We start from the raw sequence: 288,358 nt of genomic DNA, 5'->3' as shown, positions 1-288,358 counted from the left end.
CCCCTCACGCTGTGGCCAGGCCCCGCTCGGGCTCACACACTCCGCGCCTGCTGCTCCTCCGTCCGCCCGTCCGCCCGTCAGCGCGCTCAGGCTCGCAGCTCCGCTCATCAGGTCTAGGCACCGCGACAGCTCGGCGCTCCTTTACACGGCCTGGAGGCCATCCCACAATGCACTGCGGCGGCAATGGCTGGACTCCTGAAAAAAGTGAGTAGAGGTCAAAAAGAGAGTGAGAGATACATAGGGAAAGGATAGAGATACTGGGGATAGAGAGAGTGTGAGATACATAGGGAAAGGATAGAGATTGTGAGATACATAGGGAAAGGATAGAGATACTGGGGATAGAGAGAGTGTGAGATACATAGGGAAAGGATAGAGATTGTGAGATACATAGGGAAAGGATAGAGATACTGGGGATAGAGAGAGTGTGAGATACATAGGGAAAGGATAGAGAGAGTGTGAGATACATAGGGAAAGGATAGAGATACTGGGGATAGAGAGAGTGTGAGATACATAGGGAAAGGATAGAGATTGTGAGATACATAGGGAAAGGATAGAGATACTGGGGATAGAGAGAGTGTGAGATACATAGGGAAAGGATAGAGAGAGTGTGAGATACATAGGGAAAGGATAGAGATACTGGGGATAGAGAGAGTGTGAGATACATAGGGAAAGGATAGAGATTGTGAGATACATAGGGAAAGGATAGAGATACTGGGGATAGAGAGATTGTGAGATACATAGGAAAAGGATAGAGATTGTGAGATACATAGGGAAAGGATAGAGATACTGGGGATAGAGAGAGTGTGAGATACATAGGGAAAGGATAGAGAGTGTGAGATACATAGGGAAAGGATAGCGATAGTGGGGGTAGAGAGAGTGAGCGATACATAGGGAAAGGATAGAGATACTGGGGATAGAGAGAGTGTGAGATACATAGGGAAAGGATAGAGATACTGGGGATAGAGAGAGTGTGAGATACATAGGGAAAGGATAGCGATACTTGGGGTAGAGAGAGTGTGAGATACATAGGGAATGGATAGAGATAGTGGGGGTAGAGAGAGTGAGCGATACATAGGGAAAGGATAGAGATACTGGGGGTAGAGAGAGTGAGATACATAGGGAAAGGATAGAGATACTGGGGATAGAGAGAGTGTGAGATACATAGGGAAAGGATAGAGATTGTGAGATACATAGGGAAAGGATAGAGATACTGGGGATAGAGAGAGTGAGCGATACATAGGGAAAGGATAGAGATACTGGGGATAGAGAGAGTGTGAGATACATAGGGAAAGGATAGAGATACTGGGGGTGGAGAGAGTGAGCGATACATAGGGAAAGGATAGAGATACTGGGGATAGAGAGAGTGTGAGATACATAGGGAAAGGATAGAGATACTGGGGGTGGAGAGATTGTGAGATACATAGGGAAAGGATAGAGATACTGGGGATAGAGAGAGTGAGCGATACATAGGGAAAGGATAGAGATACTGGGGATAGAGAGAGTGTGAGATACATAGGGAAAGGATAGAGATACTGGGGGTGGAGAGAGTGAGAGATACTGGGGGTGGAGAAATTGAGCGATACATAGGGAAAGGATAGAGATACTGGGGGTGGAGAGAGTGAGATACTGGGGGTAGAGTGAGTGATACATAGGGAAAGGATAGAGATACTGGGGATAAAGGATAGAGATACTGGGGATGAAGAGAGTGAGTGATACATAGGGAAAGGATAGAGATACTGGGGATGGAGAGAAAGTGCGAGATACTGGGGATGGAGAGTGTGCGAGATACCATGGAGAGAATGTGAGGGATGGAGGGAGTGCGGGGTACTGGGGATGGAGGGAGTGCGGGGTACTGGGGATGGAGAGAGTGCGGGGTACTGGGGATGGAGAGAGTGCGGGGTACTGGGGATGGAGAGAGTGCGGGGTACTGGGGATGGAGAGAGTGCGGGGTACTGGGGATGGAGAGAGTGCGGGGTACTGGGGATGGAGAGAGTGCGGGGTACTGGGGATGGAGAGAGTGCGGGGTACTGGGGATGGAGAGAACATAGGGAAAGGATAGAGATACTAGGGATAGGGAGAGAACATAGGGAAAGGATAGAGATACTAGGGATAGGGAGAGAACATAGGGAAAGGATAGAGATACTAGGGATAGGGAGAGATACATAGGGAAAGGATAGAGATACTGGGGATAAAGAGAATTAGATACTGGGGATAGAGAGAAATACATAGGGAAAGGAGAGAGAGATACTGGGGATAGAGAGAATGAGATATATAGGGAAAAGAGAGAGCGCGATACTGTGGATAGAGAGTAAGATGTATAGGGAAAAGAGAGAGATACATAAGAAAAACTGATTTATATAGCGGCTTTCACAACCACTGGATGTCTCAAAGCGCTTTACAGCCAGTAAAGTACTTTTGGAATGTAGTGACTGTTGTAATGTAGGAAATGCTGCAGCTAAAACGGCGCACAAGCAAACTCTCACAAACAGCAATGTGATAATGACCAGATAATCTGTTTTTTTGCTATGTTGATTGAGCGATAGATATTGGCCAGGACATCGGTGCGAACTCCCCTGCTCTTCTTTGAAATAGTGCCATGGGATATTTTATGTCCACTTGAGAGAGCAGACTGGGCCTTGGTTTAATGTCTCATCTGAAAGACGGCACTCCAACAGTGCAATGCTTCCTCAGCACTGCACTGTTGGCCTAGATTTTTTTTTTGTGCTCAAGTCCCTGGAGTGGGACTTGAATGTACAACCTTCTGACTCAGGTGAGAATGCTACCCACTGAGCCACAACTGACACTAGAATATATAGGGAAAAGAGAGATACATGGGGAAAACAGAAGGGATACATAGGGAAAAGAGTGAGATACAAAGGACAAATTGAGGGAAATCTAGAGATAACAAGGAAAAAAACGAGAGGGGAGAGATGGATATGGGGGTGAGTTAGAGATACAGAAAAAACAATTGAGGGAAGAGAGCGAGAGAGAGAGGGGAGATGAGTATGGGGGGGTGGGGGGGAGAGAGATAAAGATGCAGGAGGAATGAGACCGAGAGATATGGGGAAGAGCGCTACCCTTGAGGAAATTTGTAATGTATACTAATCTTATTTGTTTTCTTTCCTGCAGACCACTGGGTTGGTGGGTCTTGCTGTGGCCCAGCATCCTCATGAGGTATAGTTTTTGTAATTTTTTGTTTTGAGTTCTGTAACATGGACAATTCCATGAGTTGTAAAATATGACTTACTAGGATGTGATCTGGTACTGTTCTTGTCATTGTTGAATTCCTTACTTTGATGCCCATGTTAAAATGACCAATATAGTTGGAATTCAAACATCAGCTTCTTTTTGAAAAACACACCAGTCTTGACCAAGGAGGGAGAGAGAAAACTATCTGTTGTATTGAAAATTATCATTCTGACTGAGGAGAATAATCCTGGGGGAAGAGAACTAATCTGGGTGGAAAGACTTGTAGTGAATTAACAGTGAGGCTTTCAAGAAGCACTCATTCACTGCCTACTTTAATTTATCTGCACCATAGGAGACAATCCATGGAAGAATTATGAGATTGCATATATGTTGGAGCAGAATTCAGCATTCATTTTCTTCAAGCTGTGTTATTGAACAACTGATGGCATGCTTTCCAATTAAAGGCTGAATTATGATATTTGCATGATATTCAAAAGCTAGTGTATGCACTGGATGTCTGTGGTACACGAGTTATGTAAAATGAAGAAAAGGATTTTCTGTTAAGTCTCTGGAATGTATTTCTTCTAATACTTCGGTGTAATATATTACTGGCCTGGCTGCTGAATCAAGGAGTGTTTTCATGTTGGTTTCACCTGGCAATTTCTGATTTTTGGCGAAGAAAAAATGGGTTAGGGAATGAGCCTGCTCTTTGCACCAGCAAATGTTGTTAGAAATCTAGGAATCGACATCTTTGTTAGGAAAATGTGTGTACAGAGGATTTTCTGGAGATTGAAGATAACAAATTGTAAAACTGCAATGTAATTTTAAATAAATACAATGGTTGGGATTTAATTCAAGGCAACTCTAAACCTCATCAAGGCTTTAAGAAGAAGGTTGAAGTTGTGAGGCGGTGCAGTGCAATGAGCTGCATTGTGCAATGTCAGAATGGTAAGATGCAGATTTGTGAGCACAAATCTTCACACTCTCCTAGGAAAGGTGAAGAGACTGTAGGCCAGTTTATTTATTAAAAAAAACTCTGCTACTCCCGAACGCAAGCAAGCTGTTATCAGTAATTACAGCTACTTCTCCATCTACCTTCTATAACTAGAGATCTCCTCAACTGTCGGGAACTTGCCAGCTCCCTTTTGAAGGACTGCAGTGAGTACACACTTGCCACATGTTTTAGTAATTAATGACTGTGACAATAAATACTACTTGGCATCTAACCTGACTCTGTTTACATATTTTATTCTTGTACTACAGTACTAGTTTTCCCATTCCTATCTAACTATTCACCTAAACAGAGTCTATTCCTATCATCAGTTTAAAGCTTAATTACATCACCTCAAAGTATAAATTCCCAATTTACAATCTGATAGAGCCATTGGGAGGCACCAGGTAGAAAATGAATGTTGCTTGGCAAAACTGAAGGCCAATGAATTATGCTGCCTTTTGTAGCTTCTTGCAGACAGCTATCTAACAAGATTGGCAGGGACCTGGCTGCAAGCTTACAGCCTGTCCTGCCTGCCAGAGAAAATATGGAGAGATTAGAAGAAGAGAAACAAGCCACAAAAGAGTTCATTCTTTTAAGGTTTTTTGTATTGTTTCCTTTCAGAAGTTGAGAATTCTGTACTCCAGAATCCTCACTGTCCTGCAGTCCATCCCTCAGGATGCAGCCTATAGGAAGTACACCGAGCAGATCATCAATGAAAGGTTTGACTTGATGAAATCGGTAAGCTAGCTTGATTTAGATGACTGCATGTTTTTAGTGGATGACGTATTGTTTTCTTAGGTTGATCTGTTATGTTTCATTTGAGTATTTTCCTTATTTCAAGGCCTCTAGCTGGCTTCCTTTTGAAAGACTTAAACTTTGTAAGATTGATTTTAAGTAAATGTGATGCATCAATTATCCTCATGGCACTAAAAGAAATGAGGGTTATGAAAGTTGCACAACAAAGAAAGGGCATCTTTTCAATGTTTATTGGGACAAAACATTTGAATACTGCATGTCTTACAGACAATTGCAGAGATCAAGGTTAATAAAGTGATACCTAAAGCTGTAGGTAAAAGTATTTATGGAATACTGTTCATAATTGTAGCTTCCATAAAAACAATTGTAATCATTTTACTGAAAATATATTTTACTTTACCTTTTAAATTGTGGAAGATTTGCTGAGCCACCCTGAATTTCTCTACCATGTTTGTCATGTTTTACGATGTGTGGCAGCTACAGGTTTGGTTGTTTTGCTCCCAGCAGTCTGATTTGATTCCTTCTGTGAATATTTTATTGGTGTGTCAAAATCTAAAAAGATGATTCGTATGAGATGGATAGTGTTAAGTTCACGGGCAGTGAGACCCTGTACACAAGTGGCTTTTCAAGTCACCTCTTCTGTATTGTATATTGCAGGAGCATGATGTTCAAAAGCTAGAAGACAAAATCAACTGTGGACAGATAGAGGAAGTCATTTCACAGGTAAGTCACTGCTGGAGAATTTAAGGCTCCACGTGAAAATCCATACACTGTATTTATTGCAGACATTCATTGCATATTCATTCAGCAGCAGAAGGAACTATCGTGTTAATTAGAAGGACTTTCCTATCGAAATGGAGAGAACCCAATATCATTGTGTTTTGTGTTGTCTTTTTTGCATACATTTGGCCCCAATTCTATATGTGAAGCATTTTTTTCTGTTTGAGTTACATAACTACACATTCTGTCACATTGCTGGCATCCTACCCAGCTTATAACTGTAATTGAAGGCACAGCGAAGATCTCGGGTGCAACCTTTTATCAGTGCTCAGCCAGCTGACCTAGGCAGGGATAACATTACAATTGGCCTCAGCTAGCTTGGGTTAGGGAGGGGCAGCCAGTATTGCCTAATCGCTATTCAGTGCCCTTACTAGATATCCTATGTGTAGATTTTAGGTGAGAATGGGTTTGAGCTTGGCCATGATGCACGGTTGAATCACTGGTCTACACCCACTATTGAGGTTCATACATAAACCATGATAATTTAGGTGCAGTACTGAAGGATTGTGAATACCTGTGAAATTGTAGCCCAGCATGAAGCGGCACTTTTGGCAGAAGAGGAAAGGAAATAATCCTAAAAACTGGAGCTTCTTTACTTTTGAGTACTTGTCATAAATCACAGTAGCTTAGTTTTTGAGTTAGGAGTGATGTATTTATTTACAAAGTTCCATCCAGTCAGAATATTTTGAAAACATATATTTTAATACCACGTTTCTAAAGTGGAACAAATTGTTGTTAACTGGCCCAATTGTTGGGGGATATCACCGAGTGGTGGGGTGCAGATTATTAACACGTGCAATTTAACATGTGGTAAACTTGATTGTATCCAATGGGAGGGGGAAATTAAAGGAGAAGAATCACCTGCCATTGCCACTCTGTATGTGCATTCAAGGAGAGCACAGATTGGCACTGAATCAATACCCCAGTCTTTGAATTGTCGTGAAGAGCTAAAAGAATAAACTACAGTGTAGCCTAGAGAAATAGAGAAAGCAGGAAAATTGAACAGTTTAGAAACTTATAGATAAATAGTGTGAATTAATTTACTGAAAGAATAACAAACCTTATATTAAATATATATAATACAAGTGAACACCTAGGAACTGTCCGAATTTCAATTGTGCCCTGCTATCTTGAGTTCAGAGCTGTATTCCCATATTTTAGAATCTCTTCAAAGTTAAAAGCTTCTTGGAGTTACAGCATTTGAAGCCTGAACTGATTTATATTTTTGCACTTCTCATTCTGATGAATTAATACCTCATTGTATTTTGATGGTACCTCATTTATGTCTTGAAAATGCATAATTGAGAGGAATTGCAGGAAAAATGCAAATTAAGCACAAACCATGAAAACCCCATGATTTTATTTGGATTTCTGCAAACTATAACAATTTATTAAACTCATTAGTGGCAACAACAACAACTTGCATTTATATAGCTCCTTTAACATAGTAAAACATCCCAAGGTGCTTCATCAGAGTGTAATCAAACAAGATTTGAAGGGGCATATAAATCATGGTGCAAAAAATAATTAAAGGCTTTGAATGTTCGTGGTGCTATGCACAGTAACATGAACTGCTCCTGATTTGGCCATTTGTTCCTGTATAGCTGATTGTCAAGTTTGCAGATTAAGAGTTATGACAAGGAATGATGATGAGGCTGTCTATTTGAGATATTCAGATGAGGTTCAAGCAGTTGATAACTGCTAGCTGAGGATAGTGCAGATCGCAACGGTCAAATTGCTTCCCTTGCGCAATTAAAAAACAAAATACTATTTCAGTTGTGGGTGGTGTTGCCAGTGGTGGCCAAATGTTCAATGTTGATTGGTGTCATTACTTCAGGTTTATTCATTAATACATGTAGTTCATTAAAGGGAAATTCTTAGTCCATATATGGCATGCAAATTCTCTCCCACGCAACAACCAAAAAGACCATTGCACTGTAATGTGGCAGCCAAGAATACAGAATACTCATTTGCTGATAGTTTGTAACTATTTGAAAAACTTTTTAAATCTCTGCATATGGATATGTTGATTATTGGTGACGGGATATTAGAGGAGCAAAGACAAATTGGAAAGCAACCTTGTTAAACCTAGTGATGCTTCTTCTTGAGACTCCATTGAGTTCTCTCTGTATCTTAGCGAAACAACAGTTGAAAACTGCTAGGCTGGAGCAGGTCATTTGCAAATCTTTTCTGAGGAGATCCTTAAGAAAAGTTGATTCTTTATTTTTCAGATCTGATTTAGTGCAATGACTAAAGTTGGTGTTGTGAACTGTCCCTGAGGGCGACAGCAAATAATTCAATCACAGTCGCTGACTGTCTAGAGTTAGAATTTTCAGAAAGTAGTGATTGGGCACGGTTAGTTTTAATTCTTTTGGTGGGAGTTGATAAGCAAAAATCAATTGAAATATTTTAAATGTTGTTAGAAAATGATATTAAAATGCCCCTGGATACTGATTTTATATTTGAATTACAGGCTGAGAATGAACTTTCTCTGGCATATAAAATGGTCAAGTGGAAACCATGGGAGCCGTTAATAGAAGAAGCCCCTCACAACCAATGGAAATGGCCAATTTAAACTATGGCAAACCATACTGTCTGTTTTGTCAATTCCAAGCTGTATAGATGTTATTAAAATGACTCTCTGAAACATTCTTTGCATTGTTTTTAATGTTGAAATCCACATTACTTGATGTGAAATATAAATACACCATTTTATTCCTGTTTTACATAACAGAATAATCATCTTTGCTGGGAAAGGAGCATTTCCTTCATTCTGCCTGTTTGCTCCCCTTACTCTCTCTTCTCCTCACATGAAGGCATTGACCTCTTGCTGAGATATGGATATTAGTAAATAGGATATACGACACAAACAGGCCATTCAGCCCAACCAGTCCATGCCGACGTTCATTCTCCACTCGAGCCTCCGTCTGTCTTTCCTCATCTAAATCTATCAGCATAACCCTCTATTCGCTTCTCTCTCATATGCTTGTCTAGCCTCCCCTTAAATGGATCTATACTATTCGATTCAGCTACTGCCTGCAGTAGCAAGTTCCATATTCTCACCACTGTTTGGGTAAAGAATTTTCTTTTGAATTTCCTATTGAATTTCTTGGTGACTATCTTATTAATACTTCTAGTTATGCTCTTCCCTACAAATGGAAATGTTATCTCTGTATCCACTGTACAGGGCCTTGCTGAGAACACACCTTGAGTATTGTGTGCAGTTTTGAGGAAGGACATTCTTGCTATTGAGGGAGTGCAGCGAAGGTTCACCAGACTGATTCCTGGGATGGCAGGACTGACATATGAAGAAAGACTGGATCGACTAGGCTTATATTCACTGGAATTTAGAAGAATGAGAGGGGATCTCAGATGCATATAAAATTCTGACAGGATTGGACAGGTTAGATGCAGGAAGAATGTTCCTGATGTTGGGGAAGTCCAGAACCAGGGGTCACAGTCTAAGGATAAGGGGTAAGCCATATAGGACCGAGATGAGGAGAAACTTTTTCACCCAGAGAATTGTGAACCTCTGGAATTCTCTAACACAGAAAGTTATTGAGTCCAGTTCGTTGGATATATTCAAAAGGGAGTTAGATGTGGCCCTTACGGCTAAAGGATCAGAGGGTGTGGAGAGAAGGCAGGAGTGGTGTGCTGAAGTTGCATGATCAGTCATGATCATATTGAATGGTGGTGCAGGCTCGAATGGCCTGCTCCTGCACCTATTTTCTATGTTTCTATCAAAATCTTTCATAATTGTAAAGACTGCTATTGGGTTACCTCTCAGCCTTCTCTCTCCATAAGAAAAGGAACCCAGTCTATTCAACCTTTTCTGATATGTATACCCTCGCATTTTTGGTATCATCATTGTAAATCTTCTCTGCACCTCCCCAGTGCCTCTATCTTTTTTATAATATGGCAACCAGAACTGTACACAGTACTCTTAAGTGTGGTCTAATCAAGGTTCGATACAGGTTTTGCATATTTTCCTACTTTTCAATTCTATACCTCTAGAAATAAACCGTAGTGCTTGGTTTGCTTTTTTTACGGCCTTGCTAATCTGTCACAATTTTTAATGATGTGTATATTTGTACTCCAAGAACCCTTTATTCCTCTACCTCACCTCGACTCACACCCTCCAAGTAATAAGTAACTTCCCTATTCTTCCTACCAAATGTAATACAGGTGCAGCGTCGAGAATCTGGAACACTTGGGACCGAGACTGTTCTGGATTCTGGGCGTTTCCGGACTTTCGATCGTCTTTCTGACATCACAAATCCATAAACACCTGAGCCCAGGTTCGGGTATTTCTGGATTTCGGAATGTTGGGGTGGAGTCCCCCGCCGAGGAGCTGTTCGGGTGGGGCCCCGCCGCGGAGGAGCTGTTTGGCCAAGGCTGTAAGGTAAGGGCAGCCATGGCGAGGCCTAAGGTCAGGCAGCGGAGGGCCCCTGAGGTCGGCGGGTCCGAATTCCAGAACATTGTATGGCTTCCGGACAACCCTGATACTGATCCGTCCGGATTCCGGAACTCCAGATTTTCGATGCACCTGTACATCACATCTGTATTGAATTTAATTTGCCAATTATATGCCCATTCTGCAAGCTTATTGTCCTCCTGTAATTTGTTGCAGTCTTCCTCAGTATTGACACTCCCCCCTCCCAATTTAGTATCATCTGCAAATTTAGAAATTGTGTTTTTGATTCTTAAGTCTAAATCATTAATATAAATTGTGAACAACAGTGGTCCCAGCTCTGATCCTTGTGGAGCACCACTATCCACACTCTGCTTTTTGTCTTGAAGCCAGCTAGCTATCCATTCTGCTACCTGTCTCCTAACACCGCATTCTCTGACCTTGTGCATCACTCTAATATGGGATATCTTTATCAAAGATCTTTTGAAAATCTAGATACATTACATCTACCGCATTTACATTGTCTACTCTCTTTGTTACCTCTTCCAAAAATTCAATAAGGTTGGTCAAGCAACATAGTCCTTTTGAAATCCATGCTGAGTATTCATTATTATAATTTTTTATTTCTAGTTCTATTTTCTCATTTTAGTTGAGATTGCATTATTTTTCCTTCCACCAATGTTAAGCTGACTGCTCTATAATTCCCTAGACATGTTCTATCCCCTTCTTAAATATAGGTATTACGCTGACTGTGTGCTTGTCCTCTGGTACTATACCTATTTCTAACAAATTTTGAAATATGTGTAGTATAGCCTCTGCTATCTGTTCCCTAGATTCTTTTAAAATATTGCCCTCTGGTATTTTGCCTAATTAATCATTCATTTGTGAATGAGCCTCGACAATGAGTGTCTGCTATCGTTAACCATGAAAGAAATTGCAGACAAACCCAATTCTGCCCTCACTCAAAATCCAGGTGCACTTAAAGGAAGGTTTGCTAAATAATGTACAGAAGCGGGAATCCTGGCTGTTCTCCTTTTCCTCTCCCTGATGCCGGGGCAGAAATTGGGTTATCTCTGAGCTGGCCCGAAATTTGCGACGTATTAAAGGTGGAGGCCCAATGCTCGGTCTAAATTGAGCTGCATTTTCACAATGGCAAGCTACGGGTGCCAGTTGGGCTTCCCAATGCAGTTCGCCATTCTGGGCCTCCCAAAATCATCCAGTTTGGACGCCAATCTGGCCTGCATGTACAGCCTGGGACAGTGGGGGAGGCAAACAGGAAGGGGGCTGTATTGCTGTGGATCCAGAAGGGGTACTCCCTCTCTAGTTCTGCCCAGTTTCCCCACCCCCATGGCTCGAGTCCAACTGTAGCAGTCCTAACACTAACTTGCCTGAGGCCATTTGACTCTGTACGGAAGAGGGATCAAACCTGGGAATTTCCTGCTCTGTATGATTTAACTACTCATTACTTTGGTTCAAATTATCATTCATGAGTGGAAACGATGCAGGTGGATTTAGATCACACTTATTTTCAGTCCTCTGAGAAGCTGGCTGCAGAAGGTTATGTGCGTGAGCATGCAGAAAAGAAAGGACCCAACTGGGCTTTGTGATGGAAGATCTTGGACTGGATTTGGCCCCTCGCTGTCTCTTGGGACACTCTCAGTTTTAGACGGATCCTTACACTGCACTTTTGAACTGGAACTGGAAAAGACTAGTATAGTATTAGTATTAGGCAGACCCTCGTATCGAGGATGACCCGCTTCCACACCAAAAATAGATAAGTTCACAGATGTTTCAATGAGGGACCTGACATTCGAGGTCCCGAACTACATACCGAAGGGTGGAAGATGCCTGTGCATGGATTCTTTTAACGTGGGGTGGCCGTTGCACACCAGCCACCACATGGGCTTGACAGAGCTGGGTCTTGATCCAGTGGCAAGAGAGAAGACTATGCTCACGCTGATTATGAAACCAGTGCTCCTGGAGGTTTTGCTTACATTGCTCTAGTGCAATCTGCTGTGAAATTGCTTGGTTGAATCTTTGTGGGACCTTGCTATGTCCAGATTTGCAGCCATACTTGCTTATATAAGATACTGCTCTTCAAAAGTAATTCATTGGTTGTAAAACATTTTGGAATGTCCCAAGGAGATTGTGGTGCTATAAATAATAAGCTTTTTCATTCAAAATGCATCGTAAGAGAATGGGCATTTGCCCAGAGTTCTGATGCTATATGTTTTTTTCAATGAGTTGAAAAAGCTAAAAAAATTAATTAATCAAACTTTACAAGGCTGGCAAATTGCTTCTCACTAGGATAGAAGTGGACGAGATTTCTTCATTGCATGTATCCCTCAAAAAAAAAGTCTGAAATTGTTTTTAGGGTTGCAGGTTTTGCAGTTTTCTTTTGGTGACTCCAACACTATGTGGAGGAAATAAATTAGATAAACAAATTTCTGTTAAAATAAAGACTGCTAAAGATGCTAAATGACCTGTTATTTGTTTTCAACCTTTTCTATTTCAGATTTCCAGCATCTGCTGCATTTTGCTTTTCACTTATAAGATGTGTTGCTTACTGGTGTTATATTTAGGAAAAGGGGTTTGGAGAAAAATAACGAGGTTGGAAGAAACAACATGGAGAGGCAATATATAAGTGGTACTATTTTTAGGGTAGTGCAAGAACAGAGGGAGCTGGGGGTACACATTCACAAATCTTTGAAGGTGGCAAGGCAAGTTGATAAGGCAGTTAAGAAAGTGTATGGATACTTTGTTTTGTAAAGAGGGGTATTGAATGCAAAAATAATGAAGTTGTGCTAAATCTTTACAAATCTCTGGTTAGGCCTCTGCTGGAATGTGTATAATTCTGGGCATCAGTTTAGGAAAAATGCCAAGGCTCTGGAGGGGGGTATGGTTTACGAGGATACCACCAGGAATGGGGGAGTTTAGTTGTGTGAGGAGATTGGAGGAGCTAGGATTGTTCTGAGAGCAGAGAAGGTTAAGAGGAGATTTGATAGAGGTGTTCAAAATTGAGAGGTTTTTTATAGAGCAAGTGGAGAGAAACTATTTTCTCTGGCAACCAGAAAGCATAGATTGAACATAATTGGCAAAAGTAGAGGAAATTAGCTATATCTTTACAGGAAGGGTTGCTAATATCTGGCACGCACTACCTGAAAAGGTAATGGAATCAAATTCCATAGAAACTTTTAAAAGACAATTGGACATGTACTTTAAATAGACTAAATTGTAGAGTTATGGGGAAAAGTTGAATTTTATGAGAGGCATCTCCGAAAATTGCACCAGAGTGATTGATACTGGCTGCAAGCTTGCATCAAAGCAAATGCTGTAAATGATTGCAGTGTAAAGCAGGCGCGCGGCTCAGCACCCGAGAATGGCACTGCGCATGCTCAGCTTTGCGGGGTTGGCGCACGCTGGTCACGTGGCGGTTGCCATGGCGTCGCTGACAACAGCTTGGTGAGGCTCGGGGCTTGAGTCTTTCTCACCGGACCCGGACAGCGAAGAGACCGTGAGGGCCCGCAGGTAGGAGCCGCCCGGGGTCAGTGTACCCGGGGCCGCCCGGCGGGGAGAGTGTGTACCCGGGGCCGTCCGGTGGGGAGAGTGTGTACCCGGGGCCGCCCGGCGGGCAGAGTGTGTACCCGGGGCCGCCCGGCGGGAGCTGGATGCCGGCAAATACCCGAGATTTTATGGGTCGGTGTCTCGGTCCTGTTAGTTGTGTCTTTGCCACATTCCCCCGAGTTGGGCCCAATACCACGACCCCCAATCATAGTTCAGGTTATCGCTTATTAAAAACATTAAGTGACCGCAAGTTCAAACCTAGTGTTTTTGAAAAAAAATTCATTGGATGTGGGCGTCTCTGGCAAGTGGTGTGATACATTCGTCGGACATCACTAAAGCACACAAACACAAGATGGCTCCACTGCATCAGGAGACTTTTATTTGTAGCAGCAGTTGCATTACCACAGTAGTCCACTAGGTGGCGTTCTATATTACACTTCTAACATAAGAAATAGGAACAGGAGTAGGCCATACGGCCCCTCGAGCCTGCTCTATCATTTAATACGATCATGGTTGATCCAATCATGGATTCAGCTCCACTTCCCCGCTCCCCATAACTCCTTATCCCCTTATCGTTTAAGAAACTGTCTATTTCGGTCTTAAATTTATTCAATGACCCTGCTTCCACAGCTCTCTGAGGCAGTGAATTCCACAGATTTACAACCCTCTGAGAGAAGAAATTTCTCCTCATCTCAGTTTTAAATGGCCGGCCCCTTATTCTAAGATCATGCCCTCTAGTTCTAGTCTCCCCCATCAGTGGAAATATCCTCTCTGCATCCACCTTGTCAAGCCCCCTCATAATCTTAAACATTTCGATAAGATCACCTCTCATTCTTCTGAATTCCAATGAGTAGAGGCTCAACCTACTCAACCTTTTCTCATAGGTCAACCACCTCATCTCCGGAATCAACCTAATGAGCCTTCTCTGAACTGCCTCCAAAGCAAATATATCCTTTCGTAAATATGTAAACCAAAACTGCACGCAGTATTCCAGGTGTGGCCTCACCAATATCCTGTATAGCTGTAGCAAGACTTCCCTGCTTTTATACTCCATCCCCTTTGCAATAAAGGCCAAGATACCATTGGCCTTCCTGATCACTTGCTGTACCTGCATACTATCCTTTTGTGTTTCATGCACAAGTACTCCCAGATCCTGCTGTACTGCAGCACTTTGCAATCTTTCTTCATTTAAATAATAACTTCCCTTCTGAATGAAGTAATCATAACCAAATAATCATCATACATAACTCGCATGGTATACACAACAAAATATATGGACTTATTTTGTCATATTTACTAATCAAACTTAATCACTGGTTTTCTGTTTTGAAGAAGATACCTTAAGTGAGGGGCAAAAATTTGGCAGATGGAGTATAATGTTGGAAAGTGTGAGGTCATGTACTTTGGCAGAAAAAAAATCAAAGAGCAAGTTATTATTTAAATGGAGAAAGAGGCCATACCTGGAATACTGCGTACAGTTTTGGTTTCCATATTTACGAAATAATATATTGGCAACTCTCGATTATCCGGGTCCCTCGGGGATTGGGCTTTGCCGGGTAAATGATTTCTCCATTAGAGCGATTAACATTATAAATTTAAAACCCGATGTTGTCCCGGGCCGAAAAGACTCCGAACGTACCAGCACAATGCTGTCCTGGGCCGAAAAGACTCCGAACGTACCGGCCCGATGCCTTCCCGGGCTGAAAGGACTCTGACATCAGCGGCCCATGCCTTCCCGGGCTGAAATTTTAAATCCCGTTACAACTTGCTTTGGAGGCAGTTCAGAGAAGGTTCATTAGGTTGATTCCGGAGATGAGGGGATTGACTTCCTCTACTCATTGGAATTCGGAAGATTGAGAGTGATCTTATCGAAACATGTAAGATTATGAGGGGGCTTGACAAGGTAGATGTGGAGAGGATGTTTCCACTGATGGGGGAGACTAGATCTAGAGGGCATGATCTTAGAATAAGGGGCTGCCCATTTAAAACTGAGATGAGAAATTTCTTCTCTGAGGGTTGTAAATCTGTGGAATTTGCTACCACAGAGAGCTGTGGAAGCTGGGACATTCAATAAATTTAAGACAGAAATAGACAGTTTCTTAAACGATAAGGGGTTATGGGGAGTGGGCGGGGAAGTGGAGCGGGGAGTCCATGATCAGATCAGCCATGATCAGATCAGCCATGATCTTATTGAATGGCGGAGCAGGCTCGAGGGGCCGTATGGCCTACTCTTGCTCCTGTTTCTTATGTTCTTGCGTTCTCAAACAGAACTTTCCAAACTTGGTGTTGAACTTAGACTCATTCTAGGCTGATGCTGAGGAGAGTTTTCCTCCAAGGGCAAGCCTTGGTCTGCATTTTGACACTACAATTTAATTCCAACTTTCAACTCCTTCCACATATGTGGGTAAAATATGATCGATATGAATAAACCTAATCTTACCATTATGAAACATCTTGACCAAATATGTGCGAGGGCCACATATCCTCACAGCTCATCTTGGTAACTACTTTAATCATTTCTGGTGATGGTTCTTCACTCTAACCTTCTGATTCAATTTCATACTTCACTCTCTCACTCTACCTCTATCATGATTCTCTTTCTGTCTTAATTGTTTCTCTTCTACTGACTGCCAAGTTCGGCTTTAACAACGAGAAAATGGTTCGTGGCTGTCGTTTGAGAAACAACTCTGCTGGTGTTCTACCAGTAGTTGTATGAGGAGTATTACGTTAATTTATCAGAAAATTTGCCAGTTTGTGGTCCAACGACAACTGCCGTTTCTTTGGATTTGGATCCAACATTTGCTTGATGAGAACATGTTTTCCAAGTTGTACTGTGCGCTCTGCTGTACCATTTGAAGCAGGGAGGTACAGTGGAATGGTATGTTTCACACCATTTCAGCTCATGAACTGTGCAAATTCTTCTGAACAAAATTGCGGCCCATTATCAGACACAATTTCTTCTGGGAGGCTATATGAAGAAAACAATCTTCGCAAGTTATCTAGTGTTTTACTTGTTATTTTCCGCATCATAAGAAATAGGAGTAGGAGTACGTTATTTAGCCCCTCGAGCCTGATCTGATCACGGACTCCGCTCCACTTCCCTGCCCACTCCCCGTACCCTTTATTTCCTTATCAAAAATCTGTCTATCTCCGCCTTAAATATATTCAATGACCCAAGCTCCACAGCTCTCTGGGGGCAGAAAATTCCACAGATTTACAACCCTTTGAGAGAAGAAATGCCGCCTCATCTCAGTTTTAAATGGGCGACCTGTTATTCTGAGACTAGGTCCCCTAGTTTTAGTTTCCCCTATGAGTGGAAATATCCTCTCTGCATCCACCTTGTCGAGCCCCTTCATTATCTTGTATGCTTTGATAAGATCACCTCTCATTCTTTTGAACTCCAATGAGTATAGGCCCAACCTACTCAACCTATCTTCATAACTCAACCTCCTCATCTCCGGTATCAACCTAGTGAACCTTCTCTGAACAGCCTCCAATGCAAGTATATCCTTCCTTAAATACGGAGACCAAAACTGTACGCAGTACTCCAGATGTGGCCTCACCAATACCCTGTACAGTTGTAGCAGGGCTTCTCTGCTTTTATATTCCATCCCCCTTGCAATAAAGGCCAACATTCCATTTGCCTTCCTGATTATTTACTGCACCTGCATACTAACTTTTTGTGTTTCACGCACAAGGACCCCCAGGTCCCTCTGTACTGCAGCACTTTGCAATTTTTCTCCATTTAAATAGTCATTTGCTTTTCTATTTTTTCTGCCAATGTGGATAACCTCACACTTTCCCACATTATATTCCATCTGCCCATTCACATAGCCTGTCTATATCCCGTTGCAGATTTATTGCATCGTCCTCACAATTTGCTCTCCCACCCATCTTTGTATGATCAGCAAACTTGGCTACATTACACTCGGCTCCTTCATCCAAGTCATTAATATAGATCATAAATAGTTGAGGCCCCAGCACCGATCCCTACGGCACCCCACTGGTTACTGTTTGCCAACTGGAAAATGACCCATTTATCCCAACTCTCTGTTTTCTGTTAGTTAGCCAATCCTCTACCAATGCTAATATATTACTCCCAACCCTGTGAACTTTTATCTTATGTAGCAACCTTTTTTGTGGCACCTTATCAAATGCCTTCTGGAAATCCAAATACGCCACATTCCCCATATCCACCCTGCTCATTACATCCTCAAAGAACTCCAGCAAATTTGTCAAACATGATTTCCCTTTCACAAAACCATGTTAACTCTGCTTGATTGAATCATGCTTTTCCAAATGTCCCGCTACTGCATCCTTAATAATGGACTCCAGCATTTTCCCAATGACAGATGTTAAGCTAACTGGTCTGTAGTTTCCTGCTTTCTGTCTGCCTCCTTTTTAAAATAGGGGCGATTTTTGCCCCTACCCACTTTGAATGACTATCAATCACAGTGAACAATTGCTGTCCTTCTAGCTCAGCAAAATCTACATATAACCTTTGCCACACCCTGGGAGGCCATTTCCATGGCTGTAATGAGACTGGTGATGGTTTTTTGCTTACCGATTGATGTTGTACACTGACTAAAGATGTACTCTATATCTTTAGCTAGATCTGGCCACCATAAGTAACTGTGTGCAAAACTCTTGACCAGCACCTGGGAATATGCTTGAACATGAAGATCTAACAATTTGGACCTGAACTTACTTGGAATAACTACTCTTGCACCCCATATGATACAATTTTTATTCACTGATAATTCATTCCTACGAATGAAGTATAGATGAATACCTTCCTCTGATACATGGTTTGCCCAGCCATTTGCTATGTAATCATACACCTTTGACATAACTGGGTCACGTTTGGTTGCTCTACCAATCTCTTCAACTGTGACTGGCAGTTCATCAATGAATGTAAAATAGAACACTTCTTCCCTATTAGGTGTAACCTGTGATGGGGATGGCAACCTGATCAGCATTACTGTGATCAGCTGATCATCTGTACTCAATGTCATATGCATATGCTGACAAAATCAACCATCTCTGCTTTCAGGCTTAGCTAAGGTTAGACCCGGGGACTTTGGTCGGAGAATTGCTGTCAGGGGCTTAAGTCAGTAACGATGGTAAATATACGACCATACAAGTATTTGTGGAACGTCTTGACCCCAAAAATCAATGGCAAAGATTACCTTTTGATCTGCGCATAATTACGCTCACTGGCACTGAGAATGCGTAAAGCAAAAGCAATTGGTCTCTCCTCCCCACTATGTAGTACATGAGAGATCATGGCCCGAACTCCATACGGAGAGGCATCAGCTTGATCTCCTTAGATATGTCATAGTGAACTAACATGGTACTCTCTACCAACTGGCTTCTACGCTCCTTGAATGCCGTGTCGCATTCTTCTGACCACTTCCAATTGACTTGTTTTTTCAACAGCTCATTCAGTGGATGTAATACTGTAGCCAAATTTGGTAGGAACTTCCCATAATAGTTCAAAAGACCCAAAAATGAGTTCAGTGACATTCTTGGGAGTGGGTGCATTTCTGATTGCATCCAGCTTTCTTTTGGTTGGATGTCATCATCACCATATCACTATAGGCAGTCCCTTGAAACGAGGATGACTTGTTTCCACGCCGACGGATGAGTTCACAGGTGTTTCAATGATATTCCGGATCCCGAACTACATCCTGAAGGGTGGAAGACACCTGTGCGTGGATTTTTTTAACGTGTGGTGGCCGTTGCACCCCAGCTACCACACGGGCTTGACAGAGCTAGGTCTTGGTCCAGTGGCAAAGATTAACCAATACGACTGGAGACTAGCTCTGCTGCACGAACCTCGTGTGCACACAATTGCAGTGTGGGCTGACCCGTGCTATCCCTGGGCCCTCACCTCTTCTGGGCCCTGAAATTTTGCCTTTCCTGGGCCCCGGTCACTTTCCTCTACGAACTCTTGCCATTCCTTTGTCCCTGCCTCGCCACTCCTGCTGTACCTGCCCATACTGCAATCAGACGTCACCCACCTGCAGCAGCATGCGCTGCTCCTTGAAGTGGCATGCCGCCGCACGCTGCTCCTTCTGATGGCCCGTCTTGCTAATGGTCTTGCAGGCCGGTACCACGTTGATTTCTGGGCCGGGCTGCCGCACGCTGCTCCCTCTAATGGCCCAGCCTGCTGATGTAAACCATCATTGTCTACTCTGTGCCCTAAGTGCTCCACTGAGTTTTGAAATAAATCACACTTGGGAGCAGTTACTCGTACTCTGTGCTTCTCTAGCCGTTTGAACACTTCATTCAATACATAATTATGGATTTGCCTGTTTGGTGCTGAAATGAGTATGTCATCTAAATAACATACTACCCATTCAAGGCCTTGCAAAATCTGGTTCATCACTCCTTGGAATATGGTGGGGGTGGAAGACACTCCAAATGGTAGCCTTGATGAATATTTATAGTCAAACATGACGTGGACTCCTCATTTAGTTCAAGTAGTCACGCAATGCTCGGCGCTGAAAGTTTCCGAAATTGCAATGAATGGATAGCTTTTTAAAACTTACAATTAACACACTGATACCTACGTCAATTGATTGATGTATTCCAAAACGATAACTTTCAGCAATTTCCAGGGGCTCAGGACTGTAGTGCTGAATCTCTGTCAGTGATGTGTCCTTTGGCTTGATGGAAACAAGCACATGTTTCAGGGTTTCATACACCTTGGGGCCTGCTTCAATCAAGAAAATAGCCCGTTTTCTTTCTAAAACCACCCGGTTATGGTTTTCATCATCGACTATACTATTTGTGGTGAAAAACATTTCTAGCCGCTCCACATATGCTCCGAACTAGTCTCGGTCGCGATGGAACTCACCCAAGTGCCCTATTGTTCCCACAGGCATGGCCATCTGGACTCTTCAGTTCAGCCAAGTGTGCTTGTAATTTACTTGAATTTTTAGCTTTTCTGCAAAACAAAGAACCTCTCAAAGTCGCTTTGTCAGTCGGCTGAATTCTCCACCAACAAAAATTTCAGCTAGGGAATCCAATTATCCTATCCTCATTCACCAAAGTGATACATTCTTTACGGCGTCAGTCTTCACAGTAGAAGACACTAAAAGCATTGCAATAATTGATAATCAAGGGGCTATTGGTGGGGGGTGGGTGGCGGGAGGAATTTAAAACAATCACTATCACTAGAGAAAAAATATTAGGCAAACTAATGGGACTGAAGGTGGACACATCCCCTGGACTTGATGGCCTGCATCCAAGGATCTTAAAAGAGGTGGCTGCAGAGATATTGGTTGTAATCTATCAAAATTCCCTGGATTCTGGAGAGGTCCCAGCGGACTGGAAAACTGCAAATGTAACACCCCTATTCAAGAAAGGAGGGAGACAGAAAGCAGGAAACTATAGACCAGTTAGCCTAACATCTGTCATTGGGAAAATGCTGGAGTCCATCATTAAGGAAGCAGTAGCAAGACATTTAGAAATCTTAATACAGTCAAGCAGAGTCAGCATGGTTTTATGAAGGGGAAATCATGATTGACAAATTTGCTAAGAGTTCTTTCAGGATGTAACGAGCAGGTAGATAAAGGGGAACCAGTAGATGTCATGTATTTGGATTTCCAGCAAGCATTTGATAAGGTGCCACATAAAAGGTTACTGCACAAGATAAGAGCTCACAGGGTTGAGGGTAATATATGAATGTGGATATAGGATTGGCTAACCAACAGAAAACAGAGAGTCGGGATAAATGCGTAATTTTCAGGTTGGCAAACTGTAACTAGTGGGATGCCACAGGGATCAGTGCTGGGGCCTCAACTCTTTACAATTTATATTAATGACTTGGATGAAGGGACCGAGTGTAATGTAGCAAAATTTTCTGATGATACAAAGATAGAAGGGAAAGCAAGTTGTGAGGAGGAAGCAAAGAATCTGCAAAGGGATATAGATAAGCTAAGTGAGTGGGCTAAAATTTGACAGATGGAGTTTAATGTGAGGTTAGCCACTTTGGTAGGAAAAATAAACAATTATTCTTTGAATGGGGAGAGATTACAAAATGCTGCGGTACAGAGGGATCTGGGGGTCCTTGTACATGAAACACAAAAAGTTAGCATGCAGGTACAGCCAGTAATTAGGAAGGCAAATGGAATGTTGGCTTTTATTGCAAGGGGGATGGATAATAAAAGTAGGGAAGTCCTGCTGCATCTGCGTACAGTTGTGGTCTTAGTTAAGGAAAGATATACTTGCATTGGAGGCAGTTCAGAGAAGGTTCATGAGGTTAAGAACATAAGAAACAGGAACAAGAGTAGGCCATACGGCTCCTCGAGCCTGCTCCGCCATTCAGTAAGATCATGGCTGATCTGATCATGGACTCATTTCCACTTCCCCGCCCGCTCCCCATAACCCCTTATCCCCTTATCGTTTAAGGAACTGTCTATTTCTGTCTTAAATGTATTAAATGTCCCAGCTTCCACAGCTCTCTGAGGCAGCAAATTCCACAGATTTACAAGCCTCTAAGAGAAGAAATTTCTCCTCATCTCTGTTTTAAATGGGCAGCCCCTTATTCCAAGATCATGCCCTCTAGTTCTAGTCTCCCCCATCAGTGGAAGCATCCTCTCTGCATCCACCTTGTCAAGCCCCCTCATAATCTTATACATTTCAATAAGATCACCTATCTTCTGAATTTCAATGAGCAGAGGCCCAACCTACTCAACCTTTCCTCATAAGTCAACCCCCTCATCCCTGGAATCAACCTGGTGAACCTTCTCTGAACTGCCTCCAAAGCAAGTATATCCTTTTGTAAATATGGAAACCAAAACTGCATGCAGTATTCCAGGTGTGGCCTCGTCAATACCTTATATAGCTGTAGCAAGACTTCCCTGCTTTTATACTCCATCCCCTTTGCAATAAAGGCCAAGATATCATTGGCCTTCCTGAACACTTGCTGTACCTCCATACTATCCTTTTGTGTTTCATGCACAAGTACCTCCAGGTCCCGCTGTACTGCGGCACTTTGCAATCTTTTCCATTTGAATAATAACTTGCTCTTTGATTTTTTTTCTGCCAAAGTGCCTGACCTCTCACTTTCCAACATTATACTCCATCTGCCAAATTTTTGCCCACTCACTTAGCCTGTCTATGTCCTTTTGCATATTTTTTGTGTCCTCCTCACACATTTCTTTTCCTCCCATCTTTATATCGTCAGCAAACTTGGCTACATTACACTCAGTCACTTCTTCCAAGTTGTTAATATAAATTGTAAATAGTTGGGGTCCCAGCACTGATCCCTGCGACACCCCACTAGTTATTGGTTGTCAACCAGAGAATTAACCATTTATCCTGACTGTCTGTTCTCTGTTAGCTAGCCAATCCTCTATCCATGCTAACATATTACCCCCAATCCCGTGAACTTTTATCTTGTGCAGTAACATTTTATGTGGCACCTTGTCAAATGCCTTCTGGAAGTCCTAGTACACCACATCCACTGGTTCCCCTTTATCCACCCTGTTCGTTACATCCTCAAAGATTCCTGAGATGAAGGGATTGTCATATGGAGTAAGGTTGAGTAGGTTGGGCTTATACTCATTGGAGTTCAGAAGACTGAGAGGTGATCCTATTGAAATGTATAAGATTCTGAGGGGGCTTGACATCGTAGATGCAGGGAGGATGCTTCCTCTCGTGGGGAATCTAGAACTAGTGAACATCATTTCAGAATAAGGGGTCGCCCATTTAAAAGGGAAATGAGGAAAAATTTCTTCTCTCAGTGGGTTGTGAATCTTTGGAATTCTCTACCCCAGAGAGTGTGGAGGCTGGGTCATTGAATATATTTAAGGTGGAGATAGATAGATTTTTGAACGATAAGGGAGTCAAGAATTATGCGGAGCGGGCGGGGAAGTGGAGTTGAAGCCAGGATTAGATCAGCATGATCTTACTGAATGGCAGAGCAGACTCAAGCGGCAAATGGCCTACACCTGCTCCTATTTCTTATGTTCTTATATTATTATGTAAACACACAGGGCCTGAACTTGGTCGAACCCAAGTCCTGCCCGAGTGCTGCCCAAGGGACCACCGATGGCCGCCGAGAAACCGGGCGGTACTTTGCCTGGAAGATTCCTCTAAAAGCCAAACAACGGCTTACACTGTCAATCTGGGCGGTAGCGGGCAGAAGCTCTCAATTTCGGCGGCAAATGCTCTTGCCGCCCAAGTGCCGCCAAGGATGGAGTCAGGCTCAGGGAGGGTTGAAGACCTGCAAATAAAAATCATGGAAAAAAAACAAAACTCCGCAACACCTTCAGGAGACCCCAACCAGGTAAGTTGCTGTTAAAAAAAAATGTTCACTAATCTTTTTTTCCGTTCTTCGTACATACCGTCGGGGTTAGAACAGCCTCCATGCAGCGGTCCTTCTCCCTGCTGGCGCCGACTCCCGCCCTCACCAATCTGGCAGCTTGGCGGTCGGGAGGCCACTTATGCTACTTGGCTGCCAGAGGGCGTCAGTGGGTGGTTCCCGGCGGTACTCTTCTCCCGCCTGCTCCAGCCAAGTGGAAAATGGCAAAGAGGGCAGTTCGGCAGCAAAACTCGGTGGCAGTCGGCGGCAATGGGCGATAAGGCCACCAATATCGGGCCCACAAATTTTATAAGATGGCTCCATCACATCATGTGACTTTTATTGTATTTACAGCAGCAGTTGCATTACCATAGTATTTCACGAGATGGAATCTATACTACAGCCAGTAATTTCATGGTCACTAGATTTTTAATTCCAGATTTATTTAATTAACCGAATTTAAATTCCACAGCTGCCATGGTGGGATTTAAACTCATGTCTCTGGATCATTAGTCCAGGCACAGGATTGCTATCATACAATCATAGAGTGGCTACAGCATGAGAGAATGCCATCCGGCAAGAGCACCTGAGCTAGTTCCACACCCCAGCCCTTTCCCCATTAGCCCTGCAAATGTTTTCTTTCAGTTACTTATCCAACTCCCTTTTGAAAGCCGTGATTGGGTCTGCCTCCACCACCCTTTCATGCAGCGCGTTCCAGTTCCAACCATTCGCTGCATAAAAAAGTTTTTTCTTGTGTCACCTTTGGTTCTTTTGCCAATCAACATAAATTTGTGTCCTCTGGTTCATCATAATTTTCACCCTTTTGTACTCTTTATGAAGCCCAGGATCCCATAAGTTTTTTTTAACTGCTTTCTCTATCTGCCCTGACACCTTCAACATTTTGTGCACATATACCCCTAGGTCTTTCTGTTCATGCACCCACTTTAGGATTGTATCCTTTAGTTTATATTTCCTCTCCTCATTCCTTCTACCAAACTGTATCACTTCGCACTTTTCTGCATTAAATTTAATCTGCCACGTGTCCTTCCATTCCACCAGTCTGTCTGTCATCTTCCATAGCTAATCTAAATCTTATGCTACTATGATGATTTTTTCCTACTAGTCCAGTAACATAATCACTACAGGTACAATGTCTAAAATCTGGAATCCTAAGGATGGAGTCCGTGCCGAGTTTTGGGTTTTGCCGGATTTCAGACAAGAAAATCAATAGTCTGAAATCCGGAATCCTTGGGACCGAATCTGTGCTGTATTTCGGGTTTTGCCAGACTTCGGGCCTCGCCGCAAACCAAATCCATGCCGGATTCTGGGTTTTGCCTGATTTCTGGTACCCGCCATCCTCTGCTCCTCGCCGCTCGCCGAAATGTCCTGTTTTTGGACAATTCTGGTTTTTGGAATTCCGGATTTGGGATGTTGCACCTGTATATGACCGAACACCCTGGTCAGGTGGGCAGAACAGTGGCAAATGGAATTCAATCCTGAGAAGTGTGAGGTAATTCATTTGGGGAGGGCTAACAAGGCAAGGGAATACACATTAAATGGTAGGACACTGAGAAGTGTAGAGGAACAAAGGGACGTTGGAGTGCATGTCCACAGATCCCTGAAGATAGCAGGCCAGGTAGATAAGGTGGTTAAGAAGGTATACGGAATATTTGCCTTTATTAGCTGAGGCATAGAATACAAGAGCAGGGAGGTTATGTTTGAGCTGTATAAAACACTGGTTAGGCCACAACTGGAGTACTGCGTGCAGTTCTGGTCACCACATTACAGGAAAGATGTGATTGCACGAGAGAGGGTACTGAGGAGATTTATGAGAATGTTGCCTGGACTGGAGAATTTTAGCTGTGAGGAAAGATTTGATAGACTTGGGTTGTTTTCTTTGGAACAGAGGAGGATGAGGGGGACCTTATTGAGGTGTATAAAATGATGAGGGGTTTAGATAAAGTGGATAGGAAGGGTCTATTTCATTTAGCAGAAGGGTCAACAAACAGGGGGCAGAGATTTAAAGTAATTGGTGGGAGGTTTAGAGGGGATTTGAGGGGGAATTTTTTCACCCAGAATATGGTGGTGGTCTGGAACTTACTGCCTGAATGGGTGGAAGAGGCAGAAACCCTCACCACATTTAAAAAGTAATTGGATATGCACTTGATGTGCCGTAACCTACAAGGCTTTGGACCAAGAGCTGGAAAGTGGGATTAGGCTGGATGATCTTCTTCTTAGGCAGTCCCTCAAATTGAGGATGACTTGCTTCCATGCCAAAAAGGAATGAGTTCAGAGGTGTTTCAATGAAGGACCTAATATTCTAGATCCTGAACTACATATTGAAAGGTGGAAGATACCTGTGCATGGATTTTTTTAATGTGTGGTGGTCGTTGGCACACCAGCCACCACACGGGCTTGATAGAGCTTGGTCTTGGTCCAGTGGCAAGGGTTAACCAAGATGACTGGAAGCCAGCTCTGCTGCACGACCTAGTGCGCACACATATCGCAGTGTGCGCTGGCCCATACTGCCCCTGGGCCCACGCCTCTTACCACCTTGAAAAAATTCAATGACCCAGCCTCCACAGCTCTCTGGGATAGAGAAGTCCAAAGATTCACAACCATAGAAACATAGAAACATAGAAACATAGAAAATAGGTGCAGGAGTAGGCCATTCGGCCCTTCTAGCCTGCACCGCCATTCAATGAGTTCATGGCTGAACATGCAACTTCAGTACCCCATTCCTGCTTTCTCACCATACCCCTTGATTCCCCTAGTAGTAAGGACTTCATCTAACTCCTTTTTGAATATATTTAGCGAATTAGCCTCAACAACTTTCTGTGGTAGAGAATTCCACAGGTTCACCACTCTCTGGGTGAAGAAATTCCTCCTCATCTCGGTTCTAAATGGCTTCCCCCTTATCCTTAGACTGTGTCCCCTGGTTCTGGACTTCCCCAACATTGGGAACATTTTTCCTGCATGTGATTGGGATTACGGAGACGTGGCTCCAGGATGATCAGGGCTGGGAACTCAACATCCAGGGGTATTCAACATTCAGGAAGGATAGAATAAAAGGAAAAGGAGGTGGGGTAGCATTGCTGGTTAAGGAGGAGATTAAGGCAATAGTTAGGAAGGACATTAGCTTGGATGATGTGGAATCTATATGGGTAGAGCTGCAGAACACCAAAGGGCAAAAAACATTAGTGGGAGTTGTGTACAGACCTCCAAACAGTAGTAGTGATGTTGGGGAGGGCATCAAACATGAAATTAGGGGTGCGTGCAATAAAGGTGCAGCAGTTATAATGGGTGACTTTAATATGCACATAGATTGGGCTAACCAAACTGGAAGCAATACGGTGGAGGAGGATTTTCTGGAGTGCATAAGGGATGGTTTTTTAGACCAATATGTCGAGGAACCAACTAGGGTGGAGGCCATCTTAGACTGGGTGTTATGTAATGAGAGAGGATTAATTAGCAATCTCGTTGTGCGAGGCCCCTTGGGGAAGAGTGACCATAATATGGTGGAATTCTGCATTGGGATGGAGAATGAAGCAGTTAATTCAGAGACCATGGTCCAGAACTTAAAGAAGGCTAACTTTGAAGGTATGAGGCGTGAATTGGCTGGGATGGATTGGCGAATGATACTTAAGGGGTTGACTGTGGATGGGCAATGGCAGACATTTAGAGACCGCATGGATGAACTACAACAATTGTACATTCCTGTCTGGCATAAAAATAAAAAAGGGAAGGTGGCTCAACCGTGGCTATCAAGGGAAATCAGGGATAGTATTAAAGCCAAGGAAGTGACATACAAATTGGCCAGAAATAGCAGCGAACCTGGGGACTGGGAGAAATTTAGAACTCAGCAGAGGAGGACAAAGGGTTTGATTAGGGCAGGGAAAATGGAGTATGAGAAGAAGCTTGCAGGGAACATTAAGACGGATTGCAAAAGTTTCTATAGATATGTAAAGAGAAAAAGGTTAGTAAAGACAAACGTAGGTCCCCTGCAGTCAGAATCAGGGGAAGTCATAACGGGGAACAAAGAAATGGCGGACCAATTGAACAAGTACTTTGGTTCGGTATTCACGAAGGAGGACACGAACAACCTTCCGGTTATAAAAGGGGTCGGAGGGTCTAGTAAGGAGGAGGAACTGAGGGAAATCCTTATTAGCCGGGAAATTGTGTTGGGGAAATTGATGGGATTGAAGGCCGATAAATCCCCAGGATCTGATGGACTGCATCCCAGAGTACTTAAGGAGGTGGCCTTGGAAATAGTGGATGCGTTGACAGTCATTTTCCAACATTCCATTGACTCTGGATCAGTTCCTATGGAGTGGAGGGTAGCCAACGTAACCCCACTTTTTAAAAAAGGAGGGAGAGAGAAAACAGGGAATTATAGACCGGTCAGCCTGACATCGGTAGTGGGTAAAATGATGGAATCAATTATTAAGGATGTCATAGCAGTGCATTTGGGAAGAGGTGACATGATAGGTCCAAGTCAGCATGGATTTGTGAAAGGGAAATCATGCTTGACAAATCTTCTGGAATTTTTTGAGGATGTTTCCAGTAGAGTGGATAAGGGAGAACCAGTTGATGTGGTATATTTGGACTTTCAGAAGGCGTTCGACAAGGTCCCACACAAGAGATTGATGTGCAAAGTTAGAGCACATGGGATTGGGGGTAGTGTACTGACATGGATTGAGAACTGGTTGTCAGACAGGAAGCAAAGAGTAGGAGTAAATGGGTATTTTTCAGAATGGCAGGCAGTGACTAGTGGGGTACCGCAAGGTTCTGTGCTGGGGCCCCAGCTGTTTACACTGTACATTAATGATTTAGATGAGGGGATTAAATGTAGTATCTCCAAATTTGCGGATGACACTAAGTTGGGTGGCAGTGTGAGCTGCGAGGAGGATGCTGTGAGGCTGCAGAGCGACTTGGATAGGTTAGGTGAGTGGGCAAATGCATGGCAGATGAAGTATAATGTGGATAAATGTGAGGTTATCCACTTTGGTGGTAAAAACAGAGAGACAGACTATTATCTGAATGGTGACAGATTAGGAAAAGGGGAGGTGCAAAGAGACCTGGGTGTCATGGTACATCAGTCATTGAAGGTTGGCATGCAGGTGCAGCAGGCGGTTAAGAAAGCAAATGGCATGTTGGCCTTCATAGCAAGGGGATTTGAGTACAGGGGCAGGGAGGTGTTGCTACAGTTGTACAGGGCATTGGTGAGGCCAGACCTTGAATATTGTGTACAGTTTTGGTCTCCTAACCTGAGGAAGGACATTCTTGCTATTGAGGGAGTGCAGCGAAGGTTCACCAGACTGATTCCCGGGATGGCGGGACTGACCTATCAAGAAAGACTGGATCAACTGGGCTTGTATTCACTGGAGTTCAGAAGAATGAGAGTGGACCTCATAGAAACATTTAAAATTCTGACGGGGTTAGACAGGTTAGATGCAGGAAGAATGTTCCCAATGTTTGGGAAGTCCAGAACCAGAGGTCACAGTCTAAGGATAAGGGGTAAGCCATTTAGGACCAAGATGCGGAGGAAGTTCTTCACCCAGAGAGTGGTGAACCTGTGGAATTCTCTACCACAGAAAGTTGTTGAGGCCAATTCACTAAATATATTCAAAAAGGAGTTAGATGAGGTCCTTACTACTAGGGGGATCAAGGGGTATGGCGAGAAAGCAGGAATGGGGTACTGAAGTTGAATGTTCAGCCATGAACTCATTGAATGGCGGTGCAGGCTAGAAGGGCCGAATGGCCTACTCCTGCACCTATTTTCTATGTTTCTATGTTTCTAACCTGTCTAACCCCGTCAGAATTTTAAACGTTTCTATGAGGTCCCCTCTCATTCTTCTGAACTCCAGTGAATACAAGCCCAGTTGATCCAGTCTTTCTTGATAGGTCAGTCCCGCCATCCCGGGAATCAGTCTGGTGAACCTTCGCTGCACTCCCTCAATAGCAAGCATGTCCTTCCTCAGGTTAGGAGACCAAAACTGTACACAATACTCCAGGTGTGGCCTCACCAAGGCCCTGTACAATTGTAGCAACACCTCCCTGCCCCTGTACTCAAATCCCCTCGCTATGAAGGCCAACATGCCATTTGCTTTCTTAACCGCCTGCTGTACCTGCATGCCAACCTTCAATGACTGATGTACCATGACACCCAGGTCTCTTTGCACCTCCCCTTTTCCTAATCTGTCACCATTCAGATAATAGTCTGTCTCTCTGTTTTTACCACCAAAGTGGATAACCTCACATTTATCCACATTATACTTCATCTGCCATGCATTTGCCCACTCACCTAACCTATCCAAGTCGCTCTGCAGCCTCATAGCATCCTCCTCGCAGCTCACACTGCCACCCAACTTAGTGTCATCCGCAAATTTGGAGATGCTACATTTAATCCCCTTGTCTAAATCATTAATGTACAGTGTAAACAGCTGGGGCCCCATCTGAGAGAAGAAATTCCTCCTCATCTCCGTTTTAAATAGCGACCCTTATTCTGAAACTATGGCCCCTAATTTTAGATTCCCCCACATGGGGAAACATCATCTCTGCATCTACCCTGTCAAGCCCCCTCAGAATCTTATATGTTTCAATAAGATCACCTCTCATTCTAGGCTGGATAGCTCTTTGTCGGCCGGCATGGACATGATGAGCCAAAATGGCCCCCTTCCGTGCTGTAGATTTCTATGACTCTATGATTGTCTATATCCCAGTGGTCCACGGATACCTGGGTCCCAGTAGCTTGGGGTCGTGTGTCAGTCAGTGGTCCAGGACTTGGTGAAAGGTCAGACCTGAGGATGTCTGATGGCAGCTGATCAGTTACTGTCTGTTGTCTAGCCTGCCAAGAAGTCAAAGAGTGCAGCATCTGCTTTTAGAGCCATGGGGTTTGAGGTAGGTCAGCAGCTACAGAAGAAAGGTAGGTAGCATTAGCAATACTGTGGCTGCAAGGAAGTGACCTCTCGCTCTCGCTCTATCACGCAGGCGGTCCCTCGTATTGAGGATGACTTGCTTTCACACCAAAAAGGGATGAGTTCACAGGTGTTTCAATGAAGGGCCTGATATTCCAGGTCCCGAACAACATGTTGAAGGATGGAAGATGCCTGGGATTGGATTTTTTAAATGTGTGGTGGCCGTTGCACACCAGCCAACACATGGGCTTGTCAGAGCTAGGTCTTGGTCCAGTGGCAAGGATTAACCAAGATGACTGGAGACCAGCTCTGCTGCACAGATCTAGTGCGCACACGTATCGCAGTGTGGGCTGGTCCGTGCTGCCCCAGGGCCCTTGCCTCTGCTGGGCCCCAAACTCATGCCTCTCCTGGGCTCCGATCATGTCGCTCCATGATCACTCGCCGTTCCTGTGCCCCAACCTTGCCACTCCTGCTCTACCTGCCCACGGTCCAATCAGCAACCTGGACCTTGGTGCCATCCAATCCAGTCGCCCTCCTCCAAGATGTCGCTCTGTTGCACCAGTTCGCGCTGCTCCTTGAAGTGGTCTGCCGCCACGCTGGTTCCAGGGCTGCTCACCTTTTATGGCCCTGACCTGCCGCTGGTGTTTCCTCGCAGGTCGGGGCCGCCACGCTGGTTCCAGGGCTGCTCACCTTTTAAGGCCCTGACCTGCCGCTGGTGTTTCCTCGCAGGTCGGGGCCGTCACGCTGGTCAGCAGCCAGCACAGGACAGCAGATTCGCAAAGGGTATCAATATTGCAGGCTAGGTATCTGCTACATATACTTGTCTTTACCTGATCTGATCCCATGAAGTCAGGTATCTGGGCGATGAGCACCAGAGTGCATATTTGCAAATATCGTATATGTTATGTCTTGCATAAAGAATCTGACCAGATATTGTGAGCTCAAAGTAACGTGTGACCGTAGTCCTTTATTCAGGTCTCCAGAGTGCCTCTCCAGTCTGTGAGGCCTCCTTATGTACAGGTGCTCCCAAGGGATTGAGGGATCCCTTGGGACTCTAGGGGATGAGCCCTCTGGTGGTTAAACAAGGTATTTATAGGTTTACATATATAACAACACTTTCCCCCCCGCCCCCCACTCCCCCCCCCCCCCCCGTGAAAGTCAATAGTGTAACTATTTACATTGTGAGTCGATCTGGGGCTTTCCTTTCCCTGGTTGATCGTCTCGGTGCAAATGCTAGTTTTGGTGAGTCGTTTGTTGGGCCCTCGCTGGGCTGCTGTGCAGCTGGCCTTGCTGGGCTGCTGGTGTGGTGAGTCCTGCTGGGCTGTTGCAGGCGATGGGTTCTGCTTCGTGGTCAACTGCTGGGTTAGTTGCCACTTGTGTGTGTGTTGGAGGGTCGAAAAAAGTAGAGTCTATTGTGGGTTGTCCTGGATAGTCTGTGAATCTGAGTTTGGTTTGGTTGAAGTGTTTCCTCAGGTGAATCTATTTGAAAGTTTGACCTGAAACACCCGACTACTCTCTTTGGCCACAGCAGTGCCGGGAAGCCACTTGGGACCTTGTCCATAGTTTAACACAAATACATGATCATTAATCTCGATTTCGCGTGACACATTTGCGCGATCATGATATGTATTCTGTTGAAGCCGCCTGCTCTCTACCTGTTCGTGTAGATCAGGGTGGACCAACGAGAGCCTTGTCTTAAGTGCCCCTTTCATGAGCAGTCCAGCGGGGGGATCCCCAGTGAGTGAGTGGGGTCTTGTGCGGTAATTAAGCAGGACTCTGGATAGGTGAGTCTGCAGTGAGCCTTCAGTTACCCTCTTCAAGCTCTGCTTGATTGTTTGCACTGCTCGCTCTGCCTGACCATTGGACGCCGGTTTGAACTGGGCATGTTTGAAGTGACATGTTTGATCCCATTGAGGGTCATGAACTCTTTGAACTCGGGACTGGTGAAGCCCATTGTCACTTACAGGGCCAAAGGGCAGGCCGTGCATGGCAAACATGGCCCGCAGGCTTTCAATGGTGGCAGCGGACATGCTTGCCAACATTATCTCACATTCAATCCATTTGGAGCACGCATCTACAACCACAAGGAACATTCTTCCCAAGAATGGGCCTGCATAGTCGACATGGACCCTGGACCACGGTTTGGAGGGCCAGGACCATAAACTTAGTGGCGCCTCCCTTGGTGCATTGCTTAACTGTGAACATGTGTTACATTTATGCACGCAGGCTAAGTCCACATCTATACCGGGCCACCAGACTTGGGATCTGGCTATCGCTTTCATCATTACAATGCTTGGGGGTTACTGTGGAAATCATTAATGAAAGTATCCCTGCCCTTTTATGGCACCAGTACCTGATTACCCCATAGGAGGCACTGGTACGGCTTTATTTCTGCATCTCTAAAGGGACACTAGACCAACTCCCGTGGAGCACACAGCTTTTTACTAAGAACAGTAAGAGGTCCTGACTCGTCCAGGTTCTAATCTGTTGGGCGGTAACAGGTGATTACTCACTCTCGAATGCTTCCATTACCATAACTAAATCTGCAGGCTGTGCCATCTCCACCCTGTGGTGGGCAATGGCAGCCTACTGAGAACATCGGCATAGTTTTCTGTGCCTGGCGTGTGGCGGATGGCGCAGTTGTATGCGGACAACGTGAGCGGTCCACAGATTGCTCACAATCTGCAACCAGTTTGAACTGGCTTCGGGAGCGAAGGTCAATCGCAGCAAAAGCGAGGCCATGTTCTTTGGCAACTGGGCCGACCGATCCTTTATTCCCTTCACCGTTAAGCCAGATTACCTGAAGGTGTTGGGAATATGGTTCGGAACGGACGGGGCGTGCGCCAAAAACTGGGAAGTGCGTACCACCAAAGTGAAACAAAAACTGGGATGGTGGAAGCTTCGCTCCCTCTCCATCGCAGGAAAAACCTGGTCATCAGGAGTGAGGTGCTCTCGGTGTTGTTGTACGTGGCGCAGGTCTGGCCTATCTCACGCTCCTGTGCTGCGGCAGTCACCCGGGCCGTCTTCCATTTTGTCTGGAGGTCCAAAATGGACCGTGTCCGCAGAGACATGATGTACAAATCTCTGGACAGTGGAGGAAAGGATGTTCCGAACATGACCCTCATCCTGATGGCCACCTTTGTGTGCGGCTGCATCAAGCTGTGCACCGACTCCCAGTACGCAAACACCAAGTGTCACTACGTGCTGAGGTTCTACCTGTCCCCGGTGTTGCGAAGGATGGGTCTGGCCACGTTGCCGCGAAACGCCGCCACCAGTTGCACCATGCCTGTCCACCTGTCCTTTGTGGAAAAGTTTTTCAGAAAAAACCTCTTTGACCACAAGGCCATAAAGCAATGGTCGGCACGTAAGGTCCTGGATGCCCTACGAAAGAAGGAGAGGGTGGACCCTGTCGGGTGGTTCCCCGAGCAGACTGTCGAACTCATCTGGCAGAACGTCTCATCGCCAGAGCTTTCACACAAGCACCAAGACGTAGCTTGGTTGGCGGTGAGGAGGGCCCTACCCATCAGATCCTTCATGCACAGCCGGGGTTTCAGAGACACGGCACTCTGCCCCCGAGTTGGCTGTGACAGTCATCCATCTCCTTTGTGATTGCCCTTTGCAAGGCAGGTCTGGATGGAGATGCAGTGGTTGCTGTCGAGGTTCATTTCAAGCAGTTCCGTAATACAGGACTTTGTACTCTACTGGCTTTCCTAGGGACACACACCGAGACAGACATCATCTGCTGCTGGAGGGCCATCAACTCGGTGAAAGACGCACCTTGGTCTTGCTGAAACTTGCTGGTCTTCCAGAGCAAGGAGATGTCCACATCTGCGTGTTGCAGACTAGCGCAATCCAAGATCCAAGTTTCCGTGCTGAGGGACGTATTAAAAATTGGTGCAGTCGCCGCAAAGGCACGGTGGGGAAGAGACACAGTTTAAGGCCCTTCCGCCACGATAAACCCAGGGGCTGGAATCAGTATAAAACTCCCCTCGGGCTGTACTTGTCAACTTTTTGTATACATAGGTTTTTTCAGATCATGGTGCTCCATGTAGTGCCATGTATAATGCAAGTTCTGTTTAGTAATGTATGTTGCAAAGAAATGTAACTGTACCTTCACCCATTCCGTGTACCGTATAGTGCCACTAGTAAAGTAATATGATGACTGTATTACAATGTATCCTGGATTGTACTGAAATGTACCTCGAAATGTAAAGCAAGCAAATCTATTGAACGGAACTGCTGTTAGCATCCAAATGTATTGTATGGAATTGCTGACCGCATCCAAATGTACTGAACTGTCTTCCAATGTATTGTGCAAATTTTTATATGAATAAAATATATTTTGAAATTAAAAAAAACGTGAGTGCCCATCTCTGGATGCGGGCCGATGCATTCGTATTTATCCCCTTACTTTCAGAAAAGAGGGATATAAGTGGCTTATGGTCGGTTTCCAATTCAAATTTGAGCCCAAACAGATATTGATGTATTTTCTTTACCCCATAAACACACGCTAACGCTTCTTTTTCAATCATGCTGTAGGCCCTCTCAGCCTTAGACAGACTTCTGGATGCATAAGCAACTGGTTGCAATTTCCCAGATTCATTAGCTTGTTGCAATACATACCCGAAACCGTATGACGATGCATCACATGCTAGTACCAAACGCTTACATGGATCATACACCATTTTTTGATTTGTTTGAGCATAACACTTTTCTAGCTTTCTCAAAGGCATTTTCTTGGCTTTAACCCCATACCCATTCATCTCCTTTATGCAGTGAAGAGTGCAGTGGTTCTAACATTGTGCTAAGACCCGGTAAGAAATTACCAAAGTCGTTCAGGAGTCCCAGAAACGACCGTAGCTCCGTCACATTCTGTGGTCTCGGTGGGTTCTTGATTGCCTCCGTCTTCGAATCGGTGGGCCTGATGCCATCCACCGCAATTCTTCTCCCCAGGAACTCCACTTCAGGCGCCAGGAAAACACACTTTGAGCGTTTTAACTTGAGCCCCATATGATTAAGTCGACTAAGAACCTCCTCCAGGTTCTGCAGGTGCTCGACGGAGTCCATTTAACTCAACCTTCAGCATTATCGGGGGACACTTTGTGGTAAATGTGTGCACCTCTTATACCTCTGCCTCCTCAGTCTGAGGTTCTGGTTCGTCGTGATGCCCCATGGATCTGTCCTCCCCTGCAACATGGTGGTTTGCAGGATTAGCAGGGTTTGCAGCTCGCCTGCACATACATTGGAGGTGTCCCATTGTTCTACAACCCTTGCAAACGTATCCTTTGAAGCGGCATGAATGGAAGCGATGATCACCTCCACAGCGCCAACAAGGTGTTAATGGCCTTGCATTCACCACCCTTGATGGTGGACTCTGAGATATCTGCGGACGTGCAGCTGCAGGCATGTGAGTCCTGCCCTGTACATTACGATTCGAAAACAACATTACTTTGTTCACAGTACTTGCAACAGCACTCGTGTGCTGAGAGATTTGTTTGGTATTGTCACTGGTGGCGATGAACGCCTGGGCTATTGCTATGGCTTTACTCAAGGTTGGGGTCTCTACAGTTAAAAGTTTGCGAAGTACTACTTCATGGTCAATGCCAAGTACAAAGAAGTCCCTGAGCATGTGCTCCAAGTGTCCTTCAAATTCGCAATATCCTGCAAGGTGTCTTAGCTCGGCGACCTAGCTCGCCACTTCCTGGCCTTCAGACCTCGTATGTGTAGAACCAGTACCTTGCCATCAGAACACTTTCCTTCAGGTTTAGATGCTTCCGGACCAGTGTGCACAAATCATCGTACGACTTCTCTGTGGGTTTCGCTGGAGCACCAATGTGGCCATACATTGGTGCCCCGCAAACGGTGAGGAGGATCGGCCTTCGTTTGGCAGCATTCGCTTCTCCTTCCAGCTCGTTGGCCACGAAGTATTGGTCGAGTCGCTCCACGAAGGTTTCCCAATCATCACCCTCCGAAAATTTCTCCAGGATGCCCACGGTTCTTTGCATTGTTGCGGTGGGGTTCATTATCTGTATCTCGTCGCCAGTTGTTATGTCTTGCATAAATAATCTGACCAGATACTGTGAGCTCAAAGTAACGTGTGCCCGTAGTCCTTTATTCAGGTCTCCAGAGTGCCTCTCCAGCCTGTGAGGCCTCCTTAAGTACAGGTGCCCCCTGTGGTGGTTAAACAAGGTATTTACAGGTTTATATATATAACAGTATAAGCTGATCAGCCTTGGGCTGAGAGCAGGTCTGAGATGTGTGGAGTGATTTGGAGGTGGGCTGAAATATGATGATAGTGAAGTCACATGTTGGGGCCAAGGTGGGGTGGGAAGGACACAGGTCAGTGGTTAAATAGAACAGCAGCAGAGCATGAATTAGATAGCTAGGAAGAGGCTTGGTTTAAAAATAATGACAGACTAAGACTAATATCCATTTAGATATTTAGTAATTTCATCTTTAATTAATGTTTCCATCATTTATTAAAGCAAATAGCTTATAAATTACTCAGGTTAGCTCTGTCTCCTTTTTGAAAATGGGTATTATATTTGTCACACTCCAGTACTTGAGCACACATCTAATCTTGATAGAACTGGACATAAAATTGGCTAAGGAACAGAAAGCAGCAGTGGTGAATATTTTTTTTTCAGACTAGAGGGAGGTATACAGTGGTGTACCCCAGGGTTCGGTATGAGGACAACTACTCTTTTTTGATATATATTGATGACCTGGACTTGGATATACAAGGCATAATTTCAAAGTTTGCAGATGCCACAAAACTCAAAAACGTAGCAAACAGTGAGGAAGGTAATAACAGATGTCAAGCTTGGTATGGCATCCAAACTTAAACTGAGAGGCTAGCCTCAAAAACCATCAGGGACTTTAAATCAGAGTTTTCGAAACAAAATCATCTTGTGCATGCACTAAGCACATTGACCTGGCCAAATATCACATTTGAAGTGGCTTCCATGGGCCCTCCTGTGCATTGATCCAAACATACTGGTGACACATCTGCACACTAAATCGAGGTAGCAATGCTATAAACCTCCATTCCATCAGCTTTGAACGGGAATAGCAAAGAAGAAAAAAATAAAGAACTTGCATTTATATAACTTCTTTCACGACCTCCAGATGACCCAAAATGCTTTACCGAAATAAACAAAGTACTTTAATGAAGCATTTTTGAAGTATAGTCACTGTTGTAATGTAGGAAACGCATGTAGGAGAAGATTCATACCTGGAAGTATAGAATCATTGAATGGTTACAGCACAGAAGGAGGCCATTCGGCCTGTCGAGCTTATGCCGGGTCTCTGCAAGAGCACTTGAGCTAGTCCCACTCTCCCGGCCTTTCCCCATAGTTCTGCAATTTTTTCCCTTCGGGTACTTATCCACTTCCCTTTCGAAAGCCACTATTAAATCTGCCTCTACCACCCTTTCAGGCAGTGCATTCCCGATCCTAACCTCTCGCTGCATGAAAATGTTTTTCCTCGTCGCCTTTGGTTCTTCTGCCAATTACCTTTAAATCTGTGTCCTCTGGTTCTCTACCCTTCTGCCAATGGGAACAGTTTCTCTCTATCTACTCTGTCTAGACCACTCATGATTTTGACCAACTCTATCAAATCTCCTTCCAATCTTCTCTGCTCTAAGGAGAACAACTCCAGCTTCTCCTTAGAGCAGAGCAGCTATTCACATAGCTGAAGTCCCTTATCCCTGGAACCATTCTTGTAAATCTTTTCTGCACCCTCTCTAAGGCCATCACATCCTTCCTAATTTGCAGTGCCCAGAATTGGACACAATACTCCAGTTGAGGCCAAACCAGTATTTTACAAAGGTGGTTCATAACTTCCTTGCTTTTGTACTCTATGCTTCTATTTATGAAGCCCAGGATCCCATATGCTTTTTTATCCGCTTTCTTAACCTGCCCTGCCACCTTCAGTGCTTTTTGCACATATATCCTCAGGTCTCTCTGATCATGCATCCCCTTTGAATTGGAATTGTACCCTTTGGTTTATATTGCCTCTCTTCATTCTTCCTACCAAAATACATCATTTCGCACTTTTTTGCATTAAATTTCATCTGCCATGTGACCACCCATACCACCAGCCTGTCTGTGTCTTCTTGAAATCTATCACTGTCCTCCTCACTATGCACTATACTTCCAAGTTTTGTGTCATCTATAAATTTTGAAATTGTGCCCTGTACACCCAAGTATAAGTCATAAATATATATCAAGAAAAACAGTGGTCCTAGCTTTTTAATCTCTTTCCTAGCTCCCTAATATTTGCTTATGTCGTTGGCACCAATATGGATCACGACCTCTGGCTTCCCTCCTCCCACCCTCCCTCAGAATGTTTTGCAGCCACCCAGTGACATCCTTGACCCTGGCACCAGGGAAGCAACATTCATTGCTGGAATCACATCTGCGGGCGCAGAAACGCCAGTCTGTTCCCCTAACTATCGAATCTCCTATCATTATTGTTTTCCCGATTTTTCTCCTCCACCGTTCCTCCCCCTCCCTGGTACAGCTAAAATACCCATGACTTCATGGATGTGGCTCTGGCTGTACTCCCCAGAGGAACCATTGCCCTTACCAATACTGGTTGGAGAGCGAGATGCACTTGGTGGACTCCTGCACTACCTGCCTGGTCCTCCTTTTCTGACGGTCACCCATTCCCTTTCTGCCTGCACATTCTTAAGCTGCGGGCTGGCCACGTCTACAAATGTGCTATCCATGAAGTTCTCAGCCTCATGGATGCACCGCAGTGACTCCAGCTGCCACTCATGCTCCGAAACACGGAGCTCGAGTTGCCGTAGCTATTGACACTTCCTGCACATGTGGCCGTCCAGGCTACGCGAAGCATCCAGGACTTCAGACATGGCACAGGATGACACTCCACAGGACTGAGCTGCCCTACCATGCCCACGTAGCTCTCAGCCTCACGGATGTACTGAAGTGACGTCAGCTGCCGCTCAAGCTCCGAAATCTGGAGCTTGAGCTCCTCTAGCAGACGACACTTCCTGCACATGTGGTTGTCCAGGACATGGGAAGTGTCCTGGAGTTCCCACATGGTGCAAGATGTGCATTCCTTGGCATAAGATGTACATTCCTGATTGATTAAAATGTCTGGATTGGGGAAGTTATTCCTGCTTCCCACATTTTAAACGCATTGTGCCATTAGATGAATTGACAAGTTTATTCTAAGGCAGTATATATATATATTTATTTATGTGTGTATATATATATATATATATTTTGAGATATTTTATACATATTTTGAGATATATATGTGTGTGTGTAGATATGTATACCTGTATATATTTATATTTATAAAATGAGGTTGTACTCAGTACTTGAAAGCGTTGTCATAAGGACTATTCTATTTTTTGCAGACAAATGGCAGAAAACGAAAACCACATCCAGGAGAGAAAAGAACAAAGCAATGCATCGGAGAAAGAGGAGGATCCTTCTGATAAATCCACCAAAGCTGTTCTTGAAGTGCAAGAACAGGGTTCTCCTGAAGAGCAAGAAGATGGAATAAAAGATTATACTGTTGCGTCACCTACAAGTAAAACTGACTATAAAAATTCTTAAAGTTAATTTTTACTTACTACTAAAATACTTGTAGAGTTTTCTAGGATAATAGCAGCATATTGCAGAATCAATTGAAATCTTTAAAAATGAGTAAGATACTTGGAAAATAAGCATCATGAGGAATTAGTAGAAGGGATGTGCAAATGGGATTAAAAGGATTCTTCTTCTTAGACAATCCCTCGGAGTCGAGGATGACTTGCTTGCACATTAATATGAGTTCTCAGGTGACTGATGAGTCCAATGTGTGACCTACAGTCTCTGTCACAGTTGGGGCAGACGGTCGGAGGGACGGATGGGTGGGGTACTTGGGTTGTCATGTGCTCCTTCTATTGTTTGCACTTGGCTTCCACGTGCTCCCGGCGAAGAGACTTGTGGTGTTTGGTGCCTTCCCGGATGCTTCTCCTCCACTTTGAACGGTCTTGGGCCAGGGATTCCCAGGTGTTGGTGGGGATGTTGCACTTTTTCAAGGAGGCCTTGAGGGTGTACTTGAAGCATTTCCTCTGCCCACCTGGGGCTCACTTGCCGTGTCGGAGCTCTGAGTAGAACGCTTGTTTTGGGAGTCTAGTATCAGACAAGTGGACAATGTGGCCCGTCCATCGGAGCTGATCGAGTGTGGTCAATACTTCGATGCTGGAGATGTTGGCCTGAGCGAGAACACTGACGTTGATGTGCCTATCCTGCCAATGGATTCGCAGGATCTTGCGGAGGCAGCGTCGGTGGTACTTCTCCAGTGCTTTGAGGTGCCTGCTGTACATAGTCCATGTCTCTGAAGCATATAGGAGGGCGGGTATCACTACTGCTCTGTAGACCATGAGCTTGTGCTAGGTTTGAGGTCCTAGTCTTCAAACACCCTTTTGCTTGGGTGATCGAAGGCTGCACAGGCACACTGAAGGCGTTGTTGGACTTTGTCATCGACGCCTGCCCAGTAGGCTCCCGAGGTATGGAAAATGGTTCACGTTTTCCAAGGCCTCGTCATGGATCTTGATAATTGGGGGGGCAGTACTGTGCGGTGGGGACAGGTTGGTAGAGAACCTTTGTCTTACAGATGTTTAGTGTAAGGCCCATACTCTCGTGTTGACGATGGTTTGGAGTTTGATCTCCGAATGTGCGCAAACGCAAGTGTCGTCTGCATACTGTAATTCAATGACAGAGGATGGGACAACCTTGCATCTGGACTGGACTGGAGGTGACGGAGGTTGAACAGTTTCCTGTTTGTTCTGTAGATTAGCTCCACTCCTGCGGAGAGCTTATTGAGGGTGAATATTAGGGAACATTAAGACGGATTGCAAAAGTTTCTATAGATATGTAAAGAGAAAAAGGTTAGGAAAGACAAACGTAGGTCCCCTGCAGTCAGAATCAGGGGAAGTCATAACGGGGAACAAAGAAATGGCAGACCAATTGAACAAGTACTTTGGTTCGGTATTCACTAAGGGGGACACAAACAACCTTCCGGATATAAAAGGGGTCAGAGGGTCTATTAAGGAGGAGGAACTGAGGGAAATCCTTATTAGTCGGGAAATTGTGTTGGGGAAATTGATAGGATTGAAGGCCGATAAATCCCCAGGGCCTGATGGACTGCATCCCAGAGTACTTAAGGAGGTGGCCTTGGAAATAGCGGATGCATTGACAGTCATTTTCCAACATTCCATTGACTCTGGATCAGTTCCTATGGAGTGGAGGGTAGCCAATGTAACCCCACTTTTTAAAAAAGGAGGGAGAGAGAAAACAGGGAATTATAGACCGGTCAGCCTGACCTCAGTAGTGGGTAAAATGATGGAATCAATTATTAAGGATGTCATAGCAGCGCATTTGGAAAGAGGTGAAATGATAGGTCCAAGTCAGCATGGATTTGTGAAAGGGAAATCATGCTTGACAAATCTTCTGGAATTTTTTGAGGATGTTTCCAGTAGAGTGGACAAGGGAGAACCAGTTGATGTGGTATATTTGGACTTTCAGAAGGCTTTCGACAAGGTCCCACACAAGAGATTAATGTGCAAAGTTAAAGCACATGGGATTGGGGGTAGTGTGCTGACATAGATTGAGAACTGGTTGTCAGACAGGAAGCAAAGAGTAGGAGTAAATGGGTACTTTTCAGAATGGCAGGCAGTGACTAGTGGGGTACCGCAAGGTTCTGTGCTGGGGCCCCAGCTGTTTACACTGTGCATTAATGATTTAGACGAGGGGATTAAATGTAATATCTCCAAATTTGCGGATGACACTAAGTTGGGTGGCAGTGTGAGCTGCGAGGAGGATGCTATGAGGCTGCAGAGTGACTTGGATAGGTTAGGTGAGTGGGCAAATGCATGGCAGATGAAGTATAATGTGGATAAATGTGAGGTTATCCACTTTGGTGGTAAAAACAGAGAGACAGACTATTATCTGAATGGTGACAGATTAGGAAAAGGGGAGGTGCAACGAGACCTGGGTGACATGGTACATCAGTCATTGAAGGTTGGCATGCAGGTACAGCAGGCGGTTAAGAAAGCAAATGGCATGTTGGCCTTCATAGCGAGGGGATTGGAGTACAGGGGCAGGGAGGTGTTGCTACAGTTGTACAGGGCCTTGGTGAGGCCACACCTGGAGTATTGTGTACAGTTTTGGTCTCCTAACTTGAGGAAGGACATTCTTGCTCTTGACGGAGTGCAGCGAAGGTTCACCAGACTGATTCCCGGGATGGCGGGACTGACCTATCAAGAAAGACTGGATCAACTGGGCTTGTATTCACTGGAGTTCAGAAGAATGAGAGTGGACCTCATAGAAATGTTTAAAATTCTGCTAGGTTCAGACAGGTTAGATGCAGGAAGAATGTTCCCAATGTTGGGGAAGTCCAGAACCAGGGGCCACAGTCTAAGGATAAGGGGTAAGCCATTTAGGACCGAGATGAGGAGAAACTTCTTCACCCAGAGAGTGGTGAACCTGTGAAATTCTCTACCACAGAAAGTTGTTGAGGCCAATTCACTAAATATATTCAAAAAGGAGTTAGATGAAGTCTTTACTACTAGGGGGATCAAGGGGTATGGCGAGAAAGCAGGAATGGGGTACTGAAGTTGCATGTTCAGCCATGAACTCATTGAATGGAGGTGCAGGCTAGAATGGCCGAATGGCCTACTCCTGCACCTATTTTCTATGTTTCTATGAAATGGAGCATTGCAGCACAGAAGATCGAGAAGAGCGTTGATGCGATGACACAGCCTTGCTTGACCGTGGTCCGCACGTTTATTTTGTCTGTGGTGGATCACGGTTTGCATGTCATCGTGAAGCCGGCAGAGGATTGTGACGAAATTTTGAGGGCAGCCAAATTTGAGGAAGACACTCCATAATCCCTTCTGGTTGACGGTGTTGAAGGCTTTTGTGAGATCAAAGAAGGCCATGTACAGAGGCTGGTGCTGTTCGCTGCATTTTTCTTGAATTTAATCCACGGTGAAGATCATGTCCATTGGGCCCCTTAGTGGGCGGAATCCGCATTGCGATTCTGAGAGGAGCTCTTCAACCACTAGGAGAAGGCGATTGAGGTTGATTCTTACGATGACTTTCCCTGTGGCAGACAGCAGGGAAACTCCTCTGTAATTACTGCAATCGGACTTGTCACCTTTCTTGAAGATGGTCATGATTGCAACATCTCTCAGATCCCCTGGAATGCTCTCCTCCTTCCAAATAAGAGAAATTAGTTCATGGATATGCATCAATAGTGCTTCTCTGCTATGCTTTAGTACTTCGGCGGGGATTCTATCTGCTCCTAAGACCTTGTTGTTCTTCAGTTGTTGGATGGCCTTTTCAACCTCATGCCGGGCTGGGGTTGTGCTGAGGTGGTGGCGGATAGCATGCTGTGGGATGGAGTCGAGGACTCACGTCGAAGACAGAGTCTCGGTTAAGGAGATCTTCGAAGTGATCCTTCCAACAGGCACTGACTGTCTCTCTGTCCTTGATGAGTACCTCTCCGTTCTTGGCCCTCAGTGGGACCTTGAGTGCTTGGGCCGTAGGTGGTCTTGACTACGCTAAAGAATCCACACACGTTGTGGTTGTTGGTTCATTGCTGGATCTCCTCTTTTTCCACCCACCATCCCACCAGTGGGATGAAAAGGATAGATCGTCCATTGCTAACAAAATTGCAGAGCAGACTTGACAAGGCCAAATGGCCGACTTCTGTTTCTATATAAATTCTAGATAATTTGCTATGTTTTTACTATCCTATTCTTCTGCTCCTTAATGGTGCACCTGTGGAAATAATTGGCCTCCTCACGAAGCCCTTTGCCCCTCAGTAGCCGAGTTTACAATGGGGAATCATGGCTGAAAACATGTACCCTCCTGCTACTGCAAGGACTGCTAAAGGAATTTATTTCAATGCTCAACAATAGAAAACTACTGATTTGTTCAGTTTTGCTCGTCATCCTTCATGTCACTAGATAGAACGTTAATACTGTTAAGTGCTAGAGGTACCATAATGCATTGGAGTAGCGACAGATTCTCTAGGTTTGTTTTAAAATTGACATGAACCTTCATTTTACTTTTTCAATGATTTTCTTCTTGCCGCCCTTTGATGCAATGCATCATTCCCCGACTAGGGACAGAAGCAAGTATACCATTTCTCATCCTCTGAGGTACACGTGGGATGGCTGTGTGAGGAAAGCAGAGTTTTGTCTTATTTCAATTGAGGGAAATTGCTGTATTGACATATTTTTATAACTTTCGATGGACAGTGTAATGAGGATAAAATTTGTTTTTTATTGACTATAGCAGATATGTAGAGCTTCATTGTCTCTTGGCCCAAAGGGTTAGCTAATATGAAAAATGGTCTTATTTTAGCTGCAATTAAAGGATGCATCTGCCTACTAAAAGGAATAATATCAAAGTTTGCTGTTCACACCAAATCGCTGGTGGTATGAGATATTGTGAAAAGGACTGAAAGCACTAGGAACACATTGATAGGCTAGTGACCTGGGCAAATAGGTAGCAGATGCAGTTTAATATAGAAATATGTGAAGTATTACCTATTAGAAGTAAGAATAGAGAAAATAAATGCATAGTAATTTGAAGTGTCATTTCGCTATCTATAGGAAGGGTTATTGTGTACAATCTCAAATACCTCATTATGCAAAAATGGCTCGTCTCTATTATTTCATTCGGACAGTGGTGGGTTTAGCTAAGTAAACAATTCGGAGCTTCCTGACCCCAATTCAAAGGTTGGGTTTTCATCTGAGGGGAGTAACTTCGATTGATAACTATTTCTGAGATCCTGCCTAAAAGGACTATTGGTCGGCTGAAGTCCACTGCGATTGACAGGTCAGTGCATAGCCTCCCCCTTGCACAGACTTAAAGGGACAGTTCACAGAGTCTGTCTTCCTCTGTCTGTTTTTTTTAATAACTTTGCAGCTCGCAAAAAAAGCCTGGGCAAACATCGCATCAAGGAGTTAAGCTAGAATAAATGGTATTTTGCCTTAATACCATTTAATATGCTTAGAGAGAAAGTAAATTGTTTTTACTGTTTTCATAAACCAAGCTGTGTAGGAAATATATGTTCTCACTTTGGAAACTGCATACTGTTTGTGTAACTTGTGTAAATTAGTTATGGATCCAAAGTCGATGCCTCCTCTCGATAGAGTTCGTATTGAATCATCGTCTATAAAAAGAGTAGAATTTATATGGCAGCAGGTTATATTTCAGTAGCCAATGTAAACATTTCTTGTTGCATTCTCTGAGCCATGCTATTGTGTAACTACATATTGTTTAGAAAATGGAGCACTTTGGATCGAAAGTGGACATGTGGTCCACTTACAGGAGTGACTAGTGGTGACACTGAACTCGAGAGAATATCTAGTTCAAAAACTCAAAAACTGTGACATCCTCAGATGAGATATTGAAATAAAGGCAGATGAAAATTATTGTACTATACAAGGTATCTTTTTTGCTGAAGAATAGAATTTCAGCATAAGGAGACCTTTGGTCTACCATCTATATTAATGATTTAGACCTTGGAATCAAAAAAACAATTTCTAAATTTGCGGATGACACCAAATTGGGGGGGTATAGTCAATACTGAGGAGGACTGCAACAAATTACAGGAGGACATTAATAAACTTGCAGAATGGGCATATAATTGGCAAATTAAGTTCAACACAGATAAATGTGAGGTATTACATTTTGGTAGGAAGAATAGTGAGATCACATATTACTTGGAGGATGTGAGTCTAGATGGGGTAGAGTAATAAAGGGATATCGGAGTACATATACACAAATCACTAAAAGATGTGACACAAATTAGCAAGACCTGTGAATAGAAAAAGCAAACCGGGCACGAGGGTTTATTTCTACAGGAATAGAATTGAAAAGTGGGAAGATATGCTAAACCTGTATCGAACAGTCACTATATTATAAAAAGGATATAGAGGCACTGGAGAGGGTGCAGAGAAGATTTATAAGAATGATACCAGAAATGCGAGGGTATACATGTTAGAAAGGATGAACAGGCTGAGTCTCTTTTCTCTTGAAAAAAGAAGGCTGAAGGGTGACCTAATAGAGGTCTTTAAAATTATGAAAGGTTTTGATAGCGTGGATACAGAGAGAATGTTTCCACTTGTGGGGAAGAGCATAACTAGAGGCCATCAATACAAGATAGTCACCAAGAAATCCAATAGAAAATTCAGAAAAAACTTCTTTACCCAAAGAGTGGTGAGAATGTGGAACTCGCTACCACAGGGAGTGGTTGAAGTGAATAGTATAGGTACATTAAGAGGAGGCTAGACAAGCATATGAGGAAGAAGGGAATAGAGGGTTATGCTGATAAATTTAGATAAGGAAAGATTGAGGAATCTCAAGTGGAGCATAAACACCGGCATGGCCTGTTTCTGTGCTGTATATCCTATGTGATCCGAGTGTGTATTCTATCCTACTGTGCCACTGGATTATTTTATTCTCATGTGGTTGGACTATTTTCCCCAAAATATATTGCATTCCAACAGTCATATATTTCTCCCTACCTGTGTGTATGATAACCTATTTTTTCTCTTTTTTTTAAACTTTTAATGCTACATCAACACACAAACATATTGATTTAATGGAATAGGAAGTTCTGAACTTGTAGCTTATGATGTGGGAGAATCTTCTGCATCTGAAGTTCATCTGCTCGAGAGAGAAACAATGGCCCCAAGTTTCCACATGATTTGCTCCTGATTTTTAGGAGCAACTGGTGGAGAACGGAGTATCTTAGAAATCGGAATTCTCCACATTTAGGCCCCAAGTTTCCACACGCTACAAAACGGGCGCCCCTCCGAGCTGGGCGCCCGTTTTTCACGCCGAAAACGGCGATGGAAAAAAACCGCACGATTCTGGAGCGCCCTCCAGCTCCATGTCTGCTTGGTGCGGCGCCCAGGGGGGCGGAGCCTACCACTCGCGCCGATTTTGTAAGTGGGAGGGGGCGGGTACCATTTAAATTAGTTTTTTTCCTGCCGGCAACCCTGCGCGTGCGTGTTGGAGCGTTCGCGCACGCGCAGTGTGAAGGAAACATTGGCACGCGGCCATTTTTGTAGTTCTTTGTAGCTATTTAATTTTTGAACATTTTTTAATAAAAGCACATTGCCATCAGCACTGAGGCTTCTTGCAGCAGTGAGAAGGCTGCAGGAAGCCTCAGAAAGTTGAGGCAGCCGTTTCCCGACGGCCTCCCCTACCTGCCGTCGGGAATGGCTGCTGAACTTGTGAGGCTTCCTGCAGCCTTCTCACTGTCTCCTTCCCCCCCCCCCCGCCCGCCATCTGGAACGGCTTCCTCCTCCCCCCCTGCTGTCGGGAACGAACGGCTGCCTCCTCCCCCCCCCCGCCGTGGGAACGGCTGTCTCAATTTGTGAGGCTTCCTGCAGCATTCTCTCTGGCTGAAGCACTTTCACACAGGTAGGAAGATGGTTTATTTAATCTTTTCTTTGCTTATAAATGTTTATTCAGGTTGGATTTATTTGTATAATATTTGTATAAGTATAAATAAGGATTTATTATAGAATTTAATGACTTCCCTTCCCCCCACCCCTCCCCCCCCCCCACCTCGTTCTGGACGTCTAATTTGTAACCTGCGCCTGATTTTTTAATGTGTAGACAAGGTTTTTTCAGTTCTACAAAAATCTTCACTTGCTCCATTCTAAGTTAGTTTGAAGTACGTTTTCACTGTGAAAACTTTGAAATCAGGCGTCAGTGGCCCGACACGCCCCCTTTTGAAGAAAAAATTCTGTTCCAAAGTAGAACTGTTCTAACTGACTAGAACTGCAGAAAAAAAAATGTGGAGAATTGCGATTTCTAAGATAGTCCGTTCTCCACCAGTTGCTCCTAAAAATCAGGTGCAAATCATGTGGAAACTTGGGTCCTTAAGTTTTCTGCAGTTCTAGTCAGGTAGAACAGTTTCACTTTTGAACAGAATTTTTTTTTCAAAAGGGGGCGTGTCCGGCCACTGACGCCTGATTTGAAAGTTTCCACAGTGAAAACGTACTCCAAACTAACTTAGAATGGAGCAAGTGAAGATTTTTGTAGGCTTGAAAAAACCTTGTCTACACATTAAAAAATCAAGCGCAGGTTACAAATTAGGCGTCCGGAACGAGGTGGGGGGGGGGGGGGAAGGGAAGTCATTACATTCTACAATAAATCCTTATTTATACTTATACAAATATTATACAAATAAATCCAACCTGAATAAAAATTTATAAACAAAGAAAAGATTAAATAAACCATGTTCCTACCTGTGTGAAAGTGCTTCGGCAGGCCTTTCAGGCAGCCGTTCCCGACGGCAGTGGGGGGGAGGCAGTGAGAAGGCTGCAGGAAGCCTCAGAAGTTCAGGCAGCCGTTCCCGACGGGCCCGACCGACGGCAGGGGTGGGGAGGAGGCAGGGAGAAGGCTGCAGGAAGCCTCAGAAGTTGAGGCAGCCGTTCCTGACGGCAGGAGAGGAGGCAGGGAGAAGGCTGCAGGAAGCCTCAGAAGTTGAGGCAGCTGTTCCTGACGGCAGGGGGGGTGGGGGGAGGAGGCAGTGAGAAGGCTGCAGGAAGCCTCAGAAGTTGAGGCAGCCGTTCCCGACGGCAGCGGGGGGGGGGAGGCAGTGAGAAGGCTGCAGGAAGCCTCAGAAGTTCAGGCAGCCGTTCCCGACGGGCTCGACCGATGGCAGGGGGAGAAAGCTGCAAGAAGCCTCAGTGCTGATCATGGAAGGGCCATGTGGTTTTATTAAAAAATTTTAAATATTGAACAGCTAAAAAGAATTTGAATAGTCTCAAACAAGTGCATGTGTCCCGTTTATCACAGTCTATCTTTAATTACAGAATGCACTCCCTCACCCTCACACACAGAAATATCAAGAAAATTAAAATACAAGCCTTTGCAAGGGTTCAATAAACAAATTTTCACTTTTTCTGCAGCACTTTTTAAAATGGTCGAGTGCCAATGTTTCCTTCAGACTGCGCGTGCGCGAACGCTCCAACGCGCACGCGCAGGGTTGCCGGCACGAAAAAAACTCATTTAAATGGTACCCGCCCCCTCCTACTTACAAAATCGGCGCGAGTGGTAGGCTCCGCCCCCTGGGCGCCGCGCCAAGCAGACATCGAGTTGCAAAGCGCTCGAGAATAGCGCGTTTTTTTTCAGGCGTCGTTTTCGGCGTGGAGAAACTTGGGGCCATAATATCTAATTTCACAAGAGACTCTGCCATCAAGAAATAAAACATCACCAGAGTATTTGTCACTAGCAAGTAATCTATCAAAAGAGACTGTGTCATCAGAAAATAAAATATCCCACGAGTCTGTGTCATCAGCAAATAAAACATCATGCGAGTCTGTGTCACCAGCAAATACAACGTCAAAAGAGTCTACAGGTATTGTTAATTGCTGATAGAATAAAATTAGTGTTCATTGACTAATGAAGTCCTATCTTTCAAATTACTGGTGACATTTCAGTTGAAAGTTTGTGGGCTGGTCTGCCGATACTAAGTGCAGATATGTTGTGTTGCCATGGCATTTATTTTCATTAATATTTTCTCACAGTTTTGTAGTTTTTCCAACTGCATCCTTTTGGAGCCCACATGTTTTGCACCACACCCCATTTGACTGTGGATAGGTGTGTTATTTCCAGGTCTTTCTCCTTACTACATAGTAACTAACTGCAGTAGATGTGCAAGTGCACCTCAAAGCAGCTCACCTCATTTTTGCGGGTCTTGGGCCTCTCCTTCAATGCTTCTCTTCCCAACGTTTTGGCCAACACAAGAAGCTTGTGTGGAATTATGACCACAAACTATGTCATTGAGTAGAGAAGCCACTGTGCAATTGATTGTTGTTGTCATTCAATTATTGTTGTTTGAGATGAGGAGGGAGTAGACTTGAGGCTTGTTTTTAGAAGGCCTTTTAAGGTAGGTGGGAAAATAGCAAAGTTTTGTGTGAATTCTAGAGGGAAAGGGTATTATGACTGAAAGATGAGTGTCACTGTCCCTTGGTGGAGAAGAAACACCGAGAACAATGAGTAACCCTGAGCCAACAGAGAAGAGGATACGGCAGGAATATATAGCTGGAGAAGGTTAAGATCGAGAGGAGCAGAGCCATAGCGATTTAATGTAAGTGCAAAGATCCTGATTTTCTCATTAATTTGGTGGAGTAGAAAATTCTGAAATTGTTGAAGTACAGACAACCTTTGATGCTATGAGAGTGATGGGTGTATGGGATTTAGTACAGTAGAAGACAGAAGCTGAGGAGGTCTGGATTTGCTGAAATTTATGAAGACTGAAAATGTGAAGTCTAGCGAGGAAACAGTTAAAGAATCGATCTGAGTGTGAGGGTGTATGCCATTCCCCTGTATGATAGGTTCCTTTTAGTTTGATGTTGTTAGACAATCTGCCCTCTACCCCCCCCCGCCAAAGTGAATGGCATTCCAAGTAGGGTAAAGGGAGGGACAGAGTGGAGGGGAGGGGGATGGAGTTGGGAGGGATCAGTAAGGAGGGGAATAGGGGTAAACAACCTATCTCTCAAATGACAGGGCAGCAAGGTGTTTAGCTTCCTTTTTGCAGCTGGCAGGTAAAATATGCACACAAGTGGATCAAGACGACTCATTTGACCATACTTTGTGAGGAAAAGCTTGACCTCCATTCGCCCTCCCCCAATAATCCTGCTGAAATTGGCAAATAAGCATGAAGAGACTTGTGGCCAGACATGAATATCCTAAAACTCAATAGGAAAGTATGTAATCTTGTCAGTTCCTTTGACGATGCATGCAGCAATTCAGTATGCCAATCAACCATTCTGGTTTTATATGGTTAGATTATGTTTCAATTCAATGGCTTTCAACAGCTGAGCATTTAATCTATTTATATTACAATCTAATTTTTCTCAAATTCATTTGGTGTAGAAGATTCTGAAATTGTAGGCCAGGATGTTGGGAAAGGTCCAACTGATGAAGTCTCAACAGATGAAACAGTACCAGAGGCCATGTCACCAGCTCAACCTGATATTAGCAAACCAGGTAATGTTGACATTTTCACTGAATGTAACTTAGTGTTCATATCCAGAAAAGTACAATTTATTTCCAGGATTACTCATTATTTGTCAAATTACTAGACAATTTAGTAACAAAGATGTGCTAGTGTCTTTGTATTGAGTGCAATATATTTAAAAACCTTTAAAATCAAATCTCATTGCTAATTTAAAAAAAGTATTTTCTCGGATGCTTTTCATTCATTTAGCATCAAAAACCAGGAGAAAATCAGTGGAAAGAAATTAGAGCCACCCCCCCCCCCAAAAAAAAAATCCTCCACCCCTAAAAAGGATACATTTGGAGAGAATCAGTTTTTGTTTTGAACATCATTAAACCTCAAGAAAGAAAGCAAGAGACTAATGAGGCATAATTATGACAACCAACAATTATTTACACATTTCATGGACAACATTTTTATGTTCTCATTGACAGTTCTGAAAGTAATGTAATATGTTTCCATGATCACAAAATACTGTCAAACTATTTTAGCATTTAAATACATTCAAAATATTTATGGATAACTGCACTGCAAAATCATCATGGTATCATGAAGCCAAAATATTTTTAAAGTTTGACTGAAATGCGCAATAGTTAATGTAAAATCCAATTTTGCAGTTTGTGCAGCTGTATATTGTGATTATTGTATGCAATGTATTCATTTTGTTATTGAGGCTATTCAACATGCATCCTGACATTACAGATGCAAATGTTTTTACTGTTTCAGCACGAAAAAAAAAGTTGGCATTTACCAGTGAAGTTGGTAAAAACGGAATTTAAAGGCCCCGACATACTGCTGTGGAACTTTTTTTTCCCATTCATGTTTTCACACATTGTTCTTCAATTTTCCTTATTGCTTTCTTTTAGTGGACCAATCTCTCGGTGACTTATTTCCAGGCCTTTACCTATTCTGATTAATAGCTAGCTGCTAGAATATGGACAAGTGTGTGCCAAGGAATATTGCCTGCCACTTTTATTTCCTTGTTATGGGAATATATCTGGCAATATGAGGAGCATGTTTGGAATTGTAGGCACACATTTCCTATTATTCCATGGTACTGTGCTGCTCGATGAAGTAAGTCTGTTGCTGTCATTGAACTTTTAAGAAATGTTTTAGTCCCAGCAATATTGTATAGAACATAAAAACATAAGATATAGGAGCAGGATTAAGCCATTCGGCCCTTTGAGCCTTCTCCGCCATTCAATAAGATTATGACTGATCTTCTACTTCAACTCCACCTTCCCGAATATCCCCATATCCCTTGATTCCCTTAGTATCCAAAAATCTATCGCTCTCTGTCTTGAATATACTCAACGACTGAGCATCCACAGCACTCTGGGGTTGAGAATTCCAAAGATTCACCACCCTTTGAATGAAGAAATTTCTCCTCATCTCAGTCCTAAATGGCCGACACCTTATTCTGAGACTGTGACCCCTAGTTCTAGACTTTCCAGCCAGGGGAAACAACCTCTCAGCATCTACCCTGTCCATCCCCTCAGAATCGTGTATGTTTCAATGAGATCACCTCTCGTTCTTCTAAATGCCAGAGAGTATAGGCTCAATCGCTCTTCGTAGGACAACCCTCTCATCCCAGGAATCAATCTAGTGACATAGGTAGAAAGAGGGATGAGGTCCTGCAGGCAGAATTTAGGGAGCTAGGAGAAAAATTAAAGGGTAGGGCCTCAAAGGTAGCAATCTTCAGGTTACTACCGGTGCCACGTGCTAATGAGTACAAGAATAGAAGGATAGAGTGGATGAACACATGGCTGGAAAGTTGGTGCAGGAAGGAGGACTTTAAATTCCTGAGGCATTGGGACCGCTTCTGGGGGAAATGGGGACCTGTACAAACCGGACGGGTTGCACCTCAACAGCGCCGGGACTAATATCCTCGCGGGGAGTTTTACTAGTGCTTTTGGGGAGAGTTTAAACTAGCTTGGCAAGGGGATGGGAACCTGAGAACAAATTCAATAGGGAAGGAAGTAAAGCTGAAATTGGAAAGCAAGAATGTAGAAAGTGAATCTGTAAGACAGAGGAAACAAGAGTTAGTGAGTAGTAATCAAGGAGGTCTTCCTGTGCTAAATGGTATATACTTCAATGCAAGGAGTATAACGAATAAGACGGATGAGCTGAGAGCACAGGTAGACACTTGGGAGTATGACATTATAGCCATTACAGAGACATGCTGAAAGAGGGGCAGGTTTGGCAGCTCATTATTCCTGGTTACAGGATTTTTAGACAGGACAGAGAGGGGGGTAAAAGGGAGGGGGTGCGGTATTGATTAAAGATATTATTACAGCTCTGAGGAGGGATGATATGTTAGAGGGATCATCAAATGAGGCCATATGGGTCAAACTGAAAAATAAAAAAGGGGCGATCACACTGCTGGGCATGTATTATAGACCTCCAAACATATGTAGGCAAATTTCTGTGAAGTCCAAAAACCATAGGGTTGTAATAATAGGGGATTTCAACTATCCGAATATTAATTGGGACAACTATAGTGTGAAGGGTATGGAGAGTGCGGAATTCCTAAAAATGCATTCAAGAGAACTTTTTTAGTCAGTATGTAACAAGCCCAACATGGGAGGGGGCGGTTCTGAATTTAGTTTTGGTGAATGAAGCTGGGCAGGTGGAATGGGCATCAGTGGGAGAGCACTTGGGTGCTAGTGACCATAATTCAGTCAGATTCAAGGTAGTTATGGATAAGGACAAGGATAGACCAGGAATAAAAGTCCCAAATTGGGAAAAAGCTAACTTTGCTAATTTGAGAAGTGATTTGGCCACACTGGACTGGAAACAGCTACTTGAAGGTAAATTAGTGTCGGAACAACAGGAGGCATTCGAGGAGGAGATCTGGAGGGCTCAGGCCAAACATGTACCCTTAAAGAAAAAGGTTGGGAAGCAATTCTAGAGCCCCCTAGATGTCTAGGGACTTACAGGGGAGGATAAAGAAAAATAGGGAAGCTTATATCCTATACCGATGGCTAAATTCTGTAGAATCTCTGGAGGAATATAGAAAGTTCATAGGTGAAATTAAAAAGGATATTAGGAATGCTAAGAGAGAGCATGAAAAATTCTTGGCAAGTAAAATCAAGGAAAACCCAAATATGTTATATTAAGAGTAAGAGTATAACTAAAGAAAGGGTAGGGCCTATTGGAGACCACGTAGGTAATCTGTGTATGGAAGCGAAAGATGTGGATATGGTTCTTCATGAATACTTTGCGTCTGTTTTCACAAAGGAAAGGGGCAATGCCGATACTGCTATCGAGAAGGTGTGAAATTCTGGATGAAATAAACATAGTGAGAAAGGAGGTATTAAGAGGTTTAGCAGCTTTGAAATGCATCCCAGATGAAATGCATCCCAGGCTGTTGAGTGAAGCAAAAGAGGAAATAGCAGAGGCCTTGATCATCATTTTCCAGTCCTCTTTGGATTCAGGCATGGTGCCGGAGGACTGCTAATGTGGTACCCTTGTTTAAGAAGGGAGAAAGGGATAGGCTGAGTAATTTCAGGCCTGTCAGCCTAACCTCAGTGGTGGGAAAATTAATGGAAAAAATCCTGGAGGACAGAATAAACCTACATTTAGAAAGACAAGAATTAATCGGGGACAGTCAGCATGGATTTGTTGAGGGAAGATCATGTTTGACTAAATTGATTGAATTTTTCGAGGAGGTAACCAGGAGGGTCGATGAGGATAGTGTGTACAATGTAGTCTATATAGACTTTAGCAAAGCTTTTGATAAGATCCCACATGGCAGACTGGTCATGAAGGTAAAAGCCCATGGGATCCAGGGCAAAGTGGCAAATTGGATCCAAAATTGGCTTAGAGGTAGGAAGCAAAGGGTTGATGGATGTTTTTGTGATTGGAAGGATGTTTCCGGTGGGGTTCCGCAGGGCTCAGTACGGGCCCCTTGCTTTTTGTGGTATGCATCAATGATCTAGATTTGAATATAGGGAGTATGATTAAGAAGTTTGCACACGTCACTAAAAGTGGCTGTGTGGTTGATAATGAAGAGGATAGTCATGGACTGCAGGAGGATATCAGTCTATTGGTCAGGTGGGCAGATCAGTGGCAAATGGAATTTAATTCGGAGAAGTGTGAGGTAATGCATTTGGGGAGGGCTAATATGGAAAGGGTATATACATTAAACGGTCGGCCACTTAGAAGTGTAGATTAGCAAAGGAATTTTGGAGTGCTTGTCCACAGAACTCTTTTTGTCCACAGATCCCTGAAAGTAGCAGGCCAGGTGGATAAGGCGGTTAAGAAGGCATACTGAATGCTTGCCTTTATTGGCCGAGGCACAGAATACAAGAGCAGGGAGGTTATGCTTAAATTGTATAATACACTGGTTATGCCACAGCTGGAATATTGCATGCAGTTCTGGTCGCCGTATTATAGGAAGAATGTGATTGCACTGGAGAGGGTGCAGAGGAGATTTACGAGGATGCTGCCTGGAATGGAGAATCTTAGCTATGAGGACAGATTGGATAGGCTGGGTTTGTTCTCCTTGGAACAGAGGAGGCTGAGGGGAGACCTCATTGAGGTGTATAAAATTTTGAAGGGCCTGGATATAGTGGATAGCAAGGGCCTATTTCCCTTGGTGGAGGGGTCAATTACGAGGGGGCATAGGTTTAAGGTGGTTGGTGGAAGGTTTAGAGGGGATATCAGGGGAATCTTCTTCATGCAGAGGTTTGTGGGGGTCTGGAACTGACTGCCTGGAAAGGTGGTAGAGGCAGAAACCCTCACCACATTTAAAAGGTGCTTGAATAGGCACTTGAAGTGCTGTAATCTGCAGGGTTACCGACCTAGAGCTGGTAAGTGGGATTAGACTGGCGCAGATAAGTACTTTAGGGGATCTCATGCGACCAGAGTGACCTCCTGGACTAGTTTCGATCACCTGGATAGATTGGAGAGGAATTTTCCGAGATTTTTTTTCTCTCTTGGCCTGGGTTTTTATCTTTTTTTGCTTCTCCCAGGAGATCGGGTGGGGTGGAGTGTAAAGTGTTGTGATACATGGGGTATCGCAGTTGTGTGGGGCGGACTGGTTCAGCCGGATGCTCTTTTCCTGTCCGCGATTGTTCATTGTTCGTAGGTTTATATGTAACCTTCAGGGCTGCTGAGGGCCGTGTGGCTCTTTGTCGGCTGGCGCAGGCACGACGGGCTGAAATGGCCGCCATTTGCGCTGTAAATTTCTATGTTTCTATTTTACACTGCCTCTAAGGCAAGTATGTCCTTTCTCAGATAAGGAGTCCAAAACTGTGCACGCTACTCTAGGGGTGGTCTCCCCAAAACCCTGTACAATTGTAGTAAGACTACTTTATTGTTGTACTCCATCCCTGTGAATAATAGTGGTCCAATACCTCGTCACAGACATTTTTCTCTGTACTAACTCAATTACCATACATGGACATTCTTCGATCTGCTGATAGATTAATCTATGAAATCAGTAGAAAGCTGTCTGGTTTTCTTCTTCTTCAGTGTCCTTTACATAGGAATAGGAGTAGGCCATTTAGCTCCTTGAGCTTGTTCTGTCATTCAATGAGATCATGGCCCATCTGTGACCTAACTCCAAATACCTGCCTTTGCACCTTTTAGAAACAGAGGAGAAACATTTGTATAACAGGAAAGTGATGGTTTGTGCGAAGCCTCTGTCTTCACCTTCCACACTCCATCCATGTTCTCCAGCCCCAAGATATCCAGGATGGTCTCTTTTGAATAAACCTAAAAGTGCTCCCTTTTGTTATGTGCCACCTTATTGTGCAAGCCGAAAAGTAGTGTTGGAATAGCATATACAGTGGCATCCAAGTGCATCCTAACTAGTGCAAGAGCAAATGAACATGCATCATGCTGCCAGATATTGTTGGTAAGTTGTTTTGTGTGCTTACCTGTACAGGTACTAATGTGCCAGTAGTTCCAGTTTTAATTTGCAATTAGAAAGTATTCCCTGCTGAAGAATGAGCATGCACGTGAAACTATGAAAAGGTTGTTCAAGTGCTTTTTATGTGGCCTTCGTCAGGATGACTTGAGAGAAAACTCTTTGTGCCATGTATTCTTTGTACATCTACTTTGTATAAGTAAATTCTGGGTAGCCTTACTGTGACAGATTTTCTGAGACTCGACAAACTTCTTTCTCATCTGCATTCAGGCCCTCCTAATGTTGATGTCTGTGTTGACCCTTTGTTTCACTTCTTGCTGTCCTATGGGTAGGTGAGAGAGACAAAGTTGCCCTTCAATGGCAAACAGAGCAAATTTTATTTTGTTCACTTCCTGAAAAAGCAGCTCCACAACTGTGTTAATAAATGAGATTTGTTGTGAGTATCATGCTCTTTTTAAAAAAAAACAGAAATATTTCCTGACTTTTTGGTGTGTAATCATTTCGCTATTACGTTGCAGCTACAACCCTTTAAGAGTTACTGCTATACCAGATTATTTTCCACCCAACTGAACAAGCTCCCAGCAGGAGGCCCAATTCAGCCCAGGACCTTGTGTTGAATAGGTAATTTGGCCAATCCTTTAAGATTCGAGTCACTCAATCATTCTTAATTAATATGAATGCACTGCTTTCATAGCCCAAGTATCAAGACAAGAAAGTTTCCCCGAAAGACTGTACACCTGTCAAGATACAAATAAATAAACTACAATAAAAAGTTTATTGTACTCGAGTATTAAAAAAGGTATCTGAATTCTGAAAAACATTTTGATGGACTCTAACATTTGCAGCAGCTTCCAGCAAAATATATTTGCTGGCTTTGTGTTACTGATGCCTAACCTAATAGTTATTGGCCAGATGTGACTGGAGATTAAAATCAGTCACCAACATTAATTGTTGAAAAATACATAAATATTGTAAAATATAGATGAGCCCAAACAAAAAAAAGATCGAATTATTCAATTTTCCAAGTTATCTTTCAAATTACTGAATCTCACGAGTGAGAGTTGTTTATGTAATGAATACAATCTACTACATCAATGTCGTGAAACATTCTGGTGGTTTATTGTATAACATTTTAGTTTTCTTTTTATTTACTTCATGGCCTGACTTGGAAGACAATCCACTTTAATTTCTCTGTTCTGTGACCTTGCAAGAATTACCCAGATGACTCGCCATGCGAACATACCCTGGCCTTGGGTATCACCAAGCCCACACAATGGGCCCAAGTTTCCGATATCCACTAGAACGCCGCACCTCCGAGAGGCCTGCCTATTTTGTGGAATGAAAAGTGCGCCAAAAACTTACCTCGCAATTCTCTGAGTGCAGTAGGCCTGTTCAGCAGTCAGCGCAACGCAACACAGCAGCGGACGGCGGGGGGACGGGGGGGAGGTGGAGGGGGTGAGCAGAGCTACAGCCCTGGGCTAAAAAGAGTGCCGGCAGCTGCGCGCATGCGCAGTGGAATCTACGCACATGAGCAGTAGCTCCTGGCCCCCAGATTCTGTATGCGTGTGCTGTTGGCTGTGTGGGAGGGGCCCAAAGCACGCAACCCCTAGCCCTGGCCGAATAGGCTCCTGGAGCGGGCAGAGTGCCGATTTCCAGCCTGCAGCACCAGCCCCTAGCCCTGGACGGGCTCCCGGTGGCTCCCCGAACGGGTGGGTGAGGTAGGAACTTTTTATTTTTCATTTATTGATTTGTTGAATGATTTTTTTATTTTTTATTGATTTATTGATTTATTCATCATTTATTATTGATGATGGTTCTTTATTTTTAAAAGTGAAGTGTTTAATGCTTTGGAAAATTCCCTAACTTCCCTTCCCCCCCCCCCCCCCCCCCCCCATCTCTGGCTTACCTGTGCCTAATTCTTAAGTGTAGGCACTGTGGTGAAACAAAGAGATTCAGGTGTTTGTGTACACAACTCACTAAAAGCAAGTGCGCAGGTACAAAAAGTAATCAAAAGGACTAATGGAATGTTGGGCTTTATCTCAAGGAGGTTGGAGTTCAAAAGTAAGATAGTGATGGTTCAGTTGGACAATGCCTCAGCCAGGGCCCATTTTGACTAGTGCCTTTAGTTTTGGGCATCAAAGCTCAGGAAAGATATATTGGCATTGGAGTGGGTACAGCGCAGGTACACCAGAATGATACTGGGGTTTAATGTGTAACATTATGAGGACAGGCTACATAAATTTGCTTTGTATTCCCTTAAGTTCAGAATGTTAAGTTGTGAATATCAAGGTTTTTAAAATGATAAAGGGATTCATTAGGGTAAGTACAGAGAAACTATTTTGTCTGGTGGGGGAATTCAGAACAAGGGAACATAATCTTAAAATTGGAGCTAGGCTGTTTAGGAGTAAAATTGGAGCTAGGCTGTTTAGGAGTAAAATCAGAAAGCACTTTTTCCATACAAAGGGTCATGGAAATCTGGAACTTTCTCCCCAAAAGGTTGTGCCTGCTGAAAAAGAGATTTTTTTTGTTAAATAAGGCTGTCTAGGGATATGGAGCAAAAGCGGGTAAATAGAATTCTGGTACAGATCAGCCATGATCTAATTGAATGACAGGACAACTTTGAGGGGCTGAATGGCCTAATCCTGTTCCTATGTTTCTAAAATTTTTGAGCAGAAAATCAAAGTTACATATAATGCTAACTACTGAATGGATAGAATTTGATGCATATTTACCACTATAATATACCACTTTAACTAATTTTACTAGTTTTTAAAATTATTGGTAGAGTTTTATTAGTAAGTGTAGTCAACCGGTGTCCCCAACACCACAACACGTTTCTGTTGTGGAACTTCTTGATGGTTTGCTGAGTTAAGTTTCTCCTCATGGTTTAGTAATTCCACTTAAGCCATGCACCATTCTCCTGGGTGTTATCAGGTGTCTACCCCTATTGCCATGAAACGATCCCCCAAGTGGTGTACAAGAATAGCACAAGGTAATTCACTTGTTGATTTTTCCATCCTTCCCTGTAAAGAAGCACCGGATCTGAAATTGGCCACTACCAGCGTAGCCCAAGTGAAATCAAAAACTCAGTGGATGCAGAAATGTGGAGTAGAAAAGATTTGCACACCGTGTATTAACCCATTAATCCATGGTTGCACATCACATCGGTTTGCTATGGATATCCAGGTTCATAAAAATCTACTGTATTCAAACAACAATGTATCCCTTCAAAATGTATTTTTAATTAACTTTTTCATTTGACCTCTTTTCTCTTTTCTGTTGAACTCTCCTGAACCAATGAATGCAAACAAAGGCATGGCAGCAGACGGTCTTATAATTATAGAATGTAGCAAAGCTGCTGTGGGAGAAGGCACTATAGTTTTGGACTGTTCTAAACAGACTGTTTCTACAACAGAAAGCCCTATACCAATTGTCTCTGATACATCAAATGAGAAGCCAGAAGGTAATGCACAATTTTACTTGTTAGCAAAGTGTGTTTAAGTGTTCGATTTTACTATAGTTTAAATTATTAGCAGAGATTTGTAAGCAAGGATTGTGACCTTGTGTCTGCAGTGAGAACCATATATTCATTCACTACTGTGCAACTACTTCATGATTTTTTCCGCGTGTAAAATAGTGATTTTTGTTACCTTTTTTCAATTATTCCACCCCACTCTCCTCAGCATACAATATTTTGCCGGAAAATTGATTGGTTCAGGTGGGCTATAAAGATTTTATTGCACTTTTGTAAGAGCAGATTGTTTTCAGTGTCTTGGCTAACATTCCTCCCTCAACCTACACCAGCAAATAGAAGCAGATTAACTGATCCTTTATTTCATTGCTACTTGTGAGATCTTGCTGTATGCATAACAGCTGAAATGTTTGCCTACATCAGTAAATTACAGTGTAATTCATTGTATCTAAAGTGTTTTGAGATGTTTCTAAGAGGCGTGCAACAAGGCGTTTCTTTCTGTTCCCAAGCCTCTGCCAATGTTTTTGTGTAAGTGCCCAGGAAAGGATTCATGAGGGCTCTTTAGAGGCTTAGCCCCTGCAGCGGATAAATGTTTGGACATGCTCTGTCTAACTGTCTCTTCCCCCTTTGCTCAAAATATACTGAGCCTAGAGTGGTAATGTGTGGATATTGACGCTTTGGAGAAAATGTAGAGGCGAATGACCAGAAGCCTTAGGGCTCGCTCAAATGTGAATCGCCTTCAAGGGTTAGTCTTATTTACTTTGTAGAAACACAGGCTTAGAACAGTTATGATTGAAGTTTTTAAAATGTTGAAGGGATTGGACTTGGTCTAGTTTTGTTATTTGAGATGAATTGGGATGGTAGGACTTGAAGGCGTAGACTGTTGTCTGGATGGGTCAGGCTTGATGATTCCTGATGGTCATTACTGTCCCTTTTTGTATATTTATTTATCTGTGAACCCATTTGTTACATGAACACACTACACCCCTGGATTGCCTTGGTTTGCTGTATTTGTCCATGTTACTCAAATGAGTTAGACCAGCAACTATGGGCTTTGCCTTTCTTTTGTTAGTTCTTATTAAAAATATATTATTTTCTCATCTACTTTACCCTGTATAGTGTCCAGTGACTAGACCTTCTCTAACTTGTGAAGAATTGAGAGAGCTACTCGAAGCACAGATGCTTTCCATCAAGGCAGTGCATATTAAAGTAGAACTTCACAGTGCTGTGGCATACCCAGCTCTCAATTTTTCAAAAATGAATGCTGGTCCTGCTTTATTCAAACTGTTTGGATGTGCTCAATTTTGAAGGACTGACCACAGCGTGTTTCTGTTGTGGAACTTCTTGATGGTTTGTTGATTCATGTTTCTCTTCATGATTTAGTCATTCCACTTAAGCCTGGCAGGGGGTTGGGAACCTGAGAGTAGATTTAGAAAGGGAGAGAAGCAAAGCTGGAATTGGAAAGCAGAAAATTGGAAAGTGAATTTGGAAGACAGAGGAAATAAAGGCTAAATGGTATATACTTCAATACAAGGAATCTAGGGAATAAAGTGTTATGTCTGTAATGCACTTATGAATGACTTCACGAGGCAATGTGTTGTACTCAAACTGTAGTGACCTTGGTCCTTTATTGGTAACTCCAGAGTGAGGCACAAGCATGGTGGGCAGCCTTTTATACTGGGCCCTGCACACCTATGCAGGTGACCCTCAGGTCTTCCACTGCAATGCCCTCTAGTGGACAGTCTTTGCCACAGGGGCAGGAAACTCCAGTCTTCACCAGTTGCACCCTCTAGTGGTGCCAGCATAGTATATACACAGTGTAAACTTTATTGATAGTACATCAGGTAACAAGTCTCCATCTTGTGCAACTATACAGTGACTACACAGAGAGTATATCTATAGTCTCATTATATAACATCAGGCAGATGAGCTGAGAGCATAGATAGATACCTGGGAGTATGATATTATAGCTATTACTGAGACATGGCTGAAAGAAGGGTAGGTATGGCAGCTCAACTTCCCTGGTTACAGGGTTTTCAGATGGGACAGAGAGGGGGATAAAAAGGGAGTGGAGGGGGGGTGGATGGGGGTTGCAGTATTGATTAATAAAACAATTACAGCTGTGAGGAGGCACGATATGTTAGAAGGATCATCAAATGAGTCCATATGGGTTGAATTGAAGAACAAAAAAGAGGCGATCACAATGCTGGGAGTGTACTATAGAATCCCCACTGTCAGAGGGAGATGGAAGAGCAAATATGTCAACAAATTTCTGAGAAGTGCAAAAACTATAGGGCAGTAAGAGCAGGGGATTTCTACTAATCTAATATTAACTGGGATAGAATTAGTGTGAAAGGTATAGAGGGTGCAGAATTCCTAAAATGCATTGCAAGAGAACTTTTTTAGCCATTATGTAGCAAGTCCAACAAGGAAGGGGGCGGTTCTGGACTTAATTTTGGGAGTGAAGCTGGGCAGGTGGAAGGGGTATCAGTGGACGAGCATTTTGGTGCTAGTGATCACAATTCAGTTAGATTTAAGGTAGTTAGGGAAAAGGGAAAGATAGACCAAGAATAAAAATTTTCAATTGGGGGAGAGACAATTTTACTAAGCTGAGATGTGATTTAGCCAAAGTGGACTGGAAACAGCTACTAGAAGGTAAACTGGCGTCAGATCAGTGGGAGGCATTCAAGGAGGCGATCCTGAGAGTTCAGGGCAAGTATATTCCCATAAAGTAATCTAGAGCCCCCTTGACGTCAAGGGGCATACAGGGTAGGATAAATTAAAAAAGGGAGGCTTATGACAAATAACAAGGGCTCAATACTGCAGAAACCCCAGAGGAGTATAGAATGTGAAGGGGTGAAATTAAAAAGGATATTAGAAAAGCAAAGAGAGAGCACGAAAACATTTTGGCAAGTAAAATCAAGGAAAACCCAAAGATGTTTTATAAATATATTTGGCTCAATTTTCCCCGAGCCCGTTTTCTAGCATACTTACGCAAGTTGCGCTGCTTCATTACGGCAGGAGATGCTCCAGAAAAAAATCTTCCTACTTTCGCCGCTGTTTGGCCTCTTCCCTGCAGCCACACAACGTGGCCAGTCGCCTCGGGCGGTGGAGCCTGCGTTCTGCACTGGAAAATGTGCCAGAACACCTGCACATGCGCGGTGAAGAAAAGTGATGGCCGCGTATGCACAGTAGCACTCCAAGTTGGCAATCGGCCATTTTTAAAGAGCTACATGTGTCTGCATGCTAGAAGAAGTGCTGTGTTTGGAAAAGTCACTGCTACATGCCAGAAGGAGTGGTGTGTTTTGAAAAATCACTGCTGCATGCAAAATCAGTACTGTGTGTCTAAGAGCATTGAAAAAGTGCTGTGAGTGGCTCAGAGCAGCTGCAGCAATGCAGCAACGTGGACCAAGGACAAAGAATTTCTTGCTGGAAGAAGTGGAGACACTAGTTACTGCCATTGAGAACACATGGCAGGAGCTGGATACCAGCAGAGGTCACACAAAAGTGCCACCAAAAGAAATGAAGAAACGCTGGAACCAAGCTGCAGAAGATTTCTACGCAGTGGTGAACACCAAGAGATCTGGTAGCCAGTGTAAAAAGAAATGGCAGGACCTTGGTCAAGTAGTTAGTGTAAGTAATATTTTCATTTATTAAATGCAATTGCAATTGTAACTGTGACCAGCTGTATATGTCCCACCCAACAGAAAGACACCCTCTCGAAAAAGTTGCATTTTCATCTTTGCAGAAGAAATTGGCCCACAACAAAAGGGAAAGAACTCGAACAGGAGGAGGCCTGGCAAATGTGCACGCACTTGACACCCTTGGAAAAGAGGTTCGCTGCTTTGATTAGTCCTGCCTGGAGAAAAACAATCAGTACTGCACAAGCTGGGCCCACACTCAAGGGAGAGGGTAAGTCCTGAAAATTCATCGTGGCCCTTCAAATCAACCTGCTGCTGGCCTGCTACATGTGAGCCTACTCATGCCACCCATCCTGCCCCCTCCTCTGCTACCAACCATTTGATTGTTCTGTTATATTTTGCAGAACTTGAGGCCAATCCTGAAGATGCAGAAGATTCAGACACGGACGAGCCTGAAGAGAACATCTTACAATCCAACCCTCCAGACCAAGGACATGGGGGGTGGTGGGGGGGGGAGGGTGGTGGGGGGGGAGTGACCTGAGCTGGATGAAGCTGCCACTTTTGTACTGAATATGGAGCAGGTGCCGCTCATGGAGGTGGCAGCCCCTTCCGTGACTAGTGGTTTGAGTGCTGGTGGGACATTCCATGGTTTCGCACCTTCCGAGGTCGCGGGTCCCAGTAGTGGGGTGCAGCAAGTCACACCGAGGGGCCCCATCGTCCGAGGTTGCGGGTCCCACTGGGATCCAGCGAGGCACACCCAGGGCCCCACTGTCCGAGGCTGCGGGTCCCACTGGGATGCAGCAAGGTAGACCCAGGATGCAACAGATGTGGTTCAGATCACGTAATTGAGTGTGGAGAGCATTGACCTTACCCTGGACACCATCAGTGGGGTGAGTGATGAGGGAGCGGGACTGTCGGGAGTGACTAACAGCAATGACACGGGAAATGGGAACGATGTCTGGGACCATCACTGAGGGAATAGTGTCCATGATGGAGGGAATGTCCGAGGTAGTGCAAACCACGTCAAAGGCCATGAAGGAGGGAGTGTCAGAGAAAGTACAAAGCACAGCACTGGCCGTGAGGCAGGGAATGTCAGGTAGTGCAAAGCACGGTAGTTGCCATGAGGGAGGGAATGTCAAGGGTAGTAAAGCCCATCAGGGAGGGAATGTTTCAGTCCATTGAGACACTGTCAGGGTGCATGAGGGACGGCATGTGTGAGTTAGCTGCTGCAATAAGGGAACATGCCCAGATCATGCACCCATTGACAGAATCAACTGCCACTCCCACTGCAATCCCCACACCAGCCTCTGAAGAGCCTCAAGCCGGGTTCTCCACATTACCACCTGACCCGCCCCCCCCCCCGCCATGAAAAAGTGCGCATTACCAGAGATGTTAGAAGGAATAAGCTTGTTACCAAGCTCAAAATCACTGTGCCACCGCCTGCGGACAGGGGTGGTGGAGAGTCCAAGACCTAGTGCAATGGACGGTGTTAGACTAAGGGGGGTGAGAGATGGGTGCAGCCTTTCTTTGCTGCAGTTGTTGTTGATGTTGTTACTGTCATGTATTCAACTATCATTGTAACCCATGTATAAGCTGACCAAAGTTGTACACCTTGAGAACATTGACCACAAGGGGCGAACTTGTGGGAGACACTCCTAACCTGGACTTTCAGGTATAAAAGGGGAAGCTCCACCCACCTTCATCACTTGAGGTCTTGGTAATAAAGGTAACTGGTCACAGAGTGGCCTTCTCTCATGTATGGGCCTCGTGTGCATTTATACTGTAGAGTAAGGACATATCATTGGCGACGAGAAACTGGGATTTAAACCACGCGAGCATCGCCACTAGCAGCACAGAAGAGAGATACTGTGTTGGTGATGATTGGGACGACTTTATTGAGAGACTACAGCAAAGTTTTGTCACTAAGGAATGGCTGGGACAGGATTCGGCCGACAAACGCAGGGCTCATCTCCTGACTGTTTGTGGATCCAGGACGTACTCCCTGATGAAGGACCTACTAGCGCCAGAGAAGCCGGCGGACAAGACGTTTGAAGAGCTCAGTAAGTTAGAAAAACATAGAAAATAGGTGCAGGAGTAGGCCATTCGGTCCTTCGAGCCTGCACCGCCATTCAATAAGTTCATGGCTGAACATGCAACTTCAGTACCCCATTCCTGCTTTCTCGCCATACCCCTTGATCCCCCTAGTAGTAAGGACTACATCTAACTCCTTTTTGAATATATTTAGTGAATTGGCCTCAACAACTTTCTATGGTAGAGATTTCCACAGGTTCACCACACTCTGGGTGAAGAAGTTTCTCCTCATCTCAGTCCTAAATGGCTTACCCCTTATCCTTAGACTGTGACCCCTGGTTCTGGACTTCCCCAACATTGGGAACATTCTTCCTGCATCTAACTTGTCTAAACCCGTCAGAATTTTAAACGTTTCTATGAGATCCCCTTCTTCTGAAGTCCAGTGAATACAAGCCCAGTTGATCCAGTCTTTCTTGATATGTCAGTCCCGCCATCCCGGGAATCAGTCTGGTGAACCTTCGCTGCACTCCCTCAATAGCAAGAATGTCCTTCCTCAAGTTAGGAGACCAAAATTGTACACAATACTCCAGGTGTGGCCTCACCAAGGCCCTGTACAACTGTAGCAACACCTCCCTGCCCCTGTTCTCAAATCCCCTTGCTATGAAGGCCAACATGCCATTTGCTTTCTTAACCGCCTGCTGTACCTGCATGCCAACCTTCAATGACTGATGTACCATGACACCCAGGTCTCGTTGCACCTTCCCTTTTCCTAATCTGTCACCATTCAGATAATAGTCTGTCTCTCTGTTTTTACCACCAAAGTGGATAACCTCACATTTATCCACATTATACTTCATCTGCCATGCATTTGCCCACTCACCTAACCTATCCAAGTCACTCTGCAGCCTCATAGCATCCTCCTCGCAGTTCACACTGCCACCCAACTTAGTGTCATCCACATATTTGGAGACATTACATTTAATCCCCTCGTCTAAATCATTAATGCACAGTGTAAACAGCTGGTGCCCCAGCACAGAACCTTGCGGTACCCCACTAGTCACTGCCTGCCATTCTGAAAAGCACCCATTTACTCCTACTCTTTGCTTCCTGTCTGACAACCAGTTCTCAATCCATGTCAGCACACTACCCCCAATCCCATGTGCTTTAACTTTGCACATAAATCTCTTGTGTGGGATCTTGTCGAAAGTCTTCTGAAAGTCCAAATATACCACATCAACTGGTTCTCCCTTGTCCACTCTACTGGAAACATCCTCAAAAAATTCCAGAAATTTTGTCAAGCATGATTTCCCTTTCACAAATCCTTTTACATAGATCCTGAGACCCATGCTCTATCCCTTTGGTTACACAGATCCTGAGACCCGGGCTCCATCCCTCTGGTTACACAGATCCTGACACACGTGCTCTATCCCTCTGGTTACACAGATCCTGAGACCCGTGCTCTATCCCTCTGGTTACACAGATCCCGAGACCCAGGCTCCATCCCTCTGGTTACACAGATCCTGACACACGTGCTCTATCCCTCTGGTTACACAGATCCTGAGACGCGTGCTCTATCCCTCTGGTTACACAGATCCTGAGACCCGTGCTCTATCCCTCTAGTTACACAGATCCTGACACACGTGCTCTATCCCTCTGGTTACACAGATCCTGAGACCCGTGCTCTATCCCTCTGGTTACACAGATCCTGAGACCCGTGCTCTATCCCTCTGGTTGCACCGATTCTGAGACATGTGCTCTATCCCTCTGGTTATACAGATCCTGAGACCCGGGCTCTATCCCTCTGGTTACACAGATCCTGAGATCTGTGCTCCATCCCTCTGGTTACACCGATCCTGAGACCCGTGCTCTATCCCTCTGGTTACACAGATCCTGAGACATGTGCTCTATCCGTCTGGTTACACACATCCTGAGACCCGTGCTCTATCCCTCTGGTTGCACAGATCCTGAGACCTGTGCTCTGTCCCTCTGGTTACACCGATCCTGAGACCCGGGCTCTGTCCCTCTGGTTACACCGATCCTGAGACCCGTGCTCTATCCCTCTGGTTACACAGATCCTGAGACGCGTGCTCTATCCCTCTGGTTACACCGATCCTGAGACCCGTGCTCTATCCCTTTGGTTACACAGATCCTGAGGCCCGGGCTCTATCCCTCTGGTTGCACAGATCCTGAGATGCGTGCTCTATCCCTCTGGTTACACCGATCCTGAGACCCGTACTCTATCCCTCTGGTTACACAGATCCTGAGGCCCGGGCTCTATCCCTCTGGTTGCACAGATCCTGAAACTCGTGCCCTATCCCTCTGGTTACACAGATCCTGAGACCCGGGCTCTATCCCTCTGATTACACAGATCCTCAGACCCATGCCCTATCCCTCTGGTTACACAGACCCCTTTACTGCTCTGGCTCACAATGCTGATGGCTTCAAACACTTACCCAGAGGGACCCACAAGAAAGCAAAATATGAAAATGGAAAGGCTCCTGGGGATTAACGACCGACAATATGATAATTTAATCCGGGGTCGAGGAGTGTATTTAGTGGCTTCTCATCTGAATTTATAAATCAGGAAAGGAATATAGGAGATTTACTATAATTTATTAAGTTGATCGGGGAACACCTTAAACCGGCGAGCAGCATGCACATGGCGAGACACCGGTTTTACATGCACCGGCGATGAGAAGGGCAAAGCGTTCCAGACTTCATGGCAGATCTCCGGCGACTGGTGAGCCTATGTAAGTTCCCAGATGCATGCAGAGCGGAGATGCTGCGAGACTTTTTTATTGAGGGCATCGGGCATGCTGGGGTTTTCAGGAAACTGATTGAGACCAAATACTTGACCTTGGAAGCGGCGGCTCTGATAGTTCAGACATATATCTCAGGGGAGGAAGAGACCAGAATAATGTATGACAAAAATCTTGGCTCAAATGCGGCAAAAATTGTTAACGCGGCACACAGTTCTCTAGGCAGACAAGGGTAATCGGACATGCCCCAGCATGTAGTCGAACCCAAAGGGAGAATTCAACAGAGACAATGGCTAGCTGAACGGTGATTCATGCCATCGCAATGGACAATGCGGCCAGTAATGGGACCATCAATACCTGTTAATGGTGCTCTTAAGGACAGTTACAGAGACAGTCAGAGACGATCGACTGGTAATGGACCTTTTGTTTCCAACAACGGGGCCTCCAGCTCATGCTGGAGGTGTGGAGGCAAACACACAGCCAGAGCTTGCAGGTATCAGCAATATACCTGCAGAAGCTGCAACGTCAGCGATCACTTGGCATGTATATGCAGGAAACCTGCAGCCAGGTTGATGTACGAGGAGGACGGGCCCGATGTAAGCCCTACGAGGCCAATTGAATACTGGGGGAAATCACTGGAAGCTGAAGTTCAGTGAGTTCATGTGGAGCACATATGCAGTTCATATACCAGGACGCCACCGATAATGATGAAAGTGCTCCTCAATGGCATCCCAGTATCAATGGAGCTAGACACGGGGGCCAGCCAGTCTCTGATGAGTATCAAACAGTTCGAAAGGTTGTGGGTGTCCAAGGCCAGGAGGCCAAAATTATTGCCAATTGACGCACAGCTACGGACATATACAAAGGAGATCATTCTGGTGCTAGGCAGCGCCACGGTAGTCATGACCCACAAAGATTTGGAGAACAGGTTGCCACTCTGGATTGTCCCGGGGGAAGGTCCTGCACTACTGGGGAGGAGTTGGCTTGCTGTCATGAACTTGAAATGGGGGGATGTTAATGCAATTTCTTCTGTGGAGCGAGTATCATGCTCACAGGTCCTGGACAAATTTGACTCATTATTTCAACCCGGCATCAGCATTTTCATGGGGGGGCCAAGGTAGTGATTCACATAAACCCAGACGCCAGACCAGTACACCAAAAGGTCAGAGCGGTGCCGTACGTGATGCGGGAAAAGATAGAATGCGAATTGGACCGCCTGCTGAGGGGAGGCATCATCTCACCAGTCGAATTCAGTGACTGGGCGAGCCCGATTGTGCCGGTGCTCAAGGCGGATGGGTCGGTCAGAATATGTGCCGATTACAAAGCCACCATCAATCGGATGTCACTCCAAGACCAGTACCTGCTACCGAGAGTGGATGACCTCTTTGTGACGCTATCCGGTGGCAAACTTTTTTCAAAATTGGACCTGACCTCAGCTTACATGACCCAGGAGCTGGCGAGTGAGTCGAAGAAGCTGACCACCAACACGACACAAAAGGGGTTGTTTGAGTATAATAGATGTCCGTTCGGGATTCGTTCGGCCACCGTGACCTTTCAGCGAAATATGGAAAGCCTCCTCAAGTCGATTCCAAAGATGGTGGTTTTTCAAGACGACATCCTTATCACAGGCCGCGATACTGAAGAACACCTCCACAACCTGGAGGAGGTGCTACGCAGACTGGATCGGGTAGGGCTGCGACTGAAAAAGGCGAAGTGTGTCTTCCTAGCTCCAGAGATAGAATTCCTGGGGAGGAGGGTAGCAGCAGACGGGATCAGACCTATTGCATTCAAAACGGAAGCGTTCCAGAGAGCACCCCGACCCCGTAACACGACGGAGTTGCATTCGTTCCTGGGGCTCCTGAACTATTTTGGTAACTTTCTTCCCAAATTGAGCACGCTGTTAGAGCCGCTACATATGCTCCTACGCAAAGGCCGCGATTGGGTCTGGGGGGACAGCCAGGAAAGGGCTTTTGATAGAGCAAGCAATTTGTTATGCTCCAACAAACTGTTAACGTTATATGACCCATGTAAGAAACTTGTTTTAACATGCGATGCGTCGTGTGTGTTGCAGCATGTGAATGCTAATGTTCAGTTACAGCCGGTAGCTTATGCCTCCAGAAGTCTGTCCCAGGCAGAAAAGGGCTACGGGATGGCAGAAAAGGAAGTGCTAGCATGTGTATATGCAGTAAAAAAAAATGCACCAGTACCTGTTTGGCAGGAAATTTGAGCTGTGGACAGATCACAAACACCTAACGTCCCTTTTGGCTGACAACAAGGCCATAAATGCGAATGCATTGGCCCGCATACAGAGGTGGGCACTTACGTTAGCCGCCGATGACTAACAATTCGGCACAGACCAGGCACTGTAAACTGCGCCGATGCACTCAGCAGGCTCCCACTAGCCACCACTGAGCATGATGCTGAGATGGTCATGGCTGTTGAAGCTTTCGAAAGCGAAGGTTCACCTGTGACAGCCCGTCAGATTAAAGTCTGGACAAATAAAGACCCGCTACTGTCTTTAGTTAAGAAATGTGTCCTGAATGGGGACTGGGCAGCCACGTACGGGGCATGCCCTGAGGAATTTAAACCGTTTCATAGGCGCAAGGATGAACTCTCGATTCAGGCCGATTGCCTACTGTGGGGAAACCAAGTAGTCATGCCCCAGATGGGCAGAGAGGTGTTTATCAGAAAACTTCACAATGAGCACCCAGGCATTGTCACGATGAAGGCAATTTCCAGGTCACACGTTTGGTGGCCAGGGATAGATGCAGACCTGGAACTTTGTGTTCTCAGGTGCAACATGCCTGCTCAGCTGGGCAACGTACCCAGGGAAGCCCCCCTTAGCCCCTGGTCCTGGCCCGCCAAGCCATGGTCACGCATCCATGTGGACTACGCAGGTCCTTTCATGGGAAAAATGTTTTTGGTTGTAGTAGACGCCTACTCCAAATGGATTGAGTGTGCCATTTTAAATTCAAGCACATCCTCTGCCACAGTAGAAAGTTTACGGGCAATGTTCGCCGTCCATGGTCTACCGGCTGTCTTGGTCAGCGACAATGGCCCGTGCTTCACAAGCACTGAATTCCAGGACTTCGTGGTAGGCAATGGAATCAACCATGTCAGAATGGCATCGTTCAAGCCGGCCTCAAACGGCCAGGCGGAACGAGCAGTGCAGATAATCAAACAGGGGATGCTCAAAATCCAAGTGGGTTCCCTACAAAGCCGCTTATCACGCCTCCTGTTGGCCAATAGATCCCGACCACACTCGCTCACAGGGGTTCCACCCGCAGAGCTGCTAATGAAAAGGAAGCTCAAAACCAGGTTATCCCTTATACACCCTACTATGAAAGAAATTGTTGAGAGCAGGCATTAGTCACAATGTGACTACCATGCCAGGAATGCGAGGGCGCGATGTATTGATGTCAATGACCCCGTTTTTGTCCTTAATTACGCTGCAGGGCCCAAATGGCTTGCAGGCACTGTGATTGCCAAAGAGGGGAATTGGGTTTTGGTAGTTAAACTTACCAATGAACAAATCTGCTGCAAACACGTGGATCAAACTAAAAGGAGGTTCAGCAACCCCATAGAAGAAGCAGAGGAAGAACACGACATAGAGTTTACTCCACCACAGGTGACCGAACACGGGAACCAAGTGGAGGGGAGCCCAGTCATTGTGGGCAGTCCGGATAGGCCTGAGGCACCGCAAACAGCAGACACTCAGGCCAGCGCCCAACAATCGGAACCCCAACTCAGGTGCTCTACAAGGGAGCGTAAACCGCCAGAGAGACTTAACCTGTGATCCCAATAAGACTTTGGGGGGCAAGGTGATGTCATGTATTCAACTATCATTGTAACCCATGTATAAGCTGACCTAAGTTGTACACCTTGAGAACATTGACCATATAGGGTGAACTTGTGGGAGACACTCCTAACCTGAACTTTCAGATATAAAAGGGGAAGCTCCACCCACCTTCATCATCACTTGAGGTCTTAGTAATAAAGGTAACTGGTCACAGAGTGACCTTCTCTCAAGTAAGGGCCTCGAATGCATTTATACTGTATAGTAATAACATATTAAAAGTGTTTTGTAAGTTATGTAAATTTACAAGTGATCTTAAAGTTTTTAAGTGATTTTAAAGAGTCATATTAAAGTAAAGTTTGATACAAGAATAATTTTATTGCACTAAAGTTAAGTACATTGTAAACTTTTGAATAAAATATATTTGACATTAAAACTGAATCATGTTCCATTACCACAACACAACATTACGGAACAGCTCTAAAAAAGAAACATGTCCATGTGGAATAGTTGTCGCTGAGCCCTCAGGCATCAGTAAAGCGTTCACGGATGAGCTGCTGGTGCAAGGCTCAAGCAATCGTTAAAGGAGCATGATGGCCTGCCCTCCTCCGCCGTCGTGATCTGGCCTAAAGCTCTTGCATGGTTTCTTCATCCTCATCATCATCCTCCTCCACCTCCTCCTGCTCGTCAATTGCATCTTCCACATCATTATCATCAGCCACTCTCACCGCAGATGGGTCTTCTTCCATTACCAGCTGCTGCTGCCTCATGATGGCTAAGTTATGCTGCATGCAGCACACAACAGTGAACTGACCAACAATCTCGGGGGAGTATTGCAAGTAGCCTCCTGAATGGTCCAGGCATCGGAAATGCTGTTTCAAGATGCCAATGGTCCTCTCTATGATGCTGCGCGTCGCAATGTGCGACAAGTTGTATTCCCGGTCAGCTTCCACCCGGGTTACACATAGGGGCGTCATGAGCCTGGTGGTGAGGCCATACCTTTTGTCTCCCAGAAGCCAGCTCTGCCCTTCTGACTGCTGCTCAAACATGGCAGATATAACGCTGTCGCGTAGGATGAACGCATCATGGGTGCTGCCAGGATATCTTGCATTGACTGACCTGATGCGATGCATGTTGTCACACACGAGCTGTACATTAATGGAGTGGAAGACTTTTCTATTCCTGAACATCTCAGAATCCTCCAAAGGTGCTCGCAAGGCGATCAATGCAGCCCTGTACCTTTTAGGAAGTCAGCAATCCTTGAGAACCCCACAGCCCTGTCATGATTGCTTGGGTGATCATTGGGAACTTGATGAAGTCATTCCTCCGCGCATACAGTGCAGCTGTGACCTGGTGAATGGAGACATGTATTGCATGTTGAGAGATGGCACACACATCTCTAGTTGTAGTTTGAAATGATCCGGAGGCATAGAATGAAAGTGCAGCTGTAACCTTCACTTCAATTGACAAAGCAGTTCACCTGACGCTTCTCGGCTGCAGGTCTGGTCTCAGCAACTCACAGATCTCATAGACAACTTCTCTGCGGAAACGCAGCCTTCTGACACAGTCCGCATCACTCAGGTGCAGGTACAAATGCCTGTCTCGATATTCCCGAAGTCGGTAAGACCTCCTGCCCAGCACCCTACGGGCTCAGATGTTCCTGATGTGATGAACTCTAATCAGTTGTCTCCTACGTAGCACAATGATGCAGAATGCTCACACAAGATATGGCATTGTCAGTATTGCCCCCATACTTAGTTAAACTTTCAAAGAAGCTCAAAACGGCAGGAACTCAGGCAGCACAGGTTCGCAGTTCTCTCTCTCTCTATCTCTCTCTCACCCCCCACCAAGGTCTGTATGGATGGACCACACCCAAAGGTCTTTTGTCCTCCCCACCACCACCCCCCCCCCCGAGTCTTGTGACCTCTCTCCCTCCTCCCCGCCGCCCCAGCCTCTCCCTTGCATTGCAGCTTCTCTGTGGCCCCTGATACCGGCCAGGCGCTCCCTCCGCATTGATTTATTGAACATAGAAACATAGAAAATAGGTGCAGGAGTAGGCCATTCGGCCCTTCGAGCCTGCACCACCATTCAATAAGATCATGGCTGATCATTCACCTCAGTACCCCTCTCCTGCTTTCTCTCTATAACCCTTGATCTCTTTAGCCGTAATGGCCATATCTAACTCCCTCTTGAATATATCCAATGAACTGGCATCAACAACTCTCTGCGGTAGAGTATTCCACAGATTAACAACTCTCTGAGTGAAGAAGTTCTTCTCATCTTAGTCTTAAATGGCTTACCCCTTATCCTTAGACTGTGTTCCCTGGTTCTAGACTTCCCCAACATCGGGAACATTTTTCCTGCATCTAACCGAATGGCCTCTGATGTACTTACCTGCACCGATTTCTTTAACTCTCCGCAAGGGTTTTCTCAAGTGGCCACATACACTGGCCTAAGTAGAAATGGACTAACTATTAGCTGGCCAAAGTTGCCTAAATGGCCAGAACTGGTGTCGGTGGCTGGTAACACCCCCTTTTGAGAAAAAAAAGTACCTAAAAAAAACATAACTAAGTCAGTTATGCTGGTGCAAATTGATTGGGGAAATTGGGGATTTTTAAGTTAGGCCAGAAAAAGCAGCCTACTCCCCCCAAAAAAACAGAGCAAATACTGGGGAAAATTGGACCCATTAAGAGCAAGAGGATAACTAAAGAAAGAGTAGGGCCTATTAGAGACCATAAAGGTAATCTGTGTGGACGTGGAACCCGTGGGTATGGTTCTTAATGAATACTTTGCATCTGTTTTCACAAAAGAAAGGGGCAATGCAGATATTGCAATAAGGGAGGAGGATTGTGAAATATTAGATGAAATAAACATAGTGAGAGAGGAAGGGGTTTAGCAGCTTTGAAAGTGGATAAATCCCCATTCCTGGATGAAATGTGTCCCTGGTTGTTAAGAGAAGCAAGAGAGGAAAAGCAGAGGCTCTGACCATCAGTTTGCAATCCTCTCTGGCTACAGGTGTGGTGCTGGAGCACTGGAGGACTGTTGATGTTGTATCTTTGGTTAAAAAGGGAGAAAGGGATAGACTGAGTAATTACAGGCCAGTCAACCTAACCTCGGTAGTGGGAAAATTATTGGAAAAAATTCAGAGAGACAGGATAAATCTTCATTTAGAAAGACACGGATTAATCAAGAACAGTCAGCATGGATTTGTTAAGGAAAGGTCATGTCTGACTAACTTGATTGAATTTTTTGAGGAGGTAACGGGGATGATCGATGGGAATAGTACGTTTGATGTAGTGTATATGGATTTTAGAAAGGCTTTTGATAAGGTCCCACATGGCTTACTGGTCATGAAAGTAAAAGCCTGTGGGATCCAGGGCAAAGTGGCAAGTTGGATCCAAAATTGGCTCAGAGGCAGGAAGCAAAGAGTAATGGTTGATGAGTGTTTTTGTGACTGGAAGGCTGTTTCCTGTGGCGTTCCACAGGGCTCAGTACTAGGTCCCTTGCTTTTTGAGTTACATCAATGATTTAGAAGTTTGCAGATGACACAAATATTGGCTGTGTGGTTGATAATGAAGAACATAGCTGCAGACTGCAGGAAGATATCAATGTACTGGTTGGGTGGGCAGAACAGTGGCAAATGGAATTCAAACAGAGAAGATTGAGGTCATGCCTTTGGGGAGGGCTAACATGGCAAGGGAATACACATTAAATGGTAGGATATTGAGAAGTGTAGAGGATCAAAGGGATCTTGGAGTGCATGTCCACAGATCCCTGAAGGTAGCAGGCCAGGTAGATAAGGTGGTTAAGGAAGCATACAGAATACTTGCCTTTATTAGCCGAGGCATAGAATACAAGAGCAGGTGGGTTATGCTTGAACTGTTGGACCACAGCTAGAGTACTGCATGCCACATTATAGGAAAGATGTGATTGCAGAGGAGATTAATGAGGATGTTGCCTGGAGTGGAGAATTTTAGCTATGAGGAAAGATTGGATAGGCTGGGTTTGTTTTCCTTGGAACAGAGGATGCTGAGGGGAGACCTTATTGAGATGTATACAATTATGAGGAGACGAGACAGAATGGATAGGTCCTATTTCCCTTAGCAGAGGGGTCAACAACCAGGGGGCATAGATTTAAAGTAATTGGTACGAGATTTAGAGTGGAATGGAGGGGAATCTTTTCACCCAGAGGGTGATGGTGATCTGGAACTCTCTGCCTGAAAGGTTGGTAAAGTCAGAAAGCCTCACCACATTTAAAAAGTACTTGGATGTGCACTTGAAGTGCCATAACCAGGGCTACAGACCAAGAGCTGGAAAGTGAGATTAGGCTGGATAGCTCTTTGTTGGCTAGAGCAGACATGATAGGCCGAAATGGCCTTCCGTGCTGTAAATTTCTATAAAATCTATGAAATTAAGCCATGCACCATTCTTTTGTTAGGTGTCTACCCATGCCACCATGCAACCATCCCCCAAGTGGTGTGCAAGACTGGCACAAGATAATTCACTTCCTGAAATTCTCTCGGTCCTTGTAAAGAAGCACCTGGTCTGAAATCGGCACCTACCACTGTAGCCCAAATGTAAACAAAAACTCAGTGGATGCTGAAGTGTGAGGAAAAACGATTTGCAGCATAGTGTACTCGCCCATTTATCTGTAATGTCACAACACATCGGTTTGCTATGGATATCCAAATTCATAAAAATCAACTGTATTCAAACAGTATTATATCGCATCAACAGTTAATTTTAATTAACAGTTTCACTTGACCGCTTTTCTGTTGATCTCTCCTGAACGAATAGATACAACAGCAGAAGGAGTAAACATTTTAGATGGTAGCAAAGGTGGTGAGGAAGAAGGCGCTATAAATTTGGACTCTACTAATTATACTACAACAGAAGGCAGTATACCACTTGTCTCAAGTGAGATTCCAGAAGGTACTGTACAATTTTACTTGGTAGCAAAGTGCTGATGAATTGTTCGCTTTTACTACAGTTCAAATTATTGGCAGACATTTGTAAGCAAAGGTTGTGAGCTTGTGCCTGCATAGTCATTACTGTACAACTTCGTCATGATTTTTCCCCCATATAAAATAGTAATTTATGTTTACTTTTTCCAATTATTCCTTCTCGCCCCCCCCTCAGCAAATGCTATTTTGCCAAAACGTAGATTGGTTCAGGTGGACTTTAAAAATTACATGGCACCTTTCTCAGAACAGTGAGTTTTCTCATTGTTTTGGCCAACATCTCTCTCTTGACTTACACCACCAAAAGAAACAGATCAACTGGTCATTCATTTCAATGCTATTTAAGGAATATTACTGTATGCAAAATAGCTGAAATATTTGCTCACATCAGTAATTCATTGTACTTGAATTGTTTTGAAATGTTTCTGAGAAACGCGATAGGTGATTCTTTCTGTTCCCAAAACTTTGCCTATGTGATCATGCAAGTGCCCACTAGAGGATTCATGAGAGCTCTTTAGGGGCTCAGCTGCCATTTTTCATTTTCACCCTGTAGGGGATAAATTTATGGACGTGCTCTGTAACTGGCCCTTCCCCCTTTGCTCAAAATATTCTGATACCTAGAATGTTAATGTGTGGATATTGAAGCTTTGGAGAAGGTGCAGAGGAGAATGATCAAAATGATGCCTAGCCTTGGGTGTCTTGCTTATGCATATCGGCCTAACCAAGGGTTAGGCCTATTTACTTTAGAGAAACTCGGGCTTAGGGCAGATATGATTGAAGTTATTAAAATGCTGAAGGGATTGGACTTGGTGTAGTTAGGTTATTTGAGATGAATTGGATGGTAGAACTAGAAGGGTACTGTTGTCTGGATGGGTCAGGCTTGATGGTCTTTACTCACCCTTTTTGTATATTTATATATCTGTGAATCCATTTGTTACATGAATACAGTGCACCCCTGGATTGCCTTGGTTGCTGTATTTGTCTATGTTACTTAAATTAGTTACATCAGCAACTATGTACTTTGCCTTTCTTTTGTTAGTTTTTATTAAAACCATGTTATTTTCTCACCTACTATATTACCCAGTAACTTGCGAAGAATTGAGAGAGAAACTAGAAGAACAGATACGTGCTATTGAGGCAGTGCATGGTAAATTTGAACCAGCAATTAAGCCACCAGTTTCCAAAACAAAAGGTAAAGCTGACAACTGAAGTGCTCGAATTTGCAGCTCATTTATGAGCAAAATACTTCTGAAGTGGTCTGTTTTAATATCCATGTTTTAAATTAATTTTAGAACTGGCCATCACACACGCCATTTTCTAGTGAATGTGGTGGGTCGATGACCTGCTGCCAAATCTACTCTACATTCGATGGTTGCCAGTGTCTGACAGTAGAATCGTCAAACAAATTGTTTTTTTATTAATTTCTCCAGATAGTTCACGGGTGTAAACCTGCTTCCTCCCGCTCCACATACTTCTTCTTGGCACACCCAGATTGCCGTTTTTCAAAAATGAATGTCAATCCTCCTTTATTCAAACTGTGTATGAAGTGCTTAATTTTGTTGCAGATTGCAAATTGCCACATTAATTAGAAATCACATAATTATAGTTCTGGAGGGCACTTTTAATCTGAGCTTTTTGAGTCTCAGGAAACGGCTGTTTAAAACACTGGTGAATGGAGTTTGTGCAGATGAATATTAACTATAATGAATGATTAAGTAGTATTAGTATTAAAATCTCAACATTTATCAGCGATTGGTTGCTCCTAATCAAGTGAAAGGTTAATTGTTTTTTAACATTAAGGAGGCAAAAGTATGCTGCCTTGACGGGTCTGCAAATTTATTCAATGAGTAGTTGAGCTTTACAAATCAGAGGTCCAAGATTTACTCCCCAGGTCTTCCCTGAATTAGCTTATGTCAGACATGACAATTGGCCTGAGAACCCTGGGTTAAGAATGGGGAAAATCACTGCTTCTGTTGGGACAGATTAGGCATAGCTGTGATCTCTCCCATAGCTGTGTAGAACTGAAACGTTCAATCAAGACTCGTGTATCAATAATGGTGACCAGTGTTCATACACACATACTCCAGCAAGGAGACAACTACAGCTAATAAGAATCTTTCCCCCCAAAATAGGAGGAGAAAATTGGCAAGTAAGAGGCAAATACAATGGGAATCTGATGTTTTGTGTTCATTTCAAATCAATTGGGATTTGAAAGGAAACATGTATGAATGAATCATTGAAAAAAAACACATAATGCAGAAAGCTCTACCAATCTGTAGACATATGGACTTATAGGATATGAATGAAAGGAGCCTGTCTCACTATACTGTACCAGCTGTGTCTTTCTTATTTTTAAAATTTTACATTATCTTTTCAATTTCTTGCTGTTTAGCTCCTGATTGTTTGTATTATCCAACTCCTCCAACTGCTGCTGACAGAGACTTAAAAAGGAGATCAGTATTGCAATCATATCCTGCACCGCCAAAGACCCCACCACCAGATATTTCAAGTAGTACAGCCACAGGTAATGACTGCCAAAGGGTTGAATTTATACTGAATTATGAGAAAAATGTTACTGAATGTGGTCCAATTTATATGTTTTACATTATTAACTGATTTGACAGCGAGTTGTAATTTCTCTTCCGTATTTTAACCAGTATGATGTATGGCTGTTGGGTGGTATATAATAGTTCGAAAGATTTGTCCAAATTTACACTTTGCTTAATACTACTGAATAATCATAAATTGGTTGCACTTCTGTACACCAGCAAACTGATTAAGCAATGGTCAAAACTGTACAGATACGGTTGCTTCGCTGTTGACTGTAAATTCTGGGCCATTAAGTACTAGCTTATAATATAAATAATTAGTTAAATTTTTTGCTTTTGAACCATTCAAATGTATATTCAATAGAACACTACTAAAAATCATTTTTTTTAGGTGTGCAAACTAATTTATTGTATTTTTTAATTTAGTTAAAGTTTCCATACTTCCTTCTGGTGATGTTATGACAGTGGCACTCCCCATCTGCCTTACAGCAGGGAAGCTAAAAGCGCAATTTGGGAAAGAATTGAAATTACCGGCACGCGTACTGCAAATAACGTGTGACAGTAAGCCTGAACCAATAAATAGAATTGCTTTGTGTTCACTGAATTGTATTGTGGATTATAGAATGTTCCAGCATAGAAATCGACCATTTGGCCCATCAGATTTTGATCAACATGAGCCACCTAGTCTAATCCCACTATTACAAGCAACTTCCCTTTTGAAAGTACTCAGGACTCTGCTGGAACAGCAGTTTGTGACAGAGAATTCCACATTCTGACTATCTTCAATGTAAAGTTTTTTTTCTAATCTTCCATTTAATTCTTTTTGTAATTGCCTTAAATTTGTGCCCTCTTGTTAAGATCTCATTGGCAGGTTAATCTTTCATTTTCTTGAAGCCCTTTTTCAGGTCAATTGCCAAACCTTTTGAGCACCAGCGAAGAAAGCCCTAACTTCTTAAGTCTATGTACATAACTGTAAACCCTCATCCCTGGTAACATGCTAATAAATGTGGCACCTTTTCCCCCCATTTTTGTATCCTTATAAGGTGTTATCGTCCTGACTGAAGATATGCAAATCAAATCAAGCCAAATTATTTGAGCTTGATGTAAAATTCCAAGTGGAATACATGGCCATAAAAAAATCCGCAATTCTTTTGGTGGATTTGGAGTGCAAAATCAGAACAAGGTTTATTTTGGAGTGGTATCCGTTTTTACCAGGGCTCCATCCTGTACCAGAAGTACTGGGGCTTTGTAGCATAGGTGTTCTTGCATCCACTACTTTGCAGCTTGAAGTCATAGATGGAAGCAGGATTGGTGAGATGACATCACCTGCCAGTCCTGCCTTCAGTGCCACCAATGTGTTATGTGTTTTAAAGTTCTGATAATGACCTGTTAACTCTGTTACTTTGAATGCCTCAAATTGTCGTGCCAGAAGCCAACAGCGTATCTGGAAGAAGGCAGGAGTGGAAATCTTTTTAGTGCTGATTGTGCTTAGCAGAGAGACAATTGCACAATTGCTTTATGAGAAACATAGAAATTTACAGCACAGAAGGAGGCCATTTCAGCCTATCATGGCCTCGCCAGCCGACAAAGAACCGCACGGTCCTCGGTCAGCAGCCCTGAAGGTTACGTATAAACCTATGAACAATGGCGGACAGGTAACGAGCATCTGGCCCAACCTGTTGCACCCCACAACTACGATATTCCATGTATTGCAACATTTTACACTCCATCCTATCCGGAGCCATACGATCTCCTGGGAGAGGCAAAAAAAACAGATAAAAACCCAGGCCAATTGGGGAACAAAATCTGGGAAAATTTCTCTCCGACCCAGCCAGGTGATCGAAACTAGTCCAGGAGATCACTCTGGCCGTATTAGATTCCCTGAAGTACTTACCATTGTATTTGCGCTAGCCAACAAGAGGTTATCCAGTCTAATCCTACTTACCAACTCTATGTCCGTAACCCTGCAGGTTACGGCATCTCAAGTGCCCATCCAAGCACCTTTTAAATGTGATGAGGGTTTCTGCCTCTGTTCCAGTTCCAGACCCCCACAATCCTTGGCGTGAAGAAGCTTCCCCTCAAATCCCCTCTAAATCTTCCACCTTAAACCTATGTCCCCTTGAAATTGACTCTTCAAATTTGAATCTGAGTAACTTAAGCAGTATTTAGTAGGCATTAATATTATGACCTTAAATTGTTTGGAGGTAATAACATACCAGAATTACAATTAAAACACTACTTTTTTCAAAATGTTATGAAAGAATTCGATTTTATATTTTTTCATTATGTTGAATGAATGTATAATAGAAATAGTTTTTTAACCTCAGCCCAGTACAAATTTCTATGACTTCAGCATCTAATGCAATTTGAATGTTGATCAGTTAACATTCTTCTCTTATCTGCGTAGGCAGGGTGGCTAAGGATTGTGAAACACTGGTGGATTTAGGAGTCAGACCACATGGCGCTATCCAGCTTGAACTAGCATCGACTGACCCTGAAAAATACCCAATCAAACTAATCAGACCCCAGCAGGAGTCCGCCACATCTGATGTGATAACTGTCAAAATTCAAAAAGGTAGTGCAAAAGCAACTTCCCCATGAATATGAGAGATTTCAGCAAATCTATTCAGATTCGTATAAAAATGCTTAATTTAAAATGCAGTAACTGTTATAATGGGCAAGTTAGGGTTCTGAAGGGTTTTTTGTCATTCATGGCCTCTTTTTTCCATTCTTGACCTTTTTCATGTTTTGTTAATCTTATACATGAGGGGCATGTAGTCATGTGATCAGTTCTTGGGTTTATTTGGCGCCTGATGGATACAGAAAATCATTCTGCAGCTAGGCCTCGTTTTAAGCACAGTAGGTGATCACATTTTTCATGCAATATCCTCATTAAGGATTTGAAAATGATGACGATAACTTGTTGGCTCCATTTCCATTCAGGGGGCTGGATTTTCAGGTCGTTTGCGCTCCAGGTTTCGCCGGGTTTTGACCCTCCGCGGCAAAAAATGGGGCGGTGAGGTATTTTGCGTCCGGGCGCGTTCCTCCGGTCGGGTTTTGCAGCAGCGCATAGAAGCACCACTGGAGAGAGCTGCGCTGGGTGTGCAACGGCTCTCGTTGTGACACCGGCAGTAGTTTCGACTCGCACCCGGACCGTACGCCCCAAAATGCGCCCCGCGATGACCGCCAGGAAAAACACAGCGGTTCAGCCCTGCCGGCGGCGGTGAGACAGAGAAAGTGCAAACAAGGTAAGTTCAGTGTGTGTTTTTTTTTTGTAGTGATTTGTGTTGTAAGGGTGTGGGCAATGTTTTTTGTTTGTGAATTTTTTTTCTCCCCTCCCAAGACCTCTCTCGGAGTGCTCCCGGCCCGCACGTTAGTTGGCGAGGTTCCCGTTTTTGCTCTGTGAAAGTCGTACAACACCTCCCCTACGCTGCGCCAGGGCCCAGATGACAAAAATGACTCCACGCAGCGCAAACGTGAATCAGGCAGTAACTTTCACGCAAAGCGGAAAATCCAGCCCAAGGTGTGTGGACAGCCTGTCGCATATTGTCAGCTCAGAAGTATCTGACCAGGTGCAAGAAAAACAGATGGTAACAAAAGTCCCAGAGCCATAATTGTTCTCACACATAAGCCCAGAATTTGTGGCTGGTCCCAAAGAAAGCTGCCCACAGAGATCTGCGATCTCAGGCAAGAAGTTTGTCTTCTTCGATGTTCAAATGATTTCAACGCAGTGCAGTGGGAATTTCCTAGTGCGATCTGCTGTGACATCAACAAGCTGATGTCAAAATTCTCAGACAAGGAACCAGGAAATGAGAAGCTGCTTTTATCTGGATTTTTTATAAATGTTACAGAGAGGAAAACAAAGATTGGGGTTCTCGCATGGGAATAATGTAGAACCTGAAATATTATGAACAAACTTTTCAAAAAAAAAGTTTCATAAAATTTGTAATTTTTAACATAATGGAGAAATTTGATATTCAACAACATTAAAATGAATTTTTCAAGGCCATAACTTTTGTTTGCAGTCAATACATTGTTAAAACCCCAGCTGCACCTAATACAGCAAGACCCAACATTTAATGGGGTATTTAACAGCGATATTACCGTGAAAAAGCCTAATTTTTCACTGATTGCCAGCTATGGGGCTGGGGCGGGGGGTCGGGGGTGGGGGGGGGGTGGTGGTGGGGGCGGGGGCGGCACAGCACAGCCAGTGTCAGAGCAGTGAATGACTGACCGCAACTTCAGGATTTCCGCGTTTACATGCGCATGCAATACATCCTGAAGTTGCGGTCAGTTTCAAATTCTGACTGTCTAAAGTCTTACTATAGATTTCTTGAGCTCCCTGAGCAGCCAGTGATAAGCTGTGCTCGTGCACTAACGTGCTGTACCAAGGAGTCATCATCATAGGCAGCCCCACGAATGAGGATGACTTGTTTCCACATGAGTTCACAGATGTTTCAATGAAGGACCTAATATTCCAGTCCTGAACTTCAGTTGAAGGGGTGGAAGATGCCTGTGCCTGTTAATGGGTGGTGACCGTTGCACATCAGCCACCACACGGGCTTGACCGAACTAGGCCTTTATCCAATGCCAAGGGTTAACCAGGACCACTGGAGACCAGCTCTGCTGCATGGACCTAGAGCACACACATATCGCAGTATGGGCTGGCCTATGCTGCCCCTGAGCCCTCGGCTCTTGGCTCTTCTGGGCCCCGTACCCTCATTTGCCGCACCTCCGTCACGATCTCTCGCCGCACCTCTGCCACTTTGAGGAGCGGGAACTGAGGAGTGGTAGGAAATGGCCTTACACCTGAAATTTATCACTAAATAAACATCCAGTCTCAGCTGAGTTGTCAGCGTAGTTTTCTCTTTTATTAGAGACTGGGGAGCATGGTAAAGGAAAATCAAAGGGTGGGGTTCACTCACCTACGCTAGTAGCACAGGCATGGAGCCTGAGAAAAGGTCAATAACTGTAAAGGTAGTATTCGATTGATATAATTAATTGAATACAAAATATTTTTTATAGAACTGAGATTGTACGGTTTCAGATTATAAAATATGAACACAGTATGAACACACTTATGTGGCCGGGTGTGCTGCTAGGCAATTGGGGGGAGGAGGGGAGGGGGGCGTGGTATAGTCAGATGAGCTAACTTTTGGATGGGCTAACTGTCATGTATCTCACATTACTGTATATAACTGTATCTTACCATGCTATACATGACTGTAACTGGATATGACCTGTAAAAATAAGCATACCTTACCACTACGGGTGCACTTGCAGGAGACACTCCATACCTGTCCCACTGAGGTATATAAAGGGAGGTCTCAGGCAAGTGCAGCACTGGAGAGCTGGAATTAAAGGTGCAGGTCCTGAGTGACCTTGACTTCAGCATGTGTCTCGTGTAAGTCAGTACATTAGAGTCAGGACTTAACAATGGCAACGAGTTACATGATCACAGAATCCACAGAACAGCTCAGATGAGAAATACAATGCTGGAGACAATTGGGATGACTTTATATAAAGGCTCCAGCAAAGCTTTGTGACCAAAGACTGGCTGGGCGACGATAAGGCAGACAAAGAAGAGCCCATCTCTTGACCAGCAGTGGCTCGAAAACATACGCTTTAATGAAAGACCTGCTGGCACCCGAGAAACCATCAAGCAAGTCATTTGAGGAGTTGAGCACACTAGTGAGAGACCACCTGAAGCCAGCGAGCAGCCTACACATGGCCAGACACAGGTTCTACAACTACAGACGCTGTGTGGCGGAACTTCGGAGGCTGGCTAGTTCATGTGAGTTCCCCGATGAACTAAGGAGAGAAGTACTGAGAGACTTTTTTATTGAAGGAATAGGCCATGCAGGCATATTCTGAAAGCTTCTAGAAACTAAGAACTTGACTCTAGAGGCAGCAGCACTGGTCGCACAGACGTTCTTGGCAGGCGAAGAAGAAATGAGGCCGATCTATACTTCGGGTACGACAACCAACGAGGCATCGGAACAGGGGGTTCACATTGTGAAACAAACCGCTACCCCCACACACAGACAAAGGCAGGAGAGCAGGCCTTCAACCGCAGACAGTGGCGACAGAAGCCATCAAAATCAAGGGCCACATGAACGGCCGATCACACCTCATCAACCCACAATGCGAGCAATTAACAACAGATTGAGAGAAGCTCAAGGGAGATCAGCCAGACGCAGCTCATCCTTCAGAAACAATGGAAACGGTCTGTGTTGGAGATGTGGGGGAAGGCACTCAACCAGGGTGAGTCGATTTCAGCGTGCCGTTTGCAGAAACTGCAACTACACAGGGCATCTGGCTCGCATGTGCAGAAAAACAGCAGCTCGGCTGGTATACGAATCGGAAGGGTCGGTAAGCGGACCAGAAGATGGTTGGAACAGTGCACGGGACGGCGAGTTACAGCGGGTTAACGCGATCAATGTCCACTGTTCTTACACCAAGACGCCTCCAATTATGATGAGGGTTCTACTCAACGGGATACCCGTCAACATGGAACTGGATACGGGGGCCAGTCAATCCCTCATGACCGTTCAACAATTTGAACAGCTGTGGCCGCACAAAAGCAATAGACCAAAACTCACAAAGATTGACACCAAACGAAGGACCTATACTAAAGAAATGGTCCCAGTCCTTGGCAGCGCCATGTTCTGAGTCACACACAAAGGGATGGTGAACCAACTTTCCCTGTGGATTGTCCCCGGGGATCTCCCAACCCTGTTGGGCAGAAGCTGGATAGCAGAATTTAATTGGAAATGGGATGATGTTCACGCCATGTCGACAGAGGAACGGACCTCCTGCTCAACAGTTCTAAGCCGTTTTGAACATCTCTTTCAGCCAGGTGTGGGCACCTTCAAAGGGGCTAAAGTTAGAATCTACATCACACAGAATGCCAGACCGGTCCATCACAAGGCTAGAGCTGTGCCTTAAGAGGGAAAAGATTGAAAACGAACTGGACCAGCTTCTGCGGGAAGGCATAATTTCTCCCGTGGAATTCAGCGATTGGGCAAGCCCCATCGTCCCCATCATGAAACCTGATGGATCCGTGCGAATCTGTGGGGATTACAAGTCTACCATAAACAGAGTCTCCCTACAGGACCAATACCCGCTGCCCAGAGCGGAGGACCTATTTGCCACGTTGGCTGGAGGAAAACTTTTCTCGAAACTTGCGTCATATACGCAGATGTGAGGTCAAGAACTGACTGACAGAGTCTAAGCTACTCACCACCATCAACACACATCGAGGCCTTTTTGTGTACAATTGATGCCCATTCGGCATCAGGTCGGCAGCTGCTATATTCCAGCGCAACATGGAGAGTCTGCTCAAGTCCAACCTGGGGCGGTTGTGTTTCAAGATGACATACTCATCACGGTCAGGGACACTGACTCTTATCTCTGCAATCTTGAGGAAGTACTAAGTCGATTGGATCAGATAGGCCTAAGAGTTAAGAAATCCAAGTGTCTGTTTCACGCGCCTAAGGTTGAATTTTTGGGCAGAAGGATTGCCGCTGATGGAATCCGCCCAACCGAATCCAAAACCGAAGCGATTCGCCTGGCACCCAGGCCCCGGAATATCTAGGAACTGCGCGCCTTTCTCGGGCTACTCAATTACTTTGGGAACTTTATGCAGAACTTGAGCACGCTGCTGGAGCCTCTCCACGTGCTACTCAGAAAGGGGTGCGATTGGTTTTGGGGGGATGCACAAGAATGCGCCTTCAATGAGGCACGCAACTTTCTATGTTCCAAGAGTGTTTTAGCCTTTTTTGACCCAGGTAAAAAGTTAGTCCTTACATGTGATGTGTCAGCGTACGGGGTCAGGTGCGTTTTACAGCACGTCAATGATGCGGGTAAATTGCAGCCCGTTGCCAATGCTTCCAGGTCACTTCCGCGGGCGGAGCGCGGGTACGGTATGGTTGAGAAGGAGGCGCTTGCGTGCGTGTACGGTGTCAAAAAGATGCACCAATACCTTTTCGGGGCCAAGTTCGCCTTAGAAACCGACCACAAACCCCTCACGTCCCTACTATCCGAGTGCAAGGCAATCAATGCCAACGCCTCCGTGCGCATTCAGCGGTGGGAACTCATGCTGGCGGCTTACGACTACACGATAAGGCACAGACAACTGTGCCGACGCGCTTAGCAGGCTACCCCTGGTGACCACAGAAAGGTCCGACGACCAGGACTGTGAGATGGTCATGGCAATCAATGCCTTTGAATCCACAGGTTCATCCATGATGGCTCGCCAAATCAGAGCCTGGACGACTAGCGACCCCACGTTATCTCTAGTTAAAAGATGCGTTTTAACCAGTGACTGGGCAGAGGCTCGCGATGCCTGCCCTGAGGAGGTCAAACCCTTCCATAGGCGCATGCATGAACTCTCACTACAGGCAGACTGCCTGATGTGGGGCAGCCGAGTGGTTATGCCCTTACGAGGCAGGGAGGCGTTTGTCCGGGAGCTCCAGCGTGAGCACCCGGGATCGTCCTTATGAAGGCCATAGCCAGATCTCTTGTCTAGTGGCCTGGCATTGACACGGACTTGGATCTCTGCGTCCGTCGGTGCACCATTTGTGCCCAACTCAGTAATGCTCCCAGGGAGGCCCCCCTAAGCTCCTGGCCCTGGCCCACCAAACCATGGTCGCGGGTGCATGTAGACTATGCGGGCCCATTCATGGGCAAAATGTTCCTTGTAGTTGTTGATGCATTTTCAAAATGGATCGAGTGCACCATTTTAAACTCGAGCACCACCTCCACCACTGTGGAGAGCCTTAGAACCATGTTTGCAACGCACGGCATTCCTGACATATTGGTCAGTGATAATGGTCTGTGCTTCACCAGCGCAGAATTTCACGATTTTATAGTTGACCACGGTATAAATCACGTTAAGACGGCACCTTTCAAGCCAGCCTCCAATGGCCAGGTGGAGCGAGCAGTGCAGATCATTAAACAAGGCATGCTCAGAATCCAAGGTCCCACGCTGCAGAGCTGCCTGTCGCGACTGCTGCTGGCATACAGATTCATTGACTGGGGTTCCCCCCGCGCAACGATTGATGAAACGAACCTTAAAGACCAGGCTCTCATTAAGCCTCCCAGACATGCCTGAAATTGTTGAGGCTAAGCATCAAAAGCTAACTGAATACCATGACCGAAATTCGAGGGGGAGGTGGAATGAGATAGGGGACAAAGTGTTTGTGCTAAACTATGGCCGAGGTCCCAAATGGCTTGCAGGGACAAAGAGGGAAACAGGCTACTGGTTGTACAAATGGACAATGGCCAAACCTACCGGAGGCATGTAGACCAAGTAAAAAGTAGATTCACTGATAACACTGAAGAACCAGAGACAGACTACAATGTGGAACTCACACCACACCTGGTGGACAGAAAGGTGGAGCAACCTGAGGAAAGGGCAGTCTCAACAGACAGCCCAGGCGAGATACCAGCAATCACACCGAACGAAACAGACAGCTCAGGCGAGATACCAGCAATCACACCGAACGAAACAGACAGCTCAGGCGAGATACCAGCAATCACACCGAATGAAAAACAGGCACCAAGGCAAACAACTGAACCACAACTAAGATGCTTCACGAGAGAGCGTAGACCACCTGAGAGACTGAATCTATAAAGGCAATAAGACCTTGGGGGAGGGTGATGTCATGTATCTCACATTACTCTATATAACTGTATCTTACCATGCTATACATGACTGTAATTGGATATGACCTGTAACAATAAGCATACCTTACCACCAGGGGTGCAATTGCAGGAGACACTCCATACTTGTCCAACTGTGGTCTATAAAGGAGATCTCAGGCAAGTGCAGCACTGGAGAGCTGGAATTAAAGGTGCAGGTCCTGAGTGACCTTGACTTCAGCATGTGTCTCGTGTAAGTCAGTACATTAGAGTCAGGACTTAACATTAACTCCTTGATTTCTTCCCCATTCAAGAATGCACTTTATCCACCTTGTAAGCTGTAAAGTCCTGTCCCCTCAGTACAGATTCACACGAGGCATGTAGTGAAGTCAAGGTCACTCTGGACCTGCACCTTTATTTCACAGCTCTGGAATGCTGCACTTGCCTGAGACCTGCCCTTATATACCTGTCTCTTGCAAGTGTACCCCTGGTGGTAAGGTATGCTGGTGGTTACAGGTCATATCTTATTACAGTCATGTATAGCATGTTAAGATACAGTTATATATAATAATGTAAGATACATGACATCACCCTCCCCTAAGGTCTTATTGTCTTTATAGGTTCAGTCTCTCAGGTGGTCTATGCTCTTGCATGGAGCATCTGAGTTGTGGTTCAGTTGTTTGCCTTGGTGTCTGTTTTTCTTTGGGTGTGGTTGCTGGTATCTCGCCTGAGCTGTCTGTTTCGATTTGGTGTGATTGTTGTTGACTCGCCTGGGCTGTCTGTTGGGATTGCCCTTTCCTTAGGTTGTTCCTTCTGTCTGTCCACCAGGTGTGGTGCGAGTTCCACATTGTAGTCTGCCTCTGGTTCCGCAGTGTTGTTGGTAAATCTGCTTTTGACTTGGTCTACGTGCCTCCGGCAGGTTTTGCCATTGTCCATTTGTACTACCAGTAGCCTGTTTCCTTCCTTGCCCGTTACTGTCCCTGCAAGCCATTTGGGACCCCTGCCATAGTTTAGTACAAACACTTTGTCCCCTATCTCATTCCATCTCCCCCTCGAATTTCTGTCATGGTACTCAGTCAGCTTACGGCGTTTTGCCTCAACGATTTTGTGCATGTCTGGGAGGATTAATGAGAGCCTTGTTTTTAAATTCCTTTTCATCAACAGTTGCGCGAGGGGGATCCCAGTCAGTGTGTGCGGACGAGATCTGTATGCCAGCAGCATTCGCGACAGGCGACCCTGCAGCGTAGGACCTTGGATTTTAAGCATGTCTTGTTCAATGATTTGCACTGCTCTCTCCGCCTGGCCATTGGAGGCCGGCTTGAATGGTGCCGTCTTGACGTGATTTATGCCGTGGTCAATTATAAAGTCTTGGAATTCTGCGCTGGTGAAGCACGGACCATTGTCACTGACCAATATGTCAGGGATTCCGTGCGTTGCAAACATGGTTGCGAGGCTCTCCACACTGGTGGAGGTTGTGCTCGAGTTTAAAATGGTGCATTCAATCCACTTTGAAAATGCATCTACAACTACGAGGAACATTTTGCCCATGAATGGGCCCGCATAGTCTACACTCACCCGCGACCACGGTTTGGTAGGCCAGGGCCAGGGGCTCAGTGGAGCCTCCCTGGGGGCATTGCTGAGTTGAGCACAAATGGTGCACCTTCGGACGCAGAGCTCCAGGTCCGCGTCAATACCAGGCCACCAGACATGGGATCTGGCTATGGCCTTCATGAGAATGATCCCCGGGTGCTCGCGGTGGAGCTCCCGGACAAATGCCTCTCTGCCTCGCAGAGGCATGACTACTCGGCTGCCCCACATCAGGCAGTCTGCTTGTAGTGATAGCTCATGCATGCGCCTGTGAAAGGGTTTTAATTCCTCGGGGCAGGCATCGTGAGCCTCTGCCCAGTCACCGGTTAGGACACATCTTTTTACTAAGGATAATGTGGGGTCGCTGACCGTCCAGGCTCTGATTTGGCGAACCGTCATGGGCGAACCCTGTGGACTCAAAGGCATTGATTGCCATGACTATCTCACAGTCCTGTTCATCAGACCCTTCCGTGGTCGCCAGGGGTAGTCTGCTGAGCGCATCGGCACAGTTGTCTGTGCCTGATCTGTGCCTTATGCTTTAGTCGTAGGACGCCAGCATGAGTGCCCACCATTGAATTTGCGCCGAGGCATTGTCGTTTATTGCCTTGCTCTCGGATAGGAGGGACGTGAGGGGCTTGTGGTCAGTTTCTAACGCGAACTTGGCCCCGAAAAGGTATTGGTGCATCTTTTTGACACCGTACATTGCACGCGAGCGCCTCCTTCTCTACCATTCCGTACCCGCGCTTCGCCCACGAAAGTGACCTGGAGGCATAAGCTAGGGTTGTAATTTGCCCGCACTATTGACATGTTGCAAAATGCACCCGACCCCATACGCTGACACATCGCATGTGAGAACTAGCTTTTTACCTGGGTCAAAGAAAGTCAAAACACTGTTGGAACACAGAAGGTTGCGTGCCTTATTGAAGGCGCGTTCCTGGGCGTCACCCCAAAACCAATCCCACCCCTTTCTGAGTAGCACGTGGAGAGGCTCCAGCAGCGTGCTTAAGTTCTGCATAAAGTTCCCAAAGTAATTGAGTAGCCCGAGAAAGGTGCGCAGTTCTGAGACATTCCGGGGCCTGGGTGCCAGGCGAATTGCTTCTGTTTTGGACTCTGTTGGGCGGATTCCATCAGCGGCAATCCTTCTGCCCAAAAATTCAACCTCGGGTGCGAGAAACAGGCACTTGGATTTCTTGACTCGTAGGCCTACCCGATCCAACCGCTTTTGTATTCCTTCAAATTACGGAGATGGGAGCCGGTGTCCCTGCCCGTGATAAGTATGTCGCCTTGAAATACAACCGTCCCCGGGATGGACTTGAGCAGACTCTCCATGTTGCGCTGGAATATGGCAGCTGCCGACCTGATGCCGAATGGGCATCGATTGTACATGAAAAGGCCTCGATGTGTGTTGATGGTGGTGAGTAGCTTGGATTCCTCGGTCAATTCTTGCGTCATATACGCAGATGTGAGGTCTAATTTTGAGAAAAGTTTACCTCCAGCCAATTTGGCAAATAAGTCCTCCGTTCTGGGCAGCGGGTACTGGTCCTGTAGGGAGACTCTGTTTATGGTAGATTTGTAGTCCCCACAGATTCATACGGATCCATCAGGCTTCATGACTGGGACGATGGGACTTGCCCAGTCACTAAATTCCACAGGTGATATAATGCCTTCCCGCAGAAGCCTGTCTAGTTCGTGTTCAATCTTTTCCCTCATCACATAGGGTACAGCTCTGGCCTTGTGATGGACCAGTCTAGCATCATATGTGATGTAGATTTTGACTTTGGCCCCTTTGAAAGTGCCCACACCTGGCTGAAAGAGATGTTCAAATCGCTTTATAACTGTTGAGCAGGAGGTCCATTCCTCTAATGACATGGCATGGACATCATCCTATTTCCAGTTTAGTTTTGCCAGCCAGCTTCTCCCCAGCAGTGCTGGGGAGGTCTCTGGGGACAATCCACAGGGGAAGTCGGTTCACTGTCCCTTTGTGTGTGACAGAGAGCATGGCGCTGCCGAGGACTGGTACGATTTCTTTGGTATAGGTCCTTAGTTTGGTGTCGACCCTTGTGAGTTTTGGTCTGTCTCTTTTATGCGGCCGCAGTTGTTCAAATTGTTGAGCGCCCATGAGAGATTGACTCGCTCCCGTATCCAGCTCCATGTTGACAGATATCCCGTTGAGTAGGACCCTCATCATTATAGGAGGCGTCCTGTTGTAGGAGCAGCGGCCATTGATTGTGTTGACCCGCTGTACACTGGTGTCCCTGGTACTGTCCCCACCATCTTCTGGTCCGCTTTCCGACCCATCCGATTCGTATACCAGCCGAGCTGCCGTTTTTTTGCACATGCGGGCCAAATGCCCTGTATATTCACAATTTCTGCAAACAGCCTGCTGAAATTGACATCCCCTTGCCGAGTGCCCACCCCCACACCTCCAGCACAGACCTGTTCCATTTTTCAAAGAGTTTCCAAAGAATGAGCTGCGTCTGGCTGATCTTTCTTGAGCTTCTCTCAGTTTGTAGTTGATTGCTCGCATTGTGGGTTGACGAGGTGTGAACGGCCGTTCCTGTGGCCCTTGATGGCTTCTGCCTGCTGTCGAGAACCTGTTCTCCCGGTTTTGTCTGTGTGTGGGGGTAGCAGCTTGTTTAGTGCTGTGAACTTCTTGTTCCAATATTTCGTTAGTTGTCGTACCTGCATTGTAAATCAACCTCGTTTCTTCTTCCCCTACCAAGAATGTCTGTGCAACCAGTGCTGCTGCCTCTAAGGTCAGGTTCTTGGTCTCTATGAGCTTTCGGAATATGCCTGCATGGCCTATTCCTTCAATGAAAAAGTCTCTCAGCATTTCTCTCCTCAGTTCATCGGAGAACTCACATAAACTAGCCAACCGCCGAAGTTCCGCCACGAAGTCGGGTATGCTCTGGCCCACACAGCGTCTGTAGTTGTAGAACCTGTGTCTGGCCATGTGTAGGCTGCTCGCTGGCTTCAGGTGGTCTCTTACCAGTGTGCTCAAATCTTCAAACGACTTGCTTGCTGGTTTCTCGGGTGCCAACAGATCCTTCATTAAAGCGTATGTTTTCGAGCCACAGCTGGTCAAGAGATGGGCTCTTCTCTTGTCTGCCTTATCGTCGTCTAACCAGTCTTTGGTTACAAAGCTTTGCTGGAGCTTTTCTATAAAGTCCTCCCAATTGTCTCCCGCATTGTACTTTTCATCTGATCCGTTGTTTGCTATTCTGTAGATTCTGTAATCCCGTAACCCGTCGCCACTGTAAAGTCCTGTCCCCTCAGTACAGATTCACACGAGGCATGTAGTGAAGTCAAGGTCAATCTGGACCTGCACCTTTATTTCACAGCTCTGGAATGCTGCACTTGCCTGAGACCTGCCCTTATATACCTGTCTCTTGCAAGTGCACCTCTGGTGGTAAGGTATGCTGGTGGTTACAGGTCATATTTTATTACAGTCATGTATAGCATGTTAGGATACAGTTATATATAATAATGTAAGATACTTGACATAAGCTATTCCTAAAGTGCAACAAATTACCGATGGCAGCATGTGACCATAGGCCCCGTCCCTCAATCCCACAGACTTCATGAACAGCAAAGGGTTCCACTCCATAATTTCATTAAACCAAATTATTGCGGAAAAACAGACTGGATAAAAAGGTTTGCTTACAAACAAACGGATATTCTGAAAATGTTGTGTTTCTAACAACACTGCTTTCTTGTAGATGACCAGACGTGGTGCTGTGTGGTGGTGGAGATTGAAAGACTTCCCTATCACAAGCCTTTTTTGGGTGGCTACAAACACAGACTCACAGGAACAGAATTCCATCATGCAGGAACACAGACCACATCAAAGAGAATAAACTTTTCTTGTGTGGAGAAGTTCTGTAGGGAGACACAGGTAGAATGCAACATTTTGGTTGTGTAATTTGTTATATTTTTTAAGAATAACTTTGTAAAAAGCTTTAATCTGCTATTTTGTAATGATTTTATTTATTACTTTAATGAAAAATTCAGTATCCTTTTCAAAAGTATTTTCCTATCAGGTGACCCTTCAGGACTGGCATGCAACTTCACTGCTAATTTCACCACATCTATTTTGAATAGTGGCAGAAACTGTAAATCAAGTGGTGAGGACAGTTGTGCTAATTTTCCTTTCCCCAGGTGAAATGCTATAGTCCCATCCAATATTCCATTGAAAAGCCCAGCCAATAAACAGCAAAGAGAACTTTTCGCTCTTCTGAGGCAGGTAAAGTGACAGGAAGCTCTGTTATTTTACTTTGGGTCTGCTTCAAAGAAAGAATCAGAGCTGAAGTTAGAAATATCCCAAAAATATAACTTGTAGTTTTATGTGCAGCATTATAGGGCATGCAAAGGCCAATGTTTTTCATTACTAACAATGCTCTTGCAAGAAAAGTAGCAAAATCTTTCTAGGTCCATCGAAAATGGGTGAATCTGCTAAGTCACTTTTTGTGGTCTTTCAAAACTCCATGTATTTGAAAGATGTGTTGTTTTGATTTCTGCTTCAAGTTGACCTTGTACTTATTTTGTTAAACTAGGACTCGAATGTCCCAAAGTACTTCATAGCCAGTGAAGTGCTTTTGAAGTGTAGTCACTGTTGTGATGTCGGGAAACACGGTAGTAGTTTGAGCACAGCAAGGTTTCACAACAGCATTCACAATCCCAGCTTATCCAATCTTTCCTCATAGCTAAAATTCTCCAGCCCAGGCAACATCCTGTAAATCTCCTCTGCACCCTCTCTAATCACATCTTTCCTGTAATGTGGTGACCAGAACTGCACGCAGTACTCTAGCTGTGGCATAACTAGTGTTTTATATGGTCAAGCATAACCTCCCTGCTTTTGTATTGTATGCCTTGGCTAATAAATGCAAGTATCCCCGTATGCCTTCTTAACTACCTTATCTACCTGTCCTGCAGATTGAATTCCATTTGCTACTGTACTGCCCACCTGACCAGTCCATTGATATCTTCCTGTAGTCTACAGCTTCTTCTTCATTATCAACCACACAGTCAATTTTTGTATCATCTGCTAACTTCTTAATCATACCCCCTACATTCAAGTCTAAATCCTTGCTAAATACTGCAAAAAGCAAGTAACTTAGTACTGAGCCCTGCGGAACCCCGCTGGACACAGCCTTCCAGGCACAAAAACACCCATCGACCAGTCTTTGAGCCAATTTTGGATCCAACTTGTCACTTTGCCTTGGATTCCATGGACTTTTACTTTCGTGACCAGTCTGCCATGCGGGACCTTATCAAACGCCTTGCTCAAATACTATCTTAAATATAGAAAATGTAGTGTAAAATAGTAAAATCTTCTATTACTAAATAAATGAAATGATTGAGCGATCGATTATGTGTTGCACTGAAAGTCTACGTGGCTGTTTGGCAGAGCGGCTCAAGTCTGCAGGACCTCCAATGAGCGAGGTGTTCTCTTTTTAATGTACTGAATATAGGAGCTCGAGGCTTCGCAAGTCCTGAACTACAATTGTGTGCCATTACCTGGAGTCCTTGTGCTCCGATATCCACTCTATGTGTCTATGAAAGTGATGAGAAAGCCCCTGCTGCCGTACTCTGGGCATTGGGAGGGGAAAGATGCAGCGCAGCCTCTTTAGTAAAAGAGTCATCGAGATGAGCAGCCATGACTCGACTCAGACTGATATGCAGCTCAAGCTCTGGCTCGCGTTTTATTTCTGTCCCGTCCAGCGATCCATGGGCTGTATATTGCCCACCACTGGGCTAAAAGCTCCCCCGCTCTTAACTGAGGAGACTTCCAGAAATGGCAGGGACCCGATGCAAGGGTGTCTGCGTCAGAGTTACGCCGGGAGACTGGCGGAACCCCCGCAGAATTCAGACACCTTTCACGCAATTGCACCAATAAACAAAAATAGCATCTTCTAACTCACTGGAATGAAATCAAGCCCAAGACTAATATTGAATTAGTTGCTAAAATTCCTTCCAAGACGAGTTGAGACTAAAAACTCGCTGCAAGTTTTTTTTTAAAGTTCGAAGTAAACAATCTTCCAATCGTTTCGATTGTGTCCAATCCGAGTCATGCTGCCACTAGCGTTATTTTATATATTTAAAGTATTTGTTATTGTGCATTTATCTGCACAATTTGTACAGATCTATGGAAGCAAAACCCACAAACCATGAGTAACTCTCCTTTCACCTTGCAGTGACAGAGCAGAAACAGGTTTTGTGTGTGTGAATGACACATTGATGCACAGAACGGCAGATTCGATTTGCCTGCCACTGTTTTTGGTTATGACTCCCCTGCTGCCCTCCTGACGTTACATGAGACAGAGTCAGGCTCGGGGTCAGGTGCGGTGGACATTCAGTCTCAAAGCCAAGCCTTGGTGAGCCGGATTGAATCCATTGGCCGGCCGCTTAGGGCCCATATTTTGTCCGCCACTGCTTTACACCCACATGAAAGGGCAAACAAGCCTTGGTTTAACCTTGTATCCAAAAGATGGCATTTCAGACAGTACTGCACTTGAATGTCAGCCAAGATTACGGGCTCAAATCTCTGGAGTGGTGATTGAACCTTCTGACTCAGAGGTGAGAGTGCTACCAACTGAGCAAAAGCTTTCAATTGTAAGTTGCAGCATGAATGTGTAGTCTGCTGGAGTATGGCTATGCATAAATTGCTATGAAATAGCTGTAAGGTTGTGTGAAAGTTTGCATAGGCCAGCATGAAAAAATGAAACAGGCTGATCGACAGCACTTTGTTGGACGCAATCTTGGACCGTCTTGCATGGTCGATGGTACTGCTGTTTTGATAGATTCCTTAAGTATACCTTCTACTTTGGATTTGTTTCCAGGTAATACAGATATTGCTTTGAGCTTGGCCATCATTATCTACCATGCATCATGTGCCGGTGTTGTATGGGGAGAGTGCTGTGGAGTACCAAACAGGACACCATTATTAAACAGTGCAGTCACTTTGCCAGGCATTAAACATAGCTGTGGTACTGCATCCATCCATCACATGGTGCAGACTGTTTCATGCTCCCACATTGGGTTTCAGTTGCAAAATCAGGTCTGCCATAGGTACCTTGGGTTCAGTGATATTGGTTGCTCTTTTAATGCTCTGAGAATCTTACTTTTGGGGGAATTGACTTGTGCTGTTCTGTATCTACTTTGCCTTGTGACCTGGACTGGATATTCCTGTTTTTCCACTTGTGTACTTCTGCGATCTTTCCAAAGGTAGATCGAGTACACACGTAGTGAGATGAGACTATGGGGCCGAAATTCAAGGTCTGGATAAGGCCCGTTACCGCCGTTTTTGCAGCAGCCATGTGGTGGAATTGAGTGTCCGCTGCATTGCAGTCCATTGGCCACCACGATCCAAATTCACCTCGGGGATTTTTCTGGCGCTGCCCACTACCGCCCCACTGCTGCCGACCGCCCCAAGCATACCATCAAAGCACGCACCGCCGCACTCTCGCACCTCCATCCCACTCCATGCGAAATTTACCTCAGAAAATCTTTGATCCGCCGCGTGGTGCCCCTGACAGCTTTTTCTGTCGATGCACCATGTTTTGTGTGTGAGAGCCACGGCAGCACGGTGGCCCTTCAAGGGGAGGGCACAGCCGCCATGTTGCCAATGCCGTGGCTGCTATGTTGCTTTTTTTGCTGGCTGGCTGGACAATTATGGCCCTGAGTTTGGCCGGGCTGCCAACAGTCAGCCTGGCACCCCCTCTTGGGTGCCAGGCTGCTGGCCCGGCTGAAACCCTCCCTGGTGGTCCAGTGGCCGAACCTAAAAAATCGCCGATTCTCTCCCCTTTAAATGAGGGGAGAGATGTGGTGACGCACACACACACTGACGTCACCACCGCTCCGCCCTCGGTCCCACCCTAACTTCCACCCCTCACCAGCACTTACTTCCACCCCCATTATGACCGACTTCCAGTCTGCTCTTAAAAAAAAAACTACAAAGACCTGAATATAAATCAAGAGTCGACGTCTTCTGAGACAGCGGTAAAAAAATTTTAAAAATCGTAACTGCGCCAGCTTTCTGGTGCGCCTGAATTTCGGCCCCTATATATGGATCACTATATTTTCCATGAGGGGAACATGCAGAGCTATAACTAAGACTTGATTTAGTTATTTGCATCAATACATCTTGTTTTCACTTGATATAAAAACAGTGAATACACTATGCTACCCCACTTCATCGGGTCATTTTTATTGACAAAGCTAATTTTTTAAACACCTCCTGCATTGCTGCCTGACTACCTCCAGACTTTGCAGTGCTTTTTTATTTTTAAAAAGCTTGACTACAGCTTTTAATTAAATGAACTACCTAACCTCTTGCCTGCCTTGGCCATGGCTCATGCTGAGTTCAAATGATTGGGGTTGATACAACAGCAATGAGTGGGAATGGCCACCAGAATATTAAACTGTCTTCCATTGTCACCAACATGCTGGTCCTGTCTGAAACCTAATTTCTACCCGCAAGCCCTGCTTAAAGAACTTAGATGGCTCAAAGTAGCATTTGTAACATATATTACACTAAGGTCACCCCATGGTGGGATAGTTCGAGATTTCTTTCATTTCAGTTTTGCATGGCATTTTGTCTGCCCCTGCCCATCCTCTTCTGCCGTGGCAAAGGCCTACCAACAGGTTCAAGTGCATTTAGAGCCCCTCTGATAAGATAGTGTTGTCTCTAGCATGTAGCTAATTGCATTTATGCTTCTGATTGGATTTATAAAAAAATGAGTAATAGACACTGCCATTAGGCATATAATTTCAATACTCATTCACACTGTGCATGCGTATGTACTTTAACCTTTTGTGCGTTTATTGGTAAAATGATCAGAAGAAAAGCAGAGTACAAATATTTTTTGTTTGTTGTGAGCGCTTTACTTTCTTGGTTACGGAATGGTGGTAGATGTTATTTGGTAAATACATTAAGTACATTTACTTGTATTATGTATGTGAGGGATTTTCTACTAAAATTAGTGCATGTAGCTAAGTGTCACTGTAGTTAGTTTGCAATTTCTATTGGACAACACTGCTCTTAAGAGATTTTGCACCCACCATATGGCCTTTAAGTGATCATATTCCTTTAACTTTCAGCAACAACATTATTTCCAGCCCCAGCCATCAAGCTAAAATGAGCTGACACTAAATAAGATTGGGAAGTTTGGCGTGCTTTTGGCTAGCATTGTGCTAGCTGCTTGCCAGTCTTGGAAAATTGGCTCTTGCACTTCCAGAGTTTATACCCTGTAGCATAATTATTAGCGCAGTGAAGTATATTGAAAAATAAACTATTAATGAGAAAAACAGAAAATTGATTCACGATGAGTTTGTTCATTCTCCACAACATTTTAAATCAAATTGCACTTCTTGTAATAGATGTTTAGTTTTCTGTACTTTTGGTAAATTTCCATAATAAATGTTGTCTTTTTTTGTACAGACAGTTTATGAGAAGAATCAATATCAACAAACAACAAATCACACCTCCACACAGATGACAAAAATTGGCTGTCACGTGTCCAATATCACAGATAAATTGATTACTCCAGGAAAGTATTTCACTGCTGCACAATACCATGATTGCAGGTTGAATGCGGTGAGTTATAATTAAAGTTACTGGCTACTTTGTAAACTTTTTTGCCAATATTTCATAAAATTTCTAAATCAGACACACAGCTGTACAATTCTGGCTCTCTATTCCCACAGATGTCAAATCTGTGGATTTACAGATTGAATTACACCAAATAATCTTCATGGATAATCGTTACATAAATTATGTTTAAAAGGGTTTCAGGATGTTACAGCTCTGATGTGTAGTTTTATGCCAATGTGATGAATTCCCATTTTTAGCTGTGTCATTCTGGAACATCAAGCAAAGACCAAATGATTGTCTCTCCATTCCCCTGCAATCAAGGGACTGTGCACCCTAGACCACACTTGTGCACCTCCTCGTGGTCTTGCTTGGGGATGAGAATTTTCAACTTTTGATACACTTCAAATTTCACTCTTTTTTCCCTTTCTTTGACTCTTGTTGCCTTGAAGCTTCTGTGTTTTTTTTTAATTTAGAGAATTTAGGCGTTACTAGACACTGCTCTACAAAGTAAATTAGAGGTGTAGTTAATAAAGGAAGATATTCCGAAGTACGAGATGTACCACAGCCAGTTTGATGCCTTGTTACACTCTTTGGGGCTAGAAATTCGGTATCGCCCACCTTGAATGCCGGGCGATGTCTATCGCCTCAAAGTGGGATATTCAGTCATATTGCTCCACGAGGAGAGTGGAGCACTAAGAGAAGCGTTCCACACTCCTCTTTGGGTGCTAACGGAGCGATAGAGCAAGAGGCCTACTCAATTCTTGGTGCTAGGATGAAAAAAAAAACAGTTGAAAAACTAAATAAACCTCACCCACACTTTCCCACTACTGCAACAAATAAATACAAGTAGAAAAAGTGAAATTTCAGCACTGACAAATGGATCACTATTGATTAGTTTCTGAGGAAAGCAACTTCCAATTAGCAGTTTAACCATCTTTTGTTTAGATACATCTTTTTTAACTCCTAAGAATGCCCATAGCTTTTAAAAAGCCATTATTAAAAGTAAACATTTTCCAACTCCTTTAGAAAAAATGGTCAAAAAGCCAGAAACATTGCAGACCTGAATGCAGGAATTAGGACCAATTAGCCTTGCAGCAGTAGTGGAGGAAATACTTAATTATTTTATGCTATGCTTCCAGTATTCATCTCAAGAATAAGGATCAAGGATTTAGAAGTAGCAGGCCATATCTCATAATCCAGTGAATGATGACCACTTGGATTTCAGAAGGCTTCTTGCAAAGTTCCGTTTGTGATGCTCATCAAGGAAATAATGGATGGTTTCCCATATGTGCTGCTGGTTCCTTGACACCAATGCATGCTCGGGAAATTTCCTTCCCCATAAGGCAAAACAAATTATTCTAAATCTGTATAAGTCATTGGTAAAGTTAGATTTGTAATGTGGTGTATATATTTCAGAGACTACTTTCAAAAGAAAATTAATGGGCGGAAGAAAGTTCAGAATAGAACAAGAGGGACAATTCTAGAATTCAGGACTCAAGTTCTAAATTAATTTACATTGCGAAAACCAGACTAAGGAAGCAAAGACGGATAAATGGAGTAGAGGTACAGATCAGCCATGATTTAATTGAATGATGAATAGGCTTGAGAAGCCGAATGACCACCTCCTGTTCCCATGTTCCTTAGCTAAATATTACATCGAATGTACAGCACAGAAACAGGCCAATCGGCCCAACAGGTCCATGCCAGGGTTTATGCTCCACATGAGCCAACTCCCCTCCTTCTTCATCTAACCCCATCGACATATCTTTCTATTCCTTTCTCCCTCGTGTTTAGTTTCCTTCTCCTTAAATGCATCTATGCTAGTTGCCTCAACAACTCTCTGTGATAGCGAGTTCCACATTCTAACCACTCCCTGGGTAAAGAAATTTCCCCTGAATTCCCTATTGGATTTGTGACTATCTTGTATTTATGGCCCCTAGTTCTGGTCTTGCCCGCAAGTGGAAACATCTTCTCTAATGTTCCCCTATCAAACCTTTTCATAATCTTAAAGACCTCTATCAGGTCACCCCTCAGTTTTCTCGATTCTAAAGAAAAGAGTCCCAGCCTGTTCAATCTTTCCTGATGGGTATAACCTCTCCATTCTGTTATCATTCTAGTAAATCTTTTTTGCACCTTCTCCAGTGTCTCAGTGTCCTTTTTATAATATGGAGATCAGAACTGTTCAGTGTGGTCTAACCAAGGTTCTATATTTTGACCTCCCTGCTGCCAAGACCTTCGAACTGGATCTTTGCTTTTCACTCCCAATTTAAATGTATCTAAGGGTTAAGTCATGGCAGGAGAGCTCGGACACGTGTTATGCTCCTTCTGTACTATGTGGGAAATCAGGGACGCCGCTGGTGTCTCTGATGACTACGTGTACGGGAAGTGTATCAGCCTCCAACTCCTGACGAACCGCGTTGTGGAACTGGAGCTGCGGGTGGATTCACTCTGGAGCATGCATGATGCTGAGAATGATGTGAATAGCACGTTTAGTGAGTTGGTCTTACCGCAGGTCAAGGGTACACAGCCAGATAGGGAATGGAAGACCAACAGGAAGAGCAGTGCAAGGAAGGTAGTGCAGGGATACCCTGCGGTCAACCCCCTGCAAAACAGATACACCGCTTTGAGTACTGTTGAGGGGGTTGACTCATCAGGGGGGAGCAGCAGCAGCCAAGTTCATGGTACCGTGGCTGGCTCTGCTGCACAGGAGGGCAGGAAAAAGAGTGGGAGAGCAATAGTGATAGGTGATTCAATTGTAAGGGGAACAGATAGGCATTTCTGCGGCCACATCCGAGACTCCAAGATGGTATGTTGCCTCCCTGGTGCAAGGGTCAAGGATGTCTCGGAGCGGGTGCAGGACATTCTGAAAAGGGAGGGTGAACAGCCAGTTGTCGTCGTGCATATAGGTACCAATGACATAGGTAAAAAACTGGATGAGGTCCTATGAGGCGAATTTAGGGAGCTAGGAGCTAAATTAAAAAGTAGGACCTCAAAAGTAATAATCTCAGGATTGCTACCAGTGCCACTTGCTAGTCAGAGTAGGAATCGCAGGATAGCTCAGATGAATACGTGGCTTGAGGAGTGGTGCAGAAGGGAACGATTCAAATTCCTGAGATATTGGAACCGGTTCTGGGGGAGGTGGGACCAGTACAAACGTGACAGTCTGCACCTGTGCAGGATCGGAACCAATGTCATAAGAACATAAGAACAAAAGAATTAAGAACAGGAGTAGGCCATCTAGCCCCTCGAGCCTGCTCCGCCATTCAATAAGATCGTGGCTGATCTGGCCGTGGACTCAGCTCCACTTACCCGCCCTCTCCCCGTAACCCTTAATTCCCTTATTGGTTAAAAATCTATCTATCTGTGACTTGAATACATTCAATGAGCTAGCCTCAACTGCTTCCTTGGGCAGAGAATTCCACAGATTCACAACCCTCTGGGAGAAGAAATTCCTTCTCAACTCGGTTTTAAATTGGCTCCCCCGTATTTTGAGGCTGTGCCCCCTAGTTCTAGTCTCCCCGACCAGTGGAAACAACCTCTCTTCCTCTATCTTGTCTATCCCTTTCATGATTTTAAATGTTTCTATAAGATCACCCCTCATCCTTCTGAACTCCAACGAGTAAAGACCCAGTCTACTCAATCTATCATCATAAGATAACCCCCTCATCTCCGGAATCAGCCTAGTGAATCGTCTCTGTACCCCCTCCAAAGCCAGTATATCCTTCCTTAAGTAAGGTGACCAAAACTGCACGCAGTACTCCAGGTGCGACCTTACCAATACCCTATACAGTTGCAGCAGGACCTCCCTGCTTTTGTACTCCATCCCTCTTGCAATGAAGGCCAACATTCCATTCACCTTCCTGATTACCTGCTGCACCTGCAAACAAACTTTTTGGGATTCATGCACAAGGACCCCCAGGTCCCTCTGCACCGCAGCATGTTGTAATTTCTCCCCATTCAAATAATATTCCCTTTTATTGTTTTTTTTTCCCAAGGTGGATGACCTCACACTTTCCGACATTGTATTCCATCTGCCAAACCTTCGCCCATTCGCTTAACCTATCCCAATCTCTTTGCAGCCTCTCTGTGTCCTCTACACAACCCGCTTTCCCACTAATCTTAGTGTCATCTGCAAATTTTGTTACACTACACTTTGCCCCCTCTTCCAGGTCATCTATGTATATTGTAAACAGTTGTGGTCCCAGCACCGATCCCTGTGGCACACCACTAACCACCGATTTCCAACACGAATAGGACCCATTTATCCCGACTCTCTGCTTTCTGTTCGCCAGCCAATTCTCGATCCATGCTAATACATTTCCTCTGACTCCGCGTACCTCTATCTTCTGCAGTAACCTTTTGTGTGGCACCTTATCGAATGCCTTTTGGAAATCTAAATACACCACATCCATCGGTACACCTCTATCCACCATGCTCAGTATATCCTCAAATAATTTTAGTAAATTAGTTAAACATGATTTCCCCTTCATGAATCCATGCTGCGTCTGCTTGATTGCACTATTCCTATCTAGATGTCCCGCTATTTCTTCCTTAATGATAGTTTCAAGCATTTTCCCCACTACAGATGTTAAACTAACCGGCCTATAGTTACCTGCCTTTTGTCTGCCCCCTTTTTTAAACAGAGGCGTTACATTAGCTGCTTTCCAATCCGCTGGTACCTCCCCAGAGTCCAGAGAATTTTGGTAGATTATAACGAATGCATCTGCTATAACTTCCGCCATCTCTTTTAATACCCTGGGATGCATTTCATCAGGACCAGGGGACTTGTCTACCTTGAGTCCCATTAACCTGTCCAGCACTACCCCCCTAGTGATAGTGATTGTCTCAAGGTCCTCCCTTCCCACATTCCCGTGACCAGCAATTTTTGGCCTGGTTTTTGTGTCTTCCACTGTGAAGACCGAAGCAAAATAATTGTTTAAGGTCTCAGCCATTTCCACATTTCCCATTATTAAATCCCCCTTCTCATCTTCTAAGGGACCAACATTTACTTTAGTCATTCTTTTCCGTTTTATATATCTGTAAAAGCTTTTACTATCTGTTTTTATGTTTTGCGCAAGTTTACCTTTGAAATTTATCTTTCCTTTCTTTATTGCTTTTATAGTCATTCTTTGCTGTTGTTTAAAATTTTCCCAATCCTCTAGTTTCCCACTAACCTTGGCCACCTTATACGCATTGGTCTTTGATTTGATACTCTCCTTTATTTCCTTGGTTATCCACGGCTGGTTATCCCTTCTCTTACCGCCCTTCTTTTTCACTGGAATATATTTTTGTTGCGCACTATGAAGGAGCTCCTTAAAAGTCCTCCACTGTTCCTCAATTGTGCCACCGTTTAGTCTGTGTTTCCAGTCTACTTTAGCCAACTCTGCCCTCATCCCACTGTAGTCCCCTTTGTTTAAACATAGTACGCTTGTTTCTGACAGAACTTCCTCACCCTCAATCTGTATTACAAATTCAACCAAACTGTGATCACTCATTCCGAGAGGATCTTTTACTAGGAGATCGTTTATTTTTCCTGTCTCATTACACAGGACCAGATCTAAGATAGCTTGCTCCCTTGTAGGTTCTGTAACATACTGTTCTAAGAAACAATCCCGTATGCATTCTATGAATTCCTCCTCCAGGCTACCCCGTGCGATTTAAGTTGACCAATCGATATGTAGGTTAAAATCCCCCATGACTACTGCCGTTCCTTTTTTACATGCCTCCATTATTCCCTTGATTATTGCCCGACCCACCGTGAAGTTATTATTTGGGGGCCTATAAACTACGCCCACCAGTGACTTTTTCCCCTTACTATCTCTAATCTCCACCCACAATGATTCAACATTTTGTTCATTAGAGCCAATATCGTCTCTCACAACTGCCCTGATATCATCCTTTATTAACTACCCCACCTCCTTTCTCTTCTTGTCTATCTTTCCGAATCGTCAGATACCCCTGTATGTTTAATTCCCAGTCTTGGCCACCCTGCAACCATGTTTCTGTAATGGCCACCAAATCATACCTATTTGTAATGATTTGTGCTGTCAACTCATTTACTTTATTTTGAATGCTGCGTGCTTTTAGGTAGAGTGTTTTAATCCTAGTTTTTAAACCATGATTTTTAGTTTTTACCCCTCCTACAGCCCCTTTATATTCAGTGGCCCTTTTTGTTTTTTGCCTTGGGTTTCTCTGCCCTCCACTATTATTCATCTCCTTCCTGTCTTTTGCTTTTGTCTCCTTTTTGTTTCCCTCTGTCTCCCTGCATTGGTTCCCATCCCCCTGCCATATTAGTTTAACTCCTCCCCAACATCATATCCTGGGGGAGTGTTTGCTAGTGCTGTTGGGGAGGAGTTAAACTAATATGGCAGGGGGATGGGAACCTATGCAGGGAGACAGAGGGAAATAAAATGGAGTCAGAAGCAAAATATAGAAAGGAGAATAGTAAAAGTGGAGGGCAGAGAAACCCAAGGCAAAAAACAAAAGGGCCACATTACAGCAAAATTCTAAAGGGTCAAAGTGTGTTTAAAAAAACAAGCCTGAAGGCGCTATGCCTCAATGAGAGGAGCATTCGGAATATGGTGGATGAATTAACGGCGCAGATAGCAGTTAACGGATACGATGTGATTGGCATCACGGAGACATGGTTCCAGGGGGACCAAGGCTGGGAACTCAACATCCAAGGGTATTCAGCATTTAAGAAGGATAGACAGAAAGGAAAAGGAGGCGGGGTGGCATTGCTGGTTAAAGATGAAATCAATGCAATTGTAAGGAAGGACATTAGCCTGAATGATGTGGAATCGGTATGGGTGGAGCTGTGGAATTTCAAAAGGCAGAAAACGCTAGTGGGAGTTCTGTATAGACCACCCAATAGTATTAGTGAGTTGGGGACAGCATCAAACATGAAATAAGGGATGTGTGCCATAAAGGTACAACAGTAATCATGGGCGACTTTAACCTGCACATTGATTGGGCTTACCTAACTGGTAGCAATGCGGCGGAGGAGGATTTCCTGGAGTGTATTAGGGATGGTTTTCTCGACCAATATGTCGAGGAACCAACCAGGGAGCTGGCCATCCTAGACTGGGTGATGTGTAATGAGAAGGGACTAATTAGCAATCTTATTGTGCGAGGCCCCTTGGGGGAAAGTGACCATAATATGGTAGAATTCCTTATTAAGATGGAGAGTGACAAAGTTAATTCGGAAACTAGGGTCCTGAACTTAAGGAAAGGTAACTTCGACGGTATGAGGTGTGGATTGGCTAAAATAGACTGGCAAATGATACTTAAAGGGTTGACGGTGGGTAAGCAATGGCAAACATTTAAAGATCACATGGATGAACTTCAGCAAATGTACATCCCTGTCTGGAGTAAAAATAAAACTGGGAAGGTGGCTCAACCATGGCTAACAAGGGAAATTAAGGATAGTGTTAAAGCCAAGGAAGAGGCATATAAATTGGCTAGAAAAAGCAACAAACCTGAGGACTGGGAGAAATTTAGAATTCAACAGAGGAGGACTAAGGGTTTAATTAAGAGGGGGAAAATAGAGTACGAGAGGAAGCTTGCAGGGAATATAAAAACTGACTGCAAACGCTTCTATAAATATGTGAAGAGAAAAAGATCTGCAAAGACAAACGTAGGTCCCTTGCAGTCAGATTCAGGTGAATTTATAATGGGGAACAAAGAAATGGCAGACCAATTGAACAAATACTTCGGTTCTGTCTTCACGAAGGAAGATACAAATAACCTTCCGAAGGTACTAGGGGACAGTGGGTCTAGTGAGAAGGAGGAACTGAAGGATATCCTTATTAGGCGGGAAATTGTGTGAGGGAAATTGATGTGATTGAAGGCCAATAAATTCCCGGGGCCTGATAGTCTGCATCCCAGAGAGCTCAAGGAAGTGGCCCTAGAAATAGTGGATGCATTGGTGATCATTTTCCAACTGTCTATTGACTCTGGATCAGTTCCCATGGACTGGAGGGTAGCTAATGTAACATCACTTTTTAAAAAAAGAGGGAGAGAGAAAACGGCTAATTATAGACCGTTAGCTTGACATCAGTAGTGGGGAAAATGTTGGAATCGATCATGAAGGATGAAATAGCAGCGCATTTGGAAAGTGGTGACAGGATCGGACCAAGTCAGCATGGATTTATGAAAGGGAAATCATGCTTGACGAATCTTCTGGAATTTTTTGAGGATGTAACTAGCAGAATGGACAAGGGAGAACCAGTGGATGTGGTGTATTTGGACTTTCAGAAGGCTTTTGACAAGGTCCCGCACAAGAGATTGTTGTGCAAAATCAAAGCACATGGTATTGGGGGTAATATACTGACGTGGATAGGGAACTGGTTGGCAGACAGGAAGCAGAGAGTCGGGTCCTTTTCAGAATGGCAGACAGTGACTAGTGGAGTGCCGTAGGGCTCAGTGCTGGAACTCCAGCTCTTTACAATATACATTAACGATTTGGATGAAGGGATAGAGTGTAATATCTCCAAGTGTGCAGATGACACTAAACTGGGTGGCGGTGTGAGCTGTGAGGAGGACGCTAAGAGGCTGCAGGGTGACTTGGATAGGTTAGGTGAGTGGGCAAATGCATGGCAGATGCAGTATCATGTGGATAAATGTGAGGTTATCCATTTTGGGAGCAAAAACACGAAGGCAGAATATTATCTGAATGGCGGCAGACTTGGAAAAGGGGAGGTGCAATGAGACCTGGGTGTCATGGTTCATCAATCACTGAAAGTGGGCATGCAGGTACAGCAGGCGGTAAAGAAGGCAAATGGTATGTTGGCCTTCATAGCTAGAGGATTTGAATATAGAAGCAGGGAGGTCTTACTACAGTTGTACAGGGCCTTAGTGAGGCCTCACCTGGAATATTGTGTTCAGTTTTGGTCTCTTAATCTGAGGAAGGATGTTCTTGCTATTGAGGGTGTGCAGCGAAGGTTCATCAGACTGATTCCAGGGACGGCTGGACTGTCATATGAGGAGAGACTGGATCAACTGGGCCTTTATTCACTGGAGTTTCGGAGGATGAGAGGGGATCTCATAGAAACGTATAAGATTCTGACGGGACTGGACAGGTTAGATGTGGGAAGAATGTTCCTGATGTTGGAGAAGTCCAGAACCAGGGGACATAGTCTTAGGATAAGGGGTAGGCCATTTAGGACCGAGATGAGGAGAAACTTCTTCACTCAGAGAGTTGTTAAGCTGTGGAATTCCCTGCCGCAGAGAGTTGTAGATGCCAGTTCACTGGATATATTCAAGAGGGAGTTAGATATGGCTCTTACAGTTAAGGGGATCAAGGGGTATGGAGAGAAAGTAGGAACGGGGTACTGAAGGAATGATCAGCCATGATCTTATTGAATGGCAGTGCACGCTTGAAGGGTCGAATGGCCTACTCCTGCACCTATTTTCTATGTTTCAATGTTTCCCCACTGTACATGGCTGACTCAACTGCTCCACCCGATCCCCGACGGCAGTGAGCCTCCGACCAGTTCCGACCGCAGGTTTGGGCCCTACCTTCACTTCGCCCTCACGTTTGGGCCTCCACACCCCTCCCCCCCGCCCCCCCCCCCCCCCTCAGCGATGCTCGGGCCTCTACTCCTCCGCCGACATCCTGTTCTACCCCCAGCCGTTGGCCCCACTCTACTGCGGAGCCTCTGTTAAGCACATGGTGTGCACAATGGCTGTGGCCACTCTGACTGCTCCTCCTCCCACGAAGTGGACCTTTGGCCATCCCAATGCCTGCCCTCAGTCAGGAGCTGATATCTGTGAGAGGGAAGCAATACCTCAAATCTCTCACCCTCACTTTCCACGCCTCGGATTTCTCACCGTCTCACCAAAGGGCACTGCTCAGCACCGAGCTTATGGCTCGCATCCCGCCATAGGCAACTCGGCCCATACTGTAGTGCCTGGTCTCCAGTCATCTTGGACCCCCTCGTCACTGGACCAAGACATTGCTCTCCTAAACCTGTGTGGTAGCTGATGTGCAATGACCACCCCACGTTAAAACAACTCATGCACAAGCATCTTCCATACCTTTCAAAGTGAAGTTCGGGACCTGGAACATCAAGATCCTCATGGACAACCCCAGCAGCGACAGACCGGACCCTGCACCACCATCGTTGCCTGGGAACTCAGGCGCTTCAATGTCAACATTGCTGCCCTCAGCGAGACCCGGCAGACAAGGGAAGGCCAGCTTAGAGAACAAGGTGGAGGTTACACCTTCTTCTGGAAAGGCAAACCAGAATTACGCCGCTTTCATTGAGTTGGCTTCGCCATCAAGAACGAGCTGGTCGACCTCCTCAGAGACTCCCCCTGTGGGATTAGCGAACGTCTCATGACTCTCCGGTTCATCCTATCCCGCAACAGTACGCCACAGTTATTTGTGTGTACGCCCCGACACTCAACGCAACAGATAAAGACAAAGAGGAATTCTACTCCAGCCTCGAACAATCCCTGTCCCGAGTCCCTACAGACAACAAACTGATCCTCCTCGGCGACCTCAACGCCAGAGTCGGTAAGGACACAGCCCTCTGGGGAGGCGTGATCGGCAGAGAGGGTGTAGGGAAAACCAATTCCAGCGGTACCCTGCTCCTGACAAAATGCCTAGAACATGACCTTGTCATTACCAACACCTTGTTCCGCCAGAGGGACAAGTACAAGGCATCGTGGCAGCACCCTCGCTCCAAATACTGGCACCTGCTCAACTACGTCATTGTCTGAGCGAGGGACCATAAGGACATGCGCATCACCCGCGCGATGACAGGAGTCAACGACTGCTGGACAGACCATCGCCTAATCCGTTCAACCTGGCGACCCTCAATGACCCTGAAGCTCAGAGTATCCACAGCGCTTGGTCTGCCCTCCAGGCCACCATAACCAGCGCCTGCGAAGAGATGCTCGGTCACTCAACCAGGAAACACCATGAGTGGTTTCACAAGAATGACTAGGAGATCCAGGAGCTAATAAACTGCAAGCGCTGGGCATTTCTGAACTTAAAGCAGCAACCCAATTTGGGAGCAGCAAAGCAGCTCTATAGACAGCTAAAGGTTGAGGTCCAACAAAAAACCAGTGACCTAAAGAATCAATGGTAGGTGGAGAAAGCACAGGAGATTCAGCAGCTGGCCGACAGTCATGACGTGCGAGGATTCTTCACCACAATTAAGTCCACCTACGGCCCAAGCACCCAAGGCCCCACCCCACTGCTCAGCAGAATCCCAGCCCTGCACAAGGTAGAAAGGGCCATCCATCAGCTCAAGAACAAGGCATCAGGAGCAGATGGAATCCCTGCTGAAGCACTAAAGTATGACGGAGAAGCACTATAGGCACGAATACATGTCCTCATCTCACTTATCTGGAAGGAGGAGAGCATGCCGGGAGATCTGAGAGATGCCGTAATCGTGACCATCTTTGAAAAAGGGGTCAAGTCCGACTGCGGCAACTACAGAGGAATCTCCCTGCTGCTGGCCACTGGGAAAGTCATTGCTAGAATCCTCCTCAACCGTCTTCTCCCTGTGGCTGAAGAGCTCCTCCCAGAGTCAGAGTGCGGATTCCATCCACTAAGGGGTACAACGGACATGATCTTCACCACGTGACAACTATAAGAAAAATGCAGGTAACAGCATCAACCCTTGTACATGGCTTTTTTTGACCTCACAAAGGCCTTTGACACTGTCAACCGCGATGGACTATGGAACGTCCTCCTCCGTTTCGGCTGCCCCCCCAAAAGTTTGTCACCATCCTCCGCCTGCTCCATGACGACATGTAAGCCGTGATCCTGTCCAACGGATCCACCACAGACCCAATCCAGACCCAGTGCGCCAGCGCAGCCTTCGGTTGCCTGAGGAAGAGAATGTTCGAAGACCAGGACCTCAAATCTGGCACCAAGCTTATGGTCTACAGGGCTGTAGTGATACCCGCCTTCCTATATGGCTCAGAGACGTGGACCATATACAGTAGATACCTCAACCCGCTGGAGAAATACCACCAACGCTGTCTCCGCAAGATCCTGCAAATCCACTGGGAGGATAGACGCACCAACGTCAGTGTCCTCGATCAGGCCAACATTCCCAGCATCGAAGCACTGACCACGCTCGACCAGCTCTGTTGAGCGGACCACATCGTCCACATGCCCGACATGAGACTCCCTAAGCAAGCGCTCTACCCAGAACTCCCACACATCAAGCAAGCCCCAGGTGGGCAGAGGAAACGTTTCAAGGACACCCTCAAAGCCTCCTTGATAAAGTGCTACATCCCCACCGGCACCTGGGAATCCCTGGCCCAAGACCACAGTAAGTGAAGGAAGAGCATCCGGGAGAGCATAGAGCACCTTGAGTCTCATCGCTGAGAGCATGCAGAAAACAGGCAGCGGAAGGACCATGCAGCAAACCAGACTCCCTACCCACCCTTTCCACCAATGACTATCTGTCCCACCTGTGACAGAGACTGTAATTCCCACATTGGACTGTTCAGTCACCTGAGAACTCACATTTAGGATGGAAGTAAGTCTTCTTCGATTTCGAGGGACTGCCTATGATGACACAAGTTTAACGTAACCTAAGGTTCTATTCAAGTTTAACATACTCCACACAAGTCCTCCTCCCTCATCATTCCATCTGCCTCATCCCAGCCTTTCAGCATATCTTTCTATTCCGTGTTCCCTCATGTACTCCTCTAGTTTCCTTTTGCAAGCATCTAAGTTATTTACCTCAAACATTTCTTGTGGTAGATTGTTCCATATTCTAACCACTCTCTGAGTAATTAAATGTCCCTATATTCTCTATTGGATTTATTAGTAATTATCTTGTATTTATGGCCCCTAGTTCTGAATTCTCCCACATGTGAAAACATTCTCTCCACATCTACCCTGTCCAACCCATTCATAATTTAAAAGGCCTCTTAGGTCACCTCCAAGTCTTCTCTTTTCTATCAAAAAAAGTCCCAACCGGTTCAATCCTTTCCTCATTTCTCAGTCCTGGTACCATCCTTGTAAATCTTTTTTGTACTTTCTCCGGTGCTTCTATATCCCTTTTTAAATGGTTACATGCAAATTAATTGAGATGGAGTGCTTTAGTGGATTGGGAGTTCAGATTTTAATGTTGCAATGGAGGGAAATTCAAGAGAGAAAATGTATTTGAATGTTGATCTAAAAGGGAGAAATTCATGTGCTATAATGTCACTTTGTACTGTTAATTGTGTTTGAGTATTAATGTTGTTTGAAGTCAGAAAATTACGTTCCCCAAAATCATGGAAAGTTAAGCTACTAAGAAAATGATTGAACAGCATGTATTCTTTGCAGACATATTGCAAATGTAGAATTTAAGATAATAGTAAACTGCTTTTCCATGCTTTGATCGTAAAATAGAATTGTGGTAACTGATGAAATAAGAGTGATTATGATAGCCGCAAAGAAAACACTTTATCACCTTTACAAAAAGCTTACTTGTTATAGAAAATGTCACCATTAATGAAAACCTACAACTTACTGATGCATTGTGATTTGTTTTAGGAGTAACAAAAGTTAATGTCCGATGTTTAGCTATAATGTTTGTTTCTCATGTTTCAGATAATTGTGCTGCAGACATACTTTAGGCGCTGGTCTGCTAAGAATTATGTTCAGCAACTCAGAATGCAAAGGAATAAGAGGCTGCAATGGGAACAGGATCAGGAACTGATAATTAAAATGGAAAAGAACGCTTATATAAAGAAGCAATATGAAAGAAGGATGAATCCTAAGACAAAAGAAGATTTTGATCTACTTTTTCATGCATTGGAATGTATGTTGTGGCTTCAAGGCAGAGCTTTATTAGTGTTGCCACCTATAACATAAGAACATAAGAAATAGGAGCAGGAGTAGGCCATACGGCCCCTCGAGCTTGCTCCGCCATTCAATAAGATCATGGCTGAACTTATACCTCAGCTCCACTTTCCCGTCCGATCTCCATATCCCTTGATTCCCCTGGACTCCAAAAATCTAGCTATCTTGAATATATTCAGAGACTCAGCATCCACAGTCCTCTGGGGCAGAGAATTCCCAAGATTCACAACCCTCTGAGTGAAGAAATTCCTCCTCATCTCTGTCTTAAATTGCCTACCCCTTATCCTGAGACTGTGCCCCATAGTTCTAGACACTGCAACCAGGGGAAACAACCTCTCAGCATCTACCCTGTCAATCCCCTTCAGAATCTTTCACCTGCAGCGTACACATAATCTTTTTTTGTTATAAATGTTATTGGATGTTTAAAATGGGACATTTCACTTCCAGTCAGAGGTGAAATTCACCTTCTCAGTTGAAAATTCTGATCATCTGTAGTTCTGAATTTTTTTTCAAATACTCATTGTTTTATTTGATCATTCATTTCTGGTGATTAATGACAAAATCATATTTTCCAGGTTTCAGTGAGACTGTAAAATGAGATGACCTATATGTGCTTTGTCTGTGTATATGTAGTGTGGAAGCAGGAGGAGCGGAGTAACATAAACCATACTCTTACTGGACCAGAGAGAAAAGCAGCTCTTTACACGCTCCTGGAACAAGAAGCACAGCTCATTGCATCTATTGCTCGGCACAGAATTGATGCTGCTAAGGAGACTGGACCAAAATTAATTCAGATTCTTTTGAATAAGGTCATTGTGGCAATATATTTATTGAAATAATTTTTGCATAAAATCACACTTTATTTGAATGAATTTAATCAATTAAGGCTGTGAATTATTTGTCAGGCATTGCTGCAGGGAAATTAGATATCCACACAACTGTATCTCTGGTACCCCTTGGAACAGTAAAAAGTAACAGCAAAAGTTCATTAGATGGAGTTTTTTTTAATCTAGAACTCTTGTTATATAGGATTACAAAGGATATAAGGCACAGAAACAGGTCATGCGGCCCAACCAGTCCATGCTGGCGTGTATGCTCCACTCGAGCCTCCTCTGTCTTTCCTCATCAGCATAACTCTCTATTCCCTTCTCCCTAATATACTTGTCTAGCCTCCCCTTAAATGAAACTATACTATTCGCTTCAACCACTCTCCGTGGTAGTGAGTTCCACATTCTCACCACTCTTTGGGTAAAGAAGATTCTTCTGAATTCCCTATTGGATTTCTTGGTGACTATCTTGTATTGATGACCTCTACTTATGCTCTTCCCCACAAGGTAAAACATTCTCTCTGTATCTACTCTTATCAAAACCTTTCATAATTTTAAAGACCTCTATTAGTTTACCCCTCAGCCTTTTTTCAGGAGAAAAGGGACCCAGCCTATTCATCCTTTCCTGATATGTATACCCTCGCATTTCTGGTGCAATCCTTGTAAATCTCTGCACCCTCTCCAGCGCCTCTATATCCTGTTTATAATAAGGTGACCAGAACTGTACACAGTACTCTAAGCATGGTCTAACCAAGATTCGATACAGGTTTCGCATAACTCTAATGCTGATTTCCTTTTTTTTAATGGCCTTGCGAACCTGTATCACAATTTTTAGTGATTTGTGTATTTGTACTCCGAGATCCCTTTGTTCTTCTACCCCACCTAGACTCACACCCTCCAAATAATAACGGACCTCCCTATTCTTCCTACCAAAATGTAATACTTCACATTTATCTGCATTCAACTTCATTTGCCAATGTGCAACTTTATTAATTTCCTCCTGTAATTTGTCCTCCTCAGTATTGACTATCCCCCAATTTGGTGTCATCTGCAAATTTAGAAATTGTGTTTTTGATTCCAAAGTCTAAATCGTTCTTGAATGCAAAAGTTTAAATATAGGCTTTGTTGTCACTTACCAAACCAAAGTAGTTCAAACATATTAGTCGATGGGAAAATTATATTTTGCTCATTGGCACCCCAGTACAATTTCTCCAAGTTTTTCTGTACTTCCAGAACTAGCGGGATCCAATTTATTAGACACTAGGGGCTAGAATTTCCAAACAATCCACCAGCACCCGATTGCCGCCCAAAATACCGCTAAGATTCCCAAAATTATTGCTGGCGAAAAATTCCCCCCAAAAAAGAAAAAAATCCACCCAGCGAAAAAAATGGGTCTTATACCCGATGCTCAGTGAAAAAATGGAATCTTGGGCCGATTGGGCGGTTCTTTTAAAAAAAAATGGGCGATAATTAATAAATTTACTAAAAATTTACACTGAGGCTGCTTTTTCAAAAAACATAAAATAAAAAATCAGAAAAACATTCTCATGACCCTTTTCACTTAAATCACTGCAAGAAAATTTTAAAATAATTAGTAAAACAAACAGTTACTTACCTTTTCTTGCAGGGCTACTTATTTACCATCCAGTTCTGCTGATTCTCGTGGGCGTTTTTTTTCCAACTTACCTACGGGTCACCACTGAGCCAAAAATCGGGCGATGGCGATCTATGGACCATGCACGCTGGCAGTCCGCTCCCCAGTGGTACTTTGAAACCGCTGGCATAACTCAACTGTGGAATTTTTCCCAACCCGGTTCTCGCCCAAAACGGCCAATAAAACTGAAAAACCGGGTGGTGAAGCACTGGAAATTCTAGCCCTAAATTCCAAATCTCTCCAGAGCATTGTGTGGTTATGAGTGCAATAAGTGTGGCGGAGGTACGGCAAATGTTTGGTGCGGAGGTGCGGTGAGAGATCGTGGTGGAAGTGCAGCGAATGTTTTGTGGTGGAGGTGCAGCAAATGAGTGTGCGGGACCCAGAAGAGCCGAGGGCCCAGGGGCAGCAAGGGCCAGCCCACACTGCAATATGTGTGCGCACTAGGTCTGTGCAGCAGAGCAAGTCTCCAGTCGTCCTGGTTTACCCTTGTCACTGGATAAAGGCCTAGCTCTGTCAAGCCCGTGTAGTGGCTGATGTGCAACGGTCATCACACGTTAAAAAAATCCACGCACAGGCATCTTCCATCCCTGGAGTTCAGGACTGGAATATCGGGTCCATTGAAACATCTATGAACTCATCCTTTTTGGTGTGGAAGCAAGTCATCCTCGTTCGAGGGATCGCCTATGATGATGATGTCGATGAAACTGAAAATCCAAAGTTTCCAAATTGAGTATACTGAATAAGTGGCACAATTTATACTAGTTCAGGTTAGAAACTGGGTTCAATTCTTGTTACAGGAATGTGATAAGCCACCCTTTCATCTAATATATTTATGAAAAAGTAGTCAGATTCACATCCCATCAGCTTCTAAGTATAGTAGGATTCCATTAGGTTAAATAGACATAAAGGTAAGTTCTTGCAAAAAGCCACACATTAATTATTTTTTTACATTAGCAGCCAACCACCATTTCATCATTGCAGATGCGGGAAAGTGTTGAGAAAGTCAAGCTCTTCACCTTGCAGCAACTGCAGAGTGGAAATAATGCTGAATTTTCCATGATTTTTATTATCTTAATAAGCACCAGGTATTTTGTTGTATGTTAATTTCAGTTTTCTGTCATCAGATTTTGGTTGCTTTATTTTATTTGCCTTGGCAGATGTTTTGCTAATCTATTGAGCATTGAAATAACCATTAATGTTTTCATCCACCAGCGTCAAAATATTGCTTTCTTTTAACTAGGAATTTAAACTAAAGAGTGAAAACTAGACACACACATATTGTACCACAAACATTTCTTATTTCTCTGTGCTCTTCAAATAAACTAAATGTACTACTTTGTTACTCAAAGAATTTAAATCACACGATGGTATTCATTTTTTTGACCACATGGTGTCGCCAAATTGGCTGTTTTCAAAGTTGTGTGGAAGAAGTTTAATTATAAATATATTTGTGTAAAAGCACTTTAGTGTGAGCTGCGAAAAATAATTTTTAATATATTTGAATTGTTCTAGTGTGCAGATCCTATAAGGTGGAAAGCATATGATGGGAGAGTCACTGAAATGGACACACAGTTCACTATTCGGGCCAGAGAGCTGCGTGATATTTACAACAGTATTAACATGAAATACCTGACCCAGGATGAGCGGCTCGATGCTCTTTTAACATTAAAACACACAGTCAAGGTATGGAAGTGTTCAAAATCAGTATAGAACTGGTTATATTGGTGTCCAGCAGACAGTAAACTACTGACGTTAGGTGCTCTCTTTCAAATGATTACCCAAAGGCAAGCCTGGAAAAGTGTTTTCAGGGATGAGCAGATAGGATGAAGTTTAAATGATTTTAAAAAAAAATGGCTGTCGAAATGGATGGTGAAATTACTGTCATTCTTCAGAGACATATATTGAAAATCACATTGGAAATAACTACAGATGTTTAAAGTGGTGTACCCCAGACTGTAAATGGGCATTTTGGGCTTTAGTTTTGGGCAAGATGTACTGCATTGGGCTTTAATGATTTTATTTTACTAATTGAGTTTATACAATTTAGGAATAAGTACAAACATAAAAATTATTTATGCATTTTTTTGAAAGATGTGGAAACCAGTGATGTCTGCCCACCTAATTGTAGATATGAAAAACACAACTTTTAACGTTCTTTGTTCTTGTCTAACTTTAAATTAAATTGGGCTATTTCTTTCCCTCGTACTGACAGCAATCCGTGTGTGCTGAAGTTAGTACTTCACATTTTAACACTTTATTACCCATGTCTGCTAACAGCAAGATTCCTGCCAGGAGTACGTTGGGGTGAGACATATACCTGCCGGTATACCCCTGGTCTGACCCTGGCTTATCTTCTGGACTCAGGCTAATGTTGAATATACCTTGAATGTTGGTGACAGGCACTCAGCAGTGTTTCTGGGGCTGATGCATCATCTATCTTGGGTGGGGGAAGAGGAGGTGGATGGGTGGAGAAGGGAAGAAGAAAATACATGTAGCTCCTGCCACAGTATAGTGTAGTCACTGGTGCCAGGTGAAGAAAATATTTTTTTAAGTCCCCGCTTTACCTCGTGTGATGGTTCTGCTATCAATTGCATGGGAAAAGATGGTCTTTTATTCTGGAACCAAGCCCTCTTGGCTAAATTGGACGCCACGAATGCAGCACACATTCAACGTCTGTCATTTCTGGCAGCAAAATCCAGGATGTGGTGACGGATGCAAGGGAAGCCAGTTGAATCCCCATCACAATTCCTGCTCAATTCACCATGAAACTGGAAGGAGAAAAGAGAAAAATCCTGGCCCATTTCTCAAGCAATGGACAGGAGAGTGACTGACACTGTAGTATCCTATTTCAGATTATTTTATAGTTTCAGAATGGCCTGCATCAACTGTTGAGAAGAAAAGTAAAATAAGAACTTATTCCTCAACCAGAAGAAATAGTTTCCCCCCCGATCATTCTATCAAAATTCTTCTCTTAAATCTTCTCTTGGTCCTCTCTGCTCAAACAGAAATAGCTTCAGTATCACACAACTCCTCCAAAAATAATTTCTCCATGCTCCCTTTGCCCTTTCTATAATGGGGAACCCAGCATTGCTCACAATACTCGAAGCAATGTTTTGTACAAATGTATCATTATTTTGTACTGTACTGTATGCCTTATTTGTAAGTGCCATAATGCTGTTGGCCTTTTTATGGCTTTATCGATCTGCATTTTACACTTTCAGAAACTTTTGTACTGGTACCCTTAGGTCTGTCTATTCATCCACACCTTTCAATGCCTTTCCATTGAGTATATATTCCCTGTCCTTGTTTTTCCTCCTAAAATGTATTGTGTCACACTTATCCAAATTAAATTGCATCTTCCTGGTTGTCCATTCCACTAATCTACCCGTCCTGAAATATTTTACAATTCTCGTCACTGTTTGGCAAACCCCCTACTTTTGTGTCATCACAAATTGCAAGATTGTAATCACTTTGCACAAGTACAAATCATTTATATATTTACCAACAACACTCATTTACCCTTGATTTTTTTTTTCTATCTGTCAATCTATCTGGATTTCCTATAAGACCATACATCTACATTTTTTTCTAACAAGCTTTTTGTGAGACGCGTTATTGAATGTCTTATGAAAATCATCATCATCATAGGCAGTCCCTCGGAATCGAAGAAGACTTGCTTCCACTCTTCAAATGAGTTCTTAGATGCCTGAACAGTTCAATACGAGAACCACAGACTCTGTCACAGGTGGGACAGATAGTCATTGAGGGAAAGGGTGGGTGGGACAGATTTGCCGCACGCTTTTTCCGCTGCCTGCGCTTGATTTCTGAATGCTCTCGGCGATGAGACTCGAGGTGCTCAGCGCCTTCCTGGATGCACTTCCTCCACTTAGGGTGGTCTTTGGCCAGGGACTCCCAGGTGTCAGTGGGGATGTTGCACTTTTTCAGAGAGGCTTTGAGGGTGGCCTTGTAACATTTCCCCCGCCCACCTTTGGTTCATTTGCCGTGAAGGAGTTCCGAGTAGAGCACTTGCTTTGGGAGTCCTGCCCAGCGGAGCTGATCAAGTGTGGTCAGTGCTTCAATGCTGGGGATGTTAATGTTGGTGCGTCTGTCCTCCCAGGGAATTTGTAGGATCTTGTGGAGACATCGTTGGTGGTATTTCTCCAGCGACTTGAGGTGTCTACTGTACGTGGTCCATGTCTTTGAGCCATACAGGAGGGTGGGTATTACTACAGCCCTGTAGACCATGAGCTTGGTGGCAGTTTTGAGGGCCTGGTCTTCAAACACTCTTTTCCTCAGGCGGCCGAAGGCTGCACTGGCACAATGGAGGCGGTGTTGAATCTCGTTGTCAATGCCTGCTCTTGTTGACAAGAGGCTCCTGAGGTATGCGAAGTGGTCCACGTTGTCCAGGGCCGCAACGTGGATCTTGATGACTGGTTCAGTGCTGTGTGGCGAGGACAGGCTGGTGGAGGACCTTTGTCTTACTGATGTTTAGCGTAAGGCCCATGCTTTCGTACACCTCAGTAAATACGTCATGTTGAAAACGTATTTACATTATATCTCCTTTTATCTATCCAATTAGTCACCTCTTCAAAAACAAATCTTAACAAAATTTATGAAGCATGACTTGCCTTTAACAAATCCATGCTGGCTGTCTTTGATTAACCCATGCACATCTAAATGCTCACTTATTTTATTGGGACCTTGCAGCGTACAAATTGGCTGCTGCATTTCTTACATTACAACAGTGATTACACTTGAAAAATACTTAATTGGCTATCGCAAAAGGCACTATATAAATGCAAATGCTTTCATCTAACTTTATTTTGATTTATGGATTCTAAGAGTTTGCCTGGTTTATCGTTGTATTCCTTCTTGAGCAAAGGTATTATGTTAACTAATTTCCATTCCCATGGCACAGTTTGAATTAAATTTTGAAATATTTCTGTTCTTGTCCTCAAAAGCTTTACAGTGTTTATGGTTATATCATCTAATTCTTACAGTCAAGCCCTAATATTTTTTTTTCTATACAGGAACATGACTGTAAGTTAACACAGGAAATTGTTGAATTGATTGACAGAGAGGCAGATCTTCTCATGAGACAAGTAAAGGAATCTTACCTAGAAGGACTCAGACAGAGAATATCAACACTCTTTCTTCAGTACATCAAAACACCAACATTTAATCCCGAAGTTGCCAGATTCCTTAAGGTACAAAAAAGTCCAGTTTGATTTTAATGGGCAGTGGTCGATTCAGATGTGAAAGTTTGTGCATTTATGCCATTTTATTGTTACAAAAGTGATCCCATATGCTTCACTTTCCAATGTCTGGCTAGAGGCAGTGAGACCTTTGTTCACTGGGTCTGTGCCGAGTTGCAGACATCTGACCCTGCTGAGTCTTCCTGGGTCATGTCCCAATATCCATGTATAGTCAGCTGATCAAAGTGAGTCAGCATGGATTTGTGAAGGGCAGGTCATTTCTGACTAATCTAGTTAATTTTTTTATGGTGACACTAACATGGCAGATAGGGGAGTGACAATGGACATTGTCTAGATTGACTTCCAGAAAACATTTGATAAGGTTCTGCACAAGAGATTATTAGCAAAAAATTGGAGATAACCTTGTGACATGAGTTGGTAATTGGTAGGGAGGTAGGTGACAAAGAGTAAGGATAAAGGGAACATTCTCTGACTGGTGCGATGTGACAAGTGGTGCTCCCCAGGGATCTGTACTCGGGCCTCAGCTTTTCACCATATATATCAATAACTTGGATGAAGGAATAAAGAGTTCTATATTCAAGTTTGCAATTGACAATTAATTACGAGGCACAGTAGGTTGTGTAGATGGGAGCAGGATGTTACAAAGGGCATAGATAGAACAAGTAAGTGGGCAAACATTGGCAGATGGAATTTAGCGTGAGGTCATCCACTCTGGATCCAAGAAAGACAAACCATAATTTCTTAACGCCTAGAAGTTACGAACTGTGAAGGAGCAAAGGCTTTTGGGTGTCCAGATACATAAATCAATAAGACTCTAGTGCACAGGTACAAAAAGTAATCTTAAATGCCGCATTTATCTCAAGGAGGCTGGAATACAAAGGAGAGGACATTATGCTTTCATTGTACAGAGCCTTGGTCAGACCCCATCTGGATTACAGCGTTCAGTTTTGGGCACCCTACCTCAGGAAGGATATATTTATTGGCTTTGTAAGGGGTCATAAGAACATAAGATATAGGAGCAGTAGTAGGCCATCTGGCCCCACGAGCCTGCTCTGGCATTCAATAAGATCATGGCTGATCATCTACCTCAACTCCACTTTCCTGCACAATCCCCATATCCCTTGATTCCCTTAATATCCAAAAAATCTATCGATTTCTGTCTTGAATATACTCAACGACTGAGCATTCCCAGCCCTCTAGGGAAGAGAATTCCAAAGATTCAACACCTTCTGAGTGAAGAAATTTCTCCTCATCTCAGGCCTAAATGGCCGACCCCTTATTATGAAACTGTGACCCCAGGTTCTAGACTTCCCCAGCCAGGGGAAACATCTTTCCAGCATAGATACACCAGAATTATACTGGAGCTTAAAGGATTAAATTATGAGGAGAAGTTGCATAAACATGGCTTGTATTCTCATGAATTTAGATGGTTGAAGGGTGATTTAATTCAAGTGTTGAATTTAGTTAAATTTAGTTAAAGTGTTTAAAATGAAAAAGGGATTCTACAGGGTCAGTACAGATATTTCTTTTGGTGAGGGAACCCAGAACAAGGGAGCACAATCTTAAAATTAGAGCTAGACCATTCAGGAGTGAAATCAGCAACCACTTTTTCATTCAAAGGTTAGTGAAACTTTAGAACTCCCCCAAAAGGCTCTGGATAGTATTTCAATTGAAATTTTCAAGACTGAGAGCAGTAGATTTTTGTTAGATAAGGGTATCCAGGGATGTGGATTAAAGCTGGGTAAATGGAGCCATGATCTGATTGAAAGGTAGAACAGGCGTGAGGGGCTGAATGCCCTATTCTTGTTGTATGTTCCTGTGAGCTCCCAACATGCAATATATCAGCAATTGTGAGCTCAGTGTTTTGAGAGAGGAATGATGCTACAGGAATTTAAAGTCCTGCAGCAGCATTTCGAAGATTTTGGTGAGAAACATATTCAAGGCATTTGAAAACAATGGCTCAATGGTGCAGATGTGTGGGCACAGAGCACCTTGGAGGAAGTGACATTCCAAGTGAACGCTGTTTCCAAACTTCAGAGGCCTGGTTGCAAATTTGCAAGATTTTTAGAGACCACTCCAAATTGGCCACGGTAAGACTACTTACTCTTACCATATACCAAGTGTGTGTTACTGTACACCGTTTCCTCATACGCTGATTATCTTGCAACTCTTTATGTTTACCATCTTCACCCATTCTGCAGTAGAGCATGCATTGTACCTGGAATATATCTAAATGCTTGCTGCACTGATTTACTTAAAGAGCCTTACCCAAAATATCCTTCTAACAAAATGTGTATGTATGCATAAAAATGCATGATGTATGTTTATGTACTCAGCCATCATCATAGGCAGTCCCTCGAAACGAGAATGACGTGCTTCCACAACAAAAAAAGGATGAGCTCACAGGTGTTTCGAATGAAGAACCCAAACTACATCCTGAAGGGTGGAAGATGTCTCTGCGTGAATTTTTTTAATGTGTGGTGGCCGTTGCACACCAGCCACCACACGGGCTTGACAGAGCTAGGTCTTGGTCCAGTGACAAGGATTACCCAAGACAACTGGAGTCCTGCTCTGCTGCATAGATCTAGTACGCACACATATAACAGTGTGGGCTGTACCGTGCTGCCCCAGGGCCCCTGGCCTCGAACTCATGCCTCCCCTGGGCCCCGATCACATCCCTCCACAGTCTCTCACAGCTCCTTCGCCCCGATCTCGCCGCTCCTGATGCATCTGCCCACTCAGCCATAATGGGCTGCAGGATAGCCACTTGGATGTTACCATGTTTGTTTTTGACACATCCAACCCCTCTGCTTAAAGGACAAAGCAGCACATAATAGCAGGTACCTGCTAATCAGGGAAGAGCCTATAACATTAAACCCTTACTGTGGTGTCCTTACGCCTTACTATAGAATCACACGAGGCATGTACTGCAGACAAAGTCACTACGTGACCTGAACCTTTATTCCCAGGACCAAGAAGTGCTGACCCTGCATGGGACCACCCTTTATATACCTGGATGACCAGGTGAGGAGTGTCTCCCACAAGTTCACCCCCCTGTGGTCAAGGTGTGCATTACTCAGGTGTATACAGTGTACAGTGTTTTTACATAAAGGTTACAGTTATGTGAAGTTTACAAACATGACATCACCTCCCCCCAACGTCTTTGGATCAAAGATTGAGTCTTTCAGGCAGTCGACGCTGTCTCGTAGAGCACCGCAGTTGGGGCTCTGGTGGTTGGGCCTTGGCATGCGTCTCTGTCGCCTGAGGTGACTCCGGCCTGTCCGGGCTGGCCGCAGGGACTGTGCATGCTGGTGAATGTCCTTGTTGCTCGTCCACTGGCAGTGGTGTGGGTGACATCTCATGCTCTTCTTCATGTTCATCGGTATCTATGCTGAACCTTTTCTTTACTTGGTCCAGATGTTTGCGGCATATCTGCCCATTGTTGAGTCTAACCACTATGACCCTATTCCCCTCTCTGCCAATTACAGTACCCTCAAGCCACTTGGGTCCCAAAGCATGATTGAGAACAAATACATGATCATCGATTTCTATGCATCTCCCCACTGAGTTGCGATCATGGCACTCGATTTGGGATTGGCGCTTGCCCTCAACACTGTCTGACAGGGCTGAATGAATGAGGTACAGCCGTGTTTTAAGCATGCGTTTCATGAGTAGTTCCGCTGGCGAAACTCCCGTGAGCGAATGCGGCCGGGACCTATAGGCCAGCAGGAGGCGCGATAGGCGGTACTGAAGGGAGGGTCCTTGAATCCGGAGCATGCCCTGTTCTATGATTTGAACCGCACGTTCCGCCTGGCCATTGGAAACCGGCTTGAACGGTGCTGTCCTGACGTGTTTGATACCATTACCTGACATAAACTCCTGGAATTCATAGCTAGTGAAACACGGGCCGTTGTCGCTAACCAGGATGTCCGGCAAGCCGTGGGTCGCAAAGACCGTACGCAGACTCTCCACGGTGGTGGATGTCGTGCATGAATTCAATATGATGCACTCGATCCATTTCGAGTATGCATCAACAACAATCAGGAACATTTTTCCCATGAACGGGTCCGCGTAGTCTACGTGAATACGTGACCATGGCCTGGTGGGCCAGGGCCACGGTCTGAGTGAGGTCTCCCTGGGGGCATTTCCCAGCTGAGCACACGTCGTGCACCTGCGAACCCAGTGTTCCATGTCTGAGTCAATTCCCGGCCACCATACATGTGACCGGGCAATGGACTTCATTAGCACGATGCCTGGGTGTTCGCTGTGGAGTTCCCTGATGAATGCTTCCCTTCCTTTCTGGGGCATGACTACCCGGCTGCCCCATAGCAGGCAGTTGGCTTGAATGGAGAGCTCGTCCATCCGTCTGTGAAACGGCCTGACCTCCTCGGGCACGCTCTGTGTGCGGGCGCCCAATCCCCGGTCAGGACACATTTCTTTATCAGGGATATGAGGGGATCTCTGTTGGTCCAGATTTTGATCTGGGGGGCCGTGATGGGGGGGGCCTGTGGTGTCGAAAGCCTCAACGGCCATAACCATCGCTTTGCTCCGACGCCCCCTCGGTGGTCGCCAGTGGGAGCCTACTGAGCGCGTCAGCACAATTTTCGGTGCCTGGTCGGTGCCGTATGGTGTAGTCATACGCAGCCAGCTTGAGGGTCCACCACTGTATGCGAGCTGACGCATTGACAGCCTTGCTGTCGGACAACAGGGATGTTAACGGTTTGTGGTCCGTTTCGAACTCGAACCCTCTGCCGAAAAGGTACTAGTGCATCTTTTTCACCCCATAGACACATGCGAGTGCTTCCTTTTCAATCATCCCATATCTCCTTTCTGCCTAGGAGAGCGACCTGGAGGCATAAGGTTGGAGTTGGCCGTCATCGTTACTCTGCTGCAACACGCACCCAACCCCATAGGATGATGCATCACATGTTAAAACCAGTTTCTTACAGGGGTTGTACAAGGTCAACAGCTTGTTGGAACAAAGCAGATTCCACGCCCGATTGAAAGCCCGTTCTTGACAGTCCCCCCAAAACCATTCCCAACCCTTACGCAGGAGCACGTGCAGCGGCTACAACAATGTGCTTAAGTTCGACAGAAAGTTCCCGAAGTAGTTCAATAGTCCCAGAAATGACCGCAACTCTGATGTGTTGCCGGGCCTGGGCGCACGACGGATCGCCTCCGTTTTGGATTCGGTAGGCCGGATCCCGCCTGCGGCAACCCTCCTGCCCAAAAACTCGACCTCTGGGGCCAAAAACACACACTTGGACTTCTTTAGTCACAAGCCTACCTGGTCCAGTCGGCGTAGCACCTCCTCCAGGTTGTGGAGGTGTTCCTCGGTGTCTCGACCCGTGATTAGGATGTCATCTTGGAATACAATTGTTCCAGGGATAGACTTAAGCAAGCTTTCCATGTTCCTCTGGAAGATAGCGGCCGCTGAACGAATGCCAAATGGACACCTGTTGTAAACGAATAGCCCCTTGTGCGTAGTGATGATGGTCAGAAGCTTGGATTCTTCAGCTAGTTCCTGAGTCATGTAGGCTGAAGTGAGGTCCAACTTGGTGAACAGCTTGCCACCTGCCAGCATGGCAAAAAGTCCTCCGCTCTCGGAAGCGGGTACTGGTCCTGTAGTGACACTCGGTTGATGGTGGCCTTGTAGTCGCCACAAATCCTGACCGAGCCATTGGCTTTAAGGACAGGAACGATGGGGCTTGCCCAGTCACTGAATTCAACAGGCGAAATTATGCCCTCTCTTAGCAGCCTGTCCAACTCACTCTCAATTCTCTCACGCATCACATACGGCACGGCTCTGGCTTTGTGGTGCGCTGGTCTGGCGTCCGGGGTGATGCATATCACTACTTTGGTGCCCTTAAAAGTCCCGACACCTGGTTGAAAAAGTGGCTCGAATTTCTGTAGGACCTGTGAGTATGAGCTTCACTCGACAGATGAAATGGCATGCACATACCCCCATTTCCAGTTCATCTTGGCTAACCAGCTCTTCCCCAAGAGCGCGGGACCATTCCCCGGGACAATCCAGAGTGGCAGCCGGTTCTCCGATCCATTGTGTGTGACCACCAAGTTTGCACTGCCTAGTACTGGGATGATCTCGCTGGTGTACGTCCGTAACTGCTTGTCAATGCGTTCCAGTTTAGGCCTGTTAGCTTTGAGTGGCCATAGTTTTTCAAATTGTTGGGCACTCATAAGTGACTGGCTGGCTCCTGTGTCCAGCTCCATGTGTACTGGGATGCCATTTAATAGAACTTTCATCATCATGGTTGGCGTTTTGGTATACGAGCTGTGGACGTCTGCCACATGAACCCGCTGGACTGCAGCATCCATAGCTTTGTCCCAAGCATTACCCTGCCTTGCAGACCCCTCGTCTGATTCCTCTGCCTCGTGAACTAGCCTCGCTACGGGCTTTCTGCACATTCTGGCCAGAAACTGAAGTTACAGTTTCTGTAGATAAATTGCTGAAACCTACAAGTTTTCGCAGCATGTCTGCCACTGCACCTCCAGCATGAGCTGAAATTGTTGTGAACAAAGGAACTGTTAACAGGCATTCCTCTCTGATTGTCTCCTTGATTATTCCTGAGCACTCTGTTGCTGAGTGTCAATGGTCCCATCCCGGGATGTATTGTCCCTTGTGATGGCGTGAATTGCCGATCCCCCTGCCATTGTCTCTGTTGCTGGCCCACCCTAGAGTCTGTTGCTGCCTGGGCCGTGTCAAATTGCCCTTGCCTGCCTGCGGGGTTCTGAATCTCGTTTACAATGTTAACTCCCTGGTCCATCGCCACGTTGGAACCAGGGCTGCGCGCGTAAATTATCTTGGTCTCCTCTTCCCCTGCCATGAAGGTCTGAGCTATCAACATTGCCCTTTCCAAAGTTAAGTCCTTGGTCTCAATAAGCTTCCTGAAAATCCAGGCATGACCAATGCCCTCAATGAAGAAATCCCTTAACAACTCCCCCCTGCAGGCGTCTGTGAACTTACAGAGGCTGGTCAAATGCCGAAGGTCTGCAACAAAGTCCGGTATGCTCTGTCCTTCCCGACATCGGTGTGTGTAGAACTGGTGCCGGGCCATGTGTATACTGCTCGCCAATTTGAGGTGCTTGCCGATCAGAGTGCTGAGCTGTTCAAAAGATTTGTCCGCCGGCTTCTCTGGTGCGAGCAGGTCTTTCATCAGCGCATACGTCTTGGATTCACAACTGGTGCGCCCTCCGCTTGCCAGCCGCTTCCTCTCCCAGCCAGTCCTTCGTGACAAAGCTCTGCTGGAGCCTCTCAATGAAATCATCCCAGTCCTCACCAACACAGTACCGTTCCTCTGTGCTACCGGTGGCCATCCTCGTGGGTCGCTGATTCCCGTTTCTCGTCGCCAAATGTGGTGTCCTTACACCTTACTATAGAATCACATGAGGCATGTACTGCAGACAAAGTCACTACGTGACCTGAACCTTTATTCCCAGGACCAAGAAGTGCTGACCCTGCGTGGACCTCACTTTATATACCTGGATGACCAGGTGAGGAGTGTCTCCCACAAGTTCACCCCCTGTGGTCAAGGTGTGCATTACTCAGGTGTATACAGTGTACAGTGTTGTTATATAAAGGTTACAGTTATGTGAAGGTTGCAAACATGACACATACGTTCTTTTGAAGCAATCAAACTGGGAATCATTAACAATTAGTACATAGAGGTAGTAGGTTAGTATGAATTAAGAAGCACAATTTTTGTTCTCGGTACACCACAAGAAGCAGTTGCAGTTCCCACTGACTCCAGCCAGCACCCTGCATCATTCACTCCACCCATCATAAGCACTAACACAAGTAAATCCATTTTGCAAGATTTAAGTAGTTTGAGGTGGGTACACCAGGTGTTATATTAAGCACAAGCGAGCAGAAGTAGGTGGTAAGTGCAGCAATCTGCTGGCTGGATGGTCAGTTCATATTCTTCATTAGCTGCAGGGCATAGGGATTCAGACCTCATGTACCCTGTATTTAAATGAAAGATGATATTTGTTTTCTGCAGTTAATGGAGAATATGCAAAGTATCCAGCAAGATCCTACAATGAATGTGGATAAGTCCATTTGTCCCGTCATGTAAAAAAGCTTCTCTGCATTAAAATCTACCATGGAGTGTAGGGCACCTCTTTTTTTTGTTTGTTTCTGGGATGTGGGCATTGTTGGCAAGGTCAGTATTTATTGCCCATCTCTAATTGCCCTTGAGAAGGTGGTGGTGAGCCACATCCTTGAACTACTGCAGTCTATGTGGTGAAGGTACTCCCATAATGCTGTTAGGGAGGGAGTTCCAGGAATTTGATCCAACGACGATGAAGAAACGGCGATATAGTCAGGATGGGGCATGACTTGGAGGGGAACTTGGAGGTGATGGTGTTCCCATGCACCTGCTGCCCTTATCCTTCTAGGTGGTAGAGGTCGTGGGTTTAGGAGGTGCTGTTGATGAAGTCCTGGCAAGTTGTTGCTGTGCATCTTGTAGATGGTGTACACTGCAGCCACGATGCACCGGTGGTGGAGGGAATTAATTTTTAAGGTGGTGGATGGGGTGTCAATCAAGTGGGCTGTTTTGTCCTGGATGGTGTTGAATTTCTTGAGTGTTGTTGGAGCTGCACTCATCCAGGTAAGTGGAGAGTATTCCATCACACTCCTGACTTGTGCCTTGTAGATGGTGGAAAGGCTTTGGGACGTCAGGAGGTGATACATGCTGCAGAATACACAGACTCTGACCTGCTCTTGTAGCCAATGTATTTGTGTGGCTGGTCCACTTAGGTTTCTGGTTAATGGTGACCCCCAGAATATTGGTTGGGGATTTGGTGATGGTAATGCTGTTGAATATCAAGGGGAAGTGGTTAGACTCTTTCTTGTTGGAGATAGTCATTGCCTGGCACTTGTGTGGCATGAATGTTAGTTGCCACTTATCAGGCCAAGCCTGAATGTCGTCCATGTATGCTGCATGCGAGTATGCACTGCTTCATTATCTGAGGGGTTGCGAATGCAACTGAACACTGTGCAATCATCAGCAAACATCCCCACTTCTAACCTTCTGATGGAGGGAAGGTCATGGATGATGCAACTGAAGATGGTTGGGCCTGGAACACTGCCGTGCAGCGATGTCCTTGGGCTGAGATGATTAACCTCCAACAACCACAACCATCTTCTTTTGTGCTAGGTATGACTCCAACCAGTCGAGAATTTTACACGATTCCCATTGACTTTAATTTTATTCGGGCCCCTTGATGCCACACTTGGTCAAATGCCACCTTGATGTCAAGGGCAGTCACTCTCACCTCACCTGTGGAATTCAGCTCTTTTGTCCATATTTGTACCAAGGCTATTGGTCTATTTGTAGCACAGCCCTCGGTGAAAAAAAAAACAGTAAAAGGGAATATTATTTGAATGGGGAGAAATTACAACATGCTGCGGTGCAGAGGGACCTGGGGGTCCTTGTACATGAATCCCAAAAAGTTTGTTTGCAGGTGCAGCAGGTAATCAGGAAGGCAAATGGAATGTTGGCCTTCATTGCGAGAGGGATGGAGTACAAAAGCAAGGAGGTCCTGCTGCAACTGTATAGGGTATTGGTGAGGCCGCACCTGGAGTACTGCTTGCAGTTTTGGTCACCTTACTTAAGGAAGGATATACTAGCTTTGGAGGGGGTACAGAGACGATTCACTAGGCTGATTCCGGAGATGAGGGGGTTACCTGATGATGATAGATTGAGTAGACTGGGTCTTTACTCGTTGGAGTTCAGAAGGATGAGGGGTGATCTTATAGAAACATTTAAAATAATGAAAGGGATAGACAGGATAGAGGCAGAGAGGTTGTTTCCACTGGTCGGGGAGGCTAGAACTAGGGGGCACAGCCTCAAAATACGAGGGAGCCAATTTAAAACCGAGTTGAGAAGGAATTTCTTCTCCCAGAGGGTTGTGAATCTGTGGGATTCTCTGCCCAAGGAAGCAGTTGAGGCTAGCTCATTGAATATATTCAAATCACAGATAGATAGATTTTTAACCAATAAGGGAATTAAGGGTTATGGGGAGCGGGCGGATAAGTGGAGCTGAGTCCACGGCCAGATCAGCCATGATCTTGTTGAATGGCGGAGCAGGCTCGAGGGGCTAGATGGCCTACTCCTGTTCCTAATTCTTATGTTCTTATGTTCTTATGAAAGAGCTTGTGTACCGCATCAGAGTGGCTATCATTAATGTTCACACTGCTACTATAGAGGCCTTAGACTTCAGTCTCTAGCAGGCTGTTTTATCCATTTTCAATATTTTCAAGGGGTTGGAAGGATTGGATAGAGAGAACTAGTTTGCAGGACCTCTCGGCTCGCATTGTTGCCCAGAGGTCAGCTCCCATACAGAGATGTGGACATGCTGAAGGAATACCCAGCAACAGGGGCATGGCTTTAGTAGGTACAGATGAGTTTGCTGTCTCTCAAGGTAATATCCCATCCAGTCCTTCCTTAAAATTGAACATAAAGAATACAGAACCAGACAGAAATTCATGGAAGCAATTGCAAGTTCCTATCTCATTTCCTAGCACAAGGGGCAGAAGATTCCACTGTTATTGCTAAATGTGCCACTACTTGCATAGGACTCCTGATGTGTTAATGATCCTCATCCACTGTAATTTGGGACAGGTCATGAGGAGATCAAAGTGTTGGACTGTGCTGCACTTCCGGTGATACTGCTGCCCCAACTCATTTCTAGTTTAATGGCTCCAGTGTGTGTTATGATGTTGTACTAAGGTTAAGTGTAATGGAATATATTAACTGAAACCAACACCAACAGTGACCATTTGATTGTTTTATACTAAGATTTCCACAGCGCTTTTATGTTGGTCTATACATAAATGCAGCGTAAAAATCCTAATTTAACTTCACTTTTGTATTGGAGACTTGTAATATTAGTTTCCATTTTTAGTGGAAGGTAAATCTGTTGCTGTGTAAAGAGTAGCACTGGAGGAGTTTCCTCCCTATTTTTTGTTTGGGTACAGTGGGAGGAGTTGAAGATATTTTTTAGCTCTGTAAAGTGAACTTTTAATCTCTTTCATAGGTTCCACAGGATCCAATGCAATTGCGCAAAAACATTTACTTCTGTTCAAGTTGTGGAAGTTATTTACCATCCACAGAGTTCCCCTTGTCGCTAACTTCAGAGAATCTTCATATATGTCGACAATGCTTTAAGATGGATAATGAAGCTCGTCATCGTGAAGAATCGACCCAGTACAAACTGATGCTTAAGCGCTTGAGGAAAGCTGAGGCAAATTTCGGAGTTGGAGCCCAGCTAGCATTCATATTGCAGGTACATTATGACTTTTGCTGCAGCAAATTTTAAACAAACACTGTTGAGTAAATTTTTTTTCCACTAATGTTCGTGAAAATATGTGTGAATATAAACCTCGTATGCTTGGTTTATACTCTCTCTAAACCTGTTTTCCAAGGTTGGCAAATAGAGGAAAATATTTCTCGAGGTACCTGCTGGAGGTAATTGTAGAGCTAATTAACTATTTTTTATCTCATGATACTCCTGTGAAGCGCCTTGGGACGTTTCACTACATTGAGGCACTGTATAAATATAAGTTGTTGTTGTTTAATGTCCTAAAAAGCAAAATACTGCAGATGCTAGAAACCTGAAATAAAAACAAAGCATACTGGAAACACTCAGGGTCAAGAAAATGCTAAGCGTGTCCATTATTTTCTGGCATTCTGTCCCATATCCCAAAGGCCTGTATTTATAAGCACCTCATCACTTCTCAGATGCTTCACATACAGTGAATTACTTTTAAATTGCAATTTTGCACACTACAGGATTTCACAAAAAGCAGAGATGAATGGTCAGTTTTTGTGCTGTTGACGGAACAAGAGTTCCTTTTTGATTGACACCATCATAATAAAATTAGTTCTGAACTTTAAAAAAAAAATAAAGATTATGGTTTTGCATTTTTGATCCATTATTTTTGAACAGCTATTTTTATTTTGAAATGAAGTTACAAACCAGGTATTGTATTGGCAGGAACAAGACTTGAAATATTTGGTTGACAGTATTTGGGGAACACAGTCTGCATTGAGTGCTTCCAAGAATCTGAATGAACTAACAATGGTAAGATGGAATAAACTGTCTGAGTGGTCACCATGGAACTGCATCCTCCTGACACGAGAAGAAGCTGTGGCTCATTTCAAACTTACCGATATTGAAAAGGTACATAAACTAATTTCTCCCCTTTCTTTTTACCTGCATATTCTTCCCCTATTTTAGCACTGGCTTTGTTATTGTTCCTTTTCTATAATCTCTTACTGTTGTTCCCTCTAATTCTTTGCCTTTTCCCTTAGTTCATTTGTCTTCCCTCTCTAGGTTGTGAGGCTCATTGCCTTGCTCATCTAATGTTTCCCGTTTTTGTCATCTTTCCATGCACTCATTACCCTTTCATTCCATAGTGACTCTTACTCTTACACTAAATTTGACGGGTCAGGGCTTTTAACATCCATGGTACAGATGAAAAGTACAGATATATATTTACAATATATCAAAGAAAACCTTATCTATTAATCTTCAACTCAAAATCATCATAGTGACTTACATAGGTTTATGTTGTTATTCACCATGCAGGGTTATGAGTTCACGTTTATTCGCAAGATCAAGCACCGACACACTTTGGGAAAGAGCTATTTTTCTCAGATTCCTGAGATACTGAATTATGCGCAAACTTGCATGATGCAAGGCTTGACTCCCGCGAATGACCTCGTAATTACAAATTCATTTTGTGCTAAATGAAAGTCGCAGTTCATCAACTTCTTCAATGTGCTATGTTAGGCAGCAATGCTTCAGTGCTGATTTCAATTAAAAATTTCAACTTTGTTGAATAAAATGCAATGCTATTCTATAATCATAGATTATAAGTATATTAATAAAATAATCCAATTGAAATCTATATAGTTTATCGTTAATTCTTTGTTGTACCTGTACATCAATTTCTGAGACTTGAGAGACATATAAAATGAAGTGTAACTGAAATAAAATTTTAAATCCTGTTTATAAAAGAGATTCTTCAACATAACCCAATGGTGTCCATTACAATTTGGACTTCCCAATATTTGCTCAATACCAGAGTCCTTTCCACACACTTCCTCTGAACTGAAGCTTGATCTAATGCATGAAATATCTGGAATAGTATTCTCGCAGAGAAAACAATTTGAATTTGGATTTGTACTGGAAATAGTGCATGCTACCCACCATGTGATCTAGATCTCTCAACTGGTGAAAAGCTACCATTTCAGCTCAGTATAAAAAATAAGTTTGTTGAGAAGTAAAATTATAAAAAAGGAAAAAATTGGCAATATAGTTCTTAACTCTGTTGTGAATGATGTTGCAGTTATGAAGTGATGCCCCTCCAAAGTGACCTCTATATTCAATTAAAGACCTAGTGAAAGCTTATCATATTATTTACCAGCCTGTGGTATCTCTGGATACAGAACTGTCAATCAAAGAGGCAAAGCATATCATGTTAATGAGCAGTGGCACTAGTTCTGTGATGGCATGCCTTCATTCTGAACTGGTGGGCTCAAGAAACAGTTTTCATTTTAACACTAGCCGGTTCAGAAAATGATTCACTTAATCTCAGTATTACAAAGGTGATCCCATTATGTGACCGTTCCAACTGGGAGCGCATTTTAAGAAATTACGAGTGTGCAGTCTGTGATTTTCCAGCCATTAATTGTAATGGATAGAAAATAAACAGTTGTGTGCCTGTGGTTTTCTGAGATGCACCCCTTGCAATTGCAGCTTCCCCCTGGAAATGTGGGATCACAGAATCAGCTCGAATATTTCATCAAAGGTAAACAAAGAAATATATAAAACCACAATATTATAAGTTGAAGCAGGACGGAACTCCACCAGGTATATTATGATTTATACTGTATTGTCCCATGTACATTATTAGAGGGAAACTTAAGTCGATTTACATTTGCCATTCTTTTAAATAGTTTAGCCATCTACTGAATCATTTGTGTGTTCTGAACCACTCTCAGCCAGTTCATTTTAGGTATTCGCCCAGAAATGTTATCATTGCACTGTCATTTTGCATGCTAACTTTCCATAGAATTTTTGGTCAAATATAAAATGCACTTTTTTAGTTCTTAAAATCAAGGAAAATAGAATGAAGGCATGCAGTTATCTCACAAACTGCAAATGTACACTGAAATTTTACATGTAGAAAAAGCAGGGTTTCGCTTTCCTTTTTCTGCTCTCTCTACTGCATTCACTTTTTGTCTTTGTATCCAATAATATGTTGTCTGTCATTTTCCTTTGATCAGCTTATTTTTAACTAATTGATAGATGCTACAATAGAAGGTTTTCTCTTTGATTATTGTAGTTCTGCACCAATTAAAAAATTAAAGGCAAGAGATTCACCAACGTACTTAATAGCCAAATACTCCTATAGTTACCAAATGGAAAGATTGCAGAGAGGCAACGGTCCCTATAGTTTACTTTTCGAGCAGCACCAAATGATTTCCGCACCCCATCTTTTATCAGCCACAGTGATGTCTGAAAAAAACAGATCACTTGGCACCTTACCAAACAGCCTGCTTTATCAATAAATTGGATTTCAGAGTGCCTTTGCCATTAAAAGAAGATATTAACTTGAAAGAATTACTGGTGTTAGGGATGTTGCTTTTTACAATATTTATTAATGAACTGGATATAAGTTTGGGGTAAGTTTGCATATGATACGCAGACCCAGAGTGTTGGGACTCTGCACGAAAATAAACTATTGCAAGTGTTGTATGATCTTATAGTACATAATTCCCAACTAATGCTATGATGTGTTGGCGAAAGCGAAATGGAGTATGGGGTTGTATTGCTAGGATGAGTCAATATGAAACAAAAGTACCATATTGTCTCGGACTTTGGTTAGGCCTCACAGAATACTGCTTCCACTTTTGCTCCCCTTATATGGTGGGTAACATAGAAGCTTTGGCTAAAGTTCAGAGGAGGGCCACAAGAATAATACACAGCTTAAAACATCCGGTTACCCCGATAAGCTTTAAAAACTGGGTCTATTTACTTTAGAGAAGCATAGACCCCTGCTTTGATTGGTGTTTAAGATAAAAAAGGGACTCGACTGTTCATGTAGATAGATTATTTAGACTGTTCATATAGATAGATTATTTCAATCAAGTAGAGGATCGTAGACAAACGTAACAAGTTGCTATCCCATGGAATTGAGTGTGGATTCGCTGCATACCTTCAAAAGAGAAATCACAGCATACAAAAGGTAGGTGACGTACGAAGTGAAACAAATCATGATCATTGTGGTCTCCTGGGCTAGTTTTGATTGTCTTATGGGTTCAGAGAGGAATTTCCAAGATTTTCCTTCTCCCTACATTGGCCTTGGGTCTTTTTAAATCTTCTTTTGCTTCTCCGAGGAGATTACATGCTTGCTAGTAGGTGGGTGGTGTTGGAAACATGATGCGAAAGGCATTATGAACCGGATTTTCATGAAGTTTGCGACCGGGTTTTTGCTGCAATTTAAACCTCTGCGGCGAAAACCCGGTCGCAAAGCCCGGGCAGGATTCTCAGGTACTGTTTGCGGCCGCAAGTATCGCCAGGGAGAGGTGTGCCAACGTGCAACGACGCGGATTGCATTTGCAACCAACTTTCATCTCTCTCCCGACCCGTACACCACGCCCAGAATACCGACAGGTTAAACCCTGCCAGGAGCGGTATGTATGAAAACCTGCAAAAAAGGTAAGTTAAATTTTTTATTTTAAATTTTTTTTTTTGCAGCGATTAGATAGTTAATGATCTTGTAAATGTTTTTTGAATTTTTTTCTCCCCTCCCAAGGCCTCTCTCGCAGCGCTCCAGAGCCCGGACTAAGTTTGGCGAAACTCGAATTTTTGCACCGTGAATCCTCGTATAACGCCCCCCTCCCCCTTACCGATGCACCATACATAAAACCCGAAAGTCCAGCCTAAACATAATAGCGCAGCGAAAACGGTAAGTTTCATGTATCGCTACCGTTTTCGCTGAAAAAACCCAAAAAACGAAAATCCGGCCCGATGACTGTAAAGCACCATTAGGTCATTTCCTGTTCACCATTTTTGTATCTTTCTTATGGCTACGAGGGTCGGAGCAGTGATGTAAATGAACCACTTTGTACACCAAAATGTCCGAGCATTAGAAATGTGCGCTCTACATAACAAAATTATAAACCATCTGCGAAGTACAGATTTTTGTTTTATTTGCATATGGCACACAGAGGAAATGTTCATCCCCTAAGATTTTTAATTTAGTTTATTTTGAAAATATTTTAAATCTATTATTGATCTGTGCATTCTTCTTTGGAAGATTCCAGAAAATCAGATTAGGAATTGAACACAAAAGGAAAGGGGTGGATAAGTTTTTGAAGCTAACTAAGCCTTGGTGATTAGAGTTAACCAGCTTGTGTTCTCATTACTGATTGCAAAATCACTCACCCCCCTTTTTTTGTCATTGCTTAATGGCACATTAGGGAGTGCTACATTATTTTTACATATTTCTTTTCTACAAAATGCCTTTTAATTAAATTTTCTTTTCCTGCCCACCTGCTTGATCAGCGTTAGAAGATACTAGACGAGCCTGGTTGGATCTAGACATTACAAACCTGACCAGCGGTGTTTATTTTTTTTTAAACAATATATGCGCATTTTTATTTTCAGTGAGTCCCACTGAAAGTGCCATGGCTCGAGAGCGTTGCTGTTTTCAGCTGCTGCTTTGCTGTACTCTAGCCAAGATTTTTCAGGGTACTTCTGCTGTAGATCATGTCCCTGTGCTGATGTGGTCGACCTTCAGGTGAGTCGGAGACCAAAATTTAATAAAAACAAAGATGTTCCTCAGTCAGGAAACTTACCAGGTTGTAAGTTCTTTATATTCACGGCTAGCTACAGTGGTGTGCATCAACATCCTGCTGTAAAATGGAGTCAGAGGACGTGAGTTTTAAGTTAAACAGAAGTAAATTTCTCTTGGTGAGTAGGTTCCAAGTGGTGTCAGGATAGAAATTCCAAATCGGCTATTATGAAGATTTTGTAAATGTGGGCTGATGTGGAAAGTACAAACATCAAGTTCAAAATATTGCCGTCAAAAATTCTCATCATGTTTCTCTATCAATTTGGCTGCTTTTATTCTCTACGTCACATTTAACCTAAATAAATTAATGGGAAGAATAAACGGGCAGAATATTACTATGTAATCTTCAGTTAACATTTGAACTGTATATTGCTAATTGTATAGGTGTTTGAAATTTCTGGTAATTATTTATTAGTTTTGTGATGGTTAAAACTGAAAGAGAAGACAAATCTTCTCGATAGCACTTTTCAATTACAATACTGTTTAGTATTTCCTTTTTGAGTCTACTTCAGTCATTATGTACACTGCCAATTATGGCTGTGTTTGTAAAATACTGTGGTGCACAGTGAGTGGACCCACGTACGTCAATGTTAATCCAAGGGTGCAATCAGAAATCTAAGATCAGCATTGAACAAATGGCTTGGAGGCTAAGACAAGGTTTTAACACAGGTGAGAAATTCTGATTTATGCAGGATGTGCATTGCAATAGCGATGGTTTGGTATGGTCATCATAAATCATTAAGTGAGTTATTGTTTATTTTTAAATTATGGAAAGAAAAAGAAAAAACACTTACCACAACGTTATCACAATTTTTGGAAATATCCCAAAGCACTTCAATGAAAAGTGATATAATCAGATTTAAATCTGGCTGTGTTGTCTCAGACATGCCATGTGTAGAGGAAGTGAGCAGGTTTTGGTTCATAGGAGATTCAATCTGCTGACAGAAACTGCCATTTTTGCTGTGAACTCAAGGCAAAACTGTTGGGATAAAGCCTGAACAACAACAGATGCACCTCTGACAATGTTACTGATGGGCCGAATGGCCTGTTTCTGCACTGTAAAATTCTATGATTCTACTTCAGAAGAATGACAACCTTGATTACATGTTCAAGTCCTGCAGTGTGTCTTAAACCCAAACCTTCTGACTCCAAGGCAAAAGTGCTACCAAATGAGCCAAACTAGCATGTACCAGCTGATCTCCAAACGTGTTCTGTTTATACATTATGAAAAGTCTACTTTTGTTACCCTCTTGGTCTTTGTTTAACATTTTTAACTTAATTTGTACTTTTAATTTCTGATTTTTGCAGATGGATTTACCAGTGTGATTTTAAGTAGAAGCCTGCAGTATTGAACATGTTGTGATAGTCTTGAATGTTTTTGGAGTTTTGCTTGCTTAAACTGAACTGAGTGAAGTCAGCAAGTAATAGCTTTATCTCAGTCATTTTTATGGTGGTTATGAATTTAAATTTAAAAGCATCTAATAAAAAATTCAATTAGACATTGTTCAGAGCAACGAATTGCTGTGCAAGGCATCATTGATTACAACAGTATTTTGATAAAATTGGCATTTTCTAAGATCATAAATAACAAGGCATTGTCCTGTTGGTCAATAATTCCCTGATTGTCATTCAGCCAATATCCTGAACTCCAATTTTATATTCATAATTATATACACCTCTCTGAAATACTGTCCTGAAATTTCAGCCACAATGATTGTTCATCCATAAAAGTAAGTTATCACACCTGTATAAATTTAGTTACAGATTAACTAGAATATTACTAATAGAGCTGAGACCCACAATGTTGAATATGAAAACAATTTGAAAGTCACAAAGCTGATTTTAAGCAGTATGTGAATTGATAATCTTTTATTAGGTAGACCAGCATCCTGCCTGAAATCAGGTGTCGACAATGGAGCCATTAGCAGCACAAAGATTCAGTATTGACTGGGCACATACCTGTAGCTGCTGTTACTGAATTGACCTGCCAGTCAGCATCCAGGGATAAGAAGGATGACTATCATTGTTGCTAATTAATAAGACTGCTAACTGATCGGTTCCATTTTATTAAGTTGCACTCTGATGTGTCTAGAGATTTAAATGGTAGGTATGTGTGAAGGGATAAATGTTTTAAACGTCTCCACCGGAGTCTTTTAAAAACATTTTCTTTTAAACTTGCCGAGATAGGGGGAACACCTTTCCTTGAATGTACTCTTTCTCCCTCCCTCTCAGTGACCCTTACTAAATTATTCTTTTCTCATGGCTTTCATTTTTTGAAACTAAAATAAACGGTACTTATTTCCACTCCTCTAATTGCTTCCCTGTGCAGATGCCATTAATTGTAGAAAATAACTTCACTAATATTCCTGGATCAATCAGATACACAGTCTGTGGCTATTCAGCTAGATTAACTAACTTTTGTAAGGAATTCTTTGGGGTGAAATTACCTTTTTTTAATAGCCCCATTAGCACCTACGAGGGGGGGGGGCAGGGCAAGTGGGGCACAATAGGCTATCGCCTGGAGGAAGGGGTCGATGGCGCCTGCGGAGATTTGGGGGGTATTGTGCCATTAGAGCTGGGCCCCGCAATTTGCGCCCTGGGTTGGTGCACGCACAGCAGTGACATCATCGCCGTGCATTCCAACCCCTCACTGCCGCATGACGACCCCTCACCACCCTGTGCCGACTCCTTTGCAAACCCCGGGGTAAATTGCGCTATGGGCGGCGAGGATGGCGCCAGTTGATGTCACTGCCAGCTTCGCGATGGACATCCGCCACTGGGGCATCCCTTAAAGGGTAAGCCATTTGCGCCGTGGGCCACCGTATTTTTCTGTTGGCCGATTCTTCTGTCGGCCCAACAATGGCAGCCCTCGCCTCGATCGGCTGCCATCCTGCAGCCCGGCCCAGTGGTGGCCACCAAAGGGACTGCAGAGCGTGCAACAGCTTTCCCCTTTAATTAAAGGGGAGTGGTGTTCTGCCACGTCATGCTATGCGGAGCATTCGCGTAGTGTTGATGTTGTCGGAGGGGCGCTGGGCTCGGGAGCGCCCTTCAATAGCACTCCACCTCTGTTGAGGGACAGAAGGGCCGAGGTCTGCACCGTGGATGACACTACTGGGCCGGGTTAATGTCCCGGCCCTGGAAGGTTACCGTCTCCAAACAGGGCATGGGGCAATTTTGTCCCCTTGACTCCAACAGTTAGTAGCAGTGTGTTACTGTGCTAACCTGCACCTACTAAGGGTTTGAAACTTTCAAAAACCAATAAGTGGGATCCAGTGTATCTGTTCTCTGTACTAGTCAGGAGACCAGTTTATAGTTCCCACTTTCCTTTTCTGAAGAATGTCGCCATTGTTGATTATGGCAAAGCTTTTGAAAATTGGGTCCTGTCTTATTGTAATGACTTAGTTACAATACTAACTTACTGGATTTGCAACAATCAGTAGTAGATTCTAAAATGTTTTTTCATAACACAAGGCAAGCCACTTTTCTTGTCCAAATAATTTAGTGATCCATAACTGATTCAATTCCTCTGGCTCTTTGTAAAATATAGAGTTGAATGATTCTTATGAAGGCTTTTGTTGGTTGGTAATATTGTAAATTAGGACTAGACTTCACAGGAAGCACAATGCAGTCTAAAGTAACCAAACTTGGGAATTCAGTATTGTAAATCATGATCCTTGAACAAAATGATGGAATGCTATCTATATTTAAGTAGACTTTGTCTCTTAGTAAACAGGACTACATATGGTATTGTTTGTGCTAGAGGCCTGTTTGAATTGTAAGCATGTCAGCATCCAGTTAAAGGAAGATTTTTTCCTGTTTAGGGTGGTTGTTTCAGCGCAGCCAGTTGAATAACTGGTAAGAGGTGGTAAGTGTGTACAGTAAGTTTTACTGCCATAAAACTATCAAATTCCTGGAACTCCCTCCCTAACAGCATTGTGAGAGTACCTTCATCACACGGACTTTAGCAGTTCAAAAAAGAGGCTCACCACCACCTTCTCAAGGGCAGTTCGGGATAAGTAATAAATGCTAGCCCTGCCAGTGACGCCCGCCCCCATCCCAGGAATGAATTTTTAAAAAACCTGCCCAAGAACCAGTGCGTGAGGGATGTGCAGAAAGATTGCCATGATCTTCATAAGCATAGCTGTATATATTGATTCAAAAGTATATACAGTGGCAAGACATGTAGCGGCTGAAATTCAGCCTCCCGAAAAGGCCTCTAACCGCCAGAAAGTGGTGGCCAAGCAGTGGAGTCCAGTGGTTGCCGATTTGCGGTTGAATGGCCATCACCAGCGAAATTGGTGGATTTTCCGGTGGTTCCTGTTTATGGAGAAAGAGTCAGACTGAACACTGTGAGCTCAAAGTAAAGTGTGACCTTAGTCTTTTATTGCAGGTCTCCAGAGTGCCTCTCCAACCTGTGAGGCCTCCTTAAATACCTGTGCTCCCAAGGGATTATGGGATCCCTTGGGACTCCAGGGGATGAGCCCACTGGTGGCTGTACAGAGTAAATACAAGTCAACATATATAACACTCACCCCCCCCAAAGTCAATAGTGTAACTATTTACAATGTGAGTCGATCTGGGGCCCTTCTTGCCCTGGTTGATCGTCTCGGTGTGAAAGCTGATGTTGAATAATTTGTTGGGCACTCGCTGGGCTGCTGTGCAGCTGGCCTTGCTGGGCTGCCTGGTGTGTTGGGCCCTGCAGGGCTGCTGTGGATGATGGGTTCTGCTTCGTGGTCAACCGTGGTGCCGGTTGCCACTGGTGTGTATGTTGGGGGATCAAAAAAGGTAGGGTCCAAGGTGGGTTGCTCAGGATAGTCCGTGAATCTGAGTTTGATTTGGTCCAAGTGTTTCCGGTGAGTGAGTCCATTTGAAAGTTTGACCCGAAACCCCCTGTTCCCCTCATTGGCCATGACAGTGCCGGGAAGCCACTTGGGACCTTGTCCATAATTTAATGCTAATACAGGATCATTGATTTCAATCTCGCGTGACACATTTGCGCTATCATGGTATGCACTTTGTTGAAGCCGCCTGCTCTCTACCTGTTCATGTAGATCAGGGTGAACTAACGAGAGCCTTGTCTTAAGTGCTCTTTTCATGAGCAGTGCAGCAGGTGAGATCCCAGTGAGTGAGTGGGATCTCGTGCGGTAGCTAAGCAGGACTCGGGATAGGCGAATCTGCAGTGAGCCTTCAGTTACCCTCTTCAAGCCTTGCTTGATGGTTTGCACTGCTCTCTCTGCCTGACCATTGGACGCTGGTTTAAATGGAGCAGATGTGACATGTTTGATCCCGTTACGGGTCATGAATTCTTTGAACTCAGCACTGGTAAAACATGGCCCGTTGTCGCTCACCAGGACATCGAGTAAGCCATGAGTGGCAAACATGGCCCGCAGGCTTTCAGTAGTGGCAGTGGACGTGCTCCCCGACATTATCTCACATTCAATCCACTTGAAGTACCTGTCTACAACCACAAGGAACATTTTATCCAAGAATGGGCCTGCATAGTCGACGTGTACCCTAGACCACGGTTTGGAGGGCCAAGACCATAAACTTAGCGGTGCCTGCCTGGGTGCATTGCTTAACTGCAAGCATGTATTACATCTGTGCATGCAGGACTCTTAAGTCCGCATCGATACCAGGCCACCACACGTGGGATCTGGCTATCGCTTTCATCATTATGATGCCTGGGTGGAGGTCATTGATGAAGGTGTCTCTACCCTTCTTGGGAACCACTAGTCGATTGCCCCACAGAAGGCAGTCTGCCTGTATCAACATTTCAGCTTTGCACCGCTGGAACGGCTTTATCTCTTCCTGTATTTCCACAGGGACACTGGACCAGCTCCCGTGAAGCACACAGCTTTTGACTAGAGATAATAAGGGGTCCTGCCTTGTCCAGGTTTTGATCTGCCGGGCAGTGATGGGTGATTGCTCACTCTCAAATGCTTCCATAACCATGGCTAGATCTGCGGGCTGCGTCATTTCCACCCCAGTGGTGGGCAATGGCAGCCTACTGAGAGCATCGCCACAGTTTTCTGTGCCTGGCCTGTGGCTGATGGCATAGTTGTATGTGGACAACGTGAGCGTCCATCTCTGGATGCGGGACGATGCGTTGGTACTTATCCCTTTACTCTCGGAAAACAGGGATATAAGTGGCTTATGGTCAGTTTCCAATTTGAATTTTAGCCTAAACAGGTATTGATGCATTTTTTTTACCCCATAGACACACGCTAATGCTTGTTTTTCAATCATGCTGTTGGCTCTCTCAGCCTTAAACAGACTCCTGGATGCATAAGCAACCGGTTGCAGTTTCCCGAAATCATTAGCTTGTTGCAATACACACCTGACGCCATATGATGACGAATCACATGCTAGTACCAAAAGCTTACTTGGATCATACAACACAAGTAATTTGTTTGAGCCTAACAATTTTCTCACTTTTACAAAGGCATTTTCTTGTCTTTTTCCATAACCCATTCGCCCCCTTTTCGTAGTAAGACATGTAGTGGTTCTAACAGTGTGCTGAGACCTGGTAAGAAGTTACCAAACTAGTTCAAGAGTCCCAGAAACGACCGCAACTCCGTCACGTCCTGTAGCCTCGGTGCATTCTCAGTTGCCTCTGTCTTCACGTTGGTGAGCCTGATGCCGTCCGCCGCAATCCTCCTTCCCAAGAACTCCACTTCAGGCGCCAGAAAAACACATTTTGAGCATTTTAACCTGCGCCCCACGCGGTTGAGTCGACTAAGAACCTCCTCCAGGTTCTGCAGGTGCTCGACTGTGTTCCGACCTGTGACCAAGGTGTCGTCCTGGAAGACTGTGGTGTGCGGGACCGACTTCAGTCAACTTTCCATGTTTCTCTGGAATATCGCCGCCACTGATCGGATTCCAAACGGGCATCTGTTATAAACAAAAAGACCTTTGTGCGTGTTGATGCAGGTGAGGGCCTTCTATAATTCCTCCAGTTCCTGCGTCATGTAGGCTGAAGTCAGATCCAGCTTCGTGAACATCTTTCCTGCCGCCAGCGTTGCAAAGAGGTCGTCGGCCTTTGGTAGTGGGTATTGGTCCTGTAGGGAGAAACGATTGATAGTTACTTTGTAATCGCCACAGATTCTGACGGTGCCATCTCCCTTGAGGACTGGGACAATAGGACTGGCCCACTCGCTGAATCCGATCGGCGAAATGTTGCCCTCTCTTTGCAGCCGGTCTAGTTCGATCGCCACCCTTTCTCTCATCATGTACGGTACTGCTCTCGCCTTGTGATGGATGTGTCGCGCCCCCAGATTTAGGTGGATCTGCACTTTTGCTCCTTGGAATTTCCCAATGCCTGGTTCGAACAGCGAAGGAAATTTGTTTAAGACCTGGGCACATGAAGTGTCATCTGCGGGCCATAGCGCTCGGACGTCGTCCCAGTTCCAGCGTATCTTTCCCAGTCAGCTCCTGCCGAGCAGCGTGGGACCATCGCCCGGTACCACCCAGAGTGGTAGCTTGTACACCACCCCATCGTAGGAGACCTTTACGGTAGCACTGCTGATTACAGGAATCAGTTATTTAGTGTAAGTCCTTAGTTTCGTGCAAACTGGAGTTAAGACCGGCCTTGAGGCCTTGCTGCACCACAACCTTTTGAAAGTCTTTTTGCCCATTATGGACTGGCTTGCGCCCGTGTCCAGCTCCATTGACACCGGGAGTCCATTTAGTTCAACATTCAGCATTATCGGGAGACAATTCGTAGTGAATGTGTGCACCCCATGTACCTCTGCCTCCTCTATCTGAGGCTCTGGTTCGTCGTGATCTTCCATGGATCTGTCCTCCTCTGCAACATGGTGGCTTGCAGGTTTAACAGGCTGTGCAGCTCGTGTCCCGTTGTTCCACAGCTCTTGCAAACGTACTCTTTGAATTGGCATGAATGGAAACGATGATCACCCCCGCAGCACCAACAAGGTGTTAATGGCCTTGCATTCATCACCCTTGATGGTGGACTCTGAGTCATCTGCGGATGTGTGATCTGCCCTGTACGTTACGATTCGAAAACAACATCACTTTGTTCACAGTACTTTTAGCAGCACTTGTGTGCTGAGAGATTTGCTTCGTATTGTCACTGGTGGCAATGAATGCCTGGGCTATCGCTATGGCATTACTCAAGATTGGGGTCTCTACAGTCAAAAGTGTGCGAAGTATGGTTTTGTGGCCAATGCGAAGTACGAAAAAGTCTCTGAGCATGTGCTCCAAATGCCCTTCAAATTCGCAATGTCCTGCAAGGCATCTTAGCTCGGTGACATAACTCGCCACTTCCTGACTTCAGACCTTTTTGTAGGTGTAGAACCGGTACCTCGCCATCAGAACGCTTTCCTTTGGGTTCAACTGCTCTCGGACCAGTGTGCACAAATCGTCGTACGTCGGGTTTTGCTGGAGTGAGCAGATTCTTCATGAGGCCATACGTTGGTGTCCCACAGACGGGGAGGAGGATTGCCCTTCGTTTGGCCGCGCTCTCTTCCCTATCTAGCTCGTTGGCTACGAAATATTGATCGAGTCGCTCCACAAGTTTCCCAATCATTTCTCTCCCAAAATTTCTCCAGGATGCCCACTGTTCTCTGCATCTTTGGGTTCGCTATCTGTATCTCGTTGCCAGTTGTTGTGTTTGGAGAAAGAGTCAAACTGAACACTGTGAACTCAATGTAAAGTGTGACAGTCTTTTATTGCAGGTCTCCAGAGTGCCTCTCCAACCTCCTTAAATACCTGTGCTCCCAAGGGATTATGGGATCCCAGGGGATGAACCCTCTGGTGGCTGTACAGAGTAAATACAAGTCAACATAGATAACAGTTCCCACTTCCGCCCCGCTGCTGCTGACCTGTCCTAAATGCATCATCAAAGCGTGCACTGCTGAACTCCCGCACCTCCAGCCACATTCAGTGTGAAAAATCTTTGATCTACCACGCAGTGCCCCCGACAGCTTTTTCTGTCGGTGTACCTTGTTTTCTGTGTGTGCGACATGGCAGCATGGAGGTTATTCAAGGGGAGGGCGCACTGCCGCAGCGGGCATTTTATTTTTTTTGTCGGTTGTCTGCCAAGTCGGGCCGACAATTATGCCCCCCGGGTTCGGCCCGGCCGCCAACAGGCAGACTGGCACCCCTTCTAGGGTGCCAGACCACTGGCCTAACCAAAACCCTCCCTGGTGGCCCGGTGACCCAAAGTCTTAAATGGTGAAGGCTCTCCACTGATTGACAGCGGTGGTGACTCCATCCCGCATCCACTTCCGCCCCTCTCATTGTCGATCTTCTGCTTACCGCCCCACATCCACCCCCATTATGACCGACTTCCGGTCCGCCTGAAAAAAAATTACAAAGAGCTAAATTTCACAAAAGAGGCGACTCAACCAGCGCGATGGAAAAAACACTTCAAAAATGGTAGGTGTGCCAGGTTTCCGGCGAGCCTGAATTTCTACCCCGTAATGTTAGAGAATGGATTTGTCTGAATAGATTGGGAAGGTAACTGCTCCCTCCCTTTTCCTCTTGTGTTGTCTCCGACAGCACAAAAGTTCGGGCATTTTTAGATGTAACTGAGTTACGCGCAAAATCACTTGCGTTCGTTGTTTGCCGCAATTTTTCACGCTGGTTTAAGATTCAATTCTCCTGGATCAGGCTCCTCCCACAAAACTGGCCACGCCCCCAGGCTGACACTGCGAGATTGTACTGGTTGGCGAAGTCTCTTCAAATTGCGCTCATTTTGTTAGGCGACAGGCACTAATAGGCATGTTTCAAAAAATATTTCATTTACGAAGAAACTGACTAGTTTATACCAATGTAACTAGTAAATGGTTTAGAATAGTTTTTTCAAGACATTTTGAGTGATTTTAAATCGGGTTACTCACAGGTGGTGCAATGGACATTCTTATAAAAAAAGCTTAATTTTTGTGATAAACCCATTTTCAGCTGTATTAATAAAACTGCACCAGGTTACCATTCTTAAATACATCAAGGAATACTTTTTAATGGAAATAAAAATAAAATAACCGCTGCCCGATTGCACTGTTTCATGGAATATTTTACATTTGCAAATTAATTTTATTGGCAACTTGAACTATAACCTAACCAGTGCAATTTCAAGCACAGTTTGAAAGTGGAAACTCGACCCCACTATTTAACCTTGAGGGTGCCTGTTGGAATGCTGGAATTGGGCATAATCTAAATGGTAAGTGACATCATGGATCAAGTTTCCAAAGTGTTAGCACAGTCATTTGTGGCAGTACTTATCAAAATATTAAACTTCCAAGCTTTGTGTTAAATCTTTACTTGAAATGTTCATGTTCTTTTTTATAATTGTAAACAAAATAGAATTTAATACAAGAAAGATCCTTTGCAGGGCCAAATCTATAATAAGTTAAAACTACATGCAGAGGAACTTCTCTAATCTTTTACAGATAATCTGCATACCTAACCCAAATATCAGTACCTACTCCTTGCCTGTTCTCAGAAATAGATGTGACCAAATGAACAAAGTCCTCAACAGGATAATCATTTTGCGTCCTCCATAGAACAGTACACCTGCGCAGAAATAAACTTTCAACTTAGCCAGATCTTTCAAATTCATTCGAAACTGTTTCCAAATGACATGATGTAAATTGAATGAATGCACATAAACTATGAAAATTAAAGCATAAATTAATACCTTTGGCTGCCAACAACTGCTTACATTTATATAGCGCTTTTAATGCAGAAAAATGTCCCGAAGCTCTTCAGAGACTTAATCAAAAAATTGACACCAGCCAAAGAAGGCGATGTTTGGAGAGGTGATTTATACGTCAAAGGTTTTTAGGAGGGTCTTGCATAAAATTACATAGAATGTACAGCACGGAAACAGGCCATTCGGCCCAACTGGCCCATGCTGGTGTGTATGCTCCACATGAGCTTCCTCCCATCCCTCTTCATCTAACCCTTCTATTCTTTTCTCCCTCATCTGAATGGTCCTGAAATTCCGGCCTCCCCGGGTCCGTATGAAGTTTCTACGGACCCAGGAAGTCATCGGAAAAGCCGGTTTTCAGCTCACAATGCACATGCTGAAAACTGGCTTTTCCGATCTGTCAAGCTCCAGCTTGACAGATCCTCTGCATCTCGGGAGCGAGGACATTTGCATGGGCAATATTGCAGTATTTACCCATACCTTGCCCAGCAAATGTCCTCAAAATTCTTGCACCTGATATAAACAGGCGCATAGCCTACTTTTACAGGCGTAAGAGTTTAAAAACATACAAAAATATAATTAAATTAAATTTTAAAAACACATTATTTTTAAAAACCCTGCCTACTATGTTGCATTTATTTTGAACCGTAATTAAAAAAACTTTTTAAAAACTCGGAAAATAAATTTTATCTCATATTTATTAACGTTAATTTCAATAAATTTTAATTATGAGGTGTGCTTTTTATTTTTTTTCTTATTAGTATCAATGAGAACTCGTAGATACGGAGTTCTCATTGCTAAGAATGAGAAAGCTGTGCAATACTGTACCTGATTGACTGAGCAGTCACACGTGACTGCACCTTCTGCGTGAGAACCTGGAGGATGGGAGCACGCTTCGCAGCGTGGGAAGAGAATGCCTTCCCACCAGAATCGTAGGCTCCTCCCAGACCACCAGGTACTTTCATAGAAATGTTTCAGGTCGGAGGCAATTGCCCGTGGGAAGCCTCCAACTGGAATTTTGGGGTCTTTATCTAGCGTCCCCTTAAATACATCAATGCTATTCTGTTCAACTACTCCTTGTGGTAGCGAGCTCCATGTTCCAACTACTCTTTGGTTAAATAAGTTTCTCCTGAGTTCCCTATTGGGTTTATTAGTGACTACCTTATATTTATGGCCTCTATTGAGGGAATTTAAACCGAAGGGTGAGAATTTTACATTTGCGGCATTGAGGGACAGGGAGCCACTATAGGTCAGAGAGGACAGAAGTGATGGGTGAGCAGGACTTTTATGCCAAGGATACAAGCAGCAGTGTTTTGGATCAGCTGACATTTATGGATGGTGGAGGATGAGAGGCCATGCAAGAGAACATTGGAATAATCGCGTCTGGAGGTGGAAAAGGCATGGATGAGGGTTTTGGTGGCAGATGGGTGGAGGTGGAAGTAGCCGATCTTTGTGATGGGAAGGATATGAGTTTGGAAGCTCGGCTTGGGGTTGAATAGGATGCCGAAATTGCAAACAGTCTGGTTCAACCTGAGACAGCGGCCAAGGAGGAGGATGGAATTGGTGGTAATGGTACCCTACATCTTCAGATGATATCATCAAGGGACATCATGTCAATGAGGAAGCCAAGGATAGACCTTTGAGGATCTGTGGAGGTTACAGTGAGTGGGTTGGAAGAGAATCTATTGCTGGAGATTATCTGGCTACAATCTAATAGCTAAGAGAGTAGACAAAGGCAATCTTGCTGAGTTGGACAATGGAAGAAAGGCATTCAAGAAGGATGATGTGCATGATCTTGTCAATAGGGAGCAAGGAGTGATAATGCATCATTGTCACAGTTCCAGAGAAGCTCATTAATGGCTATGGTTAGAGGCAATTTGATGCTGTGGGAAAGGTGGGAACATTCTTGAAGAGATTCAAATGTAGATGGGGAGATAGACACATATATGGGAGATGCAACACATTGAAGGACTTCAGAGAGGAAAGGAAGGTGGACATAGTGCAGAAACAGCTGAATGGATGGTCTCAGTCTTGGTGACAAAGATGTCCATAAGGTCCTCACATTTGTTGGGGCTGAGAATGGAGGGGCCATGGGAGAGGTGGTTAAGGAGACAGTTGGAATTGAGAAAAGAACATTTTCCTTTCTTTACAGATGCTATCTGTTTCCAACATTTTCTGTTTTTGTTTTGGATTTCTAGCATCAGCTGTAGTTTGCTTTTTGTCAGAAGTTGCCTACAGCACATCGTGCTGCCACTCTTATTGAAATGGTCCATTCGAATTGTGTCAAAGTTCAGACTTATGTGTTCCCCATGCCTAAATACAAGCAAACTGGGTCAGTTTGGCAGCACTGAGAAGAGAGTGTCAAATCTAGAAATCTACACTGGGGTGTGTCTGTTCCACAAATCTATGCTAGAGATGATCAAATGATCAATTTGCTAATCTGGGGATGTGTCTGTTCCATATTTCTAACACACCCTGAGGAAGAATATTTTTATATCGACCACACCGAAGAGGAGTCTATTCCCCAAATATCTACTATAGGAGTCTATTCTACATATATACACATGAATGGAGTCTATCTCACATACCTGCAACACTTGATAGGAATCGAATTTACATGGATGCTCTAGGAGCCAATTCCACATATGAACACTCAATTTGGAGTCTCGTACCACACTTAATAAAGTCTCTGCCAGATAATATACTGTGCAAGACTCTATTTAACACATTTATTACTTTTAATAGTTGCCTGTCTTGCATATCTACCATACAAGGGAATAGTTTAATCCAATTTCTTGTGTATCTGAGCCTTATATAATCAGCGTGTTAAAGCAAATACCCGACTTAAGAGATCGATGAAACTTGGGACGCACGTGTGTTGTGCACATAATTACGCTGCCTGAATTTCGTTGCTCTTTTACGCCTGTCTATCAGTCCCTGCCCTCAAACGCATCTCGACTCATTATAATGGCTTTGCCCCCACTCTAAAGAGCCACATGTGTGAATTTCCTGCAATTATGCTACTTCAAAGAAAGAAAGAAGAAAGACTTGCATTTATATAACACCTTTCAGGACCACCAGATGACCCAAAGCAATTTACAACCAATAAAGTAATTTTTGAAGTGGAGTCATTATTGTAATGTAGGAAACGCAGCATCCAATTTATGCACAGCAAGCTCCCACAAACAGCAATGTGATAATGACCAGATAATCTGGGTTTTTTTAATGATTGAGGGATAAATATTGTCCAGGACACTGGGGATAACACCTCTGCTCTTCTTCAAAATAATGCTATGGGATCTATTACGTCCACCTGAGAGAGCAGGCGGGGCCTTGGTTTGATGTCTCATCTGAAAGACGGCACCTCCGACAGTGCAGCACTCTCTCAGCATTGCACTGGAGTGTCAGCCTAGACTGTTGTGCTCAAGTCTCTGGAGTGGGACTTGAACCCACAACGCTGATTCTGAGGCAAGGTTGTTATTTACTGAGCCATGGCTGAGACGCAAGCTTAAACCGCATTCAAAAGAAGTTTAAAATTAAGCCCAGAATTTTAGACACGCCAGGACATTAAGTAATTTTTCTGGCGTCGTAATGCTATTTTTTGAACAAAAAAAAAATATCCTCCGAGACCTGCACTGTATGTACTATTGCTTTTAATGTATTTTTATGACATCAGTATAAGTCAAGAACAATTGGAAAGCTTCTGCAATTGTAAAGATGCTGCGCCTTCTGTGCATGAATGATATTTAGATGGCTTGAAACCTTAATTTTCATACTTAACGTTCTTGTCAAGGAGTTAGACACTTTCCTCGGGGCCCCAATTGTTCACAGTGAATTCTGTTTGTTTATGCATAGTTTTACATTCTGGCATATTTTAATGACACTTGCAGGATATTTGGGTGTAAATAGACATTGACAAAATAGTGCACGAATGGGCGTAATTTCGGGTGTAACTTCCCGATTCCATCCCCACAGTAAATTCCTTGCCCATATATCCACACTGAGGAGTCTGTTTCTTATATCTACTACATTGGGGAGGAGTCTATTCTACATATTCACCATACTTGAATTGAGTCAATTCCTCATATCTAGTACCATATGCAGTTAGAATCATACAACTCCAACTATTTACAATCTATATTAACGACTTGGAAGAAGGGAAGAAGTGTAACGTAGCCAAGTTTGCTGACAATACAAAGATGGGAGGAAAAGCAATGTGTGAGGGGGACACAAAAAATCTGCAAAAGGACAGAGACAGGCTGAGTGAGTGGGCAAAAATTTGGCAGATGGAGTATAATGGAAGGTGTGAGGTCATGTACTTTAGCAGAAAAAAATCAAAGAGCAAGTTATTATTTAAATGGAGAAAGATTGCAAAGTGCCACAGTACAGCAGGACTTGGGGGCATTTGTGCATGAAATACAAAAGAATAGTATGCAGGTACAGCAAGTGATCAGGATGGCCAATAGTATCTTGGCCTTTATTGCAAAAAGGATGGAGTATAAAAGCAGGGAAGTCTTGCTACAGCTATACAAGGTATTGGTGAGGCCACACCTGGAATACTGCGTGCAGTTTAGGCTTCCATATTTAAGAAAGGATATACTTGCTTTGGAGGCAGTTCAGAGAAGATTCACTGGGTTGATTCCGGGGATGAGAGGTTTGACTTATGAGGAAAGGTTGAGTAGGTTGGGCCTCTAATCATTGGAATTCAGAAGAATGAGAGGTGATCTTATTGAAATGTATAAGATTATGAGGGGGCTTGACAAGGTGGATGCAGAGAGGATGTTTCCACTGATGGGGGCGACTAGAACTAGAGGGCATGATCTTAGAATAAGGGGCCGTCCATTTAAAACTGAGGTGAGGAGAAATTTCTTCTATCAGAGGATTGTAAATCTGTGGAATTCGCTGCCTCAGAGAGCAGTGGAAGCTGGGACATTGAATAAATTTAAGACAGAAATAGACAGTTTCTTAAACGATAAGGGGATAAGGGGTTATGGGGAGCAGGCGGGGAAGTGGAGCGGAGTCAATGATCAGATCAGTCGTGATCTTATTGAATGGCGGAGCTCGAGGGGCCGTATGGCCTACTCCTGTTTCTATTTCTTATGTTCTTATAATTACATGGCACCCCAGTTTTTCCAGTGATAATTATTTAAGCCATTCAGCCCCTCAAGCATGCTCTAATATTCAATTAGATCATAGCTGATTTGTACTTAAACTCTACTAACCAACCTTTGCTCCATATACCCTTATGTGACAAACATTTTGTAGCATTGTCTAGTTTTTTAATTTATTCAGGATATGTGCTTCGCTGGCAAGGTCAGCATTTATTGCCTATCCTTAGTTGCTCTTGAGAAGGTGGTGGTGAGCTGCCTTCTTGAACTGCTGCAGTCTGTGTGGCGAAGGTGCTCCTTACTAAGTAAGGAGTTCCAGAATTTTGACCCAGCGACAATGAAGGAACAGGCGATACATGTCCAAATCAGATGGTGTGTGTCTAGGAGGGAATTTGAAGGTGGTGTGCCTATGTACCTGCTGTCCTTGTCCTTCTAAGTTGTAGAGGTCATGGGTTTTGGAGTTGCTGTTGAAGAAGCCTAGTAAAATCTGGAGGCTCAAAACCAAACCTTAGCATGGGGCATCCCCAAGGCAAATACTGATTCTAATAATCCGATAGGGCAGGCAAAAGTAACTGCAAGGAGATAATGCAAATGCAGGCCTGCGTGGCTTTGAGAAGCAGGTGTGTATGATATTTTGTCAGTCTTTTTAATACAAACACCAACTTTAAAAAATGCTTTTACTGGGTTTTTATTGGATTTTAACAGTTAATCCAACTAAAAGACATTGAGGCACAAAGGTTAGACCACTGTCCCTGTGTATTAAAAATCAGGAGAATATTGAGACCTTTGTAGAACTTTGGCACTGTAGCATCATTATATTGCAGGCACACTTAACCTTCTTGTCAAGGAAACAGCCATTTCAACAAGTTACAATTCAAGAAAATATCAAGAACTTCAGGTAAAGGTTGATATACAAGGTTTTGACTTTATCTTGTACATTTTACAGTTGCTATAAAACAAATCTAATCTTTTTACTCGTATCCAAGTAAAGTATGCAAATGAGTTCCCTTTCCTGTGTATTAAATAATCATATTTTGCATGCACTCTTTATAGTATCTGCATGAGAATACTTATTGTATTGTGATTCACTTTCAGCTCTTTATGGAATATGAAAAATGCAACATATGAAGGTCGTATCATTAAAAACTATGAACTACATACATTCCTAAAACCAATTTTTAACCAAGGTTCCCAGAATGTTGTTCTCTTTCTTCTGAATGAGGTTAGTAGTAGCTATTTATATCATCAAAGTACATAACGCAGTCTTTGTTAATTGATTTGTGATATGCTCTCCTTGACCTTTCCATTTGTTCCACAGCTTAGTGTCGAAGACTTCACACGTTATGGCCCTGATTATGGAAGCATTGAAACATTTTGCAATATCCAGGTAAATACAGCTATGTCACGCAGTATCCTGCTATATATGAATGTGAAATAGTAAAAGTGGGGTCTATGATAGCATTCCATACATCTGATTCAACACTAGAAACTACAGCTATTTAATTAAGAAGAAAAAAAACATTTTACACAAGAAACATAAACATCTGTCCTTCTAAGAAACTCCATTAAATTTCAATAAGGTGTGACTGCAATTCTGCAAATTATAAAGAAAGGGAAAATTTGCATTTATAGAGCACTTTTCACTACCTCAGTACTCCACTCAAGTTACAGCCTCGATTATGTGCTCAAGTCTCTGGAGTGGGATCTGAACCCACAATCGTAAATCGTATTTAGTTACTCTCTATCAAAATACAAGTTCTATGCCATGTCCTGTATGAATGCTTTACTTGACAAATATGCAAAGTTTTTATAATTGAAGCAGCAATATTTTAAAATTATTTTTATTGCATTTGTTAGAATATATATAATATAGCAATGCAGACTTTTCTCCCAAATCTTTTTATTTGTGTTCATATTCATGTATAAGGTTCTGAGTGGGCTTGACAGGATAGATGCAGAGAGGATGTTTCTCCTTGTGGGGGAATCTAGAAGTGGGGGCGTAGTTTCAGAATAAGGGGCTGCCCTTTGGAATTCTCTACTGCAGAGAGCTGTAAAAGTATTTAAAGTTGAGATAGACAGATTTTTGAATGAAAAAGAAATTGAGAGTTGTGGGGAGAGGGCAGGGAAGTGGAGTTGAGGCCAAGATCAGACCAGCCATGATCTTATTGAATGGCGGAGCAGGCTTGAGGGGCCAGATAGCCTACTCCTGTTCCTAAATCTTATGTTCTTATGTTCACAGAGGACTGCAGTTTGCAGCAAACCCATGTCACTTTATGAGCTGGAATTTACAATCCCAGGTGTATCATGAGCAGGATTAAGGGCCTCAAGGCTAACAATTGCAATTTATTGGGATATTTGAAACCAGGAGTCACGTGGCTGACCAACCATGTGCTCCCATTCTCTCCAATAGGTAGAAAAACACCACAGGTCTGAAATTCCTGAAGTTCTCTTGGTCTCCCATCATAACTTCAGCAGCAGATTATCAGAATCCCCAGAAAACAGCATGAATAACCTTGGTTATTCACTGTGGTGTTCCTCAGTCTCCTGCCGAAGTTACAGCAGGTGACCGAGAGGTTCCCTAGGAAATTCACGGCCCACATTGTTAAACTGTATCATTCAGGCTTAAACTACAAGTTAGATTTATTTATAAGAATTATATTTATATAGAAGAAAAAAACAAAGTTTTGTTTCAGTCCACAAGAATTTCAAAATATTTTCTCCTGAACATATTTCTTACATAGTCGAATAAACAGCAAAATTCAAATGTTTTTGTATTCTGCCCATTTACTGCCCATTTAAAGCTGAGAAGCACTTTACCACCCAAAACAGTGTTTAAATGGAAACTATCGCCCATCATCATCATCGTCATCCATATACCACCGGCGGTAAATTCAGCAGTCAATTACTGCCGGTGCTAAGTGAAACCGCCTGCCCATTTAAAAAAAATGTAAATCTGACGTTATTGCTTGTGCACCGCCCAAAATGGTTAAAAGTGGAAATTACCGCCCAATTAATGCCCAAATTACTGCCGGATGCTATATTCAGCAATTTGCCCAAATTACCGCCCGCCTTAAAAACGGCCCAGAAAAAGCTGCACTCGCCTGACCTTAACCCAGCGGTATGGCCACCATGTTTTAAATCAGATGAACTTAATGAAAAGGCTGCATCAAGTTGATGTGAACATTAAAGTAATTTGTGAGTGGATTTTAAGGGTGTTTGAAAATCTTGAACATGATCTGAGCACATTGTGGTCGATTTAGAGTACATTTGTGGTTGTTTAAGGACAATTGCAGAATTTTGAAGACCGTTTAGGACATTTAAAGGAATGAGGCCAGTAATTTCTCAGCCAATATTGCTGACTACTCACATGCTGCAGAATAGAGATGGAAGAAGGTGCATTGAAGAGCAGCATGTGCCCAATCAAAGAGGTGGCAGACTGCTGAGGAGGAGGAGGAGGAGGCCTTACTCCCAATGCATTTACAGGAAGCAGCAGTCATACCCGCACCTGTCCGATACAGCGTGTGTTAGAAAGCTGCGCTTCCAAAAAGAGGTCATCAGTGAGATATGCCAGCTGCTTAAGAGAGACCTGCAGCCTACCAGCACCATCAGGACCGCACTGCCCGTTGAGGTTAAGGTTATTGCGGCACTTTTCTTCGATGCATTGGGCTCCTTTCAGGCCTCAGCTGGTGGCATTTGTTCCATCTCTCAGCACACCACACATCGCTGCATTCGGCAGGTGATAGAAGTGCTTTACACACAAAGGATGGACTTTATAAACTTCCCTATGACCAGGGAGGCACAGAGTGAGAGGGCTTTGGGTTTCTCGAGAATAGCAAACTTCCCCAAGGTCCAGGGTGCAATAGACTGTACGCACATCAACCTGCAAGCAACTTTAGAGGAGTTAGAGGTGAAAGGGATTTCACTCCCTGAACGTGTAGCTCGTTGTCGACCACAAGCAAATAATCATGGCAGTAAATGCCAATTTTCCAGGGAGTATTCATGATGTGCACATCTTGCGTGAGAGCACTGTATCTGACCTTTTTAAGAGTCAGGCACAAGGTCGATGCTGGAGGCTGGATGCTGGGTGACAAAGGATATTGCCTCGCCACCTGGCTCTTAATCCTCCTGCGTAAGCCCCAGACAGATGTCAAGCATTGCTACAATCAAAGCCATATAACCACACGCAATATAATCGAAAAGACAATTGAAATGTTGAAACAACGCTTCAGAAACCTGGACCACTCTGGAGGCAGCCTGCATCACCAACCTGAGCAGGTCGCTGAGTTCATTGTGGTGTGCTGCATGTTGCACAACTTAGCTATCAAGAGGGGACAGGAATTGCCAGATGGGACTGCCTGTCTACCTCAGGAGAGAGGGCAGGAGGAGGACGAGGACTTCGAGGAGGATGAGCAACCTGGCGATGAACCCATGCCATCAACCACCCCACCCATACCCCGTGGTAGTTACGCAACTGAAAAACTGTTGTGTCAGCAGCTCATAAATGAACGCTTTGTTTGAATGGTGACGGTTACGTTTCATCCTTGTCTGATCACTGTTTGCAACCCTTGTATTGATTGTTAACCTTCAGTTTGTCACAGTGAGTGAGACACTGCACAAGAATTGTAAGTATAATAATTTTTGTTACAATTTAAGAAAATTGCAAAAATCTTTTTTTTGAAATAAATAATTAAATAATTGTTAAAGGAAAAAAGCAACATCAATTTAAAAAAAAACAACCAATTAACAGAGGCAAATATTGAAAACATTAAAAGATTAAATATTAAAAACTAGAAACACCCCCCTCCTTCCCCCCGCCCCCCCCAACAGTCAACAATATTTGAATAGCAATTAAAATAACTAACACCCCCCCACCCGGCAAAAATTATACCTGCAGCCATCGTTCCTTCCACCTTTAGCCTCCCTGACCTTTACACACCCTTTTCCCCTCCCATTGCCCCTGCCCCTGGCTCTACCCGCGTTTCACCAAACTGTCGTGTAGCAGTGCCCCTCGAGCCCTGCTGATGTAGGGGGGGTGACCGTGGCAGTGTCATTTCTGGGGATTCCGGAGAAGAATCAGTATCCGAAGACCCGTCTTCAGAGTCAGAAGCAATTGCTTGCTCCTGACTCTCAGGAGCTGCCAGCATAAGTGGTATGACACATTGGGGTGCAATGCCATATACCGATTCCATCGTTTGCCGCATGGCATCGGCTGTTCGCCGCATCACCGCAATCAGCTGCGCCATGTCCTCCGAATGACGAGCTGAAAGCGTGGTGATGTTAGAAACATAGAAACATAGAAAATAGGTGCAGGAGTAGGCCATTAGGCCCTTCGAGCCTGCATCACCATTCAATAAGATCATGGCTGATTGTTCACCTCAGTACACCTTTCCTGCTTTCTCTCCATACCCCTTGATCCATTTAGCCGTAAGGGCCATATCTAACTCTCAGTACATTACCCCCAATACCATGTGCTTTAATTTTGCACACCAATCTCTTGTGTGGGACCTTGTCAAAAGCCTTTTGAAAGTCCAAATGCACCACATCCACTGGTTCTCCCTTGTCTACTCTACTACTTACATCCTCAAAAAATTCTAGAAGATTTGTCAAACATAATTTCCCTTTCATAAATCCATGCTGACTTGGACCGATCCTCACACCACTTTCCAAATGCGCTGCTATTTCATCTTTAATAATTGATTCCAACATTTTCCCCACTACTGATGTCAGCCTAATAATTACCCATTTTTTCTCTCCCTCCTTTCTTCAAAAGTGGTGTTAGCTACCCTCCAGTCCATAGGAACTGATCCAGAGTCGATAGACTATTGGAAAATGATCACCAATGCATTCACTATTTCTAGGGCCACTTCCTGAATTACTCTGGGATGCAGACTATCAGGCCCCAGGGATTTATCAGCCTTCAATCCCATCAATTTCCCATTCACAATTTCCCGCCTCATAAGGATTTCCTTCAGTTCCTCCTTCTCACTAGACCCTCGGTGCCCTAGTATTTCCGGAAGGTTATTTGTGTCTTCCTTCGTGAAGATAGAACCGAAGTATTTGTTCAACTAGTCTGCCATTTCTTTGTTCCCCATTATAAATTCACCTGAATCTGACTGCAAGGGACCTACGTTTGTCTTCACTAATCTTTTTCTCTTCAAACAAGCTTTTGCAGTCAGTTTTATGTTCCCAGCAAGCTTCCTCTCATACTCTATTTTCCCCCTCCTGAATAAACCCTTTGTCCTCCTCTGCTGAATTATAAAATTCTCCCAGTCCTCAGGTTTGCTGCTTTTTCTGGCCAATTTATATGCCTCTTCCTTGGATTTAACATTATCCTTAATTTCCCTTATTAGCCACGGTTGAGCCACATTCCCCGTTTTATTTTTACTCCAGACAGGGATGTACAATTGTTGAAGTTCGTCCATGTGATCTTTAAATGTTTGCCATTGCCTATCCACCGTCAACCCTTTAAGTATCATTTTCCAGTCTATTCTAGCCAATTCATGTCTCATACCATCAAAGTTACCTTTCCTTACGTTCAGGACCCTAGTCTCTGAATTAACTGTGTCACTCTCCATCTTAATAAAGAATTCTACCATATTATGGTCACTCTTCCCCAAGGGGCCTCGCACAACAGATTGTTAATTAGTCCTTTCTCATTACACATCACCCAGTCTAGGATGACCAGCCCTCTAGTTGGTTCCTCGACATATTGGTCGAGAAAACCATCCCTAATACACTCCAGGAAATCCTCCTCCACCGCATTGCTAACAGTTTGGTTAGCCCAATCAATATGTAGATTAAAGTCGCCCATGATAACTGCTGTACCTTTATTGCACGCATCCCTAATTTCTTGTTTGATGCTGTCCCCAACCTCACTACTACTGTTTGGTGGTCTCTACACAACTCCCACTAGCGTTTTCTGCTCTTTGGTATTCCGTAGTTCCACCCATACCGATTCCACATCATCCAAGCTAATGTTCTTCCTTACTATTGCATTAATTTCCTCTTTAACCAGCAATGCCACCCCACCTCCTTTTCCTTTCTGTCTATCCTTCCTGAATGTTGAATACCCCTGGATGTTAAGTTCCTAGCCTTGGTCACCCTGGAGCCATGTCTCCGTGATGCCAATTATATCATATTCGTTACTTGCTGCCTGCGCAGTTAATCCGTCCACTTTATTACGAATACTCCGCGCATAGAGGCACAGAGCCTTCAGGCTTGTCTTTTTAACACACTTTGCCCCTTTAGAATTTGGCCTTTTTTGCTTTTTGCCTTGGGTTTCTCTGCCCTCCACTTTTATTTTTCTTCTTTCTATCTTTTGCTTCTGCCCGCATTCTACTTCCCTCTGTCTCCCTAATAGGTTCCCACCCCCCTGCCATATTAGTTTAACCCCTCCCCAACAGCATGAGCAAACACCCCCCCAAGGACATTGATTCTGGTCCTGCCCAGGTGCAGACCGTCCGGTTTGTACTGGTTCCACCTCCCCTAGAACCGGTTCCAATGTCCCAGGAATTTGAATCCCTCCCTTCTGCACCACTCTTCAAGCCACGTATTCATCTGAGCTATCCTGCTATTCCTACTCTGACTAGCATGTGGAGGAAGGACATTCTTGCTATTGAGAGAGTGCAACGAAGGTTCACCAGATTGATTCCCGGGATGGCAGGACTGACATATGAAGAAAGATTGGATCGACTAGGCTTATTATATTCACTGGAATTTAGAAGAATGAGAGGGGATCTCATCGAAACATATAAAATTCTGACGGGATTGGATAGGTTAGATGCAGGAAGAATGTTCCCGATGTTGGGGAAGTCCAGAACCAGGGGTCACAGTCTAAGGATAAAGGACCGAGATGAGGAGAAACTTCTTCACTCAGAGAATTGTGAATCTGTGGAATTCTCCATCACAGAAAGTTGTTGAGGCCAGTTTGTTAGATATATTCAAAAGGGAGATGCGGCCCTTATGGCTAAAGCGATCAAGGGGTATGGAGAGAAAGCGGGAGTGGGGAACTGAAGTTGCATGATCAGCCATGATCATATTTGAATGGTGGTGCAGGCTCGACGGGCCGAATGGCCTACTCCTGCACCTATTTTCTATGTTTCTATGTTTCTATGTACTGGTAGCAATCATGAGATTACTACCTTTGAGGTCCTGCTTTTTAATTTAGCTCCTAGCTCTCTAAATTCGTCTTGTAGGACCTCATCCTGGTTTTTTTCCTATACCATTGGTACCTATATGCACCACGACAACCGACTGTTCATCCTCCCCCTTCAAAATGTCTTGCAGCCATTCCGAGACATCGTTATCGGTTAACCCACCTATTGTATGGAGAAGCTCTCGACCTACGTCGATGCTCGCCCAAGACAATCCTACCATGTCCAGGTCAATGTCTGCCTGTTGTTGAGCATGCCTACCTCACTGAATCAACCTCCGTGGATTCGCCGTAGGTGCTGGACTACTCGGTGTGCCTTGCTGCAAGCCACTTGGTCCCGCTACTTTCTCGGAACCGAATCCTGGAAAGATTGATTCTGTTAAGGAAGAGGTGGTCACAGGTATATTGGTCCCATGAGTCCCCAACTCCCCCTCTTCCAGATGTTGTGTTGATGAGCTGGCTTGAGGCTCGTTCACACAATCCTCCTCCTCCTGTGGTCTCCCCTCTGTGGTGAGTACCACTTGCAACAGTAAGCGTGAAGCTCCAGGGCGATCATTAGGTCTCCGATGTGCCTGGGCAGCTAGAAAACATAATATGAGAGGTTAGTGGAAGGGGAGGGGAGGGTCAGGGTGACATGAGAATGCTTATGCTGCGCAGGCATACATAGGAGGAGCAACACTACTGCATTAGACATCACAGAGAGACGTTACATTTAATTAACATAAACAGAATGTACAGAAACTGCATGGCATTAAAATAAGATTTCATGATCCCAGCATTACATTACATTACATCATTCATATATTATACTCAAATAGCATTAAATTACATGATTGACCGCTGCAGGACCCGGGGATTATACATGACTTACCTGCTGCCACAACCGGATGTGCACCACCACGGGGTGGCCGAGCGATTGTGTGCCCCTACGAGAGCTGCGGCCCGCTCCTCGAGATCAGTCAGTCCAACCAGCTCTGCCGCCCCCCCTACCGTGCACCGATGTTCCACGCAATTGGAAGATATCTTCTTCAGCAAAGATGACAAGAGCATGGTATAAGCTAATTGCCCAGGTACTAGTACGGAACACATGGAGAAACATCCACACTTAGCCATCCCCAATGCTCTTCATCAATGTCCCATTAATGTTATATGTTAATATCGTTATGATGCAATTAATGCATGATGAACACATCTAAGTTTAGAAAAGCAATGTAATAAGATCGTGGATAGGAAACAATGCGTAACACCAAGTTTATCCAGCTTACCAAGCTTAATTACAATCTGGCATATTTACATTTAAAGTAATGAGTCAGTGCATGATTAAAGTTATTAAGGTTAATACTCAATGCGAGGAGCATTCATAATAAGGTGAACGAATTGACTGCGCAGATAGCTGTTAACGGATATGATGTAATTGGGATTACAGAGTCATGGCTCCAAGATAACCAAGCTGGGAACTCAACATCGAGGGGTATTCAATATTCAGGAAGGAGCAACAGGAAGGAAAAGGAGGTTGGGTAGCATCACTGGTTAAAGAGGAGATTAATGCAATAGGAAGGAAGGACATTAGCGTGGATGATGTGGAATCTATATGGCTAGACCTGCTATATACCAAAGGGCAGGAAACGTTAATGGGAGTTGTGTACAGACCACCAAACAGTAGTAGGGAGGTTGGGGATGGCATCAAACAGGAAATTAGGGACGCGTGCAATAAGGGTACAGCAGTTATCATGGGTGACTTTAATCTACATATTGATTGGGCTAACCAAACTGGTAGCAATACGGTGGAGGAGGATTTCCTGGAGTGTATTAGGGATGGTTTTCTAGACCAATATGTCAAGGAACCAACTAGGGAGCTGGCCATCCTAGACTGGGTGATATGTAATGAGAAAGGATTAATTAGCAATCTGGTCGTGCGTGGCCCCTTGGGGAAGAGTGACCATAATATGGTAGAATTCTTTATTAAGATGGAGAGTGACACAGTTAATTCAGAGACTAGGGTCCTGAACTTAAAGAAAGGTAACTTTGATGGCATGAGACATGAATTGGCTAGGATAGACTGGAAAATGATACTTAAAGAGGTGATGGTGGATAGGCAATGGCAGACATTTAAATATCACATGAATGAACTGCAACAATTGTACTTCCCTGTGTGGCGTAAGAATAAAAAAGGGAAGGTGGCTCAACCAAGGCTAACAAGGGAAATTAGGGAAAGTGTTAAATCCAAGGACGAGGCATACAAATTGGCCAGAAAAAGCAGCAAACCTGAGGGCTGGGAGAAATTTAGAATTCAGCAGAGGAGGACTAAGGTTTTAATTAGGAGGGGGAAAATAGAATATGAGAGTAAGCTTGCGGGGAACATAAAAACTGACTGCTAAAGCTTCTATAGATATGTGAAGACTAATGTAGGTCCCTTGCAGTCAGAATCAGGTGAATTTATAATGGGGAACAAGGAAATGGCAAACCAATTGAACAAATACTTTGGTTCTGTCTTCACTAAGGAAGACACAAATAACCGCCCGAAAATACTAGGTGACCGAGGGTCGAGCGAGAAGGGGGAACTGAGGGAAATCCTTATTAATCAGGAAGTGGTGTTAGGGAAATTGAAGGGACTAAAGGCCACTAAATCCCCAGGGCCTGATAGTCTGTATCCCAGAGTACTTCAGGAAGTGGCCCTAGAAATAGTAGATTGGTGTTCATTTTCCAACATTCCATGGACTCTGGTTCAGTTCCTCTAGATTGGAGGGTAGCTAATGTAACCCCACTTTTTAAAAAAAGGAGGGAGAGAGAAAACAGGGAATTATAGACCGGTTAGCCTGACACCGGTGGTGGGAAAAATGCTGGAATCAAGTATGGAAGATGTCATAGCAGTGCATTTGGAAAGCAGTGACAGGATCGGTCCAAGTTAGCATGGATTTATGAAAGAGCTTGACAAATCTTCCAAAGTTTTTTGAGGATGTAACTAGTAGAGTGGATAAGGGAGAACCAGTGGATGTGGCTTATTTGGACTCTCAAAAGGCTTTTGACAAGGTCCCACACAAGAGATTAGTGTGCAAAATTAAGGCTCATGGTATTGGGGGTAATGTATTAATGTGGATAGACAACTGGTTGGCAGACAGGAAGCAAAGAGTAGGAATAAACGGGTCCTTTTCAGAATGGCAGGCAGTGACTTGTGGGATGCCGCAGGGTTCAGTGCTGGGACTCCAGCTATTTACAATATACATTAATGATTTATTCGAAGAAATTGAATGTAATATCTCCAAGTTTGCAGATGACACTAAGCTGGGTGGCAGTACAAGCTGCGAGGAGGATGCTAAGAGGCTGCAGGAGAACTTGAACAGGTTAGGTGAATGGGCAAATGCATGGCAGATGCAGTATAATGTGGATAAATGTGAGGTTATCCACTTTAGTGGCAAAAACAGGAAGGCAGATTATTCTCTGAATAGTGACAGATTAGTAAAAGGGGGCATGCAACGAGACCTGGGTGTCATGGTACATCAGGCATTGAAAGGTATGCACACAGGCACAGCAGGCAGTAAAGAAAGCAAATGGCATGTTGTCCTTCATAACAAGGGGATTTGAGTATAGGAGCAGGGAGGTCTTACTGCAGTTGTACAGGGCCTTGGTGAGACCACGCCTTGAGTATTGTGTGCAGTTTTGGTCTCCTAATCTGAGGAAGGACGTGCTTCCTATTGAGGGAGTGCAGCGAAGGTTCACCAGACTGATTCCCGGAATGGCAGGACTGACATATGAGGAAAGACTGGAACGGCTAGGCTTATACTCACTGGAATTTAGAAGAATGAGAGGGGATCTCATAGAAACTGGGCAGGTTAGATGCAGGAAGAATGTTCCTGATGTTGGAAAAGTCCAGAACCAGGGGTCACAGTCTAAAGATAAGGGGTAAGCCATGTCGGACCAAGATGAGGAGAAACCTTTTCACCCAGAGAGTTGTGAACCTGTGGAATTCCCTGCCGCAGGAAGTTGTTGAGTCCAGTTAGTTGGACATATTCAAAAGGGAGTTAGATGTGGCCCTTACGGCTAAAGGGATCAGGGGGTATGGAGCAAAGACAGGAGTGAGGTACTGAGGTTGCATGATCAGCCATTATCATATTGAATGGCGGTGCAGGCTCGAAGGGCCGAATGGCCTGTTCCTGCACCTATTTTCTATGTTTCTATGTTTAATCTCGCAGACGCAACGAGGTCATTCCAGCGCTTGCAGCACTGGCTTGATTCTCGAAAATCATGGGCGGCCGATGACACCACCTCTGCAATCTCCGCCCATATGCGCTAGTATACCCTGATGTTGGTTTCCCATGCCCAGCCCGCGTCAGTTAGGTCCACTGCATCTCTACCTCATGGACCATGGCAGTTTGGGCCTCGTCCATAAAACATTTGACCCTCTTCCTCCCTCCCATCTCTGCTACCTTGGCTATCTCAGCCATCTCTTGCATTCCTTCCACCTCAATATCCATTGCGAATAGATTTCAAATTGGTAATAAAGTTTAAAACGTCAAATAATCTGCTCAGCCTCTCTTCACTTTCTCTCTCTGTCTGTCTCTCTCTCTCCCCCTTCCTCCTTCTTCTGTGCATGTGCAGGTGACCCCTGACCTGCAGAAATGCAGAAAAAAAAATCGTGCATGTGCAAAACAGTCATTGTTGGGAATGCCGGCCTTGCACGACGAAAAAGACCGCTAACGCCCACTTGCTACTGCCACCGATACCCCCCACCCCCCCAAAAAAGCTGAAACTAGCGGTTTTGAAAATGGCCAATATTCCGCCGCTTCTTAAAAGTGAGAAATACCGTCCAGATATGGGCGGTCGCGATAGAAGTGCAAATTCTAGCCCATGATGTTTGTACATGGGAGCAGCTTACGATCTTACTCACTCTATGGAGCCCAGCATTGCCTCCGATACAATCAAAACTGAACGGAAAGAAAGGCCAACTGCTTGTAGACTATACCTTGGACTAGATGCCTCCAGTACATTAATTCAATTCCTGGCCAAAACGGCATTTTTTTATTTGCAGGCGTCATGTATATAGATTATTGTCCAGTGATATAGTGACTGAGTTTGACTATAGGCATCTTCCTCGAATGTGGCTGGGTCTTCAGGCTGGCTTCCTTGGTTCCTCTGTGAATCTCTTTCTCCTCCTGCCAGATGCTGTCTCCTCCTCAGTTTGTGGCTGCCAGTTACTGTTTTCCTGCATTCCCTCCTGGACATTCTTTGGTTATTCTCCTCAACTTCCTTAGTTACTTCTTGCAGCCTTCCCTGCTGCCTTTGTTGTTATCCTTTTTCCATATCCACTTCTCGCACTTTGTTTCCTTCACTGTACAGCTGACTAATTTTCCTGATCTATATTTTTTGTTGCATTGCTTTCCCTCAAGTCCGTGGACTTTCCAAAGACATGTACACAGCTGATTCTGTGCTGTTCAGCTATTTCCTGTGAAGATGCTGCCTACCGAATATCAACAGCAACAATTGTATTTGTATAGCGCCTTTAATGTACATGAAACATCCCAAAGACATTTCACAGGAGTATAATCAGACAAAAATTAACACGACCCAAAGAAGGAGACAACGGCACAGGTGACCAAAAGCTTGATCAAAGAGGTCAGTTTTAAGGAGTGTCTTAAAGGAGGTGAGCCGGAGAGGTTTAGGAAGTGAATCCCTGAACTTCGGATCTAGGTAGCTGAAGGTACGCAATCAATAGTGGGATGAAAGAAGTGTGGGATGCACAAGTTTCCAGAATTGGAGAAATGCAGAGTTCTTGGAGGGTTGTAGGGCTGGAGGTGGTTCCAGAGCTAGTGAGGGGCGAGGCCATTGAACACTAGTATGAGAAATTTAAAATCGAGGTGTTTGCAGACAAGGAGCGAACGGAGTTCAGCGAGCACAGAGGTGATGTGTGAATGAGACTTGCCACCTGTTAGGATACGGGCAGCAGAGTTTTAGAGGAGCTCGTTTATGTAGTGTGGAAGATGATAGTCCGGCCAGGAGAGTATTGGAATAGTCCTGAACCGGGCTCCCACTGGCCCCGAGAGGATGGAATAACTTGCATTTATAGAGGAACTTTCTCAACCTCAGTGTATCCCAAATTACTTCACAAATAATGAAGTACTTTTGAAGTAGAGTCACTGTTATAATGTTGGGAAATACAGCAGCTAATTTGTGCACAGCAAAGACTCACAAACAGCAATGAGATAAATGAACAGATAATCTGTTTTTGGTGATTTTGGTTGAGGGAGAAATATTGGCGAGGATACTTGGGATAACTCCCCTGCTCTTTGAATAGTGAATTCCCTTTCTAAACTTTTACGGCTCACCTCCTTTAAGACGCTCCTTAAAACCTACCTCTTTGATCAAGCTTTTGGCCACCTGTGCCATTGTCTCTTCCTTTAGTCATGTTAATTCTTGCCTGATTGTACTCCTGTGAAATGCCATGGGATCTTTTACATCCATCTGAGAGAGCAACTCCAACAGGGGGATACTGCACTGATGTTTCAGCCTGGATTATGTGCTCAAGTCTGTGGAGTGGGCCTTGAACCCATAATCTTCCAGCTCTGAGGTAAGTGTGCTACCACTAAGCCAAGGCTGACACCTGTCCCTGCTCAGAATTACAATTACAAGAGTCTCAGCCATTCTGCCACTCTCTTCTTCACTTTTTTATTTTTAATGTCATTTAGAAACCTTTAGATACCAGTAAGGTCTAAAAGTGCACCATACACCAAATTCTTTCAGGCCAGTATCCTGTATACTTCGGCTAATGCACGTAACTGAGGATTTAGCGAACTATTCATTGTTCCTTTCTCCTTACGTCAGGGCAATGTAAGGAGTTAGATTCTTGATCAGTAAAAATGAGACTGATTTCAAACTCACTGCAGTTGCCTTTATTTTAAAATAAAACATATTGAAATAGGTGCAGTTTTCAACCAAAAATGAGTGAATTACTTTGCAAACAAGTGAGATTATTCTGTATACATGCTAACAAGTAATCACTGCGCTTCTAATTGAGTGAAACGTTACAGTGGATTGTGTTGCATTTATTTATTGGTTTATTGGTCTATGATGACTCCTAAAGAGCTTACCCGAATCAGAGTAAAGCTTCTGCCATGAACTCTGTTTTTAAATAATAATGGGCAATAAGAGTGATTATATGCTGCTATGACCTGATTGCAGGGTTCAAGTCACTGATAAAATTTGCAGCGCAAGATAAGATGATTGATTTATCACAATTAATCAATGTTTAAGCATAAGCTACAAGTAACTGAAAAGATTATTCCTAAACTGCTGAATGCTATTTCAGTTAACTGTCTAATCGATCAGAAATCAATAAAGCAGCTTCCATGGCAGAAGGACAAATCCTAATGTTGACAATACAGGTTACAGAGGACATCTTTTCTTGGGTCGAGTTTCAGTTTTGTAATGAGGTGTGACTGAAGTCTTCATTTTAGGGTGACCTTTTTACTTGTAGAAAAACAAGAAAAGCTTACAAAATGGCATTATGACAATTAAAATGGAGCTCCTTGTGGCATATGGAAAAACTAAAGGAAAAGCAAAGAAACTTGCTCATTAATACTACTGAAAGGGTGTTCAACTGTTCATCCCCAATAGAATTTACTTGACAGCTTTTATTAGGATTGATCTGTGGACTACAACCTTTCTTCAGGTCAAAATGACGGACTGACTTGTTTTGAAGGGGAAAGAAAGAGGAAGAAAACTTTTCTTCTGGTATCTTCTAGAAAAATGTAATAACGGGTAATCAAAATCAGGGCTGGCAGCAATTTCACCGCGATTGAATTCGTGATCCACAAATTCAATTATGGTAATGGAAAAAAACAATCATGATGCACCTGAAATAGTAGAAATATAATGAAAAAAATGCAAAGGCTAGAAATCCGATCACACTGACAGCATAACTTTTAATTAATTTAGATTATGCTGGAACTTGCTGTATTAATGTGGTAATTCGACTTATTTATTCCATTTGTACAGAAAAATAACCTAAGGCTTAATCTTCACAAGAAATATGGAAAAATAGAAAATCTCAAGACTGAAGAAGGTCATAGTCCAACTTCCTGATCTTCTTGCAGTTGTAACCAATCATTTTTTCTTTTCAAAAACATTTGTTCAGTTTTACCTACTGAAGGATGGTAAAACTGATGTTCTGATTTGTACTTTACACTTAACTGCTGTTGGTAGAATCTACTCATTAGTTCTAATGGTTGTAAATGAATGACACTCATACGTGTGATGTTCTATATTCTCTGTCTAAATCAAAATGCTGTACTGTAGTTTACATTCTAAATATGCAAGGAATTAAGGAAAAAAATTTAAACATTTTAGATGAAAAGGACAAACCCTGTGCATGCCTGTAATAAATGATTGAAAACGTGTCAGATCTTGACCAAATTCAAAACTATATTTTGTTCTATTACTGGTCAACAGGGTGAAGGTTTAATCCCATGTGCTTCTATTTCCTGAATAAGTCTGTTACATGGTACTTTAACAAAATCTACTGCACTATTTTCATTAACCTCTCTGTTACTTCATCAAAGAACTCAATCAGAATTTAGTTAGATATGATTTGTCTTCAACAAATCCATGCTGGCTGTCCCTTATCAGCAACATATTTGTACATTTTTCCTTTTCTAACTCTTCATTCTGATCATACCATCACAGTTCTAAAGCAAACATAAGCTTCTCGAAGAAACTTTGCTCTGTTGGGTTTCCTCCGATGAGAGTCTGCCTTATATTGTTTCTGTTCAAATACATAATCCTTCCTGATTAAATGATTTATTTAATTACTCCCAGATCTTCTCTTATTAACACAGCCACTATTCCTAATTTATTCTAAACATTTTAAGTCAGCATGGAAGAGATGCCCATCCTTAGCCTTGAATCATGTATCCATTACATACCTTTCCTAATACTTGGTCTTCAAGCTTAGAAACATAGAAACATAGAAAATAGGTGCAGGAGTAGGCCATTCAGCCCTTCTAGCCTGCACCGCCATTCAATGAGTTCATGGCTGAACATGCAACTTCAGTACCCCATTCCTGCTTTCTCGCCATACCCCTTGATCCCCCTAGTAGTAAGGACTTCATCTTACTCCTTTTTGAATATATTTAGTGAATTGGCCTCAACAACTTTCTGTGGTAGAGAATTCCACAGATTCACCACTCTCTGGGTGAAGAAGTTTCTCCTCATCTCGGTCCTAAATGGCTTACCCCTTATCCTTAGACTGTGACCCCTGGTTCTGGACTTCCCCAACATTGGGAACATTCTTCCTGCATCTAACCTGTCTGAACCTATCAAAATTTTAAACGTTTCTATGAGGTCCCCTCTCATTCTTCTGAACTCCAGTGAATACAAGCCCAGTTGATCCAGTCTTTCTTGATAGGTCAGTCCCGCCATCCCGGGAATCAGTCTGGTGAACCTTCGCTGCACTCCCTCAATAGCAAGAATGTCCTTCCTCAAGTTAGGAGACCAAAACTGTACACAATACTCCAGGTGTGGCCTCACCAAGGCCCTGTCCAACTGTAGCAACACCTCCCTGCCCCTGTACTCAAATCCCCTTGCTATGAAGGCCAACATGCCATTTGCTTTCTTAACCGCCTGCTGTACCTGCATGCCAACCTTCAATGACTGATGTCATTGGTCTTGCTTGTCAAATGTGTACTTCTTACGGGCTCAATTTTCCCCAGTGCTTTGCGCCGTTTTTTTGGCGCCCGCCACTTTTTTTGGCGTAAGTTAAAAAATTAAAGTTTCCCCGATGAATATGCACCAGCATAACTCAGTTAGTTCCGACTTTTTTCAGGTTAGTTTTTCTTTTGCGACATAGGGGGTGTAACCTGATGTTTGCGGCAGTTTTTCTCAATCATGTAAGTTTGCTCCCCCAAAAAATTCTCCTAGTCAGCATATGTTACCACTCCCGAAAAACCTTCTGGTGAGTTAAGAAAAACAGCACACATTGAAAAATCGGGGCAGAAAGACGCCATTGTTTTTCAGCGAAGTATTGGAGGGAGCGAAGAACACTTAAATATGCATGATAAAGATTACATTTTTTTGCCTTACAATGCAGTACATGGAAGTTTGATGCAATTCTGTAAGTTTTCACTTCCACCACTGAACATCTGCAAACAGGGCTGGAGGGTCAGAGCGTCGGCCGGCAGAATCTGATACTCACCTGGGACACAGGGGCTTGGAGCACAGCTTCAAAAGAAGCCCAAGGGGGGGTGTGGGGGGCTGTGGAAGGCATACGGAAGGCATCAGATGCCTGCACTACGCATCAAATGTAGTCTGGGTGGGGTTCCCGATCACTGCGCCTGCTCAGACCTGGGTGTGGTCCATACAGACCTTGTGGGGAGAGAAATCAAAGAACCTTGTCTGCCTGTCTGCCATTGAGCTTCTTGCTAATGTAAAATTTAATCATGGGAGCAATACTGACAATGCCATACCTTGTGCAAGCCTTCTGCATGATGGTGCTGCGGAGGAGACAATTGATTTGATGTCATCGCATGAGGAACCTCAGAGCATGTAGGGTACTAGGCAGGAGGCCTTACCCACATCGGGTATATCGAGACAAGTGTTCGTACCTGCACCTGAGTGATGCAGACTGTCAGAAGGCTGCATTTCTGCAAAGAAATTGTAACTGAGATCTGTGAGTTGGTAAAAGCAGACCTGCAACCTAGAAGCATCAGGAGGACTGCTTTGTCAGTCAAAGTGAAGGTTACAGCTGCACTTTCATTCTATGCATCTGAATCGTTCCAAGCAACAACTGGGGATGTGTGGGCCATTTCTCAACATGCAACACATATCTGCAATCAGCAGGTGACTGCTGCACTATATGCCCAGAGGAATGACTACATAAAGTTCCCCATGACCATCCAGGCAATGCGTGACAGGGCTGTGGGCTTCTCACGGATTGCTGGCTTCCCCAAGGTACAGGATTGCATTGATTGTACCTATTTCATCTTGCGAGCACTTTTGGAGGATTCCGAGATGTACAGGAACAGAAAAGGCTTCCACTCCATTAATGTGCAGCTCGTGTATGATGACATGCATCGCATCATGTCACTTGATGTAGGATACCCTGGGAGCACACATGATGCGTACATCCTACACGAGAGCGTTATATCTGCCATGTTTCAGCAGCAGGCAGAAGGGCAGAGCTGGCTACTGGGAGACAAAGGTTACAGCCTCACCACCTGGCTCATGACGCTCCTACGTGTAACCCGGATGGAAGGTGACCGGGAATACAACTTGTCGCACATTGCGATGCGCAGCATAATACAGAGGACCATTGGCATATTGAAACAGTGTTTCCAGAGGCTACTTGCAATACTCCCCTGAGATTGTCGGTCAGTTCACTGTTGTGTGCTGCATGCTGCGTAACTTAGCCATCATGAGGCAGCAGCAGCTGGTAGTAAAAGACCCACCTGAGGTGAGAGTGGCTGATGATGAGGAGGAAGATGCAGATGACACGGATGAGGAGGAGGAAGAAGTGGAAGCCATGCAACTACCTGAACCCAGAGCACGACAGTGGAGGAGGGCGGACCGTCGTGCCCCTTTAATGATTGCTTGGGCCTTGTGCCAGCAGTTAATCCGTGAACACTTTGCTGCCTGAAGGCTCAGCGGCAACTATTCCAAATGGACCATGTTTACTGTTTTGACCTGTTCCATAATGTTGTGCTGTGTTAATGGAGCAAATGATGGAAATGATTCAGTTATAATTTAAAATATATTTTACTCAGAAGTTTAACAAACATTTGTTTATATTTAACTTTAATAAAAATATTCTTGTATCAATCTTTAAAGTTTTCACTTAAGATCACTTAAAAACTTTAAGATCACTTATTAACTTTACAAAACTTATAAAAAACTTTTACTTTGAGAACAGTTACAACGGTAACAACAACAATAATAATATCAACAACAGCAGCAAAGAAAGGCTGTACCCATCTCTCCTCCACCTTATTCTAAGATTGCCCGCTGTGCTTGGTGCTGGTGACTCCACCACCCCTGCCCGCAGGAGGTGGCGCAGAGTTTCTCGGGTTGGTACCAAGCTTATTCTTTCGAACATCTCAGGTAATGCACACTTCTTGGTGGGGGGGGGGGGGCGCGGGGGATTGGGGGGGGGTGAGGTGGCGGGGCAGTTGGTAATGTGGAAGGTCCAGCTTGGGCCTCTTCAGAGGCTGGTCTGGGGTTTGGAGTGGGAGTGGCGGTTGATTCTGTCAATGGGCGCGGAGTCTGGACGTATTCCCTTATTGCAGCAGCTAACTACGACATTCCCTCCCTCATGTACCCTAACAGTATCTCAACTACCTCCAACATTCTCTCCCCCATGTTTGTCATCGGTGTCTCACCTACCTGTGACATTCCCTCCCTCATGTGCACCGACATTGTTTCTGCTGACTGAGACATTCCTTCCCTCATGTTCCCGGACAGCGATCCCATTTCTCATGAGAGTGTTGTTACTTCTCTCAACAGTCCCAATACCTCATCACCCACTCCACTGGTGATGTCCAGGATTGATTGTGTAAGGTCAGTGCTCTCCGTACTCATTTCCATCATCTGAACCACATCTGTTAGATCCTGCACCTCAGGAGAGCGCAGACGAGCTCTCCTTCCCCATCTCAACCTGGGTGTGGCTCGCAGCATCCCAGTGGGACCTGCAGCCTGGGATGGTGGGGCCCTGGGTGTGCCTCGCTGCACCCCACTGGAATCCCCAGCCTCGGACAGTGGGAAACCATGGAATGTCTCACCAACACTCAAACCACTAGTCAGGGAAGGGGCTAGCACCTCAATGGACAGCACTTGCACCTCCGCCAAAGTGAGTACAACAGTGAGGGCTTCATCCATTTCCACCCCCCACCCCCACTCCCCTTCACCCCCATGTTCTTGGTCTGGAAGGTGGAATTGGAAGATGTTTTCCTCTTCAGGCTGGTCCTCGTCTGAATCTTATTCTGCATCGTCAGGGTTGGCCTCAAATTCTGCAAAATATAACCGAACAGAAATTGGTTAGCAGCAGAGGAAGGGGCAGGGTGGATGGCATGAGTAGGCTCGCACAGCGCAGGCAGCAGGCTGATTTGAAGACCATGATGAATGATAGCACATTGCATCAACCGAAGCGTAGCTGATGGAGACATCCCCATGAACCAAAGCATAGCTAGCCCGTGCAGTACTTAACATTTAGGAAAGCCAGACTGTGGTATTTGCAGGACTTACCCTCTCCCTGGAGTGTGGGCCCAGCTTGTGCAGTGGTGGTTGCTTTTCTTCAGGTAGGATCCATCAAAGCAGCGACCCTCTGTTCCAAGGGTATCAGTGGCTGCAGATTTGCCGGGCCTCCTCCTGTTGGAGTTCTTTCTCGTTTGTTGTGTGCCACTTTCCTCTGTAAAGATGAAAATATAACTTTTTAGAGAGGGTATCTTTCTGCTGGGTGGGACATATACAGATGGTTACATTTACAATTGCAATTCCATTGAAAAATGAAAATATTACTTATACTAACTACTTGACCAAGGTCCTGCCACTTCTTTTTGCACTGGCCTCCAGACCTCAGGGTGGTCACTATTGCACAGTAATCTTTCTGCAAGTTGGTTCCAGCGTTCCTTCATTTCTTTGGGTGGAACTTTTATGTGACCTCTGCTGGTGTCCAGCTCGTGCCATCTGGCCTCAATCACACTAACTCATGCCTCCACTTCATCCTGTAAGAAATTCTTGGTCCGAGCGCCACGTTGCATCTTGTATTGCAGCTCCGATTTTTCCAATGATAATTAAAGTTCTCACACAGCACTGAGTTCTCACACACACACACATGGCTCTTTAAAAACGGCTGATTGCAGACCGGGAGCAGGACTGCGCATGTGCGCCCATAGGAATCACGTCAAAAACATCCTTTTTTTTCCCCGCGCATGCACAGAAGGGACGGCATCGTTTTTTTCGACGCAGACATTAGGCTCTGCCCCCCCAAGGCTACAGGACAGGCTGCGCAGTGCCAATTTCAAAAAGTAGAACAGGGAAACTTGGCACATTTATCTTTGGAGCAGTTGTGGCCTAGAAAAATGGGCGTAACTCTGGCAATACTCAAAAAAACGGCTTTGGGCAAAATTGAGTCCATCATAACTACTGAACTTTATCAATATTATATAAATTCTATTATGTGGTTCTTTATTCAGTAAACATGTTAGTTTCTTAACATCACCTCCCCATCACAGCCACTTCCCCTATGATTACGTTTTCTTCTCGTCTCCATCTCGGGTTTCTCTATCCTCACTCGACAATTTTCTAGTTTAGATGTTTCCTAATGAGTCGATTGGAATTTTTAGTTTGTGTATTTCCTCGAAATAGCCCATGCTTTCCACAAAACTCGTCCCATTTCGAAACCTGAATTTGCTAATCCATATGAACAGGTTTGCACATGCTACTTAGTCATGTTGCTTCAGGCTAATATGTACATTGCAGTGGCCATTTCCACCATCTTTAGAATGGGTCCACATTTCCTCCCCCTCTTCCTCTTAATATAATTTACAAATGTATAGTGTACGAATCTGTATAATAACAATACTGCAGGCAAACTGAGCAAATGACTTATTTGCCCTTTCTTTGTATTACTAACTCCTATTTTTTAATTGACATTCAGGAGAGATTTTCCATTTACTTTTATTTACGTTGCCCCCCCCGCCCCTCCCCCCCGCCACCTCTCCAAAGCATAAAACTTTATAAGTTTCTTAACAAAGGCCTTTCCAGATAACTTCAAGCTAAGTTTATTCATTACTTTCCTTACACTTACTTTAGACTGGGAGCAAAACTGAGATGCACAATAGTAATAATGGAATAAATGTCTGACTATTCACACCTATTTTCTCTTGCCGTAAACAAGCCGAGAAAATGATGCTCTAAAGTTAATTAAATTGTGCAGGAAATATACTCTTCTCAGTAAGATTTTGTATATTTTCAGGTGTTTTAATGTTCTCCTTTACAAGCAAATGGATTTGTGAAGTTTATTCTTTGAATTTGATCAATGGAATATATTTTCTTTCCAGCAATTGCTTGAATCCTCAAACTCATCTCTGATTCTGCCGGCAGTTGACTGGAGGGCCATAAAACAGCTGCGGGAAAATCTAAATTGGACCAAAGTTCAAACTGACCATTTTGAAGAGACAGAACTGGAAATAGATCCCTCAAAACCAAATCTAATTGTAATAAAATTAGCACCAGTCGACAGGTATGTGTTATAATACCTAACCTTATCTGCACGATACATTGGCATTTGCTCTTTAAATTGTGACTAGATAAAGAAACATCTGACTAAGAAATGTTCTAAATCATTCAGAGAGAGTTTGCCTTTGAATCTTTCATTATCACTGAAAGTAAATGTTGCTATTAAATAAACATGCACTTCACCATATTCTAACATGTTGAACCTGATGATAAAGATGCACTTTGTACATTTGTTATCTGATTCCCAGTTTTTGTCCATTGATAGATAATGCTAGGAAATTTTGATCTAGAAAACAACTAATCCAGTGAGGAGAAGTAAGGAACATTTATCATGAGCGCCTATACTGCATCCTCCCTATATAATCTTCTGAAATTCTGTGTAGGACATATTGCTGGGGAAAAATAGAGAAAGCATCATTTCTTAATCAAGTCTAACCTACAAATACTTAATGCTTATAATAGGTACCCAAAATAAAAAAATACACTCTTTTCCAGCATTGACACCATTCACCTTCATGAACCCCAGCTTCAAAAAATAAATTCCTCATTGTGCTTTTACAAGTGTAAAATTAATAAACTCCTCTTTGCCCATGATCTGCATGTAGCATATTGATATTTTTTGTTTCAGTACAGGAAAGTCTGCTGATTTTGATCATCCTGATTTAAAGCTTTTATCCTTCCTTGCAAAACTGATTTGAGCCAGCTGTGTAGACTTTCCTTCTCAGTACAAGTTGTCGGTACTGATCGATCCGGTGCTGGGTACTTTAAACAGCTTATGAATCAGATGCTTTCCTTTCTCCATTCACCTACTCCTATTTGGTGAATTTAATTTAAATACTATCGACTTGGTGCCCTTGATATAATCCCCAGCCACACTCTGACTAGAGCGCTGCTCAGCACGAACTGACAAATCAAACAGCTGAACAGATTTATTTTTGTTCAGCACTGGTATCTACTTACTTATCCAGCGACAGAACCAATCCAACAAACATACGTTCGTGTCTGAATAGAACTGTTTAAAAACTTCTTTCCATGTTCTTTCATGTGAATTGTGCACCCCTACCTCATTGCCGGACCACAGCCCCTCCCCTTCTGTAACAGCACAACTCAAGGCCATCACCCCTTGCTTCCCCACTGCCACCCGACCCTCAACTCTCTCACTCACTTCTGTGTCATCCCTCACCTCCCAGACAACTTCCCTCTGCCCGAAAAAAAACAAAATGCTGGAAATCTCAGCGGGTCAGGCAGCATCTGCGGAGAGAAAAACAGAGTTAATGTTTCAGGACGATGCCCCTTCGTTAGAACTGGCAAATGTTCGAAAAGAACAGATTCTTAAGAAGTATTGAAAGGGGGAGGGGAAGAAAGAACAAAATTGAAGGTCTGTGATAGGGTGGAAGGCAGGAGAGATTAAAGCCAATGGGGATGATGGGCCGACTTGAAATGGTAATGGCCAGTGTTAGAAAAAGGTTAAACTAGATAGGGTGTGAATGGCGGAATAATGACCAACTGCCATTGGAGACAAAGAGAGAAAAAACAGAAGCTCGGGTTGGAGGGGGTGGTGGGGGTTGGGGGGGGGCACGGGGGGCAGGGGTGAAGGAGCCAAAGATGGGTAGAGATTATGCTCTGAAATGTTGAGTTCAGAAGGCTGTAAAGTGCCTAAATAAAAGATAAGGTACTGTTCCTCGAGCTTGAGTTGAGCTTCATTGGAACAGTGCAGGTGTCCATGGACTGAGATTTCCGAGTGGGAGTGGAGTGGAGAATTAAAGTGACAGGTGACCGGAAGCTCAGGGTCACACTTACGGACTGAATGGAGGTGTTCCACAAAGTGGTCACCCAATCTACGCTTGGTGTCCCCAATGTAGAGAAGCCCACATCGTGAGCAGCGAATACAGTATACTAAATTGAAAGAAGTACAAGTAAATCACTGTTTCACCTGGAAGGAGTATTTAGGGCCCTGGATAGTGGGAAGGGAGGAAGTAAAAGGGCAGTTGTTGCATCTCCTGTGCTTGCATGGGAAGGTGCTGTGGGAAGGGGAGGGAGTGTTGGGGGTGACTGCGGAATGGACCAGGGTGTTGCGGAGGGAGCGATCCCTTCAGAATGCTGAGAGGGTTGGGGAGGGGAAGATGTGATTGGTGGTGGGAGATGGCGGAGGATGATCCATTGAACGTGGAGGCTGGTGGGGTGAAAGGTGAGGATAAGGGGAACCCTGTCATGGTTCTGAGAGGGAGGGGAAGGGGTGAGAGTAGAGCTGCGGGAAATAGAATGAAGATGGTCGAGGGCCATGTTAACCATGGCGGAGGGGTTGAGGAAAAAGGAAGACATGTCAGAGGTACTGGTGTGAAAGGTGGCATCGTCAGAGCAGATGCGACGGAGAGAGAGAGAAACTGGGAGAATGGAATGGAGTCCTTACAGGATGCGGGGTGGGAGGAAGTGTAGTCCAGGTAGCTGTGGGAGTCAGTGGGCTTATAGTGGATACTGGTCTATAGCCTATCCCCAGAGATGGAGACAGGGAAGTCGAGGAAGGGAAGGGAAGAGTTGGAGATGGACCATGTGAAGGTGAGTGAAGGTGAGGGAAGGGTAAAAATTGGATGCAAAGTGAATGAAATTTTCTAGTTCCCTCTACCTGATCCTGGTACCTATCTCCTACCTGGTAAATCTTGTCTACCATCTTCTGTGTTCAAAAATGTAAGAGATTAAAAACAAAGTGCAGAAGTAAAGGAAGAAAAAACCCACAGATATACAGTTTTTAAATAAAATAAGGGGAACATTTTACTCAATTCCCAAACCACTGGAAAAATCCCAGAATACCATGCAATATAAACAAAATTTGACTGATGAAGTTACCATAAATCCATTACCCTGGTAATAAATGGTGCACTAAAAAGCGTAACACCTCTATTGTTATTTAAAAATGTCACAGTGGACCCACTAATATATATGTAAAAATAAATTGCATGTTTTCTGTATGATTTGTAAATTTCTGTGTTACACTTCCACCTGATTGGTTCAGATTTCATATTGAAACAGCAACGTATCATGACTGAACAGTGAGGGAATGTACCAACCAGCAAGTAGGATAAATGAATGAAAACTATTAATTATGAAATTCAAAAAATTATGAATTAAAATGGAAAACTGATATCAATAAAAGGGGGCAAACCAATTAAATTGCTGAAAATATTTTTGAGCTGCCATCTTGGGTACTGCACTGAGCTGAGGATTTATTATTGGAAATAATATTTTTAACATAACAACATAAAAGCTTATCATAAATAGCATTTTCTGTGTTTTAGATGCATGGGTCTGTAATGTATTTGCTTCATGGGTTCTTTGCTTAGAATTCATAGCAACACATTGCTATTAAGAACTAGTTGGATTATTAGCAAAGGTTTAACAATCACACTACGCATTACCAGTTCATTCACCAGACTCTCAATCACCTGCCTCATCGTGGACCTCCTGACGAACTGGTTGGGGTTTTATTGAGTCTTGTGAACATCACCTGACTTTCTAAGCTACTCCCAACTCAATAGCTCTAAAACTTGTGAGCATATTCACAGGTGCCTACATTACAGTGTCTTTTGTGAGAAACATGACTTCCTGGGACATCCTAAATCTATCACTCTAAACTAAAGGGAATCACTGGGTTGCAGGCTACAGATCCCAACAGGCATTGACAATGTGCGTTTTTTTTTGAGTGACAGCAAGACTGGTAATTCATAGAACACATCAAGACTTTTTATTTGTAAGCCCCATCCCCTCCTACATTCCTGAGTATCAATGGAAAATCAGTGCAGGCAAAAGTCCCCAGTGATCCATTATAAGAAGCATTTAAGGTCATTTCAGTTAGTTTTTCTGTATAAAACATCACGAATGATATAAAGCACAGACTCTTCAACTTTTTCCTGAGATAACTTTGAAAGAAAAGAAATGATCTATAGTATACACTAGCTGCAAATGCAGTCAGCAAGTACAACAAGAGGGCCAAAGGCAGACACGGAGCTAAGAAGAAAAGCAACCAGTGGAGAAGGACTTAGGCAGGTTACATAAGAACATAAGAAATAGGAGCATTCGTCCCCTCGAGCCTGCTCCACCATTCAATAAGATCATGACTAATCTTCTACCTCAACTCCACTTTTCTGCACTATCCCCATATCCCTTGATGCGCTTAATTTCCAAACATCTATGGATCTCTGCCTTGAATATACTCAGCGACCGAGCATCCACAGCCCTTTGGAGTAGAGAATTCCAAAGATTCACCACCCTCTGAGTGAAGAAATGTCTTCTCATCTCAGTCCTAAATGGCCAACCCCTTATTCTGAGACTGTGACCCCTGGTTCTAGACTCTCCAACCAAGGGAAACATCCTCCCTGCATCTACCCTGTCAAGCCCTGTAAGAAAGTTATATGTTTCAATGTGGTCACACCTCATTCTTCTAAACTCTAGAGAATATAGGCCTAGTCCACTTAATCTCTCCTCATAGGAAAATCCTCCCATCCCACGAATCAGTCTGGTGAACCTTCGTTCCACAAGTATATCCTTCCTTAGATCAGGAGACCAAAACTGTATCCAGGTGTGGTCTCACCAAGGTCCTATATAATTGCAGTAAGACATCTTTACTCTTATATTCAAATCCTCTTGTAATTAAGGCCAACATACAGTTGCTTTCTTAATTGCTTGCTGTACTTGTATGTTAACTTTCAGCGATTCATGTACAAGGACACGCAGGTCTCTCTGAACACCAACATTTCTCAATTTTTCACCATTTAAAAATACTCTGCTTTTCTATTTTTCCTACCAAAGTGAATAACTTCACATTTCTCCACATTATATTCCATTTGCCATGTTCTTGCCCAGTCACTTAGCCTGTCTATATCCCCTTGAAGTCTCTTTGCATCCTCCTCACAACTTACATTCCCTAATATCCAAAAATCTGTTGATCTCTGTCTTGAATATTCTCAATGACTGAGGTTTTTATAAATATTTATAAAAGCTGCCTTTTATATGTGTTTATTTTCAAAACTCAATGAAATTAATTGTTCAGATAAATAAATAGCAAGTATTAGAAGGACTTTAGCATTATTTCAGTTTGGAGGAGCATTCTGAATCAAAATCCTATATTAAATATGGAAATTTAATCGAACATTTTGGTAATTTAAGTAATGCTACAGAGCTATTTGGAAAAGAAGGAAAGAAGCAAATGATTTTAATTTTTTCTTAAGTTTAAGATATTTTTTGATATTTCTAGTTTCCTAAGCTGAGTGAATAATGCTAAAAAGCTTTCCCCCATTTACATATGGATATTTATTTGCTCTTATGAAACTGAGGGTTTACTTACTTATTAATCAATTTTCAGCACATAAGAGAAACAGTAATTTTTTAAAGGATCCAACTAAAGGCACTTCACTGTCTCTGGAGAGTGCTCTTAGAAACTTCTTTCCATATACTTTCCGGGGAAACGTACATGGCTTTCCCAAATTACACACCGGACGATCCCCTCTGTGCAGCAGCGTTACCTCTATGACCACGAGCAACTCCATGGGAGATCTTCTCGTATTTTTGATAAAGAACGTAATTTAGTTTAGGTCATGAGACAGAAGGGGGACAGTTTCATATTAAAGTGATCTCTGTTGCTGGAAGAAGCACATTAATCCCCCCATTAGCCTTTGGAAGTTACAGCCATGAATGAATTCTACCACATAACCCTCAAAGAGCACAATTCACTGATTTATGCATAACAATTGTGTTAATGATTATCACAGTAGCACATTGATGATATTAACAAATATCTCTGTCTTAATGAACAGCACAAACGACTTGAAATTGGCACAGAGTCTAATTGACAATGGTAAGATTGATTCTTATTTTATTACTTTTTCTTGGTTTAAATATGTTAAAGACTACAATTATTGCCCACTCGGTGGGTTTTGAAGGATGTACTCAAACATTCTACTGGACACAATAATTCCTGTACTATTCAGCTAGAATGGGTGGGGTTTTGTCTGTAGAAGATAACAGGCCAGGGTTAATAGTGGATATGTGGGTACAGATTAGTATTGATGCATAAACTTCCCTCCGGCTATTAAATCGATGAGGTAAAGTTCATGATGGAATAGATTATGGAAACAGCTGGCTTGAAATGCTTTCTTATGTTGTTAAACAACAGAGCGTTCAGATTTCCAACATCCCCACACTTTTAATTGGCTGTATCTCATTAAAGACGGCCATTAAAAAGAGAACTGAACCATTTTAAAATATTAATCCTTTTCAATAATTCACTGAGACAGCTGTCTTGGCAGTGTTCTGATTTGCGTGTAGTTGCTTAGGAAAACTAATGATTGGATGTTGAGGTTAGCGTCAAAGGATTGATGACATTATATTAAAAAGATTTTAACCAGAAGGTTTAGGAAGGAAATATAATAAAGTTTTCATGTTCTCGGAGTCCAATGAAGAGTGATTACACATCTTTAACTACCTTTGGCATTGATTTTTATACGTTTTATGGCATAATTTCATATAACTCAATGTTCTCAAACGGAAAGAAGTAACTGCTAAAATGTGTTTAAATTGATACAAATTATTTTATGGTTAACTACTTATTGAGAAGTTTCTTTCTTCACAATGAAAATCCTTAGCAAGGTCTTCCACTCTGAAGCTAAATAGGTGAACTATTTCCTGTCAAAGATTAAATGATCTAATTGCGACTTTTGTTTATAATTAACTGGTAAATCAGCAATTTTGTTCCACTTGTTGCCTTTCAAACATGCTTTGCTGTAATTCAGACACCCTGAGAAAGCTTAAAGCCCATATTGGAACTGGTTTCAACTGGTTGCCCCCAGATTAATTTTGAGTCCCATTTTTGGAAATGTTCCAGGGCAAGGTGGATTGTTCAAAGAAGTTATCGACCTATACCACTTTTCCACTGTACTTGTCTCACGTGTGTATTGTAGGATATGTGTCACTTGTGTACAGTAGGATAATTGTACGTTTGAGTGAATAAAGCAGTGAGTGCTCTCTTTGTTTGCATCATTCCAGATCTATGTTCTGGAAGTGACTTTCAGTGAGACTTTTAGGCAAAGTAGACAAACTTCCCTCAGTAGCATTGCTTTCACCTCCCATTGCCCCTCCTCCTCCCAGCCTCCAAAATGGTAACAGCTAATATCACATGAAAGTCTTATTTTATACCTCATTACTACCTCATTTTATTCTCCAGCTGGGGCTGTCTAGATGGCATTTGTCTCGATAGGTCTCCAGGATCTACTGTAAAAAAAAAGGTCCATGTTGTATTTTTTTCTTTTCCCCCAAGCTCAATAATTTTTATTGTGTCCCATCAAAGAAGGTATTGATTCTTTTAAAAATATATTGCATTGTCAGAATGGCTAACTAGCCAGTATGTATAGGCACAACAATTCTAGTTGTATTCAATGCAACCCTTTTTAAAACTGTGTAAAATGTAACAGGGTATTAACACAAACATGTTCAGTAAAAAAATAATGCATTTTAGCCTATTATATTTAACTACTTTCCTGTACAAATATTTAGTCACCTTTAATGTTCAGAATGATGGATTTGTTTTAATAAATAAAGTAGAGGGAAACTATGGACAAGAAACTTACTGGGTTTCTCAGCATCTAAACACATCTTGGGTCTGTGGTCTAACCCAACCCTATTAAAGCAGTTGGTGTTGGGTACAGTGTCTTATTTCAGATGAGCATTCATTCAGTAATTCAGGCCAGTATTCATTACTCTCATGTGGATAAATTAAATGTATTTCAACCATTTTAGCATTGACTGACCTATTTTGGTTTTTAAATATGTATGTTTTGGATATCATAAATCATTTAAATTCCATTTCTAGATAAAATAATTGGAATGACAGCTAGTGCTTTGAGAAGGAAAGGACTACAATTTTCTGGCATTTATACAGCTCTGAGACCATCTGTGGTGAGTAATAACACAGAAACAAGACTTCTGACTTCCAGTTATGGCTGGAAATTCCTTCATGTGTTGCATTAACCTATTGGCCGTTAATGGTTGATGTGCTCTTTGTTACATAAAAGGCTTGAACTTGCTATGCCCATTTCAGTCTCTTGTAACATCTGGGTGACAGATATCTCAATGACTCTCTAAGCCAATGATGTATTTTTTTTATTTTCACCCAATTTTAATACTCCTTGGTATCCCACTTAAGAATGTGTTAATTCTCAGAAAGATTACAATGATGTTGGAACAATTGACTAACCAGTAAATTAAAGGCACAAAACTGTTAGCAGCAATAGTAAAATTATCAGAGTGTTCACAACATAATTAAAAGCGAGGAGCGTCACCCAATCCATCTTAGATCATCCATCTAGAAAAAAACTACAGTAACCTCATCACAACAGCCAACTATTTTGTAAATGACTCCAAGATTATTGACTCCACTACTCCACAAGGAAGGCCTCTTCACATGCTGATCACTTTTTATGTGAAGAATACTCAGCCCTAAAACCTATCATTTTGAACCTATATCCCCTTGAAGCAGTGCTCAGGATTCGCCTTTTCCACACCACTTAAAGCCTGTATAAGAGTCCCTCTCAATCATTTCCTTTCAAGGCTGAGGAGGCCAAGTTTCTCCAATGTTTTCTGAAAACTCAGTCCTCCAACACTGGAAATCAGCCTCACATCTGCTCTCTGCATCACCCACAGGTTTTGAATTCAAAATGTATTTTATTTGTTATCGGTGTCACATAGCATTATGTTACCAATGGAACCTATGTTGAAAGCATTGGAGCCCTGGACACAAACTGTGAGGACCTGCATGACATTCTTATCTATAAGTAAAAATTTATAACTTTCTTAACATACTGTACAAATGTAGATCAGACCTCCCACTCAAAAGCTAGCCACTCCTGTAACATCTGTGATCAGCATCCTTCCCAGTCCTGGTTCTTGACCCTAGTTTGTAACCACAATTGATTGCTCATCCGTATTGAACACAATGAGAGTTGATGATCATTGGGACTGGCCTTATTCCAGTTTCTAACCTGACAGGTCTCCACCAGACTACCTTGCACTTCAGCATTTTTGGAATTACTCCTCACAAATGGAGAAATTTAAATTGAATATCAGTTTTACAATTCCGAGGCGCATGACAGATCCTTACTCCTTCAATCACATACTCCACATAAATGTCTTGTCCCACTGTCATACATTTAGCATGTTTTATAGCCAGCCTTTTTTATGTATATATTTTTTTAAATGTATATTTAAAAATGATGCTATATTGAATGAGTATAACTTGTTGCAATGATCATTTTAACACTGGTTCGTTAAACACGTTCTATAGAGTCAGCCACTCATGTTAGCCTGTTGACATAGAGCACAAGAACAGAAAATATAGAATGAGAAAAGTTTCCTTAGTCCACCAAGCTTACTATATCCGAGATTGCGCTCAATTTATTCAGTCTCTGTGAATAATCACAGTGAAATTTACAAGACAATGAAACTGTGAAATTTCTCTTTGACCCATGAAATTAATTGAATGAACCTTCATATATCAATCTAATAATGCAACCTGTATTTTTCAGCCTTAACCAGTTTCTTTCAAAAACCATCATTAATATTCTCAGCAGCACAGGAACTATTGCATTTTGTAGTGTCAGATCATCTCTGACTATACCTGTAACTTTTAATCCCATCCTGCACCTGATATCCATCCAGCTGTACTTTAAAGGAATTAATCAACTGATTTTTTTTACTGGAGTCTATCCACTCATCTCCCCATTGGGGAGATTCTTTCTAAATCCTTCTCTCATTTGAGGCTTATTAACATTGTACTCGTGTCCTCAAGTTCGAAAATCCCAGTTTGCTAAATATCCACACAATTCAACATTTTGAAGAGTTGGGTCATAGCACCTCTCAATCCTTTCTCCAATGAACAAAAGTTCAGTTCTGTGAGTTTCTCTTCAGAATTTAAACCACAATCATCCCTGCCAAGCTTGTCTAAAATCTTCAATATGTCAATGTCCTTTTGACAATGCCCAAAATGACACATACTCCAAAAATTTGGCCTTGTCAATGAATTATGTAGAATTAAATGGCCTGTTTGACTTGAAATTAAATACCTTTGGCTACGTCCTGATACTTGATTGACCTTGTTAATAACAGCCTCATATTGACTAGCTAATTTCAGTAAACGGTTAGTTCTAACGTCAAAATTCTTTCATTTTGCACCTTAGCTGTGATAATTGTCGATTCATTCTGCATATTTCCTTTTCTAATTTGCATTTTTTAGCATTTACCTACTTTAAATTTACCTACTTTACAGTTCATCAGTCCATCTGCTTAATGTATCCACAACCCTTTAAATGTCACTGATCTACTTTACACTAATCACACAGCTTCATGCATTCACTAAATTTTGCAACATTATTTGACCCCTGGTTCTGGACTTCCCCAACATTGGGAACATTCTTCCTGCATCTAAGCTATCCGATCCCGTCAGAATTTGGTGGCAAAAACAGGAAGGCAGAATATTATCTGAATGGTGACAGATTAGGAAAATGGGAGGTGCAATGTGACCTGGGTGTCATGCTACATCAGTCATTGAAAGTTAACATGCAGGTACAACAGGCAGTGAAAAAGGCAACTGGCATGTTGGCCTTCATAGCGAGAGGATTTGAGTATAGGAGCAGGGAAGTCTTAGTGCAATTTTACAGGGCCTTGGTGAGACCACACCTTGAATATTATGTACAGTTTTGTTCTCCTAATCTGAGGAAGGACATTCTTGCTATTGAGGGAGTGCAGCGAAGGTTCATCAGACTGATTCCCGGGAGGGCAGGACTGATATATGAGGAAAGACTGGATCGACTAGGCTTATATTCACTGGAATTTAGAAGAATGAGAGGGGATCTCATCGAAACAAATAAAATTCTGACGAGATTGGACAGGTTATTTGCAGGAAGAATGTTCCTGATGTTAGGGAAGTCCAGAACCAGGGGTCACAGTCTAAGGGTAAGGAGTAAGCCATTTAGGACCGAGATGAGGAGAAACTTCTTCACTCAGAGAATGGTGAACCTGTAGAATTCTCTACCACAGAAAGTTGTTGAGGCCAGTTCGTAACTATATTCAAAAGGGAGTTAGATGTGGCCCTTACGGCTAAAGGGATCAAGGGGTATGGAGAGAAAGCAGGAATGGGATACTAAAGTTGCAAAAATGATCAGCCATGATCATATTGAATGGTGGTGCAGGCTCGAAGGGCTGAATGGCCTACTCCTGCACCTATTTTCTATGTTTTCTATGTTTCTATAAAGTGGCCTCTTCTATGATATTCAACAGGCTTCTGTAAGACTCCGATAATTCCTTGCACTCCAAAAAGGCCTTATCTATTTATCATCACCATTGCTTCCTGGTTTTGGCGGTCTTCCTGGCAAAGTTACCCAACGTCAGTTTTCTTGCTGTATAAAGAAGCCAGACTCTCGAGTGACATTATTCATGGTTATTCATTAGCTAAAATAAACTTCCGGTTGTTAAGCGCCTTGGGACGTTTCATTACCTTAAAGGTGCTATATAAATACAAGTGGTGGTTGTTCTGAATGCAATTATTAATTCTGCTTTCTATTCCCTTGTGATTATTCATTCTAGTTATGAACCTAAGCCTAGACTGGCCAAATTACAGCACATAGACTCATACCTCTGTAGGGCATACTGTCAACTAAATTAAGAATTTCTAAGTACAGTGGGATTTTGCTGCATTTGCCAGGCCTTGATGGCCAGACAGACTGTATTGTAAGTGATTGGGCCCCATTCTCAAACATTGGTGGATATTGGTTGCATTGCACTTTGCTTCGGAGTAAAATATAAAAGTTACCCTCAAGTGATTATGAGTCTGCCTCGAGCAACTTGTTACAGAGTAATTAATTGGCATGAATGATATGAATTTGGGTGTGGATATCCCAATTTGCACCATTGATTGCTGAGTGAGACTATTTGAACCTCAAGTGAAAGCAGACTAGGGACTGGATTTTCGGTTCATTTCCATCCCATTTAGCGCCTCGGCAGGATGCAAAAATTATTTTTTGGAGTGTAAAATGAGGTGTGCAAGATTTTGCGCCTGGGCGGAACTTTCGCCAATGTCTTTGTGGCAGCACTAAAACTTATCGCCCTGTCACTGTCTTGACTGATGGGATGACGTGAATCGTCGTGCATCGCTGCACTACTGTCCCGGGCAGAACTTTCGAGCATTTTGCCCGATTTAGCATCTGCCCGAGAATCCACCCAGAAAAACCAGACAGACCCCGTGCGCACCAGGCGTTAACAGCGAAGGAGAAAGTCGCAATTGTGAGCGATTAAAAGGATTGAGAGAAGAACGCTGCGTTACTGCATACTTTTGATTGTGACGTTTTTTATGAGTTTCTAGTTTGCTTTATAAAGGACATTTAAGGACATTTTAAAAGATGTGGGCCATGCTAGGTCGGGAGCTGTTCATTCTGGCTGCTATTGCCATACGACTTCAAGCTGGAAGAAGGCTTATCGTTGATCATTTGCAACGTAATCGGAGAGGTCGCAGATGTATGGGGAGGTGGCCTCCCTCCCCCCCCCCCCACCTCCAGTTTACAGGGAACATCGCTCGTACCTCCAGCTCTCTGATCCAAAGAAGTGCTGACAGAGATATACCAGCTCCTACAGGCAGACCTACAGCCTACTAACGACAACAGGACTGCACTGCCCGTCGAGGTGAAGGTGACTGTGGCACTTGCCTTCTATGCCTCCGGCTCCTTCCAAGCATCAGCGAGGGACAAATTCTCCGTCTTGCAGCATGCTACACATTGCTGCATTCGCCAGGTAACTAATGCACTGTACACATGCAGGATGGACTTCATAAACTTCCCAATGACCAGAGAGACCCAAAATGAGAGGGTTTTGGATGATTTGCTGGCTTCTCCAAGGTTCAGGGTGCCGTTGACTGCATGCACATCGCCCTGCGTGCACCTTTACAGAATGCCAAGGTTTTCTGAAATCAGAAGGGATTCCACTCCGGGGAGCATCCATGATGCTTTCATCTTGTGTGAGAGCAGTGTCCTCACATATGTTCCAGCGTCAACCACAGCTGGCTGTTTGGGGACAAAGATTATGGCCTCGCCACTAGCTCATGACCCCTCTCTGGAACCCTCAGACAGAAGCTGAGCATCACTATAATGAGAGCCATGCAGCCACACGCAGCATCGTTGAATGGATAATTGGAGTGCTGAAGCAGCGCTTCCGATGCCTGGACCATTCTGGAGGCTGCCTACAATTCTCCCCTCAGCAGGTCTCTGAGTTCATTGTGGTTTGCTGCCTGCTACACAACTTAGCCATCATGAGGGGACAGGATTTGCCAATGGGGATTGCAGGACCACCTCAGGGGAAAAGGGAGGAGAAAGACGAGGAAGACGAGAAGCCCATGCCACCACCACCATCATCACAACCAAGGGGAGGCATCATGGAGATTTTGCTGCTGCAAAAGCCTTACGTCGGCAGCTCACAGTTGAACGCTTTGCTTGAAGAGTGAATGGCAGGTTTGAACATTGCCTGGTCACTCTATATCACCATGTTGACTATTCTCCCTCTTATTCTGCATATAAGACACTACACAGAAATGGTTAAGGTAAAAAAGAACATTGTAACATTGTAAACTTTGTAACCTTCATTGTGATACTTAAACAAAATAAAATAATGAGCTGCATCCAGCAGTGTGATAATTCAAGAACATTATCAGAACATAATCCAGCATCAAATGGAATTTAATCTAGAGAAGTGTGAGGTAATGTATTTGGGGAGGGTTAACAAGGAAAGAGAATGCACATTAAATGGTAGGACATTGAGAAGTGCAGAGGAATAAAGGAACCTGGGATCGCATGTCCATAGATCCCTGAAAGTAGCAGGCCAGGTGGATAAGGTGGTTAAGATGGCATTCGAAATGCTTGCCTTTATTAGCCGAGGCATAGAATATAAGAGCCGGTGGGTTATGCTTGAACTGTATAAAACACTGGTTAGGCCACAGCTGGAGTACTGCGTGCAGTCTGTTCACTGCATTACAGGAAGGAAGCGATTGCACTGGAGAGGGTACAGAGAAGATGTATGAGGATGTTGCCGGGAGTGGAAAATCTTAGCTATGAGGACAGATTGGATAGGCTGGGTTTGTTTTCCTTGAAACAGAGGAGGCTGAGGAGAGACCTCATTGAGGTGTATAAAATTATGAGGGGCCTAGATATAGTAGATAGAAAGGGCCTATTTCCCTTAGCAGAGGGGTCAACAACCAGGGGGCATAGATTTAAAGTAATTGGTAGAAGGTTTAAAGGGGATTTGATGGGAAATTTCCACGCAGAGGGTTGTGGGGGTCTGGAACTCACTACCTGAAAGGGTGGTGGTGGCAGAAACCCTCACCACATTTAAAAAGTACTTGAAGTGCCGTAACCTGCAGGGTTATGGACTTAGTACTGGAAAGTGGGATTAAGCTGGATAGCCTCTTGTTTGCCGGCGTGGACACAATGGACTGAAATGGCCTTCTTCCGTGCTGTAAACTTCTATGATTCTATAATCAAGAACATAATCCAATAGTGTAATACTGTAACATAAATAAGATGTATCCAGCATCAAAAACATAATCCAGCAGTGTGACACTATAACATCAATTCCTGTCCCACTATTTTTTCCCACTGTCTTTGCCCTCCCTTCCCTTCATCCCCCTCCCTTGCCTGCAGCTCCTAATCAAAGTGGCATCAGGGCGTGCAGTAAGGCTGCCAGAGTGCTGCTGTGTTGGGGCGGGGGGCGAGGACGGCATCTGGGTGGGGACGCACTGGATCAGCTCGTGGCGTGGGAGGCCCGGCTTCTGACTGGCTAGCCTGTTCATCGGTGTTGCCAGTCACAGGTGGTTTGGGTGACAATCGTCGCTGATGCTTGGTTGGCGACTGAGTGGGGGATATGGAATGCTGTCATCCGGAGTAATGACACCTTCTCCCATGATGGAGCATGATGTAAACTAACACCTTGCTGGCCTGCTTCGGAACCCTCACTTCCCCGTATGACAGTGGGGAACGCAGAGAGTATGGAGGCAGGCATCGACTGCGTCACCTGCCCAAACTGAAGCAGAGCTTGTGCCTGTGATGCGCCATATTCTGCAAGGGCTCACGCCACACTCTCCAGGACTCCACTGTCACTGCTAGAGGCCACCAGCCTTGTGTGGGCATTGATGGCCTCGCTGGTATCACAGCTCACACTGACGATCTGCGACCTTACCTCTGTCATCGTTGCTTTCAGACTGTCAATGCTCATGGGAATCCTATCCAAGACATCAAGAACTGACGGCTAACCTGGCTGCTCTCCCTGGACATTCCCACCATGTTCTGTTCCACGTCTGCTTGTCTGTCAGCAGGCCGACTTTGTTGACTCACCCTCCGGTGAGATGGCCTGCAGGATTCAATCCCAGCACTGTGTTGCTGCAGGCCACTGGTCCCAGAAGCCTCAGATTCCTCGAACCCCAAGAACGTCATGTCATGTCCTCAGAGGAGCTGAGTGCCTATAAATGGAGCAGGGGTCGATTGAAGCTGCGCTAGAGTCTCTTCCTCCTCCTTCAGATGATGGCCTGACGTGGATGGGTCCCATGAGGGATGCGGCGCCTGTGTTTGGTCATCTGGAAATAGAAAGCAACAGACGAGTGGTCAGCAGCAGGGGAGGGGGCAGGGTGACATGAAGTAGGTCGCATAGCACAGGCTCATTTGAAGGACCGCTGCTACTCCATTATACCTAGTCCAGAGATACTACAGGACATTGCCCCAACCTATTGCAGGGAGTGTGCCAGACATTGCCCCAATCTGGTTCAGAAGCACTGCAGGACATTGTTCCAACCCAGTCCAGGGAGTGTGCAGGACTTGCCCTCAGTATCTGAGTGTCGGGTCAGCACCCCCAGTGGCAGCTGCCTGACCTGTGATGCCGATGAGGCCTACCACGCTGTCCATGATATAAGTGAGTGGCAGGGTCTGAGGCGGACCGCCGCCTATCCACACTTGCTCGCAGTGATTATGAGACTTTGCCTGCAAAGATGAAAATGGGAAGAGGGTCCATCTGCTCTTGTGGCACAGATAGCCACCAAAGCACCTATGCTATACCGTCTGAATGTAATAGAGTCCTCTGTTTAATGTCCTTGGAAGTTGCACGTGGTTCATCAGGAGGACATCGAAATGGGGAGCTATCTTATGAGATCTCAGAAACAGAGAAACATAGAAAATAGGTGCAGGAGTAGGCCATTTGGCCCTTTGAGCCTGCACCACCATTCCCTCAGTACCCCTTTCCTGCTTTCTCTCCATACCCCTTGATCCCTTTAGTCGTAAGGGCCATATCTAACGCCCTCTTGAATATATCCAATGAACTGGCATCAACAACTCTCTGCGGTAGGGAATTCCACAGGTTAACAACTCTCCGAGTGAAGAAGTTTCTCCTCATCAGTCCTAAAGGGCCTACCCCTTATCCTAAGATTGTGTCCCCTGGTTCTGGACTTCCCCAACATCGGGAACAATCTACCCGCATCTAACCTGTCCCATCCCGTCAGAATCTTATATGTTTCTATGAGATCCCCTCTCATCCTTCGAAACTCCAATGTATAAAGGCCCAGTTGATCCAGTTTCTTCTCATATGCCAGTCCGTCCATCCCGGGAATCAGCCTGGTGAACCTTCGCTGCAATCCCTCAATAGCAAGATTAGGAGACCAAAATTGAACACAATATTCCAGGTGAGGCCTCACCAAGGCCCTGTACAACTGCAGTAAGACCTCCCTGCTCCTATATTCAAATCCCCGATTATGAAGGCCAACATACCATTTGTCTTCTTTACCGTCTGCTGTACCTGCATGCCAACTTTCAATGACTGATGAACCATGACACCCAGGTCTCGTTGCACCTCCCCTTTTCCTAATCTGCCACCATTCAGATAATATTCTGTCTTCGTGTTTTTGCCCCCAAAGTAGATAACCTCACATTTATCCACATTATACTGCATCTGCCATGCATTTGGCCACTCACCTAACCTGTCTAAGTCATCCTGCAGCCTCTTAGCGTCCCCCTCACAGCTCACACCGCCACCCAGTTTAGTGTCATCTGCAAACTTGGAGATATTACACTCAATTCCTTCATCCAAATCATTGATGTATATTGTAAAGAGCTGGGGTCCCAGCACTGAGCCCTGTGGCACTCCACTAGTCATTACCTGCCATTCTGAAAAGGACCCGTTTATCCCGACTCTCTGCTTCCTGTCTGCCAACCAGTTCTCTATCCACGTCATTATATTACACCCAATACCATGTGCTTTGATTTTGCACACCAATCTCTTGTGTGGGACCTTGTCAAAAGCCTTTTGAAAGTCCAAATACACCTGTAAGAGAAATTTGGCATTAGGGGTACCAGCGGGACAAGGGTTAAAGTGCTGGTTCCTGCACTGACCGATAAGGAGGCAAAAGGCCTCTTTTTGGCCTTGTACATTCCAGTACCAAGGCTCCAGAAGTTATCAATTCAATAATATTCCAACAGGAAATGATGTGACCTTGCGAAGAGGCTCGAGGCAGACTCACAGGCATCAAGGAGAATCAACAAATTCTGACCTAATGAAGTCATTCTAGTCACGGCCGAAGGTGGTCATGAGGGTCTTGGCCTGTCAATCCAAAGTAGCACTAATAAGGTAGTCCAATTAGAGAAGTAGCACAGATAAGGTAGTCCAATTAGAGATTTAGGGAGGTCTTACCAGGGAACGGAGGGGTTTTTGAAATGCATAAAAGTTGTATGATTGTGCTGTTTGGGCAGCATCTCCACTCACAGGCGGCTGTGATGAGAAGCGTTCCCGGACCTTCGTAATAAAAGATCATTATACCTTGCCATTCATCTCCGTCTGCTAACTCCGTGGGCTGTTACGCGGGTTGGGGCGAGCGTTGACCCTCTATATCAGGGAGCCCGCTCGAGGGAGGAGAAGCCTTCCCGTTTTCCCCTTACATTTAGCGCTGCAAGCAGGGTACAAACTTCCCGAACGGAACAATGACCCAGCTGTTGGGGTGAGTATGTTTTAATTTACCACCTTCAAGTTAGAACTGTGGCATTGTAAACCGCAAGGGAAGGACATCTGTACAAAGAACCATTTGTAGCAGGTCCAGGAGGGATGGAGACGGAGGACAGGGACAAGCTAGGGGTGGAAGGGGGTCAAAAGGTGCATCCTAAAACACGCGCGTGGAGGTAGCATGGCAGTGCGAGGGTACGACGCAAGGGAAGATATAGAGGAAGATCTATTGACCCGAAGCGGTATGAGCGCACGATGCAGGGGCGAGACATATTGACCCAAAGCGTGGCAGTATGAGTGTACGGCGCCAAGAGAAGACATTTAGATATTGAGGACATGGAGACGACGTCCCCGCAGTGACGGGATATATTGACCCAAAGCGTGGCAGTACGAGTGTATGGCGCCAAGGGAAGACATATAGATATAAATAACGTCCTGCATACCTAACACGAATTAAAGGGAGTGCCCAAGACCCTCATAGCACCGAAGAAGATAGGTAACACGGCTGTTAAAAAGGCGAATAAAATCAATCATTAATTGTAACTTGCGTAACTATGTAATGCCACAAAAAAGCTGATAGTTACTATCTTAAGTGACATATGGATCAAAAAAAAATAGAGCCGGCCAAACAATTAATAAGCTTTGTTGAATAAAAAGAGACTTTTATGAATGTCTGTCATTGAGTGAGAGTCCTTGTGTGATTTTTTGACTGCGGAATGAATTTTTCCTGTGCCTGAAAGCCTGTTTGGAAAAATGGGGGAGCTGTCTTTTGTTTTAGTTCCATCCACTTTTTCAGACAGAATGAAAGTTTTTTTAACCTTTGTAATGTTGTCCTGTATGTAGCAAGTTTTAAGTTAGAAACACAGGTGTGGATTTATTCGGATGATATTAAGAGAAGGCACAGCAAAGTACTGAGATGGATTCAAACTAAAAAAAAATATTAAATTAAATCTGATCTCTTCAAAAAAAAGAGAAAAACAACTAAAAGGTTTGGAAACAATCTAGAAATACCTTCAGGGATCAGGTCAAACTCCTGGGAGAGTGGTGAGCTATCTGCGAAGGTGTAAAAGGGACTTTTGAAAAAATGTTAAAATGGCAAGCTTTAGCAGTTTAGAAAAAAGACATTGTAACGGCTTTGAAACTAGAACATTTGAGATAACAAAAAGCAGCCCTCAAAGCCTAAGTGCTAGACTCCGTTCTAGTTATGGAGAAAAGAAAAAAAAATAAAGACGCAACTTTGAAAGAAAACAAATTGAACGAATTTGAAAGAAAAAGTGTCTTCGATTGTCTGATGATTTTAAATTAACAAATTTACAGAGACACGAGCCCTCCGTGTAAAATACAAAACCTAATTTGAAGAAAGGAGATCTGGAAAAAAAAAACATAACGTACTAAATAGGTGCTGAAAAAAAAAGGGTTGTTTGTGATGGAAAAAGACATAACTTACTAAATACTAGTTGATATCGGCTGTGAAAAGATATTGGTTTAATGAATAACACGTGCGAGGTATGAAGGAGTAGTCACGCATGGGTGTCAAAATTCAGATGTATTACTGGGCGGGTGAATATGATCGGATTTGTGTTGTCCATACCACAGTATGATGTAACACTGGGAGATCCTTTATACCAGATCGATAATATCGGTGAAGTAAGAAACCAAACTCGGTTGCGTTACCATCAGCCTGCCAGACGGTGATTAAAATTAAATTAGTACGAAAGGCATTGACATAACCGATTGCTATAAAAATAACCAAGTGGTTTTATGTCGAGATACGCCACGAATGACGAATGATGATTGCAGATTCCACCAAACAAACGGATGCATGCTGAGTATCACTCCTCTCGAACACGATTCCGAAACAATCGCTGCTCCACAAGAGAATGGAGATTTGGTGCGTGAGCACAGGAGCAGCCAACCCGACGATTAAGACCAGGGGAGGAGTCATCCCCTGTGTCATCACCAACCCTAACTTCTGTTTCAGGCCCATGGGAAAAATAGACATAAATGGATACCACATACATCCCGAGACAACGGAAATCATCCACTTAACGGATACCCTCCGAGAAGGGTACAAGGAGGCAGTATGGGAACCGCAAGAAAAACAGATACCCGAATTAAGTGAGGAACGATTGGTGCAATATCCAGCTGATGGAAGAAATAGACAAACCTACAAAGAGACACTAACGCGATGCTGGCCAACCAGCCTTGGTACTCAAAACTGTGGAACATTGGACTTAATATTCAGATCCACCCATGGATAAGAATTATATCACATGCACTTGTAGTAATACAAGGCCTGGTCCTGATGGTACTGGTAGGGCTAACCTGTGCATGAAATAAACAGGCCATACGATACGTCAGGGCACACACTATGATTAAGGCCATAAGGGATGAAAATTTAAGCAGTCATACAGGAAGGACTTACCTTATATAACACTGCAGAAAAGGTCTCAGGAGGTCCTGAAGCTTGGGAGATGGCCACCCAGGTGAACGGACCTATCTGGAACTTGCCTACAGGAGATAGTTATTGGGAAATATGGCCAGCTTGGCATATAGCCAAGGGCCAAAATGAGGGAATTGTAAGAGAAATTTGGCATTAGGGGTACCAGCAGGACAAGGGTTAAAGTGCTGATTCCTGCACTGACCCATAAGGAGGTAAAAGGCCTCTCTTTGGCCTTGTACATTCCAGTACCAAGGTTCCAGAAGTTATCAATTCAATAATATTCCGACAGGATATGATGTGAGAACCTAAACAGATGTTGATGAGACCTTGCGAAGAGGCTCGAGGCAGACTCACGGACATCAAGGAGAATCAACAAATTCTGACCTAATGAAGTCATTCTAGTCACGGCCGAAGGTGGTCACGAGGGTCTTGGCCTGTCAATCCAAAGTAGCACTAATAAAGTAGTCCAATTGGAGAAGTAGCACTGATAAGGTAGGCCAATTAGAGATCTAGGGAGGTCTTACCAGGGAACGGAGGGGTTTTTGAAATGTATAAAAGTTGTATGATTGTGCTGTTCGGGGAGCATCTCCACTCACAGGCGGCTGTGATGAGAAGTGTTCCCGGACGTTCGTAATAAAAGATCGTTATACCTTGCCATTCGTCTCCGTCTGCTAACTCCGGGGGCTGTTACGCGAGTTGGGGCGAGTGTTGACCCTCTATATTAGGGGGCCCGCTCGAGGGAGGAGAAGCCTTCCCGTTTTCCCCTTACACACCACATCCACTGGTTCTCCCTTGTCCACTCTACTAGTTACGTGCTCAAAAAATTCCAGAAGATTTGTCAAGCATGATTTCCCCTTCATAAATCCATGCTGACTTGGACCGATCCTGTCACTGCTTTCCAAATGCGCTGCTATTTCATCCTTAATAATTGATTCCAACATTTTCCCCACCACTGATGTCAGGCTAACCAGTCTATAATTACCCGCTTTCTCTCTCCATCCCTTTTTAAAAAGTGGTGTTACATTAGCTACCCTCCAGTCCATAGGAACTGATCCAGAGTTGATAGACTGTTGGAAAATGATCACCAATGCATCCACTATTTTTAGGGCCATTTCCTTAAGTACTCTGGGATGCAGACTATCAGGCCCCGGGTATTTATCAGCCTTCAGTCCCATCAATTTCCCTAACACAATTTCCCACCTAATAAGGATATCCTTCAGTTCCTCCTTCTCACTAGACTCTTGGTCCCCTAGTACTTTCGGAAGGTTATTTGTGTCTTCCTTCGTGAAGACAGAACCAAAGTATTTATTCAATTGGTCTGCCATTTCCTTGTTCCCCATTATAAATTCACCTGAATCCGACTGTAAGGGACCTATGTTTGTCTTCACTAATCTTTTTCTCTTCACATATCTATCGAAGCTTTTGCAGTCAGTTTTATGTTCCCGGCAAGCTTCTTCTCGTACTCTATTTTCCCCCTCTTAATTGCTGCATGAATCAAAGTGGTTTACTGTGTGAAATTATCAACGGGAGCAGCACAATACATGAACTAACAGCTGCACAGAAAGAGGCCATTTGGCGCATCATGTCTGCACTGACTGTATGCTAGAACAATCCAAGACTTAAACCCATTGCCCTGCACTCTCTCCATAGCTCAGTTTCTTCCTCAGCTTCAAATATTTATCCAGTCTTCCCTTAAAGCATTCAATGCTCTCAAACTCAATCATCCTGTGACAAAATATTCCATGCTCCAACAATCCTCTGTATGAAGACATTTCTCCTAACCTCTTCCTTCACACTCTCTTCGTGCTGATTTTAAATTGATGATCCCTCATCATTTACTCTCCAACCGGAGGAAATAGCCTTTCTCTTTTCATGCTACCAAAGCACTTCATAATTTTAAAAACGTTGATTAAATCTACTTGGTCTTCTCTGGTCCAGTGGAAGTAGTTTTAATATCTCGAGTCTCTCCTCATAACTATAGTTCCCATCCTTACCATCATGCTGTAACACTCCCTATTGTGCTTTCTGTAATGTAGCACCCATAATTGCACATTGTATTCTAACTGTGGCCTAAGCATGTTTTAGAATCATAGAATCATGGAAATTTATCGCCATTTTTCCCCATTGTGTTCACGCCGACCGACAAAGAACTATCCAGCCTAATCCCACTCTCCAGCTCTTGGTCCGTAGCCCTGTAGGTTACAGCACTTCAAGTGCACATCCAAGTACTTTTTAAATGTTGTGAAGGTTTCTGCCTCTACCACCCTTTCCGGCAGTGAGTTCTGAACCCCCCCACCCTCTAGGTGAAGAAATTTCCCCTCAAATCCCCTCTAAATCTTCTACCAATTACTTTAAATCTATGTATTGTATAAATTTCCTATTACTTCGTTAATCTTGTACTCCACACTCCAATTTATGAAGTCCAAAATGCTCTTGACCATTTTTGTGGCTTTGTCGACCTGCATTTTCACTTTCAGGGAATGATGTATTTGAACCCCGAGGGTTTCTCTGTCCATCCAGACCCTTCAGTGTCTTTCCATTAAGTGTATACACCCATTTCTTGTTTTTTCCAACCAAATTGCATTCCCTCCTTTCTGTCCACTCTGCTAACCTGTTTATGTCATCTTGAAGTTTTTTTTACAGTCCTCCTCTTTACCAAACAACCTGCATTTGTGTCATCAAGAAATGTACAGATTGTATTCCCCATGCCCGTCCCAATCGTATGTGGGGAGCCTTGTGCATATGGAGTGTGGGTCAGAGAGTTGATGTTATAGAATTGCAGCTCTATCTCTAACCTGTGCTCCCTTTAAATGAAGCTCCTCACTGTAAGTAGAGGATCTAATAATTTACCTTTGTATAACATCTGTAGTCCATCGATTCTGATATTTAGATCAAGGGTCAAGTAAGCATGAAATGATTTATTTTAACATCTGAATTAATTATCTCTGTTTTTATGGATAAAGATACAGTAATTGCGAAGAGGGTGTTTGGGTTTAGTCCACATTGCTCAATAATCAGCTCTCCACGTTAGCAAAATATTTGGACTCAATTAAACAAAAACAAGATTGGTGATTGCACAAATCATGGATTTTATTCCTCATTGTTGGCATAGACAGAAAAATGGGAAAAAATATCTTAAGATCAGAAAACAAAAATCAGGAATAATTTCCCTAAATCAGTCGAATAAAACTGACTCTAATTTGAAGAAAAGTTTGACTGAGTTGCGATAGATGAATTTTTACACAGCGGATTTCTGGAAGTCAGCAGAGCTGAACAAATTTACTGGTGTTCACTGGTGCAAATCCCTGACTCCTCCATCTGTAAAATATGTCCTTCTACTTTTAATATGTGAATTGTCAGACTTAATCAATGAAGCTATCTTCTTAACTTGTCTTTGTCATCAGTCACAAAAATATGGAATGGTTTCTTCCCTTTATTCAAATAGTATTGGTAAATAAGTAACCACAGAACTATAGTGGAACAATCTGTAATCTTTTGCTGGATTCACAGCAAAATGCTCTCAAATCCCTATCCGACACAGGTGAAAATAACTCTAGTTTGATTCCTGAAATGTAACATGTTAGACTAGCAGTGTACTTTGAGAGCAATACACAATGTTATAATTGTACTGTGGAAAGAGCTGATGTGTCCTCATTGGATAGGTGGAAGATCAATTTGACCTTGAAGACCTGGGCACTTAGATAATACTTCAACAAATGGACGCACATGGCCCAACTCCAAATACTACGGGTCCCTAAAAATCTGAGGCTCTAATTTACTCGTCCCAAAAATGCAAGCCATCCTAGTTGTACCTGAATTGGAATGTGAAGTAGGACTTTTCTGGCTCTTATTAATAGTATCTGCTCTTATCATTCTATACTTTCCCCTATGCAATCACCATTGTGATTTCTTCAACAACAAACAATTTTCTTTCAACAACTGGTCGATTCATAAACATATCAATACTGTGCTCCCAACACACAGTGCCATGACACACTGGGATTATATCAGGGTCAAGGGATCACCAGTACAGCTGTCCTGCTACTGAAGAGAGGGAGAAATGGCGGCAGTAAGGGTCTCAAATTAGAACAGATCCATTGAATGATGCAACATTGAAAGTCCTTTCCATTGCAGAGAGCCACTCTCCATTGAAAGTCAGTGCCACAGGAGTCTGGAAGGAGAGGGCTGAAAGAGTGAATACTGAATCTGGAAACATGCGAGGAAGAAATCTGCTGACTTAGTTTGTAGGCATGTTCACACTCTGTTTAATTTTACAATGTTGCTATACAATTCATCACAACAAAACTTCAGTGTAGGCCTGATGCAGTATTACAGATGGAAGTTGCACTCCATTGTTGCACTTATTTTTCAAATGCACAGGTATGCCCATGTTTCATCAAGGACACTCTGCATTACTGCCGTGATCAGGGTTTGAGCAGTGAACCATGAAATGTGACGAGCAGAAAATACCAAGCACACTGCCAGTCAGGGCCAGATTAAGGGCCTGATGGGCCTGGGCAAACTGATCCAAATAGGCCAATGTTATATTTGTTCATGTTCATTACATTTCATAAATGATTCTGATTCTGAGTATGGAAACATAGGCCAGTATATTCAACAACGAAAGCATATATATCAAATGCATAAATATAATAGCAAATTATTACAGTGGACTTATACTATAATATATTATTATAATATATTATATATTACCTATATATTATATATTAAATATATTCTATAATAACTCAGTTAAATAATAACACTGATAAATAGTAAAGATCTTGAGCTCAATTTTCCCCAATGCCATTTTTTGGCGTATTTCAAGAGTTACCCCCATGTTCTTGGCTCCGATTACTCCAAAAAAATAACTTGAAAGTTTCCGCATTGTAATTTTTAAAATTGGCGCTGTGCAGCCCGTCCTTTAGCTTCGGGGAGGTGAAGCCTAATGTCTGCGCCGAAAAAAGGATGCCCCCCCGCCCTTCTGCACATGCCCGGGACAAAAAATGATGTTTTTACGTGACTGCTATGGGCGTGCATGCCCAGTACACTACATTCAGCCATTTTTAAAGAGCCAGTTGTGTGTGAGAACTGTGTGGAGAACTTTCATTCTCAGTGGGAAAAAATCGGAGTTGCAATATCCAACACGGCTCAAGGACCAAGAATTTCTCACAAGAGGAAGTGGTGGTACTAGTTACTGTAATTGAGGCCAGATGGCATGAGCTGGACACCAGCAGAGGTCACTTAAAAGTTTCACCAAAAGAAATGAAGAAACGCTGGAACCAACTTGCAGAAAATTATTGTACAATGGTGACCACCCTGTGGTCTGGAGGCCAGTGCAAAAAGAAGTAGCAGTACCTTGGTCAAGTAGTTAGTGTAAGTAATATTTTCATTTATTCACTGGAATTGCCATTGTAAATGTGACCATATGTATGTCCCACCCAGCAGAAAGACACCTTCTCTGAAAAGTTATATTTTCATCTTTGCAGAGGAAAGTGGCACACAGCAGGAGGAGACCCAGCAAATCTGCACCCACTGACAACCTTGAAAGACAAGGTCACTGCTTTGATGGGTCATGCCTGGTGAAAAGCAACCACCACTGCACAAGCTGGGCCCACATTCGAGGGAGAGGGTAAGTCCTGCAAATTCTACATTCTGGTAAATGTTAAGTACTGCGCGGGCTAGCCATGCTTCGGTTCATGGAGATGTCTCCGTCAACTACGCTTTGGTTGATGCAATGGGCTATCATTCATCGTGATCCTTCAAATGAGCCTGTTGCCTGGATTGTGTGAGCCTACTCATGTCACCCTTCCCCCTCCTCTTCTGCTAACCATTTGTCTGTTCTGTTTTATTTTGCAGAACTTGAGGCGAACCCTGAAGCCATGCAGAAGAAGATTCAGATGCGGACGAGCCTGAAGAGGAGAATATCTTCCAATCCCACCTTCCAGACCAAGAGCATGGGGGGGAGGGGGAGGGGAGGATGAAGCCCTCACTGTTGTACTCACTCTAAGGAGGTGCAGGTAGCGCCCATTGAGGTGCCAGCCCCTTTCCTGAGTGGTACGAGTGTTGGGACATTCCATGGTTTCGCACAGTCTGAGACTGCGGGTCCCAGTGGGATGCAGCGAGCCACACCCAGGGTGAGGAGCGGAATGAGAGCTCGACAGCGCTCTCCTGAGATGCAGGATGTAACAGATGTGGTTCAGATGATGGCAATGAGTGGGGCGAGCATTGACTTTAGGCGATCACTCTAGGGCAACATCAGTGAGGTGGGTGGTGAGATATCGGGACTGTCGGGAGAAGTAACAACACTTTCACAAGAAAGGCAGCTAATACACTGTCAGTGAACATGAGGCAGGGAATGTCGCAGGTCGCTAATACACTGTCAGTGAACATGAGGAAGGGAATGTCGCAGGTCGCTGATACACTGTCAGTGAACATGAGGAAGGGAATGTCGGAGTTAGCTGCTGCAATAAGGGAACACGCCCAGACACCGCGGCCATTGACAGAATCAACTGCCACTCTCACGCCAATCCCCAGACCAGCCTCTGAAGAGGCTCAAGCCGGGCCTTCCACATTACCACCTGCCCACCCCCCCCATCAAGAAGTGAGCATTACCCGAGATGCTCAAAAGAATAAGCTCGGTACCAACCCGAGAAATGCTGCGCCACCGCCTGCGGACAGGAGTGGAGTCACCACAACCAAGTGTAGTGGGCGGGCTTAGAATAAGATGGAGGAGAGATGGGCGCAGTCTTTTTTTGCTGCTGTTGTTGTTGTTATTATTGTTGTAACTGTTCTCAAATTAAAAGTTTTTTGTAAGTGATGTAAATTTACAAGTTTAAAAGTTTGTAGGTGATCTTAACTGAAAACTTTAAAGTTTGATACAAGAATATTTTAATTAAAGTTAAGTTAAGTACAAGCAAGTGTTAAACTTTAGAATAAAATATATTTTAAATTATAACTTAATCATTTCCATTATTTGTTCCATTAACACAACACAACATTATGGAACAATTCCAAACAGGTAACATGGTCCATTTGGAATAGTTGCCGCTGAGCCATCAGGCAGCAAAGCGTTCACGGATGAGCTGCTGGCGCAAGGCTCGAACAATCGTTAAAGGGGCACGATGGCCTGCCCTCCTCCGCCGTCATGCTCCAGGTTCAGGTAGTTGCATGGCTTCCTCGTCCTCCTCTTCGTCATCTGCATCTTCCTCCTCATCATCAGGAACTATTACCTCAGGTGGGTCTTCTACTACCAGCTGCTGCTGCCTCATGATGGCTAAGTTGTGCAGCATGTAGCACACTGATCGACAATCTCAGGGGAGAATTGCAAGTAGCCTCTGAAATGGTCCAGGCATTAGAAATGATGCCAATGGTCCTCTCTATTATGCTGCGCATCGCAATGTGCGACATATTTTATTCCTGCTTAGCTTCTGTCCGGGTTATGCGTAGGGGCATCATGAGCCAGGTGGCGAGGTCGTACACTTTGTTTTCCAGCAGCCAGTTCTGTCCTTCTGGCTGCTGCTGAAACATGGCAGATATAGCATTCTCGCATAGGATGAATGCATCATGGGTGCTCCCAGGGTATCTTGCATCAAACTGACATGATGCGATGCATGTAGTCACAGACAAGCTGCACATTCATGAAGTGGAAGCCTTTTCTGTTCCTGTACATATCGGAATCCTCCAAAGGTGCTTGCAAGGCGATGTGGGTACAATCAGTGCAGCCCTGTACCTTTGGGAAGCCAGCAATCCTGGAGAAGCCCACAGCGTGGGCAGTCATGGGGAACCTTTGGGTATATAATGCAGCAGTCACCTGCCGAATGCAGATATGTATTGCATGTTGAGAAATGGTGCACACATCCCCAGTTATGGTGTGGAATGATCCAGATGCATAGAATAAAAGTGCAACTGTAACCTTTACTTCAACTTACAAAGCAGTCCTCCTGATGCTTCTAGGTTGCAGGTCTGCTTTTACTAACTCAGATCTCAGTTACAACTTATTTGCGGAAACGCAGCCTTCTCACACAATCTGCATCAGGTGCAGGTATGAACGGCTGTCTCGATATACTCGTTGTGGGTTAGGCCTCCTGTCCATCATCCTACATGCTCTGAGGTTCCTCAGGCGATGATGCCTAATCAATCTTCTGCTCCACAACATCATCATGCAGAAGCCTTGCACAAGGTATGGCATTGTCAATATTGCCTCCATAATTTAATTGTACCTTTGCAAGAAGCTCAAAACAGCAGGAGAAATGCCAGCACTCACACCCTCTTTCCTCTCTCTCTCCACAAGGTTGACGCCCTAGTATGGACCACACCCTGGTCTGCGCATGCGTAATAGGCTTGCTTAGAATGGGAAGCTAGGCATTCAATAAAGAAACGAAGTCTAATGCAATTCTTTAATTTTAGATTTTTTTCAAAGTACCACCCCACCACCGACCGAATGTCTCCTCATCGGGCTCGAGGGTCGGCTGGCAGAATCGCTCCCTCGCCTGGACACGGGCTCAGTGTCCCATGGCTAATCCGCCTCTACTGCCAGTGCAATGTACCTGCATTCTGCTGGTTCACAGACACGTATAAGGTGGCTGCTGGACTGGGCACATGGGTGACAAACATCTCATGCCTTATTCCCATATGTTACTTTTCTATCTGCTTGCCAGATAAAACGGCACATAACCGGTGTCAGTGTATGCAGTTGCAGGATGGGGAGGGGGGCGGTGGGGTGGCGGGAGTCATCTAATCTAGGACTCTTGAATCCTCACAAGGAAAATGCCCTGGAGATTCTGGGTCTGGAGGATAAGGACAGAGTTGGGAGAGGGAGGTCTGAAGTCTTCCCCAAGCTCCTGGCTAGTATTATCCTTTGTTTTGGATCTTTTCTTTTCTTACTTACTCAATCATTCACTCCTTGACACTTGGGGCCTGAAATTGGTGGACTTACCGTCCGCTGCCGCCAAGTTTTCTCGGCTGTCTCGCTGGTTTCTGTGCGGTCTCCCCTCTGAGCGAGTTTGGTGGAGGCCTCCCGCCGGCGGGAAGAGAAGACCGCTGGGTACCATCCACTGATGTCCGCTGGCGTGTGCCGCCCAGAATTGTCCTCCTACCTGCCGAGCTGCCAGTTTGGTCCAGGTGGTCCTCCGCTCCAGCAGGGGAAAAGACCGCCGCATGGAGGCAGGTCTAACCTCAACGGTAAGTATAAAGACTTGCAAAAAACAGTCTCCTTTTCTTTATTTTTTTTACAGGGGCTTAAGTGGATGGGGACCCCTGAAGGATTGCCAGTAGATTTTTTGTAATGTTTTTTATTTGATCAGTTCCCCCCACACTGGGCCCGACTCAATCCTCGGCGATACTTTGCCGAGGATTGTATTTGCCGCCGAGAATGGGAGCTCCTGCCCAGAATCCGCGCGTAGGTCCCATTTTTGCCGCCAGGTGGTCTTTCCCAGATTTTTCCATGAAACTTCCGCCCAAAGTACCATCAGAATCTCAGTGGTCCTTTGGGCAGCACTTAGCAGTCCTTGGTGACCACCTGATTGAGCTACAGCTTGGCCACTGCAGGCTCTACTTCGGGAAGGTTGCATAGAATGACATGGAAATTACTGCACAGAAACGGGCATTCAGCCCAACTGGTCTATGCCGAACCTTTTCCCTCCCTACTTCATCTAATCCTATCATCATATCCTTCTATTCATTTCTGCCTCGTGTGCTGATCTAGCTTCATCTTAAAGGCATCTGTGCTATTCACCTCAACTACTCTTTGAGGTGGCGAGTTCCACATTCTAACCATTCAAGGTAAATAAAATAGCCTATCACTTCACTTCCTCCTTCTAGTGGTGAAACACTAAGAAGGAGCAAATGGTTAGGCTGTAGAAGGCATGCAAAGGGGAACACCACACTGAACACATCTACACTACAACTGGGGTAAAAAGAAAGTGGCTTAATTGGTCTTGTATTGTCGTGAGACTTGATTTAGAATAGGCCAGGTTAAGATAGTTGTGGAGCAATGGTGTTGTTTTCATGCATCCTGAAGCAAGCATTTGCACCAAGGCAGTGATTGTTTATTTGGCCATAGTAAGGGCCTAGGTGCTGCTGACTGGTACATAAGTGAGTGGGTCATATGTTAGGGTCACTGGCTGATACTGCTTGTCTCTTTTTACTGTTTCAGGTTATTAAAAGGACTACCGTTGGAATGATTCAAACTGGACGAAGATTAATGGCCACGGATTCAACCAGCTCTGTTCCATACCCACCCCTGAACATTACGAATGGCACAAACACGTGCATTCTCTTTCATGCTACCAGTCTGCAACTAGCAGCCAATGGAACATTAATCGACTTGACCAATGAAACCTTTATTTCCAATTCAGTGGACTCCAGTAGCTCCATATGTTCAACCACTAACACCACGTAAGTTGAAGAAATTGCAATACTAAACTGAAATGCCAGCTTCTTCAGGCTAAGCAGCAGGTATTTTTGTCAAACATTTTGCAATGTAAGCCTATATATGGTTTGGAAAGGTGTTCCTGATGAGCTTTGTAACAATTGTTTGAGGCTTATTTTCACCAGCGTGGATGTGAATTTGTAGCAGCGTCTGATTTAATTAAGTGTGTGGGAGTGAGGGAAGCTCCAGTGAATCTTGTTCAGTTTACTTTGCACCTCGTATTTTGGTAAAACCTCTGAGGTGTGCACAGAGCTCATATCAATGTGGTCAAACACGCAACTTGTTATTGTACGTATGTATTTGTGATGTGACATCAGTGAATGCAAGAGTTAATTCTTTATAATTCAAGCATTGGGATCTCTTCACCAGGAGAATGCTAGCTATTGGGTAAGGTGTGGTTTTTATTCATTTTGGGATAGATCGTACACTCAAGGCACAGTGGCACTTGTGCATCAGGCACTGCACAAACCTGTACTACAGGTATAATGTGAGGGCAGCTCATCTTATACTCAATGCTCCTAGTGCACAAAGCATGATGCACTGGAAGTGTTACTCACACCAACACTGACGTTGGTGCGTCTATCCTCCCAGTGAATTTGCAGGATCTTGCGGAGGCAGCGCTGGTGGTACTTCTCCAGCGCTTTGAGGCGTCTACTGTATATAGTCCACGTCTCTGAGCCATCTAGGAGGGCAGGTATCACTACTGCCCTGTAGACCATAAGCTTGGTGCCAGAGTTGAGGTCCTGATTGTCAAACACTCTCTTCCTCAGGCGACCGAAGGCTGCGCTGGAGCACTGGATGTGGTGTTGGACCTCCGGCCAACTCGCTCAGGCCAACATCCCCAGCACCGAAGCATTGACCACACTCGACCAGCTCCATTGGGCGGGCCACATCGTCCGCATGCCCAACACAAGACTCCCTAAGCAAATGCTCTACTCGGAACTCCTACAGGGCAAGCGAACCCCAGGTGGGCAGAGGAAACACTTCAAGGGCACCATCAAAGCCTCCTTGATAAAGTGTAACATCCCTACCGGCATCTGGGAATCCCTGGCCCAAGACCGCCCAAAGTGGAGGAAGAGCATCCAGGAGGGTGCTGAACACCTCGAATCTCATCACCAAGAGCATGCAGAAAACAAGTGCAGACAGCGGAAGGAGCGTGCGGCAAACCAGTCCCACCCTCCCGTTCCTTGAACCACTGTCTGCCCCACCTGTGACAGAGACTGTAATTCCCGCATTGGACTGTATAGCCACCTGAGAAATCACTTTTAGAGTGGAAGCAAGTCTTCCTCTATTTTGAGGGACTGCCTATGATTGTGACTCGCACGAAGTCCCTCTCACCCATCACCCCTGTGCTCGCCGACCTACATTGGCTCCCAGTTAAGCGACGGCTCGATTTCAAAATTCTCATCCTTGATTACAAATCCCTCCATGCCCTTGCGCCTCCCTATCCCTGTAATCTCTTTCAGCCTCACAACAACCCCCCCCACCCCCCGAGATGTCTGCACACTTCAAATTCTGCCCTCTTGAGTGTCCCTGATTATAACTGCTCAATAATCGGTGGCCGTGCCATAGCTGCTTGGGCCCTAAGCTCTGGAACTCCCTCCTCTCCACCTCTCTTTCTTCTATTAAGACGCTCCTTAAAACCTACCTCTTTAACCAAGCTTTTGGTCATCTGCCGTAATTTCTTCTTGTTTGGCTTGGTGTCAAATTATAGCTTTTGTCTTGTAACACTGCTGTGAAGCGCCTCGACGTTTTACTACGTTAAAGGCACTATGTAAATAAAGGTGGCTTTTGTTGTGAAGTACTAATTAATGGGTGGGGGCAGCCGGTAAATGGTTACTGGTCACCCTTAAAGTTGTCCTGCAACAAAGAGGGAACAAATCTAGAGACCAACAAGGGTGAGAACTGTCCCATTTAGTTCGACGGGTTTGGAGCTCCAGCTCCATGATGTTCGTCAGAAAGGTGAGGGCTACCCTGCAACAAAGAGCAGCACCAGAGCAGCATGGATACAAGTGAGGGAACAAGAGAATGTTGTCTCACCCATACTCAGAACCCGGGGTAAAAATGAGGAACAAATTGCTGGTACACACAAGATTGCTGAGGTAATTTTGGTGATCTGTGCATTGCTTTTACAATGTTGGCTTACAATGCGTTTGAACAGATTTTTCTCTGAACTTGGTGCACAATATCATAGTGACCATGAACTACATTTGCCAACTATTGAACTTTCTAAATGCACAGGAATGCTTGTGTTCTTTCTGGGCACTCTAATATTGTCTTGTCAATATCATTGTTACACTTTATTTGAGCTGCACCGAAGTGTCAGCCTAGATTTTATGTTTTCAAGTCCTAAAGTGAGGCGGATAAGTATTACTTTTCAATAATATTTTTATTCTACTTTCCCCTAATTTGGTGATTTTATAGGACAGTAGTCATTTCAGAGTTATCCAAGCTGTGCTTACCTTGGGCTCAATTTTCGCCACCAGTGGACACCATTTTTTTTGGTGTCCGCTGATTTTCTTTTGAGCAATCTTGATTTTTCAACTTTCCTCAAAATTTGTATGCCGGTGGCAACTGTCAGTACTAGATTTTTTTGTACGCCAGATTTTTTGGCGCAGGTCTGGGTGAAAACTGATTTCCATGCCGTTTTTGGCCATTTAAGCGATTTTCCCCAACACTGATTTCTTTTTAAGACGGTGCCGAGTGGCCTCGAGTACTAATCAGAAAAACCCTAGATTAAATTAAGGAAATTGTTACACAGGTCTGTATCAGAGCTGTTTCTTTGCAGTTTAGTCTTATTCATAAAGATAGTTTATAATAATCATGTTTAGTACGTTCCTTGCATCTCTTTACATTAAAGATTACTTGTTCTGGTGTTTGGCCCCCGCTTTTGGCCCTGCTGCAATGCCAGGCCGAAAGGAACCCCCACCCCCCCCCCCCCCTGGTCCTGCTGCAATCCCGGGTAATTCCCCCCTCCACCTCCCAGTCTTGCTGCAATCCTCCAAACCCCTCCCCTGCTCCCCTGCCGCTGCAAGCCCTGGTCGTGGAACTTCAACTCGCAGGTAGGTGGAGCTTCAGCTCTCAGTGTGTCTCTCGTTACCCTGGCAACCTCAGCTTTTGGCACAGACTTGAAGCTCCACCCCCAGATTTAACTTCGGGTACAGCAGCGCCAAAATGAAATTTTACCTTGGCAAAAGTTCCAACTTTTTTTCCGATGCAATCGGGCACAAAAAAATCGGCCGTTAATCCTCCTGCATGCCAAAGATCGGCAAAGAGGAAAATTGAGCCCCTTGTGTTTTCAAATTTGGGTTTAGATCTCTGAAGTTCAGTTTTAAATCTTGCGTTAATGTAAAGACACTTTATAAAACTCATCGTTTTATGTACCTTACTTTAGGTTGTCTCTCAAGTACTCGCTACAAACAAATCCAAGTATCTGTGTTAACACTCTGGAAATCAGGTAAGCCTGACTAAGTGACAGAGATTTGCGTTTGTACAATCAAAGGGCCTTCAAGAACTCTTTAATGTGGTAACAGCTTTTAAACTATACTAAAACCAGATCTAAAGTGGCTTTTATATTCTTTTAATTTGCAGTCTGGCTCCTGGCATTCATGCAGTTACATGTTTTTCCTGGTTCAGTGACAGATTTATATACCCAGTGTTACCAGAGATAACTCCCCTGCTTTTCTTCGAAATAGTGCCATGGGATCTTTTACGTTCACTTGAGAGAGCAGAAGGGGCCTCAGTTTAACATCTCATCTGAAAGACAGCACCTCCAACAGTGCAGCACTCCCTCAGCACGGCACTGGATTGTCAGCCTAGAGTTATGTGCTACAAGTCCCTGGAGTGGGACTTGAACCCACAACCTTCTGAGTGTGCTACCCACTGAGCCACAGCTGACACCGTGTAAGAAATTAACAGGAAGTGTGTTTGGATGCAAGATGTTTAATAAATTACTCACTGACCTCCCATGATGCACATGGGTCATCAAGAACAAATGTAATCCTTAAGTGAAGTGGGGTTAAAGAGCAGGAGATAATAGAACCAGGGCTTGCAGACATAATACAGTTCCAATTCTAAAGTCATACATTTTGTCCTTATTTTTATATAATACTTTTATTTTATATTATTACTATTCAGTGTCATGGCAGTGTACACAGCAAGTCGAAGAATGTAGTCCTTCCTATCAGATCTGATGAAAGGTCATCAACCTGATTCGCTAACTCTGTTCCTCTCTCCACAGATGCTGCCTGACCTGCTGAGTATTTTCAGCATTTTCTGTTCATATTTCAGATTTCCAGCATCTGCAGGATTTTGCTTTTGTTCTTCCTTATCTGTTACTTATGTATTTTTGTGCTATTTCTCTCTGCCTCTCCTCTTCTCCTCACCTTCGACTATTTCTTATATGTTTTTAATTTCTTCTCTGTGTCAGGCATGCGCAAATAACTCCTTGCTTTGGATTTATGGAACAAAACAACACAAAAACAATGAATGTGTGGAAAAACTTATTTTTACTTAAAATCAGCAAGAAATTGCATGTAAGTTCACACAAAGCTGTAGGTTGTGCAGAAGTACCCCCTCGCCCTGTCTAACAGTTTATCAGCACACATAGAATTATTCCCTTACTTTAAAATCAAGCTATAAAAAGCAAGCACACATATGTATTAACACCAGTGATGGTCAGTTCGGTGTTGACTAGATGCAAGACTTTAACTGGCAACTGACCAGGTAGCCCTCGATTTTCAGCCCGAATGTCTTTTCACAGCACTGTTTATACCTCAAAACTTGGTAACATGCCCACTGCGTGCGTGTTCATTTCTTCTTATCAACAGTCAGGTGGTTAAATGTTTTATGTTTTACTTCAGTAGCCTCAAAGACATCATTGTCTACAGATTGTCTTGTTTTTCCTTGTGATAGCTCAACAGTTCGTTCCCATCCAAGGTCGGTTACACCCCCTTATTTGCAAAAACAGCTCGTTGCTTCAAGAATTTAAAAAAATTCCCACAGGAATCAATCTCTTGGCTTCCCAAAGCATGCTAGGTTGTTAAATTTGGTCAAGCTTTTAAGCTTTGTCAATTTATAGCAAATGTACAGCAAAAATTGTGTTTTCTTGCAATTGTTTTGGTTTTCATTGCCATTTGAAGTGAATATGTCATAAGAGACTAACAATTCAACAACATTGGATCTGCGACTTTAACACATTATTTTTGATGGCATATTACAGAAAAACAATTCTTTTGAATGTATAATGATTTACCAATGGTGTTGCAAAAAATATTTGAGGCGTATTTTGTTTTCCTTCAAAGGTTTCTAATGAGGAACAACTTCTACACTGGATCAGCTCGAAAGTGGTTCTCTCTGGATTTTGTTGAAATTGTGCAGGATGAGCTGCATGTTGCAATGTTTAATGTGTCCAGTATCTCAGCACCACAGGAGTATTCCTTCCACTGTCAGTTGGTAGGAACCAGTAGGCTTTATGGTGCAACATTTATTGCAGCTAACAAGGCAGCCCAAGCCTGGACCATCACCATATCAGAGTTTCAGGTAAATTGGTGACATTGAACAAATCAGTCATGTGATCCTGTTTATTATTAATAAGTACAATTGTTGTAAAAACAGAAAATGCTGAAAATCTCAGCAGGTCAGCCAGCATCTGTGGAGAGAGAGAAACACGAAGGGTCATCAACCTGAAACGTTAACTCTCTTTTTTCTTTGCCTCTGTTTAATTCTTTCTTATATTATTGCGCTGAGATGTGTCATATACAGAATGAATTAAAAGAAAGCCCATTTTTTGACCGTGGCTCCACTGTACAAAAGTACGTGTTTAAATAAGTAAAACCTACCTATTGGCAATTTTCTAAAATGAACAGACTTTCAGGATTTGAAGCAGCGTCTGGTTTAGGTCCAAGATCTGATTGCTCTGCCTAATAGTTTTACGGATCCTCCACAGTTAATAAGTCTCCTACTCCTTATCCATCATCAGGTGGTGAGTGGTGAGCTGATCTGCTCGCTTGGTTATATTAAAATCCTATTGCGCTAGATAATTGCCTCACTCACACACTGGTACTGAATCAGCACTGCTGAGGACTGACCTTAGCACCCACCCATCAAAGTAACACCCGCTCTCATTAGTGCACTGCTGCTGCCCATCAGCTGTATTTCCCTATCGTCTCCCAGCTTGCTCACAGCCAAGTGATCAATCCTCAATTCTGGGAAACTCCAGGACAATCCAGGAGGATCGGCAACCCTAATTCTTGACTCATCTGCCATGTTTAGATTCCACGACAGATTTGGCAACAGCAGGGACAGTGTATTTTTGGTCTGTAGGGGCTGAGAGGCCAGTTCATAAGTGGCCAGAACCAAAATGGCCACCTGATGGTCAGGCCCAACCAACGCAAACCATATATATTTGGCACCATCAGTCTTTCGGTTGGAGGCATCAGCTGAAACCTTCATTCCACGACAGTTTTGCTGTATTGGGTGATTTATTAGCTCAAGTTGCGTTGAAAGTCACTCTGACTTTAGGTAATATGAGAGGTTACTATAGATCAAGTTACATCACTGCTAGGAAATGATCTGATCAGACTTCAGTGTTTGTCCTTTGTTAGCCCGAGAAACTGTAAACAAGCTGCTCTGAATCTTTAAACCAACTTTCACAAAAGGTGAAATAATGCTGCGTCATGTACCTGCTTGGGGCATCACTGACACTTTGACAACGATGTGAACAGGAGCCACCATGACACTGCCCCCTGTGGTGTAGGAAGTGGCAGAATGTGCATTCTAACACATGAGTGAAACACAGCATAGTGTCGTCTCATTGCAGTTGGTTTCTGCTGATTGAGAAGAATTGAAGAACTAGCTCTTTATATTTAAAGAAATAACTTTATCTAATACATTTCACAACCTGAGGATGTCCCAAAGCATTTCACAGCTAAGAAAGTACTTTTTGAAACGTAGTCACTATTGTAATGTAGGAAATGCAGCAGCCAATTTGCGCACAGCAAGGTCCCATTAACATCAATGATGCAAATGACAAGCTGATCTGTTTCTCTTAGTGGTGTTGGTTGAGGAATAAGTGTTGGCCATGGACAACAGGAGACTGTACCTGTTGTTGTTCGAATAGTGCCATAGGATCTTTTATGTCCACCTCAGAGAGCAATGGGGCCTCAGTTTAACGTGTCATTGTAAAAATGGCAGCTGCAACAGTGCAGCGCTCCCTCACTACCACGCTGATGTGTCAGCCTTGATGATGTACTTAAATATCTAAAGTGAGACTTGAATCCACAACCGCCTGACTCGGGCACGATTTGTGAAAGACCAACTCATAAGTGTTATTTTGCTTACATAATACTGGGCTTCACCAGCAGAATGGTAACGGGGCCTCAGTTTAACATCTAATTGAAAAAATGGCACCTCCAACAGTGCAGCACTCCCTCAGTACTGCACTGAAGTGTCAGCCTTGATTATGTGATTACATTCCTAAAGTGAGAGTTGAACCCACAATCGTCTGACTTGGGCAAGAGTGCTCCCTTTGAGCTCAATTTTGGCCATGACTTGCTCCAATTTTTTTGAAGTTGGTTTTTCTGGTGCAAGTTAAAAAACGCCATTTTCCCCAATAAACTTGCTCCAGAGTAACTCAGTTAGATACGATTTTTTTTAGTTGAGTTTTTTTTTCAAAGGGGGGCATTCCCAGCCACTTACACCAGTTTTGGCTATCAATGCCACTTTGGCCAGCTAAAACTTACTCCAAATCGACTTAGGTCAGCGTATGTGGCCAGCTCTGAAAAACATTGTGGGCAGTTAAGAATTCTGCGCAAGTTAGTACATTCAAAGCACCAAGACTTACAAAGCACTAAACAAACCACAAAAATTAATAAGCAATCAATCAATAACAAATAAAAAATAGAAGTCCTTCCTTTATGCCAGAAACAAGTTTTTTTTTAAGTTCCACCCCCCCCCCCCCCCCCCGCCCAACCAAAACTCTCCTCCTCCCCCGAAGTCTTACCTCGGCCCGGGAATTCAGCGGGCCTGCCGGCCGGCCTGTGCGAGAGGCCTCTCAGCCAGGGATAGGGGCTGCGAGCATCGGGTCCTGCTCACAGCCCACAGGACATTCTGAGAGGGCGAGGAGCATGCGCGCAGACTTCACTGCGCATGAGCGCAGCTGCCGGCAGTGTTTTCGGCTCTCCACTGCACTATGTACGTCACGCTGGGACACCGGAGACTTAAGTTAAGTGCGCCAAAAAAAGGGGCTGGGGAAAATTGGGCCCATTGAATCAAGGCTGATGCCTAATTGGACAAAATTGAAAGTTAGCCATTGAAGCCAAATCTGTGAAAAAACAACTCTCAAGTGTTAATTTGCTTACATAATACTGGGCGTCACCAGCAGACTATGAAAGCACTTTTGGGATTGTTGTACCAAACATCTCAGTGTGGCACTGACAGTGCATTGTAAAGACACCACAGGTTATACTTTTTGTGTACACCTATCTTGGACTCTAAAATTGATTGTCTGTTCATAGAGAATAGTTTCTTCCTATTTACACCAGACTATGGGCTAGAACCTCCACTTTTTTTGCATGCTTAACGCCCACTTAATGCCCATTTTACCACTGAAATGATGTATAATGCCCATATATTGCCCATTTTGGTACAAAATGGAAACTGATGGGCTTTTTTAGGAGACTTATCGCTGAGTGTTACTTTCCTCATGTGCTTAACGGCGAGAGGAAATATTACTGCCCGCCCACTTTTTTGGGGCGGAATCAGCAGAATTGGTGAAATCAACACCAATAACATCGTCCAGCGTTGCTTTCTGCACGGAATTAATGCCGAGATTCAATATTAACGCCAGTCCACTGTTTTTTGTCGTAAAGAGCACATTTACCCAAACTAGCAGCCATGGAGATCGCCCATCGTCAATTTCACCACCTCGCACATATATCGGCCACAATGTTGCTCACTCAAAAAAACGCCCACAAAAAATGGAACTAACCGGAATGAATGCCAGCAGTGTGGCTGGCATTTGTTAAATCTCACTCTTACGTGAGGAGCTGATATCTGAAAGATTTGCCTGGAAGAGTGCTGATGTGAGTGACAACGCTGACACACTGCCGTGTGTGTGCAGCTCAGACATCAATGGTGTCCATCACCTTGGTGCCAGTTAAAGTTTACATTGATTGATGTTAAGTTGTATTTAACCCTTTCATGGTAAGGAATCACCAGTGTGTATCGGCCCAGCTATCTGATATAATGCGCAACAAGGTTATGTTCAATAACAAAAGTTTAATGCCAACATTGGTCTGAAATCATAAGTATCACAGCCAATAACACCCAACCCCCGCCCACACCCCACTTTTTCCACCATTGACATAAATCACATGCTCAACATGTCCAGCAACACAGAATACAAAGGCAAAGCAGGAGCATGGCCCCCAGCCCCCATACATTGCAACAAATTGCATACACCCAGATGGAGATATAACACAGCCATCACCTGCGCACATGCACCTCACTTTCCTTCCTCCCTCTCCTTCTCCCACCTCTACCCCTTCCCCTCCTCGTGCCACGGTGCCTGGCCGAGGAGCTCTTCAGGCGGTGCCTCATTAGGGGGGATGAAGGCAAATGCATTGGTTGGATGGGTTGGTTGGTTGGTTGAGCGGGGGGTGCCGAGGGGGCAACATTTTCTGATGCAGAAGCATGATCTTGGTCCTTGCTCTCATCTGCTATTTGCAGTGGTGGTGCAGAACCTAGGGGTAGAGTGCCGTACTCGGGGACCACTGGGAGGCATGTGGCAGCAGTGTTGCTGGCTATCGCATCCAGGGACTCCGCCAATGTACTTGGTCATGGTAGCCAGCTGTCGGGATATGTCCCTCAATGCTTCGATGAGCTGGTCACCAATGTCTACAGCCCTCATGGACAACTGTAGCATCTCTCCGCTGGCATGTCGCTCTCATGGAACAGATCTGTCGCGTCCATGAGGCCTCCATGGGGTCGGCGCCATCCTAGGGACAAATGGGGTGTCCTGTGGAGAGGTGCTTGAGGTTGGTGCCTCCAGAGTGAAGGCGGGAATGACCAGAGGACCACTAGGTGGCCTTGGGGTGAAATGGCTTCTGGAGTGGGGCGATGCAGGTTCTTCGAAGTCCGCGCTCTCATCCGTCGAGAACAGACCCAGCGGATTGACGGGCGAGAATCGGAGCTCCTCAGCATCAGATGTTGGATTGTCCGCCGACTCCTGCCCCACGCCCCCACCTTCTGGCCTCTGTGGTCTTGCCTGGGGCCCACTGCTGGCTGAGCTACAAAACACAAATGAGGTTTTTAGATTAGAATGGGGTGCTCGGGTGACGAGGTGAGTCCAGCGCTACATACAGCATATGCACGACAAAAGCACCACCGCTCTCAAAATCATCGCCGACATCACATTTCATGACCATCAACACATTGTGCATTGCAATGATTTTCATTTGGCCAGCATTATTTCTACGACACTTTTAGAAATCATCTATCATATATGATTGTTCGGATATGAGTGGGTGTGGCATCTATAGACTTTACATGACACAATGGTATAAGCTTTACTAACATGGCATCACTTCAGGGTCTGCAGATGCATCCGTGGTTGTCAGGGAGTGTTTCCCCACGAGTGCAAACACCCGCTCCTCCATGTCAGTGATGTCGCTGGTGACTGGTGACCCCCCACCCGTTCACCTCTGAATGAACCTCATCGTCGATAGCTTCTTCTGTAAAAGGTGACAGGACGACATGGCATGAGATCATTGTGTGATATAATTGCTAGGTACTGTCACAGACACTGATACAATACATAACCGACAGATGTAATCATGATTATTATGATTATTATCATTCTTTACCTAAAGACGTACATCGTGACCGCAGGCTTTGAGTAAAACATTCCTGGTAAAAGTGCAAGACCTCACATCTGCTGATAGTCACTCATGTCTGTTACAAATCAAATTATATAAATACATAAGTACATGTAAATCAATGTAATGCTTACTCTTGCGGACCCCACAAGGTCGTTCCATCGTTTGCAGCATTGGTTGCCCTCATGCACCTTGTTGGTCGCCGATGAGACCACCTCTGCTATCTCGGTCCATATCCTCTGGTAGGCCTTTGGGGTGGGCTTCCCACACCCTCCCTGTGTCAAATCACCCCAGCATAATTCGACCTCCTGCAGGAGGGAGGCATTTGCCTTGTCTGAGAACTTCCTGGCTCTTTTGCGCCCTCCAATGTGCTCCTTCCCCACCTCATTGCTCTCTCCAGCGTCAGTCTCCACAGCGTGCTGTGATGTCTCCTCTCTCACCATTATAGGGCAAATTCAGTCAAATATGTGGCTGGTAACAGCTAATTTTTGTTTGCCTACTTGCTGTGGAGCTCTAAATAGTCTCCCTCCTTCCTCCCAAAGCAGCCACACCACACCTAGACATGCCTTCAGTCCCTCTGAGCTCCCTCTCTCTCTGTCTCCTCTTTTGTGCATGTCATGATAACCCTTGACCTCCAGAATCGCAGGAATCGAGCGTTGCCATGCCATTGCTAAGGACGGCACACTTTACGGCAGAAGGTCAAAAAAATTTAACGCTACCACCCATTTTATATCACTCGCGGTAATGCCCATTTTTAAAAGTGGAGACTAGGTGGTTTGAGAATGGGCGAGAAGCCGGCAATCTGAAACCACCCACGCCAGAAATATCACCATAAAAGTGGAGGTTCTAGCCCTTGGTCTTGATTAAAATATTAAACTGTGCTTCAAATGTTCTTTTTTTTTATCCTCAACAGATTCAGGGTTTCAATGTGGAGAACAATCTATTTGCTTATGCAAGTGACTGTACCTCGTTCTTCACTCGTGCAATCTGGATGGCCCTGGTGACATCACTGGTTCTTTTGTACATCCTTACCTATGGCATCCACATGATCATGCAGCTGACAACTAATGACCGTTTTGATGATCCCAAAGGCCAGGCTCTAACAGTCCCCCAGACTGACTAACTTTGCGTTACTTGTGCTGAATCCACTGAATCTCCTTTAATTGTCTTTTGCATTGACTGAATCAAATTTACGCAACATATTATTTTACAGATTTCACCCTTCACAGTATGATGGTGTTAGTTATAATTTTAGAGCATTGGACTTCCAAATCCCAGTCTGAGCATATATTTATGTTGGAGCTTCCAGCAGCTGGTGGGGGGAAATTGACCAGAGGAGAGACCACTCAAACTGCTCAAACGCAACAGTTTTATGACAACCAAAGAGTAGGAATAAGAACCACAAAAATGTTCACAGGTGTAGGTCCTTTTGAGAGTGGAAAATGTTTTGGATGCAAGAAAGTAGAAAGTAGGGAGTAAATAGGAGATAAAATTACTTGTGAAAATGCAGATGAAATGTCTCCCGTTGAAGCTAATTTGAGTCTGTAATGAAGATGACAGTCTCCATCAGTAAATAGAGGATAGGGAAAACAAACTGATTAACTTCAAAGTACTGCAGCACAAGTGAGCGATACTAGTAGTGACATGAATGGATCCTTTCATGTAAACCACTGATCTCTGTTTTTGCTGATACAAGTTAAATTCACTTAAATTTCAGACAAACTAACCATGATGATGTGAGATGGCCCAAAGTCAATGAGAAACTCCTTTTTAAAAAAGAACATTTAAGTAAAACATTTTAAAATAGAAACACAGATTGGGAGTGGATTGGCTTATTAAATAAATTCTAGTTGGAGCCATAAATCAGTCATCTACGTGCCACTTGTATAATGTAATCACTTGCATTGGCAGATGCAGTATGTTGCTACGATCTTTGCACTCTTGGGAATCAGATTCAAATCCAATGCAGACAGGTGAGATTAAAATTCCATTCTGCAATGGTCTTCAGTACCATCGGATTTTGGCAGGCTAAATTCTGTTACCAATGGATGAGATTTAATTACCTAAGACTGCTCTTGTGCTCCTCCATGTTTAGTTGGCTCATGGTCGGTCTAAGTATCTGAATCCTTACATTCTGTTCCTATTTTAGATGCATTGCAGTGATGCTGCTGAGCCTAAGTAGAATGAGTTGTTCTCCAATGTTCTTGTCACCTTGGCAAGCAATCTTTAAATAATGTACCTTGGTCAAATCATCTTGTTGTCCTCCAAGTAAGAATGATGAAATGTGTAAGTGAGAGTGCTGCATGGTTAATTCATTTATGCAAATTTAAATTCAGATTATGTATTTAAACAAAAACAATTTTAATTGAGTGGCTATTATTAGACTGTCAGTTTCGGCGAGGAATACTGTAACATAGTATGTGGTGGAATGCTGTCCGAGCACCATATGGTTTTATTTTTAATAATTTTGCACAGATTTTAAAATGACAATGTAGATTTAGTTGGAGCACTGCATGGCAAAATTCTTCTTTTTAAAATTTTTTTTAGAAGGAAATTATTGGCAATGCTGGCTCCAATCTCTGAAGTATCCACCTACAATCCAGCATCATATTGTATGTGAAACTAACTGGCAACAGATTTAAATTGGAGAGGGCTATTGACTCTATAATGCAATCCAGAGTGACTGAGGCCACTTCTCGACAGCTCGCTAACAAATGGAACAAGTGACGCATACTAAATTTGCCAGTCTGATGTTTCTTTGGAGGTGAATGCAAGCGCATCACATTTGTGTCCCCATTTGTCAATTCGACTGCAAAATGGGACATACAGAATACAACTCACTGCTTTTTTATGCGATCATTTAGCAATGTAGAGTGTAAGGGTTAACCACTCTGCAACTTCATTTTTCTGTTTCTTCATGATTTTAAAAAAATCAACGGAGAATAGAGCTAACATGATAAAAGATGGTGTTTGTTTCACAACTCTTGTATAACTATAACTCGTATATAGAGCCTTAATGATCTGCCTCTGTGGCTACCGCACAAACTTGGAGGGAAAATTAGACTGCAATAAATTTTACTGCAGCCATTTTTCAAAAATATTTGCCCTTCCAGGCTCTCCATCATCGGTCATTATTTGTGCAAGGATTAAGCCAGAGGGTGGGCCCATATACTAGTCTACCCTGACTTAAGGATTGGTTTGCAAGAGAGTGTTAAAGCCCAATGCAGATGCGACCTAATGTATTGTGTTTCTGTAGGGAAATTTAAATTTATGCTGAAGGAATCAGAAGCTGGAACATACATAAATGTCATGTCAACTAATGATTATGTGATGCTCAGTAATAAAGGTTTTGGCTGATAATCTGTAAAGTGCTGGAATTTATTTGAAGTGGAATCAATTTATGTGACTTTAGTTAAGATCTGACAAATAAAAGTAAATACTCGGATTTCCAAATCATCCTACTGCCATCTATGTCTAATTCTTTATTAAAGTGACTGCAATGTTCAGATGCTATCCGCACAATCACATTGAATTGCACAGAATATACAGCACAGCAACAGTCCATTTGGCTCAACTGGTATGTGCTGCTGTTTATACTCCACACAAGCTTCCTCCCACTCTTATTACATCTTCCCACCTTGCCCCTGCATCCCTCTATTCACTTCTCTCTGACGTAAATACTAAGCCTCCACTTAAATTTGTCAATGCTCCCTGCGTCAATCACTCCACATGGCAGTGACTTCCATATTCTCACCACTTTCAATGTAAATAAATCATTTGCAAAATGGGTCTGGAAACCGAAAGAACACTAAACAGTCCGGTGTCTCAAACATTATGCTGCCTTAATCTAATAATGAAATTGGATCAAAGCTTCCCTTCCCTCCATTATCCACAACTTCTGAAACCCTTTATTAAAATTTAATTTGCAATCTGCATGTGCGATTCACCTTATGAAAATGGGAAGTGGCTACACAATGTTAGTGGCAATGTTAAGTTTTAGAATTTTAGCAAAGGTGGATGTGGCAGGGGTGGGGGCAGGGGTGGGGGCGGGGTGGGGTGGGGGTGGTGGATGGAAGTGATTGCTAACTTTCAAGTTAAGAAATATCAGTTTACATGAAAGATACACACTGTGTGCCAGCCCCACCACTGTAAGACTGAAGCGGAACGCCTAGAGTCCTGTGCTCCCATTGCTGACAAAAAGCTGCCCAAAGATAAGGTAAATCTGGAGCAATACCCTTTGACTAAATTCAACGATCTTGTGCTCACAAGTGAGGGGCCACACTCAGAACAGGGCTTGTTGAGCTGCTCCTGAGTGTTGTATCCCTGTCTCCAACTCGCACTCCCTTCAAGTGTGGATCCTTGCTGTGAGCACAAGACCAATGAATTTACCCTTGTATGTTTAGAATCTATGGGATTCCCCTGTGTCAGACAATAAAATAAACAAATGGTACAGCAACAGGAGCCTCCATTCTGTTGCTGTCCATCATAACTCTGACCCCAGTAATACACAATAGTTAATAGTACATTGAACACAAAGAAAAAAAATAGTAAGGTAACACTTCAGAGGTCAACTTTAAATATCCAATCCCAGAGTGCAGCCACACTCGATGGGAATGCAGGTCGTAGAATTTGTCCTATGGTATTGTGATCCTTTGTCTGGCTGCAATCCCATCCAACCAAGCTCCATGCTGAGAGTCAGCCTTGTAAACTGACTTCTTGTGCTTCTGTATATCATAATGTACTCTGGAGTGTGATCAAGGCAAGGAAATATCTTGGGGTTGAGATTACCTTGACAAACTGATTCAGCTCAATTCTCATGATTCTCAGTCTCTTTATGCATAATACCTTTGTAACACCTGACAGGCTGTGTTATTCTAATTATGATTGTTTTTTTAAAACAAAAGGCATAAATGTCTTTAAAAGTAAATCGTGTGAGCTTAAATTGCCCATGATTAATCTGAGCTGATTATCTTTTTTCATTTGGCGACAGAGCTACACTATGGAGCCAACGTGGGTGATTTTCCATTTCTGAGCAGCAGATGAATTGGTGTGATACAGGGTTGGCAAATTCATTGGGTGTCATTGGTATCAGTGCGATCAGTCCATTTATAGATCAATCATAAATAAGCGGCAGCTTTAACTGATCGTAATACCTCCACCCTCTGCATAATTACATCGGACTTACAGCACAGAAACAGGCAATTCAGCCCAAGTCCATGCCGATGTTTATGCCCCACGTGAGCCTCCTCCCACTTTACATCTAATCTTATCAGCATACCCTTCTATTCCTTTCTCCCTAATATACATATTTAACTTCCCCGTAAACACGTGTATTCTATTTGCCTCATCTACCCCATGTGGTAGCAAGTTCCACATTCTAACCACTCTCTGGGTAAAGAGGTTTCTCCTGAATTCCTTATTGGATTTATTAGTGACTATTTTATATTTATGATCCCTAATTTTGGACGCCCCCAACAGTTGGAAACATCTTCTCTACCTCTATCAAATCTCTTCATAATTGTAAATACCTCTATCAGGTCAGCCCTCAGCCATCTCTTGTTCAGAGAAAAGAGCCTCAGCCTGTTCAGTCTTTCTTGATAGTTAGTTCAGTATCAAGAAATAGTTCCAACAGTGTAAAAAATGTCCCATTGAATTATTTTATCTGAGGTCACAAAGTATTTTGTTTTTGGAACCTTGTATCATAGAAATTATAATTTTACTCTTGCTATATCAGTAACTCACTCCCTTTATCCCCAGAACGTGATCTGTTTGAGACACACTGACCTGGTTCAAGACTGTGCCACAAAGTTAACAAACTTTGGAAAATTCTGAAATGTTACTCAGACTTATCCGTTAAGTCTTCAGATTCTACCAAATAAAGAGCTATTCTTTTGTGAAATGTGAGAATGTTTGGGGAAAAAAATCTCATTTAATCTTGTGACAGCACCTGTTGAGAAATTTCCCTTGGAAGAAATCCCAATTGGCCTTGCAATTTATTTTTTCTAGGAATGAAATAAGTTCCACAAAATTGCATTACCAAAATAAAGACACTTTTATTTGCATCAAAGCACACGCTGCTGGCTTTGTGTTCACAGTGGTGTCTGTGTTCACGGTAACTACTTGTATCATGGTGAAGTTAGAGATGTTTGAAGATGCTTTCTGGATCCTGCCTGTGTCTATGATTGTCAACAAATTTTTTCTCATCAGTATTCTTTGTCAGTCTTCTCCCCTCACCGCAAGCAATTACCTCCTCGTTGACGTATGATTCCACAAGGTCCAGTTCCCCTCCTGCACCTTACCCAGAAGTCGTTATTCCTTTTGACCCTTGACAATGAGCAGAGTATTCAATGGAGGGGGTGGGGCATCAAAATAAGGTCCAATCCAGCAAGACTTCTGGATTTTTGTGGAAAAATAAATGGAATTATCAAGCAGCAAAACACCAGTAAGAATTCCAGAATACCATCTAATAACAGAAGTTGATTTATTCATTACCATGAACCAAAGGCCCAAATTATAAAATGAACAGACTTGTTGAACATGATTCCAAAACATTGATAAAAATCCTGCAATAAAAACAGTACTTCACTGAATGGGAGTCATTTTCTGAGCACGCACTGGACCTGCAGTTTTCCAATTATGTGCTGGCAGCAGTCGAGGCTGTCGCTGCCAACATGTACTCCAAGTTACTGCCATTCAGTTGCCATGAATCAGTGGATTTGGTGAAAAGGATCAGGATCCCAGCTGATTTTCCCCACGTAACACAGGAATGCTGAGGCCAGTTGTCAAGCCCTTAGCACCAACTTGATTGAGATCAGTTAACTCAGCAAAAACAACTTGCATTTATTATACAGCATAGTGCCTTTAGTTCAAAGATGCTTCACAGACGGATATAACAAAAATGGATGCTGAGCCTGGAAATTGAGCAAATTACTCTTATTTGGAGGGACACACACCTGATGTTCTGTACTATAGCCTATGCTCACCAATGGCATGAGGTCTGCTCCTTCAGGCACCATACTACTGCAGAATTTCCCATTTTATACTACAAATTTTGCATCAAATTGGTCCCTAAGACAACATGCATGCCTTTATATCATGCCTTTAACATAGCAAAACACCTCAAGGGGCTACACTGAGGTTAAAATGAAGTCAGAGTAGTAAAAGAAGTATTAGGGGAGGTGACTGAAGGCAAGTCAAAGAGGTAAGTTTTGAGACATTTCAAGATGAGGAGTGAGGGAGCAAGGCAGAGATCTTTAAAGATGAATCTCTAGCGTATGAACTAAGGCGGCTAATCAGTCCACCACTAAAGTTAGAGTAGAGGAATGGGAAAGTGCAAAGATGGCTGCAGTCTGAAGAGCAGAGGATATGTACTGGTACTAGAACAGGAGGAGGTTGCAGAGATAGAGAAGGGCAAGGTCATGGAGCAATTAGTGGATGAGAAGAAGGATTTCAAATTTAACACCTGAGGGGCCGGGAGCCAATAAAGATTGGTGATGACCAAGGTAATAGAAGAGCAAGGTTTAGGACAGGACAGCATGTGGGCTGTCCTGTCCTAAATCTCGCTCCTCTACTATTACCTCAGCTATTTTCTTAACCAAAAAAAAAGTTGAAGCATTTAAAATCCAGCATTTCAAGGCAGGTCAGTGCTATCTATTTCAGTAATGTGAAATATATTATGCAAATTGCACAAAATGCCCAATTAAAAGAAAGTTGCAAATCAACGGTGTTGCAATAAGCAACTGAAAAATCAGCCTTTCATAAGAGAATTTGCCTGTAAGTATCTGAGACAACAAAGATTGAATTTTAACTAGCTCTAGGATCAAGTTCTTTTATTTGTTGCTGAGCCAACTGAAGGTGAGGTTTTTCTTAAAGATTAACTCATGGAGGACTATTTAAACCTTGTGAAGAGCCAGTGTATCAGAGGCAGCTGGCTCTGTCAATTCACCTCTAGCAATGGGTTTTTTCAGGAACCTTTGGTGCTATCGGAAGTTGATGATCATTTTACTCACTCCACTGTTACTCCTGCCACTGCCTCTCATCATCAAGACTAAGGTAAGGCATTTATTACCTAAATACTTGCTCAGCTGAATAGTTATGTATCATTTTTCCTGCTTTTTTTGTTAAACGTGTGACTGATTTTGTCTGCAATATGTTGCATTGATGTTTCCGCATAGAGACTGCCAATACTTTCTCAGTTAGTAATGTCAATGCATGAATTTAATTTTCAATCTGTTTAATTTGGTTTTGCCCCCCTCCTCTTTGGATCATCTGTGCCAGTTTCGGGTTTGATAAAGACCCTTATTGGTTTATCTATAATCAGTTGTTTTAAGGCAAATTTTCCAATGTCATATAGTTGGTGTAATGCAAAAACACCTAAATAACCAAAACTATCAATTAAAAAGTGTTCGAGATTGTGCTATTTATTTTGACCCTTTAGGCTACAAAAGAATGCATCTTCTGTTATTGAGAAACAAGTATTCAACAACAACAACTTGTATTTATATAGCATCTTTAACATAGTGAAACGTCCCAAGGCGCTTCACTGGATTATTATGAGATAAAAGAGTTGACACGGAACAGCATAAGTAGAAATTAGCACAGGCTTGGTCAAAGAGGTAGGTTTTAAGGAGCGTCTTGAAGGAGAAAAGAGAAGTAGAGAGGCGGAGAGGTTTAGGCAGGGAATTTCAGAGCTTGGGACCTAGGCAACAGAAGGCACGGCCACCAACGGTTGAGCGATTATAATCAGGGATACTCAAGAGGACAGAATTAGAGGAGCGCAGACATCTCACGGGGTTGTGGGGCTGGAGGAGATTACAGAGATAGGGAGGGGTGAGGCCATGGAAGGATTTGATAACAAGGATGAGAATTTTGAAATTGAGGCATTGCTTAACCGGGAACCAACATAATTCAGCCAGCACAGGGGTGATGGGTGAGTGGAACTTGGTGCAAGTTAGGACACAGGCAGCCGAGTTTTGGATCACCTCTAGTTTATGTAGGGTAGAATGTGGGAGGACAGCCAGGAATGCATTGGAATAGTCAAGTCTAGAGATAACAAGGCAACAGATGAACTGAGGCAATGTTCATGATAAAAATCAATATATTACTCAAAAATGTTACTGACTGAACATTTAGGAGTCTGTAGTCAATAAGGCTTTTTTTTAGCAACTTCTACAGTTGGACTGTTTTTGTGCTTGATTTTATGTTCTCCACGAGATACTCATTATAGTCTGTCTGTTGTCATAAAATGCAATATATAATATTGCTCGAGTATAAGTTTCCATAATCATACATCTCAAAATCAAGATAAACTAGCCAGCCAGTTCTTATTGATAATAAATACAGTGAATAGTTGAGGCCCCAACAAAGATCCCTGTGGGACACCAATAGTCATATCCTACGTTTCATTGGGCATTTCACTGTCCGCAGTGATTGGTGGACCAAGTAAATGTACGTTCAGAACCGTCAGTATAATGTTTGTGTGCACATTGTGTGTATACACAAAAAAGGAAATCTTCAAATTTGGATTATGGAGGTCACTTTATGATAACAATAGAATTCTGTCTAGGAGTGGCAGTTGAAAATCAGGCATGGCTAATCAAATCACCTTTAATCTACTAAATTCCACGAAATACAACCCTAGTTAGTATCATGGCTGATCAAATATCACCCTATTGATTGAATAGTATCGCTAGCAACATTGAATTAATCCATGACCCAGACCACCTTAGTTTTGTTGGGGGCTGGGGCGGGATGGCCGGGGCGGCGGGGAGAGATGTAAACTGAATGAAAGAAAAAATATGAAGAAAAGAAAACTAAACGAAATGAAAAGTCTTGCATCACTCATAAACCTCTTAAAGCCTGTACGAAGCAGAAGTTATTTTCCTTTTATTGCCCAGAACTTTGGTGCAACATTAAAAACTTAGATATGTTGCTAAAGGAGATTCTTAACCGGAAATAGGCTAGAGTGAAATCTGTGCCCACCTGATATCAAGTTGGCTGATTCCGCTGTAATTTCCAGGGTCGACCTCACTAAAATATTTGGCGTAAGCCTCAGACATCAGAAGCAACTCTAATTTGGATTTGAGAGGCAGTAACTAGCTAGCTGCTGGTAGATTTAATCAGCTGGATTTTCAGGTGGTTTGCCACCGGGTTTTCGTCACATTTTGACCATCCGCAGTGAAAAACCGGGCGCTCAGCTGTTTTTCACTAGGTCGTGATCCTCGGCTCGGTTTTTGCTTGGTAGCATCGCCAGGGAGAGCTGTGCTGGGGTGTAATGACTCAGATAGCCACACAACGTCCGAGTTTCGAGACTCACCCAACCCGTACGCTGCTCCCCGATGACCGCCAGGGAAAACATGATGGTCCAGCCATGCCGGCAGTGGTAAGTTGGAGAAATGGATAAAAAGGTAAGTTCAAGTTTTTATGTTTCAATATTTTTATAGCGATTTGTTAGGTGAGGGTGTTGGTAATGCTTTTTGAATGTTTTTTTGAATTTTTTTTTGTTGCCCCCTCCCATTATCATCATCATCCCAAGGCCTCTCTCGCAGCACTTCCGGCCCCCCACTAAATTTGGCGAGGATCCCGTTTTTGTGCCGTGAAAATAGTGCAATGCCTCCCTTTGCACTGTGCCCCTGGCGCAGACCCCAAATGCCAAAAGTTAGGCAATTAATTGGTAGCATTAATTGGGCAGTAATTTTCCCACCCCGCCTCCATTTTCGCCCCGAACTGTGGGAAGCCGAAAATCCAGCCCAAAGGCCTGCAGCAACATAAGCAGTCAGGCACCCACAAAAATTGATTGGGAGCAAGTTCAATTTAAAAGTTATACCATAAGGCCTAACCCCGGAGAGACGGGTAAACAGGGTTTCCGTCGATCTTCTGCCGAAATGACTGCGGCCTATGGATAGAGTCCCCAAGGAAATTCCCAGCGGCATTTGGGAATAAAAGAATCAACTTTATTGCCTCTTCGTATGCTTTGAATATATGGATATCATTCTTTTTGCTGTCTTTTTCTCTTTTGGTCAATAGGTATCCAAATGTGCATACACGATGCTTGTAGTGGCGATATATTGGCTCACAGAAGCAATGCCTCTTTCTATAGCAGCTTTACTCCCAGCATTCATGTTTCCTCTCTTTGGCATCATGCAGACTACGGAAGTGAGTAACGGTACAACTTTCATGAAAATGAACAGAAGTGTACACTCCAATAGATGAATCTTTCCAGGTCTTTTAATTATTAAAAATCAAAGTTGACATAATCTACAGTTTTGATAATATCAGCAATATATTAAAAATAACAAATCACATATGTACATTTTGATTGGAAGGACAGAGTTTTCTTTGCAACATTGTTTCAAATAACTATTTAATGAATGTTTTCAGGTTGCATCGACCTATTTCAAAGATTTCCACCTCTTGTTGATTGGTGTTTGTTTGGCCACATCTATTGAAAAATCGAATCTACACAAGAGAATAGCCCTGAAGATGGTGATATTGATGGGAGTCAATCCTGGACAGTAAAGACTTGTACAGAGAATTATATAAGTTTGTTTGATGATAGACTGGTCTAATGACAGTAACAAAAATAACACAACCTGGAATCAATCTAACATTCGGCAGATAAGAACACCTTGCTCGTGTTGTGTACAATACCATCTCTCCTTATTTCTAAATCTTTTCCTGAATTGATATTTAGAGTTTTAAGTATTATTGTTTCCAATCCTGTAGATGATCTTCTTGCTCCCCTGGAGAGAGATCTGTTCCCAAGATTTTGTCAAGATTGCTCTGTAACAACAACAACTTATATTTATATAGCGCCTTTAAAGTAGTGAAATGTCCCAAGGTGCTTCACTATTATGAGACAAAAAATTTGACACCGAGCCACATAAGGAAAAATTAGTGCAGGTGACCAAAAGCTTGGTCAAAGAGGTAGGTTTTAAGGAGCGTCTTGAAGGAGGAAAGAAAGGCGGAGAGGTTTAGGGAGGGAATTCCAGAGATTAGGGTCTAAGCATCAGAAGGCACGGCCACCAATGGTTGAGCGATTATAATCAGGGATGCTCAAGAGGGCAGAATTAGAGGAGCGCAGACATCTCAGGAGGGTTGTGGGGCTGGAGGAGATTACAGAGATAGGGAGGGGCGAGGCCATGGAGGGATTTGAAAACAAGGATGAGAAATTTGAAATAGAGGCGTTGCTTAACCAGGAGCTAATGTAAGTCAGCGAGCACAGGAGTGATGGGTGAGCAGGCCTTGGTGCAAGTTAGGACAGGGGTAGCTGAGTTTTGAATCACTTCTAGTTTACGTAGGGTAGAATGCGGGAGACCTGCCAGGAGTGTGTTGGAATAGTCAAGTCTAGAGATAACAAAGGCATGGATGAGGGCTTCAGCAGCGGATGGCGAAGGACGATGTTACGGAGGTGGAAATAGGCGGTCTTAGTTATGCTGCGGATATGTGGTCGAAAGCTAATTTCAGGATCAAATATGACGCCAAGGTTGTGAACAATCTGGTTCAGCCTCAGACAGAAGTTGGGGAGAGGGATAGAGTCAGTGGCTAGGGAATGGAGTTTATGGCGGGGACCAAAATCAATGGCTTTGGTCTTCCCAATATTCAGTTGGAGAAAATTTCTGTTCATCCAGAACTGGATGTCTGACAATTTAGAGACCGAGGAGAGGTCAAGAGAAGTCGTAGTGAGGTAGAGCTGGGCGTCACCAGCGTTCTTGTGGCAACTGATGCTGTGTTTTTGGATGATGTCGCCAAGGGGCAACATGTAGATGAGAAATAAGAGGGGGCCAAGGATAAAACCTTGGGGGACACCAGAAGTAACAATGAGAGGGTGATAAGCGAAGCCATTGCAGGTGATTCTCTGGCTACAATTAGATAAGAATGGAACCAGGCGAGTGCAGTCCCACCCAGCTGGATGATGGTGGAGAGGTGGTGGAGAAGGATAGAGTGGTCAACCGTGTCAAAAGCTGCAGAGAAGGACGAGAAAGGATATAATTTGTGACTTTGACGAGAGCCGTTTCGGTACTGTGGCAGGGGCGGAAACCGGATTGAAGGGATTCAAACATGGAATTGCGGGAAATATGGGCATGGATTTGGGAGGCGACAACACATTCAAGGACTTTGGAGAGGAAAGGGAGATTGGAGATGGGCGGTAGTTTGCAAGGACGGAGGGGTCAAGGTTTGGATTTTTGAGGAAAGGGGTGATGACGGCAGATTTGAGGGAGAGTTGCAGAGTACCTGAGGAGAAAGAACCGTTAACAATGTCAGCTAACATGGGAACCAGAAAAGGAAGTTAGGTGGTCAGCAGTTTGTTGGGAATAGGGTCAAGGGAGCAGGAAGTGTGTCTCATGAACAGGAGGAGCTCGGATAGATCATGAGGGGATATCCGAGAAAAAATGGAGAAAAATGTGAGGTCAGGGCTAGAGCAGGGGGGATCCTTAGAGGAAGTTTGGCCTAGTGAACTAGGGGAAGGAAGAGAAGGGAAGAGGCAGAGGCGGCCGAACAGATGGCCTCAATCTTAGAGAAAAAGAAGTCCATGAGCTCCTCAGAATTATTGTCGGAGGTGAGGGTAGAGACTGTGGAGAGGGATTTAAAAAGATGGTTGGCAGTGGAGAATAGAAGCCGCGGTTTATCTTTACATTCCAGAATGATCCTGGAATAGTGAGCAATTTTGGCAGACGAGAGCAGGACCCAATAGTGCTTTATGTGGTCCAGTCAGATATGGTGGTGAATGGCTAAACCAGTTGTTCATCATATCCATTCAAGTCTACATCCCTTGGACTTAAGGTAGCGAAGATCAGGGCTGTACCGGGGGAATGGCCAGTTTGAGAGAGTAATTGTTTTAACAGGGACTAGGGGATCAAAGGTGGTGGTGAGGGTGTGATTGAGCTGGGATGACTAGCTGCATAAATGTCATGGTGAATGGAGGGCCAAAGGCTGGACAGTTGGTAGTTCATAAATGCAGTTGCAGGGAGAAAGTTTTTTCCGGGGGGGACACAGAAGGAGGTAGGGTTGGGGGGGGGGAGGCGTGGGACGTGGGATGTGGGTGGAGAGCGATACGAGGAAGTTCTCAGAGATGGCCTTATCTGTGATTGACACGATGGGAGTAACGAGGCCATGAGAGATGGCATGGTCGATGGGGGGGGGGGCGGGGGGGGCATGAATATGGGTTGGGGAGTTTACATGGAGGGAGAGATTAAGGGAAGATAGGAGGCTGATGAAATCAGAGGAGAGAGAGGATGATGAATTAAGATGGAGGTTGCAATTACTGAGGATGAGAAATCGCTCGATGCAGAGGCAGAGGGAGGAAAGTGGTGAAGAAATATCGGTAATAACATTTTTATGGTACCTGGGTGGGCGGTGGAGAATGAGAATTTTAAATGAGAGGTGGGAGGGGTGGTATAGGATGAGATGCTCAAAGGAGGAAAAAGTGGTGGAGGAGTAGGGGGACAGACCAAGGTGTGGTTTGCTGAGAGTCACACTGCCACCACAGCGGTCTGAGCGGGACAAGTGGTGGAAGATATAGCTAGGCAGAGAAGCTTCATTTAAGGCTAAGGTGTCATTGCCCCTCAACCATGTTTCCATTAGGGCCATGATGTCAATGCAATCATCCACGATAAGCGCATGGATGGGAAGAGCCTTGTTCGCAAGCGAACGGACATTCTGGAGGGAGATGCGGAGAAGATTGGTGAAGGCTGCCCCACTGCCAGCATCCACAGGGTCAGCGCTGGGGGGTGGGGGGGTGGGTTGAATGGGGAGGAGATTGGCAAGATTAGCCCCCAGTAGGTGCACAGGGCAGGAAGGTTGGCGAGAGAGTAGGATGGGACAGTTGGGGTTGCTGCTCGTAAACTGGCTGCGCCGATTGACTCAATCGGCCCTTCGTAGGGTGCCAAGAGAGGCACAGAAGGAAGCTGCAGGCTTGTCTAAAAGGGAGTCACGCCTGGGACAGTGGCAGGAGAGTAGGAAGGTTGAAGAGTAATAAAAGATTGGGGTAGGGATTTAGGAGGGCAGAGTTTCTGAGAGAGGACAGATGAAGGGAGGCATGAACATAGGAGAGAATGGTCAGGGAGGGATAGAGAGAAAATAAAGAGGGCTTAAAAAGTGGGAAAGTATTGAATGGCTCGGATCCGGAACAGGAGCCAAAGTGCACATGCGAATGGACCCGGGAAAAGCTCATGTTACTTAGGTCTGTTTAAATGTAGTAGTTCATGGGATACAATAGTAGGGAGGCCAGGGTCAAAGTCAGAGGTCCCAAGGAAGGACAAAGTCGCCATGAACAGGATGAGGCCAGCAGGGAGCATCGACGAACCACTGTCCAGAGCAGGTGAGTGAAATCCAGAAGCTATTTAAAGTGTAGAGAGTTCGAGGGTGGACTGCAGGAAGGAGAGTCGTTAGCGGTGCAGAGAGATGATGGCAACGTTGTCACAAATTTGTGGATCGCGGTAGATCGCAGTAAAACCGCAGCCAGCGGCCAGCGGCCAGCAAAGTTGAAAACCGATGGAACGAGTGAACCAGCAGCTTCTAGCACGAAGCCAGCAGAGCTGAAAACCCGGCAGAACCACTTGCAGAAGATAGTTATAGATGACGAAGGCCATTCGGCCAATCTAGGTTCATCCATCCAGAATGACCCTGAAGTCCCCCCATTGCACCATCATATTGGCTGCTAGTAAATGTTGACGAGATGTAGCTTAATACCATAGAGTTCTTTACTTTCAACAGATGCATCTACTGGATCAGTCATAAATATCAACCATACATAACATGTTCCCAGAAGTAAAATGCACCCTTTTACCATCAGTGTAAATCATTCTGGAGAGCCTATCTGGTATTGGATCACTATGTTCTGTGTTTAACAGGTTAATGATGGGGTTTATGCTCAGCTGTGTCTTCCTCTCGATGTGGTTCAGTAACACCTCCACTGCAGCCATGGTAATGCCAATCGTCGAGGCTGTTCTTCAACATATTATGAATGCAGAAACAGACCAAGCCTTGGAATTGAATGGTAATGTATGAAAAGACTAATCCAGTTTTATGCTGAGGTAGCAACATTTTTTTCAGTTATCTGTTTTTATTTGTGCACCCTACACTCAACACTTCACTTGTCACCATTTCAATCAAAGAAAAAGAATCCGAAATGAAGAAGCTGGAAGCAAAAGAAAAAATCGAACTTGAGCTGAACAAACAGGAAATAATAAAGGCAAAAGAAAATGAGACGATGAAACAGGAAAGCAAAGAGCTGGATGGGTAAAGTATCTCTCTGAGACTGTCTTATTAGCTCTCTTATTTATTCTTTCCCACCTGGTGTGATCCAACAGGCTTCTTTATTTATAATTCAAGCTTTATAGGACAGCCCACATCACTGCTAATGTTGTCACCGTATTTTGAGTACCAGATAGTCTTTTTGTAAGTTAGAATTTTGAATGGAGTACATTGGAGCATAGGAACAGGAGTATGCCGTTCAGCCCCTCGAGCCTGTAACCATTCAATGGTTTTGCACATTTCTTCAGTTAGATTATTACATAGGCCATAGGGGCCAGACTCCATGATGTTTCCAAACAATTTCATCCAGTTCAGCCCTACTGAGGTTTTATAGAATTTGCCAGTTCAAACTGGTCAAGGCTCTGATGCCCGATTCAGTGATACAATTGTATCAACAGATAACGAACATTTTGAAGTTGCGCAGAAATTTCTTTGCCCGATTTTGAATCCGAAGTTCTGACTTTAAAGTTGGATTTCAGCAGTATGTTCATGTCATTTTTATCAATATGTGACTGAAAGTTTCTCTTCTGTACTGAAAGAGGAGATTATTTTTGTGCAGAGAAAATTTTTGTTGAGCTCCAATCTCCTGCGCCTGGAGATTGTGATGTCATCGTGCGCGCATTGCCCCGTTAGCGCCCCAACCCAAAATTCATTTTCGCCCCTTGCAGCAGCGTCGGCCAAACAAAATGGCAGCTGCAGGAGACGTGGATCAGGTGGCCGGTTATTCCTGGGATGATGATTAAAGGTGTGGTGGCCGAGGTAGGTAAAAAAAACCTTACCTTTGTTGATGCCGTTTTCTTTGCAGGTTCCTGCAGTGATCGTTCAACCCAGCACTCTGCTTATGTGCCGGGCTGATCTCACGGATTTTCCACTCTCTTGGTGGTCCAGGTAGATCCATTTTAAATTGCAGAGTCTGCAGCGATGGTGTTGTATCCTTAGATGCTCTAGTAATGACTCCATGAGGCGATGTGTTGTACTTGAACTCAAGTGACCTTAGTCCTTTATTAGTTAACTCCAGAGTGAGAATCACACCTGGTGGTCTGCCTGTTATACAAGGCTAGGCACACCTCTACAGGTAACCTACAAGTCTCCCACTGCTGTGCCCTCTGGTGACACACCTTGTGATAGTACCAACAGTAACCATGTAGGATACATGACATCACTCTCCCCTGAGCCTTTAGTGCAAATTGCCACTGCATTGACTGTGCTCTGGGCTTAGCTCTATGTGAGCTCTGTCTGGTTGACCCTTAGCAGGTCATCTTGGGTGAGTGGTTGGTGCAGTAGCGTGCTGGTAGTTGCTGTTTGTGTGCGTGTCCCTGACCACTCAATTCTCCCCCGCCCCCCTCCCCACCCCCCACCACATTGATTGTGGTGGGAGCTCCTAGCATTTGTACATTCAAGTTCAGGAAAATGGGTTTTACATTATATTTGTGGTTCAATAGTGCAACAAGTACGTTAGATGCCTTATCGATGCAGTGACCGGTGCGTGAGAACAAACTAGTTCCGGAGCTGCTGGGTTGTGTCCCTGCAGTCTGGTGGCAGCTCAGTACCCAGTGCTGGCAGTGGGAACCCGATTGGCTCGAGTTGCCTGCTCTCAGGGCTATTGCTGTGGTCCCTAGCGTCCGGCTGGTTCACAGATGTCTGTGACCTCCCTGTTCTTTCTTTGCTCTCTGGGTCGCTGCTGCTCCCTGAGGAGCTGTCGTCTAGCAGTGCACAGGGAACTGCTGACTCGCTGGTCTGGGTGTCGTTTGATTTCGGATCCTGGCTGGTCCCGGTTCCCTATGGGGGAACTGTGGCGGGTGACCTTACATTTACAGGTATGGCCTTGGTGGCGATGGGGTCTGGGGGCTGCGCCTTAGCACAGTTTGCTCTTTCAGGTTCGTGGCAGTTGGTGCCATCGCGTGCCTTAGAGGTGGAGCCGATCAGGGGCAGGATATCGATACCGGTACCGTTGTCCTGCTGAGATCGCTTGCTCTGCAGCTCATGTGTGTCAGCTGCTTGTGGCCACACTCCATGGTGCATGATTCTGATCCCCGGGACACAGGCTACAGCATTGGGTAGCTCGCTGGATCTGTGTGCTCCCGATGGGTGTCTGCCCGCTGCATTGGCTGCGTGCAGTTGAAACCCTGTATCGCACAACTTTTCATTACTTATGATGGACACACTGTGGGTCCGATTGCGATCGCGCGACTTTTTCTCGCTGGTTGCATGTGCACAGTTCAGATCATCAATTACACATTTTACATAATCACACGACTTTTCCTCGCTGGTTGCATATATACAATTCAGATTATTTGTTGCACATTTTACATGATCAATTACACCTTTTTCCTCTGACTTACAATTACTGTTACATTGCTTAAGTGTGTGGAAATGTCGCTTTAATTGTGGTGGGTTGCCGGCCTCCTTTCAGAGAGCCTTGCTTTCTTTACCCCAATCCGCTTCTCCGTTTGGTGCCACGTGTTGCTCCATCAGCGCTGCACCTCGTGGTCTGGCCGCGGCCATCTTTGTCTTCAGCGCCTCACCTCGTGGTTTGGGCGCCATCTTTCCTCCATCCACGATGTCGACTGCGGTGATCCTTTTTTCCCTCGGTTCTGCCTCCGAAGCTGGGAAGTCGCCTCTGGATTCGATTTTCTTCCTCCGGAGTCCTGCCACTGGAGCCTGGAAGGTGCATTCAGGCCGTCTCAGCTGGATCATCTCCATGCAGTCGTGCTGAGTGGTCTGTGCCTCGGGTGCCGTGCTGGTCTGCTCTCCCGTGCCGGTCTACCCTCAGGTGAGGGCTTGCTTTGACTCTGAGCGCAGAGGGCATCGATCGCTAGAGGGGTGAAGTCTTCCCATTTCCAATGGATCTTCTCCATCCACCTTCTGCCGAACAGCGTTGGTCCATCACCTGCAACAATCCACAGAGCTAACTTGTGCACCGTGCCACCATGGAGTACCTTTACATTCGCACTACCAACGACTGGGATGATTTCATCGGTGTAGGTGCACAGCTTTGCCTGAACCGGGACCAGCTTGGGTCGTTCAGCCAAATTGTCCCATAGCCTCTCAACGGCTTCTTGATTCATCACTGACTGGCTCACCCCCATGTCCACTTCCATGAAGACTGGAACGCCCTCTATCTCAACTTCCATCTTCAGCGGGGAACACTCGGTGGTGCAGGTAAACATGCTATGTACCTCCTCATGGGACTAGGCTGCCTCTCTGCCTATCGATTCATAATCCGTGCTGGATTCCTGGCCATCTGCAGACTCTTCATCAACACAATGAGTCATATTTCTCTTGCACTTTCGCTGGAGGTGGCCCTTTGTGTTGCAGCCTTTGCCGACATAGTCTTTAAAGTGGCACTGGTAAACCCTGTGGTTCCCTCCGCAATGCCAGCATGGTGCTACTTGGTTAGCCCCCCTCGGCGGACTCTGAGTTAAGGGACTCAGGGGCCTGCTCCCTCTTCCGTGAGAGGGTTCCTGCTCTACAGTCCAGCCTCTAAACGGCGCCATCTGTGCACAGTATCTGCTGGGTTTGAATCCTAAGGGTGAGTCATCTGCGCAGGTTGAGGTCATGAATGACTGGCTCACGGAGATGGCCTCCTGCAGTGTGACTGTGGTATCTGCCGACAGTAGCTTGTGAAGAAGGCCCTCATGGCCAATTCCAATGACAAAAATGTCTCACAGCGCTTCATTGAGGTGGGTGCCGAACTCGCATGGTGCCGCCAGCCTCCTGAGGTCTGCGGCGTACTTTGCGACTTCGTGGCCTTCGGGCCGTCGGTGGGTGTAGAACCGGTGTCTGGCTGTGAGGATGCTCTCCTTGGGCTTGAGTTGCTCATGGATCAGGGTTACGAGCTCCTTGTATGTCTTGGTCATTGTCTTCGCTGGTGCCAGCAAGTCCCTGATGAGGCCATAGACGGTGGGCCCACAACTGGTTAGCAAGATAGCTCTGTGCTTATCAGCCAGTGTGGCCGGGTCGTCTCCTGCCAGGTCGTTTGCTGTGAATAAATGTTCGAGCCTCTCCACAAAGGCGTCCCAATCATCACCATCGGCGACTGGCTGCAACGTACCAAGGTAGCCATTTTCACGTGAAAGTTCATAATCTCGTCGCCAATTGTTGTGTCCTTAGATGCTCGAGTAATGACTCCACGAGGCGATGTGTTGTACTTGAACTGTAGTGACCTTAGTCCTTTATTTGTTAACTCTAGAGTGAGGATCACACCGGGTGGCCTGCCTTTTATTCTAGGCCAGGCACACCTGTACAGGTAATCTACAAGTCTGCCACTGCTGTGCCCTCTGGTGGCACACCTTGTGATAGTACCAACAGTAGCCATGTAGGATACATGACAGATGGCCCTTCCCTTTAAGGGAGCGAAGGGCCCTCTGTACGTGGCAGCACTGCATGGCCCCGTGTGCAGCACTTCTGAGGTTTCCACCCCGCCCACGTCCTTCAGTGCTCCAAAAAGGAAGTGGAACGCTTGATTTAGTGCTTCACTTCCTTCCTGGAGCGTGAAAGCCAATTTTTTGAGTGAGGGGAAAGAATGGCACCTATCGCTAAGTTTCAAAAGCTAGCTCTCCCAAATGGGATGATAATGAATTTCTCCCCCAAGTTTTCTTTCCAGTCAATGCAAACATACTTTGGAACATTTTGGGAGAAACGGACACAGGGTTTTACCTGCATTTGGACTTCCACAAGAAGTACTCAAAGTACCCATTGAGGTGGCATTGGAAATGCCCAATAATCATTTTAACATCATAACAAAACTGGAATTAGTAGTATCCACTGGTGATACTAAGAGTTGTGTTTGTGTATCCAAATGTAACTCCAATTTGATTGTACAGGTATCACATAAATGGCATTTTTGCCAGATGTGGAAAATGAGGCCCTATGGGAATATATATTTAGAAAACTGCACAAGAAATTGAATATTTTCAAATGCCTACTTTTAATAACCAGCATTAAATGTTTGAACCTGTACTTTACAATCAATTAAAGTCAAATTACTATATTATTTGTTAAATACAGATATGAAAATAAAACCTTTCCAGCTCGTGTCCATTTTTGTCCAGAATGTGACAGGATTAAAATGTACACCTATCAAAGTATGTTTTTCTTAAAATATTTTTGACTTGCCAGAATACATGTTCTTCCAGTTGAGAAGGTGAAGACAATGTGGATCATCGCCATCTCCATCTCGGACATCCATGGTCTTCCACGAGGGACCAACATGTAACCAGGTTTAAGTGGGTTAAGTCAAAGTGGGTTAGCTTTTCCTCCACCTCAGACAGAATATTCCTAGGAGGTGATAGCCACCTTTCAGTATCTATCTGAAAACGGACAAACCTTCTAGCTCAGACAGGAGAGTTCATGATGAGGCCTTGTGATTAGGACATGGCGTTGCTGATGCTTTCATATACAAAGGATGAAACGATCAGTACACCTGAGTGTCCCCGATGCAGCTTTGAGTGTACCATCATTGGCGGTCCCTCGAATGAGGATGACTTGCTTCCACATAAGTTCACAGATGTTTCAATGCAGGACCTGATGTTCCAATCCTGAACTCCAGTTGAGGGCGTGGAAGATGCCTGTGCGTGGATTTTTTTAACGTGTGCTGACTGTTGCACATCAGCCACCACACGGGCTTTACAGAGCTAGGTCTTTAACGAGGACGACTGGAGACTTGTCTGCTGCACGGACCTAGTGCGCACACATATCGCAGTGTGGGCTGGCCTGTGCTGCCCCTGGGCCCTTGGCACTCTGGGCCCCATATCCTCATTCGCCGCACCTCCGCCACGATCCCTCACCGCTCCTCCGCACCACAAACATTCGCCACACCTCCGCCACAATCCCTCACCGCTCCTCTGCCACAAAAGCACTCGCCACATCTCCGCCACGATCTCCCGACGCACCTCCGCGCCAAACATTCGCCGAACCTCCATCACGATTACCCATCAAATCTCAGCCACGATCCCTCATCACTCCTCCACCCCGATCACTCATCGCAAGTCCACCACGACCTTCCCACTGCTCTGCTTTACCAGGGCCCAGCCGGTGCTCCTGCCCACGCACCAAATGGCGACCTGGGTCCTGATGACGTCACCCAATCGCCCACCTCGAAACCGTCGTACACTTGGAGCGGCTCGCGCTGGAAGCTGCAGTGGCTCCAGCTCTTATACTCCCGACCTGCGGTGGTGTCCTCTCGCAGATACCTGTATCTGTACCTGTAAAACCTTCCATTCTCAAAACACAAACAACATGTTGTTTTAATGACTTCATATCACACATGATGATGTTATCTCCATGAAATACGTTTGTCATATGACACCATAACGAAGAACAATTAGCACGGTGAGGGGGGAAATGATTTGCAGTGATTCACTGGAACCAGACTGCGAGCCATGGAGTGCGAGTTTTAAAATTGCTATTCCCATCCAGTGCTTTGGATTTTAATTACATCTCAAATGTGTGGTATAAACAAATTGCATGATAAAAAAAAACATATGCTATTCATATCTCACTTGTGCTAATCATAGACCAACCCACAGTTGAGCTATACATTCAGTAAGATGTGAAGTTATTTGCATCAGTAATGGTTTACTATCTTGTTGTCTTAGTTTCCATCATCCCTCTTAGTGTACCTTTATTCAATTATATGTGAGAAAACATTCATTATGAAAATCCACGGGTTTTCATTAATAATCCACTTGTGAGGCCAAACATGAATATACTCACGGTTGTTGTTGCTTGTGAGGTTTTGCCGTCAGCCCACTCGGGTGATGTGCTGTAGTTGTCATGCACTTATGGTTTCTTACCCAGCTTCTACATGCGTACTGCAGCTAAGATTCAGCCTCAACACTTGGGGCTCAATTTTCCTCAGTTATCTGCGCTGGTTTTTTGGTGCGCGCCGCTTTTTTTGGCCTAAATTAAAATATCCAAGTTTCCCCAAAGATTGTGCGCCAGTGTAACTCAGTTAGTTACGATTTTTTGGGGGGTTAGTTTTTTTTTGCGTCATTGGGGGCGTAATCTGCCACCCCCACCAATTCTGGCCATTTAAGCAAGTTTGGCCAGCTTTCAAGCAAATTTACTCCAATTTACTCCAATTTTTCTTCAGTCGGCATATGTGACCACTGTGGAAAAACCTTCTGGGCTGTTAAGAAAATCGTCGCAGGTATGAAAATCACACAGCAGATGCAGTTCCACAGCCTGGACAGCAGCAGCAGAGAGGGGAGAAAGGGGAGAGGAGAGGACAGAGGTGAGAGGTTGGGAGAGGAGAGGGGAGAGAGGGGGCGGGGGGAGGCCTTTCGGCCAGGGCTAGCAGCGACACCCGGCATTGGCAGGGGAGGGAAGCCTTTCGGCCAGGGTTAGGAGCAGCACCAGGAGGGCCGGGGGTGGTGGACGTGGGGGGAGGGGGGGGGGGGGTGCGGAGATGGACTTCTGGCATAAATGCATTAATAATTTAATGATGGAATGCTGCTGCAATGTGCAAGCTGCTTGTGCAGGTTGCTGTGAGCTGGCCAGAATGTGTTGTATGTTTCACTTTCCAGCCTCAGCCCGCAGTGTGTCCCTCGTTACCCTGGCAACCCGATCTTTTTGGCGCATATCTTAGGCTTCACCCCCAAAGCTAAAGGATAGGCTAGGCGGCGCCAAAATGAACAATTCAAACGGGGAAACTTGGATGATTTTTTTGGGGGCGTAGTTGGGCCCCAAAAAACATGGGTAACTCTTCAAATACACCAAAAAACGGCTTTGGGGAAAATTGAGCCCTTAAAGTTAACACCTTATGATCTGGAGTGAAAACACTCACACTATCACAGATAATCTGCGAACAGGTAATGTTTGCATCAGATGTCTCATTTACATTTCTTTTCATGCAGCTATTACATTGGTGGTGACATTCATGCATACAAAATAGAACCCGATGAGGTAAATCCTTTTAGTTATTAAAATGTTATTTAACTTTAAATACAATCATGTTCAATCCTAAAGGTAACCATTTTACTGCAGAAGCTCTTATCATATTACACTTTATGGTATATAATTGTAATCTTGTTGGTTTATTTGTTTTCCCAACATCAATTTGTTTGTGTGACCAACCATTTCCTCCTCTCCCGAAGTTGCTGAAGCTGGTATATGGTTCACTACCTTGCTCAAATGGCTGTTCCTCATATGTGAGCCTGGAAGCTGCATTTTTGGCAAGTTATTCAACCACAGGGGTTGTATATCATGTCTAAATCCAATCCAATCCTCACCTGAAGTCCACACATGTACTTTCCAGTATTAATCATGAGTAGGAACAGTGCCTGATTTCTTCACCCCCGCCCCCGCACCCCCCCCACCCGCACCCTTCTCTCTCGTGCAGAACACTAAACTCAATTACAATCTCCTGACCACTGCACCAGATGAGATTAGCTAACTCTTCACAGGCCAGGGATCAATCTGGGTCTGCTCTGGTCTGTATTTTCCAATAATATATATTTTTTATTCATTCCGGGATGTGGGCGCCGTTGTCAAGGCCAGCATTTATTGCCCATCCCTAATTGCCCTTGAAAAGGTAGTGAGCCGCCTTCTTGAACCGCTGCAGTCCGTGTGGTGAAGGTACTCCCACAGTGCTGTTAAGGGAGAGTTCCAGGATTTTGATCCAGCGATGATGAAGGAACAACGATATATTTCCAAGTCAGGATGGTGTGTGACTTGGAGGGGAAATTGCAGGTGACGGTGCTCCCTTGCACCTGCTGCTCTTATCCTTCTAGGTGGTCGAGGTCGTGGATTTGGGAGGTGCTGCCGAAGAAGCCTTGGTGAATTGGAGACAGCAGTGCATTTAACCACTAAGCTATTGAGTGTGCTCAGTGTGCTTATCGCCAGTTGAAGAAAGTAAGCGGAACTACATATATCCCAATTATAAAACCAAATCAATAACAAAAGCTTTCAAAACAGTTTTTCATATTCATCACACTGCTGGTAAAAGAGCCCCATTTATACTTCAGGGAGTTTGATCAGGATGAGAAATGCACCAGTGGCCAAACAAGCTGTCCACCAGGTTGAAAGCCTGAGACCTTCTCACTCCTCGGTACTATCAGCGCAGCAATTTCAATGTTATGTCTGTAAGCTTGTAATGTTTGTAGCTCCACACTGTGGATGTGGATGTATTGTGTAATGCAAGTGCAGGGTTAATAATAAACAGAACTAGGCAGATTTCCGGAGACTTCCGAGAAAGCTGCCTGCCATGTTAGGAAGCTGTGTGTGCTGTACTCTGTGAATATATCACATTTGGCGGCGAGATGGGATATTTTTCGGATGATTTAAAGCTTAATTTTTGTTGGTGAAGGATTCAGCTAGCTGACAGAGAGATTTTGGAAGTTTCTGTCTTTGAAAAAAGCTACAAAAATCCGAGGTAAAATACAGCACATGGTGTGAACAGCTAGAGATTAAAATGACAGGTGTATTGGGATATTTGGGGGAATATAGACACGACCGGGAACATTTTAAAGCATATGTGGATCGGCTAGAAATGTATTTCACTACAAATAACATAATCGAAGTTCCAAACAATGCAGTCGAGAACCGGGCTGTGTTGCAACGTAAGAAAGCGATCTTCTTATCAGAGGCAGGTCCGTCATTATATGACACTCTTGTAAATCTGCTTGTGGCTGACGAGCCAAAGGACACAATGCTTAAAGAGATTTTAATGAAGCTGGAGCAGCACTATTACCCCAAACCGTTAGAAATTGCTGAAAGCTATCGTTTCGGGATTCGGAATCAAAAGACTGATGGTTATTACATCATAGCATTAAAAAAGTTATCGATGCACTGTAATTTTGGAAACTTTCAAAACTGAGCATTACGGGATCATTTTGTTTGTGGGGTGAAAAATGATGCGATCAGAAGGAAGTTATTGACGACGGATGACTTGACTTTTGAGATTGCTTGTGAGACAGCGAGGTTGATGGGCATGGCCGAACAATATTCCCGAGAATTAAATAATGATTATGGTCATCAGTCAACCGAGGTAAATCACCTGCAGGTTCAAAGTAAAAGACGATGGAGGCCCAAAGTCTCATAAACTGGAAATTCTAACAGAGCATCAAAGTCGTGCTAGAGGTGCCTGGGACAACACATTGCTCAAAGTTGTCCATACGTGAAGGCAGAGTGTTTCTTCTGCAGGAAGACTGGGCATCTTGCGAAGGCATGCCAACTGAAGGGTAAATCAGCTTTTAAAGCTATGAATCCAGCGTTCAAAGCTATGAGTAGAAATCCCAAGAGATTACATAGCATGGAAGAACAACAACAGGACGAGGAGATGTTAGAGTTACACGCCAGCAGGAGCACGAGGTTAATGGACAGCGATTCGGAAAGCATCAAAATCCACATAGATGTTGCGGGATTCAAGATACCAATGGAAATTGACACAGGTGCATCCGTGAGTGCAGTACCGGAGTCACTGTACCGCGACAAATTGCATGATTTCCAACTGGAGAAATCCAAGTCAGAGATGCGAGGTTACTCGGGAGCGAAAATTCCTGTGGTAGGTCATATCATCATACTGGTGAAATATAAAGATCAATTTCAGAACTTGCCTCTGTTAGTAGTGAAAGGAGACAAGTCTGCCTTACGAGGAAGAAATTGGTTGAGCTCACTGACGCTGGATTGGAGTAAGATTTTCTGTGTGGAAGCGAGATTTTCATCAACGGATGAAGTATCCAAAGGTGTTCTGTGAAACGGACAGTCCGATCCAAGGCTTCAAGGCGAGTGTCAGGGTACAAAAGGACGCTAGATCGGTTTACCACAAGCCACATTCCATACCATATACACTCAAGGAGAAAGTTGAGCAAGAACTCAAAAGACTAGAGACTGAGAACATAAGAACATAAGAATTAGGAACAGGAGTAGGCCATCTAGCTCCTCGAGCCTGCTCCGCCATTCAACAAGATCATGGCTGATCTGGCCGTGGACTCAGCTCCACTTACCCGCCCGCTCCCCGTAACCCTTAATTCCCTTATTGGTTAAAAATCAATCTATCTGTGATTTGAATACATTCAATGAGCTAGCCTCAACTGCTTCCTTGGGCAGAGAATTCCACAGATTCACAACCCTCTGGGAGAAGAAATTCCTTCTCAACTCGGTTTTAAATTGGCTCCCCCGTATTTTGAGGCTGCGCCCCCTAGTTCTAGTCTCCCCGACCAGTGGAAACAACCTCTCTGCCTCTATCTTGTCTATCCCTTTCATGATTTTAAATGTTTCTATAAGATCACCCCTCATCCTTCTGAACTCCAACGAGTAAAGACCCAGTCTACTCAATCTATCATCATGAGGTAACCCCCTCATCTCCGGAATCAGCCTAGTGAATCGTCTCTGTACCCCCTCCAAAGCTAGTATATCCTTCCTTAAGTAAGGTGACCAAAACTGCACGCAGTACTCCAGGTACCCTATACAGTTGCAGCAGGACCTCCCTGCTTTTGTACTCCATCCCTCTCGCAATGAAGGCCAACATTCCATTTGCCTTCCTGATTACCTGCTGCACCTGCAAACTAACTTTTTGGGATTCATGCACAAGGACCACCAGGTCCCTCTGCACCGCAGCATGTTGTAATTTCTCCCCATTCAAATAATATTCCCTTTTACTGTTTTTTTTTCCAAGGTGGATGACCTCACATTTTCCGACATTGTATTCCATCTGCCAAACCTTAGCCCATTCGTTTAATCTATCTAAATCTCTTTGCAGCCTTTCTGTGTCCTCTACACAACCCGCTTTCCCACTAATCTTTGTGTCATTTGCAAATTTTGTTACACTACACTCTGTCCCCTCTTCCAGGTCATCTATGTATATTGTAAACAGTTGTGGTCCCAGCACCGATCCCTGTGGTACACCACTAACCACCAATTTCCAACCCGAAAAGGACCCATTTATCCCGACTCTCTGCTTTCTGTTAGCCAGCCAATTCTCTATCCACGCTAATATATTTCCTCTGACTCCGCGTCCCTTTATCTTCTGCAGTAACCTTTTGTGTGGCACCTTATCGAATGCCTTTTGGAAATCTAAATACACCACATCCATCGGTACACCTCGATCCACCATGCTCGTTATATCCTCAAACATTATTTGTAAGATAAATCGATGTAATTGGGCTGCACCCATTGTTGTTGTACCTAAGTCCGATGGTAAGGTAAGATTGTGTGGTGATTATAAAGTAACCGTAAACCAGGTTCTGGAGGGTAATGTCCCCAATACATTGCCAAATATAAAAGATTTGTTCACAACCCTGACAGGTGGTCAGATCTTCTCAAAACTGGATATTACGAATCCCTACTTACAGATTGAACGAGATGAGGAGTCCAAGTCATGTTTGACTATAAACACTCATCTAGGCCTACATAAATTTAATAGGCTACTGTTTGGAGTGTCTTCCGCCCCTGCCATATTCCAAGGGTTGATGAACCAGATTTTGCAAGGTATTGAAGGGGTAGTATGTTATTTGGATGACATACTAATTTCAACACCAAATAGGCAAATTCATAATAACATGTTGAATGAAGTCCTCGAACAGCTAGAGAAGCACAGAGAATGAGTGTCTGCTATTAAGTGTGAGTTATTTAAAAACTCAGTGGAGTACTTAGGGTACAGAGTAGACAAAGATGGTTCACATCCAACCATGGAAAAATTGGATGCGATCAGAAATGCACCCACTCCCAGGAGTGTCACTGAACTTCATTCATTCTTGGGTCTATTATGGGAAGTCCCTACCAAATTTGGCTACAGTGTTACATCCACTGAATGAACTTTTGAAAAAACAGGTCCATTGGAAGTGGTCAAAAGAATGCGATACAGCATTCAAGGAGTATAAAGCAAATTGGTAGACAGAACCAAGTTAATTCACTATGACATATCTAAGGAGATTAAGCTACCATATGATGCCTCTCCGTATGGAGTTGGGGCAGCAATCTCTCATGTATTAAGTAGTGGGGAGGAGAGACTAATTGCTTTTGCTTCACACACTCTCAGTGCCAGTGAGAGAAATTATGCGCAAATTGAAAGGGAAGCTTTGGCATTAATTTTTGGAGTCAAGAAGTTCCACAAATACTTGTATGGTCGTAAGTTTACCATTGTTACGGACCATAAGCCCCTAACAGCAATCCTCCATCCAAAGTCCCCAGTTCCAACATTAGCTGCAGGCCGAATGCAGAGATGGGCTTTGATTTTGTCAGCATATATATATGATATTGAATACAGACGATCAGCTGATCACAGTAATGCTGATGCTATGTGTAGATTGCCTTCTCCATCACAAGTTACACCCGATAGGGAAGAAGTGTTTTATTTTTCATACATTGATGAACTGCCAGTCACAGCTGAAGAGATTGGTAGAGCAACCAAACGTGACCCAGTGATGTCAAAGGTGTATGAGTATATTGCAAATGGATGGCCAAACCAGGTAACAGACAAAGATACACATCCATTCTTCATTTGTAGGAATGAATTATCAGTCGATAAAGATTGTAACATGTGGGGTGCAAGAGTGGTTATACCAAATAAATTCAGGTCCAAATTATTAGGAGACATCCATGACCAGCACTTGCGAATGTACTTGACCAAGCATTTTGCATGCAGTTATTTATGGTGGCCAGGTCTTGATAAAGATATAGAGTACATCGTGAGTCAGTGTACAACATGTCAATCAGTAAGCAAGCAACCAGTATCATTACAGCCATGGAAATGGCCTCCCAAGGTGTGGCAAAGGCTACATATTGATTTTGCTGAGTTAGAAGGACAATTGTTCATTGTGACTGATAGCCATTCGAAGTGGGTTGAGCTGTTTCCAATGTGGAAAATAACAACAAGTAAAACATTGGTCATTTTACGAAAATTATTTTCTGCATTTGGCCTCCCTGAAGAAATTGTTTCGGATAATGGACCACAATTTCGTTCAGAAGAATTTGCACAATTCATGAGCAAAAATGGTGTGAAACATACCAAGGTTCCACCATACCACCCTGCTTCGAATGGTGCAGCAGAGCGCACTGTACAAATTGTAAAATGTGCCCTCATTAAACAAATGTTAGATCCAAATCCAAGGAAATGACAGTTGTCATTGTATCACAATTTGCTAATTTTTTGATTACATATCTAAATACTCCTCATACAACTACTGGTAGAACACCAGCAGAGTTGTTTCTCAAACAACAGCCACGAACCAGATTCTCATTGTTAAAACCAAATTTGGCACAGTCCATAGAAGAGACACAACTAACACAGAAAGAGAATCATGATAGAGGTAGAGTAAAATAGAGAAGTGTGAAATTAAACCAGAAGGTAAGAGTGAAGAACCATCACCATAAATGGTTAAAGTGGTTACCAGGAAGAGTGGTGAAGATATGTGTCCTCGCACATATTTGGTAAAGATGTTTGATAATGGACAGGTTAGGTTTGTTCATATTGATCATATTTTACCTACAGACATGGAAGGAGTTGAAGGTGGGAATGATTGAATTATTTCTGACTCAGTTTTGATACACCAGTAGCAAATCCTAAATCCAATGTACTATAAACAAATCCAGGAGAGAATCCGAATGAAAGTCTGATTCTGAGTCAGGAAAACAAAGAGCCTGAAGTTGGAGTGAGTTCAAATGAAAATCAAGGAAATTCTGTGGAGGAAAACGTTCCTCAGGATGAGCCTCGAATGAGTGTGAAATCGACACCATGTTTGGAAAATTCTGTTCGAGAACGAAGGTATCCTCTTCGAAACAGAAAACAAGTGGTAAAGTTAAATTTGTAAATATGGAAAAAAAAAAGTTTACATCCTGTGTCATGTATAAACCTGAAAGTTATGTATGATGTTTGTTATAATAACTTCTTCATTAAGGAGGGAGAAGTGTAATGTCTGTAAGCTTGTAATGTTTGTAGCTCTGCACTGTGGATGTGGACATATTGTGTACTGCAAGTGCAGGGTTAATAATAAACAGAACAAGGCAGATTTCTGGAGACTTCCGTGAGAGCTGCCTGCCATGTTAGGAGCTGTGTGTGCTGTGCTCTGTGAATACATCACATTCAACAACAACATTCAACAACATTAACGTAGCAAAACATCCCAAGGCACTTCACAGGAGAGTAATCAGACCAAAAGCTTGGCAAAAAGATAGGTTTTAAGGTGCATCTTTAAGGAGGAGGTTGAGAGGTTTGAGTGGAAATTCCTGAGCTTAGGGCCACCAATAGTGAGATGAAGGAAGTATGGGATGCACGAGGCCAGATTTCAAGGAACACAGAGTTCTCGGAGTATTGTAGGGTTAGAGGAGGTTACAGCGATAGGGAGGGGCGAGGCCATGGAGGGATCCCACCATCAATGTTCCATACAAGTTCTGCTTTGTTCACCATGGCTTGTTTCTTTTAATGTCCCTTTTAAATTTCTGTGTATGTGCGGTATGTACAATGTCAAAGCCGGGGAGCGCAGGACTTCTGACATTACATGCGTGGCCGCGCACCTTAGCAGGAATATTGTCCACCATTTGCACCATTCACACGGAGCAACTGTTTTATGGAAATCATATTCCTATCTGATTTTGATTCATAAAATCCTTATAAAGTAAACTTCAGATCCCAATCTATTAATTGTTGCAGGGTAATAGATTCCATATGGCAAAGAACAATTCCTTACCTTATATTTAAAAGCTGCTTTTACCTTGATGTTAGAGAGGTGCTTGTGCTGATGGTTCCTAATACAGAAGACTCATGCCCCTGGTGATGACTCCTTGGTAAACATGTCAAATTTCTAAGACCAGCCACTGAGAAGACGTGGCTTTTATCAGCAGAACAAGTACCCCTCTAAGGCCAATGTAAAAAGCATTGAGAGAGACTTGTTATGTTAACCTAGATGGGGTAGTTGAGCTGCTTTGAAGTGCAGACAATTTGACGACTGTTGATGGTCACCATTTGATATTTATTGGTTTATAATCTATGTGATGAATTTGAGCCTTTGCCATATACCAGTGATGGCACATCAGGGAAAAAGTAATTCTTATTCCATTGCAAATTTTTAGGTTTTAACTAAGTATTATTGGGAAGCCAACTAAAAACACATCCTGTATTTGACTGGACATCATCATCACTGCCATCCATAAGTGGCAAATGTTTACATTTTAGAATTATGGACACAGACTGTGCAACATATGTCAGAACCTTTACTATCGATTCTCTACTGTTTCTGATAGGCTGCGAAAAAAGAAGCTGTGAGCAAATACAGTAAAAAGAAAGATCAAAATGTATGTAAAGGAATGTGTCTAGGTATTACATATGCTTCTACAATTGGAGGACTAACTACCATCACTGGCACCTCTACTAATCTCATTTTAGCTGAACAAATCAACACATGAGTAAATCCCAGCGTTTCTATATATTTTTAATTGAACTTTCACAGCTAGTGTTGTTTCCTTCCTTATTACGGCCACGTATTTCCTTCCTTTGTGACATCTAGTGTCATCAGTTAATATGATTTCAAGAGAGTTGGAGTGGCTTTTCTCTTTGGTTTAAGTGATTGCAAATGTGGCTAGTGGATTGAAGCGTTAGTTCTTCCCATCTTGTGAGTGCAACCACGGTCATTTCTGATCAAGATCTCAGATACTATAACACTTGACATTACTTTGTGAGGTGATTGGATGACACAGCTAATTAGAACTCTGCCCTTTCACTCGGGATCTGGATTAGCATTCTACCCAGACTGATTTCATGGATGCTTGGTTACTCTGCTGGCTATAAAAGGTTCGAAGTGAAATAGGTTTGGTACAATGTCAATCAGGGTGAGTGTGAATCCACGGGGAAAAAGTCCATAATTTGTCACTAATTTTCACATACCTGGTACTGTTATTCAGAGAGATGCAAAGGATGATGGAAAATGGAACTGCCATAGAAAGACCGAAGTTAGTTAGTTCAGGATTAATGTTGGGTAAAGCTTTCTCCATATCAAACCCATAATGTACCTGACCCAATAGTTACCTTGGTGCAAAACATGAAAGTGTTCCAATTCCTCTGATAAGCACTGATGTATCCGCTGCTTGAAAGTTTACACCATGAAAACAATTATTTGAATTACTGAGGAATATTAATTGAATGTGACATTCGGTGGCAAATCAGGGTTCAATATCCTGGTAAAGGACATCACTGAGAGGGTATGGAAAATTTTGAGCAGTGGTAGGAAGGAATATCCAGAAGTCGTGGTCCATGTGGGAACCAGTGACAGGAAGGCAAAGCATTGAGGTTCTGCAATCAGAGTTTCAGAAACTCATGAGGAAGTTAAAAAACAAGACTACAAAGCTAGTAATAATGCCAGGCGCTAGTGCGTATAAGAATAGTAGGATAAAACAGGTTTACGTGTGGCTGGAGAAATGGTACAGGAGGGTGGGCCTCCGATTCCTAGGATATTGGGAGCAGTTCTGGAGCAGGAAGGACGTGTACAAGGTCAACAGATTGCACCTCAAAAGAGCTTGGACCAATGTCCTCGCAGGTAGGTTAACATTTACTATGGGGGAGGGTTTAAACTAATTTGGCTGGGGATGGGCACCAAGGATGAAACATTACAGCTGAGAAACAAGGTGTACAGAGGACTGGGAGAGGCAAATAACACTAGAGTAAAGAATAGTTCAGAAATAGGAGGGATCAGACAGGCGGCAAATGTGAGGCAGTCTAAGATGGGAACATCAATGGACGTAGCCTGGTAAATAAGGTTGGTGAGCTACAGGCTCAAGTAGCCACAAGTAGTCATGGGACTATGATATAATGGTAATAACGGAGACCTGGCTCAATGAAGGGGCAGATTTGTTTAGAACTAAGGAACAATAGAGGAGCTGTTGTGCTACTGAGTGTAGACTATAGGCCACCAAATAGTGGGAAGGAGATAGAGCGGCAAATTTGCAGGCAAATTACAGAAAGATATCAAAGTAACTTAAAATGAGACATATAAAGGAGACTTATGACAATTGTCAGGTTCATAATGCAGTCGAGAACAAAGCTGAATATAGCTGAAAAAAGAGGAATAAGAGGGGCAAAGAGGAAGCATGAGAATAGATTAGTGACTAACATAAAATGGAACACAAATGTCTTTTAGCTATATATAAATAATAAAAGGGTAGTCAAAGGAAGGGTGGGACTGATTAGGGACCAAAAAGTGATATTCTTGTGGAGGCAGAGGGCATGCCTGAGGTACTAAGTGAGCACTTTGCATTTGTCTTAGTGATGTTGTAAAGAATATATCACAAACAAACACACTACACAAGATGGCTCTAATGTGATTTTTATTGTATTTACAGCAGTTGTTGCAATATTACAGTAGTCCACTAGATGGAGCAGTAGTACACTAGGCTATATTACACTTCTCCCTCCTTCATGAAGAAGCAACCATAACAAAATAATCATCACGCATAACTTGTACGGTATACACAACAAAAGATATGGATATTTACAAATCAATGTTAACCACTGGTTTTCTGTTTCAAAGAGGATACCTTTGCTCTTGAACAGAAATTTCCAAAATTGGTGTTGAACTTAGACTCATTCTAGGCTGAGCCTGAGGAGAGTTTTTCTCCAAGGGATGCCCTTGATGTACATTTTGACTCTCTACAACTTCAGACTGTTTGTCTGCCTGACTCAGATTCAGACTTAAATTCTAACTTTTTCTTGGACTTGTTTCTAGTACATCTGATGTAGGATTTGCTACTGGTAATCTACTTGTAACAGGACTATCAACTCCTTTCACATCTGTAGGTAAAATATGATCAATGTGAACAAACCTAACCTTTCCATAATTAAACATCTTGACCAAATATGTGTGACTACCACATATCTTCATTACTCTTCCTGGTAACCACTTTAACCATTTATGGTAAAGGTTCTCCACTCTAGCTCTATCATGATTCTCTTTCTGGCTTGATTGTGCCAGTTTGGCTTTAACAACCAGAGCCTGGTTCGTGGCTCTCGTTTGAGAAACAACTCTACTGGTGTTCTTTCTACCAGTAGATAGTATCAAGAGTATTACGATAAGTCATTAGAAAATTTTTTAGTTTGTGGTCCATCTACAACTGCTGTTTCTTTGGATTTGGATCCAACATTTGCTTGATGAGGGCATGTTTTACAATTTGTACTGTGCGCTCTGCTGCACTATTTGAAACAGGGTGGAATGGTGGAACATGTACCACCGTACCACCCTGTTTCACACTGTTTCTGCTTGTGAATTGTGCAAATTCTTCTAAGCAAAATTGCGCCCCATTATCTTACACAATTTCTTCTGGGAGGCCATACAAAGAAAACAATCTTTGCAAATTGTCTAGTGTTTTACTTGTTGTTATTTTCCACATCTGAAACACATCTACCCACTTCGAAGACTATCGATCACAATGAACAATTGCTGTCCTTCTAGCTCAGCAAAATCTACCCTCCACCAAAATCCACCATCAAAATGTAACCTTTGCCTGGGAGACCATTTCCATGGCTGTAATGGTACTGATGGTGGTTTCTTGCTTACCGATTCTCGTTTTGTACATTGACTAACGATGTACTCTATATCTTTATCCAAACCTGGCCACCATAAGTAACTGCGGCAAAACTCTTGATCAAGCACATTCCCAGGTGTTGGTCGTGAAGATCTCCTAATAATTTGGACCTGAACTTATTTGCAATAATTATTCTTGCATCCCACATGATACAATCTTTATCCACTGATACTCCATTCCTATGAATGAAGTATGGATAAATATCTTCCTCTGATACCTGGTTTGGCCAGCCATTTGCTATGTAATCATATCCCTTGAACATAACTGAGTCACATTTGGTTGCTCTACAAATCTCTTCCACTGTGACTGGCAGTTCATCAATGTATGAAAAATAGAACACTTCTTCCCTATTGAGTGTAACTTTTGATGGTGATTGCAACCTTATTATTATCAGCTGATCATCTATATTCAATGTCATACGTATATGTTGACAAAATCAAAGCCCATCTCTGTATTCAGGCTGTAGCTAAGGTTGGAACTGGGGACTTTGGATGGAGGATTACTGTCAGGGGCTTATGATCAGTAACGATGGTAAACTTATGACCATACAAGTATTTGTGGAACTTCTTGACCCCAAAAATCAATGCCAAAGCTTCCATTTTGATCTGCGCATAATTTCATTGGCACTAAGAGTGCGCAAAGCAAAAGCAATTGCTTTCTCCTCCCCACTATGTAGTACATGAGAGATCACCGCCCCAACTCCATATGGAGAGGCATCACCTGCTAGCTTGATCTCCTTAGATACGTCACAATGAACTAACATGGTACTCTCTACTAACTGGCTTTTACACTCCTTGAATTCTGTGTCGCATTCTTCAGACCACTTCCACTGGACCTGTTTTTTCAACAGCTCATTCAGTGGATGTAACACTGTAGCCAAATTTGGTAGGAACTTCCCATAATAGTTTAAATAACCCCAAGATGATCGGAGTTCAGTGACATTCTTGGGAGTGGGTGCATTTCTGATTGCATCCAGCTTTCCCTTAGTTGCATGTAAATCATCTTTGTCTACTCTGTGCCCTAAGTATTCCACTGAGCTTGAAATAACTCACACTTATGAGATCACTCGTATTCTGTGCTTCTCTAACTGTTTGAGCACTTCATTCAATACATTATTATGGATTTGCCTGTTTGGTGCTGAAATGAGTATGTCATCTAAATAACACACTATCCCTTCATTGCCTTGCAAAATCTGGTTCATCGCCCCTTGGAATATGGCAGGGGCAGAAGACACTCCAAATGGTAGCCTATTAAATTGATACAGGCCTAGATGAGTATTTATAGTCAAGCATGACATGGACTCCTCATCTAGCTCAAGTTGTAAATCAGCATTTGTAAGATCTAACTTTGAGAAGATGTGACCACCTGTCAGTGTTGTGAACAAATCTTCTACATTGGACAATGTATTGGGCAGATTACCCTCTAGTACTTTGTTTACGGTTACTTGATAAGCATCACACAACCTTACCTTACCATCAGACTTAGGTACAACAACAATGGAGCCCAATTACTTAAATCTACTTCGGAGATAATGTTCTCAATTTCTAGTCTTTTGAGATCTTGCTCAACTTTCTCCTCGAGTGCATATGGTACGGGACGTAGCTTCCAGTAAACTGGTCTAGCATCCTTCTGCACTCTGATACTCACCTTGAAGTCTTGGATCAGTCTGCCTGTTTCACAGAACATCTTTGGATACTGTTTTATGACATCATTTTTTGATGCAAATTTTGTTTCCACACGAAAAGTCTCATTCCAATCCAGCTTCAGTTAATGCAACCAATTTCTACCTATCAAGGCAGGCTTGTCTCCTGCCATCCATATGAGAGGCAAGCTCTGAAACTGATCCTTGTATTTCACCTGTATGGTGATGCGTCCTACCACAGGAATTTGCTCTCCTGAGTAGCCTCGCAGCTCTATCTTCGATTTCTCCAGTCGAAAATCACTCAACTTATCAAGATATAACGATTATGGATCTACGCTCATGGATGCACCAGTGTCGATTTCCATGGGTATCTTGTTTCCTGCAATGTCTACTTGGATGATGATACATCGTGAATCATTGTTAGTTACCCTCGTGCTCCTGATGACGTGTATTTCCAAAACCTCCTTATCTTGTTACTTCTCTTCAATGCTATGTAGTCTCTGATGATTTCTACTTATAGCATTGAAAGTTGGTTTACCCCTCAGTCGTTATGCCTTTGCAAGATGCCCAGTTTTCTTGCAGTAGAAACACTCTGCCTTCACATAGGGACAGCTTTGAGCAATGTGTTGTCTCAGGCACTGATAGTACGACTTCAATATATTATTACCTTGGTCAGTTGCTGAGGTCTTGGGGCCCAACTGCCTTTTTCTTTTAACCTGCAGGTCATTCACCTCATTGATGACTGGAAATGGCACAAAATTCTCGGGAGTACTGGCCGGCCATATCCATCGACATAGCTGTCTGATAAGCTAAATCAAAAGTCAAGTTAAGGATTGTCAACAACTTTCTACTGATTGCTTCATTTTTCATCCTACAAACAAAGTGGTCACACAATACTCGATGAAAGTTTCCGAAATTACAGTGAATGGATAGCTTTTTTAAAGCTACAATGCACTCATTGATACTCTCATCAGTTATTTGATCTCGTATTTCAAAATTATAACTTTCAGCAATTTCCAGGGACTCAGGATTGTAATGCTGTTCTAACTTGGTTAGAATCCCCTTCAGTGGCATGTCCTTTGGCTTGATGGGAAGAAGCACATTTTTTAGGTTTTCATACACCTCGAGGCCTGCTTCAGTCAAGAAAATAGCCTGTATCCCTTCTAAATCCACCCGGTTATGGTTTTCATCATCGGGGACTTCGACGATACTATTCTTGGTGAAATACATTTCTAGCCACTCCACATATGCTCTGAAAGTCTCTCACCCAAGCACCCTATTATTCCCATAGGCACGGCCATCTGGACTCTAGCAATTCAGCCAAGTGTGCTTGTGATTTACCTTGGATTTTTAGCTGTGTTGGAAAAGCAAAGAACCTCGCAAACCAACCACTCTGTTGGTTGACTGGATCATTCACCAACAAAACTTTCAGCTAGGGTATCCAGAAATCCTATCCTACATCGGCAATGTGATATATTCTTTACAAAATCACTAACAAACAGACTACACACGATGGCTCCATCATGTGACTTTTATTGTATTTACAGCAGTAGTTACATTACCACAGTAGTCCACTGGGTGGAGCTCTATTACAGTCTTCATTAGAGAAGAGGATGCTGCCAATGTAGCATTAAAGGAGGAAGCAGTTGCACTATTGAGTAGCATAAAAATAGACATAGAGGAGATACTTAAAAGGTTGGCAGTCCTCAAAGTGGAAAAGTTATCTGCTCCAGATAGGATTCATCCTTGGTTACTGAGGAAACTAAGGGTGGAAATTGTGGAGGGCCTGGCCACAATCTTCCAATCTTCCTTAAATATGTAGGCAATGCCAGAGGACTGGAGGATTGTAAACAGTACATCCGTGTTTAAAAAACAGTAGAGGGACGGGCCAGTCAGCCTAACGTGGGGAAACTTTTAGAAACAATAATCTGGGACAAAATTAATTGGTATTTGAAAAAGTATGGGCTGATAATTGCAAACCAGTATGGATTTGTTAAAGGCAAATTGGGTTTAACTAACTTGAGTTATTTGAGGAAGTAACGGAGAAGGTTGTTGAGGGTAGCACAGTTGATGTTCTGTATATGGACTTTGAAAAGGCTTTTGACAAAGCACCAGTAGACTTGTTAGCTAAATTAAAGCCCATGGGATTAAAGGAACAGTGGCAGCAAGGATACAAAATTGGTTTATGGACAGAAAGCAGAGAGTAGTGGTGAACGGTTGTTTTTCAGACTGGAGAGAGGTATACAATGGTGTTCCCCAGGGGTTGGTATTAGGACCACTGCTCTTTTTGATATATATTAATTACCTGAACTTGGGTATACAGGGCATAATTTCAAAGTTTGCAGATGACATGAAACTCGAAAATGTAGTAAACAATGAGGAGGATAGTAATAAACTTCAGGAAGGCATAGACAGACTGTGAAATAGGCAGACATCTGGCAGATAAAATTTAGTGCAGGGGCGTGTGAAGTGATATATTTTGGTTGGAAGAATGAGAAGAGTCATTATGAACTAAATGGTACAATTTTAAAGAGATTGCAGGAACAGAGAGACCTGGGGGTGTATGTAAACAAGTCTTTGAAGGTGGCGGGACAAGTTGAGAAGGTTGTTAAAAAAGCTTACGGGATCCTTGGCTTTATAAATAGAGAAATAGAGTACAAAAGCAAGGAAGTTATACTAAACCTTTATACAACACTGGTTAGCTTTTAGCTGGAATATTGTGTTCATTTCTGGATACCACACTTTAGGAAGGATATCAAGGCCCTGGAGAGGGTACAGAAGAGATTTACTAGAATTGTACCAGGGATGAGGGACTTCAGTTATGTGGAGAGACTGGAGAAGCTGGGGTTATTCTCCTTGGAGCAGAGAAAGTTGGGAGGAAATTTGATAGAAAAGTTCAAAATCATGAATGGTTTTGATAGAGTAAATAAATAGAAATCGCTTCCAGTGGGAGAAGGGCCGGTAACCAGAGGACACAGATTTAAAGTAATTGGCAAAAGCACCAGAGGCGACATGAGGAAACCTTTTTTTACACAGTGAGTTGTTGTGATCTGGAATGCACTGCCTGAAAGGGTGGTGGAAGCAGATTCAGTAGTAACTTTCAAAAAGCGAATTGGATAAATACTTAAAGGGAAAAAGATTACAGGGCTATGGGGAAAGAGCAGTAGAGTGGGATTAATTTGATAGGTCGACCAAACAGCCAGCACAGACACAATGGGCAGAATGGTCCCCTTTTGTGCTGTTATTATTCTATGATTCAATGTGTCCCGGTACTGCTCAGCTTCGATTAATCCATGCTAACAATGACATTTACCTGTCTGGTTCAGTCAGTTCTGTTTAATATCACTTCACAGCTCTGAAATTGAATACAAGTGTGAAAGCATGTGAAACTATTCAAAAATAGAAATAAATCTAAATGCTGGTATGTTCATGGCATAAATCAGAAATTGAATGTTGACACATAGGATGCGAAACAGTGGAACAAAAAGAAAGCACTTGCATTTATATAGTACCGTTCACATCCTCAGGAGGTCCCAATATGCTCAATAGCTAATGAATTATTTCCTGATTTCCGCATTTACGCATGTGCTCATGCCAGAAGTTGCTGTCCGATTTATTGTATAATAACGGTGAGCGCTGATAACCTTTCTAACTACAGCAAAATGTCGGCCAATATTATTATTAATAATATTGTCAGGCAGACTTGCTTCCTTTTGCCATCCTTGATAATTTAATCTGGTCAGGACTTTAAGAGAAAGTTACAGTTTGCAAGGTAGAATTCCACCGGAAATATCTGAACAAAAAGAGTCAGTTACGTTAAGCGCACTTTCATTCTGACTGAATAGCACTTTGTTGCTTTCACGTCCTAATAATGTCATTTCTCATTCAGGCGCTATCCAGATTGCCACTGTATAAACTTTGGGTCTTGGTTCGTGCTGGTGTTCCCCATGACTGTGATCATTCTGCTTTTATCCTGGGTCTGGCTACATGTGATTTACTTTGGCTTCAAGTAAGTAAACTGTTTTAAATTGCAGTCAGTTCCACTGAAGTGAATATCTGTCGAATAAATACTTCTGTTTATTGAATTGGGAAAAAATTATTTTGTATTCACACATGTAGCAAGAATTGTTGTTAACTGACTAATTTTCGCACAAAGTGGATGCTTTTTTCTCATGGATGATATATTTTACAATATTTACAATCCAAGTTATATCAATCTCCTATTAAAACATGTTTCATTCTTTCTAATATCTAAGCAGTCTCAAACAAGTTAGAAGTAGCTTAATGAGAACTCATCAATATACATTAACTCCAGTTTCAGAAGTACATGCTGCTACTGCGCATGGCCCTGAAATTCCGTTTTGGCCTTCCCGCGGGCATTTTAGAGAAAAAATACGCACCTACCTTAAGCTGCTGCCCACGTTCGACTTTCCGATGCTGAGGCCTCTCCTGACTGCCAGTCACAGCGCATGCACGTCGACACGTGCGCAGGCCTCGAGCTGGAGTCACATGCCTCTGGGCAGCCAATCAGGTAAAGTATCATAATAATAGGTGTTCTGCAGGGTCCTAAACTCATTACTATGATTGTGATGGAGCCCAAAACACCCAAAACACAGCCCCAAACACCCAAAACACTAATAAAAAATAGAAAATAATTACACTACATTCATTTAAATTAAAGTTATTAATGTCTTTAAAAAAATAATTTCCCTTTTTTTTAAAGTTTTTTAAAATAAACTCACTGTTGTGGGGAGGGTTTTTAATAAAAATATGTTTTAATAACTTTATTTTTATATGCTTTTGTGTGTTTTAAAACACTTGTGCCTGTAAAAGTAGGCTATGCGCCTGCTTTTTCAGGCGCAAGATTTTTGAGGACATTTGTAAGCGTAAATATTGGAAATTTCCACTTACAAGTGTCCTCGCTCCCGAGATGCGGCCATCTGTCAAACCAGAAACTTGACAGATCGGAAATGCCGGTTTCCAGCGCATGCGCATTGAGCACTGGAAACTGGCTTTTCCGATGTCTTCCCGGGTCCATCGGAACTCGATACGGACCTGGGGAGGCCAGAATTTCAGGGCCATTATGTTGCAATGCACTTTTTTAAGCAGATGTCTCAAAGTGCTTTACTGAGAAGACACAAGCAAGGTGGTAAAGGGATAAAGAGGGGTGGGTGCTCAAAAGCTCCTTAACACCTCATTTTACTCATTTTCAGCCCTTCCCTTTCTCATCCGTTTACTTCTGGAGAGAAATCTGCTTTCCCCATTTACTTTGATTTCCTTTATACTTCAATTTGAGTTCTGGTTCTACACTTTCTCAAATCCAACCAAACTTACTGACTCTTCAAATCTGTCGTCGTCATATCTTCATACGAACAAACATTTACCTGCACATTGTGCATACTATTGAAGAACCATATTCTACCTGATCACAGATTTGTCGGGGCTGAAATTCAGCCTTACTGTCGGAAAGCGACGGCCACTTGGTGGAGTCAAATGACCACCGATTTGGAGTCGAATGGCCACCGCCAGCAAAATTCACCTCTGGGGGGTTTTCTGGCAGTCTCCACTTCCGTCCCGCTGCTGCCATAATCAAAGTGCGCACTGGCGATCTCCCGCACCTCCAGCCAAATTCACCCAAAAAAATCTTTGATCCGCCGCGCGGTGCCCCCTGCCTTGTTAGTTTAAACCCTCCCCAACAGCACCAGCAAACACTCCACCAAGACATTGGTTCCGGTCATAAATGCTTCAGATTAGAATCTAAATATGATTAATTTGAATAAGAATGCATTTGATCACTAAAAAAAATATACCCCGAAACTACACAATGGGTTAATAATGTGCTGTCTGAAAATCCTTTATCCATTATTTAGTGGAGACGTTAATCTGTTTAAATGAAGTGGGTTATTGGCGCCGCTAGATTAGCAGACAAATGAATTTCAGATGAATGAGTGAAGCATTTCTGTGCCTTTATCACACAGCATCATTTCAATAGTTTATTATATCAGTGTCTCACCCCATGGGTCCAAGCTTCTTGTACTCCTCTTCAATCATTTTTATTGATGCTTTCTCTCTGCTATCCTGTTCTTTGCCAAAATCAAATGTGTCTGAAAAGCTGTTATATTTTAGAGAAGTTAGATTGCTTAATACTGCAAGTTTGACGTTGTGTCGAAAATAAGCTGACAAGCTGCTATCGACAATATTAATGGGCAAAGCCATAAGGCATTGCTCTGTCCTCAATGTTAGCAGAGGCAGTAACATTTCAAATAAATAAGTTAGCCCTTAAGTTAAAATAACAGATAAAGGAATGTGAGAGAAATGCCATAAGCATTTGTTTGTTATTTTAACCATCAGTAATTTGTAGGATTATGAGGTTTTGTAATGGGATGAACAGTGTGTGTGTGATCTGATATGAGTGGGACATTGATCATAACTGTTGTGTATGAATGCCTGTTTACTGTGTGATGTCTGTAACACTGTTATGCAACACTAAATGCACCCTTACACTGTACACACCTCACCTGTACACCAGAGGGTGCTGCGGCTGGAGACTTAAGGGTTACCTGCACACTGCATAAAAAGGAACTCACAGCTTGTTGTCCTCACTTAGCTGCTGCAAATAAAGGACTACAGGTCTTCACAGTATAAGTATTATATCCTGCCTCGTGGAGTCATTAAAGGTGCCTACATACACTACAATAACGTCACAGGGTAGAAATTCAGGCCCGCCAGAAACCTGGCGCACCTACCGTTTTTAAAGTTTTTTTTGCCACACTGGATGAGGTGGCCTCTTTCGTGAAATTTTGCTCTTGGGCATTTTTTTCAGGCGGATCGGAAGTCGGTCATAATGGGTTGGAAGTGGGGCTGTAAGCAGAAGATCGACAATGAGAGGGGCAGAAATGGAGACGGGACCGAGTCTCCGCTGCTGTCATTCATCAGCGGAGCGGTGATGATGCCATGACACACGTGTGTCACTACGGCTCTCCCCTTCACTTAAAGGGGAGAGCCTTCGCCATTTTTTAAAACTTCAGTCCACTGGGCCACCAGAGAGGGTTTCGACCAGGCCAGCGGCCTGGCACCCAAGAGGGGGTGCCAGGCTGCCTGTTGGCGACCTGGCCGAATCCAGAGGCATAATTGTTGGCCCGACTTGGCAGTCGGCCGACAAAAAAAAACATGGCAGCCACGGCAGTGCGCCCTCCCCTTGAATAACCTTTGCATTGCCATGTCACACACACTTCCAATAAGGTGCACCGACAGAAAAAGCTATGCAGGAAGGCAGGGGGAAGTAAAAAGGGGACAGAAGCAAAAGGTAGGAAGGAGAAAAGCAAGAGTGGAAGGCAGAGAAATCAAGGGCAAAAATCAAAAAGGGCCACATTACAACATAATTCTAAAAGGACAAAGAGTATTAAAAAAACAAGCCTGAAGGCTCTGAGTCTCAATGCGAGGAGCATTCGTTATAAGGTGGATGAATTGACTGCGCAGATAGCTGTTAATGGATAGGATGTAATTGGGATTACGGAGACATGGCTCCAAGGTAACCAAGGCTGGGAGCTCAACATCCAGGGGTATTCAATATTCAGGAAGGATAGACAGGAAGGAAAAGGAGGTGGGGTAGCGTTACTGGTTAAAGAGGAGATTAACGCAATAGTAAGGAAGGACATTAGCGTGGATGATGTGGAATCTATATGGGTAGAGCTGCGAAACACCAAAGGGCAGAAAACATTAGTGGGAGTTGTGTACAGACCATCAAACAAAAGTAGGGAGGTTGGGGATGGCATCAAACAGGAAATTAGGGATGCGTGCAATAAGGGTACAGTAGTTATCATGGGTGACTTTAATCTGCATATTGATTGGGCTAACCAAACTGATAGTAATACTGTGGAGGAGCATTTTCTGGAGTGTATAAGAGGTGGTTTTTTAGACCAATATGTCAAGGAACCAACTAGAGAGCAGGTCATCCTAGACTGGGTCTTGTGTAATGAGAGAGGATTAATTAGCAATCTGGTCATGCGGGGCCCCTTGGGGAAGAGTGACCATAATATGGTAGAATTCTTCATTAAGATGGAGAGTGACACAGTTAATTCAGAGACTAGGGTCCTGAACTTAAAGAAAGGAAACTTCGACGGTATGAGACATGAATTGGCTAGGATAGACTGGAGAATGATACTTAAAGGGTTGACAGTGGATAGGCAATGGCAGACATTTAAATATCACATGGATGAACTACAACAATTGTACATCCCTGTGTGGCGTAAGAATAAAAAAGAGAAGGTGGCTCAACCGTGGCTAACAAGGGAAATTCAAGGAAAAGGCATATAAATTGGCCAGAAAAAGCAGCAAACCTGAGGACTGGGAAAAATTTAGAATTCAGCAGAGGAGGACTAAGGGTTTAATTAGGAGGGGGATAATAGAGTATGAGAGTAAGCTTGCAGGGAACATAAAAACTGACTGCAAAAGCTTCTATAGATATGTGAAGAGAAAAAGATTAGTGAAGACTAATGTAAGTCCCTTGCAGTCAGAATCAGGGGAATTCATAATGGGGAACAAGGAAATGGAAGACCAATTGAACAAATACTTTGCTCTGTCTTCACTAAGGAAGACACGAATAACCTCCCGAAAATACAAGGGGACCAAGGGTCTAGTGAGAAGGGGGAACTGAGGGAAATCCTTATTCGTCAGAAAATGGAGTTAGGGAAATTGAAGTGACTGAAGGCCGCTAAATCCCCAGGGCCTGATAGTCTGCATCCCAGAGTACTTAAGGAAGAGGCTCTAGAAATAGTAGAAGCTTGGTGGTCATTTTCCAACATTCCATGGACTCTGGTTCAGTTCCTATGGATTGGAGGGTAGCTAATGTAACCCCTCTTTTTAAAAAAGGAGGGAGAGAGAAAACGGAATTATAGTCTGGTTAGCCTGACATCGGTGGTGGGGAAAATGCTGGAATCAATTATTAAAGATGTAATAGCAGCGCATTTGGAAAGCAGTGATGGGATCGGTCCAAGTCAGCATGAATTTATGAAAGGGAAATCATGCTTGACAAATCTTCTAGAGTTTTTTAAGGATGTAACTTGTAACGTGTGTTGTGTATCTGTAAAGCATGCACTCCCATGTTCCGCCACCAGGGAGCTCATCCCCTGAAGTCCCAAGGGATCCCAGCATCCCTTGGGAGCACTGTATATAAGCCGGCCCCTAAGGCCTGTTCCTCACTCTGGAGTGTCTTATTAAAGACTGAGGTCACTGTTACTTTAACCTCCCTGTGTGCAGTCTCATCTGTGTTCGGAACACAATAACTGGTGATGAGGATGGGATGCACAATAGAGTGGATAAGGGAGAACCAGTGGATGTGGTGTATTTGGGCTTTCAAAAGACTTTTGACAAGGTCCCACACAAGAGATTAGTGTGCAAAATTAAGGAACATGGTATTGGGGTAATGTATTGACGTGGCTAGAGAACTGGTTGGCAGACAGGAAGCAAAGAGTGGGAATAAACGGATCCTTTTCAGAATGGCAGGCAGTGACTAGTGGGGTGCCACAGCATTCAGTGCTGGGACCCCAGCTATTTACAATATACATCAATGATTTAAATGAAGGAATTTAATGTAATATCGCCAAGTTTGCAGATGACACTAAGCTGGGTGGCAGTGTGAGGAGAATGCTAGGAGGCTGCAGGGGGACTTGGACAGGTTAGGTGAATGGGCAAATGCATGGCAGATGCAGTATAATGTGGATAAGTGTGAGGTTATCCACTTTGGTGGCAAAAACAGGAAGGCAAATTATTATCTGAATGGTGACAGATTAGGAAATGGGGAGGTGCAACGAGACCTGGGTGTCATGGTACATCAGTTATTGAAGGTAGGCATGCAGCTACTGCAGGCAGTAAAGAAAGCAAATGCCATGCTGACCTTCATAGCGAGGGGATTTGAGTATAAGAACATAAGAACATAAGAATTAGGACCAGGAGTAAGCCATCTAGCCCCTTGAGCCTGCTCCGCCATTCAACAAGATCATGGCTGATCTGGCCGTGGACTCAGCTCCACTTACCCGCCCGCTCCCCATAACCCTTAAATCCCTTATTGTGTAAGCCATATAGGAGCAGGGAGGTCTTACTACAGTTGTACAGGGCTTTGGTGACACCACACCTTGAGTATTGTGTGCAGTTTTGGTCTCCTAATCTGAGGAAGGACATTCTTGCTATTGAGGGAGTGCAGCGAAGGTTCCCCAGACTGATTCCTGCGATGGCAGGACTGACATATGAAGAAAGACTGGATCGACTAGGCTTATATTCACTGGAATTTAGAAGAATGAGAGGGGATCTCATTGAAACATACAAAATTCTGACGGGATTGGACAGGTTAGATGCAGGAAGAATGCTCCCGATGTTGGGGAAGTCCAGAACCAGGGGTCACAGTCTCAGGATAAGGGGTAAGCCATTTAGGACTGAGATGAGGAGAAACTTCTTCACTCAGAGAATTGTGAACCTGTGGAATTCTCTACCACAGAAAGTTGTTGAGGCCAGTTCGTTAGATATATTTAAAAGGGAGTTAGATGTAGCTCTTACGGCTAAAGGGATCAAGGAGTATGGAGAGAAAGCAGGAATGGGGTACTGAAGTTGCATGATCAGCCATGATCATATTGAATGGTGGTGCAGGCTCGAAGTGCCGAATGGCCTACTCCTGCACCTACTTTCTATGGGCCCAAGTTTCGGGCCGCGCCTAGAACGGCGCAGCCCCGACCTGGACGCCCGTTTTTCGCGCCACAAAGTACGCCTAAAAAAAACTTCCAGATTCTCCGGCTCCCTGCTGGTCCTCTTGAGCTGGGCGCGGCGCAGTACGAGCTGTAGGGGGCGGAGCCAGGTCCCTGCGCTGAAAACAATGCCGGGACCTCTGCACATGCGCGCTACAGTGGGCGCTCATGTGCAGTAGCTCCAGGCGCCCAAAACTGTGTGGGAGGGACCCGAAGCATGCAGCCCCAAGCCCTGGCCAAATGGCCTCACTGGGGCTGCGTGGATAAGGCTCCTCCCACGCCCAGCTCCTGCTTCCTCCCGACCCGACTCGACTCCCGCTTCCCCCCCCGCCCCCGGACCCGACCCGACCCGTGACCCCGCCCCCCACCCGACCTGACCTCCCTCTCCCTCTCCCTCCCCCCGACCCGAACCGACCTCCCTCCCACCAACCCCCCGACCCGACCCGCGCTCCCAACCCCCCGTCCCCGGACCGGACCCGACCCAACCTGACCTCCCTCCCCCCGCCCCCGACACGAACCGACCCGCGCTCCCTCCCTGCACCCCCCCACCCGAACCAACCCGACCTCCATCCTCCGTCCCCCCCCCACAACCCGACCGTGCTCCCGACCGCCGGACCCGACCTGACCCAACCCCTACCCGCGCTTCCCCCGACCCGACCCGTGCTCCCGACCCCGGACCCCGGACCCGACCCGACCCAATGCCACCTACCTGTAAATCTGGTGCTGGGGACAGGCCCCGCCCGAAGTCTTGGGCCCGGCCGGGCCCGGCCCGTTCAGCCTCCCCCCCCTCTTCTCCTTTCCCCCCCTTCTCCTTTCCCCCCTTCTCCTTCCCCCCTCCTCCTTTCCCCCCCTTCTCCTTACCCCCCTCCCCCCCTTCTCCTTGCCCCCCCTTCCCCTTCTTTCCCCTCTCCCCCCCTTTTCCCTCTCCCCCTTTCCCCTCTCCCCCCCTTTTCCCTTCAACTCTCCCCTTCCCCTCTCCTTCCCTTTCCCCTTCCCCTCTCCTGTCCCCTTCCCCTCCTCCTCCTCCCCCCTTCTTCTCCTCCTCCCCCCCTTCTCTCCCCCTTCCCCCTTCCCCCCTTCTCTGCCCCCTCTCCCTTCTCTCCCCCCTCTCTCACCCCTCCCCCTTCTCTCCCCCTTCTCTCCCCCCTCCCCCTTCTCTCCCCCTCCCCCTTCTCTCCCCCATCCCTTCCCCTTCTCCCCCATCCCTCCCACTCTGCCTCCCTCCCCCTGCCCCCCCTCTCTCCCTCTACCCCCCTCCTCCCCCTCCCCTCGCTGTCAGAAACACAGACACTGACAGACAGAGAGTGAGAGACACACACAGACAGACAGACAGAGAGATAGAGACACTGACAGAGACACACTGGGGGGGCGGGGCATCCCAGCACGCTGTTGGAGGGCTCCCGGTGCTGCAGTCGGTAAGTAGAAAATGTTTTATTTATTGATTTAAAAAAAAAAGTATTTCTTATTAATTTTTTTGATTGATTTATTGGTTGATTTATTGATGTTTTTATCATTTATTATTGATGATGGCTCTTTATTTGTAAAACTGAAGTGTTTAATGTTTGTAAACTTCCCTTTAAATCCCCCCACCCCACCATTCCCTACGCCTGATTTCTAACCTACGCCTGATTTTCTAAAATGTAGACAAGGTTTTTTCCAGCGTACAAAAATCTTCACTTACTCCATTCTAAGTTAGTTTGGAGTAAGTTTTCACTGCCGAAACTTTGAAAACAGACGTAAGTGGCCGGACACGCCCCCTTTTGGAAAAAAAAAATTCTGTTCCAAAGTGAAACTGTTCTAACTGACTAGAACTGGAGCAAACTAAATGCCGAGAATTTGAATTTCTAAGATACTCCGTTCTACACCAGTTGCTCCAAAAAATCAGGAGCAACTGAGGCCGAAACTTGGGCCCTATGTTTCTATGTTTATGACTGGGAGCATTTTGTATTGATATTTTGATGTCAAAATAATTATTTTTAAATGTATTTAAGATGCAAGTACTGTTTGAGACATGCCAAGGTCGTGTAAAATATTGTCTATTTTGTCAAAGGATGCTATTTTCAAAATGTTTATGAAGCCAAAATGGCTTTTCTGGAATCTTTTATCTCCTCCATATAGAAAAAGTTGTTACGAGGGTTTTTACACGGGTTGTTACGAGGGTTTTCTAAATACAAGCCCAAAATAACACCAATACTTCGATTGGTTTTGCTTTGCTTGATTTTAAGTGACAGAGAGACAGTATTAATAGAATGCTTCAGCACTGGTATCCTTCCTATGCAGCTGAATTCTAACTAAGCGTCAGGGTATGAAATTGTATGAATAATCCAGCCTTTCAGAGTGTAGCCATTGAAGCCATTTTGTGTCTTTCTGTAAGCACCATTTTAATTTGAAGAGATAGGCTACATGGTTTTTATAGAATCCATGCTCTCTGTTTATTGTAATGTTCCCCCAGGTGCTTTTAGTGGCAATTTTGCTCAACCTGATGGAAGGTACTCTTGTGAAGGCAGAATAAAAACTTGAAGGATGAGAGACCGGCCAGGGGACCATTGTACTAGTCCAGTATGTAGGCCACAAATGAATAAGTGAAGAATTTTCGTGGCAGAAAGGTTGAAGTGGGGACATGGGGGACATGTGGCCAGGTAGGGAAGTTTCAGCGGCCGATTAGGAGAACTTCCAAGGAAATTCCCGTTGTTTGTCTTTTCTTGTACCTCTTTATAGTCGCCTCATGCTAAACCTCTCTACATCTCTTCCCATCTTCAAGTCTACTTCTTTGACAATAAGAACATAAGAATTAGTAACAGGAGTAGGCCATACGGCCCCTCGAGCCTGCTCCACCATTCAATAAGATCATGGCTGATCTGATCATGGACTCAGCTTCACTTTCCTGCCCGCTCCCCATAACCCCTTATTGCCTTATCATTTAAGAAACTGTCTATTTCTGTCTTAGGTTTATTCAATGTCCCAGCTTCCACAGCTCTGAGGCAGCGAATTCCACAGATATACAACCCTCCGAGAGAAGAAATGTCTCCTTATCTCTGTTTTAAATGGACGCCCCCTTATTCTAAGTTCATGCCCTCTAGTTCTAGTCTCCCCTATCAGTGGAAACATCCTCTCTGCATCCACCTTCTCAAGCCCCCTCATAATCTTATACGTTTTGATAAGATCACCTCTCATTCTTCTGAATTCCAATGAGTAGAGCCCCAACCTATTCAATCTTTCCTCATAAGTCAACCCCCCCATCCCCGGAATCAACCTAGTGAACCTTCTCTGAACTGCCTCCAAAGCAAGTATATCCTTTCGTAAATATGGAAATCAAAACTGTACGCAGTATTCCAGGTGTGGCCTCACCAATACCTTATATAGCTGTCGCAAGACTTCTATGCCTCTAGTCACTTCCTCCACATCTTCTCACAATTCTGCTTGGTATTCTTTTCCCCCATGTCTTGTAACCCATCCTTGGATGTTCTGCTACATTTAATGTGTCATCTAGAAACAAATATAAACCAAAGATTTACTTTGTGTGTTTCAGATATCAGGAGATTGTTACCCTCACTATCTTTTGTTTTATGGCATTGTTGTGGTTTACATGGGATCCTGGATTTTTCCCTGGCTGGTCCTTTCTTTTCCCACAGCAAGTGTAGGCAGAATAATATATTTCCACGTCTGAGAGCTGTAGAGACTGACATTTTTAGATGAAATACTGATTGAATAGGAATGATGAAACCCATATTGTTTGTACGTTCATAATAATCATATTCAACCATTTATTGAGATAATGAGTGGAATCAATTAGCGGCAGCTGGAATCTGCTGCATTGTTTAAAATGCAATCTATTTTTAACCATTTAAACAAAGGAGCTTATTTTCACGAAGCAGTTTTCAAGCGTGTGGGGTGAGTGCAATACGCATCCTCTGGACGAAGTTTCAGACCCGGGGTAATTTAACTTCCAGGCCTCATTCACACCAGATTGGTGGTCCTCCCACCTGATGACGGCAGGAACAGGGAAATCTACCCATTTTCTGGGCATAATTTCCAGCATGCTTCCAGAGCCCTATTTAAAGTGGAAACGCACCTGTTCAACAGAGATTGCATTTCCACTGGCTGAGTGCTCTGCGATTTTGCTGCAAAATGATTTTTTGCAGAAATGAGACAGAAGAAAACCCCAATATTCTCTGAGGTCTCCCTGGAAGTATTGGTGGCAGATTGCAAAGATTGACATGCACCAGGCCTATAGATGGTGGCCATGATCAACAGCTCCAGGAGCATCACTCCAAGAATTATTTCAATAACCCGACAAGAGCTACAAGGGTAAGTACAGCACTTTATTTCTCCATCTCTCACAATACCAGATGGCCCTTTCTCAGGACGTCTGCACACCTGCTCCCTCGCCACCCCTCAATCAATGCCCTCCACGGTGGTAGAAAGCCAGCTTGGCCAGACCACCCTGGCAGCAGCTGAGGTGCTCCCGTCAGTAGCCAGGACCCTCACGGGTCAAGCACTCATGAGTTGTCAGACACAATCTTCCAAACATGAGCCCCAGCAGCCTTCCACCAGTTTATCTGGGAAGCACCTCATATTAAAATTCGTGCTAATGAGTGACCACTTGTAACAAAACATGGTACAAGAATGTATTGACCATATGGTGATCATGCTAAATTTTTATACCTCAGCAATGAAATGTCTATTTCTACATGATAAAGATGCATTGACCCATATCATGGTCTCCCACATAAAAATTGTCACTGGTTTTGAAGTATTACCGCTACGAGCAGAAGGACTGCTTATTCGAGGAAGAGCAAAGAGTTCTCACAGTGTCCTAGCCAAACATTTCTTCCTCAATCAATAGCACAGAAACAGGATCAACTGGTCCTTCAGCTAATAGCTGTTCATGAGATGTTGCTAGTGCAGAATTTCATTTGTAAATATCTATGTAACAATGCTTCAAATTTAATTTATTGTGCGAAGCACTTCGTGATTTTTGATATGATAAGATGCATTATTTTTATTTTAGTTCTGACACTAAATATAATTTAATGAGCATTTGTAGTTTCTGTCTTGGAAACAACTGTTGAAAAGCCTTTGAATTTTTATGTTCAAATATCCAAGAGACGGTTAGAATTTAAATGATCCACGATAGAAAGAATGCACCATGCCCAATTGGACAGTTTGTTAGTATAATGAGAAGAAAGATTGTTGCAATGTGTGTAAACACCAATATGCAGTTGCACAGAGGGATGAATTGTGGATTTAGCCCCACAATGCCTACCTTTCTGAGTTGCCACTTTCAGCTGCATTTGTGTAGCGAAGCAGTGAGTGGAAGGCAGACAATATCGCGCAGAGATCCGAGGAAGAGATGCCAGTGAACTGTAGTCGGTACATCAGTGGTAGCTCAGAACAAAATAGATAGCTGGGAGCAGCTGAGCCGCCTGCCTCTATACCATATCAACAAATACTTGCATTTATATAGTGCCTTTAATGCAGTAAAATGACCCAAGGCACTTCGCGGGGTCGTTATCCAACATAATTTGACACCAAGCCACATGAGCTATTAGGAGAGGTGACTAAAAGCTTGGTCAAAGAGGTAGGTTTTAAAGAGCATCGTAAAGGAGGAGACAGATTTGGAGAGGCGGAGAGGTATAGGGAGGGAATTCCAAAGCTTAAGGCTTAGGCAGCTGAAGGTACAGCCGCCAATGGCGGAGCGATTAAAATTGGGGATGCAAGAAGCCAGAAGGAGTGCGGAGATCTCGGAGGGTTGGAGGGCTGGGCAAGTTTACAGAAATAGGGCGAGACCATGGAGGGATTTGAAAACAAGGATGAGAATTTTTAAAATTGAGGCGTTACCACACTGGGAACCAATGTCGGTCAGCGAGTACAGAGGTGGTGGGTGAACGGGACTTGGTGCGAGTTGGGATTGGAGCAGCAGAGTTTTAGATGAGCTCAAGTTTATGGAGAGTGGAAAGGGGGAGGCCGGCCAGGAGAGCATTGGAATAGTCAAGGCAAAGGTAACAAAAGGCATGGATGAGTGTTTCAGCAGCAGGTGAGCTGAGGCTGGGTCGGAGACAGATGATGTTATGAAGGTGGAGTTAGGCAGTTTTGGTGATGGAGAGGTTTATGTGGTAGGAAGTTCATCTCAGGGTGAAATAGGACATCAAGATTGCAAATGGTCTGGTTCAGCCTCAGGCAATGGCTGATTCTAACTCACATAATTGTTTATGTGATGCAGAATTGGATTGTCTTGATTTTTTTTTTCACATGGAGTTTATTTTAGAACATGCCATGAAATATTGCTGCTATTGTTAGTTTTTAGGAGCAGAATTTGTCTGTCAATTAGGAAGTCCCAATACCAGCTATATGTAAATCTTTCTTCTTCTTCTTCAGGTGCAAAGATTTTGCCACAGATTCCACTGTAGCCCTCCTGTTAGGACTCCTTTTTTTCATCTTGCCTGCCGACAAGCCTACTTCAGCTATAAAAAAAGAGTTGAGTTGTTATTTCAGATTTTTCACTTTATTTATAAGTGAACAGTTTAGCATCAATCTCATTCATTGTTTCGCACTCTCCAAATTCCTGCTGTAATCGGGCCTATTGAAAGAGAATACCACATGCTAACTGAGCTTCATGACGTACTGTCCATTAAGGTTTTTTGATGAATTTATTCATTAATTTTACTCTCATTAGAATGCCTGTCTGTTTATGTTGCTTTAAAAAATGTTTGAGGATGTACTACTTACTAATACGTGACTATGACATGTGACTTGTTACAAGTCCAAAGCCTTTGTTGCACTGGGTAAGGTACTAGTAAGGTACGAGAACATCATAATACTGATTTTCTTTATCTTTCTACTTCCCTCCCACACAAAGTGGTGAGCACTTAGTTTTCATTCAGCACTTCCCACGGATGTAACTCATATTGAGCAAGCCTACGAACTAGCCTGTTGCAACATGCTGTTCCAATAGTCTTTGCTTCTGTCATAAACTATTCTTTTAGCTTTTTTTCTTAGTCCAGGAATGGGAGACATTAATTGAATAAGAGTGGGAGCCCCAAAGAACACTGTTAAACCAGAAGTAGGAATTTTTAAAATACATTATACAAAGTCATGGACAATTCTCTAATATAATCTGGTCAAAATCAAAATCCATTTTCCATATGAGTTAATGAGATAGGTGATAGAAATCTATTGAGATCGGTTGCATACAAACACCAGCGGGGCGGGGCGGTACGTGGACAAAAGAAAAGAAAAAAAATCTGCTTTTTTAAAAAGGTAGTTTGACATTTAAATTGACCCTATTTGTCTGCGATGCGTGTGTTAGCCAGGATGCCAAGTTTTCCTGTGTCTTTTGCTACCTGCCTTTCATCCTCTTACAGAACAGCAGGAGTACACTACACTTATTACTTGGGCAGAGTTCCAGTCGTGCATGCCTTGGGAAATATTATTGCTTGTTGCTAGTGGCTTTGCCCTGGCAAAGGGTTCGGAGGTAATACTGTTTATACCACATGTATGTTTTCTTCTATAAAAGAACAAGAGCAAAGCTCGAACGAGTAATGAATCTGAAGCCCTTGATTAGATGTTTGCCCTGAAATCTTTTTCTGTAATGTGCTGTTATTTGAAGAGATATTTTACCTTATTTGCAAATCTTGCTATTGTCCAATTGCGCTGATACATAGGGGCCGAAATTCAGTGTCCTGGGAGGGACCGTTATCGCGGGTCTTCAGTGGCCAATGCGTTCTGCTCTATTGCCCCCCCCCCCACCGATGGGGGGTTTTCAGTGGTGAGCACTTCAGTCGGAATCGGCCGACTGAAGCCTAGGTAAAGGGATTTCAGCCGTGGTGATGTCATCAGGGTGCGCACTGCTGCTACCCGGCCACACCACCCATATTCAGGTTTAAAAAGAGAGAGGGTTTTTTTGAGCAGTGCCCCCACCAACCTTTTGGGTCGGTACACTTCGCCATGATACGTGGCACCGCTGGAGGAGGACAATGGAGGATTCCCGCGACTGGGGATATTTTTGCTCAAAAGTTTTGCTCTTTGTTTTTTGCTTTGATGTAACCTGCTGAGTACTGTTGATAGTTTGAGAGAGTTTGGAGGACTTTCAGCTCTCATTCATTAGTGGAGGCCAGTCAGCCTCATTCTGTGCTCCAGAGGCCTGGTTGTGAGGGTGACGGTGCAGCCTTGAAGCACAATGGGTAAGGGAATGCCTGGTACACCTTGTAAGATGCAGGGCGGCATGCAGGAGAAGGCAGCGCCATCATCAATGTGCAGAGAGGCAGCGGGCAAGGGAGGCGGCAGCCATGCCTGCCCAACATCCACAAGAGCCTGCAGATGTGCACAGAACTGCACATAGAGTGTCCAGGAGGGAGATGGCATCAGGAGGAGAGTCAGGCATGTTGACCCCCCCACCCCCCTCCACATACTTGGCCAGGAGACTTGCCAACTACAGCCTGCAGAGGCGCACGACCATGAGGAGGACCAGGGAGATGGCCATCATCCAGCTGCCATGGGAGATGGCCAACACAGAGCTGGGGGAAGGAGGTCCTACCCTCAAAGGGTCTACATACAGACCTCAATTCTCCGTCCCCGAGCTCAGTGATGAGCAATGCCTGTGACAGCTGAGATTTAGAAAGGAGTTACTGAAGGAGTTGTGCAATGTGTTGCGGAAGATCTCAAGCCTCGCACAAGGCTCAGGACCACCCTGACCGTTGAGACCAAGGTCACCATCGCTTTGAACTTCTATGCAACGGGGTCTTTCCAGTCTGTCACTGCAGACATTGGCAACATTTCTCAATTCTCTGCACATTGCTCCATCCACCAGGTCACTGATGCACTGTCCAGGAGAAGACTGGACTACATCTCATTCCCGATGACGAGGGACATGCAGGTGGAGTGGCAGGCCGGGTGTGCTCTAATTGCAGGGTTCCCGAGGGTGCAGGGTGCAATCGACTGCACACTCTTTGGGCTGAGGGTGCCACAACACCACCGAAGATCTTTCTCAATCGTAAGGGGTTCCACTTGCTCAATGTGCAGCCTGTGTGTGACCACCAGCGTCGGATCCTGGCAGTTGATATGAGGTACCCAGGCAGCAGCAGCCATGATTCATTCATTCTGCGCCAGACCGGTGTGCCCGTCCTTTTCACTGGCCCAAATCAGGATTGTGGTTGGCTGCTTGGCGACAAGGGATATCCCCTGTCCATTTGGCTGCTCACTCCACTGCAGAACCCCAGGACAGCGCCAGAGCATGACTACAATCACGCTCATTCTGGCACCAGGTACATCATCGAGAACTGCATTGGCATCCTTAAGCAGAGGTTCCTTTGCCTCAACCGGTCTGGTAGCGCCTTGCAGTACTCTACTCAATGGGTCTCCATGTTCATGGTGGTCTGCTGCATAATCTGGCCCTCATGAGGGGCCAGCCGCAGGAGGTCGAGCCAGCAGTACCACCTGATGATGATGAGGAAGAGGAAGATCCCAGTCACCACCCAGCCAGGAGGCGTCGTCCCCATCGCAACCCTGGAAGGGGGGGGGTGCAGCTGCGTCTCATAGCTGCTCGTTTCAGATAATCTCATCAACACATGACCTTCAGCTCCCACTTTCCATGGCCATCCGAATGGGTGCTTTTACACAGAATTGCCCACTCCCAAATGAAACACCTGGCAGTGCAAAAACACAACAGATACAAAAAAGACCACCATCAACTACTATAAATTATAATTTTTTACCCCTGTGCATCTCTTTTTCACACCTCTTATGCATGCCTATTCTAACACTACACCTACATGTCTCCCCTGTGGCTGCATCATGGATCCGGGAAGGCTGCTGTGGTTGTTGTGTGGTATCTACAGATATCCTTGTCGGACTCTCTCGAACACCTTTTGGCCTGGAAGGGCCGGGTGCAGACTGGCCAGCACCCTCCTGGGAGGGGTCAGTCTGGCTTGGCTCGGGTGAGGCCATGCGTGGACATACTGGTGGAGTGGCATGTCTGGGGCCAGGAATGCTGTGATCCTGAGAGAGCATATCATCAGGATCCTGGTCTGAGGAGCCAGACTCACTCCCTGGGGGCGGCACACTACCACCACCACCAAGCTGAGGGAGGTCAGGTCGGTGGTGTGGTGCAACACCGGAAGGTCCCCCGTGGCCCGTGGTGGACCCAACCTCGGACGTAACACTGTGGTGTCGGGTGGCATCGAGCTGAGGCTGCATGTGAGCAGCCAGAGTCTCAAAGCTAGCAGACGTGGCAGCAGTATGACGCTCCATGTCAGCAGTAAGCTGCTTCATGACCCGTTACCCAAAGCGCGCAAGAGCATTCTGAGCTTCCAGTGCCACGGTCATTCTCTCCAATCCAGCACCGATGCACTCGTTCACTTGTGCCTGTGCTGTAATGGCAACTGCCATCTCACCTGCAGGTTGCAGCATCACAGCTGGATCCGCACAGTCACTCTGGGAGTCCACCATCATCTGCACACTGGCAATGATGGGCTCCATGGTGCGCGCAGAGCTGTCGACAATGCGGGTGGCGGACTCCTCCACGCTCCTCACCACTTCTGACAGCCTCTCTGGCACCCTGATCAGTGCCCCCAACATCTGCAAATGCATGGCCTCCACCCTTCGTTCATATACCACTACATCGATGACATCATTGGAGTCTTCATCGGCAGAGTTCCGGAGCGGACGCACTCCCCGGAGAGATGGCACATGAGGTTCCCTAGCACCGTCACCATGCTGCAGCCCGCTAGGCCCCGGTGCAGAGCCCTGTACTACCTCAACTACAGCAGACCGCGCGCTCGCAGTATCTGAGCTGGCGTGTGTGGGTGGAAGCAGTGACGCATTGGTGCACTGTCCTTCTCTTCATCTTCCTCCTCAGTGGCATCCCCAAAGGAGAGAGTGCTGTGGATGCCCTCAGCAGGGCTTGAACCCTCAATGTCATCACTGCTCAGACCTGAGATTTTATGTCGAGAAGGGTGTGATGCAGGCCTCCAGTTGCGGTGCGACGTCTCTCCTCAGTGTTCTGCCACTCGGTCTGTCATCTGGAAACATAAATGGGAGAAGGACTGCCGTGAGGGGGAGGTTGGGGATTGACGCATGCAGCCTACAAATAACAGACTTCCAGAAGGAAAGGCACAGTAGGTGCTGGTGCATTCAAGTAGAGAGCGCATTCAAGGACGGCTTCACTTACCCATGGTGCCCACATCAGCATTGCAAGTACCGGAACCAACAGGAGGCATGTCATCTGCAAGCATAGACGGGAGAAGGGCTGCCGTGAGAGGGAGGTGGGGATGAAGGCATGGAGGATGCAAGTAGTAGACTTCCATGAAGGAAAGGAACAATAGGCGCTGGTGCATTCAAGGAGAGAGGGCATTAAAGGAGGGCCTTCACTTACCCACATCGGTGTTAGCACTACCCTGGCCCACAGGGAATGCACCATGTCAGCCGACCAGTGCCTCAACCCACTCCTTCAGAGGTGTGAGGACCTGCGTGTCTGCCTCGTCACCATCAGTCCTCCTTTGCTCAGCTCTATTGTGAGACAGTTTGGCCTGCAAAAGAAAGCATGGTTGGTGAGTACCTCTAATGACGCATCAGAAATGAGTGCACAAGTGTTTGTCCCTGATATGCAGTGTAAGTGTGACATGAAAGGGAGCCTCCATTGCGAGAAGACACACATATATGTATAGAGGCGTGAACAATAAAGTGCTGCTTGAGAGACTAAACAGTGAGTATGGGAAATAAGAGAATGTTGAAGGAGAGTCTCACAGATGCAAGGTTAGCAGTTGCTGGAAGAGGTACTCACTTTCATAAGACGGATTATGTCATGGAATCTTTTCCTGCATTGCATTCTCTGATAAATGGAGGTGCCCAAGACCTCCTCTGCTATCTCCCTCCATGCAATTGTGATGACCTGGCGACTTGGTCTCCCCACGTTGGGATACAGCAGTCTCCTCCTGCCCTCTACACCTTGCATAAGGGGTGTTCAGCTCGGCATCTGTGCAGTGGCTTGTCCTCCTTGCTCTCTCACACCAGCCATCCTCAAAATCAACTCCTTCCCCCTCTCAGGGCCTAGCTGCAAACCCTGACCTTTAAGAAGGCTCAGGAGCAGCTGGCTTGTTACAAACACACTACCAGCATGCTGAATTTCTCCATGGGGATTCTGCTTCAATTAACACAGCCATCATCATCATCATCATCATAGGCAGTCCCCCGAGGATGACGTATTTCCTCGGCGAAAAGAGATGAGTTCACGGTGTTTCAATGAAGGACCTAATATTCCAGGTCCTGAACTACATATTGAAGCATGGAAGATGCCTGCATGTGGATTTTTTTAACGTGTGGTGGCCGTTGCACACCAGCCACTACACGGGCTTGACAGAGTTAGGTCTTGGTTCAGTGGCAAGGATTAATCAAGATGTCTGGAGACCAGCTCTGCTGCACGGACCTAGTGCGCACACATATCACAGTGTGGGCTGGCCCGTGCTGCCCCTGGGCCCGCACCTCTCCTGGGCCCTGATCACATCGCTCCACAATCTCTCTCCGCTCCTGTACCCCGACCTTGCCGCTCCTGCTACACACAGGCAGACCACACCCCGACATGGCTGCAGTACCTAAAACATTAACACAGCCACACTGCTGGAAACTGCACTTTGGAGGAGCTCCTTAGCGCTGGAATCCATTTTTCTAGTTTTTAAGCTGAAAATCGATCGGGCAATGGCCCCAAAAAGTTGGGAGGAGCGCCAGCTTTCTTGCGCTACTGAATTTCGGCTCCATTGTTACTGAAATAATAATATCACAATATCTGGTATATGTGGCAATAGAAAGTAATGGTAATTGACATTCACTAGGGCATTAAACAGTGCTTGTTTCTGTCGGATGAACAAACAATAATCTGCAATCATGCATATATTCATACATTTTCACCTTCACACCATTGGAATCAATGGAATGAAAATTCAATGGGTTCTGTAACAGGCGGGTGATCTGGCTGTCAGAATATCGCACATGTGCTGAAGGTGAAAATATACCTTTCTGTCATTCGTACATACTGGCCCGGAATTTGCGGTTGTAATGATGGTGAAACTGCCAGTGTTCGCTGTCAGTACTCTGTGAAACTAGTAGCAGCTTCTGATGTCTGCACCAGTGCAGTTAAACGCAGAAATCCAGATGTTGTTGTCAGCGATACCCTGCTCCTCCACAGGGTGCGCTGTTGCAGCCTTTGCAGATGGAAATCAATTCGAAATCACTGATTTGACGTGAACTTCAATTTTTGACGCACTATTCTCGCTTCAAAAACCCTTGATAAAGTTAAGTCTGTAATGGTGTACTATGACATAATTACTGCTTAACAACCCTGAAAAACTAATTTTATATTGTGTATTGTCATAAGTTCCATTCCATGATAAAAATTCCATAGATTTTTAAAATAATAAAAAATAATTTTTATTTTATTTTTTAAAGTTTGTTTGATATTTCAGCTTATACCTTTAATTCCATGTATATGTCCAAATCTTCATTTTGCTTTCTGTAAAATTATTAAAGAATGAATGATAAAACCTGCTTTTTACTTCCTGGTTTGATGTTTGTGAGAATTCTTCCTGCATATGTGGAGTGAGAAACAGAGTTAAAGTTTCGGGTCAATGATCTTCCATCAGAACAGTTAATGTTTCGGCTATTACCATTTACAGCTCCTCTAGACCCATCTTTTGTTTCTTTACTTGTTCCATTATCACCCCCTTTTGTCTTGCACCTTAATCTCTTTTGACTTTTAATCACTCCTCTCTTGCACCCTATCAAGACCTTCCCTTTTGTTCTCTCCTCTCCTCCCGCCCCATTTTTCACTTATAAACTGTTCAATCTCTAACTTTTTCCAGTTCTGATGAAGGGTCATCAACCTGAAACGTTAACTCTCTTTTTCTCTCCACAGATGCTGCCTCACCTGCTGAGTATTTCCAGCATTTTCTGTTTTTATTGCTATTTCCTTATGTTTGTTCTTACATTCCATGCAACTTAACGAGGTGTGAACTAGTGAGTAAGCACAACTGTTTCTGTCTGAAATACATGAAACATTTAACACTCTGTAAGCGGCAACTTCAAAATTGACTTTAATGCAAACGGAAAATGGTAAGCGCTTTTTAGCCAATTTAAACATTGCCCGATTTTAACATGGGCGTTTTAAGTATACATTTAATGATCTCATTTGTTTTCAATTTATGAATTTTACCCTTTTGATGTGAAGGCACTATCTTCTACTTATATGTTTCAATGAGAGACGATCTTATTGAAACATGTAAGATTCTGAGGGGGCTGGATAGGGTAATGCAGAGAGGATGTTTCCCTTCATGGGGGAAATCTACAACTAGGGGGCATAGTTTCAGAATAAGGGTTCACCCATTTAAGCTGGAAATGAGGAGGAATTTCTTCTCTCGGAGGGTCATTACAATTTGGAATTCTCTAGCCCAGGAAGCTGTGGAGGCTGGGTCATTGAATATATTTAAGGTAGAGATAGACAGATTTTTGAATGATAACAGAGTGAAGGGTGATGGGGAGCGGGCAGGAAAGTGGAATTGAGGCCAGGATCAGTTCAGCCATGATCTTATTGAACGGCGGAGCAAGCTTGAGGGGCCAAATGGCCTACTCCTGCTCTTACTTCCTATTCCTACTAACACCTATTTATTTTTCTCAATGGGTACCTACTTTTTGCATGAGAGCACAAAGTACTGCAATTTATTGTGTACAAGCTATTCAATTTCTGATCAAGCTTAATATAACGTGCATTCGCTTTCTTTTCCACCCCCAGATATCTGGGCTTTCTTTATGGGTGGGAAGCAAGCTGGAGCCGATTGGCACTTTGCCCGTATGGGTCATCGTAGTGGTGTCCTGTTTAATCGTTACAAGTGTCACAGAGATTGCTAGCAACCCAGCTACTATAACAATCTTCCTTCCAATTCTAGCTCCGTGGGTGAGTACTACAACTGCATTTTACATATTCTATCCAACTGCGGTCACCATATGATACCTCGAAACAGGTGGGTGGAAATTGTTACTGCAGGACTTAGACAATGAGGATACAAAGGCAAGCTGCTTTTTTTATTAAAGTAAGATGCTGATCATGAACTGGTCAAAATTGAAGTTTGGATATTATAAATGTACCTAAAACAGTCCAATTATTGCAGTGTCTAAGCCGCCAGTTCACCACTCCTGTGCAGTGCAAGAGAACTTTCTGGATAATTTATTGCCCCAAGTTCTTGTTTTATAAGCCCTTGGAATAATGTAATTAACATTGCTTCTGAGAATGGGTGTTGATTAATAGCCTTCACAGAAAAATCTTATGTACAGTTACAATCTCTTTAAGCTGTGGTGTCCTGATTTCATCACTAACTGTACACTCATTTACTAACTTAAATACAGCAATTGCTATTCTAGTTGTTTACTTTGCTGTTGATTCGTACAATCTTTAAGATTGCCGTTATTTTTTAGCTATGACAAAATACTCCACAGCTTTCTGTTTTCTCTTGCAGGCTGAGGCCATTCATGTAAACTCACTTTATCTATTGGTTCCTTCAACTCTTTGTGCTTCATTTGCATTCCTGTTGCCCGCGTCCAATCCTCCAAATGCTATTGTGTATGGATATGGCCATCTCACTGTCATGGATGTGGTAAGACTGTGATTGTGGTGGTGGCAGCATTTTCTAGAATGATATTTTCTACAGAAATTATTTAGCTCAGCACTGATGATGGTACGTCATTTAAATAACAACAACGTAATTGTAATGTGTAGCTTAACCAAGGTTACAAAATTATGGATTTTTGCAAAGTAATTTATGTTATTCACTATATATTTTCATTTAGTATGGTCACAGTGCCTTCATTGTGGGGTATAATATCCTCAGGGAGTAAAGTGTTGTGGATAGGTTGATGTGAGTAAACTGGCTAAGAAAGCTGATCTTTATCTTAATCAGACTCCCAAATGCATTATTCACACTATAGTGCGTCTTCCTCCCTTGAGCATAGTGCTGAGATGCAAATTACAGAATTGCAAAAAGGAAGCACGCGTTCATTACGAGCCGGGAGTGTGCTGCCCGCCATATTGATGTAGGCAGAAAAAATGGTTTCCAGGGCCCACGCCTGAAACAGCCCCTGTTTGAATATGCAAAAGGTGCTGTACTTTCCCCTCTGCGATATTGGGGTGGCGGGAACACAGCCAGCGCCGTGCTGCGTGAGATCCAACAGGTGGTCTTTAAAGGAACCGTTGCAGGCCGCAATCAACATGGTAAGTGTTTACAATATACTGACCTGAATGTGGAGTCAGGAGGAGCAGGTGTGCATAATAGCTCACCAACTTGATGATAATGAAGCCCGAGGCCCAATATCACGTGCACCTCAGGCCCATTCACTCAGCCGCAGGGATCGATCCCAGTGTCCCTTGCATTAGGGTGCACTTGAACTTCTAGGCCTTAGTGTTTAAAATCAAATACTCATGACCTCAAGATCAATAAGTGCAGAGTTGATTCATTCAGAACATGAACACTAATACAAATTCAAGTCAGCCACTCGTTATTTGGGGAAATGAAATCCAGAGCAGTTAAATAACAAATAAAACTCCTGAAAAATAACAACACACCATCACCCATACCATAATACCAAGAGAGTCCTTATAATTAAAGACAGAGAAAAGGGAACATCCCAGAGAATTGAAAGCATAAAAATTGAGAGGGATCAATGGACCAGTTACCTAAACTTACATTTTCTTTTTTTGCCACAGGAAACTAATTATGGACACACCCGGGATGGGATTGAACTATTATTTCTATTCAGTATTTATCTCAGTAAGCATACAAGGTGAAATCCTCACCCGCTCTGCCATCCTGAAACAAAGGGGGGACGAATTTTAATCCCATACAGCGGGTGGGTTTGGGAAAATATGAAAATGTTAACAGTTTGAATCCTGACCTCTAACCCACCCATTTCCAGTTTTAACGGAAGCAGCAGGGTGGTGGACAACCTACCCGCTCACAGGGGCCAGGTTGGTCATTTAAATATTATAATGAGGCTTAATCAGAATTAACCACCATTTTCGATTTAGTCCTGGCTGGCTGGGTTTCCTAGGCCTGGGGAAACCTAGCAGCTAAAGGGAGGCGAGGACTGCTGGAGCCAGGGGTAATTGCCTTTCCGTTTACCTGCTGGATCCAGTTTACCTGCTTCACTGCCCCCCGTCTCCCCCCAGGGGTCAGACACACCCCTGACCTTTCCAATCACCCACCCCGACCCTTGCAATCTCCCTTTCCCCGGCCCTTCTGACCTATCTTCTGCTCCGCACCCCAATCTCTCCCCCGCCCGACTCTGATCTTTCCACTCCCTCCTCCATCCTCTCCGCTCCCCGGCTGCGGCCCGGTACCGAAGGCCTACCTGCCCGACTGCCAACCTCTCAATCTGGCTGGCTGCAGCTAGGAAACATATACGAAAGAGGGTGATCAGGTCCTGCTGTTAAATTCAGCAGGACCTTAGGGAAGTCCGTTCTTCCTCCTGACCACAAAATTGTTTCCTCCACACCCCGGCTCTCCCCACCTCTGAACTAAGATCGGGGACAAAGTTTTCAAATTGCACTAATGTTCTTAAATGCCCAAATTTAGATAGTCAAATATTGATCAATATATTTTCAGTGTCTATAAATACATTGCAAATAATACCGTTTTAACATGGTAGAGCCAGAAACCAGGATAGTTCTTTAATATATTTTTTACATAGTAATCTCATTTAGTTCAATACTTTATCAGCAGCACACAGGAGTGAGATAATTGTTCAGAATTTTTATTTGATTTTAGTGGCAATCAGTGATTTCCATTTTTGCTTTTATTTCTAAAATATACATTTACAAATAGCAACATGTCACACCATTGTAAATATAAATTATAATTACAACCTCATAACCTATTTTATAAATCATGTCTGTGTATGAAGCATTGTATGAAGCATTCCCTTGCTTTTAAAGTTGTCATTTTGATTAATAATGGGAAAAACACTTGCTGATTGTCTTTAAAGCAGTGAAATATTCCAGGGTGCTTTACAAAGTAGAAGCGGTAAACAGGCACCAAGCAGGATATTTGAAGAATACTTAGCGGGAGTGGCCAAAGTCATAGTGGCAGGTTTTGAGAACGCCTTTGGAAGGTAGAGATGTAGCCAGGCAGATGAGTTTAGGAAGGTAATTACAGAGTGGAGGGCTGTGATAGGTGAAGATTCTGATGGTAGTCTAGACTCAGAGCAGCAAGCTGGGTCATAGAGCCATAGGGTGGGAGAAAGATGCAGGGGTAGAAAGTTTGTTCCTCACCGAAGGAGTCAACACCTTCAGGAGGGGAGGGGAGAAAATTGAAAATGAAAAAATATGCAAATTAAGTGGATACAATCTTAATAACTGCAGCCAATATTTGTACAAGTCATTTATTCTATATAATGATATTCAGAACCAAAATCAGATTACTTTGCATTTGGTTTTGGGTTTTAGAAAAAACTTCAGTGAAAGGATGAATATGAATACTAGGTAGATTTACTCAGGTTGATCAAACTGCAGATGGAAGTACATTTCTAACCTGTGTTTTCTTCCTCAGGTAAAAGCTGGATTGGGTGTTAATATAATCGGCATTTTAGTCGTGATGATTGCAATGACAACTTGGGCTATCCCTTTATACGATCTCAAAACATATCCTTCATGGGCACAAGACCTTGGAAATGCAACAATTCCCTAACACTGGCATGGTGTGTGAGCAGGCGCTGAGAATCGGAGTGTTAGTAACTTGAACTAGGAAAACTGACGGTGGGAATATAATTTCCTGCGGTAAATCCGGTCACTGTGTCAAATGCAGCAACTTATCCAACAAGGATTGCTGCCTGTTCAAGTTCAGACAGTATTCCAACAAAACATGCAAACAGCAGCATAGAATTCAATGGAAATAGTGACTGGAAAACTATACAGGAACACAGATAAA

General features: G+C 44.0%; 4 protein-coding genes across 4 annotated transcripts in view; all 4 read left to right on the top strand.

The window, feature by feature from the left end:
* Positions 1–8,366, top strand: part of ndufa5 (NADH:ubiquinone oxidoreductase subunit A5) — an 8,502-nt gene extending 136 nt beyond the window's left edge. Inside the window, exons 1-5 of the mRNA XM_070901679.1 lie at positions 1–204; positions 3,130–3,174; positions 4,805–4,921; positions 5,597–5,662; positions 8,193–8,366. The exon at positions 1–204 is cut by the window's left edge and continues 136 nt beyond it. Of these exons, the coding sequence (XP_070757780.1) occupies positions 184–204; positions 3,130–3,174; positions 4,805–4,921; positions 5,597–5,662; positions 8,193–8,294 (351 nt within the window). The 5' untranslated portion in view covers positions 1–183 and the 3' untranslated portion in view covers positions 8,295–8,366. The remainder of the gene's footprint in view (positions 205–3,129; positions 3,175–4,804; positions 4,922–5,596; positions 5,663–8,192) is intronic.
* A 5,202-nt stretch (positions 8,367–13,568) lies between these two features.
* iqub (IQ motif and ubiquitin domain containing) lies at positions 13,569–136,283 on the top strand. The gene is made up of 18 exons (XM_070900586.1): positions 13,569–13,658; positions 40,315–40,490; positions 51,863–51,976; positions 61,175–61,324; positions 78,358–78,492; positions 79,606–79,713; positions 80,914–81,045; positions 81,497–81,631; positions 83,478–83,645; positions 96,022–96,197; positions 101,742–101,897; positions 115,462–115,672; positions 116,347–116,522; positions 119,707–119,877; positions 123,225–123,401; positions 134,469–134,717; positions 135,429–135,614; positions 136,023–136,283. Exons 2-18 carry the CDS (start codon positions 40,319–40,321, stop codon positions 136,185–136,187), a joined length of 2,781 nt encoding a protein of 926 aa, XP_070756687.1. The 5' UTR covers positions 13,569–13,658; positions 40,315–40,318; the 3' UTR covers positions 136,188–136,283.
* A 3,848-nt stretch (positions 136,284–140,131) lies between these two features.
* On the top strand, positions 140,132–223,736 carry LOC139281507 (V-type proton ATPase subunit S1-like). Its single transcript, XM_070901678.1, has 10 exons — positions 140,132–140,244; positions 157,171–157,297; positions 157,394–157,462; positions 179,269–179,450; positions 185,254–185,294; positions 187,305–187,390; positions 210,103–210,344; positions 213,773–213,835; positions 215,682–215,919; positions 222,169–223,736. Exons 1-10 carry the CDS (start codon positions 140,132–140,134, stop codon positions 222,376–222,378), a joined length of 1,371 nt encoding a protein of 456 aa, XP_070757779.1. The 3' UTR covers positions 222,379–223,736.
* A 5,472-nt stretch (positions 223,737–229,208) lies between these two features.
* On the top strand, positions 229,209–288,150 carry slc13a1 (solute carrier family 13 member 1). Its single transcript, XM_070901715.1, has 14 exons — positions 229,209–229,307; positions 232,281–232,409; positions 232,635–232,768; positions 237,107–237,252; positions 237,371–237,494; positions 245,369–245,417; positions 253,692–253,849; positions 262,553–262,672; positions 272,929–273,030; positions 275,778–275,881; positions 276,764–276,873; positions 284,176–284,337; positions 284,897–285,034; positions 287,981–288,150. The coding sequence occupies exons 1-14, from the start codon at positions 229,209–229,211 to the stop codon at positions 288,116–288,118; spliced, it is 1,713 nt and encodes a 570-aa protein (XP_070757816.1). The 3' UTR covers positions 288,119–288,150.
* Positions 288,151–288,358: the final 208 nt, after the last annotated feature.

Source organism: Pristiophorus japonicus, chromosome 15, assembly GCF_044704955.1.
Source record: "Pristiophorus japonicus isolate sPriJap1 chromosome 15, sPriJap1.hap1, whole genome shotgun sequence".
NCBI classification, from domain to species: Eukaryota; Metazoa; Chordata; class Chondrichthyes; family Pristiophoridae; genus Pristiophorus; species Pristiophorus japonicus.
Note: the sequence above shows the minus strand (reverse complement) of the source record. Positions and strands in the feature narration are given on the sequence as shown.

Coding starts and splice junctions, on each gene's coding strand:
- slc13a1 (XM_070901715.1), top strand. CDS start 229,209: ATGGGTTTTTTCAGGAACCTTTGGTGCTATCGGAAGTTGATGATCATT. Junction 273,031..275,777: donor TGGTCCTTTCTTTTCCCACA/GCAAGTGTAGGC, acceptor CTTCTTCTTCAG/GTGCAAAGATTTTGCCACAG. Junction 275,882..276,763: donor AGCTATAAAAAAAGAGTTGA/GTTGTTATTTCA, acceptor ATCCTCTTACAG/AACAGCAGGAGTACACTACA.
- iqub (XM_070900586.1), top strand. CDS start 40,319: ATGGCAGAAAACGAAAACCACATCCAGGAGAGAAAAGAACAAAGCAAT. Junction 51,977..61,174: donor ACCTGATATTAGCAAACCAG/GTAATGTTGACA, acceptor ATGCAAACAAAG/GCATGGCAGCAGACGGTCTT. Junction 134,718..135,428: donor AGCTAGCATTCATATTGCAG/GTACATTATGAC, acceptor TTGTATTGGCAG/GAACAAGACTTGAAATATTT.
- LOC139281507 (XM_070901678.1), top strand. CDS start 140,132: ATGGCTCGAGAGCGTTGCTGTTTTCAGCTGCTGCTTTGCTGTACTCTA. Junction 140,245..157,170: donor CTGATGTGGTCGACCTTCAG/GTGAGTCGGAGA, acceptor ATTCACTTTCAG/CTCTTTATGGAATATGAAAA. Junction 215,920..222,168: donor TCACCATATCAGAGTTTCAG/GTAAATTGGTGA, acceptor TATCCTCAACAG/ATTCAGGGTTTCAATGTGGA.